Here is a 243793-nt window from a genome sequence, read left to right on the forward strand (position 1 = left end):
CTGTCCTTAGGAAACCGCTAAATTCAGAAGTATATGAACTCATTTTGCCGGCCGCGGTGGCCGAGCGATTCTAGGTGCTTCAGTTCGGAACCGCGCGACTGCTACGGTCACAGGTTCGAATCCTGCCTCGGGCAGGGATGTGTGTGATGTCCTTAGGTTAGTTAGGGTTAAGTAGTTCTAAGTTCTAGGGGACTGATGACCTCAGATGTTAAGTCCCATAGTGCTCAGAGCCATTTTTAAACTCATTTTACAGCAATGTTTTTTTCCGTATGCAAGAAGAACAGTTCGAAGACGATGGCTGTTTGTATTAGCAAGACAGTACTGACATAAAGCACCTTTGTGAGGCAATGGTCTGGGCACAGCAGCATTCACGAAGTGGAACAGGCCTGTCCCGCGACCTGACCTAACCCAGTGGATCACCTGTGGGGTGATTTAGAACGTCAGCATAGCCACAGATCCCAGCGTCCACTATCACTGTCTTGACTGTTTTCGGCTGTCGAGGAAGAAAGCGCTGCCATTCATCCACAGAAATTCCGATACATCATTGAATGTGTCCCCCGCAGAGTTCAAGCATTCATAAAGCCGAAAAGCGAGCACAACTCGTATTAACGTCCACCAATTGGTATCTGGGTTCATTTGATCAGATAGTGTACGTACTCAGATCTAACAATCGTTGCTCGGGTACGATGCGCATCTCAGGCGCTTCCGATAATTCTAAGTTCAAACTTTTATGAGTCTGTTGAATACATTGGTTGTCACTACTCCTTACAATCGCACGACGCGACCCAACAAGCCGAGACGGCTAGCTAAATTGGTTTAAATTAAAAACAAATGCAGATTTGAGTAGCAGCATCGTTACCGACGATGTAATCGTCTTTTACGCTAACAGGTTTGTGGGTACAGAGGCCGGTTAATCACTGATAATATTTTTTTACATAGCAGAATTAATAAATTTTCTCTATCAGTACTTCGATTGTTGCTTGATATTACGAGAAGCGTGAAATATTGTTCTTTCCTGTGTCAATCTCGCTAGTCACGTCTTCTTCGGTTCTGCAGAATTCAAGTGAAATAGATTGTTATATTACTCGCTGATCATTGAATATATTGATAAAACGCTATGTAACATTGCTGGTGATTACTGGAAAGGGAACAAGCGGTGTCCATTTGCCTAATGGAACGACTCGTTGGTGTCTGACGCCCTCATCAGAAACGTTTGTTGGCAGGAGCCGCAAATTGCGGAGTTGCAGTGAAATACAGGCGAACAGCAGCGCATTTCCTGCACTGCGTTTTGTGCCTATAGCTCCTGAACACTTGCATGTGTAGTTTACGTGGTTAGAAATATTGGGAATAGTTAGCTCAGACAGACTGCTCCTGAAGTGAAAGGGAAATGGCGAGATAAACGCATTAGGAACTGTGAGAAAAATAAATGATTTCACAAACTCAGTGCCCTACAACTCGAGCGTATTAATTCCGCCAGCAAATTTCTATGTATTCTTTTAAATGAATCTTGAGTGGTGCTTGTTAGAGTACTATCTAAAATTCATTTAAATTAAAGTGTGTGGACAGCATAATACAATGAAACTTAGTCTGATTCATAAAGAATATATTTTAAAGAAACTCGTTAATAAAAGGTTTAAACTGTAACAAAAAAGATCGTTTCAACAGTACTTATTTCTAAGAAGAAGAAAAAAACGAGGACCAGGTTACTCGTAGATTCCTTATTACAACTAATCTGTCACCAATACGGCGATACCATCAGTACGCAGTTGGTTGTATATCTGAGTAAAGATTATCTTCTCATTAGTAAAACTTCTAATAGTGACTTAAATTATTCTCAGATTTTCAGTAATTGTCTTGGTAGCAGTCAGATAGTTTCGATTTTGGATCAGTGGGCTTAAATTCGCAAATTATACGAAGCAACAGGAAAAGTTTACTAGCAGCATCACTGGAAAATAATAATGAAAAACTGAAACTTATGGGAAAAATTGGTAACATCGATCGCTCACATGAAGTTTTTCGTAATGTATGTACTATTTAAGGTTGTTCTAGAAACTTTTAAGAGGGAAAGCTGTGCGACGCTGTCGAGTCTAATCAAGAAACAGCTGTGTATTTCCAAACACATACAAATCTTTTGGCCGTAGCATGTTAAGGTGGCAGAACCTAAAACCGACGCTGTCTCTGCACTAACACAGAGAAATATTGAACTTCTTAGGCCCTGACAAAGATAATTTTTAAGACTGAGAGATGTAACGAAGTGCAGTACTAGGTCTTGAAAAACATATCTGAATCGTACAGCTTTGTTGTTACATGTAAATTACTAGAAAGAATTAATGTAATACCTAAGGCATTGTCATTTGAGAATATTGACGTTGTGGCTGCATATGAACTCTTATGAACGGAGTCACATCCGTGAAAGATAAGCTATCGAGTGTCGATTTTCTAACAAACAAATAAAAATAGTGCTGATGCACTTCCACGGAAATTGTGAGTACAAGATACTGACAAAGTCAGCAACTAGACCTACGAATACACTTTTACAACTAACTAACTGGTGCACATTTCGTCAGAGTTTACAGTTATTCAAGGAGCATGAATCACTCTGAAAAGTGAAGTCGAAGGAAGAGTTACCACCTATTTTTAAAAAAAATTTGAATATAAAATCGTTGATAATTTTTTATTTTGCAGTGTTCAGCATTTTGAGACGTGGGCTGCAGAAGTAGATATTCATAGGAAGTAAATTGTAGCAGTTACAATATACTGCTTGAATTGTTCGTTAAACAACTTTTTAACTAATAAGTACAATGAGATATAAAATGAAACGAAATTTTAATTTAAACTTTTAGGACGCACCTGTACAATAGTTCTCCTTAGCCCTTTATTTCCAAACGTCAGTGATTTTAGACATCCTTTTACGTAGGACTCGAACAGCCTGTGACAGATATAGAGCCTTCTTTTATTATCTCTGGTCAACGAGTGCTACGTACTTGCTTTATTTCAGTGACTACAGATGGCAGCACCAATAGGCTATTTATTATTATAGTTTCCAAATGGAGAAAGCTCAAGGGATTGATGCCAGGTAAATGTGTGATTTTAATCTTTGTAACCCTCAGATGTTCTCAGTATGAACTTAGAATAAATACTACAAATATTTTGTACAACGCCTAAAGAGTATGTAGGAAGCTTTATTTTCTAACTGCTTTGCTATTTTAGATAGAAAATCATGACATAAAGCTGAAGTCATTTATACTAGACTACAGTCTAAACGGAATATAATTCAGGCCCCATGTTTGAAAGCTACAAATGAATGCTAGGTAATAAACGGTAAGTCCCTTTCCATTTCATATGATCTGACTATCCATCACAGAATTTGCAACAAGAGCACTTCCACTGTTAATATTTTATGACATATCCAGATTGAAAAGCAACTATGTAAATACTCGGAATTAAAGCACAAGATCAATAAATGAAAAACGAAGTTGTATTTACAAAATACATGTTTGAAAGGTATACACAACCCTCTTAGCATTAATGAAAAGTGTAACGCTTTCTGTATCGTAGACGTAAGCGACTACTTTGAAAATTGTTGTCCTAAAAAACCGATAAGTGTAAACAGATGAAATGCTCCTACACAACGGGCTGCAAATAGAATCAGAATACACTGCAAAAATGTATCAAGTGACATGGATCATTAGAGGATTAAATCACATTACCAACTGAACTGCAGAATTCTAACCACAATGTTAATAAAACCAACGTATTATTCAAGAAAGAAAAACACTGTAGTTTAACGTCCCGTCTACAATTACGTCATTAGAGACAGAGCACAGGCTCCAACTGAGGAACGATAGTATAGGAAGACGGTTGTGCCCATTTCAAAGGAACCAAACCGGTATTAGCTTTAAACCATTTCCGACAATCACGAAAAACTGGAATCTGACAGGCCAGATGATGATTATATCCACCATCGTCCCGAATTCGAGTCCACTAGGTTACCACTCTTATATTTAGGATCTTACAAGAAGAAATAAATTTCTCCCGTAACAATATAAGAAGTATTTGAAGCACAGTAAAAATTAGACCAGCACAAGAATTTAAGAAAACTAGGAAAATTATTAAAAGTCATGAAATAAACTGATCAGCCGTACTCTCAAAATTTTAGATATTTCCTTAGTCTATAGATTGCAGTTACCGAGATCAGCATTACAAAAGTGATATGTTTCAACTTCCGTTTTCTTCTTACGCGCTTTAGTCGGCATATGGAGATCTACTGCGAATGTTGCTAAACGTGGCATTTCATGTTCCTTTCCAGAATTTCTCAAGATAGTGGCGTTCGAAATACTGGTTCAAATATTGATGTGTGGCGGGTCGAAGACAGCAAGGACTTCTTTTTGATAGTGATGAAGCGGTGCAAGAAGAGAAGAGGTTGGGGCTCCGTCGACTAAGTCGAACATTCTACAGTAGTGGTTCCAAACCTGGGGGTAATTACTCCATGAGGGGCAAAATGAAATTTTCTAAAGGGTCAAAAGAAAAGAGTTTGATTGTGTTTCAGTCATAAACTAAATTATTTTTAAAATTTCTTTACTACTGTCACAATTTTGTGACATTGTCACAATAATTATTTTTTTCTCAGCTACTAGCATCATGGAGATCAAAAAAAAAAAAAATGGTTCAAATGGCTCTGAGCACTATGGGACTTAACATCTGAGGTCATCAGTTCCGTAGAACTTACAACTACGTAAACCTAACTAACCTAAGGACATCAAACACATCCATGCCCGAGGCAGGATTCGAAACTGCGACCGCAGCGGTCGCGCGGTTCCAGACTTAAGCGCCTAGAACCGCTCGGTCACACCGGCCGGCATTATGGAGATGACAGATTTCTCACTTAGTCCACCCACTACACACACACTTCATGCTTTGTAGTGTATACAGATCATGGTCAAGTGAGACATATATGTAACAAATGCTAAATATCTCATGAAAATGTCTTCTCCAAGTTGTAGATCATTTCTGCAAGAGGCCAGAAATTGCTTCATGGCTGACTGCGAAACAGATAAACTAATTGACAGCACGACAGCAATATGCAGGATACCCCAGGAGTAATGGCCAATATTCAGGGATATGACACGAACGATCACCTGAAGCAAAGAAGTCTAGTAAACACAGGCTGTAAAATACATACCTTAACAGCTAGTGGCACTTCCTCATCTTTGATACTGTGAAATACATTTCTTTTATTGCAGGCTATTTCCTTTCCATATTTTGAGAGGTGGTAGTGTGGACCAAAACAAGAAAAAAATTCAAGTAAACACGGGCTGTAAAGAGCATATCTTACGAACTATGAGCACTGGTTCATCTTTGCTAGGGTGAAACACCTCTCTCCTACTGACCAAATACTGATAGTGCTTAAGTTATACATTGTGTCCCATGTGTACTAAATAATTTTTTCATGTTTTGGTCCATACTGTATCCTCCCAAAACACGGGAAGCAAGGAGCTTGCATTAGAAGAGATTTGTTTCACAGTATCGAAGATGAAAAAAATAGTGCTCACAACTCTTAAGGTACGCACTTCATAGCCCACGTTTACTAGACTTTCATGCTTCGAATGGCCGTTTCTATCATATCTCTGAAAATTGGTCATTCCTCCTGGGACACCCTGTCTAAGCCCTACTATACCGCTGTACAGAGTATTATTATTATTATTATTAATTATATACATAAAGCGTTAAGAGCCTGAAGCCTCCAAATTTCTGCCAGTTCAAAATTAAGGAATTCAGCAATCAAATGACTAACAAACAGTAAGTATAGTGCATACATTTTAACTTGGTTCATTTCAAATGGAGGGCAGGAGAAGCAAGTGCCACAAGGGAAAGTAGTAACAAGTGACTACCCTAACTGTTACCAGTAGCTTTCTCATCTGAGAAGTAGGAGTAGTTAGTACTCGCAGTTCACTGGTAATTGCTTCAACATTCATTCTCTCTGTTTCTGTTTCTCTCTCTCTCTCTCTCTCTCTCTCTCTCTCACCCGGACGCGTGCACTCTCTCTCTCTCTCTCTCTCTCTCTCTCTCCCTCTATATAAACACAACACATGACACATGAAAAAGAAATATTTGCACAGTCCAGGACTTAATAACAATACTGTCGTTAAAATAAGTAATCGAAAGAATCTGGAACATAATGTGTGATGTGTACTTACAGAAAACAACTGAAATATAAAAATGGTTGTTAGACATAAGCGTTACCATCTGTCTCATTGATTCATTAGTTTGATCATAAATTCTCGCACATTCGTGTTTCAGAAGTTTTAAATACCTGGATATAAATGCTGAGAACGGCTTTATTCGGTTTAAATAGAACCTTAATATTTCGGCTCGAAGCACCTTGAGATGCAGATTTAATTTGGGAAACCTGTCGCGTTCTCCAATAATGAATTCTAACAGTTGCAACGGTCTTGTTTATCAAAATCATAGTTTATTCTGTGTGAAATATTTTTGTTTTTAAGCCAGGGAAAACACCCATTTTTCTGGTGTTAGTACTTCATGTTTTCTCTATAACAATAACTGGCAATGAAAAAGTTCGAAGCAAACGTATGACAACAATTGTGAACACGTCACGAAGTTGACAGCGTTCATTTCCAAATTGTAGTCACTGCTGTTTTTCTTACAGCTAAATACAAGTTTACTCATAGGAAGAAAATCAGAAGAAGGGACAGCATGCAGAATAATTACCCAAGAACCTATTCCTATGATAACTTTAAAACCGCCAGGACCATCCCTCATTTTCCAGTAGGTCTTCCTGGAATGATTCTGATTGACTAATATTTCATCAAGGTAATACGCTGTTGAACTACCTCTTTCTCTTGTATCGTGAATCTTTATGTGAGATGTTGTTCGTGCTGCATCTGTTTCGTTTCTTTGAACTGAAAACGTTCTTCTAACATATCCGGAACCAATGTTTTTTAAAATTCCTTACACTGACGAAGTGCTTACCTTTGGAGCCAGTTTTCTCGTGCGTAACTGTAACAAGTTTTTGTGACGTTGGGCATTCACCATTCACATGGAACACTTGAAAACACCGTGGTTAAAACCATCCATTTGTGTTATGGGTTTCTTGCGATTTCGATGCTTTCCAGGCGACACGAAAGCACCTTTTTCTACAGTTCCTACAGCTCTGACTCTGTTCCTTGCAATTCTCTTTACAGTTCTCTTGGCGACATCACATGCTTCCGCAGTCCGTTCTTGTGTCTTCAGATGTCAACATCAGGACATCTGCTTTCAAATTCGTTTGAAAAAGTCATAAATGTGGTAAATAATCCCCCTCGTCTGCTTGTGAAGCACTTCGCGTTTATTGCCGTCACCTGACCTTTCTTTAATCGCACTGAAACATTCACACAAACACATTGAAAGCTATACTGCTACAAAAAAAAAAAGGAAACAAAAAAGAAAAAAACTGACAGATAAATGAATAACTTTGTTGTCGCGAAGTATGGCAACAGTGCAGAATGCAGGAGCGAACTTCTCGCCGTCCAGCTAACTCGCTGTTAGCCGCTCCGAAACAGAATGAATATTAGTGGCTGCCAGCGCCTAATGGAGGAGATGTCCAGAACAGCTGGAACTTGGGCCTTAGGAAGCTACGTGACGCGTACTTCAGCAGCGAAGGAGTTCTACCACTGTGCAAAGTGATTCTTATATCGACGTCAACCCGTGCTCTCTACCGGCTTATTACGGTGGGCACGCTTTGGTACTTTCCTGGTTGTTAACTTCCGTTCTTCGTGATCTTGGTGCAAGGAAGTTTGCTATGTGATCAATTCTTTTACCTCTTCAGTGGCTTTAATCAACAGTGCTGCATATTCTGCTCCTCGTGTTACTGACTGGTTTAAATTTGATTTCCCGGAGCTGGACAAGCATGTTTTGGACTGTTAAATTCGAATGCCGTGCAGCTCAGCCTGCCTTAGAGTCTACTTCTGGTTTCTGTAATTCATATATTGTTTAAGAGCTCCCCTTTTAAATTTTGTGGTTTATAAACAAATTCTGTAATGCACTTTTCTCTTTTGCGTCGTCTATATGGACAATTTAATGTAGGTAAGTTGTGAATAGGGTGAATAAATTTTGCTCCTTTCTGTGTTTGTTGACAGAAGCTGTCATCCTCTGCTTTGTCATCTTTGGCTTGGTAACTTTAGGTTCTGTGTGCTCCACGTACTCTTAATACGAGGAAGCGGGTGGGTGCATCCAGTTTCTTGTTTACTACGTTGCCGTGCAAATTCTTTGGGTTTAGCTCACCTTGTTAAAGAATTTGATCCTTATTCAATTCAAAGCATTTGTTATAATCGTTGCTTGAGCACTTGTGCATTTATTATTTAACTTTTATCTCTAGGGTTTTGATTTAAAGGACTTCAGGCCGAGGTCTCTGTTTCAGGTGCTAGTGCATCTATGTTCATTAGAATGGCTGAGGTTTGAAATCAGTCTTAAATATGTATTTTATGTGTGCCAAACTTGTTGAGTAATTTGAAGCGAATGTTCTAATTTTTGTTTGAGCGCATGTGCGTTCCCCCAATTTTGTCACAGTTGCTATTAATCTTTCTGCACATTTAATTTGCTTTCTGAAGTGATTGGTGATTGGTTAAGATGTCTATTGTGCTCGCCGTTTGAACACTTGTGCGTTGTGAAAGAGTTTTCTTGGGGTTGATTGCAATCAATCATAGTTCAATTTGGTTTTGAACGAAAGACTCTTGTGATCAATCATAGTGTGTAAAGTGTTAATTTGAACTGTTGTTATTTTATGCATTTCAAAGTTGTTTTACGTCGGTGTTTTAAAATGAGATGGTGTCTGAGATAACCGGTAGCACCCTTAGTGATGAGAGTGTGGGTGTGACATGCGGCACAATCGTAGCCAAGAATTTAAAATCCGAAGTTAATATTTGCGAAGCATTGTAACTATTCGCATTCTTGTGTGCCTACCGATTAACCTGTGGCGTCAGAGTTTAAATTTATACATCTGAACCTCAGCTGAAATTTCTTTATTGCGCTGTTAATTTTTGCGTTTCCATGGAACTAGGTGATTGTAATAAAGTTAATTTGAAATTTATTTGTGTCCAAATGGTGTTCAAGGTCTGTTTACCCAGTTTTCGATCTCAAAGGCAATCAAGTGGCAAGCCGCATTTCAAAGGGTTTAGAGAGGAAGGAAAAGAGAAGCGCAGTATAACGCCAAGTGATGAAGAGAGGAGAGAAATGACGGCGCGACTAACAGAGATGGAAAGAAAGAAGCGAAACTGGAGTGATGTGGAAGCATTTCATTTACTATTGTAGGGGCAAAAAACAAACATACATGATACTCAGGGTGTATCAAAAAGAATCGTCCGATTTGGCACGTCTATATTTCTGAAACTAATAAACACATACGACGAATTCTACTTTTTGATGAACAGAAAACTCAAAAAGTTTTTTTTTTTCATACCTTTTCATAGGTGTTCAATATGGACCCCTTGAGGTGCACAGAATCCTTGTGAAACTATTGCGGATGCATTCGATGTCTATGCCAGACACTCGAGGATGGCCCGGCGATTTCCCTTACACAAACAACCTGTTTCTCGGAATTGCTCACGTCATTGTCTAATGCTCTGTGCTGTAGAAAGGTCCACACCATACGTAGTACGAAAGTCACGCTGAACAGTTATTAATAGCGCGGACTGTGCAAAACGTAGAACACAAAACGCTTTCTGCTGTCCCGGCACCATTTTCGCTAGAACTGAAATGGGTGCACACTGCTGCTGCCTAGCGGGAACCATGTAAAACTCGAGAGTTTGCTCTTTCCAACAGTTCATTGTTCACACACATATCTCAAATAACATAAAAGTTATGATTTTTTTAAAAATCGAAAGATTCTTGTTGACACACCCTGTATTTTGAGGTAAAAACTATGAGGTTCACAAAAGAAAGAACTGCAACTTGTTCTTCATAGTAGTAGAGTATTTAATTTTTGCAAATTGTAAGGTAGCTTGTTCCAGAGACCGAAAGCAACGTTGGGAGGAGTTTCCTAATAATACTTTCGTTTTATACATGGTTATATCTATGGTATGTATGTAAGTATTGAACTGGGGACCTAGAAACGACAAAGAGGCTTCGTCCTCGCCGTAGCCCTCAGTGGTACACAACCACCTCACAACAGGCTAAAGCAGTCCACTCACCCGACCGCCACACCACACCGAACCCAGGGTTATTGTGCGGTGGAACCCCCCCCCCCCCCCCCCCCGCCGCCCCCGAATGTCTCATTTCAGACAAGTGAAACTCCAATGCTTGCGTGGTAGAGTGATTACGGTGGACACTTACGTGGAGACAGTGTTTGCGCAGCAATCGCCGACATAATGTAACTGAGGCGGAGTAAGGTGAACCAGACCGCATTCGCCGAGGTAGACAGAAAACTGACTTAAAAACCATCTACAGCCTGGCCGGCACACCGGACCTCCACACTAATGCGCCGGGCGGATTCGTGCCGGTCCCCGGCACGCCTTCTCGCTCGGGAAGCAGTGCATTAGACCGAACGGCTATCCGGGCGCGCTACAGCTAGGGTACTATATGATCTGTTCATTCCGGCATAGTTCCGTAGTGTCTAACGAAATTTCAAGCAATCTCCGTATGTGTATGTCACTATCAGTCAGCACATGCTGTTGAGGAAAGACATCTCTAGCATCTGCAGTAATGAGGGTGAGAGGGTGGCACGCGACACAATTGTAATCAGGAACTTACAGTCCGATTTTAACATTTGCAAAGCATTGTGAAAGCTTTCTAGCTGTTCAAATTTGTGTGTATTTTTGATATGAGATCAGGATAAAAACGTTGAACTGGCTGCCAGTAAGTGATTGTGTTGTACATGTGAATGACTAAGTACATAATGTGTTTGGTTCCATGATTTATGAGGAAAATTACAAATAAATCAGGACTTTGTGGCGTACAGCTGTACATAAAAATGACAGTATATAGAGTTATCATGCAATGATTTTCGCTTATTTGGTATGTTAGTTAGACTTGGAACGAAAACATTGTGCACACTGATGACCGTTTAGTGTGACTAGTTTTTATTACAGTGTTTCTTGTCAAAAGACATTACTCGACACTCCAGGACAGGGGTGTGTTGTGTGGTAAAAGTCATAAAATGTGAATTGACTTTCTTGTGTAATCAACAAACAGCGCTGTCGCAAACAACATAGGAAGATTCCATACCTTCCAATATATAATGTAAGATTGACATAAATATACCAGGTAATTCTGGGTCATTACTAGTATTATTTATTGTTGGGACTAATTTCAACCACAAAGTCATCTTCAGTTGAGCTTTACAAATGTAGTTATGTGATCAGAACTCTGTACACAACTGTAACATGTAACTGCTTGAATGAACTTTTACATTATAGATATTCACTGAACTGCTTATGTAAGCAGACATCAACCAATCCATCTGTCAGTTTCACTGCGACTTTGGCAATTTTAAGAACATATTTGACAGATTTGTTATGTCATGTTGTCTGTGACTCAAGCATATAACAGATATGATTATTTTCCATGTTCACAAAAGTTTTTTATGTGTTTGACCCAAAAGTTTCCTCTTCTGCAAACGTTTACTATAATGATATCAGTTGAAATTATTTTCTGAAACATGAGAAATTATTTGCACAATATTCCAGATAACGTTACCTTGTAGGTTTTGTGCATATACAAAGATCGGCTGAAGGTGATTTTCTACTCTTAACAGTAAAAATATTTACTTACATTTATACATATTTATACATATTTATTTATACATAATGGCATTCTTCAAATATTTTGAATTTGTAAAACCCTAGACATTATAGTTATTTCATATGTAACCAAAAGATATACTTTGATTATCATACAGTAATCAACATTCACAATAACATATTGTGACATAGTATAACAGTCAACATCACTTCTGTTAATACCACTAATTGTTGCTCTTCTTTCTTTTCACAAATAAGAAATATAAAAGTATAAAACCATAAATATGGTTATATTCATTAAAATAAAAGTAAGATCAGTTTCATTTCCCGACTTTGGGGCTGACATAAAGCTATGAAAAATCGCATATAAACACTGAGAAACGAATACAGTGAATACTGTTGCACAGTGTTAATGGCAGTCACTACAGGTGTGTGGTTCAGCTGCACAGCAACAGCTGGGTGTGGGTGTGGCGTCACAGCTACTGCTCCCTTTCAGTGACCTTAAGGGTGAGCGGTGTCACTGGCACATGCAGCACCGTCGTTCTCCAGCGCATCTCGCCATCAAATTCCAGTTTGAAGCGGCGCACAACCTGGAAACAGATGCGAGCAAAAAAATTGTAACATCGCCTGTGATCACCCACTCACCACCCCCTAAACCTTGCAATTCCTGATGACCTCATAACACCGAGTATTAAACTTTTAATTGGTGCACAGTTTTCGCGCCCAGCATCTACGTAGTCGAGTCATATTCATCTCTATATTCGAAAAAAAAATTATCGGAAAGTCAAGGGAAAAATTAGCAGAACGGTACGTCAAACGTTGATTACAAATTGGTAGAAAAAGGTCACTGTCAAGTTTGACTGTTTAGCGTACGTGTTTAAGAGTTCCAGCAGGAAGTGTAGAGGTAGCAGGGAAACAATTAGGGATACTTGAACAAACGGCAAAATAAACAGGTTACATTCTTCTTTGACAAACCAGGGGCGACGACAAACAAGACTACACCACCATAATTAACCACAAAGTACGAAAATATAAGGAGAACAGAAAAATTAGGTATTTTGGAGAAATCCAAATCAATAATAGGGGTGAGAATGTTATCAGAGTAAGATTATGAAGATGTACCCAGTACTTCATTAACAGTAAAGAATAATTCCCTATAATCACAATTCATCATTGTAAGACAGCAATTTGGCCAGAATGCAAACATCCCTCAGAGACTATAATTTTAGTATCAGTAAAACAAAATGAAGAAATCAAAAAAAGTGGCAGAACGATTGTGAGGAAGACGTTAGGAAATAGAACAACAGTATAAACATTTAAATCAAGAACTAAGACATACATATGAAAATATGTAGCAAAAAGTTATAGATTAAATTGTAAAATGTAGACTAATGTTGTATGGACACTATTAAAATATGATTTGTAGAAGACTGACAAGAAAAATCATACACTAGATTAAAAAATTAAAAGGGATACGCAACTGGCCTAGGAAACTGTGTGAATACCTTTGCAGACATTGGAATAATCAGCAAAAAATGGAAGACAGGACAAAACACTCATAAAATGAAGAATTAAGAATACTTCGAAGACAAAATATCCAAGTATACGGAAACGAAATTCAACATGAGCAGAGAAGAAAGAAAAATCTGAGCAGATGAAGGATTAAGGATAAAAATTAAAGCTAACTGAACTACTTTATTCGTGTTCTTTGACAACATTTTTTTTAAAGCCTAAGTCATTAATTAACATCACTGTTGCATGTCTTCTGATCCGTCAAAAACACTAACATAATAAATTAAAAGAACATACAACAGCTGTGTATGCACCATTTAAGATACAACATCATTTGTGAGCAAAGTTAAACTCACACAGTTGAAAGCGCAAACAAGCAGGCATAAAGAAGCGGACAAATACAGACAAATGTAGACAATAGCAGACAATGCATGTACAACTATAAGTGTCACACAATCCAGACAGGAGTCAATCAAATTAATACTTGTGTTAAGCAACAACAACCCTGATCAGTCATCACTTTCAATGAACCATCGTTTTACACAATTTTTAATTCTGAATGACTACGACCAAGCATCTAGAACACGTTTCTGATACAATAGAAAATTAAAATATGTTACGTGCACGTACGTCCAGAAATGCTTTATTCCCATAAAAGAGCCCATTTTCTACAACTCTTCATAGCACAGTAATAAAGGGGAACACATAAGAGTGAATGTACCAACATACCAAATGATACTATTTCTTATTTGAAATTTGCTTGGAGTTCATCCTCATTCCAGTGTAAAGGTCCCTAAATTTCTAAATAACATATTCCATGATAGATAGATAGAAAGGAGTGGACCTATTTCTGGTCTCCAACTTCTACTGTCATATATCCACTAGGCTTTTACTTGCTGGAGCGTTTCAAACTTGTCAGATATGCATCCCTAGCAGAAATCTGCAGAATGTTTTCGTGCCTGCATGGTGGATGGTTGCAAAACCACACACAGCACTCTGGTTGTACATCGTGCGTCAGGAATTCAGTGTAAAGATGAGCTGATAAACACATCAGTGCTAACGAATGGCAGTGCTGTCGCAGCAGCAGTACTGGTTATTGATCGAGTTTTAATGTCCCTGTTTATCAATAAAACGAATACCACACTAGACTAATGTGAAACCACTCTAACGAATGAGCATGTAAAATTCGGTTTTAAAAATAATTTTCTTTGTAACCGGAAATGAACCAAGGCTTTCTATTGACACTGGGCGTCACATGAAATATTTGATGAGCATTAATTGTTTAGGTCAACTCCAGCTACACAATGCAAAATCTAAACTGGAAATCTCTGCTGAAACACCAGAGAAAATGCGCCTGACACTCACAGGAGAGATACCCTGTATACTCTCCAGCCAATTTACACAGTTTTAATCACCGTCTTGATTCTCAAATTCTTGTGATACGTCATTTATTTCGTTACAGAATTAACCTAGGAATTCAAAATAAAAAACGTAGCCTCCCAGTTTCCTACGTATCGCCGATATGAAAATGTGACAGGAATTACATGTTAGCAGTCTCTCTGTGCAGGAGTAACTCTGGATGAAATTGATTATGTTACAACGTCTTTCTAATTGTAAATTATTGGTGGTTTCCAAGTTGGAGGTCATTGTTATAGGGGGTTTCCGGTTTGAAGGATTCCAGGAGCGAAGGAATAAACCTGGGAGATAGTTGGCGGTTAGGACCAACCAGGTAATGGCAACCTAAAGGGTCTGGAGAGTTACCTCAGAACTCGCTTGTAAGACTGACATAGCTTTTTGCAGGAACAGCTTGATCGAGTTTCTAAATAGGTCCCAGCAGTTGCACTCAGCCTAACTTTTATTGGTGTCCTGGAGCAGTCAACACGTAGCGTCCTCGAGATCATTGTCCACAACAGAACATTTCTTGGTGGATGCCATGTTGCCGAACGTTTGGCCCTAAGGACTTACAGCGTTATAGTTACGAGAACCTTTCAAAATCGAGTGTGACGCTTACTATTTGTGAGACATAAATGAAGTACATGAGTCACACTATCGAGACACAACCGCCAATCGACCTTGTATAACACGGTCTACAGGCTATATAACACGGCGTCACGCTCCCATTTCTGGTATTTCTCTCTCCCTCTCTCTCTCTCTCGTCTCGACCCTATAGCGACTTCCTTTTGTAGTTTTTCTTTTTCATTTATGCTTCATCCCATACTGAACATTAGTTCAAACTTTTCTGTCAATTCTAGGCTTAATATTCTTTTCTCTGCCTGTTTGTACACTTTAAATGCAGATTAAATTTCAGTTAATCAGACAAATTTGGGCTCCGCCCATTGTTATGACTGTGAAACCAGACAACTCTAAATATTCCTCGAACAGCTAAATTCTAAGGACGAAACTATCAATTCACAATGCAGTTTGAAGGGGGGGGGGGGTAACACCACAAATTATGTATACCTAACCACAGGTATCAGTGAGCACATCCATACTTTCAAAACTTATAGAAAGCCTATGACCACTGACATTCTTAACATCCAGTGACCCAGAAATATGATGTCTCTCATTCAATGATGCAACGTCTAATTTCCACCCTCAAGAGGGATGACAACTACCAAACTGAATTAAATACAATCAAACTAATAGCATCAAACAATATCTACACTCCTGCCTTTCTGGACTCCATCATGTACCAAAAAAAAAAAAAAAATGTCTGCCCTCTTCCTTATCTGTTCTGGGCAAACCACCTCAAGACCTTAATAAATGGTGCACGTTTCCATATTTAGAAAAACTCTCTTTGAATGTAGTCAGAAAGCTTAAATTCACGAATTATAAAACACCGTTTTGTTTGCACAGCACTATCGGACACTTTTTGTCCAATGACAAAAACTTAATTCAGCTTTGGAAAAGAGTAGTAAATACAAAATCTCTTCTAATTGTGGCAAACTCTATAAAGGCTACATTGACGGGACAGAAACTACCCACCAGAAGGAAAAAAAAAAGTTTGGAGACTTAGAAAAGGAGATTCTATTTTTGCAGACAATCTGCTTTAAGAAGGCCACAGTTACAAGGTGCAACATGATGTCTTACATAATATTCACAAAGGAAAGAAGATGACTACTTTGAAATAATGCAAATTACTAACTTGTCTGCAGTTAGCACTGAATGGTTAGATGCCATTCCCTTACTCGCCCTACTGCAGATACTGCTAATAACCCCATCGAAACCACTTTATAAATTACCCCTTTCACACACTTTCCCCATTATTTATTTCATGTACCGTAGTTTGACTTACCCTTTTAAAAATATTTTCTTTGTATAGTCACTGTTCTTTCGTTTATCTGTTAAGCTCACTTGTTATATTGCACCCATTTGTTGTACTGGACCTTTCAAGGACTGGTTTGACGCAGCTCTCCATGCTACCCTATCCTGTGCAAGTTTCTTCATCTCCCAGTACCTACTGCAACCTACATCCTTCTGAATCTGCTTAGTGTATTCATCTCTTGGTCTCTCTCTACGATTTTTACCCTCCACGCTGCCCTCCATGCTAAACTTGTGATCCCTTGATGCCTCAGAACATGTTCTACCAACCGGTTCCTCCTTCTCGTCAAGTTGTGTCACAAATTTCTCTTCTCCCCAATTCTATTCAGTACCTCCTCATTAGTTATGTGATTTACCCATCTAATCTTCAACATTCTTCTGTAGCACCAAATTTCGAAAGTTTCTATTCTCTTCTAGTCTAATCTATTTATCGTCCATGTTTCACTTCCATACAGGGCTACACTCCATACAAATACTTTCAGAAACGACTTCCTGACACTTTTTTTTTTTTTTTTTGTTCGTTCCATCTGCTCGGGGCGGACGTCGTAAGACATCCGTTTTTATGTTCGTTGTTGATCAATTAACTCAGTTTTTTTGTTACAGAGGGCAGCTAACCCTCTGACCGAACACGCTGAGCTACCGTGCCGGCAACACTTAAATCTATACTCGATGTTAACAAATTTCTCTGCTTCAGAAACGCTTTCCTTGCCATTGCCAGTCTACATTTGATATCCTCTCTACTTCGACCATCATCAGTTATTTTGCCCCCCAAATAGCAAAACTCTTTTACTACTTTAAGTGTCTCATTTCCTAATCTAATTCTCTACACATCACCCGATTTAATTCGACTACATTCCATTAATTATCCTCGTTCTGCTTTTGTTGATGTTCATCTTATATCCTCCTTTCAAGACACTGTCCATTCCATTCAACTGCCCTTCCAAGTCCTTTGCTGTCTCTGACAGAATTACAATGTCATCGGCGAACCTCAAAGTTTTTATTTCTTCTCCATGGATTTTAATACCTACTCCGAACTTTTCAATTGTTTCCTTTATTGCTTGCTCACTATACAGATTGAATAACATCGGGGATAGGCTACAACCCTGTCTCACTCCCTTCCCAACTACTGCTTCCCTTTCATGTCCCTCGACTCTTATAACTGCCATCTGCTTTCTGTACAAATTGTAAATAGCCTTTCGCTCTCTGTATTTTACCCCTGCCACCTTCAGAATTTGAAAGAGAGTATTCCAGTAAACATTGTCAAAAGCCTTCTCTAAGTCTACAAGTGCTAGAAACGTAGGTTTGCCTTTCCTTAATCTTTCTTCTGAGATAAGTCGTAAGGTCAGTATTGCCTCACGTGTTCCAACATTTCTACGGAATCCAAACTGATTTTCCCCGATGTCGGCTTCTACCAGTTTTTCCATTCGTCTGTAAAGAATTCGTGTTAGTATTTTGCAATTGTGACTTATTGAACTGATAGTTCGGTAATTTTCACATCTGTCAACACCTGCTTTCTTTGGGAACGGAATTATTATATTTTTCTTGAAGTTTGAGGGTAGTTCGCCTTTCTTATACATCTTCCTCACCAAATGGTAGAGTTTTGTCAGGACTGGCTCTCCCAAGGCCGTCAGTAGTTCTAATCAAATGTTGTCTACTCCTGGGGCCTTGTTTCGGCTCAGGTCTTTCAGTGCTCTGTCAAACTCTTCACGCAGTATCGTATCTCCCATTTCATCTTCATCTACATTCACTTCCATTTCTATAATATTGTCCTCAAGTACATCGCCCTTGTATAGACCCTCTATATACTCCTTCCATCTTTCTGCTTTCCCTTCTTTGGTTAGAACTGGGTTTCCATCTGAGCTCTTGATATTCATACAAGTGGTTTCTTTTCTCCAAAGGTCTCTTTAATTTTCCTGTAGGCAGTATCTACATTACCCCTAGTGAGATAAGCCTCTACGTCCTTACATTTGTCCTCTAGCCATCCCTGCTTAGCCATTTTGCACTTCCTGTCGATCTCATTTTTGAGACGTTTGTATTCCTTTTTGCCTGCTCCATTTACTGCATTTTTATATTTTCTCCTTTCATCAATTACATTCAATATATCTTCTATTACCCAAGGATTTCTACTAGCCCTCGTCTTTTTACCTACTTGATCCTCTGCTGCCTTCACTACTTCATCCCTCAGAGCTACCCATTCTTCTTGTCCTGTACTTCTTTCCCCCTCTGCTGTCAATTGTTCCCTTATGCTCTGCCTGAAACTCTGTACAACCTCTGGTTTAGTCAGTTTATCCAGGTCCAATCTCCTTAAATTCCCACCTTTTTGCAGTTTCTTCAGTTTTAATCTACAGGTCATAAACAATAGATTGTGGTCAGAGTCCACATCTTCCCCTGGAAATGTATTACAATTTAAAACCTGGTTCATAAATCTCTGTCTTACCATTATATAATCTATCTGATACCTTTTAGTATCTCCTGGATTCTTCCATGTATACAACCTTCTTTTATGATTCTTGAACCAAGTGTTAGCTATGATTAAGTTATGCTCTGTGCAAAATTCTACCAGACGGCTTCCTCTTTCATTTCTTACCCCCAATCCATCTTCACCTACTATGTTTCCTTCTCTCCCTTTCCCTACACTCGAATTCTAGTCACCCATGACTATTAAATTTTTATATCCCTTCACTATCTGAATAATTTCTTTTATCTCATCATACATTTCATCAATTTCTTCGTCATCTGCAGAGCTAGTCGGCATATAAAGTTGTACTACTGTAGTAGGCGTGGGCTTCGTGTCTATCTTGACCACAATAATGCGTTCACTATGCTGTTTGTAGTAGCTTACCCGCACGCCTATTTTTTTATTCATTATTAAACCTACTCCTGCATTACCCCTATTTGATTTTGTATTTATAACCCTGTATTCACCTGACCAAAAGTTTTGTTCCTCCTGGCACCGAACTTCACTAATTCCCACTATACCTAACTTTAACCTATCCGTTTCCCGTTTTAAATTTTCTGACTTACCTGCTCGGTTAAGGGATCTGACATTCCACGCTCCGATCCGTAGAACGCCAGTTTTCTTTCTCCTGATAACAACGTCCTCTTGAGTAGTCCCCGCCCGGATATCCGAATGGGGGACTATTTTACCTCCGGAATATTTTACCCAAGAGGACGCCATCATCATTTAACCATACAGTAAAGCTACATGCCCTCGGGAAAAATTACGGCCGTAGTTTCCCCTTGCTTTCAGCCGTTCGCAGTACCAGCACAGCAAGGCCGTTTTGGTTATTGTTACAAGGCCATATCAGTCAATCATCCGGACGGTTGCCCCTGCAACTGCTGAAAAGGCTGCTGCCCCTCTTCAGGAACCACGCGTTTGTCTGGCCTCTCAACAGATACCCCTCCGTTCTGGTTGCACCTACGGTACGGCCATCTGTATCGCTGAGGCACGCAAGCCTCCCCACCAACGGCAAGGTCCATGGTTCATGGGAGGCTTCTACTGCATATTTTTCACTTATTTTCTCTCTCAAACAAAAAGTTCATAGCCACACATATTTATCTTTTTACATGACGATTTTTAAGATCTCACAGTAGTTGTAGAATTTATGGCGTCACAACAAGGCAAAAGATCCGCAAGGAATTCCTGCACCAAAAAATCAGTACACATGATTTTCCAGTCTGAAACTGTTTGCTTGAACTTGACCCTCTTGGGTGAAGTTGAATGCTGCCATTCGATGTATTACTGCTGTGCTTCAGGCGTAATGTAAACCACCCCCCTTTTCTCACATGTGACAATTTGGCTTAAAAACTCGTCATCTTCCTAATCGTATCATTCTAAGAAAGTCAAAGAACTTGCTAAACATTTGCTCTTGTGGTCCTCAGTCAGCTTATTCGGTACCCAGCATGAGCATAACTTAAACGTTTTGTAACAATTGCACAAAGTACACTTCTTGACATTTAAGGAAAAACATAAAACGTCGTAATCGTAATCATAACCTCTCTCACATTTTCATCAACTTTCGGCAGTAAGTAATGACTGAAGGCCGCCTACTTTGTTCCTCATCATGCACATTCGTAAGGCCGTCTTTAAAAGATCTCACCTATTTACTTATCATTCCATTGCTCACAATGTTTCCTCCATAGAGTTCACTGAAGTGAAGGTGGATTTCAGCCTCTTTCACGCCTATAGCTATAGGAAAACGAATCACAGCGCGTATTTCACATTAAGTTGGATTCTCAATCGGAGGAAACACTTCAAATACTCACAGACATACGCAAACACACCGAATGGCTCTGTAATGGCGTCTGCGGCTTGACAGACGTGAGCGGTACATGCGCCATACGCCGACGGCGGCGCTGCAGCGACGAAAATTCAAAACGATACTTACTTTAAAAATGATAAATTAGTGTTCTTTCCCTCCTACGAAAGTGCATAATATAGAATCTTGACGCTGTTAACAAGACGAACCCGTGAAGCACAGAGAAACGCATGATAAAGAATAATTCGGATCGCGTAGAGAAGCCATACTAAGTACTATATATGACGTCTGTTCTTTCGGACATTTTGATCCAGCAGCCACTATGAGTAAAGACACAAATTCCTTTGTGTCTTACTTCATAACTGTACTAGACAGCCGGTTGGACCCCATGGAACATATCCAAGGAAAAAGAAAGAAGTTCAAAAATGGCTCTCGAGCACTATGGGACTCAACATCTTAGGTCATAAGTCCCCTAGAACTTAGAACTACTTAAACCTAACTAACCTAAGGACATCACACACACCCATGCCCGAGGCAGGATTCGAACCTGCGACCGTAGCAGTCCCGCGGTTCCGGACTGCAGCGCCAGAACCGCTAGACCACCGTGGCCGGCAAAAAAAGAAGGATACGCAAAGTTTACACTGCTAAAATCCAATCTTCAACAGTAAATCTTTGATTCAACAAACCAGACTTCGAAATTATGAAGAAATACACTTGCCTTCAATGTCACATGGTTAATCCTCGTTGTAAACAACACGTACAGCGAATTTAAACAACCAATACATACCAATCCAGAACTAACTTTTGTAATGGATACTTAGCGCACTCGATGGGCAGGAATTGCGGGCATATACGCCAGATTAGAGGTATCCTATACTGTAAATTAACAAATGGCATGTGAGAAACTATTCATAACATGCATCCGGCACATCTATTGAGGTGAACCGGTATCCACTGAGAAAAATTTGGAAGTTGTTCAGCAGGAACCGGTGATATCCAGTGGCTCGTTGCAAAGTAATTACACTTTATTTGATTTATAACCCCCCGTTTATCTGTGAATTTGTGAAAATATCTGCACACCAGTGCAAATTTCGACGAATTACGCCAGGCCACTAAATCAGCCGTGGCTGATCATTGTATAAAGACTGGCCGTACTATGGACTAAGAAAAAACAAAAATACTGTGTCAGTCCTCCTACTTCTGGGACTGCGTTACTAAAGAGGCCAACGAAATCCGACTACAGGACGATCTAATTAATAAAGACAGCGGCCTTCAACTTAGTCAGGCTTGGAACCCTGCACTCAACCTGGAGAGAAAGATGCGGTCCCAGAGATCGAGGACCGCCTCCGACGGCGGCAGCAGGGAGACTGCAGATCCCAGTTCAGACCCGGGTGCCGCTTCTTCCACCACCTCCGGTAGCCTCCGCGCCGGCCGCACCAAAGACACCATGAGAGGAACGGTGGAGGGGGTAACGGCTAGTATATATAGGGTGCCGAGAGGAACAGCACAGCATTCGTCAGAAACCACTTGACGATGGGAGCGTGTACGTCTGGCGAAATATTGTGGAGAAATTACGACGCTACCCGGTCGGATACCCGAGAACTGTTCAAACTCGTATATAGTTCTACCGAATGCAATGGAAGAGGGGTACAACAGCATTATGCTGAGCCGTTCCCACAGCAATGGCAAACAGATGAAAGTGTATGTACTTTCCGAAGGTTGTTGAATTTCTCTGTGTTTTATGTAGCACATTTTGTTGATTGCATATTACCGGCATTTACAGCGTTGCGAAGTCACGCTCATGGGTTCGCCCTGTATATCACTTAGTGCGAGGCCCTAGAAGCATAACTGAATGACCACAGCGGAATTTCAGGACTGATGGAGAGGTACCACTGGTTACACCACGAGCTAGAACTGTTGCAATGGTGTTGGAGGAATTGTTGGGACGAGTGAAAGGTGGCGTGAACAGAGAGGATGGTTCAAATGGCTCTAAGCACTGTGGGACTTAGCATCTGAGATCATTAGTCTCTTAGATTTAGAACTACTTAAACGTAACTGACCTAAGGACATCACACACTTCCATGCCCAAGGTAGCATTCGAGCCTGCGACCGTAGCAGCACCGCGGTTCCGGACTGAAGTGCCTAGAACCGCTCGGCCGCAGTGGCCGTCAACAGAGAGGAAAACAGTCTCGTCAGCGTACAAAGAAGGGAAGTTTTAGAAATGTCAGAGGACACAAAGCATTTGTCAATGGACATATCGTTAGACTACGTGTGTAGTTAGTTGGAAAATGTGGAAGTGGGTGTTGTTTATGGTTACATATAGGAAAGGTAACTTAAAAAGGATGCAGTTTGGTGGATGTACTTGAGTCCAAGCGCATATCAAAAGATCTCGGAGAAAAGGCCAGAATGCCCATAGGTGTTCTCGACACCTAGACATGGAAAGAGGGCAGGAGTTAGTAGCAGCGTGGGCCAAGTGAAGGAAAGGGACCTACTTGACCAGTCGAAGGTAGAAGCGATGCCAGGCTCTTCAAGGTCGAGCGCAAACTACTTACCCTGGCCAGTAAGGTGTAGATCTCGAGCTCGGCGAACCTGCGACCGATGCACATCCTCGGGCCAAAGCCGAACGGCATGAACGCGAATGGGTGCGCCGTCTGGGCAGAGTCGTCGTCCTTGAGCCACCGCTCGGGAATGAACTCGGAGGGCCTCGAGAAGTGCTCGTCCGAGTTGGTGAGCACCATGTTGGCCAGCATGATGTTGGCCTGTCCACAAAGACATCAAACTGTCCAGACTGTGTCCATGTGCGTTCAGTAAGTTTACAGACAAAAAATCTCTCAGCCACCTAAAACAGCACGCTGGTCGCTTTTGAGCGCTGTAGGCTGTGTGGAACTTGTACCAACAGTCGTGGGACTGCCCAAAGGTGACGTAATTCTTGGTAGTGAAGTGGTGTGCATGTTCCAGTCGGTTGTAGGGAGACATGACGAAGTAACAAAAAGGGGCTATCGTGTTTGGACATTCTATGACCAAACTGGGAACAAAGTTGACAGATTTGCTTGTGTATCAGTGTGGAGTGTCCAACGTGTCTCGTAGGAGAGATGTACCATTCGCAGCCGTCGAAGGCGGTGTAAGAACTGTGGGTGCACATATATAGTAACCGACAGGCTCCAGGAATAAAGAGTAACGCCTTGTCAATGGTAACGGGTTTCAAAGCCAACAGCAATTACAGTTTTCAGTGAATGCAGGTTCATTTAAAACAGTTTCTGAGCGATCATTGCGAAGTGGACTGTGTGCAAGGGACATCTGGAGTCTCGTATCTCGAAATGACGTTTTCTCACAGCGGCACGTACGTCTTCAAGGTGTCACACAACACAGACCAGACATTATCTGACTGGACACGTCTACATGGTCCAACGAATCACGGTTTTGCATCTTTTCATATAACGGAAGGCATCTAATGCACCGACAGCCCAATCCAGTGTTTACTTCACAATGTGTGGATGTTGTTGTCTAGGCCAGACATGGTTCTGTGACGTTTTGGCTGTTTCTTTCGTATCAACACTTGGGACAACTTACTCAGATTACTATGAACATGAACCAGGATGTTTATTTCAATTTTCTTGGCGATCAAATGTTGCCCCTACCTCTACATTTTCATGATGAATATGCTGTGGACACTCTCTTCTTGTAAGAAGGGAACAGCCGAGTACACATCGCTGCACCCATATATTCCTGTTTGATGAACATACAGGTACCACGTCATTACCTCTAATCTCGACTGGCCTACTAAATCATCTGATCTTAATCCCCTAGAAAATATCTGGGAGAGTGATTGTAACAACCAACATTCCTGCAGTCTCGTATTTCTACTGGATCAAATCAATATGTCACTTCCAACGGATGTATCATACGTCAAAAACTTTTGATTCTCTTCCTTGCCGAAGTGAGGCAGTTAGTTAGATCAGAGGTGGTGTTACTAGATACTATCGAAGTGTCTCCTGAAGACCGATTGATTTTTTTGCACGGTGTGATTTTGTACTGAAGCTATCTATTTGGACCATAGATTAGCTTGATCAAAACGACTATGCCAGCTTCCACCAGGAACCACGAATCAAATAGAATTGTGTGTGACTGGGTTGTGTGGTGGAACAAGTGGACTACAGTATCAGCACTGACGCTCGATCTCCTGCAGCTCGTCCTCATCAAGAGGCGTGGAACAAGCATACAACAGTACCGCCGCAGGACATGAACAAGAAAAATTATTAACTGTAACAATATACTTGCTAAATATTAAATGTACAAAAAACTTTATTCACGTTTCAGCACTGATGTTGTAATACGACCTGCACCTGGTCATAAAGAGATTAATTTTTATGTAAAAGACAGTCAAAGCGCAACAGTATACTTCAATGTTTTCAACATTTCACATTATTGTGATTTTGGTAGTATAACTGAAATATAATGTCACTGTGAAATTATTCTATATGAAATTTAAACATTTATTTTTAATTGTGATATTTCATGGTAAATACTGTTATGCCTAGAGCTGAATCCATTCCTTCCTACCTTGTGTTGATAGAAACCGCATTGTACTGGTGTTGCTCTCTTTGTTCATAAGTGAGAACAGTTGATCTTGAATTATAGGTATAAAGGGCTCATTACAACAGGGTGTTTTATTCTGGGTATTCAAATGTAAAGCAACTGCAGAAATGCACATTAATGTCAGGTGACATCACAAACGATTGCTGTATAAACATCGAAGTTGATAGTAAGGCCTAGCGCCTTTCAGTAGGAAAGCAAAGTACTTTCTGGATACACACTGCACAACTAGCACCCAAGAGGATCCACTTCCTAAGCCACGCCCACATTCACCTCCCGTTACCCTTCTCCCTGCCTTCCCATACCCTCTCCTGTATTCACAGCCCAGTATTATATCAACTACTGGAAAGAAACAACCAGTCTCTATGCATCCCAGCTTGGCACCATTTTTTTCTACTCCTTCTTAAGCTACATCCCACGGTCAGACAGAGAGCTTCTAAATCAATACACATATCTAGATCACATCTCAATATTTTACCATGCAATCAAATTTTTCAACTCCACCTTAAACCATGCTACTTGGTCAAACAGAGACCTTCGAAGCAGACACGCAACGAAACACATATTCACATCTCCCACTCACAGCCCAGTATTTCACCAACCATTAAAAAGGAATAGCCATTCAGAAAGCTCCCTATGTATGGATGACATCATTTTCATCCAGTGGCAATGTCAACTGCATTCTGTCCGCATCTGAAATTGTAGCAGGGTGGTCCATTGATAGCGACCGGGCCAAATATCTCTAGAAATAAGCATCAAACGAAAAAATTACAAAGAATGAAACTCGTCAAGCTTGAAGGGGGAAACCAGATGGCGCTATGGTTGGCCCGCTAGATGGCGCTGCCATAGATCAAACGGATATAAACTGCGTTTTTTTTAAATAGGAACCCCCATTTTTATTACCTATTCATGTAGTACGTAAAGAAACATGAATGTTTTAGTTGGACCACTTTTTCCGCTTTGTGATAGATGGTGCTGTAATAGTCACAAACGTATAAGTACATGGTATCACGTAACATTCCACCAGTGCGGACGGTATTTGCTTCGTCATACATTACCCGTGCTAAAATGGACCGTTTACCAATTGCGGAAAAGGTCAATATTTTGTTGATGTGTGGCTATTGTGATCAAAATGCCCAACGGGCGTGTGCTATGTATGCTGCTCGGTATCTTGGACGGCATCATCCAAGTGTCCGGACCGTTCGCCGGATAATTACGTTATTTAAGGAAACAGAAAGTGTTCGACCTGCAACAATTGATGATGCCCAAGTAGGTGTTTTAGCTGCTATCGCGGCTAATCTGCACATCAGTAGCAGACAAATTGCGAGAGAATCGGGAATCTCAAAAACGTCGGTGTTGAGAATGCTACATCAACATCGATTGCACCCGTACCATATTTCTATGCACCAGGAATTGCATGGCGTCGACTTTGAACGTCGTGCAGAGTTCTGCCACTGGGCACAAAAGAAATTACGGGGCGATAATAGATTTTTTGCACGTATTTAGCGACGAAGCGTCATTTACCAACAGCGGAAACGTAAACCGGCATAGTATGCATTATTGAGCAACAGAAAATCCACGATGGCTGCGACATGTGGAACATCAGCGACGTTGGCGAGTTAATGTATGGTGCGGCATTATGGGAGAAAGGATAATTTGCCCCCATTTTATCGATGACAATCTAAATGGTGCAATATATGCTGATTTCCTATGTAATGTTCTACCGATGTTACTACAAGATGTTTCACTGCATGACAGAATGGCAATGTACTTCCAACGTGATGGATGTCCGGCACATAGCTGGCGTGCGGTTGAAGCGGTGTTAATTAGCATATTTCATGACAAGTGGATTGGTCGTCGAAGCACCATACCATCGCCCGCACGTTCACCGTATCTGACGTCTCCGGATATCTTTCTGTGGGGAAAGTTGAAGGATATTTGCTATCGTGATCCACCGACAACGCCTGACAACATGCGTCAGCGCATTGTCAATGCATGTGCGAACATTACGGAAGGCGAACTACTCGCTGTTGAGAGGAATGTCGTTACACGTATGGCCAAATGCATTGAGGTTGACGGACATCATTTTGAGCATTTATTGCATTAATGTGGTATTTACAGGTAATCACGCTGTAACAGCATGCGTTCTCAGAAATGATAAGTTCATAAAGGTACATGTATCACACTGGAACAACCGAAATAAAATGGTTAAACAAACCTAGGTCCTGCATTTTAATTTAAAAGACCTACCTGTTACCAACTGTTTGTCTAAAATTGTGAGCCATGTGTTTGTGACTATTACAGCACCATCTATCACAAAGTGAAAAAAGTGGTCCAACTAAAACATTCATATTTCTTTACGTACTACACGAATATGAAATAAAACATGATGGATCCTATTTTTAAAAAACGCATTTGATATCCGTTTGACCTATGACAGCGTCCTCTAGCGGGCCAACCATAGCGTCATCTGGTTTCCCCCTTGTAGCTAGACAAGTTTCGTTATTTGTAGTTTTTTCGTTTGACGCTTATTTCGTGACATATTTGGCCCGGTCACAATCAGTGGACCACCCTGTATATATAACTCATCTTGTTGTCTGTTCTTCCCACTTGTCAAGGAGCAATTTTCAGTCCCACAGTTGCTGCAATGTACAATGAACCTGAAATTAAAGGTTCCCACATCTAAATTATATATATACTCTGTCAAGTAGTACCACCTTGCCTGCTTAGTATGTTATTTTAGCGACATGTACTTTGATAAGGGAAATGGATAGGTTAAAGTTGGACATAGTGGGAATTAGTGAAGGTCGGTGGCAGGAGGAACAAGACTTTTCGTCAGGTGAACAAAGAGTTATAAATAAAAAATCAAATAGAGGAAATCCTGGAGTAGGTTCAATAACAAGTAGTACCACCTTGCCTGCTTAGTATGTTATTTTAGCGACATGTATTTTGATAAGGAAAATGGATCGGTTAAAGTTAGATATAGTGGGAATTAGTGAAGGTCGGTGGCAGGAGGAACAAGACTTTTGGTCAGGTGAACACAGAGTTATAAACACAAAATCAAATAGAGGATATCCTGGAGTAGGTTCAACAATGAATAAAAAAATAGGAGTGCGGGTAAGCTACTACAAACAGCATAGTGAACGCATTATTGTGGCCAAGATAGACACGAAACCCACGCCTACTACAGTAGTACAAGTTTATATGCCAACTAGCTCTACAGATGATGAAAAAATTGATGATATGTATGATGAGACAAAAGAAATTGTTCAGGTAATGAAGGGAGACGAAAATTTAATAGTCATTGATGACTGGAATTCGATAGTAGGAAAAGGAGAGAAGGAAACATAGTAGGTGAATATGGATTGGAAGGAAGAAATGAAAGAGAAAGCCACCTGGTAGATTTTCCACAGAGGCATAACTTAATCATAGCTAACACTTGGTTCAAGAATCATAAAAGAAGGTTGTATACATGGAAGAATCCAGGAGATACTAAAAGGTATCAGATAGATTATATAATGGTAAGACAGAGATTTATGAACCAAGTTTTAAATTGTAATACATTTCCAGGGGAAGATGTGGACTCTGACCACAATCTATTGGTTATGAACTGTAGATTAAAACTGAAGAAACTGCAAAAAGGTGGGAATTTAAGGAGATTGGACCTGGATAAACTGACTAAACCAGAGGTTGTACAGAGTTTCAGGCAGAGCATAAGGGAACAATTGACAGCAGTGGGGGAAAGAAGTACAGGAGAAGAAGAATGGGTAGCTCTGAGGGATGAAGTAGTGAAGGCAGCAGAGGATCAAGTAGGTAAAAAGACCAGGGCTAGTAGAAATCCTTGGGTAATAGAAGATATATTGAATGTAATTGATGAAAGGAGAAAATATAAAAATGCAGTAAATGGAGCAGGCAAAAAGGAATACAAACGTCTCAAAAATGAGATCGACAGGAAGTGCAAAATGGCTAAGCAGGGATGGCTAGAGGACAAATGTAAGGACGTAAGGCTTATCTCACTAGGGGTAAGGTAGATACTGCCTACAGGAAAATTAAAGAGACCTTTGGAGAAAAGAAAACCACTTGTATGAATATCAAGAGCTCAGATGGAAACCCAGTTCTAACCAAGGAAGGGAAAGCAGAAAGATGGAAGGAGTATATAGAGGGTCTACACAAGGGCGATGTACTTGAGGACAATATTATAGAAATGGAAGTGAATGTAGATGAAGATGAAATGGGAGATACGATACTGCGTGAAGAGTTTGACAGAGCACTGAAAGACCTGAGCCGAAACAAGGCCCCAGGAGTAGACAACATTTGATTAGAACTACTGACGGCCTTGGGAGAGCCAGTCCTGACAAAACTCTACCATTTGGTGAGGAAGATGTATGAGAAAGGCGAACTACCCTCAAACTTCAAGAAAAATATAATAATTCCGTTCCCAAAGAAAGCAGGTGTTGACAGATGTGAAAATTACCGAACTATCAGTTCAATAAGTCACAATTGCAAAATACTAACACGAATTCTTTACAGACGAATGGAAAAACTGGTAGAAGCCGACATCGGGGAAAATCAGTTTGGATTCCGTAGAAATGTTGGAACACGTGAGGCAATACTGACCTTACGACTTATCTCAGAAGAAAATTAAGGAAAGGCAAACCTACGTTTCTAGCATTTGTAGACTTAGAGAAAGCTTTTGACAATGTTTACTGGAATACTCTCTTTCAAATTCTGAAGGTGGCAGTGGTAAAATACAGGGAGCTAAACGCTATTTACAATTTGTACAGAAACCAGATGGCAGTTGTAAGAGTCGAGGGACATGAAAGGGAAGCAGTAGTTGGGAAGGGAGTGAGACAGGGTTGTAACCTCTCCCCAATGTTATTCTGTCTGTGTATTGAGCAAGCAGTAAAGGAAACAAAAGAAACGTTCGGAGTAGGTATTAAAATCCATGGAGAAGAAATAAAAACTTTGAGGTTCGTCGATGACATTGTAATTCTGTCAGAGACAGCAAAGGACTTGGAAGAGCAGTTGAACGGAATGGATTGTCTCTTGAAAGGAAGATATAAGATGAACATCAACAAAAGTAAAACGAGGATAATGGAATGTAGTCGAATTAAATCGGGTGACGCTGAGGGAATTAGATTAGGAAATGAGACACTTAAAGTAGTAAAGGAGTTTTGCTATTTGGGGAGCAAAATAACTGATGATGGTCGAATTAGAGAAGATATAAAATTTAGACTGGCAATGACAAGAAAAGCGTTTCTGAAGAAGAGAAATTTGTTAACATCGAGTATAGATTTAGTGTCGTTTCTGAAAGTATTTGTATGGAGAGTAGCTCTGTATGGAAGTGAAACATGGACGAGAAATAGTTTGGACAAGAAGAAAATAGAAGCATTCGAAATGTGGTGCAACAGAAGGATGCTGGAGATTAGATGGGTAGATCACATAACTAATGAGGAGGTATTGAACAGAGTTGGGGAGAAGAGGAGTTTGTGGTGCAAATTGACAAGAAGAAGGGATCGGTTGGTAGGACATGTTCTGAGGCATCAAGGGATCACCAATTTAGTATTTGAAGGGAGAGCGTGGAGGGTAAAAATCGTGGAGGGAGACCAAGAGATGAATTCAATAAGCAGCTTCAGAAGGATGTAGGTTGTAGTAGGTACTGGGAGATGAAGAGCCTTCCACGGGATAGAGTAGCATGGAGAGCTGCATAAAACCAGTCTCAGGACTGAAGGCCGCAACCTCAACAATACAATTTAGATGTGGAAATATTTAATTTTGGGTCCAAAAATGGTTCAAATGGCTCTGAGCACTATGGGACTTAACATCTATGGTCATCAGTCCCCTAGAACTTAGAACTACTTAAACCTAACTAACCTAAGGACAGCACACAACACCCAGTCATCACGAGGCAGAGAAAATCCCTGACCCCGCCGGGAATCGAACCCGGGAACCCGGGCGTGGGAAGCGAGAACGCTACCGCACGACCACAAGATGCGGGCTATATTGGGTCCGTTGTACTTTGCACCAAGTGTGGTACAAAGACTGAACTTTGCTCCTTGCCAAGTGAAACAACAAATAACATGATGAGATACATACTGAAGGCTGTTTAGTCTGAATAGCTGGCAACTGCTGGACTGTGAGTGCCTGTTTTGTTTTAATGACTGGTAAAATAATGGGCTATGATTGAGAGATCTAAGAGTGTGTGTGTGTGTGTGTGTGTCAGACAAGTCAAGACTTGACAAAGCTGTGCTTCTGTTGACAAAGCATGTTACTGCTCTCCTGACCTGTTACAGTCACTTTTCGACATCTACTAGCAGACATTATTGTGGTACATAGTGGTTGGCTGTTTCGTTAGTGTAATTCAGGTAGTTTGGATAGTTTTGTATATGATTAAAATGGCAGCTCTGTGGCTGCAAACTGACGGGCTGCTTCATTTATTTAGTTTAGGTCGTGAAGTTATTTTTGCGCATGCCCATTATGATGGCTCTGGGGCTACATATCGAATGAGTGTTTCATTTTAATGATCAGTAAAATACTTTGTGTGATTGTTTTGTTTTAATGGGTAGTAGATTATTGGTTCTGGGTAGATAGGACTGGGAAAGGGGAAAGGCATGGGGAAAGGCAGGGGGAAAGGCAGGGGGAGGTGTGTGGCTTAGGAAGGGGCGTATATTAGGAAGAGAATGTGACGTAGGAAAGGCACATTGCTCCTCTTAGTCGCTAGTCACATGGCTTTGATCTCAAATTCCCATTGCATTCCTCGTCCTTTGGTATTGTGTTAGTCCATGATATTCACTTATAACTACTTGGATTGTCTAGCAACCATTTGTAATTCACCTAATCTGAAACCACACAAAGAGTAGCATTACTGATATTGGGTACAGAGGCACATGTTTCAGTCCTTGTGTTTGGTCATGGCACAATTTAATAACACTTACTCAGTTCCAAAAGAAACACACACATATACACACAGTCAGTTCATCTCGAAAAGAGATGTAGAGTTTGGCGAAGTGTGCCAGGATCACATTACATTTTCACCACGTGGTAGCAGCTACATTAGATGGTTAGGCACATATCAACAGGAATGTGATTCTAGGAAATACCCTACCCTTCATAAATAAGTCTGCTGGTACCAGTTCCAGATGTCGCCAGTTTGAATCCTAGTACTGACATATCTTCTGTGTTTACAGTCTAACAAGACAATAATATACCCACTCATTCAACATTTGATGTTCTGTATTTGCGTGATGAGCACCAAGAATAAACTACACCTATTCCCTACTCTCCAGTAAAGTTTACTTGGAATACTCAGAACCTGGATTCATCGATCATTGGAGCGTAAATACTTTTTTTTAGATGTCAAGGTGGCTGGACTTCACATTATGCAGGTACTAAACCCCAAATTTCTCAAGCATATGGTAACTTTTATTGCAGTTTTCAAGAGATAGTTCTAGTATGAAAGCAACAGTTGGTTGTAGAGTTGTCTACTCACCCCTCGAGGTATACGGTAGTTGCTGAGCACCAGGTTGTCCACTGTGACCTGTCGGCTGCCCCCTATTGCCACGGGATGCAGTCTGCCAACATAACATGAACACCTCAATGTAGAAATGCCAATAAATGCGATTCCTTGAAACATGCTGTTAGCAGTGGGATCGATCCGTAACAATTAAAATATAATATTATGGAATTCAATTTTAGGAGATATTAAAGGACTAATGGTAAAAGTTTAACACTTAGCAAAGAAGACTGTGTACATGAAAGAATCTGGAGACATCAGAAAATTTCATGTAAATTATACAATGGCAAGACAAAGATTTCAAAACCAGGTTTTAAACTTCAAAATTTTTCCAGGGACGGAAGTGAACTCTAACAATAATTTATTGGTTATGAGTTGCAGAAAAACTGAAAAGATTGGAGAAAGGAAGGATATTAAGGAGACCGGACATGGATAAAATCAGACAATCAGGAGTGATAGAGAGATTCATAGGGAGCATTAAACAGAATGGGTCCTACGATCTATATTTAAATATAGCCCGAATATAGGTAAACATACGTTCATAGTATTTGGAGATTCAGAGAAATATGATGACAAAATTAACTAGAACAGACTCACTGGAATTTTAAAGGTAATAGGGATAATATGTAGACAGCGGGAAGTTATAAGCAAATGTTACAGAAATCAGACAGATGTTATAGGAGTCGAAGGACATGAGTGGGAAGCAGTGGTTGACAAGGGTTTGAGACAGAGTTGTAGTTTATCTCCGGCTTTTTTCATTCTGTACCATGAGAAAGCGCTAAAGGCATCAAGGAGCAACTTGGATAAGGGATTAAAGTCTAGGGAGAAGAAATGGAAGCTTGGAGGTTAACCAGCGTCATTGTAATCCTGTTATTGAGGATAAAGGACTTTGATAATCATTCGAATGAAATGGATAGAGCCCTGGAAACAGGTTATAACAAAACATCAACGGAAGTAAAAGGAGGGTGATGGAATGTGGTCGAATTAAATCAGTGATACTGAGGGAATTAAGCTATAACATGAGACACTAAGAGTATTGAATTGATTATACTATTTGGATATCAAAACAACTGCTAATGGCAGAATTAAAAAGGATATTATTTGAAGACTGCTAATAAAAAGAAAAACATTTCTGAAAGAGGGGAAATTTGCTAACATCGAATATAAAATTAAATGTTAGGAAGTTTATTTCTGAAGGTGTTTTTCTGGAATGTAGCCTGGTATGGAAGTGAAACGTGGACGATAAGTTGTTCAGACAAGAAGAAAATAGAGGCTTTGCAAATGTCGCGCTACAGAAGAATCTTGAAGATTAGGCGGGTAGGTCGAATAAGTAATGAGGAGGTACTAGGGTTGCATACTATCAAAATTACGGTTCCGCAGTTTTGGTACAGTAAATGAATGACATAGTAAATGGTAGGATTAGCGACAGTATTGGTAATCTTGGAAGGGAAACAAACGTAAATGAATGTGTAAAAGAGAAACAGGAAGTCGACGACTTCTCTTTATTTGTTTGATAATTAGAACCGCGTATCGTTCTATCTAAAACCATCGTGTGTTTTTGTATCCTTACAGAATGTAAATTGCATTTTATAAGTAAAAAAAATAAGTTGATAATGTAACTCCTAAGCTTTTATACAACAAAAACTTACTTCTGATTCAAGTACAGTTTTCGTGAATAACCATAAAATAATCTATATAATTATTGTTGTTATGTTGTACTCAATAGAATGTTCTTCTTTTTGATCAACGGCAAAGGTTTCCTGTTGTTGGTGATAAACGCGGAAGTTGTTCATGAGTAACAGAAACATGTTTTGTATGAGCCTGACGCAATGTGGAAGTCGTGATTGGTACACATATTTTTTGGGTCACATGAACTTTCTCTCCACAGTTACGTCTTGACAACCCGCCTGTTATTACACATCCAGTGCGAGCGCCTGCGATGGTAAATGAGGGAACGGTGCTGATTAATTTTTAATAATCCCATAGACGATCAGGTAAGGGCGGTTTTTGACCAATTTATCGGTATCGCGGGTCCTCTTACCTCTCTAGATACTCGTGTCACGGGAGCGTACCACGGGATAGTTCTATGCTGCTTTTACGATATTTCATAATTGATGTCCGCTACGTAGCGAAAAATTGCTGAATATGAACGCTGGGCCATCCCATGCTCTTTTTTGATCAGAACATGACTTGATTTTTTTGCACCTGATGATGCAGCTACAAGTATAATGTTGCGAAATCGGTCGTGCTTCTAAATAAAGTACTTATATCTGAACCGGTTTTATGTTCAAAACGCATGTAGGATCTTTGCTGCCCAAGTCTATAGGGAAACTACCGTAGCCTTCGCTTAGCTACGACAGTCTACGGTAGTTTTACAACTTTAGAGGGTATTAAATGTCACTGGAGTAAAAAAAAATAAAAGGCACAACCTGACCAAAACAAGGACATACACGGAGGAATCAAGAAACGTCAGTTTAGTAATGTAGGGAAGTGTGGGAAGTAAGAATTGGAGAGGGAGGCTGATGGATTAATACAATAAATAGGGTGAAAGATATGTATGTTCCAGTAATTATACAGAGATGAAGAGGCTTGCACAGAATGCACTGGTGTGGCGATGTGTATCAAAACAGTCTTACGAATGAAGACCACAACAACAGCAGCGATGGAACAGAACTATGCACTTTTTTCTACTATTGTATCGAGGGTGTAAGTAAGACTTTCAGTTTTTTTATTTATCGTGGTTTTATCAGAGCTCTTGCAGCGTGATTACGACTGCACAATTATAGGATTTTTTATCGTGGAAACCATTAAAACTAAATAATAGACGGTATTTATTCCTTGTCACCTGGTTCTCGATTAATAAGTCATTCATTAGTCTAGGCATTCGAGGAATATTCGAATGCTGATTTAATATCCTAATGTTGATGGAGCTTGTGCATTAACGATGTGGTTGCCTTTAGTAGTGTGACGTCCCTTCTCTCCTTCTTCACTCGCCGGAAGGAGACTCGACTCGTAACGATGTTCGTCCCCGTCAGTATGACGTGGAACAGCACCCGTAACTCTCGTAAGAACACAACTCCTCGCGTGGTTTAGAAATATTGTGTTATCTGTCCGCAGCCGTCTTCTCAGCTTCTGCGAACCGGTAAACTGAAATCGGTTATTTTTATTTTTGTGCCCGGTTAGTTCCGTGATGAAATAAAATCTTGATTCTTGATTTCATCATGACGGTCAATTTTCACATCACACATAGCGAGGATGAAATTTTGCTGACTGCTGTTCCGTTGCTATACCGTTGCTACGTCAAGTTATTAACAACGATTCGACGTGACTCCAGAGATAACTTATATTGGAATAAATGTTTTTTTAGTACCCCGTAATACTAGTTTAAAGTAATCACTTTTCACTGTCCATTATTCATGTACTCACTTAGTCACTTCAAATATTTAAAGAGTCAATCGTATTTTCCGTTTAATGAATTAGGTGACACGTAAGATTTAGCTTTTGACTCAGATTTTATTGTTCTTTCTGTAATTAATTGTTTGTCCCTACAACACACGCACACAGATGTATCATTCAAGATTAACTTCTGTTCAGTTCGCTTTTGTTCTACAATATATAGAACAAAAGCAAGCTGGTGCTTTTCATTTATTATTATAATGTTGTCCTACCAAGAACCGACGGAAGATTCTGTTAATCTGTTCGGTTCAGTAATCGTGACGCTGACGACAACTTTTGATTAATCGGCGTCCTTGTCTTTCTTCGTGTCGTCGTTTTATTGTGTCCTACTCAAGACTACGAATTGTTTTTCTGTCGTTGATCTATTGCTCTCAAGGTTTGTAACTGTTCATCAGTACGAAGGCTAAATCCGAAAAACCAATATCACTCAATTGAAGTCTAACACTCGTCTTACTATACCGTCGCGTTGAGAACGGTAAAGACTAACTTTCATCAGTCGAATGACTGAGCAATTCTTCAGTCCCTACCTCAAGAATTATCAAACTTCCAAAACTGAAACAATCTAATAGTGTTTGCGTCCAGACAACTATCGCAAAAGTACTCTAGACCGACTCAAGAGCAACTAACTAACTGAACATTTCCATATCCGAGTAGTCGCATTGAATTTCCTTTTCGATGCGGCTACACCTCTCTTCCATGGTAAATGTTATCTTTGACTGAATTACTTTCTTGGATTTAATCTTCGTTCATATGATTTTGAATTTATTCTATAGATGTTTGATAAAGAATTTATGACAATCCTTTCCTTTTATCTCTCCTTTTTGTATGCTATTCTCAGTATTTGAATGATATAGGTGTTAATCATAATATTACCAGTGTAGATTTTATCATCAATAGTTGCCGTTACTGTCAAGATGACTCACTTCCCTACTTTAAGTTTCCACAAAGTTTGTTGATTAGGGTTTTCTGTCCTTCGGGCGTTACAGTAGCAAGACTCATCACAACCTGCAGAAAGCATATCCGCAGACATGTTGCGAGCACTGTTACACCCGCTACAGACTGGACGCCACACACACACACACTCACACACACACACATTGCAAACCTGCGTGCTCACCTCATGGCCTCCTTGACGCAGGCTTTGAGGTACTTGCAGGCCTCCAACTTGTCGGCAGTGAGCGGTTGAGAGGGTGAGTCCGGGAGCTGCGCCCTCAGCTCCTGGTAGAGTTTCTCCTGCACCCTCTGGTTTTTGCTCAGGAAGTACAACGCCGTGGCAGCGGAGTTGGCCGTCTGGAAACGTCGAGTCTTATGGTTAGCCAACGTAAAGTCAAAGATACAAATAGATACATGAAAACAGTAGTGTATCTCAACACTTTGGGTCACACTACGTAGATACGGCAAACTCATAAGTGAAGGTAGATATTTTTAGCACCTATCAGTTACGGGGTGTGGATATCGATAAAACTTGCAGTGGTAAAACAATATAGTAGTACAGAAATCAATAAGTTAACATAATTTACATTCATTCACTGATCTCCCGTGAGATAATATTCTGGAGTAATTCCTCTCTTATGCAAAAAAAGTATTCATTGCCAAAAAAAGGAATTAACATTTTTTGTAATGTTCACACACATATATCTTGTAGGAATCTCTTTAAACAACTGGGAATATTAACCACGATCTACAGTAGATTTACCCACTCATGAAATTTATTGTCAAGAATACAATGCAGTTTTGTAAGAGATAATCATCACCAGAGTAATAGAAGAGAAAGTGATCTGCGCTTGCCTCTAATGAATCTAACTTTCGCCTAGGTAGGAGTACAGAGAAATCTTAAATAGAAATAATTTGGCAGTTGTACATACAGTGTGTCCCAGAAGGCTAATCTCTCGCAATGTTCCCTGCTATTCAGTCACCGTGACTAATGTGACTAATTGTAACAATAACCAGTGGAGAAGGCGGAGATGGCTGCAGAGTAGACAGGCCTTGTCTCCTATGAATGCGACGCTCTGTTGCCTTGGTGAATGACGGTTTCGGTCACGAGTTTCGGTCTGCATTTTATTTTATTTTTTTCCTGTATACCGAAAAACTTTGAGATTTTGGAGGGTCCCAGGAGAAAAATAAACTGCGAATAGAAACTCTTGTCTGAAACCGTTCCCCACCATGGCAACACAGCATCACATCTATAGGAGACAAGACTTTTCTACGCAGCAGCTAGCTCCATCTTCTCCACTGGCAAGTTTGGCAATCAGTCGCGATCACTGAATAACAAACAACACTGCGAGACGTTCCTCTTGTGCTTTGTCAGCACACACAGCCACGTTTGCTGCCGAAGGGGTGGCCTGGTGGCAATCGCTGGCGACTATAGCTTAAACGCTCTGTAGCGTCATTGGATGACGTTTCCAGACATGGGTTCCTATCATCTATTCGTTCCTCAAGACATCCTCTACAGCCCCTCGAAGTTTGTTGGTATTGTTTTGTAGCACCCCATATATATACACTCTAGATGCCCCAGCAACGTTTTGTTCAACTGATACACTCCACGTCATAACGCTTATCATGAATATGATCTACAGAAAATTGAACGAAACTAATGGCCATGTTTGGTTCGGTGGTTGATTCGGGAGAGGGTACTAAACAGCGAGGTCATCGGTCCAATCGGGTTAAGGGAGGATGGGGAAGGAAGTCGGCCGTGGCCTTTCAAAAGAACAATCCCGATATTTGCCTAAAGCGATATAGGGAAATCATGGAAAACGTAAATCAGGATGGCCGGACGCGTGTTTGAACTCGTCGTCCTCCCGCATGCGAGTCCAGTATGCTAACCACTGCACCACGTCGCTCGGTCAATGGCCATGTTAGATCTCTTCAGCCTACGGATAAAACAGTAATATGTTCAAGACAGGAGATTTGGATGCGGTTAGGACTGGAGAGGATGTAATGTGAAAGAGGATATGTGATGAATATTGTGAAAGGTCAAGGTAGGGAGGAAGAGTATATAAGTAGGAGGAGGCTGTAATGTTGGAGCAGTGCAGGGAAATGTTGTGCTGGAACCTTAAGTTGTGGTGTAATTAAGTAGAAATGTTATATTTGACAGGGAGCTTAGGAATTAATTCATAGTCTGTCAAAGGAAGGTGGCTGAATCCACCTTGGGAAAGAACATGGAGTGCATGGAGAAGACAGCAATAGAGCCGTGACAGCAGCAGAGGGTTCTCAAGGAGAGCGTACAGTGGAGAGTCAAAATTAATTTATAGAGGGTGTGGAAGATGGCATCTGATAAGATGTGCGAACCTTAGCTGCTGTGGGTGGTGGATTGTGAATGGGTATGGAAAGTGAAGCAGAGTCAATGATGTTCAAATACTTGGAAGGTATAGGTTAGACTTGGGGCGGGGGGGGGGGGGATCCATGTATCACTTGGACAGAAGAGCACCTCGAGACGGCTGAGACTGTTGTCATGATTGTGGAATTAATTTCTCATGTCCATTTACTTAGGAGTTTTAGTCTACTTTGATCTTTCCTTTAGATGGTTAGCTGGTAGAGGTCCCAGATAAACTTTTGATGGAGTGTTAGTCCACGCTAATTCAGCGTTTTAGTTTGGTGAATTGGTGATTTGACTAACACGAGAGCTATAAGGGAAACACCATCCACTAGGCTATAAATAAAATAGTTGAATAATTAAAGCAAATTTACTACTAAGATCTGAAGTTAAAGCCTTGTATTACTTCTCTACAAAAGCAACATTCATTTTCTCAAATTTGCTAGATCTATGAGTTGACAAATCTCCTGTGTATAAAATTGCAGAGCTTTCTGGGCAGAGTTATTAATGTATCACATTGGAATTCAAAGTTGATTGTTTTTCCATGTTTCATAAAATCTAAACAACATTCCTTTGGTGTCTCAGCCACTGTAGTCATAAGTTTTACAGCTGACAGCATAAAGAATTTGTTTGTAGCTTCTGATGTTTTTCCAGTGGCGATGATGATTTAAGTCTTCCCAGGTTTTCAGCTAGGTCTCTCCTCCTGTTTCATCAGGCACTGCTGATGCACTGGCCAGTCGCCAAATGTGCTCATGCCTTTATGCCTGCTGTCCAGCTCCCTCACCTTTCCCCTGTGGTCCAGCTGGCGATGCTCTTATACTGCAGATGTCTGTAATGGTTACAGTTTGATGCATCGCAGTAACAAAAGGTTTGACTGGGCGTCTCTTGTTTGAGGATCAGAGAGAGAATAAAAAGTGAGCAATGTCTGAAAGATATTTGTATAAGCTTTAGACTTTTGTAGTAAATGAACTTGATTTTACAAATAGCTCATAAGCGTCAATAGCAGCCGTTGTTTGGTAACCACACCATTTCACGGTTGGGCGACAGTGAATTTGGGAGATACTAATTTACAACTATTGGTCACCTATAATCCGATCAAAATTAGACACGTAAACGCGACGATTCACTTCACTTGTCCTCAAGTGCTGTTACATGTAATGCGGGGTAGTGTTGGAAGTGGCTGCCGTCAATACGATCGGAACGTCAGATTCCCTGTCTACGTGTGGCATTATTGGTCAGCGACTGAACTGCGACAGGCCACGCGTTTCTTAGCCTTGAGTCTACACTCACGTCCTAACCTAATCACAAGCTCGTGATGTGCGATGTAACCGAGAAAACGGCGGTCAACAACCTGAGGCAGAACTATTAATCACGCTCATTTCGTTCACGGTGGTTATATGTGACCTCAGCGAGCAAACTCAAGACAGAAAAATCTCAGTTTCTACGCTAAAAGCGAACTGTCAATTCTCACTTTCATTGGTTACTTGGAAGTATCCTCACAGTGGCTACACGGGTTGATGCTATACCAGCCGATGAGCAGACTTGGTTCGCACTCAGTTGCACGCTATAGGAGACACAGGCACACTTCAAACAGAAAAGAATGATAGCAAGAAAAAACTAAGAGTAAATAAAAGAAGTCAATAACATTATGAAAATGGTACGACAAGGAATAAATATTAAACAGAAATCACATTTGAATCAACTAACTGAAGAAAATTAATAATTATTTTCATAAAGATTTAAAAATAAAAAAGTTTTATTTTCTGTCTAGATTCGAGCCCACGACCGTCTGCATGACACTAGTTTTACTTTCCCACTACCTTACAGCACCAGATATGAGTACAGCGTTTTATTTTTTTCTCTACTACTCGAGCAGCAACGACGATCGGCTGTCTTTGAAATGTTCGGTCTCATGTAAAGTCGTATGAAACTTATTTACAGTAGACCGATTTCTGTGATGTTAGTAATAGTTCAGCATGTGACATAACCGCGCCTTGAGCTAAACGATCCAGTAGTGTTCGGCTAGTGCAGTGTATGCAAATTGTGAGTGTGTGTGTTTGTGTGTGTGTGTGTGTGTGTGTGTGTGTTGCTATTGGTGTGGCTATCGTGTTTGATGAACTGCGAAATAAAAGGGCCCAGCCCAGGGTTCGAGAACCAAACACATCAAGAAAGAGTTCCAGACAAGAAATTAGAAGTTAGCTGACGTTTTAATGCGGCAGTTCGGCAACAGGGAACAGTTCGGTAGTGATGTTTAGCGCTCTGATTGGAGGAAGCCAGCTTCAGTGCGTGAACTGTCAATCAGCAAATAATTCTAATCATACTACAGCTTGTCGGTAAGCGATTTTTTCCTTGAGGCCACTTAAAGAGCAAAATGTACATAAATCGCCTACTAAAACAGGTATTAACAAATCGTTGTAACTCAGAAGGATGTTGTATATAATAGATTTCAGCTATCAGTCATCTTTTTTAAATTCTATTGGCAGATATAGATTTCAGCTAGAAACTAGCCATTCTCAATGCACTATCATTTTTGATCAATGCATGTAATGCCTGTTGGTCGGGCTTCATCCACAGTTCATTGAGTAGTATTTAATGAACTGTGGATGAAGCCCGACCAACAGGCAAAATGATGCATTGATCAAAAATGATAGTGCATTGAGAAAGGCTAGTTTCTAGCTGAAATCTGTATCTGCCAATAAAATTTAAAAAGAACGACTGATAGCTGAGATCTATTATTTACAAGTCAATATAACAGTCGCTGCGTGCAACAGCCTTCTGAATGGAAGGTAACCTGAGTCAGAAGGATGTGTTTCAAAGCATCATGGCTTTCGGGAATGCACTACGTTCGGAAAGCCATCAACATTCAGATGATTTTAAGAAATCAATATTTGTTGTTGCGACATTTAAAGGAATGTAATTTCCTTCTAGCTTTCAACAACAAAACTTTGTATTTTCTTTTTTGTGAGAGTTACCTTTTCCGTTTGCCTGAGACAACCTGATCTTACGACACTACATAAAAACGATGTTACTTTCCCTATAGTCTGCGTATATACTCCGCTAGCCACCAAGCGGTGTGTGGCGGAGGGTACAATTCGCGCCAAAGTCATATTCCCCCCCCCCCTCCTCCCTCTGTTCCACTCGCGGATCGCGCGAGGGAAAAACGACTGTCTGAACGCCTCAGTACGAGCTCTTACATCCCTTATCTTTGAATGGTGATCATTGCGCGATTTGAAAGTTGGTGGTAATAATATATGCTCTACATCCTCGGTGAAGATCGGATTTCGGAATTTAGTGAGCAGCCCCTTCTGTTTAGCGGGCCGTCTATCTGCAAGAGTGTCCCACTTCCAACTTCCTATGAGATTTGTAACGCTCTCGCGATGGCTAAATGTAGCAGTCACGAATCTTGCCGCTCTTCTTTTGACCTTCTCAATCTCTTGAATCAGAGCCAAATGGTAAGGGTCCCACAGAGACGAACAGCACTCCAAGACTGGACGAACTAACGCACTGTAAGCGATTTCCTTTATTGAAGGACTGCATCGCTTCAGGATTCTACCAATAAACCGCAATCTAGAGTTCGCCTTACCCATTACTTGTGTAATCTGATCATTCCATTTGAGATCATTTCGAGTACTCACACCCAGATAACTGACGGACGTTACCACATCCAAAGACTGGGGATTTATTTTGTACTCGTACTCGTTATTGGAGTACAAGGGATAGTGCTAAAATTTTAATTATCACTTAGCGAAAATCAAGCTGCTACACTGGTGGGGAAAAAAAACCGCAACAGCAAGATGGAGATGTGCAACACAAACGAAAGTTAGTGAGCGTGTTTCTACAACTGATGGTCTCTATTCAAATTTCGCAGCAGTCGTGTAAGAGTGGCGCTAAATATACGGTGTAACGGTCATGGGCGTTAGTTACCTTTGAGACTGGAAGTCAAGAATTCCTTTAGGGCGGCAAAGACGACATTATCAACACGTCACTGAGTTCGAACGAGGTCATATAACAGGGTTACGAGGAGCTGTATGTTCCTTCTGCGATACTCCAGAAAGACTTGGCAGGAATATAGCCACTGTACATGATTGTTGGTAGCGGCGGTCACAATGAGACCGGGCTCCGGACAACCACGTGGCACAGGCGAGAGGGAGGACCATCGCGTTAGGCGTGGGGCTCAGGCGCATCGTACTGCATCTGCAGCAGCAATTTGAGCAGCAGTTGGCACCACTGTTACAGATCGGTTACTTCAAGGACAGCTCCAAGGCAGACGCCCTGCAGCGTGCATTCCACTGACCCCAAAACCGCCGTTTGCGACTTCTGTGGTGTCAAGCGAGAGCTGACTGGAGGCCAGGATGGAGGTATGTTGTGTTTCCTGATGAAAGCTGCTTCTGTCTGGTGCCAGTGACGGCCTTTTTTTTGTTTTTTTGGTTTGTTCATATTATTTATGGATCATATGTTGAAAACAATAGACTGGCTGGGTGAGATTAAGATATGTGAACACAAAATAAGCAGTCTTGCATATGCGGATGACTTAGTTGTGATGGCAGATTCGATTGAAAGTTTGCAAAGTAATATTTCAGAGCTAGATCAGAAATGTAAGGACTATGGTATGAAGATTAGCATCTCCAAAACAAAAGTAATGTCAGTGGGAAAGAAATATAAACGGATTGAGTGCCAAATAGGAAGAACAAAGTTAGAACAGGTGGACGGTTTCAAGTACTTAGGATGCATATTCTCACAGGATGGCAACATAGTGAAAGAACTGGAAGCGAGGTGTAGCAAAGCTAATGCAGTGAGCGCTCAGCTACGATCTACTCTCTTCTGTAAGAAGGAAGTCAGTACCAAGACTAAGTTATCTGTGCACCGTTCAATCTTTCGACCAACTTTGTTGTATGGGAGCGAAAGCCTGGTGGATTCAGGGGGGCTATGCTCCAGACTGAACGCTGAAAGGCATAATCAGTCTTAAATGATGATGATGATGATGATTTGGTTAGGAGGAGGACAATTGAGGGCCTACAACAAACCTGACTGCGTGCTAGGCACACTGCACCTACACCTGGAATTAGGGTGTGGGGTGCTATTTCATATGACAGCAGGAGTAATCTGGTGGTCATCTCATCCAACCTAACTGCAAATTTGTACGTCGCACAGATGATTCGACCAGTTGTGCTGCAATTCACGAACAGCATTTCAGAAGATGTTTTTCAAGAGGCTGACGATTGCCCACGTGCTGCTGTTGTACACCAGCATGTTCTACAGAGTGTGGACATGTTGCTTTGGCCTGCTCGATCTCTATATCTGTCTCCAGTCGAGCACATGTGGGACTTCATCGAACGAAAACTCCAGCGCTTTCCACAAATAGCAGTAAGTGTACCTATGTTGACTGACCATGTGCAACAGGCATGGAACTCCATCTCAAAGACTGACATTCAACACATCTACAACACAAATCATGCACGTTTGCAAGCTAGCATTCAACATTCCTGAGGTTACAACGGTTATTAACATACCAGCATTGAACACTTAAACTACTGGCCATTAAAATTCCTACGCCAAGAAGAAATTCAGATATATTGTACTAGAATTGACATGCGATTACATTTTAACGCAGTTTGGGTGCATAGATCCTGAGAAATCAGTATCCAGAACAATCACCTCTGGCCATGATAACGGCCTTGATACGCTTGGGCATTGAGTCAAACAGAGCTTGGATGGCGCGTACAGGTACGCCCATGCAGCTTCAACACGATACCACAGTTCATCAAGAGTAGTGACTGGCGTATTGTGACGAGCCAGTTGCTCAGACACCATTGACCAGACGTTTTCAGTTGGTGAGAGATCTGGAGAATGTGCTGGCCAGGGCAGCAGTCGAACATTTTCTGTATCCAGAAAGGACCGTACAGGACCTGCAACATACGGTCGTGCATTATCCTGCTGAAATGTAGGGTTTCGCAAGTATCGAATGAAGGGTAGAGCCACGGGTCGTAAGAAATCTGAATTGTAACGTCCACTGTTCAAAGTGCCGTCAGTGCGAACAAGAGGTGACCGAGACGTGTAACCAATGGCACTCCATACCATCACGCCAGGTGATACTCCAGTATGGCGATGACGAATACACGCTTCCAATGTGCGTTCAGCGCGATGTCGCCAAGCAGGGATGCGACCATCATGATGCTGTAAACAGAACCTGGAATCATCCGAAAAAATGACGTTTTACCATTCGTGCACCCAGGTTCGTAGTTGAGTACACCATCACAGGCGCTCCTGTGTGTGATGCACCGTCAAGGGTAACCGCAGCCATGGTCTCCGAGCTGATAGTCCATGCTACTGTAAACGTCGTCGAACTGTTCGTGCAGATGGTTGTTGTCTTGCAAACGTCCCCATCTGTTGACTCAGGGATCGAGACGTGGATGCACGATCCGTTACAGCCATGCGGATAAGATGCCTGTCATCTCGACTGCTAGTGATATAAAGCCGTTGGGATCCAGCACGGCGTTCCGTATTACCCTCCTGAACCCGCCGACTCCATATTCTGCTAACAGTCATTGAATCTCGACCAACGCGAGCAGCAATGTCGCGATACGATAAACCGCACTAGCGATAGGCTACAATCCGACCTCTGTCCAAGTCGGAAAGGTGATGGTACGCATTTCTCCTCCTTACACGAGGCATCACAACAACGTTTCACCAGGAAACGCCAGTCAACTGCTGTTTGTGTATGAGAAATCGGTTGGAAACTTTCCTCATGTCAGTACGTTGTAGGTTTTGCCACCGGCGCCAACCTTGTGTGAATGCTCTGAAAAGCTAATAATTTGCATATGACAGCATCTTCTTCCTGTCGCTTACATTTCGCGTCTGTAGTACGTCATCTTCGTGGTGTATCAATTTTAATGGCCAGTACTGCACAATGGCTTAAGTCGCACTTACATTAACCTGCGATCTTGCAATGTTAATCACTTGAATATGACAGCTAGGCAAATGTATTACCGAAATTTCATTAATCTGCATTAATTATTTTAGTGTGCTGCGGTTTTTTATCCCGTCCGTGTATTACGAAACTTGTTGATGGTATTAGTTCTCTGCTACACACTGACCCTTCAGTGCAACACATTTTCCCCAACGATGCATGACTTGATAGTGAACTCGGTTATAGAAGTCTGCAGTTTGGCTGTTCAGCAAACGTAGCTCCTCAAAAACCGTCTTCGTCATGGTGAAGATGCAAGCCGTGCAACGCTTTCTTCATCATTAGGAACAGGAGTAACAGGCTATGTGCGATGTCAGAAAAATATAGGTGTGAGAAAAAATTTGATAGTCCAAAGAAACAACATGTTTGACTGCATCTTGCACACAGCGTGTGGGGGTGATGTGGAGTATATCACCCCCTTGGATGGGTGCCTAGGGAGCTTTACCTTGACAGCTCGCCGTAAGCTCGTCAGGAGATTTCGGTGATATGCACAGTTTGCCTCTTACGAGCACAATCCGGACGCATCACACCGCAGTAGTCTCAAAACAAAAGCATCACTGTTCCCGATGACGGTTGGATCCTTGCAATTTTCGGCAGTGGTGAATCCACATGTTTACATGCCCGCATTCCTCCATTATTTGGATTCAGGGTAACGTATCCAACACTCACCCATGGTGATTCAGTGCGAACGAAGTATTCTGGATTTACCTGAGATACGTGCAACATTTACGCTGTTGCCTCGATGCGGGAATATTTTTGAATACCTGTCAGCAGCAGTGTAGAAGCATCACGCGGCGAAGTTGTCGTGTTGAAAATGTCTCACAAGATGAAAACTCATCTATGTCTAAAACCCACTTTTCCCACTATCGCCTCGATTCTGGTGTATCTGTCTTCGTGCACTAAGGCCTACGATTCTCTTGCAGTTCTTGGCTCCACACTGACAGATAGTTCGCCGTTTCTTTCTCCATGTAGACTTGTTTGACCACACTGCAAACATCTACGCCACCTAACTACTGCGCCTTATAATGGGCCGGCCGGTGTGGCCGTGCGGTTCTAAGCGCTTCAGTCTGGAACCGCGTGACTGCTATGGTCGCAGGTTCGAATCCTGCCTCGGGCATGGATGTGTGTGATGTCCTTAGGTTAGTTAGGTTTAAGTAGTTCTAAGTTCTAGGGGACTGATGACCACAGATGTTAAGTCCCATAGTGCTCAGAGCCATTTGAGCCATTTTGAGCCTTATAATGGTACATTGTTGCCGTACCTTTCACGAACTCATCATTGTTCAAATGTGTGTGAAATCTTATGGGACTTAACTGCTGAGGTCATCAGTCCCTAAGCTTACATGCTACTTAACCTAAATTATCCTAAGGACAAACACACACACCCATGCCCGAGGGAGGACTCGAACCTCCGCCGGGACCAGCCGTACAGTCCATGGTTGCAGTGCCTTAGACCGCTCGGCTGAACTCTTCATTGATAGAAGTTTTGTTACCTTGCAAAACGTGGAAAGCAGGTTACCACATGGTACCCCGCGTTATCAACGGAACAGGCCATTTGGTTTCGCTCCTCTAGCCGTGTCCTACGGTACTGTGGCATGGGGAAGTGATAACTGAAAATCATTACTAACTCTGCGATTATTAAGTGATATAGTGACATCATCTGAGTAATGATAGCGCACAGCAAAACAAGAAAGGTAAAAACGAAAGGGGAATCCTCTCTTATGCAAGACATCGTTTTGTAGCTTTCATATTACCTAAATACACTGAGGCGCCAAAGAAACTGGTACACGCATGCGTATTCAAATACAAAGATGTGTGAACAGGCACAATACGGACTGCGGTCGGCAACGCCTCTGTAGGACATCAAGTATCTGGCGAAGTTGTTAGATCGCTTGATGATGCTACATTGGCAGGTTATCATGATTTAAGTGAGTTTGAACGTTGTGTTATAGTCGGCGCACGAGCGAGGCGACTCGGCATCTCTGAGGTAGCGATGAAGTGGAGATTTTCCTGTACGAGCATTTCACGAGTGTACCGTGAATATCAGGAATCCGGTAAAACATCAGATCTCCGGCATGCCTACTGCCGGAAAAAGATCCTGCAAGAACGGGACCAACGAAGACTGAAGAGAATCGTTCAACGTGACAGAAGCCCAACCCTTCCGCATATTGCTGCAGATTTCAATGCTGGGCAATCAACAAGTGTCAGTGTGCGAATCATTCAACAAAATATCATAGATTTGTGCTGTCGGAGCCGAAAGCCCACTCCTGTACCCTTGATGACTGCACGACACGAATCTTTACGCCTCGCATTGGCCCTTCAACACCGACATTGGACTGTTGATGGCTGGACACATGTTGCCTGGTCGCAAGAGTCTCGTTTCAAATTGTATTGAGCGGGTGGACGTGTGCGGATGTAGAGACAACCTCATGATTTCATGGATCTTGCATGTCAGCAGAGCACTGCTCAAGCTGATGGAGGCTCTGTAATAGTGTGAGGCGTGTGCATTTGGAGCGATATGGGACCCCTTATACGCCTACATACAACTCTGACAAGTGGTACGTACGTAAGCATCCTGTGTGATCACTTGCATCCATTCATGTCCATTGCTCATTCCGACGAAATTGGACGATTTCAGCAGGACAAAGCGACAATCCACACGTCCATAATTGCTACACAGTGGCTCCAGGAACACTCTTTTGGGTTTAAACAACCCCGAGACACGAACATTATTGAGCATATGTGGGATGCCTTGGAACGTGCTGTTCAGAAGAGATCACCTCCTCGTACTCTTACGGATTTATGGACAGGCATGCAGGCTTCATGGTGTCAATTCCCTCCAGCACTACTTCAGACATTAGTCGAGTTCATTCCAGTTCGTGTTGCGGCGTGCACGCGGGAGCCCTACACCGTATTAGGCAAGTGTACCAGTATCAAATGGTTCAAATGGCTCTGAGCACTATGGGACTTAACATCTTAGGTCATCAGTCCCCTAGAACTTAGAACTACTTAAACCTAACTAACCTAAGGACATCACACACATCCATGCCCGAGACAGGATTCGAACCTGCGACTGTAGCAGTCCCGCGGTTCCGGACTGCAGCGCCTAGAACCGCATGCCCACCGCTGCCGGCGTACCAGTATCTTTGGCTCTTCAGTGTATTAGCACCTATGTGCTATCTTCAGTGGGTTATTTATTTATTTTCTTTCCTGCATGATGCTATTGGTTATGCATATTGGGAGTTTCATATCTACTATAAATTTGACAGGGTGCCATGGTGTTTTTGACGTGTATGTTGTTATTATTATAATAATAATTATTATTATTGTTATTGTTATTATTTAAAAACTTTTGTAGCTGTAATTTCTTGCAGTCACACACGCGTTTGATAAAATTTATCACCAAAGCACAAGGAAATTTCAAACGCCCAGACGGGGGTGCACAGGTAGTGATGTCAGACTGTACCGTGTCGATGCCGGCTCCCATCATGTCCAGGGCCATCACGATGGCGATGCGCGGGTCGTCGTTGGAGAGCAGCAACCTCTCCAGCACGCTGAGTTCTCCAGCTGACACTTGTTCTGCTCCTCGCTTCTTCATTCGGTCCATCGCCTCGTTGATGTGTTTCATTGCCACGCTGCACATGAAGACACAGGCTCTAAATTGGTGCCCACACACACTGACAAAGCCCGTACTTCGATGCCCACAATACAGCACGGCTAACTATGAGATGGTGCATGATAATAATAATGAGCGTATGGCATTGGTGGCTGGGAGACCCCTCGAGGGGCGGTTCGGCCGCCGCTCCACAAGTTCATTAACGCCACTACGGCGACTTGCGAGTGAATGAGGATGACATGATGATGAAAGACACACAACGCCCAGTCATCTCGAGGCAGAAAAAATCCCTGACCCCTCCGGGAATCGAAGCGAGAACGCTACCGCAAGACCACGAGCCGCGGACAGATGGTGCAAAATACACAACAACACAGGATGTATTTGCCCAGCACGGAGAAAAACAGTTTGTAAGTCAACGCCCACCAAACGACGACACAAACTGTAAGATGACACCCATTACACAATGACAAAAGCTGTAAGTTGGCACCCAGGACACAATGACACAGGCTGTAGCTTAACTTTTACTACACAACAACACAGCCTGTAAGTTGATTCCCACTGCACAATAACACAGGCTTTAATCTGACACCTTCTTCGCAGCAACATTGTCGTTACACAACAACACAGGCTGTAAGTTGACATCCACTACACAATGAAACAGGCTCTAGGCCAACTACACAGGGACACAGACTGCAACCTCATAGCCACAAGACACCAACACACGTTGTATGTTAACACTCACTACAGAATGACAAATGGTGCAAGTTGACTCTCACCACATAATGACGCAGATAGTAAGCTGACACTAGACAATGTCAGGCTAAAAGTTAACAACCATCATTCAACAACACAGACTGCATGTTAGCACTCACTACACAACAACACAGGTTGTAAGCTTACATACACTGCACTGCGACACAGGTCTTAAGCTGACACCCACTATGCACTGACACAGATCAAAACTGGACACCTGCTACACAACATCATAGGTTGCAAGTCGACACTCACTACACAACAACACAAGCTGTAAGCTGACACTCACCATACTGTCATACGTTTTGCGTCGGCACTCATTACACCATGACACAGATGCTAGATGATGCCCACTACAAACTGACATAGACTGTAAGCCGACTTCGACTACAAAGTGACACAGGTCGTAAGTTGGCGTCTGCTAAATGACGACACAGGATGCAAGATGATGCCTACAGCCCACTGACACAAGCTGTAAGCTAATGCCTACCACACGACTTATGTCTTCAAGTAACGCATTCTACACATCAACACAAGCTATTAGTTCACACCCACTACACAACGAAACCATTTGTAAGTGGTGCCCATTATACAACAGAACAGAACACCACACAGGGACACAGGCAGTAGGTCAGTGTTCACTACACAATTCCACAGCTGTAAGTTGACGACCTGTATATAGTGACACAGCCTGTAAGTTGACATCCACTACAGAACAAGATAGAACACACATTGTAAGCCGACTCCCACTACACATTGACACTGTCTGTAAGCTGCACAGGACGTGGGCTGTAATCTGACACCCCTCTCACAGTGACACAGAGTGGAAATTGATAGCCATTGCACCACAACGCAGCCTGTCAGTTGATTCCTACCACAAAGTGACACAGGCTGTAAGCTGACGGCTTCTAGACAGCAAAAAAGGCTATAAACCGGCGTCCACTACACTACAACACTGGGTGTAAATTGGAGGCCCCTTCACAGCTCCAGATGTAAATTAACATCATTCACACAACGGCACTGTTTGTAGTTTGCACCCACTACACAACGACACAAACCATAAGCTGGTGCCCACTACACAGTAAAATGGAAATGCCGTGTGGCTAGGGCCTCCCGTCGGGTAGACCGTTCGCCTGGTGCAATTCTTACAAGTTGACGCCACTTCGTCGACTTGCGTGTCGACGAGGATGAAATGATATTGATGAGGACAACACAACACCCAGTCCCTGAGCGGAGAAAATCTCCGACCCAGCCAGTGACAGAGACTGTATGTTGATACCCATTACACAACAACAAAGCTGGCACCTACTACACAGTGACACAGGCTGTAAGCTGACACTCACTACAGAATAACACAGGCTCTAAGATGACACACACCATGCAGCGACAGTAGGTGTACGCTGAAGCCCACTACACAACGACACAGGCTGGAAGTTCATTCCCACTACAGAACGACACAGGCTGTAGGCTATCACTCACTGCACAGCGACACAGGCCATAACCTGATACCCAATACATACCAAGACAGGCTGTAAACCGATGGCTATTACACGACAACACTGGTTGAAAATTAGTGCCCACAACATAGCGACAGACACTGTAGGTTGACACTCACTACACAAAAACAGATGTTGTAAATTTATGACCATTACGCAACAACACTGTCTCTAAGCTGACTCCCCCTGCATAATTACACAAGATGAAAACTGTGGCCATCTACAAAGTGCCATAGGTCGTAGATTTGATGCAGCAAGGTTACATACACAATGTGTATATCCCATATCTCACCAACATTTCACAAAAATTGGCCAATATTGTTAAACAGCGTCAAATAACAATACCTTTACAACCAACAAGAAGCTGCATCAAAGACATCCCAATAACTTTAAAAACAATAATGACAAATTCAACAAATCTCATACTTACACAGTTGCTTTCAATGAGCCATATGCACAACAAATAGCTCAAAAGGCCTTGACTTACACACATAAAGCATTCAGATATGAGAAAAATCATCAATAGCCACACATATCAAAGATAAGGGTCACTGCTTGAAGAATGTAAATGAAGGCCACAAAGTGCTGTTCCCTTTAAATTAGGGTCACAAAATGGATATTTATGAATAACTTGAGATTTATATCCGTAGAAAGAAAGAGGGCCAAAGCATCCTGAATGAGCATTCTCAAATCAAATCAAGCAATTTTTTAAAAATAGCGACACCTTGTGTGATAGATTTGATAAATATAGAATTATCGTGAAGTCTCAGTTCATTCCTAAGAAATAATGGATATATTTACATAACACGTAGCTATAATACATTTCTGTAATACTGTGGGCCTATTGTTTTTTTTCTTTTTTTCAATTTAATCAAGAAGAAGGAGGACGACAGAGAACGTTTGGGTGTTGTTAGTGGGCAACTGCGTGGTTTATCTTATCTGGAGGTGCAACAGCGGTTCATTCGGAAATTTCACAAATCAGCATCCACAAGAGTGTACACAAAATGAATTCTGGTTTGCTCTCCAACAGTGGAAGTAATGCGTCGAAATGGAAGGAGACCATGTTAATGTGCATTGAAAATGTATGCATAGATAAAGAACTAACATATACGGGCATTATGAAAAAGTATCCATTATTTCTCAGAAATTTAAAGAGACATTATGACCACTCCATCACATATGTTTATCATGAATCTAACAATTTCTCCACACACATTACAAATCTTACGAAACAGGCCATAACTATAGAATTCTGTAAATATCAAACGATGCCTAACCATTCTGTAACACGTATATTTTGACGCCCATAATTTTAGTCATAAAACCTATAACGTAGACGATATATAAAGGGCCTTTTTCGTGTACCTGTAGTTTCACATTATTTACTTAATTATATTTCATTTTCATTACGTTATTATTTGTGACAGTGGAAACTGTGCAACAGTCAGAAAAGTTCTACTTGGTCGTGCTGGAAAATAATGCCTCCGAATATTTTATGCGAAAATTCTTAATGATTTTTAAATAAAATAAACATTAACATTTTACATCTTTATTCTTCATGTGTACATACTTATGTTTCAACATAGTCACGCTGGCGATGAAAACATTTATCCCAAAAGAGATCAGTTGGTTGATACTGTCACTGTAGAATTGTGGCCATTGTTGATGAAGCCACAACCTCAATTCTGCTTGGATCGATTCATCGCTATCAAACTAAAGTCCTCTAAGGCATTCTTTAAGTTTTGGAAATAGCTGAAAATCGGATGGCGCCAAGTCTTGACTGTATGGGATGATCGATGACAAGGAGGCCAAGTCGTCGGATTATTGCAGGTTTCGCACCGCTCGTGCGTGGTCTGGCATTCTCATGCTGAAGAAGAGGGTGATCCAAATGTGGAAGGTTGAAAACTTAATTATAGCATGCTGTTTCTCACGAACCGACATAGTTCGTTACACACCGCCGTATTACACGCTACAATTCGGAGCCCTTTGAGGCAGAAGATTCAACTTGCGTCAGCAAAGTGGGAAAGGAACCGAGTAATATATAATACCTCAACCGATATTGAAACAGAATAAAAAATTCGGAGACACTTCTCCTCAGCACGCCCTCGTAATTATTGTCCATCGGGGCCTTTTTTTATGTACCGGTAAACAGCTTCACAATTTTCATTTTCATTATCCTATCACATAGAAATTCATAACAAATGATTGGTGCAAGAGTCAGAAGTAATTTCGTCAGGTCCTGATATTATTAAATACATATGAAAAATGCTTCGTGTCCCTGAACTACAGTAATTCAAGACATGTACATAGGCCTTCATTCCTTCATCACTCGCCTGCTTGAAATGATTCTCTTATGCAAACTGCCTAGTTTTAAAATTCTTCGGCGAAAAATGTAACTACTTTGCTTCTTCGACGAAAAATATACACTCCTGAAAATGGAAAAAAGAACACATTGACACCGGTGTGTCAGACCCACCATACTTGCTCCGGACACTGCGAGAGGGCTGTACAAGCAATGATCACACGCACGGCACAGCGGACACACCAGGAACCGCGGTGTTGGCCGTCGAATGGCGCTAGCTGCGCAGCATTTGTGCACCGCCGCCGTCAGTGTCAGCCAGTTTGCCGTGGCATACGGAGCTCCATCGCAGTCTTTAACACTGGTAGCATGCCGCGACAGCGTGGACGTGAACCGTATGTGCAGTTGACGGACTTTGAGCGAGGGCGTATAGTGAGCATGCGGGAGGCCGGGTGGACGTACCGCCGAATTGCTCAACACGTGGGGCGTGAGGTCTCCACAGTACATCGATGTTGTCGCCAGTGGTCGGCGGAAGGTGCACGTGCCCGTCGACCTGGGACCGGACCGCAGCGACGCACGGATGCACGCCAAGACCGTAGGATCCTACGCAGTGCCGTAGGGGACCGCACCGCCACTTCCCAGCAAATTAGGGACACTGTTGCTCCTGGGGTATCGGCGAGGACCATTCGCAACCGTCTCCATGAAGCTGGGCTATGGTCCCGCACACCGTTAGGCCGTCTTCCGCTCACGCCCCAACATCGTGCAGCCCGCCTCCAGAGGTGTCGCGACAGGCGTGAATGGAGGGACGAATGGAGACGTGTCGTCTTCAGCGATGAGAGTCGCTTCTGCCTTGGTGCCAATGATGGTCGTATGCGTGTTTGGCGCCGTGCAGGTGAGCGCCACAATCAGGACTGCATACGACCGAGGCACACAGGGCAACACCCGGCATCATGGTGTGGGGAGCGATCTCCTACACTGGCCGTACACCACTGGTGATCGTCGAGGGGACACTGAATAGTGCACGGTACATCCAAACCGTCATCGAACCAATCGTTCTACCATTCCTAGACCGGCAAGGGAACGTGCTGTTCCAACAGGACAATGCACATCCGCATGTATCCCGTGCCACCCAACGTGCTCTAGAAGGTGTAAGTCAACTACCCTGGCCAGCAAGATCTCCGGATCTGTCCCCCATTGAGCATGTTTGGGACTGGATGAAGCGTCGTCTCACGCGGTCTGCACGTCCAGCACGAACGCTGGTCCAAGTGAGGCGCCAGGTGGAAATTGCATGGCAAGCCGTTCCACAGGACTACATCCAGCATCTCTACGATCGTCTCCATGGGAGAATAGCAGCCTGCATTGCTGCGAAAGGTGGATATACACTGTACTAGTGCCGACATTGTGCATGCTCTGTTGCCTGTGTCTATGTGCCTGTGGTTCTGTCAGTGTGATCATGTGATGTATCTGACCCCAGGAATGTGTCAATAAAGTTTCCCCTTCCTGGGACAATGAATTCACGGTGTTCTTATTTCAATTTCCAGGAGTGTAACTTATTCGCTGTATAACGACACTGTGTGACTGACGTAAAATGGGAAAGCAATTGCGATTTTCTGCGGCAGAATGGGGCTCAAATACTGCTTCACTTGCACTGTAAGTACTCTTAATATCTTTAAAACACCTGCTGTATTACGGCTTTAAGTTCCGTGGTCAATTCTCTTAATTACCAATAGTGGAAACCACAACATAAGTTCTTGCTCGCCTCAGATACTGCTGCACAAAATCATCAACGCTTTCGACTAACAACGACCATATAGAAAACGCCTTCCACCTGATGATGATGATTGTCCATCTAAACGCTTAGCGGGCAAAATAAATCATCGTGACTGACGCAGAATCATATGTTTTCTTTTCTTTAAGCGTCAGTAGCAGCAGCAAAACCATAGTCCACAATGGTGTAGTGACAGTGATGACTAATGTCGATTATGACAAGATGATGATAATGAGATGTAAATTCTCTTTTTTTGAGAATGCAGTGGTCATATTCTAAGCCCAAACATCGTGAAGCTCCTGAAGGAAAAGAAGCTTCTCTCAAAGTAGCTGCACAGCTTGCGTTTTTGGTCGAGTTCTTGAAAACAAATGATGCACGTGAATTATCAGTATTTTGCGTATTTATTGACCGAATTTGTATATTTAAAATGTTTTCATAATCTACTCATTAAAAGGTATAAACTTACATTAAAAGTTTAACACAATAAGTCAATTATTACAGTCGAAAATTTGTCTTGAGTCAGTGCAACCGACAGAGCACTAATAGCCGGATTTTATTGGTCCAGTGTTTGAGAATGAGAGCACTTAGCGATTTTCAAAAAACTATACCCATAATTTCTGAACCTCTAGGAAACTCTTCCTCGCTGATTACCTACACAAAATGACGAAAAGGAAAAACTTTATCGCTTACTACATTTTCTCTGTTCATGTAGTAAAATTTCAGCATCACACATGACGTTTTAATTTATTACTTCTTTACTGCCAACTCTGTTCGCAACACACTTTGCAGACAGTATCTACATATACCACTTTATGTACCTCATAGCTTACCCCAGTTTTTCTAAGACACATACTTAAGGAGATACGACGCCATAAATATTGAGATGCGTGAAAAATTTGCTTTTGCTTAAAATAGAGATCCAATTACTCAAACAGTAGTTATCCAATGTTTGAGAATAAGAAAAGTTAGCGAATTCTAATAAATTTTAAGCATAATTTCAAGCCTTCACGATCCCATGGCGTTCTGAGTCAGGGCACTGACACATCTGAATTCCCCACAAATTTGGATATTGCATTATTCGACTATCTGACAAAATGTACACCAGCAATGAAGCTCCTTTCATATTGTTAACGCTGCCTCTCGTGAGAATACGGCATCAACGTGTCCTTCACAGTGATGCCTCAACAGCTGACTCTGTTCACTCCTCTTATATTCTTTACCCGGTTTGGTAGCAACAGTAAACATCAACAATGCTAACGCACTTTGGCGGTCGTTCTACTTATCGCAGAGAATTGCAACTCTACTCATTTACATATTCCCGGAAGGTGTGTACATATACGAAGTTATACTGACATACAACCATGTCCTCTGGGTACTTCACTTTCTTTACAGGCAATGTATGTAGATGTAGGTTGGTACACCTGATTACTGTCGGTAGGTAATGAGATGAGGGAAATATTAGGAAGGATTTTATGTGAGGAAGTTGGGATGTTAACGTTTGAAGAAACTGTAGGGTAGGTTGTTGGTGGTAGTAAATGATAGAATGCCAGGTGGCCAGGGGAAGATTTGGTATGAACTCTCATTTTAGGCGGTTTGTGACGGGCGAGGTAGGTTATTTTTAGAAGAAAGGGTGGATTTCAAGGATGAGTCCATGGTCCACGACGGTAAGGTGACTGAAAGTACATTAGGAAATGACACGGAGAGTATGGAGTTGAGGGGAAAAATTTTGTTGGTACAGGTGTAGCACGTGGCCAGGGTTGGGAAGACTGTTGGGTGTTGGAACTCAAGACTATGGCAGTTCTAAAAGAATCGAAGTTGCTCTAGGTGTTTGATGAGGTGTGGGAACTTTATGATTTGGTACAGGATACGAGTGTGATGATGATGATGTTTGGCTTGTGGGGCGCTCAACTGCGTGGTTATCAGCGCCCGTACAATTACCCAATCTTTGCTCAGTCCAATTTCGCCACTTTCCTGGATGATGATGAAATGATGAGGACAACACAAACACCCAGTCATCTCGAGGCAGGTGAAAATCCCTGACCCCGCCGGGAATCGAACCCGGGACCCCATGCTCGGGAAGCGAGAACGCTACCGCGAGACCACGAGCGGCGGACAGGATACGAGTGTGAGAATGGAGTGAGATACGTAAAATAAGACGAGGCGCATATCATTCCAGCATTGGAGAGAGGGACGAAACTTTGGAGTCCATACTACATTGGGACAGACAAGAAAGTCCTCAATTTCTCCCGACATACCTCGTGACGAAAGAGTTCACGGGTGAACTGCCGTGTGTCAGTGTCCAACGGGCACAATATTTCGGCAAGCGACCACGTTTCCATCATCAGGTGCGCTCATGAACTGACCGCCGAGGCGCCGGCACCGTGGTTTTATCTCCTCCCCTCCCCCTCCCTCCCACCTCCAGGTGACCCGAAAGCTGTCCGCACCCAGGCGCGGAGCGTTGAGCATCCGTTCCGTTCGCGGTCCGCGCCCAGGGGCGCGTGATGGCGGCGTCTTCTTAGTATCTCTGCCTGTTCTCGACGTTAGTTCGTGGTGCCTTTTCCTTTTAATCGGCTTTAAAGCCGGTTCCCAGGCCTTACTAAGGATGTAACCACTATCTCGATTGATCGGCTGTTCCCGTACTCGAATCTCGATGGATTATTTAATGACACAGTCCCATTATTTGGACGTCTGCGTCAGAACCTTGGTCTGGTCGTGATTCATCCTCTGTAATTCCGAGAGACAATATTCAGCAACCGCCGACTTGTTAGGCGGATGCAGTCTGGTGTGCCGTTGATGTTCTTGGCAACGATCTGCGATAGTATGCACCGTTTAACCTATGTAATTCATGCCACATTCGCAGGGGATCGAGTGGACTCCGTATTTCCCTACTCCTAGATCGTCTTTGACGTTACCAAATAGTGTTTGTGTCGTACTTTGTGGGTGAGAGACAGACTTCACTTGATGTTTTTGAAGAACATCTAACTTTAACGATAAAGCGCCACAGAACGGAATATATGGTATGCCCTCATCCTACTGAGGTTCTCTTCTGTTTTCCCCAGCTGTACAGTCGGAGTGGGACGTAGAGCTCTCCGAATTTGCTTCTCTGTGTAGCCATTTTTCCGGAAAACCGACCTCAGATGTTCAAGTTCTTTGTTAAGGCTCTCATTGTCAGATAGGGTATGAGCTCTGTGAACCAATGTTTTGAGGAAGCCGTTCCTCTGCGCTGTATGGTGGCAGCATGTAAGTAAAGATCGGTGTGCGTCTTCTTACGGTACACGCTGTGGCTCAATATGCCGTCTGCTCTTCTTTTAACCAGGATATCCACAAAGGGGAGCACTACGGACTTTCATGGTAAACTTGATGTTCTGGTGTATGAAACTGTGATGTATGAGGAAACATTCAGCTTGTCTCTATCATGTGGCCATGTGACAAAGGCTCGTCAACAAAGCGGAAGAAACAGGTAGGTTTCCACTGCGCTGAATCCAGGGCTTCCACCTCAAAATTATGCATGAACAGGTTGGCGACGACTGGTGAAAGTGAACTCCCCAAGGCTGCTACTTCCTTCTGCTCGTACTATCCACCGTCGAAGATAAAGTATGTCGACGTCAGGACGGACATACTTCTCATGCTGCAAAGAGACTCATTTCATGACCCAAGGTATGTAACGTAGCTGTACTATCCTTGTGTGGCCGAGTGAACAATTTGTTTCTCCTTTCAAGCGCTAATCATCTGGGTCCATTTAGACCTCGCCAGGCGTTGAGTATATCCCTCGTTGTAGTTCTCTTCAATCCAAGGACTGGTTTGATGCAGGTCTCCATGTTACTCTACCCTGCACAAGCCTCGTGATCTTCGAATAATTACTCCAATCTACATCCTTTTGAACTTGCTTTGGTCTCTCTCTCTACAATTTTTACTTTCCACACTTCCCTCCAGAATTAAACCGATCCCTTGATGTCTCAGAATGTGTCCTATCAACTGACCGCTTCTTTTAATCAAGTTGTGCCACAAATTACTTTTCTGCCCTCCTCGTTGGTTACATGATCTACACTCCTAATCTGTAGCACCACATTTCAGAAGCTTCTATTCTCTGCCTGACTAAACTGTTTATCGACCACATTTCACTTCCACTTACGGCTACACTCCAGAAAATATCATTGAGACTGGGTTTTCTGCCAGTAGTCCAGGTCTTACAAACACGATATTTCGACGTGATAACTCGAAGTCTTCATCAGGTGGTCCCTGAGGCTAACGCAGGGAAAACATGGTGGAGACGTCGACTTACAGTGTCGAAATATCGTGTTGTGAAGATGCGGACCGTCGGTAGAACACGCAACGTCAACGAGATGGCAACGAATCGCAGGGGTAGTCTAAGAGACTATACTTTCAGCAAAGATTTGCTAACACTTAAACGTATATAAACAAAATAGATACGTGTTTCAAAGTTTTACTGACCTTCAGAGTAGTCACCAGCATTGTGTGTAACCCGTTGCCAGCGATGTGGGAGTTGTAGGATAATCTTAGCAGTGCCAGATGTGTTGACAGTTCGAGCAGCGCGGTCTATTGCCCGACGAATTTTTAGCAGATCTGAAGCGAATGCCGTTAAGTGCTTCCTTCAGTTTAGAAATCGAGTTGAAATTACGAGGGCTTACGCCAGGGGAGTGTAGATGGTGGTATAGCACTTAGCAGCCCCATCATTCAAACAAATCAGTGCCGGCCGCGGTGGTCTAGCGGTTCTAGGCGCACAGTCCGGAACAGCGCGACTGCTACGGTCGCAGGTTCGAATCCTGCCTCGGGCATGGATGTGTGTGATGTCCTTAGGTTAGTTAGGTTTAAGTAGTTCTAAGTTCTAGGGGACTGATGACCACAGATGTTAAGTCCCATAGTGCTCAGAGCCATTTGAACCAAACAAATCAGTAACAGCTTGCACTGTACGTGCTTGAACATTGTCCTGCAGAATGATGGTCAGGTCCTGCAGAAAGTGTCATCACTTCTGTCTCTAAGCTGGCCGTAGGTTGTGTTAAAAAAGAAAACAGAATAGAGACAGAAGTGATGACACTTTCTTCAGGACCTGACGATCATTTTGCAGGACAATGCTCAACCACGTACAGTGCAAGCTGTTACTGATTTGTTTGACTGATGGGGCTGCTAAGTGCTGTACCACCTACTGCACTCCCCTGACTTAAGCCCTCATAAGTTCAGTCGATTTCTAAACTGAAGGAAACACTTCACGGCATTGGCTTCAAAACTGCTAAAAAAATTCGTCGGGCAATAGACCGCGCCGCTCGAACTGTCAACACATCTGGCACTGCTAAGAGTGTCCTACGACTTCCACATCGCTGGCAACGGGTTATACACAATGCTGGTGACTACTCTGAAGGTCAGTAAAACTTTGAAACACGTATCTATTTTTTACGAGCTGTAAATAAATTTTTGCCACTATTAAAGTTCCAACCCTCGTACTTTTCTTGCCATTGCAAGCCTCTATTTTATATCCTCTCTGCTTCAGCCATCATCAGTTATTTTTCTGCCCAAATAACAAAACTCATCTACCACTTTCAATGTTCTGTTCCTAATCTGCTTCCCGCAGCATCGCATGATTTAATTCGACCTCATTCCATCACCACTGTTTTGCTTTTGCTATTGTATGTGCACCTGCTCTCTTTTTAATTTTATAATATTGCATTCTTCTTGCTATCTGAGGGAATTTCGCCTGCCTCTTATATCTTACACACCAGGTGGAATACTTTTGTTACAGCTGGTTTCCCAAGGATATGAGTAGTTCTGAGGGACTGTCGTCTGCTCCAGGTACCTTGTTTCGACTTAGCTCTTCCAATGCTCTATTAAATTCTTCTCTCAGTACCATATCTCCTATTTCATATTCATCTATGTCCTCTTTCCTTCCTATAATATTAACTTCATTTCATTTTAATAGTCCCGCTATATACTCCTTCCACCTTTCAGTTTCCCCTTCTTTGTTTACCACGAGTTTTACATCTGAGCTCTTGCCATTCATATAGCTGCTCTTCTTTTCTTCATACGCCTCTTTAATTTTCGACCGACCGGTATCTATCTTTCCTTCAGTGGTACATGCTTATACATCCTTCCATTTGTCATCCAGGCATTTCTGTTTCGCCATTCTGCACGTCTTATCAGTTTCATGTTCTACACGTTTGTATTCCCTTTCTTCTGCTTCATGTGCTGCATTTTTATATTTTCTCCTCTCATCAGTTAAATTCAGTATCTCCTGTGATATACAAGCATTTATACTTTCCGTCATGAACAAATATATTCCATATTCGCTAGATAGTCGTAGGATACCTACAACGTGAGCAGCTATATCACAGAAAGAAAAACAATAATTTCGACAGGCCATAGTAGAGCCTTAGTCGAATTACGACGCTTGGGGACAGATGTGTTTCCTTCTTATACAACGTGTCGAACGATATTTTCACAAGTAAACAACAATCAAATGCGATTCCTGAATGAGAAACCTGCTGCGTAATCTTTCCCTATAAACAGAACGTACATGACGTTATTGCTGCGGTTGCGCGGAAATGATAATCATTTGTATTTCCAAGAATGTAGTGCACTTCACACCAATTTGACGTATGTTCCACGCCGTGTTCAAGGAGTTTGCAATTTTGCCAGCACTGTAATTTCAACGTGATGACGGATTATGATAACACACGACCTAGTAGTTAAAACAGAGCGTAAAAGGTAACACAAATACACATAATACGTCGAAAGCAGTGCGTAATCCCACAGTAATCCTATATTCGTATCTCCCAGATCCATTTAGTTGTAATTTCGCTGAGTGGTTGATGTAGCCATTAATCAAAACATCAGTAACTCATACTCATTGCGAAGAATGTAAAGCATACACATAGCATTAAAAAGAGCTTGTAAAGACGCCGTAAATGAGTAGGCCACAGAATTTTACACTTTAATTTTCAACATGATTTTATTATAGCTTCCTGGCATATTATACAGCCCGCTGGACCAGTAATCGAACTCAGGACGCTGCCTTTCACTGACAGTGTTCTCACCGACCGAGCTATCCTGAGATGACCCACGACCCATCCTCAGAGCTTCATTACGTTCATTGTCCCAAGAACGGCATTACAAAGTATGCATGTTTTAGTAATCAAACTGCTGAAATAGGTCGTTGTGAAAGATCACTTCCTTTATCAGTCTTCCGACTGGTTTGGTGCGGCCCACATTGGCTTACTCTCCTGTGCCATCCTCTTTATCTCAGAGTAGCACTTACAGCCAATGTCCACATTTCTTAGATGGATGTATTCCAGTCTCTGTCTTCCCCTACAATTTTTACGCTCATCATCTTCCTGTAGCACCATGGAAGTTATTGCCAGATGTCTTAACACATGTCCTGTAATCCTATTTCTTCCTCATGTTAGTGTTTTCCTCATATTTCTTTCCTCGCCGATTCCGTGAGGAACCTCCTCATTTCTATGGCACCACATCTCAAACACTTCGCCTCTATTCTTTCCCGGCCCCATTTCTTCTTCAATGTATAGATTAAAGGGTAAAGGCGAAAGACTACATCTCTGCCTTACATCATTTTTAATTATTTACTTATATGTAAAGTTCATCTTTTATCTAAAACAAATGCTTGTTTAATTGATAGACCTAACTAATCTTCAATGATTACTCTGATTTTGTATATACAGATAGAATATGAAAATAATACGACGATTTCCTTATACTACATAAAAATCTTTATACACACATCAAAAAAATTTTGCATCAGCTTTGTTTACAGAGTTCCGGAACCTGTGCAGAAAATTGGAATAGACATCAACATAAACATCATGTACGCCCTTTTTATTGCTCATGAAAACCACACATTGCATGTCGTATCACCATACAGTGAGACCTTCAGAGGTGGTGGCATAATACCCACAAGTTCATCAAGGCACCGTTGGTCCATATTGTCACACTCCTCAACGGCGATTCAGCGTAGATCCCTCAGAGTGGTTCAAATGGCTCTGAACACTATGGGACTCAACATCTTAGGTCATAAGTCCCCTAGAACTTAGAACTACTTAAACCTAACTAACCTAAGGACATCACACACACCCATGCCCAAGGCAGGATTCGAACCTGCGACCGTAGCAGTCCCGCGGTTCCGGACTGCAGCGCCAGAACCACTAGACCACCGCGGCCGGCGATCCCTCAGAGTGCTTGGGGGGGTCACGTCCATAAACAGCCTTTTTCAATCTGTCCCAGGCATGTTCGATACGGTTCATGTCTACAGAACATGCTGGCCACTCTAGTCGAGCGATGTCGTTATCCTGAAGGAATTCATTCACAAGATGTGCACGATGGGGGTGCGAATTGTCGCCTACGAAGACGAATGCATAGCCAATACGCTGCCGATATGATTGCACTATTGGTCGGAGGATGGCATTCATGTATCGTACAGCCTTTACTGCGACTTCCATGACCACCAGAGGTGTACGTCGGTCACACATAATGCCACCCCAAAACAGCAGGGAACCTCCACAATGCTGCACTCGCTGGACAGTGTGTCTATGGCGTTCAGCCTGACTGGGTTGCCTCCAAACACGTCTCCGACAATTGTCTGGTTGAAGGCATATGCGACACTCATCGGTAAAGAGAACGTGATGCCAATCCTGAGCGGTCCATTTGGCATATCTCTGGGCCCATCTGTACCGCGCTAAATGGTGTTGTGATTGCAAAGATGGACCTCACCATGGACGTCGCGAGTGAAGTTGTGCTTCATGCAGACTATAGTGCACAGTTTGAGTCGTAAGACGACGTCCTGTGGCTGCACAAAAAGCATTATTGAACATGGTGACGTTGTTTTCAGGGTTCCTCTGAGCCATAATCCGTAGATAGTGGTCATCCACCGCAGTAGTAGCCCTTGGGCGGCCTGAGCGAGGTATGTCATCGACAGTTCCTGTCTCTCTGTGTCTCCTGCATGTCTGAACAACATCACTTTAGTTCACTCCGAGACGCCTGGACACTTCTATTGTTGAGATCCCTTCCTGGCAACAGATGCACCACCGAACTGCATTTTTGTCCACTAGACTGCTCTATCCCACCCCCACCTCAACCCCTCCCTCCCCCTTCACAGCGTCTAGTGTCACTTTGTGCCCATACCAGCAGCATTTGCTGTGAGTGAAAATAGCTGAAGCTGCTACTGTCCCTGGCTCTAGAAGGATGTAAGAATGGACAGGTATTGACAGAGGAATGTGTATCGCACCAGTGGGCTACGATTACCCTGAAGCAGGATTCACGGCTGGGTAGGGAAGACAGCAATCATAACCTGTAATTACGGCATTTACGGCAGTCTTTTTGTTTCGCATGTCGAACTTGAATGCCAGCACAAAGCACACAGGAAGGTGTGTTCACTTACTGGTAGAAGTAGTCCTGCGACTTGACTAGGCGCCTCCAGGCGGGCGTGCTGATGTACTTCCAGGGCGAGGGCCTCACGTCCAGTTTGAGCATGCAGTCGAACAGGGTATGCATCGCCTCGATCATTTGCTGGGGTTCTGAGTCTGGGGGGAGGTTTCCATCCAGACAGCCAAGGCGTGTGTCCAGAGCCACCACAGAAATTGCTGCAAGGAGACGGCTATGGTTATGTAAGGCACGCAACACAAGGTTTATCAGGTATCAGTAACAAGAAATAAAAACAACAAATACCCAGTTGTGAACACGAGCAGATATAACATCAACCATTTTGTAATTCTATATGATGCTTGCCTATCGCAAAGCAGCCATCAATCATTCTGTAGGACAGACATAAATTTGTGATACACGTGTGGATCTGCATTCCTACGGCTACACATGCCATGACGATTTTTAATAGCACTTTTATGTAGTTTTTAGTCTATATTTCACTGCATTCCAATATTACCGTTTCGCCGTAATTATGGGAACACATACAGTCGTTTGACAAAATCTTGTATTGATATCTTAAACCATTTGTAACATACGAGAGATGTTATGACTATCTCATTTTGATCTTATCACCGGCGCATGTTATCGTACTGAGTGAGCTACATAAAATTCATTTTCCGACACTCGAGGTAGATAGAGACCTACCTCCCCAGTCTAAAGATAAGTTCAATATGATAGCTAAATTTCTTATACATTAAATAATAGTGACTCCCATTTATCATTGTAAACTTTTGTATTTCGTGCAATTTGTTACTTAAATGTAAAATATCACAATAACTACGATCATTATGAAGTGATGGGGACTACACCATGAAAATGACATATAAAGCTGTAGGTAACGGAAAATTCAATTTTTTTACCGAATAGTTTCTGTGAAATCAGTTGAGAAAGATTACAGGCATCGCGCCTCGATTTCATCACTGCAATGCGTCATCAAAAAATGGCTCTGAGCACTATGGGACTTCTGAGGTCATCAGTCCCCTAGAACTTAGAACTACTTAAGCCTAACTAACCTAAGGACATCACACACATCCACGCCCGAGGCAGGATTGAAACCTGCGACCGTAGCGGTCGCGCGGTCCAGACTGTAGTGCCTAGAACCGCTCGGCCAAAAAGGTCGGCTGCAACGCATCATCCACTGGTAGCACAGGTATTGGCAAAGAATGTCTGGTACATTCTGGGGCACAGGCAGCTGCATGTCTACTCAGGTCCTCACCACCACCCGGCTACCATTGTACGCTGCCCGATTAGACAAGATGGGGTACTCTTCACGCAGTTTCAGCCACTTGCACTGGCCTATGCTACGTAGGTAACCCGCTTTCTTTCGGTGTGCACCCTATCCAATCATCTGATTTCGACAAAAAATAAATGAAAGTAACAACACTAACAAGACAAGAAACGAATAGAATACAACCCTTAAAATGCGACTGGAGGCATACAGTTCAACAAGTACCTACTGATATGAATATCAAACATGAACAAAAGTCTCAGATAACCTGAGAGGGTCCCATATCTATGTGGGCACCAGTTGTCACCAACAGAGGCTGCTGTTCACCAGCTAACATACGAGTGTCCACTACCGCAGTATGAGGGGCGTTCTATAAGTGATGCAAAAAATGCGGAATTCGTTACGGGACATCGTGGAATATTCCCGTTCCGATTCGTAATGGCGCTTTATGTAGCCTACAAAAAGGCGTCTGCAACGGAGGTGCGTTCCGAGCAGAGAGTTTCTTTTGAGTTTCTTTTGACGGAAAACGAGAGCATCGCAGATATTCATAGGCGGTTGTTTACGGAGACCTGGAACTGAACAAAAGCACGGTGAGTCGTTGGGCGATGCGTCTCTCGTCATCGCAAATAAGATCGCGCAAACCTGGCCAGCCACACACAGCTTTGACTCGTGCAATGTTGGAACGTGCGGACACTCTCATTCGAGGTGATCGACGGATCACCACCAAACACATCGCTGCCCAGCTAGACGTCTCTGTTGGTAGTGCTGACACACTCGTCCACCACTTGGCTTACTTAAACGTGTGTGGCTTCTTAGTTCTTCGCCGCCGCCTAAGAGAAGACTAAAAGAGCGCACTGAAGGAACGTCTGTGCGGAATGCTTACGCGTTACGTGGCTGATAGCGGCAATTTTTTGTCGAATATCGTCGCAGGAGATGAAACATGGGTTCATCACTTCGAACCGGAAACAAAACGGCCATCCATGGAGTGGGGCCACACCACCTCTCCTCCGAGGAAAAGGTTAAAAGCCGCACCTTCAGCCGGTAAAGGCACGGCGACAACCTTCTGGGATTCTGAAGAGGTTACTCTGTTTGACGCCACCCATAGAGGTGCAGTTATCAAATCTAAAGTGTATTGTGCTACTCTCCAGAAATTGAGGAAACGACTCCAGCTTGATCGTCGGCACAAAAATGTAAACTAACTTCTTCTTCTCCAAGCCAATGCAAGGCCTCACACAAGGCTGCACACCCGAGAAGAGCTCACGAAACTTTATTTGCCTGTTCTTCCCCATCTACCCTACAGCCCGGACCTCGTACCTTCACATTTCCATCTATTTGTCCGAAAGAAGGATGCACTCCGCGGGGAACAGTACGAAGATGATGGGGAGGTTACTGATGTAGCAAGACGCTGGCTCCGTCGTCGACCGGTAGGGCGTACCGTGCAGGCATAGAAACCCGCCCAGCAAGGTGGAGTAAAGCTGTCGCGCTGAATGCAGATTATAACGAAAAACAGCATTTTCTATGCACAAGAGTAGGGAGTAATATGGTGTAATGGAATCCTTAATAAAACCAGCTACTTTCAGAAATAAATGTGTTGCATAACTTATTCATCACTCCTCTTAACTTTTAATAAGCGGTTAAGGTCATTCACTGTCAATGTTTTCAGAATGATTTCAACATAGGGAGAAGCATATGATTATAAAAATACAACATACAATATGAGGCGCAGATCGTAAGGTAGAACACTAGTCGTAGATGTTGCAAGAATGAGCAAATGGATTACAAAAACACAAATAGGTCAAAAACGAAACTGGAAAAAGAAAAATTGATGAAATGAGAACGGAGATGAAGATAACTTCACGTGATCTCACAACAGAATGAGTGAAAGATTTGCATCTCTTTGACTCGAACCCATGAAGTGTGTATAACGTGATATGCTTGTGCAAGTAAAACTCCCTACACTTAACATGAAAGTATTGGAGAAAGATGTGTAAACACGACGTGAGGGAGAGATTGGTGGGAGACACACACTTAATGTCGAATTGCTGAGGTGTGGGGAACGGACACTTATACAATACTTGGAAATCAACTAAGATTTGGAAAATTGTCGCGCCTTGGACTTCAAATGGTTCAAATGGCTCTGAGCACTATGGGACTCAACTGCTGTGGTCATAAGTCCCCTAGAACTTAGAACTACTTAAACCTAACTAACCTAAGGACATCACACACATCCATGCCCGAGGCAGGATTCGAACTGCGACCGTAGCTGCCTCTCGGTTCCGGACTGCAGCGCTAGAACCGCACGGCCACCGCGGCCGGCGCGCCTTGGACTTCAACGTGCATTTATCATGCAGGTCGGTTAGAGTATGTGTAAAGTGGAGAAATGCCGCTGTTTGCCCCTATAGTGACTCGGAACGGAGTAGAATGGCCAGTTAGTACACGTTCAACACCGGAAAAGTCACGAATATCATTAAGGCAAGATCATTTGCATGACTCAGCCAAGAAGTCTCTTACCTACAAATCTATCTATATGGGAATAGAGTGAGAACCACTGAATCCTTACAAACTTCATAATTTATTATTTTTTAATAAATATTATCGGCAAATATCCAATGAAAGGCCAGTCGGACTAGCTGCTTCATACAACTGGGGGCATGCTATCTGCATCCTCAGGGATCGTTCTGAATGTCACCGCGCTCATATCCATACACAAGCAGTTATTGTTGTTGCGGTCATCAGTCCCGAGACTGGCTTGATGCAGCTTTCAAAGCTACTCAACCCTTTGCAAGCCTCTTTTACTTTCCGTAACTGTTGCTGACTAAATCCATTTTAACTCACCGTATTTATCGCTTGGTCTCCCTCTACAATTTTTCCACCTCTCCCCCTTCCCCCCCCCCACCCCCCACTTAAAGTTGTGAAATGAATTTCTTTTCTTTATGTGGTGTCTGTTCTTTCTTCTCTCTCTCATGACTGCGGTGGCTGTGTAAATGTCTTTAAGTCACCAATGGTTCGGAAGCGTCTGGATAGTAGAGAATGATAAGTTTTAATGCTGAAAAGGGGTTAGTTCTAGGCCGTTCGACTGTACAATGGATGCTCTCGAGTGCGGCGGCTGGGCAGTTGTTTCTTTCGGACATGTCCCAAAGAACAGACACCACATGTATAATTAAGACGAGAATAGCTAATGATCACTCATGGAAATCAGCGAAATGCCGCACGTAATGGATAATGACCAAGGGGCACTACTTCGGTAGTTTGTACACAAGTCGAGAATTTGGGCCTGACGAGAGGCGTGCTAGGGTAGTCCATGCAGGTGCAGTGACCATTGCGTCCAGCTGGCGTAGTGGTCAGCACATCGGCCTAGTAAGCAGGAAACACGGTTTCGAATTCCAATCCAGCACAAATTTTCAACTTTCCTCATTGATTTAAATCAGTGCCCACTGGCAGCTAATATCATTAATTCCTCTTTGTCTTAATTTATTTCTTCCCTATTTCAATTTAGTACCTTCTCATTTGTTATTCGTTCCACCCATCTAATCTTGAGCGTTCTTCTGTAGTACCGACATTTCAAAATTCTCTGTTCTCTTCTGTTACGAAGCACTCGCCATCCATATTTCACTTCCGTACAAGGCTACACTACAGAAAAATACCACTCAGTAAAGATTTCCGATAATTTAAATTTATATTGCATCTTAACAAATTCCTCTTTTGTAAAAATACCTTTCGTGCTATAGCCAGACTTCATTTTATATCCTCTCTTCTTCTGCCAACGTAAGTTATTTTGCTGTCTAAATAGCAAAACACGTCTACTACTTTGGCGGCACATTTCGTAATCCCATTCCTTCAGAATCACCTGATTCAATTCGATCACATTTCATCACGCTTTTTTACATTTTGTAGTGAGCACATTGTGCTCATGTGGAAGCGATCTAGATGCTTGTAAAACAATAACTGGTAGCCAAGATCGGGGGAATTAAAAAGAATCATGGAATAAAAAAGAATTCCTGTGATCTTGGCTACCAGTTTATTGTTTTACACGCTTTTTTACTTTTGGTGAAGTCCATCTTACAATCTCTTCCCGAGACACCATCCAATCCATTCAACTGCTCTTCCATATCCTTCACTGCTTCTGACTCGTTACGTCATGGGCAAACCTCAAAATTTTTATTTCTTCTCCCTGAAATTTTATTCCCTCTTCAAATTTGTATTTGGTGTCTTTTACCGCTTGTTCATTGTACAGACTGAATAACATCAGGGATAGGCTTCAGAATGTCACATCCCCTTCTCATGTTTGCAACAGGGAAGCACTAACCGGAACACTACCTTTAAGAACACGCCTTCTAATTGTGTCGAAGGTTGGCACCATAATTAAATAGCATCGCTGAAGCGGTGATGTTGAGTGGGTCATTTGACTGAAGCCATAATAGGTGCTGAGAGAAGAGGAAAGTTAGTTTCTTCTGGGTAGTCTCATGATATGATTGATTCTCTCTCGACTGAGTAATTGTTTAGGAATCGTCTATGTTTCGGAAGTGTCTGGATGGCACAGAATGAAAATTCATGCTACTGAAAAGGACCTACTGCTGGGCAGTTGGACGGTACAGTGTACGCGCCCGATTGCGGCAACTGCGCAGTTGTTTACTTGAGTAACCTATGTTTCAGAAGCGACTGTACGGTGCCGAGTGTCAGTTCTTCAGGGCGGTAGCAGCGTGATAGCCACACGTAGCGGGCTGAATGCTAAACACGTTTGCCGTTAAGCGCGCGGCCTTGGGCGTTTCTGTCGAACATACATCGAAGTGCCAAAACGTTATCACCATCTGTTTATAGCTTGTCTGTCCGTCACTGGGATGAAATACGTCACTGGATCTGCGTATCAGAGATCCGACAGTTGGTTGATAGGTTTGTGGAGGTACGTGGCATTAGATGTGTACACTCAGGTCATGTAATTCGCGCAAATAACGGACCGCTGATTTGAGTAAGCGGTGATGGCGCCCGATAGCGAAGCAAATGGGTTCCATAAGCTAGAATGAGATTTTCACTCTGCAGCGGAGTGTGCGCTGATCTGAAACTTTCTGGCAGATTAAAACTGTGTGCCGGACCGAGACTCGAACTCGGGACCTTTGCCTTTTCTCCGCTGCAGAGTGAAAATCTGAAAATCTGGAAACATCCCCCAGGCTGTGGCTAAGCCATGTCTCCGCAATATCCTTTCTTTCAGGAGTGCTAGTTCTGCAGGGATCGCAGGAAGGCTTCTGTAAAGTTTGGAAGGTAGGAGGCGAGGTACTGGCAGAAGTAAAGATGTGAGCACGGAGCGTGAGTCGTGCTTGGGTAGCTCAGTTGGTAGAGCACATGCCCGCGAAAGGCAAAGGTCCCGAGTTCGAGTCTCGGTCCGGCACACAGTTTTAATCTGCCAGAAAGTTTCGGGTTCCGTGGGATTTACACCAGGCGAGTTTGGTCGCCGAAACATCAACATTGGGTTCACTATAATGCTTCTCAAACCACTGTAGCATGGTTCTGGCTCCGAGACAAGGACAATTATACTGCTGAAAGATGACATCGCCATTGGGGAAGACATCAAGTATGAACGGATGCATGTGTCTTCGATTACTACCACAGGTCCCATGCAAGCGTAGAATAATGTCTCCCGTAGCATCATACTGCTCCCACCAACTTGCGTCCGTGTTGCGCAGCACGTTTCAAGCCGCCGTTCACCTCGATGATGACGTTTGAGGTGACGACTATCGATCTAGTTTAGCAAAAATTTGATTCACCCGAGGAGCCAACACGTTTCCACTGATCGGCGGTCGAATTCCGATGTCCAGTGCCCACTGCAATCGTAATTGACGATGTCATTGTGTCAACACGTGGATACGTAGGGGTGGTCTGCTGCGGAGCTCCAACGTTCAACAATGTACGATGAACAGCGTGCTCCAAATGACTCCTGCGTGCACCAGCATTGTGTCCTTTCGGCATTGGGGCCACGGCTTACCATCTGTCCTACAGTACAGAGCATGCAAGCCTCCGAACCCCACACTCTGTGAAGAGTCGTGGACGCCCAACCATTTAGCGCCTAATGGTACTTTCGCTGTCCTTCTACCTCTTTCCGTAGATGTTCACGACAGTAACATGTAAACATTCGACAAGCTTCGCTGTTTTCGAGATACTCGATCACAGGTTCTGCGTAATAATACCTGCCCTTTCTCAAAGGCGTTTAATTTAATGGATTTCCCCATTTGCAGCCCACATCTTCGGTAGGTGAACCCCAATCCGTGCTATGTTCCGCTTGCAGGCTTTTGTTACCGCGTCACATGCCCGCAACGCCACCAGGCGGTATCCAACATCGCGGTGGGCAGTGGTCATAATGTTTTGGCTTATCAGAATACGTGGTGTGTCCAGTGTCGTGTGGTGGACGCGGCCGGTTCCTTACAGACTCAGGTTATAAGTGGACCCACCGTGACTCCTTATATTCATGGTACGTTCTGTAAGTTAAGCACTGGTAGCATTTAATGGGTGTGTGTAGAACAGTTGGATGTGGATTCTCCCTACAAAGATGCCGCCTTGTTAGACTAGAGGCACAATCATTTTTAATGTGATTGCTTCATGACCATAGGCACGGGTCATAGACACGGGTTCCCAGGTAGATGCCCTGTTTCTTGACTTCCGCAAGGCATTCGACACAGCTCCCCACAGTCGTTTAATGAACAAAGTAAGAGCATATGGACTATCAGACCAATTGTGTGATTGGATTGAAGAGTTCCTAGATAACAGAACGCAGCATGTCATTCTCAACGGAGAGAAGTCTTCCGAAGTAAGAGTGATTTCAAGTGTGCCGCAGAGGAGTGTCGTAGGACCGTTGCAATTCACAATATACCTAAATGACGTTGTGGATCACATCGGAAGTCCACTGAGGCTTTTTTCGGATGATGCTGTGGTATATCGAGAGATTGTAACAATGGAAAATTGTACTGGAATGCAGGAGGATCTGCAACGAATTGACGCAAGGTGCAGGGAATGGCAATTGAATCTCAATGTAGACAAGTGTAATGTGCTGCGAATACATAGAAAAAAAGATCCCTTATCATTTAGCTACAATATAGCAGGTCAGCAACTGGAAGCAGTTTATTCCATAAAGTATCTGGGAGTACGCATTAGGAGTGATTTAAAATGGAATGATCATATAAAGTTGATCGTCGGTAAAGCAGATGCCACACTGAGATTCATTGGAAGAATCCTAAGGAAATGCAATCCGAGAACAAAGGAAGTAGTTTACAGTACGCTTGTTCGCCCACTGCTTGAATACTGCCCAGCAGTGTGGGATCCGTACCAGATAGGGTTGATAGAAGAGATAGAGAAGATCCAACGGAGAGCAGCGCGCTTCGTTACAGGATCATTTAGTAATCATGAAAGCGTTACGGGGATGATAGTTAAACTCCAGTGAAAGACTCTGCAGGAGAGACGCTCAGTAGCTAGGTACGGGCTTTTATTGAAGTTTCGAGAACATACCTTCACCGAGGAGTTAGTATATTGCTCCCTCCTACGTATATCTCGCGAAGAGACCATGAGAATAAAATCAGAGAGATTAGAGCCCACACAGAGGCATACCGACAATCCTTCTTTCCACGAACAACACGAGACTGGAATAGAAGGGAGAACCGATAGAGCTACTCAAGGTACCCTCCGCCACACACCGGCAGGTGGCTTGCGAAGTATGGATGTAGATGTAGATGTAGATGACTTTTCTGGCTTTGCTCTGGCAATAATGAGCAACAACTAGGATATGATATTTGTAGAATTTGCTATGAGACTGTTTTGAAGCAGTGTATAAACCAATCATTTCAATTGTTCCTAAAGTACTTGTGTTTCATGGAACATTCTGCACTTAAATAGAAAAATAATCTTGTTCGAGCATTTTTGTGGCATGTCCACGGACCTAGTTCCTTGTTGGTGTAGATAACCATAAGTAATAATGCCAACGTGTTCAGCTCCCAGGTCCCTAAGCGAATCTGGAGTAATTTCAGGAGGACGCAGCTATTATAGACTAGATGCTAATGTGGTTATAAGGCTTCAGTTTAAAAGGCCTTTGTCAGTATAAATATCTTGATTATAAATTTATATGGGTGCCTTACCTCGTTTTTTTAAAAAAAAAAAATTAAGACGTCCTTTTAAAATTTAATTCTGATGAATTCGTGATAATAAGATGCATTGTTAATGCAATACGGTAAATTCTACAACGGTTGCTGCATTCCAACAAGACAATAATTTTTTTGTTTTCTTTTTTTTTAAATAAATTGTTCGAAGCATGATCGTGCATCTATCCTTGTCCCTAATCAGCTCTCGCCAGTAGGGTCTGGCCTCAGTATCGCTACGTAACTTACTTTCGCTTTCTTACAGACCCAAATGGTTACACTTAGGAACGAGGGTACATAATTGTCACTCACATTCTAGCGCCCACTTGTTCAGTTCATTCGTGAAGTCTCCGGGCATCTTCATATTCTCGTCTCTGATGGTCAGCATTCTGAAAGAATGAAGAAGACAGATAATGAACATCTAGACCAATACAGCACTGTTGCTCTGTTTCTAGGACTCGTGTCACTGCCCTCACCTGTCGGTGAAGTCGAGAGTGACCTGGTCGATGGAGGGAACGTACAGCTTGCTGGAACGCGGCTGCATCATGGGCTGGTTGACTCTCCTCCTGAACTCGTACCACTGCTCCCCCTGACTGCAACAACAACAACAAACCGAATTGCTCGAGACCACACGTTTAACACAACAATAACGTTTTACTTCAGGAAGCGAATCATGGACTGTTGAGCAACAGGGAAAGAGAAGAATCGAAGCGTTTAAGGGACAGTGCAACAAAAGGACGTTCAAGAAATGAGGAGGTTCTCTGTAGAATCGTCGAGTACGACTAATTCGCCCACTGGACGACCTCTGGCAAGCCATGTACCTCTACAGTGGTGGAAATCATTATAAAGGAAGGTTCCACCAAAGTAATAGTACAACGTCTGAAGCATATGTACATCGAATTAACTACGAAAGTAGTAGATACCTGCAAAACATAAACAGTCATGACGGAATTACATTGTTTCCTTCACAACACGAGTAACGAAATAAGGCGCTTGCATTTCCTGGATGGAAATTCGTATAAAGGCACTCACTGTCCTCTTGTGTTATTGCGTTACTAGTACTTTGTCCAACCGCCGTTGTTCCTAATTGCCTCACAAATTCTCTTCGGCATTGTAAGGGTCTGCAATTTTTCCAGTGAAATTGTTGCCCACTGTTCCCGTATTACTCTTTTCAGCTCACATACGGCCTCAGGTTGCCTTCCATTACGACAAACACGCCTTGAGAGTATTCCACAAATGTTTTCCACGAGATCCAAATCCGATATGCCTACAGCCCAGAGAAAGACATCTTTATCCTTATCTTCAAACCAGTTTTTGGTTGTAGTAGAACCATAATTAGATGCATTACCTTGTTGAAATATTACTCTTTCGTCCCTGAAGTCCTCATACATTCTAATAAGTTCTGTTTCTAGTACCTCAGTGTACACGTCACAGTTCAGTCTAGTGTTCAGTCGAAGAACGCGGCCTAAACCATTACACTTCAACCACCAAAATTTCTCCTCATTCTTATCTGCTGCTCTATTCTCAGATCACGTCAAAAATATTGAAATCCAATCTGCCCATCTAAATTAACCTTCTTCTCATCATTGAAGATCACTTTGTCCCATTCTGGAGTCTACGACATATGTTTTCCACGAAATTCCAGTCTAGCCTGTTTATGTTTCAGTGTTAACGCGAGCTTCTGCAGTCGTTTCTTCAGTGTAAGGTGTTTCTCATGTGACAAAATTTGCCGTATACGTCCGGCAATTACTGGCAACTATTTGAATATAATAATGATTTGTGACCCTTGTTTTGCGCAAAAGTAACCTTTTCTATGCCTCAGACAGTTTTCTACTTTGCACTTATTTTCTGTTCTGTTTATATCGTGCGCCCAGTCTAACGAAATTATCCATCACTGTACATGAACAGTTCATCTCCTTGGCAATTTGACGATTAGAGTCCCATTTGTTTACATGTACCGATTTTTCGCTTTTTCATCGCATGATAACTGTTTCCATCGTTGCATTGTCGCAATCGTGGTTTATGCACAAAACGTTCACTGCCACTAATGGTGTCTGTTTCCTATCTGTAGTAAAGGCAGGTGAACATACACACGAAAACCGCACAGAGTCGACTGTCTTTATATGGTTCAAAATGGTTCAAATGGCTCTGAGCACTATGGGACTCAACTTCTGAGGTCATTAGTCCCCTAGAACTTAGAACTAGTTAAACCTAACTAACCTAAGGACATCACACACATCCATGCCCGAGGCAGGATTCGAACCTGCGACCGCAGCGGTCTCGAGGCTCCAGACTGCAGCGCCTAGAACCGCACGGCCACTGAGGCCGGCCTTTATATGGTGATCTACCCTCTACCACCTGAATCGCTGATGTCTTGTACTGTACTACTGACTTCAAGTGCGATACTATTTGACTCCACTTGTCGGTATACCGGATTTCTTACTATCGCATATACATTCTGCAAATATCCATGGCTTTATAGTGATTTCCGCTACTGTAAAAACGGTGTTACGTCAGTGAGTTGCTGGAGGAAATGCAGGATTACTGTGTTGCATGTCGACGCCTCCCTCAGCTTACTCTTGTGGATTTACCAGGTGGCGGCGGAAGATTGTAGCGAGCGTTGCCTCCTCTAACGGTAAAACTAGCCAGAGGTGGTGTACACTTATGAGACAAAACATTATGACCACTGCCCATCACCAGATTGAGCGAGTGGACACGCGACTCATTAAGTAAAATAAACAGTGTGTTTCAAAAATACTTTTACAAACTTGGTGACAGGTTCCTTACACCAAAACAAGAAATAAGTTCATATAAACATATTAGTCGGAAAAATCCTTCGTTTTCGAGTTATAAATGAAAGCTGGCAAAACGTGTGATTGGAGCTCTTCAACACACTCTATAAAATCATAATGAATGCTCAAAATGTCCTCCTGTTACTTCTAAACACGCGTGCATTCGTTGAATCATGGACTGTCGTACCTTGCAAATATTCCACGACTGTTTTGAATGATTGCGGAGGCCCTCACGACACGTCAATGAAGAGTTTCTGCATCTGACTTGTCTGCTGCGTAGACTAATTGTTTAAGGTGCCCCCCCCCCCCGCCCCCAGAGATAATAATCCACAGAGCTGAGGTCGGGGGAAAGTGCAGGCAATGGAATTAGTCCTCCTCTATCTACTTACCTGTCATGGTAAACACCAACCAGAGGATCTAGAGCACAGACTGAAATGTATTGGAGCTCCATCTTACATAAATCATAAGTTTCTTCTTATTTTCAGGAGCACGTTTCGTAATAGGTCTTTGAAAGTGTTCCGAATTAAGTCTCTGTAGCCAGCACATGTAAGACGTGCTGGGAGAATGTATCGACCTACCAGGCAGTCACCTACAACTCCAGCCCGCACATCTATCTTAAAGTGATGCTAAAGTCTAGCCTGTACTGCAGTATGAGGACTGCGGTCGGCCCATATGTGTTGGTTGCGGAAATTTGTTGTTCCATCTCTCCAAATGTTGCCTCGTATCAAAAAAAAAACTGGAGAAACAAACAACGGATTGGCAGCTGTGCAACAAACAATCAGCAAAAATTCTCCAGGAGTGGGTGATTGGCACGTATAAGACCCTGAACGCGTTGAAGATAACATGCGAGAGCGAATATTTTTCTTAATTTTATGGCCTATTTTGAGCTTTATGTCCTGCAGTATATATTAATGACATAAACTAAATCATTTGAAAATGGAATAAAAGGCCGATACCTGGGTCGTAATTAAAAAAAAACAATACAGTCAAATAGCGGTGTATTCATTTAAAAATTTAAAAACGAATACATGAGTTGCTCGTGAAGTAACCTCCATGCTGAACTTGGAGATGTACCACATGCCACAACTGACTTGCTGTGATAGTTGGCACTTCTTTGGCGGTACGTAGAATGAGCTTTTCCCAGTCGGGCGCACGATCACCACTTGGTTTTTCTTGGCCAATAGTCTTTGGTGCAACACATCCTGTCGCGGCAACGTGACGATACACAGCACCAAAAATTGAATGACTGCGCTGTCTTCGGCCGAAAAACACCATCTGATACACCCACGCAGCCTCCTGCCCATTACCATTGGCGCACATAAAAATCATGTGTACCTGCTCACGAAATGAATATCCTGCCATGTTTGAACGAAGCACTTTCAGTTAACTCACTACCTCTAGTATACAGGGTGGTCCTTTGATAGTGACCGGGCGAAATATCTCACGAAATAAGCATCAAACGAAAAAACTACAAAGAACGAAATTCATCTAGCTTGAAGGGGGAAACCAGATGGCGCTATGGTTGACCCGCTAGATGGCGCTGCCATAGGTCAAACGAATATCAACTGCGTTTTTTTTTTAAATTGCAACCCCCATTTTTATTACATATTCATTTTATTACACATTTCTTTACGTACTACACGAATATGTACTAAAAATAGGGGTTCCTATTTTGAAAAACGCAGTCGATATCCGTTTGACTTATGGCAGCGCCATCTCGCGGGCCAACCATAGCGCAATCTGGTTTCCCCCTTCAAGCTAGACGAGTTTCGTTCTTTGTAGTTTTTTCGTTTGACGCTTATTTCGTGAGATATTTGGCCCGGTCACTATCAATGGACCACCCTGTATACACGTAAAGAATGACCACGTTGAAGAAAGACGAATGACGAATGCAAACAAGTTAACACAACGCCACCCACGATACAATGAGTCAAACGGGGTCATTGGTAAGTGAAATGGTTTGGTAGTACCCAGAAAGCCGTTGAACGTCAGCTTTAATCAGTTACTCGAAAACGAACAATTTTCGAACACTGACGGAAAAAAATTGTAACACCAAGAAGGAGCCTATTTCAGCATATGAAAGGTGATATCAATTCTGTTTCGCAGCAGTTGCATAGGAGGGGTGCTAGTATCGGCACTATGAAGATGCAAATCAGGTATGCTTTAAGGCGTTGTAGCGGTTGTGGACGTTAGTTATCTTTGAGATTGACCGTGGTAGGCTGATGTCAGTCAAGAAAGCCTTTAAGGCGACAAAGACGCCATTATCAGTATCTCATTGAGTTTGAATGAGATCGTGCAATGGGGCTGCGAAAAGCTGGATGTTCCATCTACACTCCTGGAAATTGAAATAAGAACACCATGAATTCATTGTCCCAGGAAGGGGAAACTTTATTGACACATTCCTGGGGTCAGATACATCACATGATCACACTGACAGAACCACAGGCAGCCAGTAGTGTACGTGTAAGATTCCCAAGAGTTATCAGCATACTACTCAAACGTTTTGCAGCAGGTAATGATCCCCTAAACGACAATAATAACGAGACTGCCGATTCCGGAAGACTAAGCTCAATATACACTCCTGGAAATTGAAATAAGAACACCGTGAATTCATTGTCCCAGGAAGGGGAAACTTTATTGACACATTCCTGGGGTCAGATACATCACATGATCACACTGACAGAACCACAGGCACATAGACACAGGCAACAGAGCATGCACAATGTCGGCGCTAGTACAGTGTATATCCACCTTTCGCAGCAATGCAGGCTGCTATTCTCCCATGGAGACGATCGTAGAGATGCTGGATGTAGTCCTGTGGAACGGCTTGCCATGCCATTTCCACCTGGCGCCTCAGTTGGACCAGCGTTCGTGCTGGACGTGCAGACCGCGTGAGACGACGCTTCATCCAGTCCCAAACATGCTCAATGGGGGACAGATCCGGAGATCTTGCTGGCCAGGGTAGTTGACTTACACCTTCTAGAGCACGTTGGGTGGCACGGGATACACGCGGACGTGCATTGTCCTGTTGGAACAGCAAGTTCCCTTGCCGGTCTAGGAATGGTAGAACGATGGGTTCGATGACGGTTTGGGTGTACCGTGCACTATTCAGTGTCCCCTCGACGATCACCAGTGGTGTACGGTCAGTGTAGGAGATCGCTCCCCACACCATGATGCCGGGTGTTGGCCCTGTGTGCCTCGGTCGTATGCAGTCCTGATTGTGGCGCTCACCTGCACGGCGCCAAACACGCATACGACCATCATTGGCACCAAGGCAGAAGCGACTCTCATCGCTGAAGACGACACGTCTCCATTCGTCCCTCCATTCACGCCTGTCGCGACACCACTGGAGGCGGGCTGCACGATGTTGGGGCGTGAGCGGAAGACGGCCTAACGGTGTGCGGGAGCGTAGCCCAGCTTCATGGAGGCGGTTGCGAATGGTCCTCGCCGATACCCCAGGAGCAACAGTGTCCCTAATTTGCTGGGAAGTGGCGGTGCGGTCCCCTACGGCACTGCGTAGGATCCTACGGTCTTGGCGTGCATCCGTGCGTCGCTGCGGTCCGGTCCCAGGTCGACGGGCACGTGCACCTTCCGCCGACCACTGGCGACAACATCGATGTACTGTGGAGACCTCACGCCCCACGTGTTGAGCCAACCGGCGGTACGTCCACCCGGCCTCCCGCATGCCCACTATACGCCCTCGCTCAAAGTCCGTCAACTGCACATACGGTTCACGTCCACGCTGTCGCGGCATGCTACCAGTGTTAAAGACTGCGATGGAGCTCCGTATGCCACGGCAAACTGGCTGACACTGACGGCGGCGGTGCACAAATGCTGCGCAGCTAGCGCCATTCGACGGCCAACACCGCGGTTCCTGGTGTGTCCGCTGTGCCGTGCGTGTGATCATTGCTTGTACAGCCCTCTCGCAGTGTCCGGAGCAAGTATGGTGGGTCTGACACACCGGTGTCAATGTGTTCTTTTTTCCATTTCCAGGAGTGTAGTTATGAATCCAAAAAACGACAAGCTGGATGTTCCATCTACAATATTGCAGAAAGACTTGGCAGGAATGCCGCCACTGTGCACGACTGCTGACAGCGATGGGCACGAGAATGTACGGTCGTAAGAAGACCGGGCTCCCGACGGCCACGTGGCACTACAGAGAAAGAAGACCATCGTGTTCGGCGTATACCTCTGGCGCATCGTACTGCATCTGCAGCAGCAATTTGAGCAGCAGTTGGCACCACAGTGACACAATGAACTGCTACAAATCCGTTACTTAAGGATAGCTCCGAGCCAGACGCTCTGTAGCATGCATTCCACAGACTCCAAACCACCGCCAGTTTCGACTTCAATGGTGTCAAGTGAGAGCTCATTGGAGGGCAGGATGGAAGTCTGTTGTGTTTTCTGATGAGAACTGGTGCTGCCTCGATGTCACCGGTGGCCGTGTGTTGGTAAGGAGGAGGTCAGTTGAGGACCTGCAACTAACTTGTCTGCGTGCTAGATGCACTGGACCTACATGTGGAGTTATGGTTTGGGCTGAAATTCCGCATAACAGCAGGAGCACTCTCGCCGTTATCCCACGTAATCTGGCTGCAAATCTGTACATCAGTTTGGTCATTCGACCTGTTGTGCAGTCACTCATGAAGAGCATTCCAGCGAATGTTTGCCAACAGGACAACGCTCGTCCATATACCGCTGTTGTAATCCAACATGCTCCACAGAGTGTCGCTTTAAAGCCATTCTTGACTAACATCTACTCACCACGTCCAATTCCAAAGATAACTAACGCTCACGACCGTTACTGCTTGTATTAAAAGCGAATCTGCTCTACATCTTCATAATGGCCTTACTACCTTCACTTTCACGCGACTAGAGCAAAATTTCAATAGACATCACCTTACGGATGTAGAAACATTGCCAACAACTTTCGTTTATGTCAGACAACGCCTTCTTGATGCTGCGATTCTTTTCCGCCAGTTTATTTATGTACACTACTGGCCATAAAAATTGCTACACCACGAAGATGACGTGCTACAGACGCGAAATTTAAACGACAGAAAAAAGATGCTGTGATATGCAATTGATTAGCTTTTCAGAGCATTCACACAAGGTTGCCGCCGGTGGCGACTCCTACAACGTGCTCACACGAGGAAAGTTTCCAACCGATTTCTCATACACAAACCGCAGTTGACCGGCGTTGCCTGGTGAAACGTTGTTCTGATGCCTCGTGAAACGAGGAGAAATGCGTACCATCACGTTTCCGACTTTGATAATAGTCGGGATTGTAGCCTATAGCGATTGCGGGTTATCGTATCACAACAGTGCTGCTCGCGTTGGTCGAGATCCAATGACTGTTAGCAGAATATGGAATCGGTGGGTTCAGGACTATTATGTAGGCGACTATTGGAGTTGCTTCTGCCCATCTTGTGCACCTATCTATGGCCGTGAACAAATATCTGTAACCCTCTGACTGTGGGAGAGGTCCAACCAGGTCTACGTGAATGTGTGTGGCTGAGAAGGCATGAATGGGGGCGTTCGTAATTGCAACCGTTGAGTTGGTGAAGCGTTGAAACCAACGGGTACTTCCGTTGCTGTTACTTGCTGTGGTTGTGCTGCCATGGTTGTTGAACCAACGTCATTCCTTTGGTCCGGTATATGCTTTAAGTTCATATCTTTCGAAATATGCAACTGTAAAGTTTCTATCTCATTCTGAAGCCTATGAATTTCTTCCGTTATCGAACCGTATCGTTTGCCGTCGTCGGTCATTGCTTCTGCAGTTAATGTTCGACGTAGCTAACGAAAGATTTAAAGTTCCTTAATCGGAGGTCACCGTGCTGGATCCCAACGGCCTCGTATCACTAGCAGTCGAGATGACAAGCATCTTATCCGCATGGCTGTAACGGATCGTGCAGCCACGTCTCGATCCCTGAGTCAACAAATGGGGACGTTTGCAAGACAACAACCATCTGCACGAACAGTTGGACGACATTTGCAGCAGCATGGACTATCAGCTCGGTGACAATGGCTGCGGTTACCTTTGACGCTGCATCACAGACAGGAGCGCCTGCGATGGTGTACTCAACGACGAAATCGGTCCACCAATGGCAAAACGTCATTTTCTCGGATGAAGCTAGGTTCTGTTTGCAGCATCATGATGGTCGCATTCGCGTTTGGCGACATCGCGGTGAACGGAAAAAAATGGCTCTGAGCACTATGGGACTTAACATCTGAGGTCATCAGTCCCCTAGAACTTACAACTACTTAAACCTAACTAACCTAAGGACGGTACACACATCCATGCCCGAGGCAGGATTCGAACCTGCGACCGTAGCGGTCGCGCAGTTCCAGACTGTAGCGCCTAGAACCGCTCGGCCACTCCGGCCAGCGCTTATTAACATCTGTGTAGGGCTGCACATACATGCTCACGTGAAATGCGTATTCGTTTGTGATACGACATGGAACAAACAACCGTCGGTGTTTACAATTTTCTAACAAAGACATCTCGTAAGCTATTTGCACTGGACTCCTGCAACAAACACGTGGTACTGTCAACTGGCATTGTTCCATTGAAATATTTATACCTTTTCTAAAATAAATACACATTTGAAACTCATAACATTCTATGTATGGGCTGAATAAACGAGCAACCGCGCGACTGCTACGGTCGCAGGTTCGAATCCTGCCTCGGGCATGGATGTTTGTGATGTCCTTAGGTTAGTTAGGTTTAAGTAGTTCTAAGTTCTAGGGGACTGATGACCACAGATGTTAAGTCCCATAGTGCTCAGAGCCATTTGAACCATTTGAATAAACGAGCCCCTGTCTACCAGTCCAATCTGTAAAATCCGCATATCGGTGACGCCTTCCATTATCGAAATATTTGCGGTGCAAGTTTTAGATGATACACCCTGTATATATGGTGTCCCATAAGGAATGGTAAATACTCAGGGACACAAGAAAAATCATTCAAACCAACTTTAAGATCTATGAATACTAGTTTAGGTGCCCGCATCTCGTGGTCGTGCGGTAGCGTTCTCGCTTCCCACGCCCGGGTTCCCGGGTTCGATTCCCGGCGGGGTCAGGGATTTTCTCTGCCTCGTGATGGCTGGGTGTTGTGTGATGTCCTTAGGTTAGTTAGGTTTAAGTAGTTCTAAGTTCTAGGGGACTGATGACCATAGATGTTAAGTCCCATAGTGCTCAGAGCCATTTGAACCATTTGAACTAGTTTAGGTAAGCACTAGTTCAATAGAAGAGATGTTTCACAATAACGCAACTAAACAAGTACCGTACTCTTAGCTCTTACAATATGCACTTTAGAGCTCATGTTTACTAGCGATGTCTTTTCTTTGGTCCATGCTAACACCTCTCAAAATATGGGAGGCAAAGAGATGCTAGCAAAAGGGATTTATTTCACATTATTGACGATCAAGAAGTGCTAACAGCTCTTAAGGTATGCATTTTGCAGCCCGTGTTTACTGCAGTTTTTTTGCTTTGTTCCTATTATATCCCTAAATAATGACCACTCCTCCTGGGGTACCCTGTATGTATACACTGATAAGCCAAAACATTATAACCACTGCCCACCACTGTGCGGCTGGTCCCGGCGGAGGTTCGTGTCCTCCCCCGGGCATGGGTGTGTGTAATTTAGGTTAAGTGGTGTGTAAGCTTAGGGACTGATGACCTTAGCAGTTAAGTCCCATATGATTTCACACGCATTTGAACATTTTTGAACACTGCCCACCACGACTTTGAATGCTGCCAGGTGACGTTGTGGGAACGCACGCAGTAACAAAAGTATGTAAGCAGAGGACACACCTAGCGAAGACATGGGCTGCAAATTTGTAAATCCATTGGGATAAGCAACTCTGAAAGAGCACAGATTATTATTACGCAGGACCTGTGAACGAGTATCTCGAAAACGGCGAAGCTGGTCGAATGTTCACGTGCTACCGTCGTGAGCATCTATGAAAAGAGGTAGAAGGCCGGCCGCGGGGGCCGAGCGGTTCTAGACGCTTCAGTCCGGAACCGCCCGACTGCTACGGTCGCAGGTTCGAATCCTGCCTCGGGCATGGATGTGTGTGATGTCCTTAGGTTAGTTAGGTTTAAGTAGTTCTAAGTTCTAGGGGACTGATGACCTCAGATGTTAAGTACCCATAGTGCTCAGAGCCATTTGAACCAAAAGAGGTAGAAGGACAGTGAAATTATGAGTATGAGCTAAATGGTTCGACGTCCATGACTCTTGACAGAGTGTGGGATTCGGAGTTTTTGTACTCTGTAAAGTGATAGATGGTGATCTGTGGCACATCTGCCAAAAGAAAACGATACTGGTGCAAGCACAAGTGTTTCGGAGCATAACTTTCATCGGACATTGTTGAACATGGAGATCCGCAGCAGACCACTCCTACATGTTCATATGTTGACCCGACACCGTCGTCAGTTACGATTGCAGTGGGCACGGGACCATCGAGATTCGACCGTCAGTGAAAAATTGTCAGCTCTTCGGGTCAATCACATTTTTGCTACACTAGGTCGATCGTCGTCTTCACAAACGACGTCATCGAGGTGAACGGCGGCTCGAAACGTGCGGCGCACTACGAACGCAGGCCCGTGGGAGCAGTACTGTGTTTTGGAAGACATTATCCCGCGCCTGCATGGACCTACGGCAGGAATAGAAGACACGCTGGCAGCCGCGAACCACCGGCTTTCCTTCATGCTTCATGTCTTCACCGACGGCGATGCCGTCTTTCAGCAGTATAATTATCCGTGTCTCGGAGCCAGAACCATGCAACAGAGGTTTGAGCAGCGTTATAATGAACTCAAGATCATGTCTCGCCGAACAAATTCGCCTGACATAAGTCCTACGGAACCCATCTGGGTCGCCATTGGGCGCCATCACCTCGTACGTAAATCAGCAGCCCGTTGTTTACACGAATTACTTGACCCGGCCAAGACATCTAATGCCACATATCTCCACAAACCTGTCAACAAACTGTCGGATCACTGATACGCAGAATCAGTGATGTATTTCGTTCCAAAGACGGACAAGCAAGATATTAAGCATATGATCATAATGTTTTGGCTCCTCAGTGTATGCAATATTGGGAAATATATACACGAATGATCATTCAGCGCAAAAAAGTCTAGTAAACATGGGCTCTAAAGCGCATACCTTAAGAGCTATGAGCACTTCTTGGTTTTCAGTTCCGTGAAACCGATACCGACAAGTTTCAAGACATTGCAGAGGGTGTAGTGAAGAACGAATTAAGGATAGGAACAGTTGTCCGAAAATGTCATCCAACGACGCAACGGAGCGTCGATGTTACAGGCACCGGTGCCTGCCATTGAGCCACCCCTTCGGCAGCAAATGTCACTTTGTATTCTGACGGACTACATGCGAAAAATCTCATAACGTTGTTTGTTGTTTAGTGACTGCGACTGATTGCGACAATAGGCAGAGGAGAATGTAGAGCTAGCTGTTACGTAGATAGCCCTTGTCTCCTACGCGTGCGATGCTCTGATGCTTTCGTGCGTGAAGATTTCAAATGGTTCAAATGGCTCTGAGCACTATGGGACTTTAACATCTGAGGTCATCAGTCCCCTAGAACTCAGAACTACTTAAACCTAACTAACCTAAGGACATCACACACATCCTTCCCCGCGGCAGGATGTGAAGCTGCGACCGTAGCAGCAGCTCGGTTCCGGACTGCAGCGCCACCGCCGCCGGCTGAAGATTTCAGACACAGGTTTACATACACAGTTTATGTTTCTCTTGGTACCTCTAAAATCTCTAGCGCTTTTCAGTATACAGAAGAAAAATTAACTGTTTATAGAGAAACCTGTGCCGAAATAGTCATCTACCGAGGCAGCAGAGCATCGCATTCATAGGAGACAAATCCCGTCCACGCAGCAGCTCGCTCCATCTTCTCCAGTGGTTATTATGGGCATCAGTCGCGATCACTAAATAACAAACAACATTGCGAGACGGTCCGACCACGGTCTGTCAGCGTACAAAAAGACATGTTTGGTGCTGATGAGGAGGCCTAGTGGCTGGCTCCAGCACTCATAACGACTCTCTGTAGCATCGTTGGATGACGTGGGTTCCTACCTTAATTTGTGTCGCTCAACACCCTCTAAAAACCCTCTAATATGGTGAACAAAAAATGCCGCAAGCAGACGGCAAGCGATTCCTCATCACTATTCAAGACAAAAGTGTATCTAGTAAAACCTAGTCCCGCCAATAGGTTCAATAGAAATATAATTTTAAAAACGGGGCTCTGGTAGCGCTGTAACAGCGTGCAATGGGGCCAAGAACAGGTAGTATGAACTCTGCGCCGTGCCGGAGCTATTACATTTTTTTCAGTTACAGCATCAAATTGTACCCACTTATTCCTCCACAGTGTGGTAGCTTGTATATTTCTTTCTGGTAATGTTACCTTTGTATGTATTGTACTGTATGTTAACTGGGGACCTAGAAACGACGGAGAGGCTTCTTCCCCGCCGCAGCCGCAGTGGTCCGCAACCCCACAACGACTACCGCAGTCCACTTCACCCCTCCGCCGCCCCACACCGAACCCAGGGTTATTGTGCGGTTCCGTCCCCGGTGGACCCCCCCAGGTGAACGTCTCACACCAGACGAGTGTAACCCCACGTTTGCGTGGTAGAGTAATGGCGGTGTACGCGTAAGTGGAGAACTTGTTTGCGCAGCAATCGCCGACATAGTATAACTGAGGCGGAATAAGGGGAACCAGCCCGTAAGTTATGTGCATCTATGGGTGGAGTATTATAAACTTGAAACTTCCTGGCAGATTAAAACTGTGTGCCCGACCGAGACTCGAACTCGGGACCTTTGCCTTTCGCGGGCCAGTGCTCTGCCATCTGAGCTACCGAAGCACGACTCACGCCCGGTACTCACAGCTTTACTTCTGCCAGTACCTTTCTTTCAGGAGTGCTAGTTCTGCAAGGTTCGCAGGAGCGCTTCTGTAAAGTTTGGAAGGTAGGAGTCGAGGTACTGGCAGAAGTAAAGCTGTGAGTACCGGCCGTGAGTCGTGCTTCGGTAGCTCAGTTGGTAGAGCACTTGCCCGCGAAAGGCAAAGGTCCCGAGTGCGAGTCTCGGTCGGGCACAGAGTTTTAATCTGCCAGGAAGTTTCATATCAGCGCACACTCCGCTGTAGAGTGAAAATCTCATTCTATTATAAACTTGTTTATTTCAGTGTACCATAAATAAAAATCTGGTGGATTAAGGTGCGGGGAACGTGGAGGCCAGAATATGGGGCCTCCACGTCACATCTATTTCCTTGAAAATGCTTCATTTGAATAGTTACGCACATTCATTCCAAAGTGTGGCAGTGTACCATCATTCTGAAACCATAGTTGTCGCTGAACACCAAGTGGAACGTTTTCTAATGCACCAGGAAAAGTATTGCATAGAAATGTACGCTTCAGGGGCGCATTTAACTTGTCACCATCAGGTAAGGAACCAAACGCTCTCCTCCGCCGTTTCCAGGCCACAAGTTTATGCCAAACCGTGCCTGAAAGCCTTGTTCACCGGTGACATGTGAGCTGTATTCGGACCAATAATGACTGATGTGGAGGTTGAAAATTCCTTCACGGACTGAAGCGAGATTCGTCAGTCTATATCATGTTTTTATAAAATGTTCGTGATCTTCCGCTTAGTGCAAAATCCATCCACAAAATTGTACTCGTCGAATGTGGTCTTCTGGCCGCTGCTGTTCAGTTAACGTGGGTGAACGGCTTCAAGAATCCCGTCCTGTATTTTTGAAGTACCTGTAGTCCTTGAATGACCTGTGTCCATTACTTGAGGACGAAAATTACCGGTTTACCGGAGGCGTTGCTCGAGGCGACGAAAAATATTCTTATTGGAATGGCGCCTTTGACGGTCTTATGCAGCATAAGCACGGGCAGCAGCAGCAGCAGACTGGTTGCTGGATGCACTCAGCACCGAAAGCCTATCGACATACTCATAGTTCGTGTACTCCATCAGGAAGCCGCTCTGCATCAACTTGGCAGGACCAGTTATGGTCATGCACCGTGCGGTTAGCAGATACGAGGTGCATTCAAGTTCTAAGGCCTCCGATTTTTTTTTCTCTGGACTGGAAAGAGATAGAAACATGCGCATTGTTTTAAAATGAGGCCGCGTTCATTGTCAATATGTCCCAGGAATGGCAGCACCGTACGGCAGATGGAATTTTACCGCCAGCGGCGAGACTTAGAACTGTTTTAAATATTTAAAATGGCGACGTTTTCCTTACTTGAACAGCGTGCAATCATTCGTTTTCTGAATTTGTGTGGTGTGAAACCAATTGAAATTCATCGACAGTTGAAGGAGACATGTGGTGATGGAGTTATGGATGTGTCGAAAGTGCGTTCGTGGGTGCGACAGTTTAATGAAGGCAGAACATCGTGTGACAACAAACCGAAACAACCTCGGGCTCGCACAAGCCGGTCTAACGACATGATCGAGAAAGTGGAGAGAATTGTTTTGGGGGATCGCCGAATGACTGTTGAACAGATCGCCTCCAGAGTTAGCATTTCTGTGGGTTGTGTGCACACAATCCTGCATGACGACCTGAAAATGCGAAAAGTGTCATCCAGGTGGGTGCCACGAATGCTGACTGACGACCACACGGCTGCCCGTGTGGCATGTTGCCGAGCAACGTTGACGCGCAACGACAGCATGAATGGGACTTTCTTTTCGTCGGTTGTGACAATGGATGAGACGTGGATGCCATTTTTAAATCCAGAAACAAAGCGACAGTCAGCTCAATGGAAGCACACAGATTCACCGCCACCAAAAAAATTTCGGGTAACCGCCAGTGCTGAAAAAATGATGGTGTCCATGTTCTGGGACAGCGAGGGCGTAATCCTTACCCATTGCGTTCCAAAGGGCACTACGGTGACAGGTGCATCCTACGAAAATTTTTTGAAGAACAAATTCCTTCCTGCACTGCAACAAAAACGTCCGGGAAGGGCTGCGCGTGTGCTTTTTCACCAACACAACGCACCCGCGCATCGAGCTAACGTTACGCAACAGTTTCTTCGTGATAACAACTTTGAAGTGATTCCTCATGCTCCCTACTCACCTGACCTGGCTCCCAGTGACTTTTGGCTTTTTCCAACAATGAAAGACACTCTCCGTGGCCGCACATTCACCAGCCGTGCTGCTATTGCCTCAGCGATTTTCCAGTGGTCAAAACAGACTCCTAAAGAAGCCTTCGCCGCTGCCATGGAATCATGGCGTCAGCGTTGTGAAAAATGTGTACGTCTGCAGGGCGATTATGTCGAGAAGTAACGCCAGTTTCATCGATTTCGGGCGAGTAGTTAATTAGAAAAAAAATCGGAGGCCTTAGAACTTGAATGCACCTCGTACATGCACGCAGTTTAATGGATCCCACTGTCATGCGACAGGCTGTTGTCTTGTGGCAAAATGATGTGCTGCTTATAAACAACGAGCACTAGTGAATTGATGTCCAAAAAAATGAAAATGAACTTGAAGAGGATTCGAAGGATAGCTCCATTATGGAACATCGTTGCTAGCTCCTCATTTTCATACGTGCGTTTTCAACATGCTCCCTCTCTGAGTTTCCTAGATAAACTTTTGTCTTGAACCTGGATAAGGAACCGCGTGGCATTTTTTCTTCATCCTATATATGTTCAGAAACAGTCCTGAAAAGCTCGTAAGAATGTTGTGGGTTAGGTTGTGGTAAGAAATAACTTTTCAGAAAAAAATTTAATACGTTGCGCCGTTTCCGAGTTAATTGGCATTGAAATTAGACAAACAGGACGTTGTGCATGCAAATTCAAGTGTCAGTCGTACTCATAGTGCAGATAATAGCCCAAGAGACTGTTCAGCCTTTGCCTCAGGCTCGATCCTTACTACCGTGCCATATACAATTTTTGTATCGGTCTCTTGTTCGGTTTTAGCAAACCAAATGAAGAATTCGTTTGGCGACACTGTCTCTGGCGGGCTGCTTCAATTTGCACGTGCAACAACCTGTGTGGCTAACTTCAATGATTAACTTAGAAACGGCGTAACGTACCGAATTTTTTTCTTAACAATTATTTCAAGCGACAAACTCCAGGGACGGCTTCATGACAGGAAATGGAGGAAAAAAGGCCCTATGAACATGTGTCCGGAAACGCATCGCTGCCACGGTACAAGACGCTGACGAATGAAAGTTCATCTGACCACGTGTGGTGCGTTCCCTATGTGTTGCAGGCTGTGTGATTGACGCAGCGTTCTGTAACCGGCAGAATGGTCCGGTATTTACATGGCTATACCAAAACAAGTACGGCTATACAAAAACAAGTACCCTCATAGACACCAACCGCATCACATATTTCAAGAGTTTTTTGGGCGTATGTGTGATGATGGGTCTTTTAGACAGACGAAAGTGCAGGAAGACGGCGGATTATGGGTACACCAGATCTGGAGGACCGGGTTCTACAGGATATTGTGACGAAACCTAGTACAAGCTCCAGGCAAGTGGCCCGCCAACATGATGAAACCCTTTGCTGTTCCTTATCTATATAAACGATTTGGGAGACAATCTGAACAGCCGTCTTAGGTTGTTTCCAGATGACGCTGTCGTTTATCGACTAATAAAATCTTCAGAAGATCAAAACAAACTGCAAAGCGATTTAGAAACGATATCTGAATGGTGCGAAAAGTGGCAGTTGACCCTAAATAACGAAAATTTGAGGTTATCCACATGAGTGCTAAAAGGAACTCGTTACACTTCGGTTACACGATAAATCAGTCAAATCTAAAACCCGTAAATTCAACTAAATACCTAGGTATTGCAATTACAACTTAAATTGGAAGGAACACATAGAAAATGTTGTGGGGAAGGCCAACCAAAGACTGCCTTTTATTGTCAGGACACTTAGAAGATGTAACAGACCTACTAAGGAGACTGCCTACTCTACGGTTTCCGTCCTCTTTTAGAATACTGCTGCGCGGTGTGGGATCCTTGCCAGATACGACTGACGAAGTGCATCGAAAAAGTATTATCGCGAAATATGGGAGAGAGTGTCACAGAAATGATACAGGATTTGGGCTGGACATCATTAAATGAAAGGATTTATCGAAGCGACGGAATCTTCTCACCAACTTTCCTCCGAATTCGAAAATATTTTGTTAACACTGACCTACATAGGTAGGAACGATCACCACTATAAAATAAGGGAAATCAGAGCTAGTACGGAAAGATGTAGTGAAACGTCCCCTTAAAAAAATTATACATGACTGTGCTTAAACTGACACACAATATTTTTAGCGCAACGCAATCTGACTATCAAAAATCCCTACAAAAGAATGGCCCTGACTAATATTAAACTATACCTTTCACAAATCACTTACCTCATAAAAATCCTCATTACTCGAACTACTGCAATACAGCGAGCGTCACTACTGCCAGCTAAATAAAAGATTCAAACTACGGAAGGCACTAACTACTGATAGGCATAGTTAGTAAATGAAAGATTTTAATAGAGAACATACAATGTATTTACCTTAATAGTCATCAAAAGACATCATATATATAGTAGTTCATAACATCCAGTCTTACAAATTTCAAAACTCCGCCATCTCTCTCCCCACATCCACCACTGCTGGCGGCTCACCTCTAACTGCGCAACGCTACGCGCTGTTCACAGCCAGCTGCCTAACACTACAATGGCGAGTATTACAACAATGCAAAGCAGCAACAGATTGCACACAGCACAGCCAGTGATTTTCATACAGAGGTGGCGTTACCAATAAAAAAACCTAAACAGCCTACTTACATAGCCCCCATGCTCCCCACAAAAAATTTTACAAATTGTTTTGGACAGTGGCCAATAATGATTTGATAAAATTTTTTTATAATTACAATAACAAAGATATCAATTGCACACACTTATTGATACAATGTTGGTCAAAAGCTAAAATTTTCTCACAGTCCATAAAGACAGTCCTGATCATTCATCATAGTAACACTGCAGTGTTTTTCTCAAAGTCTGAGCAGTAAAAGAAAATGCACACAGAAGTAGTGGATTTCCATGCAATCTTGAAGAAGTAGTGTTATCCTTCCAACGGAAAGATAGTGCTGACTCTTGACTTGCAGACAGGGATAACACAAAAGGAAAGGACAGGGTTTGTTTTCAGTGTAACATTTGGTACTGCAGTCCAACCCAGTGATTTTCATACAGAGGTGGCGTTACCAATAAAAAAACCTAAACAGCCTACTTACAGTAGGTGTTCATTATTTCAGCGCGCTATACGAGATTGGAATAATAGAGAATTGTGAAGTTGGTTCGATGAACCCTCTTCCAGGCACTTATATGTGATTTGCAGAAACTCCATGTAGATGTACATGAAGTACGACTATGTCTATCCTACACGGCACCTGCTACATTTCCTATCACCTGCAACGAGTGCAAAGATTATCAGCAGCGTATTTCCCTCTACGCAAGGGATTTTCTTGTTAGCTTTTGCACCAGACCATCATAATTATGGTATTTCTGTCATCAGTCCATTTTAGCAACGGAGCAAGCTTTGCCAGAACTGGCATCATTAATCAGCATAATTGTCATCGGTGGGCTACAGAGAATCCTCGGGAAGTGATTGAGGTTTATCATCAGCATGGGTTAGGCAGTAATGTGTGTGCACGAATTCTTGGCGACCACATACTCGGACCGGTTATTATTCTACAACAACTCGATAGAGGAACGTAGCTGGACCTCCTGCGGAGTACTCTCCCTGGGCTGCTCAAGAACATGGCTTTGGCAATATAGCGGGTTATGTGGCTTCTGCATGATGAAGCATCACCCTGCGGAGTACACTCCCTGGGCTGCTCCAGAACATGGCTATGGCAATATAGCAGGTTATGTGTCTTCTGCATGATGGAGCGTCACCCTGCGGAGTACTCTCCCTGGCCTGGTCGAGAACATGGCTTTGGCAATAAGTCAGGTTATGTGGTTTCTGCATGATGGAGCATCACCCTGCGGAGTACTCTCCCTGGGCTGCTCGAGAACATGGCTTTGGCAATATGGCAGGTTATGTGCTTTCTGCATGATGGAACATCACCCTGCGGAGTACTCTCCCTGGGCTGCTCGAGAACATGGCTTTGGCAACATAGCAGGTTAAGTGTCTTCTGCTTGATGGAGCATCACCCTGCGGAGTACTCTCCCTGGGCTCTTCGAGAATATGGCTTTGGCAATATGGCAGGTTATGTGGCTTCTGCACAATGGAGCATCACCCTGCGGAGTCTGAGCGGCTCGAGAACATGGCTTTGGCAATATAGCAGGTTATGTGGTTCTGCATGATGGAGCATCACCCAGCGGAGTACTCTCCCTGGGCTGCTCGAGAACATGGCTTTGGCAATATGGCAGGTTATGAGGTTTCTCCATGATGGAGCATCACCCTGCGGAGTACTCTCCCAGGGCTGCTCAAGAACATGGCTTTGGCAATATGGCAGGTTATGTGGTTTCTCCATGATGGAGCATCACCCTGCGGAGTACTCTCCCTGGGCTGCTCGAGAAGATGGCATTGGCAATATAGCAGGTTATCTGGCTTCTGCATGATGGAGCATCACCCTGCGGAGTACTCTCCCTGGGCTGTTCGAGAATATGGCTTTCGCAATATAGGAGGTTATGTGTCTTCTGCATGATAGAGCATCACCCTGTGGAGTACTCTCCCTGGGCTCTTCGGGAATATGGCTTTGGCAATATGACAGGTTATGTGTCTTCTGCATGATGGAGCATCTCCGTGCGGAGTACTCTCCCTGGGCTGCTCGAGAAGATGGCTTTGGCAATATAGCAGGTTATGTGTCTTCTGCATGATTGAGCATCATCCTGCGGAGTACTCTCCCTGGGCTCTTCGAGAATATAGCTTTGGCAATATGGCAGGTTTGTGGTTCTGCATGATGGAGCATCACCCTGCAGAGAAATCTCTCTGGGCTGCTAAAGAACGTGGCTTTGGAAATACAGTAAGTTATGTGTCTTCTGCATGATGGAGCATCACCCTGCAGAGTACTCTCCCTGGGCTGCTCGAGAACAGAGCTTTGGCAATATGGCAGGTAATGTGGTTTCTGCATGATGGGGCATCACCCTGCGGGGTACTCTCCCTGGACTGCACGAGAACATGGCTTTGGCAATATAGCAGGTTATGTGGCTTCTGCATGATGGAGCATCACGCTGCAGAGTAATCTCCCTGGGCTGCTCGAGAACATGGTTTTGGCAATATGGCAAGTTATGTGGTTTCTGCATGATGGAGCATCACCTTGCGGAGTACTCTCCCTGGGCTGCTCGAGAACATGGCTTGCCAATATGGCAGGTTATGTGGTTTCTGCATAATGGAGCATCACCCTGCAGAGTACTATCCCTAGGCTGCTCAAGAACATGGATTTGGCAATATAGCAGGTTATGTGTCTCCTGCATGATGGAGCATCACCCTGCGGAGTACTCTCCCTGGGCTGCTCGAGCACATGGCTTTGGCAACATAGCAGGTTATGTGTCTTTGGCATGATGGAGCATCACCCTGTTTAGTACTCTACCTGGGCTGCTCTAGAACATGGCTTTGGCAATATAGCAGGTTATGTGGCTTCTGCATGATGGAGCATCACGCTGAGGAGTCTGGGCTTCTCGAGAACATAGCTTTGGCAATATGGCGGGTTATTTGGCTTCTGCATGATGGAGCATCACCCTGCGGACCGCTCTCCCTAGGCTGCTCAAGAACATGGCTTTGGCAATATAGCAGGATATGAGTCTTCTGCATGATGGAGCATCACCCTGCAGAGTACTCTCCATGGGCTCTTCGAGAATAAGGCTTTGGCAATATGGCAGGTTATGTGGCGTCTGCATGATGGAGCATCACCCTGCGGTGTACTCTCCCTGGGCTGCTCGAGTACATGGTTTCGGCAATATTGCAGGTTATGTGGTTTCTGCATCACGGAGCATCACACTGTGCCCACATACTCGGACCGGTTGTTGTTCTGCAACAACTCTTTAGAGCAACGTACCTGGACCTCCTGCGGAGTACTCTCCCTGGGCTCTTCGAGAATAAGGCTTTGGCAATATGGCAGGTTATGTGGCTTCTGCATGATGGAGCATCACCCTGCGGAGTACTCTCCCTGGGCTGCTCGAGAACATGGCTTTGGCACTTAAAGCAGGTTATGTGGCTTCTGCATGATGGAGCATCACCCTGAGGAGACTGGGCTGCTCGAGAACATGGCATTGGCAATATGGTGGGTTATGTGGCTTCTGCACGATTCAGCATTACCCTGTGAAGTACTCTCCCTAGGCTGCTCAAGAACATGGCTTTGGCAATATAGCAGGTTATGAGTCTTCTGCATGATGGAGCATCACCCTGCAGAGTACTCTCCCTGGGCTGCTCGACAACATGAGTTTGGCAGTATGGCAGGTTATGTGGTTTCTGCATGACGGAGCATCTCCCTGTGCCCACATACTCGGACCGGTTGTTGTTCTACAATAACTCTATTGAGCAACGTACCTGGACCTCCTGTGGAGTACTCTCCCTGGGCTCTTCGAGAATAAGGCTTTGGCAAAATAGCAGGTTATGTGTCTTCTGCATGATGGAGCATCACCCTGCGGAGTACTCTCCCTGGGCTGCTCGAGAACATGGCTTTGGCAATATAGCAGGTTATGTGGTTTCTGCATGACGGAGCATCACCCTGTGACCACATACTCGGACCGGTTATTGTTCTACAACAACTCTATAGAGTAATGTACCTGGACGTCCTGCAGAGTACTCTCCTTGGGCTATTCAAGAATAAGGCTTTGGCAATATGGCAGGTTATGTGGCTTCTGCATGATGGAGCATCACCCTGCAGAGTACTCTCCCTGGGCTGCTCGTGTACATGGTTTTGGCAATATGGCAGGTTTTGTGGCTTCTGCATGACGGAGCATCACCCTGCGGAGTACTCTCCCTGGGCTGCTCGAGAGCATGGCTTTGGCAATATAGCAGGTTATGTGGTTTCTGCATGACGGAGCATCACCCTGTGACCACATACTCGGACCGGTTATTGTTCTACAACAACTCTATAGAGTAATGTACCTGGACCTCCTGCAGAGTACTCTCCTTGGGCTATTCAAGAATAAGGCTTTGGCAATATGGCAGGTTATGTGGCTTCTGCATGATGGAGCATCACCCTGCAGAGTACTCTCCCTGGGCTGCTCGTGTACATGGTTTTGGCAATATTGCAGGTTATGTGGTTTCTGCATGACGGAGCATCTCCCTGTGCCCACATACTCGGACCGGTTGTTGTTCTACAATAACTCTATTGAGCAACGTACCTGGACCTCCTGTGGAGTACTCTCCCTGGGCTCTTCGAGAATAAGGCTTTGGCAAAATAGCAGGTTATGTGTCTTCTGCATGATGGAGCATCACCCTGCGGAGTACTCTCTCTGGGCTGCTCGAGAACATGGCTTTGGCAATATAGCAGGTTATGTGGTTTCTGCATGACGGAGCATCACCCTGTGACCACATACTCGGACCGGTTATTGTTCTACAACAACTCTATAGAGTAATGTACCTGGACGTCCTGCAGAGTACTCTCCTTGGGCTATTCAAGAAAAGGCTTTGGCAATATGGCAGGTTATGTGGCTTCTGCATGATGGAGCATCACCCTGCAGAGTACTCTCCCTGGGCTGCTCGTGTACATGGTTTTGGCAATATGGCAGGTTTTGTGGCTTCTGCATGACGGAGCATCACCCTGCGGAGTACTCTCCCTGGGCTGCTCGAGAGCATGGCTTTGGCAATATAGCAGGTTATGTGGCTTCTGCATAATGGAGCATCACCCTGCGGAGTCTGGGCTGCTCAAGAACATGGCTTTGTCAATATAGCAGGTTATGTGGCTTCTGCATGATGGAGCATCACCCTGAGGAGTCTGGGCTGCTCAAGAAAATGGCTTGGGCAATATAGCAGGTTATGTGGCTTCTGCATGATGGAGCATCACCCTGAGGAGTCTGGGCTGCTCGAGAACATGGCTTTGGCAATATGGCGGGTTATGTGGCTTCTGCATGATGGAGTATCACCCTGCGGAGTACTCTCCCAAGGGTGCTCAAGAACATGGCTTTGGCAATATAGCAGGTTATGAGTCTTCTGCGTGATGGAGCATCACCCTGCGGAGTACTCTCCCTGGGCTGCTCGAGAACATGGCTTTGGCAATATAGCAGGTTATGTGGTTTCTGCATGACGGAGCATCACCCTGTGACCACATAGTCGGACCGGTTATTGTTCTACAACAACTCTATAGAGCAACGTACCTGGACCTCCTGCGGAGTACTCTCCCTGGGCTCTTCAAGAATAAGGCTTTGGCAATATGGCAGGTTATGTGGCTTCTGCATGATCGAGCATCACCCAGCGGAGTACTCTCCCTGGGCTGCTCAAGAACATGGCTTTTGCAATATTGCAGGTTATGTGGTTTCTGCATGACGGAGCATCACCCTGTGACCACATACTCGGACCGGTTATTGTTCTACAACAACTGTATAAAGCAACGTACCTGGACCTCCTGCGGAGTACTCTCCCAGGGCTCTTCGAGAATAAGGCTTTGGCAAAATTTCAGGTTATGTGGCTTCTGCATGATGGAGCATCACCCTGCGGAGTACTCTCCCTGGCTGCTCGAGTACATGGTTTCGGCAATATTGCAGGTTATGTGGTTTCTGCATGACGGAGTATCACCCTGTGCCCACATACTCGGACTGGTTGTTGTTCTACAACAACTCTATAGAGCAAAGTACCTGGACCTCCTGCGGAGTACTCTCCCTGGGCTCTTCGAGAATAAGGCTTTGGCAATATAGCAGGTTAAGTGTCTTCTGCATGATGAAGTATCACCCTGCGGAGTACTCTCCCTGGGCTGCTCGAGAACATGGCTTTGGCAATATGGCAGGTTATGTGATTCTGCATGACGGAGCATCACCCTGTGACCACATACTCGGACCGGTTATTATTCTACAACAACTCTATAGAGCAACGTACCTGGACCTCCTGCGGAGTTCTCTCTCTGGTCACTTCGAGAACATGGCTTTGGCAATATAGCAGGTGATGTGGCTTCTGCATGATGAAGCATCACCCTGCAGAGTCTGGGCTGCTCGAGAACATGGGTTTGGCAATATTGCAGGTTATGTGGTTACTGCATGACGGAGCATCACTCTGCGGAGTACTCTCCCTGGGCTACTTGAGAACATGGCTTTGGCAATATAGCAGGTTATGTGGTTTCTGCATGACGGAGCATTACCCTGCGGAGTCTGGGCTGCTCGAGAACATAGCTTTGGCAAAATAGCAGGTTATGTGGCTTCTGCATGATGGAGCATCACCCTGCGGAGTCTGGGCTGCTCGAGAACATTGCTTTGGCAATATACCAGGTTATGTGGCTTCTGCATGATGGAGCATCACCCTGAGGAGTCTCGGCTCTGGAGAACATGGCTTTGGCAATATAGCAGGTTATGTGGCTTTTGCATAATGGAGCATCACCCTGAGGAGTACTCTCCTTGGGCTGCTCGAGAACATGGCTTTGGCAATATGTCAGGTTATGTGGTTTCTGCATGACGGAGCATCACCCTGCGACAACATACCCGGACCGGTTATTATTCTACAACAACTCGATAGCGGAACGTACCTAGACCTCCTGCAGAGTACTCTCTCTTGGCTGCTCGAGAACATGGCTTTGGCAATATAGCAGGTTATGTGGCTTCTGCATGATGGAGCATCACCCTGCGGAGTACTCTCCCTGGGCTGCTCGAGAACATGGTTTTGGGATTATGTCAGGTTATGTGGTTTCTGCACGATGGAGCATCACCCTGCGACCAGATACTCGGACCGGTTATTATTCTACAACAACTCGATAGTGGAACGTACCTGGACCTCCTGCGGAGTACTCTCCCTTGGCTGCTCGAGAACATGGCTTTGGCAATATAGCAGGTTATGTGGCTTCTGCATGATGGAGCATCTCCCTGCGGAGTAGTCTCCCTGGGCTGCTCCCTAACGTGGCTTTGGCAATATAGGAGGTTATGTGGCTTCTACATGATGGAGCCTCACCCTGCGGAGTACTTTCCATGGGCTGCTCGAGAACATGGCTTTGGCAATATGGCAGGTTATGTGGTTTCTGCATGACGGAGCATCACCCTGCGACCACATACTCAGACCGGTTATTATTCTACAACAACTCTATAGAGGAACCTACCTGGACCTCCTGCTGAGTACTCTCCCTGGGCTCTTCGAGAATATGGCTTTGGCAATATGGCAGGTTATGTGGCTTCTGCATGACGAAGCATCACCCTACTTCCGCATTGCAGTTCACCCACGCTTAAACAAAATCTTCCCCGTACATTAGATATGACACGAAGTCCCTGTATTACCGTGTAGCATTGCCTGCTATATCACCGGACAGAAACCCCTTTGATTTTTATCTCTGGGGGTATCTGAACAAGTTCCTGGTTTGCAGACCCTTCAACTGCGTGTTCACGACGCCTGTGATGCTATTCGGACAGAGGCCGGAACGTGCGAAAGGGCGCAGCAACCCATGATGATGTGTCGTGCGAAAGCGTGCACTGCATCTCATGGAGGCCACTTTGAACCTTTGTTGTGACGTGGATTATATGCAACTCTGTACTGTGTTCCAGAACGATATGCTGTCGTTACACGCACACTGTCCATTTCCGGACACATCTACATCTATATCTTCATACATATTCCGCAACCCACCATATAGTGCGTGGCGGAGTGTGCCGCGTACCTCAACTAGCATCTTCTCTCCTTGTTCAACTCCCAAACAGAACGAGGGAAAAATGACTGCCTATATGCCTCTGTACGAGCTCTAATCTCTCTTATCTTATCTTTGTGGTCTTTCCGCGAAATGTAAGTTGGCGGCAGCAAAACTGTACTGCAGTCAGCCTCAAATGCTGGTTCTCTAAATTTCCTCAGTAGCGATTCACGAAAAGAACGCCTCCTTTCCTCCAGAGACTCCCACCCGAGTTCCTGAAGCATTTCCGTAACACTCGCGTGATGATCAAACCTACCAGTAACAAATCTAGCAGCCCGCCTCTGAATTTCTTCTATGTCCTCCCTCAATCCGACCTGATAGGGATCCCAAACGCTCGAGCAGTACTCAAGAATATTTCGTATTAGTGTTTTATAAGCGGTCTCCTTTACAGATGAATCACATCTCCCCAAAATTCTACAAATGAACCGAAGACGACTATCTGCCTTCCCCACAACTGCCATTACATGCTTCTCCCTCTTCATATCGCTCTGCAATGTTACGCCCAAATATTTAATCGACGTGACTGCGACAAGCGCTACACTACTAATGGAGTATTCAAACATTACAGGATTCTTTTTCCTATTCATCTGCATTAATTTACATTTATCTATATTTAGAGTTAGCTGTCATTCTTTACACCAATCACAAATCCTGTCCAAGTCATCTTGTATCCTCCTACAGTCACTCAACGACGACACCTTCCCGTACACCACAGCATCATCAGCAAACAGCCACACATTGCTATCCACCCTATCCAAAAGACCATTTATGTAGGTAGAAAACAACAGCGGACCTACCACACTTCCCTGGGGCACTCCAGATGATACCCTCACCTTCGATAAACACTCACCATCGAGGACAACGTACGGCGTTCTATACTTAAGAAGTCTTCGAGCCACTAACATATTTGCGAACCAATCCCATATGCTCGTACCTTAGTTAGGAGTCTGCAGTGGGGCACCGAGTCAAACGCTTTCCGGAAGTCAAGAAATATGGCATCAGTCTGATACCCTTCATCAGTGGTTCGCAAGATATCATGTGAAAAAAGGGCGAGTTGCGTTTCGCAGGAGCGGTGCTTTCTAAAGCCGTGCTGATGCATGGACAGCAGTTTCTCTGTCTCAAGGAAATTCATTATATTCGAACTGAGAACATGTTCGAGAATCCTGCAACAAACTGATGTTAAGGATATTGGTCTGTAATTTTGAGGATCCGTCCTTCTACCCTTCTTATATACAGGCGTCACTTTTTCCTCCATTTCCAGTCAGAAATCCGTCCCTGAAGTTTGTCGGTTTTTCCTGTGACTTGTCGCAGTTAAACAGAAGCCCGCTCCCTGTTCGTTTGCCCCTCCCTGATGTGATGTCAGGTGGCAGAGCTGAAGCAGACGTGTGAAGCGCACAGTGTGGTGGACTCACGTGGTGGCCACGCCCTGGATGTCGCCAAACCAGTCCTTCCTGGCGACGTCCCGGTAGTATTTGATGGACTGAATCGTGTCACGCACCGGCCTCGGGCCCTCATTGCGGTACACCTGCAACAGGAAACCTGTAGGCTGTTCACCGTCTCCCAATAAACTACAATGGTGTGTCAAAATTTTGTACATGGCTGCACGTTCAGAGACCGTGAATAGTTACAATTTAATGAAAACAGCCCTCGGTCACTATTTTTAACGAATTAACCGGGTTTCAACACTGCTAGGAGTGTCTTCTTCAGAATGTTATAGACCATTCTTTGATTTAAATTCTGAGGAAGACACTCCCAGCAGTGTTGAAAGCCGGTTAATTGGTTAAAAATAGTGACCGAGGGCTGTTTTCTTTCAGTTGTAACAATGGTGTGTGCATCAATCGCTTGCCTTATCAAATCAACAAGCTTCAAACTGGTTTTGGAAAGTGTGTATCTTGGCAAAACACAATTTTTTTTTTCTATTACCCAGACATGTTTAGCTGAGGTTTCAGCATCGCAGTTGGCTTTGATTTTCTTCCCTGTTACCACAGGCTGAGGTTGTTGTGGGTTTTTATGTTTTGGATTACAGTTGTTTTCCCTTCATAGTTTGTCATGTAGTCCCAATGTCATGTGATAATGCGGGGCAATACATGTTGCTAATGCTGTCAGAATTTTCTGTTCCGCACTTCGTAATGCTCACTTCACGCATATTAGGTTAGGTTCGGCTCTGTGCAGCTAGCGTATCGCAGTTGACAGCATTGGCAGCAAGCATGTATTGCGCCGCATGCTCGCATGACAAACTGCTATATTAAAACTACTGTGAAGCAGGAAAAGCACGGAATGTGATAACAAGAAAGGAAGTAAAAGTGATGACGCTGAAACTTCAGTGTAACATGTTTGGGCAACAGGAAGAAACAAAAAATTGTGTTTTGCTCGAGGGAGATCCTTCTAAGCACATAATTATTTGTAAGTAAGCACAGACAGAAGAGCTTCAACGTCAAGATGATTAAAAGATTCAGTTTAGTCCTTCATTCTTCAGTGAATAGCTCAAGATAAGCTCACTGTACAAATAATATTTTGTCTGTACTTTCCTGCACATAGTTTATAACAAAATGTGTTCGAACATAGCTAACACACACCATTTGAACGCCCGCTGTAGCTTCAGGCGAAGTTGCTACACGGTTGCCTTGAACTGATTCTAACGGACTGCCCTACTTCCATTTGCTTAGTACTTACAAAGTTTGAAGCTAAGTGCCCGGAGCTCAGTTTGCTAAAGTAGTGTGACGTAATTCTCAGAGAAGAGCTAGAAGAACATCATCGCATCAAATTATTAAAATTCCAAACGCCTTATGTAAAGACCACGTTGAGTTAATTGGAATAGACATAGGCAGCTGACTGCATAGCGTTGAAGACTTGTAATTGTGAAGTCTCTGGATCGAATCTCATCAGTAGTGATGTTTTATTTTTACTTTTATTTCAACTACATCTTTATTTACAAATCTAACATTAATTGAAAAACGCTGAAACCTCATTTTTATGAAATGAAATCTTTTAATTTTTAATTATTAATAATAGTAAACTGATAGTATTCGTATAAGGTAAAATTTAGTACAAACATGAGAAATTTCAAATAGAAAATAAAAAATAATATGTTTCTATAGATATAGAACTTTTGATGTATTAGGTTGTTGCACAAGTTCGTAGCATTTATGTTTTGCATGCTGGTATTTCGGCTGTTGTGGGTTTATTTATCGAGTTTAGTTTTTTATTTGTAATTCATTGTTGCTATTGGAGTTTACACATTGTCATTTTGTCATTTAGAGAGAGTGAGTGGAGCTGTGGATGTTAGAAAATGGATTTTCAAAAGGAGAAATCGAAACATGTTTGACATATTGTTCTGTTTGAGTTCAATAGCGGGAGATAAGCTCACTGAACAGAGCACGGCAAGAAAATTGTTTTCTCGTTTTAAGGAGGATTGTTTCGACACTAGTGACTCTCCACGTGCCGGCCGGAGTGGCCGTGCGGTTCTGGGCGCTACAGTCTGGAACCGAGCGACCGCTACGGTCGCAGGTTCGAATCCTGCCTCGGGCGTGGTTGTGTGTGATGTCCTTAGGTTAGTTAGGTTTAATTAGTTGTAAGTTCTAGGCGACGGATGACCTCAGAAGTTAAGCCGCATAGTGCTCAGAGCCATTTGAACCATTTGACTCTCCACGTTCAGGAAGACTTCCGAGGTTTGATGAAAATCGTTTAAACGCATTAATCCTTAATGTTCCACGTCAGTGTACTTGCGAAATGCCGAATGTGATGAACTGTGACAATCGTGTGACAATTTCATGCAATGAGAAAGGTTCAAAACTCGGGTATATGGGTACCGCATGCTCTAAGCCAAAATCACAAAGATCAACCGGTGGCCATAAATCTCTGCCCTCATCACGAATTGGCTCATGAACAACACCGACCACACGTGTCCTATACCATTGCTGGTGACGAGAAACGGAGTCTTAACGCTTACATAAGGAAAAAAAAAAGGATTCGTTCAACCTCAGCAAAGCAGCAACTTCCCGTACAAAGACCTGCGTACATCCACAAAAGATAACGTTACGCTTCTCGTGCAACAACGACGGTGGATGTTCTTCGAATTGCTTCCTCGAGCGTAACAACAACAACAAAATGGTTCAATTGCCTCTGAGCACTATGGGACGTAACATCTATGACCATCAGTCCCCTAGAACTTAGAACTACTTAAACCTAACTAACCTAAGGACGTCACACAACACCCAGTCATCACGAGGCAGAGAAAATCCCTGACCCCGCCGGGAATCGAACCCGGGAACCCGTGCGCGGTAAGCGAGAACGCTACCGCATGACCACGAGCTGCGGATATCAAGAACAACAAACAGGAAGACTGTGTGAAGTGATGCTACCCCATGATAACGCCCGACCGCATTCAGCTAGACTGACGGAAAACACTATACAGGAGGTGGGTTGGGAAGTCATTCCGCACGCACCTTGTTCACCTAATGTTGCACCCTCAGATTTTCACCTTTGAAGCTACCTGCCGACCAACCTTCAAGGAGCTTCTTTTCCGTATGAAAATGCGCTCCGAACATGCCTTCACGAACTCTTCGCCTCAAAACCACGTGATTTCTACAGTCGTGGAATCGAAAAGTTACCCCAGCGTTGGGAGACTGTTGTAAATGTGAAGGAGAATATATTATTGATGACTGAAATCACTGTTATGTGTATCTGTTGTGTTTATTAAATTTATAGAGAAACGCTACAAACTCCACCAACACAATGAATAAATTTTAATTTGACAATAAAGCATTTCGCATGTCTATTAATGTTTAATTTATTTTCATACAGCTATTTTCATACAGCTACTTAACATTTACATTTATGAATAGAAGCGGAATTTAAATTAAAGTAAAAATCATACATAACTACTGGCAGGATTCGAACCAACTACACTGCCTGATAAAAAAAAGTGCGGCATAGTCGGTTGTCAAAGTAATTTCGGACACGTACACACCACTGGTGTGTATCCAAATGAGTAGAACAACAATCCTCTGTGAGAGGTAGAACTGTCAATGGCCACCAGAATCCATTAATGTTGTCCGTGTTTTGTGTTATTACCAAGCCTGGTAGGATATATAAGAGGCCTAAACAGCGTTATATGTAGCTTGATATCTGTGAAGGGCAGGAAGATTCCGCTTGCTCATGTAAGATAGCATTATCAGCACCTGACAGAATCATAACACAGCTGCATTACACAAGAAAAATACTTTCCTGGGGTTATCCTTATAGGATATTTCAACAAAATGGGGGGGGGGCATGTATAATGCAACATTGTTATTGCCCATGAACGTAGTGTATTGTTGAGCTCTGACAAGCTTATTTAGTAAATTTTTCTGAATTTTTAATTGCACTGATAAATACAGTGTTAAATTATTGTTCTTGAATTAAGGAGATGAAACAAATCAGTTATGTAATGCCTGAATCATTCAGAACTTGATATTATAGTATTGTAAAACGTAGCAAAGCAAGCATAATAAAGAAGGAGGGAAGGAATCAGGCTTCAAGAAAGCCCAACTTTTGCCCTTGTCGTTCCCGTTTGGGGAACGGCTTCTCTACAAGAGAAAATTCAATGTACGTACACCTGGTAGGACAGTCTTGAGACAGGGATATCACGTGGCCTTCTCGCGTTCCGTTTTGGGAACAATTTTACAAGGAAAAAACTTAACCACAGGCAGACTGAACAGGGCAAAAGTAGCTGGCTAGCAGATACTGTGAAAGGACGTGTTTAGTGGTGCGTTTCGTAGGCTGTTACTATGTATTCTAACATCTGTACAAAATATTGGAAGAAGATGTTTAATTATTTACAGTGGTTGCAAGAAATACCAGGCTTAATTATGGGTTTGCTGCGGTTGCACAACTTGACTTCAGGTATACTGAGTGTGGGCTGCTTTAAATGTGCTCTGAGCACCGTGGGACTTAACATCTGAGGTCATCAGTCCCCTAGAACTTAGGACTACTTAAACCTAACTAACCTAAGGATGTCACACACATCCATGCCCGAGGCAGGATTCGAACCTGCGACCGTAGCGGTCGCGCAGTTACAGACTGAAGCGCCTAGAACCGCTCGGCCACTAAGCCCGGCGCAAGTGTGGGCTGCCTTTGTGACGCCATTGTCATCTTGTTTTAACCAGAAACGCGAAGAATTTGCAGAAGTGCCATCGGCACCACATAATGAACTCTACTGTTTATAATAATTCAAACTACAACTACACAGTCGTCATGAATGTGCAGAGAGCCAGACTTAAATTCAATTCGTTCGATGAACAAAAATATTCTAGTTAAATATATTGTCATTTACGTCTACATGTAAGTGATTACTCTGCTATCCACAATGAAGTGCCTGGCAGAGGGTTCAGTGAACCACCTTCAACCTGTCTCTCTACCGTTCCACACTCAAACGGTGCGCGGGAAAAACGAGCACTTAGTTTTTTCTGTGCGAACCCTTATTTCTCTTATTTTATCGTGATGATCATTTCTCCCTATGTAGGTGGGTGCCAACAGAACGTTTTCGCAATCGGTGGAGAAAACTAGTGATTGAAATTTCATCAGAAGATTCCGTCACTACGAAAAACGCCATTGTTTTAATGATAGCCACTCCAATTCACGTATCATCTCTGTGGCACTATCTCTCTTATTTCGCGATAATACAAAACGATCTGTCCTTCTTCGTACTTTTTCGATGACATCTGTCAGTCTCAACTGAAGCGGATCCGACACCGCACAGCAATACTCCAGAATAGCCGGCCGGTGTGGCCGTACGTTTCTAGGCGCTTCAGTCTGGAACCGCGTGACCGCTACGGTCGCAGGTTCGAATCCTGCCTCGGGCATGGATGTGTGTGATGTCCTTAGGTTAGTTAGGTTTAAGTAGTTCTAAGTTCTAGGGGACTGATGACTTCAGAAGTTAAGTCCCATAGTGCTCAGAGCCATTTGAACTCCAGAATACGGCGGACAAGCGTGGTCTCTTTAGTAGACCTGTTGTACCTTCTACGTATTCTGCCAATGAATCGCAGTCTTTGGTTTGCTCTACTCACAACATTATGTATGTGATTGTTCCAGTTTACTTTATTTGTAATTGTAACTCCTAAGTATTTAGTTGAATTTACAGCCTTCAGGTTTGTGTGACTTATCGTGTAATCGAAATTTAGCGGATTTCTTTTAGTACTCATGTGAATAACTTCACACTTTTCTTTATTCAGGGTCAATTGGCACTTTTCGCACCATATAGATATCTTATCTAAAACATTTTGCAACTCGTTTTGGTCATCTGATGAATTTTCAAGACGGTAAATGACAGCATCATCTGCAAACAATCTATGACGGCTATTCAGATTGTCTATGTCGTTAATATAGGTCAGGAACAATAGAGGGCATATAACACTTCCTTGGGGAACGCCGGATATTACTTTTGTTTTACTCGATGACTTTTTGTCTATTACTATGAACCTTTATGACAGGAAATTCATATACTTCATAGGCACGCCGTTTGGTTAGGAGACACTCGTGAGGATTGCTGTGTCGAAAGCCTTCTGGAAATCTAAAAATATGGAACCAATTTGACATCCCCTGTCGATAGCACTCATTGCTTCATGAGTGTAAAGAGCTAGTTGTGTTTCACAAGAACGATATTTTCTGAATCCGTGCTGACTGTGTGTCAATAAATCGTTTTCTTCTAGGTAATTCATAATGTTCGAACACAGTATATGTTCCAAAACCCTACTGCAAAACGGCATTAGTGATACGGACCTGCAATTCAGCCGATTTCTCCCATTTACCTTTTTGGGTGTTGGTGTGACTTGAGCAATTTTCCAGGCTTTAGGTACGGATCTTTCTGCGAACGAGTGGTTGTATATAATTACTAAATATGGAGCTATTGTATCAGCATACTCTGAAAGGAACCTGACTGGTATACAGTCTGGACCGGAGGCCTTGCCTTTATTAAGTGATTTAAGCTGCTTTGCTACACCGAGGATATCTACTTCTATGTTTCTCATGTTGGCAGTTGTTCTTGAATGGAATTCAGGAATATTTACTTCATCGTCTTTGCTGCAGGAGTTTAGTAAAACCGTGTTTAATAACTCTGCTTTAGTGGCACTGTCATCAGTGACTTCACCGTCGCTATCACGCAGTGAAGGTATTGATTGCGTCTTGCCACTGGTGTGCTTTATGTATGACCAGAATCTCTTTGGGTTTTCTGCCAGATTCTGAGACAGAGTTTCGTTGTGGAAATTATTATAAGCATCTCGCATTGAAGTACGCGCTGTCTTTCGGACTACTACAAAACTTTCCCAGTCTCGGAGATTTTGCGTTATTTTAAATTTGGCAGCTTTTTTCGTTGCTTCTGCTACAGCAATCTGACCTGTTTTGTGTACCATGGGGGATCAGTACCATCACTTACTATTTTATGAGGTACATATCTCTCAATTGCGGTCGATAATATCTCTTTGAAATCATTCCACATCTTTTTTACGCCTACATTAACAGAACGGAAGGAGTGTAGACTGTCTCTTAAAAAGGCGTTAAGAGCATTTTTATCAGATTTTTTAAATAGATGTACTTTGTGTTTCTTTTTGATGGTTGTGGGTGTTACGGTATTCAGCCTAGCAGCAACTGCCTTGTGGCCGCTCATCCCTGTATCCGTCACGATACTTCCTATTTGTCCAGGATTATTTGTTGCTAAGAGCTCAATAATGCTTTCGCAACCATTTACATTTCGAGTGGGGTCATGAACTAATTGTTTAAAATAGTTTTCTGAGAAACATTCAGTACAATTTCGGACGACGTTTTATGCCCACCTCCAGCTTTAAATGTATACAGGGTGGTTCATTGACCGGGCCAATTATCTCACGAAATAAGCGTCAAACGAAAAAACTACAAAGAACGAAACTTGTCTAGCTTGAAGGTGGAAACCAGATGGCGCTATGTTTGGCCCACTAGACTAGAAGATTACTGCAAATTAATATGCACTCGAACTTATGGCCTTTACATAGAACACCTACAGGTTCTGTGTAGTCTGTCTAATAACACTTTATTTTATTCACTGAAAAGCTTCTTCGAATATGTGAGAAATTCAGACAGGATCATTTTTGCGTAATATTTCAAGTAATTTATCCTCTCCCGTCTGTTCTCAACATAATCCGCAAAAGTGGCTTGTTGTAATTCATTTGCGTCCGTTATGCACCAAATTTTTATTCTCTATGTCTACTCATATGTACCTCCCCATGAACCATGGACCTTGCAGTTGGTGGGGAGGCTTGCGTGCCTCAGCGACACAGATAGCCGTACCGTAGGTACAACCACAACGGAGGGGTATCTGTTGAGAGGCCAGACAAACCTGTGGTTCCTGAAGAGGGGCAGCAGCCTTTTCAGTAGTTGCAAGGACAACAGTCTGGATGATTGACTGATCTGGCCTTGTAACAATAACCAAAACGGCCTTGCTGTGCTGGTACTGCGAACGGCTGAAAGCAAGGGGAAACTACGGCCGTAATTTTTCCCGAGGGCATGCAGCTTTACTGTATGATTAAATGATGATGGCGTCCTCTTGGGTAAAATATTCCGGAGGTAAAATAGTCCCCCATTCGGATCTCCGGGCGGGGACTACTCAAGAGGATGTCGTTACCAGGAGAAAGAAAACTGGCGTTCTACGGATCGGAGCGTGGAATGTCAGATCCCTTAATCGGGCAGGTAGGTTAGAAAATTTAAAAAGGGAAATGGATAGGTTAAAGTTAGATATAGTGGGAATTAGTGAAGTTCGGTGACAGGAGGAACAAGACTCCTGGTCAGGTGACTACAGGGTTATAAACACGAAGTCAAATAGGGGTAATGCAGGAGGAGGTTTAATAATGAATAGGAAAATAGGAATGCGGGTAAGCTACTACAAACAGCATAGTGAACGCATTATTGTGGCCAAGATAGCTACGAAGCCCACACCTACTACAGTAGTACAAGTTTATATGCCAACTAGCTCTGCAGATGACGAAGAAATTGAAGAAATGTATGATGAAATAAAAGAAATTATTCAGATAGTGAAGGGAGACGAAAATTTAATAGTCATGGGTGACTGGAATTCGAGTGTAGGAAAAGGGAGAGAAGGAAACGTAGTAGGTGAATATGGATTGGGGCTAAGAAATGAAAGAGGAAGCCGCCTGGTAGAAATTTGCACAGAGCACAACTTAATCATAGCTAACACTTGGTTTAAGAATCATGATAGAAGGTTGTATACATGGAAGAAGCCTGGAGATACTAAAAGGTATCAGATAGATTATATAATGGTAAGACAGAGATTTAGGAACCAGGTTTTAAATTGTAATACATTTCCAGGAGCAGATGTGGACTCTGACCACAATCTATTGGTTATGACCTGTAGATTAAAACTGAAGAAACTGCAAAAAGGTGGGAATTTAAGGAGATGGGACCTGGATAAACTGAAAGAACCAGAGGTTGTACAGAGTTTCAGGGAGAGCATAAGGGAACAATTGACAGGAATGGGGGAAAGAAATACAGTAGAAGAAGAATGGGTAGCTTTGAGGGATGAAGTAGTGAAGGCAGCAGAGGATCAAGTAGGTAAAAAGACGAGGGCTAGTAGAAATCCTTGGGTAACAGAAGAAATATTGAATTTAATTGATGAAAGGAGAAAATATAAAAATGGAGTAAATGAAGCAGGCAAAAAAGAATATAAACGTCTCAAAAATGAGATCGACAGGAAGTGCAAAATGGTTAAGCAGGGATGGCTAGAGGACAAATGTAAGGATGTAGAGGCTTATCTCACTAGGGGTAAGATAGATACTGCCTACAGGAAAATTAAAGAGACCTTTGGAGATAAGAGAACCACTTGTATGAATATCAAGAGCTCAGATGGAAACCCAGTTCTAAGCAAAGAAGGGAAAGCAGAAAGGTGGAAGGAGTATATAGAGGGTCTATACAAGGGCGATGCACTTGAGGACAATATTATGGAAATGGAAGAGGATGTAGATGAAGATGAAATGGGAGATACGATACTGCGTGAAGAGTTTGACAGAGCACTGAAAGACCTGAGTCGAAACAAGTCCCCCGGAGTAGACAACATTGCATTGGAACTGCTGATGGCCTTGGGAGAGCCAGTCCTGACAAAACTCTACCATCTGGTGAGCAAGATGTATGAAACAGGCGAAACACCCTCAGACTTCAAGAAGAATATAATAATTCCAATCCCAAAGAAAGCAGGTGTTGACAGATGTGAAAATTACCGGACAATCAGCTTAATAAGCCACAGCTGCAATGTACTAACACGAATTCTTTACAGACGAATGGAAAAACTAGTAGAAGCCGACCTCGGGGAAGATCAGTTTGGATTCCGTAGAAATACTGGAACACGTGAGGCAATACTGACCTTACGACTAATCTTAGAAGAAAGATTAAGGAAAGGCAAACCTACGTTTCTAGCATTTGTAGACTTAGAGAAAGCTTTTGACAATGTTGACTGGAATACTCTATTTCAAATTCTAAAGGTGGCAGGGGTAAAATACAGGGAGCGAAAGGCTATATACATTTTGTACAGAAACCAGATGGCAGTTATAAGAGTCGAGGGACATGAAAGGGAAGCAGTGGTTGGGAAGGGAGTAAGACAGGGTTGTAGCCTCTCCCCGATGTTATTCAATCTGTATATTGAGCAAGCAGTAAAGGAAACAAAAGAAAAATTTTGAGTAGGTATTAAAATCCATGGAGAAGAAATAAAAACTTTGAGGTTCGCCGATGACATTGTAATTCTGTCAGAGACAGCAAAGGACTTGGAAGAGCAGTTGAACGGAATGGATGGTGTCTTGAAGGGAGGATATAAGATGAACATCAACAAAAGCAAAACGAGGATAATGGAATGTAGTCGAATTAAGTCGGGTGATGCTGAGGGAATTAGATTAGAAAATGAGACACTTAAAGTAGTAAAGGAGTTTTGCTATTTGGGGAGCAAAATAACTGATGATGGTCGAAGTAGAGAGGATATTAAATGTAGACTGGCAATGGCAAGGAAAGCGTTTCTGAAGAAGAGAAATTTGTTAACATCGAGTATAGATTTAAGTGTCAGGAAGTCATTTCTGAAAGTATTTGTATGGAGTGTAGCCATGTATGGAAGTGAAACGTGGACGGTAAATAGTTTGGACAAGAAGAGAATAGAAGCTTTTGAAATGTGGTGCTACAGAAGAATGCTGAAGATTAGATGGGTAGATCACGTAACTAATGAGGAAGTATTTAATAGGATTGGGGAGAAGAGAAGTTTGTGGCACAACTTGACCAGAAGAAGGGATCGGTTGGTAGGACATGTTCTGAGGCATCAAGGGATCACCAATTTAGTATTGGAGGGCAGCGTGGAGGGTAAAAATCGTAGGGGGAGACCAAGAGATGAATACACTAAGCAGATTCAGAAGGATGTAGGTTGCAGTAGGTACTGGGAGATGAAGAAGCTTGCACAGGATAGAGTAGCATGGAGAGCTGCATCAAACCAGTCTCAGGACTGAAGAGCACAACAACAACACAACTCATATGTACCTCCTGGTATATATCTGCTGCACGTCTGTTGTATGCACTTTCTCTACATCTCTGATACAAGGGTCATTGCATAAGTCATGGTAACTATGGTATATCGTGCGAACATGTGGGATCACCGTAATCGTAGTAAATAAATTCGAAAGCTCGCGGCAAACAGTATCGAAATCAACCGACGGACTGCAACCGCATGCAAGGACGGCTCTATACCAGCTCCTGAAACCTTAAGTGTCAGCTGGGTCATTTTAGGATGCGTACGTGAAAATTCCCTTCCTCGCTGGCAGAAATGCACTCACTGTCATGTAGGCTGTGCTCATTCTAGGGTATGGCAGTCACGTTACTGTCACTCTGAGCCGGAGTGTCACCTGTTAGGGACGGCCCCACTGTCACAGCCAAATACTACCGCAACTTCTTGCTGTGCCATCGGCGAAAACGATCGCCACTGCTGGATAATTCCGTCATACTCCATAATAATGCTACAACACTTGCAGGATTCATCAACAGCTGTGTACAACGGTGGGGTTGGGAAATCCTCCCCCATCTACCCTAGCCACCAGACCTTAGTACCATTGTGTGGGAGGTACTTTGTAAACGGAGCAGATATCCTCACAGCGTTTCCTCGAGAAGTGGCACACACCGATGGCAATGCCAATGGCATTCAACGTCTTCCCCCATCATTGGCAACACTGTTTGAATCCACTAGCTGACTATTTTGAAGGACAGTAGTTTATTTCGACCATATTATGAAAAGGGAAGTTGATACTGACCACATAGCGGAGATGCTGAGTCAAAAATGGTTCAAATGGCTCTGAGCACTATGGGACTTAACTTCTAAGGTCATCAGTCCCCTAGAACTTAGAACTACGTAAACCTAACCAACCTAAGGACATCACACACATCCATGCCCGAGGCAGGATTCGAACCTGCGACCGTAGCGGTCGCGCGGTTCCAAACTGTAGTGCCTAGAACCGCTCGGCCACCCTGGCCGGCGATGCTGAGTCGCAGATAGGCACAATAAAAAGACTGTCACAATATAAACATTCGGTCAACAAGGCCTTTGGCGAAAATAGACGATCGACACAATATACACATTCGGTCGACAAGGCCTTTGTCGAAAATAGACGATCGACACACACACACACACACACACATACACACACACACACACACACACACACACACACGAAAAATGTTGAATGTTCAAATGTGTGTGAATTCCTAAGGGACTAAACTGCTTAGGTCATCGGTCCCTAGACTTACACACAACTTAAACTAAAGCTTATGCTAAGAACAACACCCACACACACACACACCCATGCCTGAGGGAGGACTCTAACCTCAGGCGGGAAGGGCCGTGCAGTCCGTGACGTGACGCCTCAAACCGCACGGCCACTCCGCGCGGCACACACGCACACACACACACACACACACACAGACACAGACACACACACACACACACACACACACACACACACACACACACACACAAACTCGACTTACACATCCATGACTGCAGTCATGTGTGTGTAAGTTGCGTGTGTGTGTGTGTGTGTGTGTGTGTGTGTGTGTGTGTGTTCGTGTGCGTGTGTGTGTGTGTGTGTGTGTGTGTGTGTGTGTGTGTCCGTCGTATATTTTCGACAAAGGCCTTGGTGGCCGAAAGTTTATATTGTGACAGTCCTTTTCTTGTGCCTATCTGCGACTCAGCATCTCCGCTATATGGTGAGTAGTAACTTTCCTTTTCATAATATTGTTACATTCCATCCTGAATTTTTCAGTAGTTGATTTTGATTCAGTTTTGTTCCATTTATATTCGCACATCATAAATTTACACAGAGTTGCTACGCGTGTGTTTCCTTTCAGTTTTTGCCATGACCTCTTGTATTGGAACTCTATTTTGTGATGGCATACACAGTGCCTTACCGGTTCACTACACATCGTGGAGTAACCATGTTGTCTCATTATCGCAAGATATACCATACTTGCCAAAGGTTATAGAATGACTTTCGTATGTACCTTCTCTCTGTACGTACCTTCTCCACGTCGTTGGCGCTGAAGCAGAAGACCATCGGCGGCTTCCCCGGGAGGCCCACCAGCTTGGCGATGTCTCCGTACTGTTGGCGCATCTGGAACATCATCTCGGCCATGTCGGTCGTCTTGTAGTCTCCTGCAAGTAAACGAGCAAAATCAGAAAGCTATTTTTTTTAGTATACTTTAAAATTCAGACTGGGTAATCAGATTCGACGGTAAGCAACATATTTGTAGAGAGTCTTGTGAAACGTAAAATCATTTTCATTTTGTGGACGATTAAAAAGATCAAAACAAAATTGTTGAAAATAATAGTACACAGTGTGGCATATAACCTTGTTCTGGGATTATTACTGTGAACCACTGTACAGTATTAAACGAGACACTGAAGCCATTGCGAGAACTTTTACTGGATGACGTTCGAAAACTCTTGGCCTAACATATAAAGTGATATAATGCTTTCTCTGTTGGCGTCGAAGTAATTCTAAAGATGTGATTCGAATGCGGTGACCGTTGCGACACAGCCCGCGCAGCATTAACTGTGCGCCTGTCCAACTGAACGCTTATAATGTTACCGAATGCAGTCTTTTCAAATAGCGCGTCTGCAGTCGTGCGCCTCTTTTTAATGTCTCTGCTGTCGCGCGACTCGCGCCACTGCAAAGGGCGGTATTCAGTCACACTACAAGAGTTCAACTGGGTAGGTGCACGGTTGCTGCCGCGTGGATTGTGACGTCATTAGCCGCCGCAACGGAGTCGATATTAAGACATGTGCTAAAATTGAGAGGCAACGAAGTCAGAAACCGTTGTTGCAGTGTAAACACAGAATGTAGTTTTCTTCCTGCATCTAAGAATCCGTTTGCAGAAGCCATTTTTGCAAGTTATTTGATGTGGAAAACCGCAAAGCATGTCGAACTTTGTAAGTTCCTCCTGCTTGCAAAAGTAGCTTCGGTAAGTTAGTGAAAACAATAGCTGCGAGTTCTTACCGCACATGCCAATTGCTGGAAGCTTTTGTCAAACTCGCGGAATTTAATCCCGGTAAGACAAAGTCAGTGTGGAGAAGAAGAATGGCACGAAGACAGATGAACCAAAACAAATGTACAGTGGGAACCCATAAGTATGCACACTACTGGCCATTAAAATTGCTACGCCAAGAAGAAATGCAGATGATAAATACACTCCTGGAAAAGGAAAAAAGAACACATTGACACCGGTGTGTCAGACCCACCATACTTGCTCCGGACACTGCGAGAGGGCTGTACAAGCAATGATCACACGCACGGCACAGCGGACACACCAGGAACCGCGGTGTTGGCCGTCGAATGGCGCTAACTGCGCAGCATTTGTGCATCGCCGCCGTCAGTGTCAGCCAGTTTGCCGTGGCATACGGAGCTCCATCGCAGTCTTTAACACTGGTAGCATGCCGCGACAGCGTGGACGTGAACCGTATGTGCAGTTGACGGACTTTGAGCGAGGGCGTATAGTGGGCATGCGGGAGGCCGGGTGGACGTACCGCCGAATTGCTCAACACGTGGGGCGTGAGGTCTCCACAGTACATCGATATTGTCTCCAGTGGTCGGCGGAAGGTGCACGTGCCCGTCGACCTGGGACCGGACCGCAGCGACGCACGGATGCACGCCAAGACCGTAGGATCCTACGCAGTGCCGTAGGGGACCGCACCGCCACTTCCCAGCAAATTAGGGACACTGTTGCTCCTGGGGTATCGGCGAGGACCATTCGCAACCGTCTCCATGAAGCTGGGCTACGGTCCCGCACACCGTTAGGCCGTCTTCCGCTCACGCCCCAACATCGTGCAGCCCGCCTCCAGTGGTGTCGCGACAGGCGTGAATGGAGGGACGAATGGAGACGTGTCGTCTTCAGCGATGAGAGTCGCTTCTGCCTTGGTGCCAATGATGGTCGTATGCGTGTTTGGCGCCGTGCAGGTGAGCGCCACAATCAGGACTGCATACGACCGAGGCACACAGGGCCAACATCCGGCATCATGGTGTGGGGAGCGATCTTCTACACTGGCCGTACACCACTGGTGATCGTCGAGGGGACACTGAATAGTGCACGGTACATCCAAACCGTCATCGAACCCATCGTTCTACCATTCCTAGACCGGCAAGGGAACTTGCTGTTCCAACAGGACAATGCACGTCCGCATGTATCCCGTGCCACCCAACGTGCTCTAGAAGGTGTAAGTCAACTACCCTGGCCAGCAAGATCTCCGGATCTGTCCCCCATTGAGCACGTTTGGGACTGGATGAAGCGTCGTCTCACGCGGTCTGCACGTCCAGCACGAACGCTGGTCCAACTGAGGCGCCAGGTGGAAATGGCATGGCAAGCCGTTCCACAGGACTACATCCAGCATCTCTACGATCGTCTCCATAGGAGAATAGCAGCCTGCATTGCTGCGAAAGGTGGATATACACTGTACTAGTGCCGACATTGTGCACGCTCTGTTGCCTGTGTCTATGTGCCTGTGGTTCTGTCAGTGTGATCATGTGACGTATCTGACCCCAGGAATGTGTCAATAAAGTTTCCCCTTCCTGGGACAATGAATTCACGGTGTTCTTATTTCAATTTCCAGGAGTGTAGGTTTCATTGGACAAATATATTATACTAGAACTGAAATGTGATTACATTTTCACGCAATTTGGGTGCATAGATTCTGAGAAATCAGCACCCAGAACATCCACCTCTGGCCGTAATAACGACCTTGATACGCCTGAGCATTGAGTCAAACAGAGCTCGGATGGTGTCTACAGGTACAGCTGCCCATGCTGCTTCAACACGTTACCACAATTCATCAAGAGTAGTGAATAGCGTATTGTGACGAGCCAGTTGCTCGGCCACCACTGACCAGACGTTTTCAGTTGGTGAGAGATCTGGAGAATGTGCTTGCCAGGTCAGCAGTCGAACATTTTCTGTATCCAGAAAGGCCCGTACAGGACCTGCAACATGCGGTCGTGCATTATCCTGATGAAATGTAGGGTTTCGCAGGGATCGAATGAAGGGTTGAGCCACGGGCCGTAAGACATCTAAAATGTAACGTCCACTATTCAAAGTGCCGTCAATGCGAACAAGAGGTGACCGAGACGTGTAACCAATGGCACCCCGTACCATCACGCCGGGTGATGCGCCAGTATGGCGATGACGAATACACGCTTCCAATGTGCGTTCACAGCGATGTCGCCAAACACGGATGCGACCATCATGATGCTGTAAGCCGAACCTGGATTCATCCCAAAAAATGACGTTTCGCCGTTTTTTTCCGATCTCACGAGAGCGAGCGAGGTGGCGCAGTGGTTAGCACACTGGACTAGCATTCGGGGGGGACGACGGTTCAATTCCGCGTCCGGCCATCCTGATTTAGGTTCTCCGTGATCTCCCTAAATCGCTTCAGGCAAATGCCAGGATGGTTCCTTTGAAAGGGCACGGCCGACTTCCTTCCCCATCCTTCCATAATCCGATGAGACCGATGACCTCGCTGTCTGGTCTCCTCCCCCACAACAACCAACAACCGACCTCACGACGCGTCTCTGGTGGAAACACTTATGCAAGTACCTGCAGCAAGTTGCTGAAATTAACTTGCCCAAGTGACTTGCAGAAGTAAACTTGCACAAGTTTCTGTTCTAATGTAAGCACCTCAGCAAGTCCTTTGCAGGACTTACTAGCGGAAGTTACTTAATAATAGACACGCGTCGTAATGATGGTGCAGCCTGTCATTAAAAAAAAGTCGTGTGAATAGGGCCTCCCGTCGGGTAGACCGTTCGCCGGGTGTAAGTCTTTCGATATGACGCCACTTCGGCGACCTGCGCGTCGATGGGGATGAAATGTTGATGATTAGGACAACACAACACCCAGTCCCTGAGAGGAGAAAATCTCCCACCCAGCCGGGAATCGAACGCAGGCTCTTAGGATTGACACTCTGTCACGCTGACCACTTTTTTTTTTTTTTTTTTTTTTTTTGTGAGGTGATTGCGAACGTCACATTACATCCGTTCAAGTTCGTTGTTGATCCTTTCACTCAGTTTTTTATTACAGAGGCCACCCAGCTCTCTGACCGAACACGCTGAGCTACCGTGCCTAAAATCTCATTTTGGTCGCTTTTGTTCGTAGCGTGTTTTTTTTTAATCTTATTTTGGTCGCTTTTGTTCGTTGCGTGTTTTTTTTCTCTTAATCTCATTTTGGTCGCTATTGTTCGTTGCATCTCCTCTGGGTAGACGTCGTAAGACATTCATTTAAGTTCGTTGTTGATCGATTAACTCAGTTTCTTTATTACAGAAGGCAACTAACCCTCTGACCGAACACGTTGAACTACCGTGCCGGCAACGACCACTCAGCTACAGGGGGCGGACTGCAGCCTGTGATGAGACCACCGGTTGGCTTTATTTTTCACCACAGCTTTAACAGGATCAGCATAAGAAAGTAACTGTCGTTTAGTTGTTTGCAGGGCTGCTACCATAGCAAAAGACATTCAAAGAACGCTCTTGGTCGCGCCTATGTTCCGTTGATCGTTGTCAAATCTCTCCTGCTACGAGTACTATATTCAGCTGCAGACGACGCTTGCGGCCAGTAACCTAAACATTTGTGATCGGTTTCGTTGTGTGATTTGTTTCTTTGAGCTGCGAGTTCATTTTGCGCTGCAGAATATCTGAAGCTTGCAGTGTGGTTGCTAAACGAAAAGTTCAGCGATCTCCTCATTTCTTGTGTGGTCAGACACGTGAGTCTGTGTGCTCGGAGGGGGAATATTTCAAGAAGGAGAGAGACAATGGTGCCACTTTATATTGGCTCTAATGAAGGTAGACGAAACAACTGCAGACGCTTGTTTGTAAGGAAAAATAATGTGTATGCCTGGAAGGGACTGGATCGTCTAAGCTACGGACATCCGATAAAAAGAGGAGGACAGAACAACAAGTAACGAACTGTGACTCATGACTTCAAGTTGCTGTTCGACGCACACGAATGGATATTACGAGAGAAAAGAACATCCACCTATAAAAAGAAACGTGCGTTACCCTTCGCTAGGGACCACGACTTCTTTGTTAATGGAGTCACAGCTGACAGTTTTCGGTACAAAGAAATTAAAAGAAACTGAAAATTATGATTGAGAGCGGATATATCGTAGCGTGACGTTGTCGAGTTTGTTGAAGTGCCGTTTGAAGAAGTCCCGTGGCTCGGAGAATTCTGGATAAACGGCAGTCAACGAGTAACAAACGGCAATCAAGCCGTCAGAAAAGACTGGACAAATATTGTTGCATATGGAAGTTCTATTGTTCCCGTTGAAAAGGACACAAGCATTTTTATCGCCTAGCATTCTGGAACTTGGTATGGTTTCGTACCCAACTGTCTCCTCGTTTACAAATCGAGAACAACAGGCGACGGCCACGAGGAGATGAACTACGACAGTTTTCTGAAATGGTTCAAGGAGCAAATATTGGGGAACTTAAATTCGGCTTCTGTCACTGTAATGGATAATGCCCCACACCATTCAGTTATTAAAGACAAACCTTCGACAGCAGCAACGAAAAAGTCGACATTGCTGAATGCTTAAAACGTCACAACGTGGAAGTTCAGGAGCATTCATGTAAGGTGGAGCTCATGGGACTAGTAAAAAAAAAAACAGGCCACAGTTTCAAAATACGTTGTTGACGAGGTGGCTATAGCATACGGTTCTTAGGTATCCACCATACCACTTCCACTTCAACGTCATAGAAATGATTTGGCCTCAGACCAAACATTAAGTGGCAACATATAACAAAAGTTTCACTGTGGCAAAAATTCAGAAACTGTTAGAGGAAGCAGCGGTGCAAATAACGCCAGAGTAGTGGAGTGATGTTCCCAGAATGAAATTTTCACTCTGCAGCAGGGTGTACGCTGATATGAAACTGATTGACAGGTTAAAACTATGTGCCAGGCCGAGCCTCGAACTCGGAACTGTTGCCTTTCACGAGCAAATGCTCTACCGACTGAGATAACCAAGCACAGCATGCAACCCGTCCTCACAGTCTAGCTTCCGCCAGTTTCTCGTCTCCTACCTTCTATTCTGAGTATTGTAAAAGATAGTGCACTTCCTGCTGCTTTTGTTGAGACGTACAAATAATAGAGGAACATGGTATCATATTATACATAGGAGCGTGTTCGTTAAGCGACAGGGATATTACGATCCTGAAATGAAATATCCTTCTGCTCTCAGTTTTAAATAAAATTTCGATATCTTATCTACATTTCATTCAGTGCAATGTATGAGCTAATATCAACAATACCGAAAGTTTACGCAATGCGTTTGTGCCTCAGCAGTTTAAAATTTCGTGCAGAGTTTCCTTTAATTTGATGCGGAACAATAACGATGGCTTATAACAAAAAACAAATTCAGTTCTTTATCGACTGTAAGACGTCAAAAATTAATTTTTGCACCTAATAGTTTCCGAAAATCGGGGTGTCGGTCGCGGTCTCTGAGCACAGGCACCAGCATTCGGCAGTACAGCCGTAACGAACACGGAAAGCAAAGGACACGCCTATAGCCGGCCGGAGTGGCCGTGCGGTTCTAGGCGCTACAGTCTGGAGCCGAGCGACCGCTACGGTCGCAGGTTCGAATCCTGCCTCGGGCATGGATGTGTGTGATGTCCTTGGGTTAGTTAGGTTTAATTAGTTCTAAGTTCTAGGCGACTGATGACCTCAGAAGTTAAGTCGCATAGTGCTCAGAGCCATTTGAACACGCCTATAGCAACGAAAGGGTTGAAGGTAGTTTCCCCCGCAAATGCCGGGCTGGTCCCCGACTTCCATCTCAGAAAATGCGTTATGCAAACAGTTAAAATGGGATCAGACACAGAGCGAAGTTTACTCAATTCGCAGACAGGTGGCACAGACAACATTCTTCCCTTAAGACACTGATGACTACAGCGACAGGAAGGTAAGTACAATAAATTTGCCAAACCTTGAGTACAATGAAGCCTGTCCTAGACAAGGTAAATGCGAACGAGCAAAATAAGAAGCTAGTCTTGCCAGATCTAATTTTCAGAAAAATCGGGACTTAGGAGTGGTGGTTTAAAAAATCGGTGGGACAAGGAGCTAAAAGTTGGAAGGTAAAAAAATACAATACGTAACTTGAAAATCTACATCTACATCTACATGGATACTTTGTAAATCACATCTAAGTGCTTGGCAGAGAGTTCATCGAACCACCTTCACAATTCTCTATTATTCCAATCTCGTATAGCGCGCGGAAAGAATGAACACCTATATCTTCCCGTACGAGCTCTGATTTCCATTATTTTATTGTGGTGATCGTTCCTCCCTATGTAGGTCGGTGTCAAATGGTTCAAATGGCTCTGAGCACTATGAGACTTAACTTCTGAGGTCATCAGTCCCCTAGAACTTAGAACTACTTAAACCTAACTAACCTAAGGACATCACACACATCCATGCCCGAGGCAGGATTCGAACCTGCGACCGTAGCGGTCGCGCGGTTCCAGACTGAAGCACCTTTAACCGCTTGGCCACACCGGCCGGCAGGTCGGTGTCAAAAAAATATTTTCGAATTCGGGGGAGAAAGTTGGTGATTGGAATTTCGTGAGAAGATTCCGTCGCAACGAAAAACGCCTTTCTTTTAATGATGTCCAGGCCTAATCCTGTATCATTTCTATGACACTCTCTCCCATATTTCGCGATAATACAAAATGTGCTGCCTTTCTTTGAACTTTTTCGATGTACTCCGTCAGTCCTATCTGGTAAGGAACCCACACCGCGCAGCAGTAGTCTAAAAAGAGGACGGACGAGTGTAGTGTAAGCAGTCTCCTTAGTAGATCTGTTACATTTTGTGCGCCCCCGGTAGCTGAATGGTCAGCGTGACGGATTGTCAATCCTCTGTGACCGAGTTCGATTCCCGGCTGGGTCGGGGAATTTTCTCCGCCTAGGGACCGGGTGTTGTGCTGTCCTCATCATCATCCTACCATCCTCATTGGCTGCAGGTCGCCGAAGTGGCGTCAAATTGAAAGACCGGCACCCGGCGAACGGTCTGCCCGATGGGGGGGGGGGGGGCCTACCCATACGATTAAATAAATAAATAAAAACGTTACAGTTTCTAAGTGTCCTGTCAATAAAACGCAGTCTTTGGTTAGCCTTCCCCACAACATTTTCTATGTGTTCCTTGCAAATTAAGTTGTTCGTATTTGTAATACCTAGGTATTTAGTTGAATTTACGGCTTTTAGATTAGACTGATTTATCGTGAAACCGAAGTTTAACGAGTTCCTTTTAGCACTCATGTGGATGACTTTACACTTTTCGTTATTTAGGGTCAATTGCCACTTTTTGCACCATTCAGATATCTTTTCTAAATCGTTTTGAAAATCATTATATAACTATTTTCTTTGTACATTAGTAAAACTAACTACTGTTCTATTCAGCAATAATACCATCTTCAACCTGGTAATAAGAAATTACCGACATGCTTCAGTACACAAGCCAAAAACCTCATTAACACGACAACACGTCTGAATTTCTGACAGCATCCGAAAAGTCTATTACATTCTAAGACAAAAAAAGAACAACTCACCACAAAGAAATTATCCAAATAGAACGAAAATCGGTACATGTGATGTACATATACAGCCAAACAAATAATCATACTTTCAGAAAACCGATATTATTTATTCAAGAGAAAGATCGGCATGAACTGAACAAGTCAAAAACACAGTTGTCCACCTCCAGGCCTGGCTGTGTCCCTTATGGAAGCAGTTATTCATCTTGGAACTGATGCTTTGAATAGTTGGATGTCTTCCTGAGGAACATCGTCCCATTGTCTATTCCATTTGCGCATTAGATCGTCAAAATTCGGAGATGGTGAGCAGTCCTGCCCATAACGCTCCAAACGTTGTCAAACTACGGAGAGATCCTGCTACCTAGCTGGCCAAAGTATGGTTTGGCAAGCGCTAACACAAACGTTATCTTGCTGAAATGTAAGCCCAGGATCGCTTGCCATGAACGGCAACAAAACGGAGAATACGATATCGTCGACGTACAGCTATGCTGTAAGGGTGCCGCGGATGGCAACCTAACGGGTTCTGCTATGAAAAGAAATGGCGCCCCAAACCCTCACTCCTTGTTGTCGGCCCGTATGGGGGCGGCAGTCAGGTTGGTACCCACCGCTGACCAGGGCGTCTCCAGACACTGTCACTATTCATCAGAGCGCAGTTCGAAACGGGACTCATCACTGGAGACAGTTCTGCTCCAGTCAATGAGATTCCAGGCCGAAGGTGTGTCTGGAAACCCGTCAGACAGGGGTGTGATACCAACCCGACTGTCGCCCCGCCCCCATAAGACCCGCCAACAAGGAGTGATGGTTTGGGGCGCCATTCCTTTTCATAGCAGAATCCCTTTGGTTGCCATCCACGGCACCTTTACAGTATAGCGGTACGTCGACGATACTATGCGCCACGTTTTCTTGCTCTTTCTAGCAAACCATCCTGATTTTACATATCAGAAAAATAATGCCCACCTGCACATGGTGAGAGTTTCTAAAGCTTATCTTCGTGCTTGGCGAGCGCTAACTTGGCCAGCAACGTCGCCTGATCTCTCCCTGATTGAGAACGTTTGGGGAATTATGGGCAGAGCCCTCCATCCGGCACGGAATTTCGACTACCTAATGCGACAAATGGACAGAATTTGGCACGATATCCCTCAGGAGGACATCCAACAACTCGATCAACCAACGCCAATCCGAATAACTGCTTGCATAAGGGCCAGAGGAGGACCAATGCGTTTGTGAAGCTCTCTCTCGTGAATATACGTCCAGTTTTCCTGAAATTGTAATCATCTGTTTATTCGTACATGTACATCACATGTTGCGGTTTTTTATGTTTTTTTAGGGTGTATTGTGGCCGAGCGGTTCTAGGCGCTTCAGTCTGGAACCGCGTGACCGCTACGGTCGCAGGTTCGAATCCTGCCTCGGGCATAGATGTGTGTGATATCCTTAGGTTAGTTAGGTTTACGTAGTTCTAAGTTCTAGGAGACTGATGACCTCAGATGTTAAGCCCGATAATGCTCAGAGCGATTTGAACCATTTTAGGGTGTATTAAACAAACAACTGAGAACAACTCAGGTCACTGGCTTATGAAAAGCTCATGCGCGGTATAATAATAAACATGTAATTTCATCATTCATGTTGTTACAAACCCATACTAACTCTCACGTCCCCAGCTGCCAACGAACCTCAAAATATTACATTATTTCATTACAACAACTTGTAGTTACTCGTATATAACAGAAGAAAAGGAAGTTTTCATATTAACTGTATGCCAAAACATTCTCCGCTTCGTGTGCTGTCATGTTACGATATTTCAAACTGTATGTGTGGTATAAGGGATGTTCTGAATATTTCATATTCACTCTATCGTTTGCGCACAAGAGTTGAAGTGAATGCACTACATACAATCCGTTTTCTCTGTATTAGAGATACATATATATCTCGTCTCAAGTTTAAGAAACAATTCAATATGTTAGCTACATTTTGTACCTAGCCGTGTAAGACCTACTATGCCCCAAATGCAAACTCTTAGCAGCCTGTATTTTTCCCTACAAACTATTAGAATTTCATATAACACCCTACCTAACCTCAAAAATTGCAGTAACTATGACCAGTAATGAAATGATAGACACTTCGCTGATAAGTTGACGAATAAGGCTGTGAGATGCGGGAGAATCGAATATTTTTTGCTGAATAGTTTCTTTAAAATAGTTTGAGAAACATTGTTGAACAACCAGCGTGTGCACGCGTCCTTTCTAACAGTGAAGGGAGTAGGCCACTGGCAGCGCCGATGCAGGCACAGAATGTTTCATTCACAACGAATGAAGCGTACATCTCAGTGGGTGACAGAAAAGCAAAGCAACCGCCCCTTAGAAGAGTTGGGTCGACTCGTCCGGCAATAAGGACAGGAATTAGTTTCTGCACAAGGGCCAAGTCATTTTGCACAAGCTCTAATGCAATATTCTTTGAATGACCAATAACGCATATTGTGGCCAGAAGCACAATGGATGATACCAAGGGGATGCTCTATTTACCACTCCCCACCTCACTCTCGCAGGCATCAGAATACATTACTGTATTCTCAGAATTTCAGCAGTCTCGTTGTGTCTGATTGACTCTAGTCACTACCCTGATTTTCTTCATCTTCATAGAAATCCTTTAAACTGTATACAAAGTCACTGTAAGATTTTTGGTTTGATATGTCTTTCACTTTTAATCCAACAGAGCCGCAGCTTTTATAAGCTTCCATAAATAGATGTCTTAAACATTTATCTTCTCGTTGGTAAAACGATGTCCCACTGATCATTATAAACTCCTATGTTTATGTTTTATTTATTTTCTGCCCCATTACTAGTTTCAATCTGATGGGGCCTATCTAGGGATGGTTACGATATTACAGAGACTTATTGTGAGAGCAGTAATCTGGCCTGTTTTCATATACTGGTCTGTTTTCATGTTGACTGTTCAAGTACTACTGAAAATTCATTGTTTTGGTGACTTGCACAGTTCCTGTGAAAGGTCTTCATAAATAATATGATCATTGTTCAGTAAACTTTGTCTTTTACTAGCATTTATAGTAAATAGCCTTTTTCTTGTGGGCTTTGCCCACATAAGCATCAACACATGTATTGCACACATCTCCTCTTCTCTCTTCCACCTCACCCTCCCACATCTGTCTGTGCATCTTCTCCTCCCTTCTTTGTCTCTTCATCCGCTCCTCCCCATCTCTCTGTCCATCACCTGTGCCGCCTCTGTCTGATCATATTTTCCTCACCCTCTCTGTCCATCTCCTCCTTCTCCTCTCTCTGTCCATCTCCTTTTCCTCTCGCCGCGGCCATCTCCTCCCCCTGTCTTTCCATGTATTCCTCCATCCTCTCCTTCCATCTCCATCTCCTCATCCTTCATCTTTCTGTCCATCTTCTTCTCCCTTAGTCTCTGACCATCTCTTTCTCCTCCTCTCTTCCTATCCATTTCCTCCCTCCCTGTCAACACCCTCTTGCCCCCTCTCTGTAAGTACCATTTCCTGCTCCACACTCTATCAATCCATCTCTTCCTCCCCCTCTTTCTGTCCCTGCCCCCCTTTACCCATCCCTCTCTTCACTACCTCCTTCCTCCTCTGCCCCTATCCATTCCCTCCAGCAACCTCTCCATTCATCTCTCCCTCTACTCGTATCCACATTCCACCAGCTATATCCATCCACATGTGTTGGCCCTAAAAAAGTAGACTGATACTACTCCAACATGCCACATGTGACATGCAGGGCAGCATACATGTCAAGGGCTTGAAAACCATTACTTCCTCTGATATGGAGGCTGCCCTGCAAAGCATACTTATATGGCAGGCTGATACTACACCAGCATAGCATGTCCATCTTGCATGGCAGCCTATAAGTTAGGATCTGGAAAACTGTAGCTTGCCCTTGACATGCTGCCCTGTAAACTGGTCGCCAAGATAGACAACAAGCTTGTCAAGTATGGCAGCCTGTGGGGCAGGGGATGAAAATAAAATTTTTGCTTTATCTCAGCTCCTTTGAGTCCTGGGTTATGAGCCCCACAGTTCTGATATTTGAGACGTCTGCTGTTTGCACGCCAAATTTGGGTGAACTCTATCCAGGGATTTAGGAAGAGATGCTGGACATGTTGCCTTATTTGTGTACTAGCCTTTTCCCTGTGGCTTTGTCTGTAACACAGATGTTGCATATATAATGCACACATCTCTTGGTCTATCTCTTCCTCCCCCCTATCTAGCTATCTATTGTCCATCTCCCTCTCCCACCTCTCAGCCACTCTCCTCTTCCCTCCACTCTTCCAGTCATCTCTTTCTCCCCTTCCTCTGTCCATACTGTAGTCCCCACTCTCTGTCCATCTCCTCCACCCCTCTCCCTCTCTCTCTGCCCATCTTCTACTCTTCCTTTATCTTTATATCTTCTCTTGCTCCACTCTTCCAACCCATCCCCTAATGGTCACCTCTCTCGTTTTCCATCCACTCCGGTCCCCTCTCTCTGTCCAAACCCTCATCCATTTATCTTAACCCTCCCAGGCAGGCCCATCCTCATGTGTAGCCCCTGCAAAAGAAGTTGATGAAACAGGCTGGTTCTAGTCCCACAATATGTCTCTCATGCAGCACAGCCTACATGCTGAGATCTTGGAAACACTTTTTGTCCCATGCTGTATAGGCAACGATGCAAAGCAGGTCAACAAACCATGAAAATACTACTCCAACACTGACTTGCCTGTTGCACTGGGCAACATACATATCAGACGTTGGAAAAAGATTTATAACCCCTGACATGTAGGCTTCCCTGCAGGGCATATCATAAGGCAGTTAAACATTATTCCCACACACCACACTTGTCGTGCAGGTCAACTGATAAAGATGGAGCTCAAAAACCCACATCTGTATAACCATACATATTAGAACTTTATACACCCTCCTATGTTGGTCCTCTTGGGCCAAGGAGTTTGTGTGCCATATTTGGTCCACTGCAGTACAGGACATGCAAGGAGTTCCCAGACATACAAACAAAATTGGGCATATATATTTTTCTATCTCTTTATGGGTTCCAAGTCTCTCACCTGACATTGATCACTCCCCTCATCCCTAACTTCGATGTTATTTGGAGAACTCCTCTGGAGCATAGAAAACTCGTTTTAAAAATGTCTTGAAGCATTTGAGTTTAGCTGGTCTAGGACTTGTTTATGCATATGTTGTACAATCTGCAAAAGCATCAGCTATCTGGCCACCTCTGATGCTACTCATCTGCATCGATCTCTGCTCACAACTTTTTGATAGTTCATACCTAGTTACATCTTCCCCTGATACATGAATGAATGGTGCATGATGATGAGTGTCTGTAAATCTCTGTACAAGCTCTAATTTCCCTGAGTTTCCAACTGTGGCCATTTAACGGAATGTTAAATGCGGGAAAGAAATATGTAGCCAGACTTTTCTTGGGATATAAGCTCTCATACTTTCAATACATGGCGTCCAAGGAGGAATTGTCATTATTCAGGGATACAGTAGAAATGATCATTCACAGTAAAAAGCAAGGGCACTAAAGAGCATGCCTTAAGAGGTATAGGTTCATCTTCGCTACTATGAAACACACCTCTTCTTTTGAAAAAGTTCTCATAGTTCTTAAGGTATGCGTTTTATCGCCCAAGTTTATTGGACTTTTTTGCTTCTGGTGGTCGTTCCTGACATATCACTAAATACTGACAATTTCACATGGAAGATCTTACGCTATTGTGTCTGTCACTGGAGCTTCATGAGCACCTACATAGTGCTCTAAAAATCACTAGTGAACTAGGTCTTTCCGATTTTCTGTATAAATCCTCCTTCTAGGGGTCGCAGGCTAACAATCAGTGCCCAAGAAACGCTTTAACAGGTGTTTTGTAAGCCACCTCTTTAGTTGATCAATTACATTTCTATAGTATTCTTCTAAGGTTTCTCAGACAGTTCTGGTGCCGAGTAAACCGCTGATAACGTCATCATAATGATCTTGACTGTTGACCCTGATGAAAACTTCCTTAATTTGACTCTTATGTAATTTGACTCTTATGTAACTGCGCCCTCATCCTTGAGCCCCTCCATCTTTCCCCCTTCTGTTCAGTTATTTGATGGGCATTGTGCTTTTTCGGTAAATAGGTAGAGTGCTTGAGGGCTCCGCTGTCCACGCTGTCGTTGTGCGAGCAGTGCCAGCGTCTGTCGACCACCAGCATTACCGGCAGTAGCAGCAAGAAGTCTAGATCCCCACTGTTGAAAAAAAGACATTTTGAGCAGCAATAGGCAGCCAGTAAGTACTTTCAAATATAAATATTTGTTAACTATTGATATTGGCAAGCGGGTATTTTCCCAATATATTTGGGATGTTTTTGCTATTATAATTGTTTATATTCGCTTTTCAGTACCCAATTGCAATCAGATATTGATTCGTTGCTTTTGTGATTGTTTGTAATTGTTTTTCAGCACCGAATCGCAGTGCTGATATATCTCTTCCAGCAGCACAGCGTAAGAGCAAGTTACGTTGCCTGCTAAACAGCTTATGTTGAGAAGGCTACGGCTCCACTGGCGAGCAAACTCTTGCACCACCCCACAACAGTGTATGCATGTAGTTGACGGAATTAATTAACATTTCACTATGTTCGTCCATGTGTCGTGATGCAATTAACGTGGTGTGTATATCAGCAGTTCCAAGATGCAGTGATGTGTGGGACGGGTAGTTGAAAAAATAATTGCTAGTGTGTAGTGAACTAACCGATTAATAACACAATGTGAGTGCAGCAGTAGCAGCATTATTATTATCTGGTGTTCTCCACCGCAATTGTGTCAGCAGGTTGCAGACTGTCTGTATGGCTGCCTGTTCAACAATAGTTGTCAGGCAAACCAACACCTTCCATGAAAACCATGACATGATAGAAAATCCGGCAGTATGTCACATAGCTCCAAATAAATCCTGACATTAAATTAACCAAAGTAATCCGATCAACAAATGAGCAAATGGAATACTACAGACTAACACAAGAATGCCTAAATGCATGTCATACCTTCCCATCGTGAAACAGACACAGTTCCGAGGGTATAAATGAGAACAGAAGCCAAGAGCAGAGCCATGTAGGCTAGAAGGCCCGCCGACCACCAAGAATAGCCCCCAGCCCATGTTAAAAGATAGAGCCCTCCGGAAGAACAGTATAGATCTTACGATAACACTTAAAGAGCAAGTCTTAGCGTGAGACTATACGCGTCTGTGTTACGTAGCAAACATTAAAAACATTGCCCCACCACGAAAAGTATAACGTTTCTCATTGGATAGATAGAATTTTTGTAGGCGGAGCTTAAGGTTAACACTGAGACCCTGATTGGTCAGTTGAAAACAGACAGATACCTTTTTCTTAAACCATCTTCAGTAAACTGTAGTAAAGAGAAGTTAGAGAGTTGCTACCGAGACGGCGAGGTGTGTGGAGCTGCGCCGCCCGCCGACCCTGACGCTGCCTAACCACCGACAAGGTAATGAACGCACGCGATGCCGCATAAGAGCGCACAAGGCTTCACACAGAACTGTAGAAGTCTCATCTGTTATGTCCCCTTTTTACGTAATGCTAGTGTCGATCGTCAATTAAACTTCGTGGTATTCACGTTTGCTTCTGGAAGTTAAAATCTGAAATGCAATGATTTTTCTGTTATATAATTATTGAGAAGCCACATCAGCCACTGTAATTTACGATAATTGAGGGTCACTGTAGACCATTTTGATAGATTTCTCTTTTTTGAAACTCAATTTAAACCTAGATTATAGATGTGATATGGCATAGGTCATCCTTCGATCCATTATAGAACTTGGAAACCCATTCAGGGAATATTCTTTCACATTTTTGTTGAACGCAGTTGGTTTCTATCATCCTGTATTAAAATATTTCCTTTTTTAATAGTGCCATTTATAAACAGTGTTTTGTGAGTAGAATAAAAATTCCAATGGTAAACTTAACTGCTTTTTCGACGTTATTTTACCAGCTAACTAAAGCTAGGAAAGCCTTGAACCCCTTCCACTAAATTTAGTTAGTATTAAGATTCTTTTACAGGGAGTGCAGTGGAGCTGACGCTGAAATCATTAAGTATTTGATTATATCACCGCTAGTCTCACTGAACTCTTCTGAACTCTACATGTCATGTGTGGTCTGGAGTCTCCTTAGCAGCAACAGGGCCCGGGTTCAAACTAGTCAAAAAAATGGTTCAAATGGCTCTGAGCACTATGGGACTTAACATCTGAGGTCATCAGTCCCCTAGAACTTAGAACTATTTAAACCTAACTGACCTAAGGACATCACACACATCCATGCCAGAGGCAGGATTCGAACCTGTGACCGTAGCAGTCGCGCGGTTCCGGACTGCAGCGCCTAAACCGCGCTGCCACCGCGGTCGGCTCAAACTAGTCAATTCCCTAAAAAACACGCTCAGAGCGTCGTTGCGCGAAAGTGGTAGGGAGACACGACTTAGAACAAACAGACACCACGCAGAATGTTAGATAGTGCAGCAGCAGCCACGAATTAATGAGTGCTATTGTCTGGAGAGGTACGGGCATTGCTATAAGATCGCCTGACACATAATCCTCCATTCCAAGATGGAATGTTTCACCAGTACTGCAATAGACAAGCAGTACAGCATCACAAAACAATATAATCAAAGCACCAAACACGCACTAGCTGCGTTCTCCGTGGATTATTGGTGTGTAACGCCATGATAGTGAGTCACAAAAACATCTACAAAGACCGCCTCTGCTGTACCCAATGTCACATAGTAGCATGACTGTGTATTCTGCTGCAGTCTTCGGCGCACAACTGTCTCTCCCCGATATAGAACGGGGTCGAAAATGCACTTTATTTACTTAAAAAGTACGTGTGTTGCAGTCCCCGCGTCCACACGTGACCGGCTAGCGATCTAGCTGGACAAAGGTTGGTATCACACAGATACAGTCCGTGCACTAATAAGCAATGAACGGCAGCCGCACTAAAACACTGATAATATATTATTACAAGTAATCCCTGTTTCTCAAGGATGCTTCCACGAAATGGAACGGTAATAATAAATTAACGCCGCTAACATTGTCTTCCCACACAGTGAATTACTTGAATAATGAAGCCGTCTCCCGAGATGTATCACAGCATATGCATCAGTCGTTCTGAGTTGGAAATCCATTTTGCTTATCGCAGTAAACGTGTTCCTTTTTGACCAGCAGTTCGATCTATGATTTATAATCACCAACCACAGAAACTTCTTGTTGACCGTCCCGCGATCCTGTGGTGAATAAAGGACACCTCTTTCATTAATCCTCAAGAGCCTCAGCCTGACGGTGAAACGTAACAGTCTAATTGAAATTAATTTAAACACGTAAACTTTAGCTATGAACAGTAATTTCTGACAGAGAGGTGTATGGAAATATGTACTTGTGAAAAAGTTAGGAAGAAAATAATTACCGAATCTTAATTACACTAATGTGCAGAAGTCTGTTAATTGGTAGGAACATTTTATATGATATGAATCCTCTGTAATTAGTAAATATAACAAGTGTATCGTTAACATTTGATACCTAAGCGTTTATACACGCTACAACTTATATAAAGACTAGAATTCACTCATGTGTTTAACATACAAGAAACTAGGTAATCATTGAAATGTGTAATTTGTTTTAGGATGAGAGTTTTAATTGTTAATTAATGAAATAATAATTTTAAACAATGCTGAGGATTGTTCGGTATTGTTAAGAAAGTATAAGTAGTTACAGCCATGTTGGCTGTAATGCAGTAAATGAAGTAGGCAAAAAGGATACAAACGACTCAAAAATGAGATCGACAGGAAGTGCAAATTGGCTAAGCGGGGATGGCTAGAGGACAAATGTAAGGAGGTAGAGGCTTATCTCACTAGGGTTAAGATAGATACTGCCTACAGGAAAATTAAAGAGACCTTTGGAGATAAGAGAACCATTTGTATGAACATCAAGAACTCAGACGGAAACCCAGTTCTAAGCAAAGAAGGGAAAGCAGAAAGGTGGAAGGAGCATATAGAGGGTCTATACAAGGTCGATGTACTTGAGGACAATATTATGGAAATGGAAGAGGATGTAGATGAAGATGAAATGGGAGATACGATACTGCGTGAAGAGTTTGACAGAGCACTGAAAGACCTGAGTCGAAACAAGGCCCCCGGAGTAGACAACATTCCATTGGAACTACTGACTGCCTTGGGAGAGCCAGTCCTGACAAAATTCTACCATCTGGTGAGAAAGATGTACGAAATAGGCGAAATACCCTCAGACTTCAAGAAGAATATAATAATTCCAATCCCAAAGAAAGCAGGTGTTGACAGATGTGAAAAAACCGAACAATCAGTTTAATAAGCCACGGATGCAAAAGACTAACACGAATTATTTACAAACGAATGGAAAAACTAGTAGAAGCCGACCTCGGGGAAGATCAGTTTGGATTCCGTAGGAATACTGGAACACGTGAGGCAATACTGACCTTACGACTTATCTTAGAAGGAAGATTAAGGAAAGGCAAACCTACGTTTCTAGCATTTGTAGATTTGGAGAAAGCTTTTGACAATGTTGACTGGATACTCTGTTTCAAATTCTAAAGATGGCAGGGGTAAAATATAGGGAGCGAAAGGCTATTTACAATTTGTACAGAAACCAGATGGCAGTTATAAGAGTCGAGGGACATGAAAGGGAAGCAGTGGTTGGGAAGGGGGTAAGGCAAGGTTGTAGCCTCTCCCCGATGTTATTCAATCTGTATATTGAGCAAGCAGTAAAGGAAACAAAAGCAAAATTCGGAGTAGGTATTAAAATCCATGGAGAAGAAATAAAAACTTTGAGGTTCGCCGATGACATTGTAATTCTGTCAGAGACAGCAAAGGACTTGGAAGAGCAGTTGAACGGAATGGACAATGTCTTGAAGGGAGGATATAAGATGAACATAAGCAAAACGAGGATAATGGAATGTAGTCGAATTAAGTCGGGTGATGCTGAGGGAATTAGATTAGGAAATGAGACACTTAAAGTAGTAAAGGAGTTTTGCTATTTGGGGAGCAAAATAACTGATGATGGTCGAAGTAGAGAGGATATAAAATGTAGACTGGCAATAGCAAAGAAAGCGTTTCTGAAGAAGAGAAATTTGTTAACATCGAGTATAGATTTAAGTATCAGGAAGTCATTTCTGAAAGTATTTGTATGGAGTGTAGCCATGTATGGAAGTGAAACATGGACGATAAATAGTTTAGACAAGAAGAGAATACAAGCTTTCGAAATGTGGTGCTACGGAAGAATGCTGAAGATTAGATGGGTAGATCACGTAACTAATGAGGAGGTATTGAATAGAATAGGGGAGAAGAGGAGTTTGTGACACAACTTGACAAGAAGAAGGGATCGGTTGGTAGGACATGTTCTGAGGCATCAAGGGATCACCAATTTAGTATTGGAGGGCAGCGTGGAGGGTAAAAGTCATAGGGCGAGACCAAGAGATGAATACACTAAGCAGATTCAGAAGGATGTAGGTTGCAGTAGGTACTGGGAGATGAAGAAGCTTGCACAGGATAGAGTAGCATGGAGAGCTGCATCAAACCAGTCTCAGGACTGAAGACCACAACAACAACATGTTGGCAAAGAAGGTCTGTTTGGTTTTGGTTTTTGAGCAGTGAGCATGTAGCTGCTCCTTTTGTGTTGTAAGTATTGTTTGCCTTTGTAATAATACTTTTATTTTGTTTTGAAAACATAATAAAACTTAATACAAGATTAAACTAAATCAACTCTCCAGTAGTTGTGTTACAGTGACTGCCAATGTACTCAGGCCGACGACTGCAGCAGATCATGAGTAACTATGAACAACCCCATTATTACGAGTAGTTACGAAAAGTTATAACGGGTAAATAGTCTTATGAGGTTTTATAAGTTACATCTATCCTGCACAACAAAGTACATTCGTACAAGTGAATCTGAATCCAAAATATGCATCATAGAAATCACACTACACCAGTAATAAAACAACTAGAGGTAAGTGGACATAGCACACGTCAGCAAGTCATTCCTATATCCCCACGTATAGCAGTAGCAGTGTAGCAAGCGAGTGGCTGTCTACCATTCTACATTCCAATAGAACTTTACACCTGGAAACAGAACGGACGCTGTGTTTGACCCTGTCCAAGACTGTGTAATGTATTAGATACCGACAAGCAGTGTTTCCTCCGTATGGAACAGCTGCTGAGTGTTGGTAACTCGTGAGAGTGCTGCCATATTGGTTCTTTAGAATATAAAGGGGGGCTCGAAGAGACAATCGATCAGTCTCCGGATTCATCCAAAGTGCTGAACATCCCTCAGCTGTTAGGGAGGAGGACAAGACCGACGGATGAACGCTTTGGTTCTTACTGGAGAAACTGGACAATCTTGTTACTAACATTGGCAACGTAAATTATATTGAAAATGGTATTCTCCTTAACAAGAAGAGTTCAAACGTGCTTACACCCACTCCAGAACCGTTTTGCGATAGCATAATGCGTGTTAAAATCTGTGATCAAGTTGACTGTGAGGAGCAATTAGAAAAGGTATGGTCAGTAAAGTTAAAGAAGGATATATGTCAGTCATTTAACTATTTAAGTGTCAATATAAAGCTACCGTTTCACTACCGTTGAACTACAACGTGACAGCAAGAGGAAGATTGTAAAAAATAGTCAATGAAGCACTGGATATCATTTTGGAGAAATACAGAAATCCTCTGACTATACCATATAAAATAGAATTAGCTGACATTAAAATGGATGTCCTAAGAGAAGATCAGGTATCAAACTACGGGGAAGAAGACTGCCAAGGAAATCAATATGATTGTGGACAACGAATAGACTGGTGGAATCGACGGTTTAACATGGCTGAGTTCCGGTTTGTTCAAAAAGTAATCTGGAATTTCTTCCACAAAAGTTTCTACACTTACGTGTTACTTAATGTACACGGCCTCCTTCGAAGAACTCTCCTACAGAATCGATACATTATTCCAAACGCCGTTTTCACTTCCGAAAGCAATCTTGGTACCCCTCATACTGGATCACGAGAAGCGCCGTCTGCGAATTTTCTTTTATCTCGTCTGTTGTTGCAAATCTTCGTCCTTTCAAGGGGTTTTCAACACTGGAAATACAAAACAAGTCCTCAGGGGCTAGCTCTGTACAGCACGGAGGGGAAGGCAGCACAGTGATTTCGTTCTTTGTGCAACAGTCAAGCACCAACAGGGATGTATGTGCGAGTGCGTTATCGTGATCCAAGAGCCATGAATTATCTCCCCATATTTCAGACCGTTTCGTTCTCACACGATCCAACTGAAATGTGACATCCTTCTGCAATCTCTCGGACAGTCAGTCTTCGATTGGCACTCACAATTTCGTTGACGTTCATGAAATGAGCGTCGTCGGTTGACTTTGCGGGGTGTCCTGAACGAGGGTCATCTTTAAATTCTGTCCGGTCACTTTTAAACAGTGTGAACCATACGTAACCCCGAGTACGGCTTAAACACTCAACAAAGTAGGCTTCCTGAATCATTTGGTATCTCTCTGTAAAGATTTTACCTTGAGTTTCACGTAAAATTTAGTGCAGACACTTTGCTCCTCTACCTCTGCCGTCCAGAAATTCGCAAACCGTGCGACACAACGCTCTGCTCAATACAGCAATGAACTATAACTAACAGTCATACAACAATAAAACTTCCGGCTGCTACACATTAAACACAGGCGTTAGCAGGGATGTCAACCGCATTTCGCTCCAGCACACCATTGGCGCGAAGTTACGAACGTTCCGGAATTGTTTGAACAGACCACGTACAACAAATTTGTATGTCAAGTCACAAGACCAGGAGTAAACGAAGTTATTAGTAACCACCTCATAGCTTTTATAACACTTTCAGACACGTAACTAAAACAAGCTTTTAGATCTTCCTTGGCTAAAGAATGTGAAATTACTAGGCTGGAGACTAGAATATATGGCTACAGAATGGAACATGTGTTTGACCCTCTGCGAGACCATTTACGTGAGTTAAACACAAACAAACAGTACTTAAAATGCACTCCTCTCTACTCTGTGCCAATTGCTTCCATGTGGTGTCAGTTAACGAATACATAACAGCTGATGTATGGTGGTTAACAACGTTCCCCAGTCTACTTGGGGTAGTAAGGATACACGAAAATTGACTGGCATTCAAATTAGTACAACCTACAAGCTATAAGAGAGATCTATTGTAACCACTGCGACAACGACTCCAAATTGACAGTAAGATCCCCGCTAAAAGGTTGAGAGAGAGACAACAATGTAGAATATCACCTAATACTGCTGCTCGTAGTTCGTCTATGGCTGTAGCTCTGCGAATCTGTTACTCAGTGCACGCAGATGACTCGACAACTTTCATCTGGCTTTTGGCCAAGGCCGTTGCAGTTCTTCACACCAGTGTGGCGAGTCATACTGCAACCTGTTTCCGTGCAGGTCGCATAATTCACCTTGAAATATTCTACGCTGTGCTGAAAATTATCTGGACAGTAATATAAGTCACTCACGCTATGCAGAATTTCCATGTAGACCATTATGCTAACAAGTCTTGCGAACAAATTACTTTTAAAATCTGTTATTCCATCGGTTTTAAACTCTGCTAGGTATGCAACATCTTGATTCCTGCATTTTTATTTCATCCCGTATTCCAACGTATGGCTATCTGCGATTGATATTTTACAGTAAAAGCTAGCATCTGTCTATATTTAAAGCAATATGTACACCTCACTTTTGCATATTTTGCAGCAGCTTCTTTTTTCCCTCCATCTGTAGTTTTTGTATTCTTTCTATATGGCAGCTGTCTACGCCATAAATTCCAGTTTATTCGTTTATTACCTTTGATGTCCTCCTTTCCAAGGTTTCTTTTCTTTTTTTGATAAACATAACACATTAACCAAGCAGAGGGCCTTACTACCTCAGTAGACAAACTGAAGAACACTGTCAAACACCACATAGTAGCTGTTCCGTAAGTTATCCGTTACCTGATATTACATGGAAGTGACTGACAAAGAGTACATTTAAAAAGACTACACATGATTGTTCGTATTCGCAATTGCGAATACATTTCATGTACTTCATGACGGCTGCAGTTGGCGCAGTGCTTCCATACAGAACTTTAAGTTTGCATCTTTTGCAATCAAACTACTATTAATGATTGTTATTCCGTTAATTTTAAACTCTGCAAATGGTTGTTATGTTCCAAGGTGTAAGCCATTTAGTCCACCGCATTTCGATATGATGTAACCAAGAAACTTCCTGGCATTTTAAAACTGTGAGCCGGACCGACAATCGAAGTTGAGACTTTTCCCTTTCACAGGCAAGTGCAAGAGCAAGAACACTTGTCTGCGAAAGGTAGAAGTCCCGAGTTCGGATCTCGGTGCGGTACACAGGTTTCATCTGCCAGGATGTTTCATATCAGCGCACACTCCTCTGTAGAGTGAAAATTTACTCCTGGATGATGTAACTGCCCTTTGTAAGCAGTTCTAGTTGGGGATGGAGTTACATAAAGATTTTTCATGTGTCCTTTAACGTAGTACGTGTGCTACAGTCCTGTCATCTTCTGCCAGGACTCCACACTAATATCTTGTATTCGCTAGTCATAGCCAGGTTTCTCTAAACACTGTATTGAAAGCCAAAAACCTTGCTCCCACATCTGCAATAGCTTCCTCTTCTTCCAACTGCAGTGTATAGTCGTCCTTTAAGGCAGTTTTTCTTGACATGTATTCCAGTTTTCGGTTTTGGCTTCGATCTCATTTAATTTTAGTTTTCCTTTTCGTGCGCATAACACATTCAATGTACTTAAAGGCTTATTGCTTTATTGGGGGACTGGTTTAAGCCTGTTTGATCATTGGTTCTTTTTCTTAGGACTTTTGGAATAACATTGTTTGTGGGAACCAGGCACAATTTGGCAATGTCTATATATGATGTATTGTGGAGAACAATGTCCTGAATTGAGGGAAATATGTTCCCCCTTGCTTTAGTACAGCACTTCTGTTTAATACTTACATCATCTTTTTGGAGTGGCTGTTAAAAACATCCACGTACTCTAAGGTTAGATAAGTAAAACTGAATGCGGACAGAACATACTCCGTTCATAAATTTTTCTTGTTCTTGACTGACTGGCAGACTTATTTGTATGGCAGTCAATTTTTCTGTATTCTTATTACCGCAGCAGACATACTGCAGAATACTACCAGTACCTGTTCAGTGAGTTATTCGTTAACTGACAGAAAGATGGCTCTGAGCACTAGGGGACTTAACATCTGAGGTCATCAGTCCCCTAGAACTTAGAACTACTTAAACCTAACTAACCTAAGGACATCACACACATCCATGCCCGAGGCAGGATTCGAACCTGCGACCGTAGCGGTCGCGCGGTTCCAGACTGTAGCGCCTAGATCCGCTCGGCCACCCCCGGCCGGCCGTTAACTGACATCATATAGAAGAAATTGGCACAGAGTAGCGTGGAGCACATTGTAAGTACTGTCTGTCTGCGTTTTATTCACTTCAACAGTCTTACACAGAAATTTAGCAGTCACAAAACTGAAGAAAACTGGGATAACTTTCATAAAACCCAAAAAAAGACCTCAAAAATAATTAGAAAAGAGAAACAGACATATGACAACAACAGCCTCTGCTCAATCCAGCAAAATTTCATAAAAATAATAAAAGAAACTTCTATAAGACTTTCAGAGAAACCTTGCAGGGGTACCAAGCGTCTAGCTTATACTTCAAAAAACCGGATGGCTCTTTGGGAACTAACACGAAAAATAACTGCAAAATCTTAGCCCAATATTTCAGTTCCCTCCTCAACTGCGAACCACCCCAAGAAAAACTTCTCCAGTATTCACACACCCAGACTCACTTGCCCTCATTTCGAAGAAATTATGGAGATAGTCAAACAGTTGGAAAATAACAAAGCACCAGGAGAAGAAGGGGTCATTGCTGAATTCTGGAAACTAAACGATCCTTTACTTATGCAGAAACTACATCATACAATATCAGACATATGGGTGACGGAGCAAATACCAGAGGACTGGAAATGCGCTCTAATTCACCCGCTTCACAAAAAGGCAACAAAACAGACATCAACAATTACACAGGAATTTCCCTGCTCCCAGTCACTTACAAAATCCCTTCCAAAGCATTTTAAAACAGGATAATATCCCAAGCAGATTCACTAACTGGTGAATACCAGCCCGGATTTAGAAAAGGACGATCATGTACGGAGCAGATCTGGTGTTTAAAGACGATATTACAAATGGGGAAATGCAGAAACACAGTAATTACATACATCGACTTCAGGAAAGCATACGATTCAGTGGACCGCGAAATCCTGTTTAAAATCATGGAAGAATTGGCTATCGACCGAACGACACAAAAGATCACAGAACAGAGCTTACAGGAACACATCCAAAGTGAGATTCATGGGCGAAATATCAGAATCCTTCGAAATCAAAATCTATATTATTCTAGAAAAGGTCATCAGGGAGTGCGAATCTCATGTAAAGGGCATCCAAATTGGTATCAAAAAAGAAAACCGAATGAAAGTCAAGTGCCATGCTTTCGCTGACGATATTGCAGTTATCACTAATAACAGAACAGAAGCGATTCACGCAGTGGAAAAACTACATGAAGTTTCACAAAAGCCGGACTACAGATATTTTATGAAAAGACCAAATATATGAAAAGACAGCCAGAAAATAAATCCCCTTTAATCAAATGTTCAAATGTGTGTGAAATCTTATGGGACTTAACTGTTAAGGTCATCAGTCCCTAAGCTTACACACTACTTAAACTAAATTATCCTAAGGACAAACACACACACCCATGCCCGAGGGAGGACTCGAACCTCCGCCGGGACCAGCGGCACAGACCATGACTGCAGCGCCTAGACCGCTCGGCTAATCCCGCGCGGCCCCCTTTAATCACAAAACATGGAAAAATTGCACAAGTCTGCCATTTTAAATACCTCGGAGAAACTATACAGTCCTCAGGATTAAACCGAATCGCCAATGAACAAAGAGTCACCAAGCTCCAGAGGCGCTGCAGTCATGGACTGTGCGGCTAGTCCTGGCGGAGGTTCGAGTCCTCCCTCGGGCATGGGTGTGTGTGTTTGTCCTTAGGATAATTTACGTTAAGTAGTGTGTAAGCTTAGGGACTGATGACCTTATCAGATAAGTCCCATAAGATTTCACACACATTTGAACATTTGAACCAAGCTCCAGAAGGCCTACAAGCTAACATGGACCCATTGCAACAAGAAGTGCGTTTCGAAAGACGCAAAATTAAGGCACTACAGAACAGTGATTCTTCCAGAAGCAATCTATGCAGCTGAAACAATGGTGATTGATGGTCATTCAAAATTAGGGAAATAGAAAAGCAGGAAAGAAAAATTCGCAGGAAGATTTACAGGGCAATCAACAAAAACGGCATTTGGATGAAGAGACCACGAAACCGGCTCTATATAAAGAACAACACAGTAACAGACGAAATCATAAAACGCCGAGCCTACTTTTATACACATATCTACAGAATGGAAGACTCTAGAACACCAAGGAAATTTTTCAACATTGTAACACAGAGTAAATGCGGCACAGAATGGCTGAAAGAAGTCCTGAGGGATCTGCAACAGATCAACATAAGAAAATCTCGAAGACCGCACTGAGTGCCGGAATAAAATCGCAAGTGTGAAGTTTGAGGAAAGAACATCGCGCCAGCCTGGTAAAAAATGGACAGAAGAATGGAAGAAGGAGCATTCTGAGAGGATGAAGAGTTTTTGCGAAGCAAGAAAGAAAAACGTCCGGAGATGAAATAATGAATTCAAGTTCAATCGCTCTCCTGAAGGGGAACAATCATTATAGTAATAATTTAATATACAGTTGTAGCTTCACCACGTTAAACAGCCAATCACAACTGTACTATCGTTGTCCATAATCACACTGTTGTTTCCCCGACAGTCTCCTTCCATGTACAAGCCATGGTTCGATATTAGGTAGTCACACATCTGCATTTTATTAAAAATCCCAACAAACTTTACGTTAGGTGCAAATACAAAAGGTAATAGTAGTCGACACTAATCTGCTCCAATATTGCATACAGCTGTTCCATTACAACGTCCATTTTAACTTCGGCTAATTCCGCCTTATGCGGTATAGCCATAGGAGTTCTATATTTCTCCGAAATTATTTCCAGTGGCTCCTTGCCGATTTTTTCCAGCATTCCTCTGGCCGAATCTTTGTTATTTCTATGTAATGGAAACGGTAGCTTTGCATTGATACAGTGTCTCGCAGTAACGAAATTGGAGAATTTACTACGTAAATAATAGTTAAATGACCCGCACTTCTCCTCTTTTAACGTTATGAACCATTGCTATTCCAATCACTCCTAACAGTCCACGTGATCACAGATGTAAACAAGCATAATCTTATCGCAAAACGGTTATTTAATGGGTGTTAGCACATTTAAATTCCTCTTCCCAACGAGCGTATGATTTTTGGTGTAATTTATGTTGTTAATGTTGGTAACTACGAGGATAATTCCAAAAGTAAAGTCTCCTATCGGAGCTGAATCGCTGGAACCAAAATTAATGCTGACAGGTACTGTGAGACTCTGAAAAAACTCAAACGGGCAATTCAGAACCGGAGAAGAAGAATGTTGAGCAAGGGCGTACACATTCTCCATGACAACGCTCGCCCACACATCCCTTGGCAAACCGTTGCTCTCCTGCAACAGTTTCAGTGGAACATAATCACCCACTACCCTATAGTCCTGACTTGGCGCTCAGTGACTATCACCTGTTCCCTAGGTTAAAAGAACATTTGGCCACAAAGCGATTTAGCTCCGACGAGGTGAAAGAAGAGGTGAAAGAAGAGGTTCATAACTTCCTGAACAGCATGGCGGCGAGCTAGTATGAGATGGGCATACAGTGTGTAAACTTTTAGATGGCAGACCTCTCCCTAGTCCTGAATCGGTAGAAGTCGGTAAAGGTCGGGAGGCTTCGGTAGGCACGCAGTTTCGACTGCTGCCAACAATACGTAGCTGACTGTGTTGTACAAGGTAGCCATTGTCGTCTGCTTCGTTATTGTTTTGCGCTGTACTGTTCTGCGTGTTTTTATCGTCCAGTTGTGCTAAACATTATCAAAATGAGTGAAGAGGCAGTTGCTGGCCCATCTCGGGAGTCGCCAACAACCGCTACCGGAAGGGCTACGGTTAGAAGGAAACCAGTATTACGTAGCGATGCTCGCAAAATTATATTGCGTGTGATTGAATACTGCAAAAGGGAAAGGGAGCAGAAAAATTTGCTTCCATTACTCTTTTCGGGCGTTCGGAGAACAACTCACCAAAGTTTCATTGCAATCGGATGAATGGTTTGTGAGCGCATAGTGGATAAATATACATACATTCATTCATGACGATTTCAGTTTCGTTTACGAACAACATTTAAAGCGAGTTTTACTTCCAAGCCTTTCGACTGCTTTCGTGTAAGCATGACGCGCAATTTGTAGTGGCAACTGGTTGGCGTGCCTTGTCCCCTCCCCAATGGCTCCTCTACACTCGCCAGCCAATGCTTGCTTCCTCCTCTCCCCGCACTCCCCACACAACTCTGCCGTCTTACAGTTAACACACTGTACAAAAACTGCCACAGCGTCTACAAAAATGCATCGACAGTGTAAGTAGGCTGTTTAGGTTTTTATATTGGTAACGCCACGTAGCGCTCTGTATGAAAATCACTGGCTGTGCTGTGTGCAGTCTGTGGCTGGTTGGCATTGTTGTAATACTCGCCATTGTAGCGTTGGGCAGGTGGCTGTTAACAGCGCGTAGCGTTGCGCAGTTGGAAGTTAGCCGCCAGCAGTGGTGGATGTGGGGAGAGAACTGGCGGAGTTTTGAGAGCGGATGATCTGGACGTGTGCCCATCAGAGACACAGTAAATTTGTAAGACTGGATGTCATGAACTGCTATATATATTATGACTTTTGAACACTATTAAGGTAAATACATTGTTTGTTCTCTGTCAAAATCTTTCATTTGCTAACTATGCCTATCAGTAGTTAGTGCCTTCAGTAGTTTGAATCTTTTATTTAGCTGGCAGTAGTGGCGCTCGCTGTATTGCAGTAGTTCGAGTAACGAAGATTTTTGTGAGGTTAGTGATTTGTGAAAGGTATAGGTTAATGTTAGTCAGGGCCATTCTTTTGTAGGTATTTTTCAAAGTCAGATTGCGTTGCGCTAAAAATATTGTGTGTCATTTTAGTGATGATCAGAATAAGTAAAGAGAGAAATGTCTGAGTACGTTCAGTTCTGCTCAGCTGTTTGAAAATCAAATAATGTAAGAGGTTTATCAGCACAGTAATTCATTAATTTTTCTAAGGGGACGTTTCAACAGAAACGGTGATTATGTCGGAAAATAGCTAAATGTTCAAGCTGTAGACTGATGTAAACCATTGTAGAAATAAACAGGTCTATGTACTTATGAAAAAATAGGAGACCTTACTTTTGGGATTACCCTCGTTTATTGTCCAGGTTCTGCATAGTGTTCGTCCATTGGTCTTCTCTTTCTCCCTAAATATCTGACGGATGTTTAGCACTTTGGACGAATCCATGAAGACATTTACCACTTTTATACTCTAAAGAATGGTTGGTGCACTCTGCAACAAAATGTCCATTCTGTTCCCAGGTAGAAAGTTTATTGTGATATTTGTGATATAAGCTGGTAGACAAGTATGCGCTTGCTACACTGCTACTTCTATATGTGGGGATGTAGGGAGAATAATAACTCGGTGACATGTGCATGTTCGTTTACTTTGAGTTGTTTTGTTACTAGCCTAGTGTGATTTGTATGATACATATTTGGATCCAGATTCACTTGCACGAATGCACTTCGTTCTGCAGGAAAGAAGTGGCTTACAAAACACCTGCTAGACAGACTTTTTTTTGCGAGTATTCATCGTCAGTCTAAGGGTCCTAGTGGATTAATGACACAGGTGTCCCTCGTTCGTGATAGGGTCGCGGGTCGATCAACAAGAAACTTCTCTTATATGAATGCGTGCTATCTGTTCTTTCGGACATGTCCGAAAAACAGACACCGCGCGGTATCCGTAATGGTGACACATGTTACGTAATTTGGAGAGGGAGGGGGAAGAAAGGTAAGGAGAAGGGAGGAACAAATGATATCAACTGCATCTGGACTTTGTGCGGAATCAGCAGTGAAGAGTGAAAATATGTGCCGGACTGGGTCTCGAAGCCGGAATCTGCTTCTTAGGCTGGTCCCTTAACCACTGCACCACCCAAAGCCAGTACTTACAGAAAATGCACAGACTATCTCTGCATGCTTCCTGGCCAACTCATATTCTCCCCTAACACCACCTATCCTTACTCCCCGTCCATAGCGTCCATGCTCTTTCTAATACCGCTGGAGGTGAAACGTAAACATGCGTTGTGGATTAATTGCCCATAGAGGCAAATCAATTATATGATTGTATGGTGTCGGGCATGTCTGAAAGAACAGACGTCAGTTGTGATCTGCAGTTGTGATAGATATAATGCAAAGGAGGATGCGGGAGAAAGGAAAGAAAAGGGAAGAAATTAATTATATCGACTGATTGGGACTTCGTGCGGAATCAACGAAGATGAGTGAAAATGTGTGCCACCCCGGGACTCGAACCTGGGATCTCCTGCTTACTAGAACATGTCCAAAAGAATAGACACCATGCATTCATATAGCTGATTCGCCTCGATGAGCAATGAATCCACAGCCTTCCCTGCAGATGCACATTTACCTTCGACCTCGAGCGGGAATCTAAAATTAGCTAGTGAAGAGGATGGGGGTGGGGACTGCAGATAGGTGGCGATAGATGGGAATGTGGGTCGGCCAGGGAGCATGCAGAGATAGTCCGCGCATTTGCGATAAAAACTGTGTCCAGGTGACACAGAGCTTAACGCAACTGCGTAGTAAGCAGGAGATCCTGGGATCGAGTCCCGGTCCGGCACACATTTTCACTCGTCGCTGCTGATTCTGCACAGAGTCACGATGCAACTGATATCATTAGTTCTTTTCGTTTCCTTGCCTTTTCATTCTCTCCCTTCCCCCTTCAATTTACATAATTAGAAGCTTCTGTGTTTTGTGATTATAAGTCACCGACTGAATTGCTGGTCAGAGACAGATGTGCTTAGTAAGATCTGCATATTGCTTTTCCAAATCAGGGCGATTGTTGCATATCCTGTGATCCCTCTCAGGAGATTTCTGCGACTCTCAAGTATTTTACTGTGCGGAAAGACTATGCTAGCGGCGGTAAACGTTATTGTTGTTGTTGTGGTCTTCAGTTCAGAGACTGGTTTGATGCAGCTCTCCTTGCTACTCTATCCCGTGCAAGCTTCTTCATCTCCCAGTACCTACTGCAACCTACATCCTTCTGAATCTGTTTAGTGTATTCATCTCTTGGTCTCCATCTACGATTTTTATCCTCCACGCTGCCCTCCAATGCTAGATTGGTGATCCCTTGATGCGTCAGAATATGCCCTACCAACCGATCCCTTCTTCTAGTCAAGTTGTGCCACAAATTTCTCTTCTCCCTAATTCTATTCGATACCTCCTCATTGGTTATGTGATCTACCCATCAAATCTTCAGCATTCTTCTGTAGCACCACATTCCGAAAGCTTCTATTCTCTTCTTCTCTAAACTATTTATCGTCCACATTTCACTTCCATACGTGGCTACACTCCATAAAAATACTTTCAGAAACGACTTCCTGACACTTAAATCTATACTCGATGTTAACAAATTTCTCTTCTTCAGAAACGCTTTCATTGCCATTGCCAGTCTACATTTTATATCTTCTCTACTTCGACCATCTTCAGTTATTTTGTTCCCCAAATAGCAAAACTCATGTACTACTTTAAGCATCTCATTTCCTAATCTAATTCCCGCAGCATCACCCGATTTCATTCGACTAAATTCCATTATCCTCGTTTTGCTTTTGTTGATGTTGATCTTATATCCTCCTTTCAAGTCACTGTCCATTCCGTTCAGCTGCTCTTCCAGGTCCTTTGCTGTCTCTGACAGAATTACAATGTCATCAGCAAACCTCAAAGTTTTTATTTCTTCTCCATGGATTTTAATACCTACTCCGAACTTTTATTTTGTTTCCTTTACTGCTTGCTCAAAATACAGATTCAATAACATCGGGGATAGGCTAAAACCGTGTCTCACTCCCTTCCTAACCATTGCTTCCCTTTCGTGCCCCTCGACTCTTATAACTGCCATCTGGTTTCTGTACAAATTGTAAATAGCCTCTCGCGCCCTGTATTTTACCTCTGCCACCTTCAGAATTTGAGAGTGTTCCAGCCAACATTGTCAAAAGCTTTCTCTAAGTCTACAAATGCTAGAAACGTAGGTTTGCCTTTCCTTCATCTATTTTCTAAGGTAAGTCGTAGGGTCAGTATTGCCTCACGTATTCCAGTATTTCTATGGAATGCAAACTGATCTTCCCCGAGGTCGGCTTCTACCAGTTTTTCCATTCGTGTTAGTATTTTACAGCCGTGGCCTGTTAAACTGATACTCCGCTAATTTTCACATCTGTCAACACCTGCTTTCCTTGGGATTGGAATTATTATATTCTTCTTGACGTCTGAGGGCATTTCGCCTGTCTCATACATCTTGCTCACTAGATGGTAGAGTTTTGTTAGGCCTGGCTCTCCCAGGGCTGTCAGTAGTTCTAATGGAATGATGTCTGTTATTACTGTTGCATTTTGTGGGAAGATCCTCGAGAAATAGGAACTTTTTGTAATAAGAAATTAGTAGCGTTTAATGCATCTGTTGCTCTGTGCTTCTTCGCGCCACCTGCCCGTTTACCATTCCACTGCTGGGGCGAGAAGGGCGAGGGGCATCAGCTGTAGAGTGCATCTGTGTCGTTAGGCTTTCTTCAGCTAGTTTGGCGATCGGTAACGTGTGGACAACAGGGACTGTGACACAAGTATTTTTTAAATATAAATAAAGGGCCTTTACTGCCCTGAACTATGATAAAGAGAGACACTGGTGCGCTCCGAGTATAGTGGGGCACAAAGACGTGCTACAATATGGCACTGGATAGAACAGAGGCGGTCTTCGTACATGCTTTTGTGACTCGCTAACATGACGTTACACATTAATAATCCAGGGAGATAGCATCAGGTGTGTATTTGGTTCATTGCTTATATTGTTTTGTGGCATGGTGCTTCTTATTCAGCGGTGTATTTTGTTACAGTAATGCGCTGCAGTACTAGGTAAACGTTCTTTCTTAGAATGGAGCAGTAGGTGTATTGCGACCTTACAGCAATCCCCGTATCTCTCCAGAACGAAAGCACTCGTTAATTCGTGGCTGCTGCTGCAGTATTATTGTACAGGCAACAATAAAGACGGTCTGCAACCTGAAACAATTGCGGTGGAGAACACCAGCTAATAACAATACGTTTGCTGCTGCACTCACATAGCTCTATCAGTCCTTTATCTCACTACACGCAATTATTTTTATCCGACTACGCAGCCCATACACCACTGCAATTGCCGGCCGGAATGGCCGTGCGGTTCTAGGCGCTACAGTGTGGAGCCGAGCGACCGCTATGGTCGCAGGTTCGAATCCTGCCTCGGGCATGGATGTGTGTGATGTCCTTAGGTTAGTAAGGTTTAATTAGTTCTAAGTTCTAGGCGACTGATGACCTTAGAAGTTAAGTCGCATAGTGCTCAGAGCCATTTAAACCATTTGAACCACCACTGAAATTGACACTGCTGATATAGTGGGAATACGCAAGGTAATGTGAACACCTATACTTACCTAGGAATGATTTATGGGGTTGGACCCCCATTTGCCTGTAATATAGCTGCGATTCTTCTTGGAATACTGACACATAATCATTGTATAGTCTCCAATGGAATGTTATGCCGCTCTTCGATCAGAACCTCTTCTAACTTCTGTAGCGACGAAGGAGGTGGAAATCTGCTCCGGAGTCTGCGCTCCAATAGCGCCCACGAGGATTCGATAATGTTCAAGACCGGGGACTGTGCGGGTCAGGGAAGACGCCGCAGTTCAGTTGTATGCTCCTCATACCACGATTGAACTATCCTGGTTGTGTGAATGGCTGTATTATCATCCTGAAATATGGCATGATAGTTGGGTAACAACATTCGAATCAACGGGCGTGCCTGATCAGCTAAAATGTTCGCATAATCGTTGGCTGTAACACGGTCTTTGTGAGAAATGATGGGACCAGCAGAGCACCTTGATATGGCGGCCCACACCATCGCACTTGCACCTCCATGCTTAACCGCTGGAATCAAGTAATCTGGATTCTAGGCTTCTTTTGGCGTTTCCAGGCGTATACGCGGCCCGATGTTCGAAATAACGAAAACATTGATTCGTCGGACCATATGTAGTGTTTCCACTGATCAGTCGTCCAGGATTTATCCTCCTGACACCACGTTTTACACTTCTTTGCGTCGGTTGTCGTCACTAATGGTTTCGGTACAGCAGCTTGTTCCTGAATATTCGCTTTATGGAGTTGTCGACGGACAGTGTCGATAGATACTGGGTGTCGAAGATGACTATTGAGCTCTGCAGTCACTTGAGTCGCTGTAGTTTTGTATTCTTTGACACAGTTCGTGTTAACGTACGACGATCTCTGTCATTTAGTTTTGATTTACGCCCATTATTACGTTTAGGCGATGATGTCTTTCCATGTTCTGTATAGGCTGTCATGACCGTTGAAACAGTTGCTCTTGAAACATTCAATAAGTTGGTTGTTTAGGTTACTGATGCTCCAGCTAATCGGGCCCCCACAGTCCGCTCTCTTTAGTACTCTGTTAGGTTTTTTTCATTGCACGTCGACCTCTGAACGCAGAATACGAAGTGTGCCCTACTCGCAAACAATCTGCACTAATACCGAGTCCATGCTGAACACGCACTGTACAGCGCGACACGTGCCTTACCTGCGTTGTTGACCGTCAAACAGAACCATCTCATTACTACAACTGTTCAGATTATGTTGCCTATCCCCTGTAGATATTCATACTACGTTAATTGGATCACGACAGGTAGACTGACATACTTAAACATTAAATAATATTTTCAATTACCTGCCCACACCATTCCGTGCTGGCGCAAAAGTAAACTTGCTGGTTGAGCAGTAGCCTTCTTGACGTATACTACACTATGTGCTCAAAAGTATCCGGACACCCCCAGAAACATACGTTTTCCATATTAGGTGCATTTTGCTGCCACATACCGCCAAGTACTCCACATTAACGACCTGAGTAGTCACTAGACATCGTGAGAGAGTAGAATGGAGCGCTCCGCGGAACTCACGAAGTTCGAACGTGGTCAGGTGATTGGGTGTCATTGTGTCACACGTCTGTACGCGAGATTTCCACTCTCCTGAACATCCCTAGGTCCGTACAACACAAAGGCGTGCAGGCCGACCTCGTCTGTTGAGTGACAGAGACCGCCGACAGTTGAAAAGGGTCTTATTGTGTAATAGGCACAAATCTATCCAGACACCCCCCCCCCCCCCCAACTGGAATTTCGAACTGCATCAGGATCCACTGCAAGTACTATGACAGTTAGGCGGGAGGTGAGAAAACTTGGATTTCATGGTCAAGCAGCTCCTCATAAGCCACACATCACGTCGGTAAATACCAAATAACGCCTCGCTTGGTGTAAGGAGCGTAAACATTGGACGATTGAGCAGTGGAAAAACATTGTGAGGAGTAACGAATCACGTTACACAATGTGGCGATGGAATGGTGTGGGTATGGCGAATGCCCGCTGAACGTCATCTGCCAGCGTGTGTAGAGCCAACAGTAAAATTCGGAGGCGCTGGTGTTATGGTGTGGTTGTGTTTTTCATGGACGCGGTTTGCACCCCTTGTTGTTTTTCGTGGCACTATCACAGTACATTACATTGATGTTGTAAGCACCTTCTTGCCTCCCACTGTTGAAGAGCAATTTGGGGATGGCGGCTGCATCTTTCAACACAATCGAGCACCATAATGCACGGCCTGTGGCGGTGTGGGTACACGACAATAACATCCCTGTAATGGATTGGCCTGCACAGAGTCTTGACTTGAATCCTATAGAACACCTGTGGGATGTTTTGGAACGCCGACTTCGTGCCAGGCCTCACCGACCGATATCCATACCTTTCCGCAGTGCAGCACTCCGTGAAGAATGGGCTGACATTCCCCAAGAAACCTTCCAGCACCTGATTGAACGTATGCCTACGAGAGTGGAAGCTGCCATCAAGACTAAGGGTGGGCCAACACCATACTGAATTCCAGCGGCATTACCGATGGAGGGCGCCATGAAGTTGTAAGTCATTTTCAGACAGGTGTCGGATACTTTTGATCACTTGGTGTAGTTAGCAGGCACTGCAGCCTACTCTAACGCTGTGCTACTGAAAAAACTTTATCAGCACTGCGATTGGATGCTGTAAATCAATTATAACCATTTACAATAGAAACAATTACAAAGTTTGATTGCGACTGGATGCTGAAAAACAATTATAAACAAATATGACATCAAAACTATCGCAAATGTATTTGACAAATGCTTAGTGGCTCCTTGCCAATATCACTATTTGACAAGTACTAATATTTGCAAATATTTACTGTCTGCGCCGGCCGTTGAGGCCGTGCGGTTAAAGGCGCTTCAGCCTGGAACCGCGTGACCGCTACGGTCGCAGGTTCGAATCCTGCCTCGGGCATGGATGTGTGTGATGTCCTTAGGTTTGTTAGGTTTAATTAGTTCTGAGTTCTAGGCAACTGATGACCTCAGAAGTTGAGTCGCATAGTGCTCGGAGCCATTTGAACCATTTACTGTCTGCCTAGTGCTACCGAGAACGTCTTTTTTGCAACATTGGGGATTTACACTGATGGCTGCCACAACTGCTGCTTCTGGCAGTCCTGGTGGACGACAGTATGGATAGGGGAACCCTCGAGCAATCTGCCCTTTCGCCAGAAAAGCACAACGGCCAAGAGGGATTTAATCAGGGTAGGGGGGCAGAAGCAGAGAGGGTCGAGACAGGAAGAACAATTGCGTAAGAACTCAATTACACGGGAGCCATTTAACGAAACTGTTATCAGAGTCAACGGTCAAGATTATTATGATGACTTTATCAGTGAGTTTCTCTCCACCAAAGCTGTTATCAGAGTTAACGATCAAGGTTATTATGATATCGTTATCAGTGAGTCACTCTGCACCAGAAGAGTCCCAGTGTACCTATTATCATCTCCTTTAGATGCAACTAGATTTATTTGGCCCTCATACTGAAACGTCCCGTTAGAGTAGTTGCAGTCTTTCATTGTTGTACAGTAAAACAGTTGTGGCATGCATATAGATTTGCACCAAGTATTTCGCACCTGCGCTTGCAATTAACTAGATATTATTTTCAGTGCTATGTTAATGTGTTCTCTTATTTTTGCTCTTCAAATTGTGCTTTTCTGTGTTAACGTGTGAAATATTGTGACAATAATGGCGTGTGAAAAACGTAACACTAGGCTCCAAAGTAAACTGAGAAATAATAGTGACGACGAGCGTAGCTTATCAGACATTCGAAGTAGTAATTTGGTAATTGTGCATAGGGAAATGGAGCGGGCGGCAAATAATGGTATAGACAATGAAACAAGTAGTGAACAGGGAAGCATTATCGATCGATCGGTCGGCAACAGCTCGCCTCAGGAATCCGAAATGACAGAACACCATATTGCAAATACTGTAGACTCAGGTTTTGGGTCCTCACCGTTTTCTCAAATGAGTCAAGACACCTTTTCTGCTTGTCAAAATGTGAATGTTGCCGGTGAAAATGCACTGCCAAAAAGCATAGAGAAACAGATTCCAGACACTAATACATTATTATTGCAATTAATGCAACAAATGGAACAAAATCAGAGACAAACACAGCAAGAGCTTCAAAAGTTAGACACAATGGAACAAAATCTACAGATGTTAGACACCACGCTTGAACAAACACGTGAAGATTTAACTACTGAGTTACATAACCTTGAATCGAAATGTCTAAAAGTCTGTAATACGTAAAAACACAAATTTGTGAGCATTTTCAACCTATTTTTTCGCGGCATGAAAATGCATTACAGAATCACGAAGCAGCCATAAAAGAACTGCAAACTATTGTTCATGAAAATCATGAGACCTTGCAAGCTAAAATTGACTCAGTTGCATCTACCGATTCGGTTACGCAACTTGCAAAAACTCAGAAAAACTTAAAGGACACAGTAGATACTCTGAAAATTGATTCAGAAAGACACATGGAGGAAATTAGTTCATTATCATAGAAAGTAGTTGAACTTTCGGATCAGCTAAATAATTTATCTACGAAGGTAGATGATAATCTGAATGACACAAAACCGGTAGTCTTTAATGATACAGAAGAGTGCGAACAAATTAGGAAATTCAAACAAAATCAGAATCAAATTAATACGCAACAACAAAGAGAAATCCGGGAAGTACAAGATCAGCTGACACAGGTATTACAAGAATTACATATTTCAGAGGACACTCGCGCTCCAATACAGGAAGAGGGACATAGAAATACGGAACAGCCACAAAATAATAACATGGGGTACTTCGAAAATTATGAAAGAAATTGGCAAGGTACACCGAATTTTGAGATGGAACCGCCGAAACCAAGTAACAATGACCGATATCCGACTCGCCGACATGATGATTTTAGCTATAAGCTGTTTATTACTACAAGTAAATTCAAAGCATTTAAGAATTCCGGCAACGACATTCATCCACAAGCGTGGCTTCATCAATTCTCTCATTGTTTTCCTCCCAACTGGTCGTTAGAGCACAGATTAGAATTTATGTGTGGCTATTAAGAGAATGAACCAGCTGTAAGAATGCGATCGGTCATTCACGATTGCCATAGTGAAGGAGAATTTTATCATGCCTTCCTCTCAGCATATTCGTCTCAAGCTACACAAGACCGAGTAAAACATAGCATCATAATGATGAAACATTTCGAACAATCTGAATTTTCCAGAGCCGGCCCGCGGTTGTCTAGCGGTTCTGACGCTGCAGTCCGGAACCGCGGGACTGCTACGGTCGCAGGTTCGAATCCTGCCTCGGGCATGGGTGTGTGTGATGTCCTTAGGTTAGTTAGGTTTAAGTAGTTCTACGTTCTAGGGGACTTATGACCTAAGATGTTGAGTCCCATAGTGCTCAGAGCCATTTTTTTTTTAATTTTCCAGTCTTGTGAAATATTTTGAAGACATGTTGCACAAGAATCAGTACCTGTCAAACCCATACTGCCCCTCAGAACTCATCCGCATTTGCTTAATCAAATTGCCTGAACATTTACGACATATTATTTTGGCAGGACGTTGCAAAGACGACATTGAAGTTTTTCAGGGACTCTTACAAGAATTGGAAATCGACACTGACAATCGCGGGACGCGAAAACAGGAACACAACAATTACAGGTCACATCCGTCACAATTCCGCGATGAAAGAAATAATAACTGGACACGACAAGGCTATTCTTACAACGTAAATCGTGACAAAAACAGACACCACCCGTATGACAAATGGTGGCAGAACAATAATTACAGAGAAAGATGGCTTTTCCATAGTAATGAATGTGACAGAGACAACCATAGAAACAGACAATATGGGAACCAAAATAACTATTATCAAGGAAGACAGAATAACTTCAGACGCAACGATCCACCGCGCAGTTACGATTCCGGGAGAAATTCTCCACCACATGACCGACAAACAAGAAACTATGTAAACTACTGACAAAACGACAGACCTGAATTCCATCAGAACTGGCGAGCTTCAAACAGGACTGGGCCCTCTCGGCAAGGTGAATTTGTAGAAGTTAATAACGACATGCGCCAACAAAGAGGCAGACAATGACTCGCACCGCAGGCAGCCACGTGCGCCGGCTGGCTCAGAGAAAAACAACATAGATGCTAACCTTGAGAAAAAATTTTAGCATTCCTCACCGACGTATACAACACGATAATTGCTTTGAAGTTTAAACTCTGTCCACTAGGAAGAGTAAAGGATTGCTCCACATTTCACATGTAAAACCATTTATTGAGAGATAATCTGCCTTTTAACTCAGTCTTTCCTATAAAAATTTTCACTTCACGTTACTAGTACTCTTTGTCACACTTAGAAACAGTTAACATGCAACAATGTTTTGAAGTTGACTATCCAGTCTAGAACCTAGAGAACATATTTAGACAGTATTTACGAGTGCATTGTTATACTGAACAGATGACACAGTGTTGTTATTTGTACATTCTTGCTTGTTAGTTGCACGATTACGTAACGACTATAAGGCTCACATACTTAGAACATGTACCAGTACTGCTGATGAGATTTTAATGCAACATTTTGGTTTACTTGAAAATACATTCTGGATTTAAAGTACTTTCTGAGAGATACCAGATGACACAGTGGTTAGTTGATTTGACAGCTACACGACTATATCACGACACTACTAATGAGTTACACAATTTATACTATTGCTTTTGCGCTGTATCTGTTTTATATCTGCACAGTTTTTCTGAATTCTTCTGGAAAGGAATACATGTTTTAGTAGTAACTTTTGTGGTATAGCTACAATGAGACAGCCTTTTCTGTAGCACAACAATACGTTACAGTACAGTACTTACTTCATCACGGCAATACACGTAACAACTACGATATCTATACGCATAGCAATTCACTTTGTTTATTACGAGGTAAGTACATTGACTTCTACAGAACTCTGCTTACGGACGACAATAATTACGACACTTGGCACATTTTTTACCCTTAAGTAATGACAGAGATAGTCTTACAACAAGATGCACAGTTTAGCACTGCAGTACACGTATTTGAGTGAATAATTTTGTATTTAAAACATTTATTTTGAAAGATTTTTGAATTACAAAGATACAAAGGCTTTTCATGAGCCGGCCGCGGTGGTCTCGCGGTTCTAGGCGCTCAGTCCGGAACCGCGTGACTGCTACGGTCGCAGGTTCGAATCCTGCCTCGGGCATGGATGTGTGTGATGTCCTTAGGTTAGTTAGGTTTACGTAGTTCTAAGTTGTAGGGGACTGATGACCTCAGAAGTTAAGTCCCATAGTGCTCAGAGCCATTTGAACCATTTTTAGCTTTCCGTGATACATTTCATTCCATTGCTGTAATCTGTAACACCTGAGGTTATAATTACATTAATCCTCAGGGAGGTACACGCTTACTTTGTGTACCATGTGTTTGGCAAGCACAAGGAGCCCTAGCTAACATGGTATTTGCTTATACAACTTTACACATCGGTACGATATTTCTGTAACACAGAATTACACAGCTATCTGATCATTTAACTGAGAGAGACAAACTTTTTTTTACTACATCAGTGACAGATGTTTACGCAATTACACAGTTGCATAACTTCACACTTATGAAATTGTATTTGTATGTACTTTGTGAACTGTTCATATATTTATCAGAACCATTGTGGTACTATGAGAGCTTTGAATGACGTATTTGGTATGGAATCATGATTTTTAAAGTACGTTTGAGGTAGATGACACTATTGAAATGAGCAGAGAATTTTCTTTAGGTTTTGATATTATTGGAGGAAGCTACGACGATTTTAAGATTTGACTGAGGTGTTATGATGTTATTATTACGACGACCATGTGTATTTTGCTGTTGAGGTATGTTTATGATCAATAAGCTGATGCTATATGAGGAATTTGATTATGCTACATATTTATTGTAATGAAATATTGAAGAAGTGTCGACGAATATGTGTATGTGTAATAAGGTAAGGAATAATGAGTAGTTATTAGGGACACTGATTTGTAAAAAAGGATGTTGGAAACCAAGAATCGTACTTTAAGAGTTATGAAATGTGTGTAAATGAGTGAATGTATCACAATGCCGGTGAAAATTTTTTGGACACTGTCATATTTATAGGATTTTGTTTCTACAGCTTTGCAACGCAAATTCTCGACCTGTGAAAATTTATTTGTATCAAACTGTCACTGTAGCGGAAACTGATGTCGTAAATATTTCAGTAAGAAAGGTAAGTGACCTTGACATAATGCGTTTTGGGCGCCCAGCTGAGAGATAGTCGTCTGACAAAAGAAAGCCATTAGGTGGAGAAAAAAACGTGGCCATTATCCTCGCTATTGACATTCCTTTGTCGAAAGCATCGCAAATACGACACACTCAAACTTGAAAACATATGATTACACTGTGGAGCTCTTAATTTATGATATTTACTAAAATGCCTAATGAAATGATGAGAAACATTTTACATATATTGTCCTTCCAGTTGAGAGTTTTTTTTTGGCCTTTGGAGACGCCATTTGCCTAGTGAATGACGTTTCATATGTTGCTTTATATATATATATATATATATATATATATATATATATATGCTCATTTCGTTTAATATCTAGTTTCTAGCTGCAGCAGCATTGGTTAAAATAAAATTTAATATATGTAGTAATATATATATATTTTGCCTACAGATCCAGTAAATAATAATTTTATAATCTACTTCCAAAGAACGAGGGAGCACAAAAAGACATTTCCCTTCACAGCAATTGCATAGATAATTTTTGTCAATGACTTGGTAACTTTTTTGGTACAGTAAGTCAAGGTGATGCATCACTCTAGTGTTAAGATGTGACATAGGTATTAGACAAGGCCATCTTTAGTGTAATATTATTTCTGCTTGAACTTTGTCATATTTAGGTATAAGTTACTGCATTTGCTGCTGCTGTTTGCCAGGCATAGTGTTACTGAATTTGACTTTGTATTATTCTGTTAAGCCAGATATACATATATATATATATATATATATATATATATATATATATATATCTGAGCTCAGTAGATTTAAGTTAGCTTAAGAGGGGGTAGACTATACAAGAAACTAACTATGGAGAACAGGGAAAGAATGCATTGATAAGTTAATTGAAAAAGACCTGGGCCAAAATGAGTATGGTACACTGAGAAATAATTATTTTGAAAGAAATATGAATAAAATACAGAAAGCAGGTATAGATAAGACTTTTTGGGAATAATGATGAATGAAGGGAGATCTCCAAGAAGTAAAGAAAGTTTTGTTTGCAAAACACTGCAGTAAAACAAACCCTGTCCTTTCCCTTTGTATTATTCCGCTATGTGTTTGTGTACCCTTGTGTATTTGTGTTCTTCCTGTCTTTATGTGTTTATCTGATAAGAATTACCTTGTAGAATTTTTCTAATACTCAGCTACATTCACTATGATGAGGACTACTGTTATCCTCAAATACAATTTGCATTTATAATATGTTATTTACTTTGTAGAGATGTTTAGACACTATTTATTCTGTTTTGTTTTAATGCTCATGTGTGAAATTAATGTTTCGAATCTATTCTCCTTATTTTATTTATTTATGTCATAATTCCTGTAACACTGATGTATATGTCTATTTCTATTCTTTTGCAAAGCCTGTATTACTACAAATGTTATCTGTACTATTATGTTCTTTAATGATGTATTTTGTACCTTTGTAATTGTATTCTTATGTTGTAAATTTATAATTGTATAGACACCAGTTCTTCAAATTAAGTTACATTTCACTGCACACATTTCTGTTGGTCATAGTAATGCACAATATGTGAGAAGTTGGGACTGTTAGTGTTTGCACGTGTGTTTATAATTCAGCAAGGGACTGGATAACAGCATTGCTGGTTCTAAGAACATTTCAAAAAAATTTTTTGTGAGTGCACAAGTGGTGGTTCATGGACTTGCTGTATTGTCCACAAGACTCTTCGATGGTGATTGTGCACTTGCACAGTCGCAACGGATGGCTGCTAGCCATCACTACAAGGACTACAGTGGGTCTACACCTTTTATGACTCACCAATACCATAATTTCTACAAGGACTGCAGTGGGTCTGCACCTCTGGTGACCCACCAATTCGGTAATCTCTACCAGGACTACAGTGGGTCTGTTCTGCGATGACCTACCTACCAATATTCTTCAAAACTTCGACTGACTCTGCTGTGGGTTTGCTCTGTTGTGGACCATTACCTGTCTGCATGTCAAGAGTCAGCATTATCTTTCTGTTGGAAGGACAACAGTACTTCTTCAAGGCTGCATGGAAAACCACTACTTCCGTGTGCATTTTCTTTTACTGCTCAGCCTTTGAGGAAAAATACTGCTATTTTACTGTGATGAACGATCAGGACTGTCCTTATGGACTGTGAGAAAATTTTAGCTTTGGACCAACATTGTATCAATAAGTGCGTGCATTTGATTTCTTTGTTATTGTAATTGTGAAAAAATTTGAACAAATATGTATTGGCCAGTGCCCAAAACAATTTGTAAAATTTTTTGTGGGGAGCATGGGGGCTATGTAAGTAGGCTGTTTAGGTTTTCTTATTGGTAACGTCACGTAGTGCTCTGTATGAAAATCACTGGCTGTGCTGTTTGCAGTCTGTGGCTAGTTTGCATTGTTGTCTGCCATTCTAGTGTTGGGCAGCTGGACGTGAACAGTGTGTAGCGTTGCGCAGTTGGAGGTGAGCCGCCAGCAGTGGTGGATGTGGGGAAGCGAGATGTCGGATTTTTGAGGGCGGGTGATCTGGACGTCTGTCTATCAGAAACAGTACATTTGTAAGAATGGATGTCATGAACTGCTATATATATTATGACTTTTGAACACTTTTAAGGTAAATACATTGTTTGTTCTCTATCAAAATCTTTCATTTGCTAACTATGCCTATCAGTAGTTAGTGCCTTCAGTAGTTTGAATCTTTTATTTAGCTAGCAGTATTGACGCTCGCTGTATTGCCGCAACGCAATCTGACTTTCAGTAATCCCTGCAAGAGAATGGCCCTGACTAAATTAACCTATACGTTTCACAAATCACTTACCTCACAAAAATCTTCGTTACTCGAACTACTGCAATACAGCGAGCGCCAATACTGCTATCTAAATAAAAGATTCAGACTACTGAAGGCACTAACTACTGATAGGCATAGTTAGCAAATGAAAGATTTTGATAGAGAACAAACAATGTATTTACTTTAAAAGTGTTCAAAAGTCATAATATATATAGCAATTCATGACATCCATTCTTACAAATGTACTGTTTCTGATAGATACATCCGCTCTCAAAAATCCGACATCTCGCTTCCTCACGTCCAGCTGCCCAGCACTAGAATGGCTGACAACAATGCAAACTAGCCACAGACTGCACACAGCACAGCCAGTGATTTTCATACAGAGCACTACGTGGCGTTACCAATAAGAAAACCTAAACAGCCTACTTACAATACTCTTGATGTCTCGAGATAGATTCTCCCTGACCTTTCACGTCTGTTGCTGTTTGTAGTGATTGATCGTCAATGGGGATTAACAAATATAGAAGGCAAGGCAGAGTAAATGGCATTTGAGGACTTGGAGGAATTGACAGAATTTTAGTGAAGTGGAAATCCAGGTGACACTGGCATAAGCAACATCAGCGTAGATGAGCGTACTAGAGTAGAGGAATGTAATCCCCATGTTCAGCTAGTTTGTAACTTTAGGACATTTTGTATGGTTTTTTATACAGTAACTAAAATGGGTTCCCAAGTTAGCTTACAGTCGAGATAGTCTGACATATTTTAATGGATACAACGACTGTAAATTGTGAAGTAGATGTAATAGGGCAGAAGCTGCAGATGATGCTTCGGTATCACAGGGGTTCACCATGAGACATTGTTCATACAAGGAGGTAAATTGGTTGGGATAGAGTTGAAGGTACCGTTTAGAGTTCTGGAGAATGGAATACGGCATCATTAATGCACTAGTTGACGATAAGATTTAGACATATCAGCACAGTAGAAGAACTGAAGGATAATGTAAAGGACAGACCTTAAGAACACCAGCACTGGTGTGGAAGAGACCTGATTGGATGCAGCTTGTGGGTACATGAGCTGAACAGGCGGCAGAAATGATGTAATACAGCAACATAGTTTAGTGGAAGTGTACATGTCTGGAATTTGAAACCGAGATCGAAATGCGATAAATTCGTGGCCCATAATATTAGTTATAGATACATACACTATCTGATCAAAAGTATCCAGACAACACAAAGAACATACGTTTTTCATATTAGGAGCATTGTGCTGCCACCTAATGCCAGGTACTCCATATCAACGACCTCAGTAGTCATTAGACATCGTGAGAGAGCAGGATGTAGAGCTCCACGGAACTCACGGACTTCAAACGTAATCAGGTGATTGGGTGTCACCTGAGTCATACGTCTGTACGCGAGATTTCCACATTCCTAACCATCACTAGGCCCACTGTTTCCTATTTGATAGCGAAGTGGAAACGTGAAAGGACACGTACACCACAACAGCCTACAGGCTGACCTCGTCTGTTGACTGGCAGAGCCGACTGACAATTGAAGAGGGTCGTAATGTGTAATAGGCAGACATCTATTTAGACCATCTCACAGGAATTCCAGACTGCATCAGGATCCGCTGCAAGTACTATGACAGTTAGGCGGGAGGTGAGGAAACTTGTATATAATGCTCTAGCGTCTGCTCATAAGCCACACATCTTGCCGGTAACTGCCAAACGCCGCATTGCTTGTTGTAAGGAGCGTAAACATTGGAAGATTGAACGATGGAAAAGCGTTATGTAGAGTGACGAATCGCGGTACACAATGTGGCGATCCGATGGCACGGTGTTGGTATGGCGAATTCCCGGTGAACGTCATCTGCCAGCGTGTGTTGTACCAACAGTGAAATTCCGAGGTGGTGGTGTTATGGTGTGGTAGTGTTTTTCATGGAGGGGGCTTGCACCCTTTGTTGTTTTGCGTGGCACTATCACAGCACAGTCCTACACTGATGCTTTAAGCACCTTCTTGCTTCCCACTGTTGAAGAGTAATTTGGGGATGACGATTGCATCTTTCAACAAGATCGAGTACCTGTTTATAATGCACGGTCTATGGCGGAGTGTTCACACGACAATAAAGTCCCTGTAATGGGCTAGCCTGCGCAGAGTCCTAACCTGAATCCTATAGAATACCTTTGGGACGTTTTGGAACGCCGACTTAGTGCCAGGCCACACCGACTGACATCGATACTAGTCCTCAGTGCAGCACTCCATGAAGAATGGGCTGCCATTCCCCAAGAAACCTTCCAGCACCTCATTGAACGTATGCCTGCGAGAGTGGAAGCTGTCATCATGGCTAAGGATGGGCCAACACCATAGTGAATTCCAGCATTACCGATGGAGGGCGCCATGAACTTGTAAGTCATTTTGAGCCAGGGTTCCAGATGCTTTTGATCACATAGTGTACCTAATGACCGCAAAGTCGAAGGTAATAGACAACGTTATGCACACTACTGAGCCATGGGTTGCGGAACCCATGTAGGGTTAAAGAGATTATAGGTAAAGAATGGAGCAACTGACTGTCATGTAGAAGTGGAGATATTGTCCCCTCACGCAGTAGAGAGAGAACTCTTTCCTTACCTGATGGCAACAGGAATCTCCACGTGTTTCCTATGATAGGCAGTGGTTTGGGCCCTGGCATTTCCTCAAAGGGTTTCGCCCTCAGCCACTCCTGTGTCTGCTCCGCCGTAGTTCCCTTCTCCGCCACTGCCGCCGCCGCCGCTGTGGCGCGGCCTCTGCTCAGTGCTACCACCAGCTGTCGACCACATCGCGGACTTGCTGACAACATGGCCGCCGTTGATTCAGTCTGCAACAAGCGTCAGAATTAGCATATATTTGGTCGTTTTGTTGCCGCCGGCCAATGACTCCCAACCCAGAACTGGCAGCAGCTATAGGGTATGTGTCATGAAGTGCTGCTCGTATGATTACAGTGTCAGAAAACTGTTTCTGTTACATACAGGGCTCCTTTATTAAGTGAATCTCCTTAGGAGCTAACGAGTGACACCTATGCCTGCACTTTCTGGGAGAAACGACATTATTTCTATGGATTTATGTGATTAACACTTATAAAACAGTTGTTATTAATGGACTTGATACTGGGTTCTTGATGAAACATTGTAAACAGTTATCCAACAAAATGGACTTTTTGTCTTTGTATAATAAAATTTTTTTTCATTTGAACTAGGTTACAGGTTACAAGCTTTACAGATGTAAGCTCTGAGCAATTATTACGGCTTAGTTGAAGCTTGAATGGCTTACTGTAGTGGGCTCAGACCATGCTACAAAATCTTAATTACAAAATCTGAACTTCTTGTTTTCAAAGTTGCCAGTGGATGCAGATGGTGATGTGGTATGTTTGTAACATTGTCTTGTGTTTGGGACTTGCCAGTTGTGCAATAGTTCGAAACTGTGATGTGAACTGAAAAATTTGGTCATTGACCTATGAAAACTAATGAGAAAGATGATGAAAACTGAGTGAAAGAACAAGTGCTGGAAACGACAGGTAGTTTCCATTTTAACAAATGATTATTAAGAAACTCATGACACAACACTTAATTGTCCATGCCGTTAATAATGCCAGGAATTCACAGATCATATTTGCCAGTTTGATTTCAAAAATCAGTAGCAAGATAGAAACAGATGTCTCAGATATTTATGATTTCTCAGTGTCCCAGATACAAATGCTTAATACAAAATACTCGAAGTTCACCCATTTTTCAAATTGTTTACACTTTATTGCCAAAACCAACCACATTCATACTACACCAAATCATACAAACTAGGCAAAACAATTGTTTACTATTTTATTAATTATTATATGTGACATAATTACTAGGTCAGCATGCTTTTAGTGATTCTGATCAGAATCGATATAACAACAAGTGATGAATATTTAGTGTAAAATTTGAAACTATTTGTTATTCTTGTGACTTTATGGACAGATGTTATCCTGATGTCACTTTCAGTTAAGGCTACTTCTACATTAATTACTTTGTTTTGTAAGCATTTAAGAGGTGCTATTAATGCTACACACTACACTTAACAGTTTATACTAACACCCATTATTAAACTTGTAATCGATCAGTGAATCACTTTGTGTCTGCTAGCGAGATTTCTAGTGCAAAGCACGTTTTGAATGGATGCCCGTGTCATCTGTGATAGTGTAACTTAACCATTTCTTATTTGAGTGCATTCGCATATGTCAGAACCAAATATGTTACAGTTAGAGTAGTTCTGAACCTGACTGACACCTGCTTCTGCCAGCTACCTCACTTGTATTCTGTAGTAAGATATTATTTAAACAGCTTCCAGAGATATCTTGAATATAGCCACATGCCCAAACAGTTATTCCGTGTTTTGTAAAATTAAAGTGTAAATATAGCTGCATAAATATTAAATTAATATTTCCTTTTCGTTAATTATTCTGGTAAGAAGGAAGAGAAATTGTATAATTTGCCAGGGCAAAGCATTCAAGGAACATTTTACTGTGTTGGCACCAATAATAACTGCATAAGAACATTGGAGAATTTGGTGCGAGAGCTCTCTAGACCCACTACAGTGAAATGGTATGAAGAATGGTTGTATCAGTTAACGTGAGCGATCAAGAAGTGGCAAAATGGGAAGCTGAGGTTACTGTTTTGATCCGAAACAAACAGGAATGATTTGTGCTGATGAATCCTAACAACTAAAACAACTGATGTAACAGGAAAGCATTTATTAATACGTGTTGGAACGCATTAGTTGCCAAAAGAGCTTGTTTCTTATTACGGTGTTTCTAGCATTTTTGATCTTTCTCTAGTGTTCGTCAAAACCAAAACTAGTAAGTATTTATACTGTGAATCAGACTTCGGTAATAGATTAGATTAGATTAGATTCGTATACTAACTGAAACAATTTCCAGCTCATCTACATACATTTGACTTTTCTAACTTAGGCATAATTAAAGGAAGGAACGTAAAAGCTGTGATAAAAAGGCGAAAGGAAAAGAGAGAGAGTGGACTGTGACCACTGCATGTGCAGGTACAAATACAATGTCACTTACTTTTCACTGTGTTAAGTGTGTAGAAGGAACAGCATAAACAAACGCGAGGAGATTTACGATCAGGAGTGTCTCCGTAGTTAAGACATAACAATTAATATTGCCAGATAGTTATACAGCGCAGAATCTATTCTTACATAGAATGCAGAGGGGCTATTCCGTTCGCGGGGCTAATACGCCTGAAACAGCAGTGTGCTAGTTCCTCACAGAATCAAGCTCCTTTTGCCTTCAATGTGTGCCATTATCTCCATGTCCCCGTATGTGGTTGTAGTAAAGGTGTTTTCCGTTACATTATTGACAGGACAGAAGATCAAAATCTAGAGGTAACCAAATTGTGATGAATTATTGCCGTAGTTAAAGAATACAACCTAACAAATTAAGGTGTACTATACACAATTACGTTAAATTTTAAAATCCTGTTGTTACTTGTATAAGAACACAGGTTATACAGCTTGTATATCAACAAAAAGTGCTGGCTTTGCTACGTCTTTCTAAATGTCTGCACATGGGCCATTTCGCCCCATACACATGGTGCTATTTCCACTCAGTCAAATTATTAATTTAATTGACGTTTTACTGCAAAATTCTAAGAGAACACATTTTCTTGGTCTCTTTTGTGATGGTGCATGGATACAAAAAGAAAAAGTCGAGTGCTTCATGATATAGGGAAGACATGAAACGAGCAATAACAAGCGTTAAAGGCAGTTTCTCTGGATAAAGTATCAGCAATGTGCTACATGGTTTCACGAAATGTATGTCGGTGCACAAGGACGAAAAATGTTTACTTGTAGTAACTGCTGGTGATTTTGACGCTGAAATACACTCGGTGAATAGCCTCTTGACTGGTTGGAATAGGTCCACCATTTTTGTGTATTATGATTTCTGCCGTCTTCAGATGTTTGTTTAATACTTTATTCGTGTAAAGGAATTTTGACCTTTTATATATTGTATGCATTCACAATTAACATACCATAACTGTATCACAAAGTCAGATTTTTTAAAAAGTTCCATGTCTTGTTACATGGGGCTTTCAGATGAAACGAGTGGAATAGCCCTGCTTTACCCCAAGCCTGTATATAAGTGTCTTGTCTAAGGTACTCATTTATTTCAAGTTTCGAGACAGTGCTGCTGATTGACAGACACACTACACCCAATCACTTTACAGTTTGCCACACAGCTGTTCCTCAGCGTTGATCGTATATTATGCGCAGTTCAGCAATCAAATGACCCAAATGTAAGTATGGAGGTGTTCTTGGGCTAAATTCTTATTTATTTTACTTTTTAAGACATTCATGTGTATAGGCCATTAGTTGTACATGTTAACTATAACGTTAGATCCAGTGACTGTTTTAAAAAGTTGCTAAATAGCTGAGATGTGAATTACTTTTGACCCAAACAAATTTACTACAGAGAAACTTACACATTCCTTCGCTTTTATTGCCATAAAATGCGAACCTTGTTTTGAGTTACTTTGTTGTTTACTATCGCATACAAATTCCATGCGCGTGCAGTTAGGTAATTCTCCCAAACCCTCTTCACCTTAATTTCAATATCCATTAGGTTAAACACTGTTTTTACTACTATTAGCGCATTTTTTGATGAAATAGCTACATTTCAGTTAACGAATGATAAACTCCAAAACTTTTTCATCCATTCTGAGTAAGTTCTACGTAGACAGTTAAAGTTTAAAGCGTAATATTCAAGTTACCAATTAGTGACAACTACTCGTTTTTTTCTGGGACAAATTAACTTTGACAACAACTAGTTTCACATATGTTATTTGAACGGATCGGGTATTAGAAATTAAATTCAGTAGTCATTAACTTTCATGTGTCTGAGTAATAGTTCCACCAGTCTGAGTCCGATACCTTAATTTTACACAGTTCCTGATTTATATCGCAATTATTCTAAAAATGACAGCATTAGAGACTGGTTGTAATTTGTCCCTACATTCTGTTATTGGATGGGGTCTTCCGTTCGAAGACTGGTTTGATACAGCTCTCCATACTAGCCTATCTTCTGCAAACCTCTTCATTTCCGAATAACTATTGCAATCTACCCACTCCTGAGCCATTCTGCTTACTGTTTTCATCTTTTGGTCTCCCTCTATGATCCCCCTCCCCATTACACACACACACACACACACACACACACTTCCCTCCAATACTAAACTGGTTATCCCTTGTCGTCTCAGAATAGTTCCTACCAACCGACTGATTCGTATAGTCAGTTTGCGCCATAAATTTCTGTTCTCCTCAATTCTATTCAAAACCTCCTCATTAGTTATGTGATCTACCCATCTAATCTTCAGCATTCTTCTGTAGCACCACATTTCGAAAGCTTCTATTCTCTTCTTGTCTAAACTGTTTATCGTCCATGTTTCACTTCCATACATGGCTGCAACCCATACATATACTTTCAGGAAAAGACTCCTGACACTTAAATCTATATTCAATGTTAACTAATTTCTCTTCTTCACAAACGTTTTTCTCGCTATTACCATGCTACATTTTATATCCTCTCTACTTCGCCATCGTCAGTTAATTTGCTGGCCAAATAACACAACTTCTCTACTACTCTGAATGTCTCGTTTCCTAATCCAATTCTCTCAGCAACCCTAATTCCTGAACTTGAAAGTTTTTCTTGGTTTCCTGTATTGATTGCTCAGTGTACAAATTGAACAACATTAGGGTTAGGCTACAACCCCATCTCACTCCCTTTTCTGCCACTGCTTCCCTCTTATGCCCCTCGACCCTAATAACTGCTGTATGGCTTCTGCACAAGTTGTAAATAGCCTTTCACTCCCTGTATTTTACCCCTGCTGTCTTCAGAATGGCGTAGAGAGTATTCCAGTCAACATTGTCAAAAACTTTCTCTTTATATACAGATGCTATAAACGTAGACTTGCCTTTTTTTAACCTATCTTGTAAGATAAGTCGTAATGTCGGTATTGCCTCGCGTGTTCCTACATTTCTCCGGAATCGAAACTGATCTTCCCGAAGGTCAGCTCCTACCAGTTTGTTCCGTTGTTCCCTACATACACCATAAAAATCTTGTGCTCTCCCCATTATCGTACACCAGTTGAGATAACCTTGTCTTCCCCAGGACTGTACTCCGTAATTGTTCTTTCCCTCACTGTTATGCTCTATTTACAAATAACTTTTACCTCACTAGCACAGTACTTCACTTGTAAACATGTAGTGCCTTACCCAAAGTTGTACAACACTTGCAAGCAGGTCGTGACCTCTGTGTTATTCATCTTGTGCTTCCCCAGTAGTGCACTCTACTGGTAGGCATGTCGTGACTTCCCTGTTGTTATCAGTTGTGCGTCTTTAGAACTGCTAGACTCAGCCTTCCCGATAATGAAGTCCAACTCGATGCAACCCAACCACCAAGGGTTAGTACGTCTAAATATCTCAGATCAATGACGGCAGACGATAGAGCTATAGACGCAAAATGTTACGCATCAGCATTAAGGATGAGGTCCGTAATGAATATGTAATTGCTGGACTTCTACATCTACATCTACATCTTCATGATTACTCTGCAACTCACATTTAAGTGCTTGTCAGAGGGTTCATCGAACCACAATCATACTATCTCTCTACTATTCCACTCCCGAACAGCGCGCGGGAAAAACGAACACATAAACCTTTCTGTTCGAGCTCTGATTTCTCTTATTTTATTTTGATGATCATTTCTACCTATGTAGGCTGGACTCAACAAAATATTTTCACATTCGGAAGAGAAAGTTGGTGTCTGAAATTTCGTAAATAGATCTCGCCGCGAGGAAAAACGTCTTTACTTTAATGACTTCCATCCCAACTCGCGTATCATATCTGCCACACTCTCTCCCCTATTACGTGATAATACAAAACGAGCTGCCCTTTTTTGCACCCTTTCGATATCCTTCGTCAGTCCCACCTGGTAAGGATCCCACACCGCGCAGCAATATTCTAACAGAGGACGAGCGAGTGTAGTGTAAGCTGTCTCTTTAGTGGACTTGTTGCATCTTCTAAGTGTCCTGCCAATGAAATGCAACCTTTGGCTCGCCTTCCCCACAATATTATCTATGTGGTCTTTCCAACTGAAGTTGTTTGTAATTTTAACACCCAGGTACTTAGTTGAATTGACAGCCTTGAGAATTGTACTATTTATCGAGTAATCGAATTCCAACGGATTTCTTTTGGAACTCATGTGGATCACCACACACTTTGCGTTATTTAGCGTCAACTGCCACCTGCCACACCATACAGCAATCTTTTCTAAATCGCTTTGCAACTGATACTGGTCTTCGGATGACCTTACTAGACGGTAAATTACAGCATCATCTGCGAACAACCTAAGAGAACTGCTCAGATTGTCACCCAGGTCATTTATATAGATCCGGAACAGCAGAGGTCCCAGGACGCTTCCCTGGGGAACATCTGATATCACTTCAGTTTTACTACGAACTGCGACCTTCCTGACAGGAAATCACGAATCCAGTCGCACAACTGAGACGATACCCCATAGGCCTGCACCCTGATTAGAATCAACTTGAGATCCCCTGTCGATAGCGGCCATTACTTCGTGCGAACAAAGAGCTAGCTGGGTTGCACAAGAACGATGTTTTCTGAAACCATGCTGATTACGTATCAATAGATCGTTCCCTTCGAGGTGATTCATAATGTTTGAATACAGTACATTCTCCAAAACCCTACTGCAAACCGACGTCAATGATATAGGCCTGTAGTTCGATGGATTACTCCTACTACCCTTCTTAAACACAGGTGCGACCTGCGCAATTTTCCAATCTGTAGGTACAGATCTATCGGTGAGCGAGCGGTTGTATATGATTGCTAAGTAGGGAGCTATTGTATCAGCGTAATCTGAAAGGAACCTTCGACTGTGAACCCCAGCTGGTGCCAGTGGTAGATATCATACTCGCTCTTAATTTAAATATAAAGACAGACAAATCAGTCGACAACCAGTCATTGCAATAAAAATGTCCTCTCTAGACAGTGCTGTGTTCGTAAAATTCTAAATCTCGCCCACTACTCTTTATAGGCGACGCAATGCCGCCTTTCTTTAAACTGGAACGGTCATGCAGAAAACGTTGCAGGAAGGCTAACAAAATACCGCGTTTTAATTGGCATAACAACTAGAAGATGCAACAGATCTACTAAAGAGACTGCCTGTACTACGCCTGTCAGTGCTCTTCTAGTGCATTGCTGTGCAGTGTCGCATTCTTACCAGGTGGGACTGCGGAAGTTGCTGCCTTTGTATTGTCGCGGACATGATAAGCGAGATGGGGTGGCAACCATTAAAACAAAATCGTTTCTCATTGCTCCAAAATCTTTTCAAGAAGTTCCCATCAATAACTTTATCTTCGGATGTCCGAATACACGGACTAAAAGCCGGCCAGAGTGGCCGAGCGGTTCTAGGCGCTACAGTCTGGAACCGCGCGATCGCTACAGTCACAGGTTCGAAACCTGCCTCGCGCATGGGTGTGCGTGATGTCCTTAGGTTAGTTAGGTTTAAGTAGTTCTAAGTTCTAGGGGACTGATGACCTCAGAAGTTAAGTCCCATAGTGCTGAGAGCCATTTGAACAATTTTGAACTGGCGAAAAAATATCGCAGTTGCAAGAAGGAGTTGTGCGACATAAACGAAAGTTGGTAGGCGTGTTTCTACATCTGAAAGTTCATGTCTATTCACATTTCGCACTAGGCACATAAAACTGGAGCTAGTAGTAGTAACGGTCGTGGGCGTTAGTTACCTTTGAGATTTTTAGTCAACAATGCCTCTAAGGCGACAAAGACGCCACTATCAACATCTCGCTGAGTTTGAACGGAGTCGTGTAATATGAGGTGCTTTCAAGTTCTAAGGCCTCCGATTTTTTTTCTAATTAACTACTCACCCGAAATCGATGAAACTGGCGTTACTTCTCGACGTAATCGCCCTGCAGATGTACACATTTTTCACAACGCTGACGCCATGATTCCATGGCAGCGGCGAAGGCTTCTTTAGGAGTCTGTTTTGACCACTGGAAAATCGCTGAGGCAATAGCAGCACGGCTGGTGAATGTGCGGCCACGGAGAGTGTCTTTCATTGTTGGAAAAAGCCAAAAGTCACTAGGAGCCAGGTCAGGTGAATAGGGAGCATGAGGAATCACATCAAAGTTGTTATCACGAAGAAACTGTTGCGTAACGTTAGCTCGATATGCGGGTGCGTTGTCTTGGTGAAACAGCACACGCGTAGCCCTTTCCGGGCGTTTGTGTTGCAGTGCAGGAAGGAATTTGTTCTTCAAAACATTTTCATAGGATGTTACCGTAGTGCCCTTTGGAACGCAGCGGGTAAGGATTACGCCCTCGCTGTCCCAGAACATTGACACCATCATTTTTTCAGCACTTTTGTTTGTGGATTGAAAAATGGCATCCACGTCTCATCCATTGTCACAACCGACGAAAAGAAAGTCCCATTCGTGCTGTTGTTGTGCGTCACCATTGCTTGGCAACATGCCACACGGGCAGACGTGTGGTCGTCCGTCAGCATTCGTGGCACCCACCTGGACGACACTTTTCGCATTTTCAGGTCGTCATGCAGGATTGTGTGCACAGAACCCACATAAATGCCAACTCTGGAGGCGATCTGTTCAACAGTCATTCGGCGATCCCCCAAAACAATTTTCTCCACTTTCTCGATCATGTCATCAGACTGGCTTGTGCGGGCCCGAGGTTGTTTCAGTTTGTTGTCACACGATGTTCTGCCTTCATTAAACTGTCACACCGACGAACGCACTTTCAACACATCCATAACTCCATCACCACATGTCTCCTTCAACTGTCGATGAATTTCAATTGGTTTCACACCACGCAAATTCAGAAAACGAATGATTGCACGCTGTTCAAGTAAGGAAAACGTCGCCATTTTAAGTATTTAAAACAGTTCTCATTCTCGCCGCTGGTGTTAAAATTCCATCTGCCGTATGGTGCTGCCATCTCTGGGACGTATTGACAATGAACGCGGCCTCATTTTAAAATAATGCGCATGTTTCTATCTCTTTCCAGTCCGGAGGAAAAAAATCGGAGGCCTTAGAACTTGAATGCACCTCGTAGGGCTACGAGAAGCTGGATGTTCCATCTACGATATTGCAGGAAGACTTGGTAGGAATGTAGCCACTGTACATGATTGATGGTGACGGTGGTCACGAGAATGTGTGATCGCAAGAAGACCGCGCTCCGGAAAGTCACGTGGCACTATCGAGAGGGAAGTCTGCCTTGATAGCTGATTGGTCAGCGTGATGGATTGCCGTTCGGGTTCGATTCCCGGCTGGGTCGGAGAGTTTCTCCGCTCAGAGACTGGGTGTTGTGTTGTCTTCATCATCATTTCATCCCCATCCGGAGCGCAGGTCGCCCAATGTGGCGTCGAACGTAATAAGACCTGCACCGAGGCGGCCGGATATGCCCCGCAAAGGGCCTCACGGCCAATGACGCCAAACGCTCGTTTCCATTTTCCGTCGAGAGGGAAGACCATCGTGTTCGGCGTGGGGTTCTGGCGCATCGTACTGCATCTGATGCAGCAATCCGAGCGGTAATTGTCAGTGCAGTGATACAAAGAACTGTAACAAATCGTTTGCTTCAAGGACAGCTACGAACCTGACGCCCTGTAGCACGCGTTTCACTGACCACAAACCGCCGCCATTTGCGACATCAGTGGTGTCAAGCGAGAGCTCATTAGGGGGCACGGTGGAGGTCTGTTGTGTTTTCTGATGGAAGCTCGTTCTGCCTCGGTGCCAGTGACAGGCGTGTGTTGGTTAGAAGGAGGCTAGTTGAGGGCCTGCAAACAACCTGTCTGCCTGCTAGACACACTGGGCCTACACCTGGAGCTACAGTCTGGGCTGTGATGGTCTCGGGAAAAGACAAGAAGGGCTTCAATAATAAAGGGTGCAGGCTGAACACAGCAAAAACGTAGATACCATTGGTATAACAGTTGTAAATTGTAGTAGCTGTGTTGGGAAAGTACCAGAGCTCCAAGCGCTAATAGAAAGCACTGATGCTCAAATCGTTATAGGCACTGAAAGCTGGCTAAAGCCCGATATAAGCAACGCCGAAATTTTTGCGAAGAACCAAACGGCGTTCCGAAAGGATAGCCTAAACACGGTTGGCGGTGGCGTGTTTGTTGCTGTCAGAAGTAGTTCAACTTGTCGCGAAATTGAAGTAGATACTTCCTGTGAGTTAGTATGGGCAGAGATCATTGTTGGCAATCGGAATAAAATAATAATTGGATCCTTTTAACGACCTCCCAATTCAGACGATACGGTTTCTGAAAGGTTCAAAGAAAACTTGAGTCAGATTTCGAACACGTACCCGAATCATACGATAATAGTTTGTGGTGACTTTAATTTACCCTCGATATGTTGGCAAAATACATGTTTAATTCCGGAGGTACGCATAAAATATCATCCGAAAGTGTGCTAAATGCATTCTCTGAAAATTATTTCGAGCAGTTAGTTCATGAGCCCACGCGAATAGTAAACGGTTGTGAAATCAAACTTGACCTCTTAGCGCCGGCCGAGGTGGTCGAGCGGTTCTAGGCGCTTCAGTCTGGAACCGCGCGACCGTTACGGTCGCAGGTTCGAATCCTGCCTCGGTCATGGATGTATGTGATGTCCTTAGGTTACTTAGGTTTAAGTAGTTCTAAGTTCTATGGACTGATGACCTCAGAAGTTAAGTCCCATAGTGCTACGAGCCATTTGAACCATTTGACCTCATACCAACAAATAATGCTGAGTTAATAACGAGCATCAAAACCGATTCAGGGATTAGTGAACACAGGGTTGCCGTAGCGAGATTGAATACTGTAATCCCCAAATCCTCGAAAAATAAGCGAAAACTATACCTATTCAAAAAACCAGATAAAAATTCACTTGATGTCTTTCTGACAGACAATCTCCACTCATTCCAAATTAATAATATAAGTGTAGACCACATGAGGCTTAAATTCAAAGAAATAGTATCAGCAGAAACTGAGAGATTTATACCAAATAAATTAACAAACGACTGAGCTGATCCTCCTTGGTACACAAAACGGATTAGAACACTGTTGCAGAAACAACGAAATAAACATGCCAAATTTAAACAGACGCAAAATCCCGAAGATTGGCGATCTTTTACAGAAGCTGGAAATTTAGCGCAGACTTCAATGCGAGGTGCCTATAACAGTTTCCACAACGAAACTTTGTCTCGAAACCTGGCAGAAAATCCAAAAAGATCCTTGTCTTATATGAAGTACGTTAGCGGCAAGAAACAATCAATGCCTTCTCTACACGATAGCAATGGAGATAGTATCGAAGACAGTGCTGCCAAAGCAAAGTTACTAAACACAGCCTTCCGAAATGCATTCACAAACGAAGACGAAGTAAATATTGCAGAATTCGAATCGACAACGGCTGCCAACATGAGTAACGTATAAGTAAATGTCCTCGAAGTAGAGAAACAACAAGCATTCTCGTCCAGACTGTATACCAATTAGGTTCCTTTCGGAGTTAGCTCCATACATAACAATCATATACAACCGTTCGCTCGACGAAAGATCCGCACCCAAAGACTGGAAAGTTGCACAGGTCACACCAATATTCAAGAAAGGTAGTAGGAGTAATCCACTAAATTGCAGACCCATATCGTTAATGTCGATATGCAGCAGGATTTTAGAACATATATTTTGTTCGAACTTTATGAATTACCTCGAAGAAAACGGTCTACTGACACACAGTCAACATGGGTTTAGAAAACATCGTTCCTGTGAAACACAAGTATCTATCTAGTCACATGAAGTGTTGAGTGCTATTGACAAGGGATTTCAGATCAATTCCGTATTTCAGGATTTCCAGAAGGCTTTTAACACTGTACCACACAAGCGGCTCGTAGTGAAATTGCGTGCTTACGGAATATCGTCTCAGTTATGTGACTGGATTTGTGACTTCCTGTCAGAGAGGTCACAGTTCTTAGTAACTGTCGGAAAGTCGTCGAATAAAACAGAAGTGATTTCTGGCGTTCCCCAAGGTAGTGTTATAGGCCCTTTGCTGTTCCTTATCTATATAAACGATTTGGGAGACAATCTGAGCAGCCGTCCTCGGTTGTTTTCAGATGACGCTGTCGTTTATCTACAAATAAAGTCATCAGAAGATCAAAACAAACTGCAAAATGATTTAGAAAAGATATCTGAATGGTGGAAAAATTGACAGTTGACCCTAAATAACGAAAAGTGTGAGGTCATCCGCATGAGTGCTAAAATGAATTCGTTAAACTTCGGTTACATGATAAATCAGTCTAACAAAAAAGCCGTAAATTCAGCTAAATACCTAGGTATTACAGTAACGAACAACTCAAATTGGAAGGAACACACATAAAATTTTGTGGTTGGACACAAAACCTACTAAGGAGATTGCCTCCACTACGCTTGTCCGTCCTCTTCTAGCATACTGCTGCGCGGTGTGGGATCCTTACCAGATAGAACTGACGGAGTACTTCGAAAAAGTTCAATGAAAGGCAGCACGTTTTGTATTGTCGCGAAATATGGGAGAGAGTGTCACAGAAATGATACAGGATTTCGGCTGGACATCATTAGAAGAAAGGTGTTTTTCGTTGCGACGGAATCTTCCCATGAAATTCCAATCACCAACTTTCTCCTCCAAATGCGAAAATATTTTGTTGACACCGACCTACATAGGGAGGAACGATCGCCAAGATAAAATAAGGGAAATCAGAGCTCGTACGGAAAGATACAGGTGTTCGTTCTTTCCGCGCGCTATACTAGATTGGAATAATAGAGTATTGTGAAGGTGGTTCGCTGAACCCTCTGCCAGGCACTTAAATGTGATTAACAGAGTATCCATGTAGATATATATGTAGATGTAGATGATGTCGTATGACAGCAGGAACACTCTCTTGGTTACCCCACGCACTCTGACTGCAGACTTGTACATCAGTCTGGTGATTCGACTTGTTGTAGTGCCAGTCATATTACAGGGGGTGTTTTCCAACAGAATAACGCTCACCCACATACTGCTGTTGAAGCACAACATGCTCCACATTGTGTCGGCATGTTGCCTTGGCCTGCTCGATCCCGTATCTGTCTCCACTTGAGCACATATGGGACATCATCGGACGACAACTTCACCGTCATCTACTACCAGCATTGACTGAACAAGTGCGACAGGCATGGAACTCCATTCCACAAACTGACATATAGTACTTGCATAACACAATGTATGCACGTTTGCATGCTTGCATTCAATATTCTGAACGTTGCACCTGTTATTAATGTACCTGCATTTCACATTTGCAATGACTTATTTCGGATTTGCAATTTTAATCACTTAAATAAGTTAGTTGCACAAATGTATTCCCGAAATTTCATTACTCTGTATTAAGTATTTTTTGGTGCTTCGATTTATTTCCCGTCAGAGTATTTGCTTAACTCCCACATACACGATAAGGAATGAGCATCGTGGCAAGATAAGCGAAATTCGGGCTAAGAAGGAAAGATTTGGGTTTCCGTTTGTCCCATGTGTTACAAGACGTTGAAACGCCAGAGATATATTTAAATGTGGAGCCTCTGACTCTACGCCAAAAACCAAGTGTTGAATTAAATGTAGATGCACGTATGTGTGTTCTCTTTCGTGACGCATGCAGTCGTTCATTGATTAAAAGATTGTGTCCCAGATAGTACGCAACAGTTTTTGGCGTCCTTTGATAGTACCTCTTAGAGCTAAAGAGAGTGAGAGCAGCAGCCGACCCAACATCTACTGTTGTCAAGACATTAAAATGAAAAACAACGAAGTGGTATCTTGAAACGCTATCTGATAATCATAAGTGAGCAGTGAAACAGCTGGCTCTGCTCGTCCATCAAATCCAAAGCGCTGTGGACAACGGCGATCAGGACGATGCAGTGCTGTTTTATCTTGCAGGTGGCTCTCGATATAGTTACGCACTGCAGCCTAGTGAAAAAAATTCACCATATCATGCATCGAAACGGATTTGCGTTTGCATTCATTCCTCACAAACGACTACTACTGTAATTACATTACGTGCCTTTTCTCAGTTGTGTAACTGGATTCGTGATTTCATGTTGGAAATATTACAGTTCGCAATAATTGACGGAAAGTCATAGATTAAAACAAGTTATTTTTGGCGTTCCCCAAGGAAGTGTTATAGGCCCTCTGTTTTTCCTGATCTGCATAAACGAATTGGCAGACAATCTGAGCAGTACTCTTAGATTGTTTGCAGATGATGCTACGATTTACTGTCATGTAAAGTCACCAGATCATCAAAACGAATTGCAAAATGATTTGGACACGATATCTGTATGGTGCAGAAAGTGGCAATTGATTCTGAATAGTGCAAAGTGTTAAGTCGTCCATATGAGCATTAAAAAGAATCCGCTAAATTTCAGTTACACGATAAATCACACAAGTCTAAAAGCTGTAAGCTTAGTTTGATACTTATGGATTACAGTTATGAGTAACTTAATTTAGAACAGCCACATAGATAATTTTGTGGGGAAAACAAACTAAAGACTGTGATTTATTGGCAGAATACTTAGAAAACATAACATATCTACTAAAGAGATTGTTAACACTTTGCTTGTGCGCCCACTTCTGGAGTATTGCTGTGCAGTGTGGGATCCGATCAGATAGCATTGACTGAGGACATCGAAAAAGTTGAAAGAAGAGCAGCTCGATATGTACTGTCGCAAAGTAGGGGAGAGAGTGCCACGGGTATGAGACACGAACTGGGGTGGCACTCACTAAAAGAAAGGTGTTTCTCGATGCGGCAGGACCTCATGAAATTTCAGTCACCAACTTTCTCCTCAGAGTGTGGAAGTGTATTGTTGGCGTTCACCTACTAGGGGAGGAATGATCACCATTATAAAAAAAGAGAAATCAGAACCCTCACAGAAAGATTTAAGTGTTCGTTTCTCCCGCGGGCTGTTCGAGAGTGGAACGTTAGAGAAGTAGCTTAAAGGTGGTTCAATGAATCTTCTGCCGGCATTTAATTGTGAACTACAGAGTAATCATGTAGATGTAGATATAGATACAACTCAACATGTTCATTGCTGGGCAGAATCGACGTAACATAAATGTAACTTCGGAAGTTCTACAGGAGTGTGATGTAAGACAGTAAGAAAATTTAGTGTGTGCTTTGTTTCATATTTTAATAAAATACATGCTGTCGATTTGTCTATACCACCTCAAATAACTTCCTGCCGAGAACCAAAATGAAAAACGTAACAAGTAAATTTTGTTTAGTTACCAGGGACACTTTAACCGGGATGATTGCCTTTCTTGCAACTTTGTTCGTCAAGAAAATATATAGCGTCCTATATTTTTATTAGGTGATACATTTGCTATGGTCAACCCTGTTCAGAAAGGTATCACAGAGTGCCAGTGACCTAACCATGATGATATTAAAAATTTAACACGAAATTAACTTTGACTCTCCTAGTATTAATGTACAACGTAGGTACCAGGAGTGACGTAACTAGTCCGCCCGCTGGAATTGACAGTAAACTGGATTACCGGATAAAAAGTAATGGGTGTCACTTAGAAACGGGGTACTGCTGTTACTACCTTCGTAACGAATAAAGTTACAAGAAAGCAGTCAAGCTCGTTAATGTCACTGTGGTAGCTAAACAACACTTATTTGAGTATCTTGTAATTTGCTTCTTGATAAAAAGTTATTTGGATTCCCCCAACTTTTACTCTTACCATATTTTTTCCGTTGGTTCTTTTATGGTACCTATTATCTAAAAGGAAGATAGGAGGCATGTGTACTTACTATAGCATATCGTGTGAAACAAACATTGTCACGAAAATACTGTCACATTTAATTTTCTTTGAATAACTTGCAATTATGATACTATCAGCTAATTCGAAATTTAGAGATTCCTACCGCTAACACATGTTTGCTATAATAGGCCGATGGTCGAATTCACAAACGCCGTCAGCGAGTTGAACGGCGACTCGAAACGTGCAGCGCGCCATGGACTCGGCTGGTGGCAACAGTACTAGGCTGTAGGAGACATTCTCCTGCGCTTGCACGTGCGCTGCACGTTTCGAGCCGCCCTTCAACTCGATGACGGTGTCTGTGGAGACGAGAAAATGTGATTCACCCAAAAAGCCGACACGTTTCCATTGGTCGACGGTCGAATCCTGATGGTCCCGTGCCCACTGCAGTCGTAACTGATGATGTCTTTGAGACATACTTACAGTTGAAAACCACCTGCATCCCTTCGCGTTTGATATCTTCTCCGACGGCGATATCATCTTTCAGCAGTACAGCTGCCGGTGTCTCGAAGCCAGAACCGTGCTACAGTGGTTTGAGGAGCATTATAGGGAACTCACGGTGATGTATCGGCGACCAAATTCGCCTGATGTTAATCCTATGGAACCCATCTGTCTCGATACTGAGCGCCATCATCGCGTACACAAATCAGCGGCCAGTCATTTACACGACTTACGTGACCTGTGCGTACACACCTAATGCCACATACATCCATAAACCTACCAACAAACTGTTGCACCCCTGATACACAGAATCAGAGTTGCATTTCATTCCAAAGACGGACAAACAAGCATGTGGTCATAACGTTTTGGCTCATCAGTGTAATTTGTATGGTCGCTAATACTCAAGGCATTCGCAACCGATTCAGTAAGCGCAAAGTTTCGTAAGTACGAGGTATCTAGATCTAATCGCGCTGCTGGTACTATTTTTTATTCCCAAGCAATTCTGACAACAGATTTATTATCATTACGCAAATCATCAATAGCTAATGAATCATTCATTATTTTTCAATCCGAAAAAGGATTTTTTGGAAGGAGACTGGAAATAAAACAAGGAATACATGAGAACTTTCAGTCAAATCTGTAAAGTAATATTATGTATATTATCGTCTCTACATTTCTGACAGTTACAATGTGTAACCTATGGAGCATTGCGCGTATCGGTATGCTACTGAACGTCGAAAGATAGGAAAAGTATTTGGGGAATATACAGCACATGAAATGAACGCCGAATCTTTCCATTTGCATAGTTTTTCAATGCGTCTATTGGAAAACAAGCTCGGTTTATATTGATAAACGGTCCTCGGTCATCACACAGTTTCGCGACGTACGAAGCATCATAAAGCATATCACCAAATATTACTGGAGACAGATGAAGGTGTGCGATTGATGGACTTTTTAAGCATTATTAGTTTAGAAGTACTCTCTCTATTCTGTTCGGTGATGTACGTGCAATTCTGTAGCCGTTTTATAAGGCTCTTCACCTTCCTGTAGAAATAACTTTGCAAGGTTGCACCAGTGGAATATATTTTGTAGCAATTACTTAAATGCAGCACTTTGGCAGGCCATCTTTATCTTGAAAATTATATTGGGAATAAAAAAATAATAGCACTACTGGGAGTAATCCACTAAATTACAGGCCCATATCGTTAACGTCGATATGCAGCAGGATTTTGAAACATATATTGTGTTTAAACATTATGAATTACCTCGAAGAAGACGGTCTATTGACACACAGCCAACATGGGTTTAGAAAACATCGTTCCAGTGAAATACAACTTCCGTATTTCTGGATTTCTGGAATGCTTTTGACACGGTACCACGCAAGCGGCTCGTAGTGAAATTGCGTGCTTATGGAATATCGTCTCAGTTATGTGACTGGATTTGTGTTTTCCTGCCAGAGAGGTCACAGTTCGTAGTAATTGATGGGAAGTCATCGAGTAAAACAGAAGTGATTTCTGGCGTTCCCCAAGGTAGTGTTATAGGCCCTTTTCTGTTCCTTATCTATATTAACCATTTTGGAGACAATCTGAGCGACCGTCTTCGGTTGTTTGCAGATGACGCTGTCGTTTATCGACTAATAGGGTCATCAGAAGACCAAAACAAACTGTAAAACGATTTAGAAGAAATATCGGAATGCTGCGAAAAGTGGCAGTTGACCCTAAATAACGAAAGGCGTGAGGTCATCCACATGAGTGCTAAAAGGAACTCGTTAAACTTCGGTTACATGATAAATCAGTCTAATCTAAAAGCCGTAAACTCAACTACATACCTAGCTATTAGAGTTACGAACAACTTAAATTGGAAGGAACACGTAGAAAATGTTGTGGGGAAGGGTAACAAAGACTGCGTTTTATTGGCAGGACACTTAGAAAATGTAACAGACCTGCTAAGTAGAGTGCCTCCAGTACACTTGTGCGTCCTCTTTTAGAGTACTGCTGCGCGACGTGGGATCCTTACCAGATAGGACTGACGGAGTACATCGAAAAAGTTCATAGAAAAGGAGCACGTTTTGTATTGTCGCGAAGTATGGGAGAGAGTGTCACAGAAATGATACAGGATTTGGGCTGGACATCATTAAAAGAAAGGCATTATTCGTTGCGACAGACAAAATGTAATTTGCAGAGTAGCGATGTAGATGTAGATGTAGATGTACTGGCAGCGAGATTCGATTCCAGAGTCCTCTCGCTAAAGAAACTACGCACTTACTCGCGTGGCTACGGCCTGTTTGAATTCTAGAGTCCATAAAAAATATCTAAGTACGCCTAACATTTTGAAATTCGATTTTCTCAAGAGCTGTGTAGAGTTGTGTTTTCTTATTTATATATTGTGAAGTCCTAATCGTGCCCTGAACACTCTGTCAATATCGTTAATCAGTTCGGTGAAGGAAAGTTCATACTGTCACCTTGTAAGTGGTGTGCTGTTTCACATTTGTTTGTGATACTCTTGGTGCCATTTTTCTGCACTGGTGAGCCAAAACATTAAGACCACTTGCTTAATAGCTTTTTTTTTTTGAACGAATTACGTCACTGATTCTGCGTATGAGAGGTGTGACAGTTGGTTGGTAGGTTTTTGGAGGTATGTGGCAGTAGATGACCACGTGCAGTCGTGTAATTCGTGGATGAAACCAAAATGTCCAGACACACTGTGACCAAAATGGTACTGAAACAGAGGATGACAGACTAAAGGCCGAAATACTAAATGTCTTTTTCCAAAGCTGTTTCACAGAGGAAGACTGTACTGTAGTTCCTTCTCTAGATTGTCGCACAGATGACAAAATGGTAGACATCGAAATAGATGACAGAGAGATAGAAAAACAATTAAAATCGCCGCTGGACCTGATGGGATACCGGTTCGATTTTACACAGAGTACGCGAAGGAACTTGCCTCCCTTCTTGGAACGGTATACCGTAGGTTTCTAGAAGAGCGTAGCGTTCCAAAAGATTGGAAAAGGGCATAGGTCATTTCCGTTTTCAAGAAGGGACGTCGAACAGATGTGCAGAACTATAGACCTATATCTCTAACGTCGATCAGTTGTAGAATTTTGAAACACGTATTATGTTCGAGTGTAATGACTTTTCTGGAGACTAGAAATCTACGCTATAGGAATCAGCATGGGTTTCGAAAGAGACGGTCGTGTGAAACCCAGCTCGCGCTATTCTTCCACGAGACTCGCGAGGGCAATAGACATGGGTTCCCAGGTAGATGCCGTGTTTCTTGACTTGGACAAGGCGTTTGATACAGTTCCCCACAGTCGTTTAATGAACAAAGTAAGAGCATATGGACTATCAGACCAATTGTGTGATTGGATTGAAGAGTTCCTAGATAACAGAACGCAGAATGCCATTCTCAATTGAGAGAAGTCTTCCGAAGTAAGAGTGATTTCATGTGTGCCGCAGGGGAGTGTCGAAGGACCGTTGCTATTCACAATATATATAAATGACCTTGTGGATAACATTGGAAGTTCACTGAGGCTGTTTGCGGATGATGCTGTGGTGTACCGAGAGGTTGTAACAATGGAAAACTGTACTGAACTGCAGGAGGACCTGCAAGGAATTGACGCATGGTGCAGGGGATGGCAATTTAATCTCAATGTAGGCAAGTGTAATGTGCTGCAAATACATAGAAAGACCCGTTATCATTTGGCTACAATATAGCGGGTGAGTAACTGGAAGCAGTTTATTCCATAAATTATCTGGGAGTATGCATTAGGAGTGATTTAAAATGGAATGATCGTATAAAGCTGATCGTCGGTAACGCAGATGCCAGACAGATTCATTGGAAGAATCCTAAGGAAATGGAGTCCGAAAACAAAGGAAGTAGTTTAAAGTACACTTGTTCGCTCACTGCTTGAATACTGCTCACCGGTGTGGGATCCGTACCAAATGGTTCAAATGGGTCTAAGCACTATGGGACTTAACTTCTGAGGACATCAGTCCTCTAGAACTTAGAACTACTAAAACCTAACTAACCTAAGGACATCATACACATCCATGCCCGAGGCAGGATCCGAACCTGCGACCGTAGCGGTTGCGCGGTTCCAGAATGTAGCGCCTAGAACCGCTCGGCCACTAAAGCCGGCGGATCAGTACCAAATGCGGTTGATAGAAGAGATAGAGAAAATCCAACGGAGAGCAGCGCGCTTCGTTACAGGATCATTTAGTAATCGCGAAAGCGTTACGGAGATGATAGATAAACACCAGTGGAAAACTCTGCAAGAGAGACGCTCAGTAGCTCGGCAAGGGCTTTTGTTGAAGTTTCGAGAACATACCTTCACCGAGGAGTCAAGCAGTATATTGCTCCCTCCTAGTATTTCTCGCTAAGAGACCGTGAGTGTAAAATCAGAGAGATTAGAGCCCACACAGAGGCATACCGACAATCTTTCTTTCCACGAACAATACGAGACTGGAATAGAAGGGAGAACCGATAGAGGTACTCAAGGTACCCTCCGCCACACACCGTCAGATGGCTTGCAGAGTATGGATGTAGATGTAGATGTAGATGTAGATGTAAATAACGATCCGCTAATTTGTGTACGCCTTGATGGCGCCGGATGATGATTCCGGTGGGATCCACAGGATTAACATCAGGCGAATTTGGTCGCCGAGACGTCAACGTGAGTTCCCTATAATAATCCTCAAACCATTGTAGCACTGTATCACAATTATACGGCAGTCGCGAAGACATCAAGCATAAAGGAATGGAGGTGGTTCGCAGTTGTCAGCGTGCAAGCGCAGGGGAATGTCTCCTATAGCATAATACTGAATATGTGGCGTGCTGCACGTTTCGAGCCACCGTTCAACTCGATGACGACGTTTGTGGAGACGACCAGCGGACTGGTGTAGATAAAATGTGGTTCACCGGAAGAGCCGACACATTTCCATTGATTGCCGGTCGAATACCGGTGGTCTCGCGCCCGCTACTGTCATGACCGCCGGCCGTGGTGGTCTAGCGGTTCTAGGCGCGCAGTCCGGAACCGCGCGACTGCTACGGTCGCAGGTTCGAATCCTGCCTCGGGCATGGATGTGTGTGATGTCCTTAGGTTAGTTAGGTTTAATTAGTTCTAAGTTCTAGGGGACTGATGACCACAGATGTTAAGTCCCATAGTGCTCAAAGCCATTTTGAACTGTCATGACGATGTCGTTGAGTCAACATCTGGACAGGTAGGGGTGGTCGGCTGCGGAACTCCATGTTCGAGAATGTACGATGAACTGTCCGCTCCGAAATACCTGTGCGTGCAACAGCACTGTGCTCTTTTGACAAAGATGCCACAGATCATCATCTATCCTACTGTACAGAGAGAAGCCTCCGAACCCCACGTTCTGAGAAGGAGTCGTGGAAGTCCAACCATTTCGCGCATGGTGGTACTTTTACTGTCCTTCTGTCTCTTTCCCTAGATGCTCATGATAGTAGCAAGTGAACCTTCGACAAGCTCCGCCGTTTCCTAGACAATCGTTCGCAGACTCTGTGAAATAATAATCTGCCCTTTGTCAAATTCGCTTCCTCGGTGGATTTCCCCATTTGCAGCCCGAATCTTCGCTAGGGTGATCCTTGGTCCGCGTCTGCTCCGTTTACATACTTTTGTTACCGTGTCACGTGCCCGCAACGCCACAAGGCGGCATCCAACGTCGCCGTGTGCAGTGGTCATAATATGTTGGCTTATCAGTATCTTTGTTATCTGTGGGAACGTAGTAACATATTTTGTTGTACAAGACACTTTTATGTATACTATTACAAATCTGCCAAATCATTTATAATGTGGCAAGTAGTTTCGACATTATTTATGTCATCATCTGGCAGAGTTTAGAATTTGAATGGTGTATCCCGCAAGTCCATTATTTTAAAATGTGCTTCATGACTATCTAATACTGGAGAGTGTGCGAGCTTGGAGTATGTTACTGAATGATCTATGCCAGAACGCAGTTTTATTTCCTAATTTTATTTATATAAATTTATTTATTATAAGACTTTCTCCCTTTTCTACGCCTATCAGTTTTAATTCTACCTTAGTTATATGGGATACAGGATACACACCACCCACTAACCAGAGTTATGTACCAGCTTCATCGGTCTACACGAATTCGTGGTTGCTCTCTGAATATCGTGAACACACCCTAAATGAGATTGCCAACGTAATTAAATAACTCCAGCAGCCGATGTCTTCTACTTCCCTAGAAAAAATTCGATGGAGCACAGAAGTTACGAAGAAATTGCGTTACTGATAAATCCGAAGAGTTTTTCGAGGTATAGATGCAACCACTGTTCGCTGCACACTTCTGTGTCAAATCTCCGATTACAGCGTACTAATATCGCTTTCCAATGAAACTTCTAGTCTTTGTATTTAAACTAAACTTCCTGGCAGATTAAAACTGTGTGCCGGACCAAGACTCGAACTAGGGACCTTTGACTTTGAGTGGGGGGGGGGGGGCAAGTGCTCTACCATCTGAGCTACCCAAGCACGACTCACGCCCCGTCCTCACAGCTTCAATTCTGCCAGTACCTCGTCTCTTGCCTTCCAAACTTCACAGAGCTTCTATGAAGTCTGGAAGGTATGAGACGAGGTACTTACCTAAGTATTGCTGTGAGGACGGGAAGTGAGTCGTGCTTGGGTGGCTCAGATGGTAGAGCACTTGCCTGTGAAAGGCAGAGGTCCCGAGTTCGAGTCTCGGCCCAGCACACAGTTTTAATGTGCCAGGGAGTTTCATATCAGCGCACGCTCCGCTGCAGAGTGAAAATATCATTCTACAGTTATACCAGCATAAAGAACCACACAACCAAAAGTCTTTTGATGATAAAGTATTGTAGAAACTTCCTCCAAGATATGCAGACACTTCATCTGATCAAAAAAACTAAACCACTGATAATGTACATCAGAAAATCCGCAGTGGAAAACAAACATCTCTGCAAGAAGCTAAAATTTGTATAGAAGTAGGGACACGATGATATCATATGTAATGAAACAGTCCATCACTCAAAGGGGTACACTTAAAAATATCAAACCACCGCTAATTAATCTAAAGGCTATATTACACAGAAGAGCAACACATCAATCAGAAGCTGAGTATCATGTATCGAAACACAGAAAAGGGGAATACTGTAGACGAAAATAGCCGTAGTTTCTACGAATTTCTGGTTGCATACTCTTAAAATTATACAAAAAGAATTGTAAGTGTCGTAATCTGCATGAGTTTTAGTCATGAACCATTCCACACCCATCCCCAGCGAATATACATAAGAAACAATTCTCACTCTGAATACAGCGGAGTAAAAATAGGACACATAAATCATGTTTTCTCGGCATGTAGGCTGTTTGAAAAGCAGAATATGTAATTCTCACGCCTGTTGTTCTAATATTATCAACCAGTACACAATTATATGGCAGACCTCCTCCATCCAAATAATATTAATTTTAGAAACAGTAATAAATTGACAGCCGTCAATTGAAAACAAAACTGTCAAACAAACAACTGTCATAAGCGCATCAAAAACGTAAATTGTACAGTGAAACGCATTTACAAGCCACAGTAACATAGCAAGACCCAGAATTCATCAACGAGCAGGAGAAAACGAAAGTAATCTCTGTTTAAATATGCAATATAATCTACAAATAACAAACCACACCAAATGGCTCTCCATTCCAAAGCCTCAAAAAAAATTTACCAGTGTCGACGAGTATACAGAAACAACAAAAAACACCTCTAGCAGGCTAATAAATATTAGCTACAGCTCAGGACAAGTCTAATACAGCAATGGTAAGTCCAAAAGGAGCATATGCTAAGATTTTACCTGAATATACATTTCAATTTGTAACTTAAACAATAACAGAATATGATGTAACATATTTCGTAGCCTACATAACATATGTAGGCATGTATTTCAAGAACAATAAACGGAAAAAAACCATTGAGCATGCCACAAGTGTGGTGAAACATGTTTAGATGTTAAAGTAAAACAATAATTGTGTTCTGTAAAGTTTCTAGCTTATTTTTTGTATCCAAGAAAAGTGATGTAAGTTCTATTTAGATTCGATGTGTCAATGTGTCATACTTCATATCTGTATACTGGATATTCTTCAAAACAGGTTTTCAGTAGTCGATATGTTACTCCACAGAGGTTCCGAGATCAAGCAGCGTGATCTTTGGTTGCCTGAAGCATCATCGCTGCTGTCGCTTCCTAAGAAAATCTAGAGAGTGAATTGGATAATGCTCATGCTACCGAGTGGTCTGGAAATAGCACCTAGATAAAAACACGGAGGATGTGGAGTTTTGGAAGGGAGATTTGGTTACGATAAATTTGAAATTGAAGACTTCCAGGTACTGTTGCCGCTGCACTGCTCGCTTGCACGTAATTTATGTGCTTGCAAACGATAAGCTTTAGTGGGATTTTTCTTTATTGGTTTGGATTAGTTAGTTTCATTGTTCAGACGTAAGTAAAATAAAGTGATCAGTTCACATGCTTTGCACTAAGAAGTATAGATTTACCACTCCTTTACAACTTCTAATAATTAATTTCAAGGCAGAGTCATATTTTTTTAATAAGAGGAAATTTTTGTAAAGAATGAGTTTTATTGTTCAATGTGCAGTTCTTTAGAAAAGGTTAGTCTCTTGTTAATCGGTCAGCAGACTTTAATGCTACCACCGTCTCCATACGAAAATTTATTTTCCGATTATGTGTGTCGCCGCATTGCACTGAGGGAACACATTTGCTTAAAAAGAAAGCATGATCTGATTAGAATAGGTGCACGTCCTTCCACTGCACTGCGCAAGGCTGTTCTTTAATTTAGATAGTTTGCTGCAGTGCCACATATTAATGTTCACTCCTTCGAACGGTACTGAGTTTCTATTGCGACAGGAAGCCATGAAAATTTGGGGTCAACAGAAACATCCGATCTCACGCGTCGGCTTTGACCCGTGACGTAAGGGTGTTGTGGTGTGTGACGTCATTTCAATCTTTATGGTCTATATGTTTTGTCGCTACTCGTTATGTCTAATGAATCAATATTGTTTTTTTCTTTTTTTTTATTTGTTTCTTTTTTTTATCTTTTGATTGACCTACACATTGATCTGTAGCGTAGCCCTGAATAAGAGGTTAGGTTGGGAGTTTTTTTTTGGCGGGGGGGCGCAGCCCCCCCCCTGCCTGGCCTTGAGTACCACTTGTTTATTATTATCTTTGTTTGCTATCAATGTTAGCAGATTGTTCTTGTGAAACCTTTGTGTGTGTTCTTTTTCTATGTGTTTTCGTCTTTGTGATACGTATGCAACGTTTCTATATCCGCCATATTGGAATTGTCGTTTCCGCTATATTTGTGACGTCATGGGTCAAAGCCGACGGGTTAGATCGGACGCTTCCGTATTTCCAAAATTTGTTAGGGCCAGTTACATTACAGTCAAGATAAGATCAGTTATAGTAAAGTGTTGTATTTAAAAATTAATGTCAAGATCAGATCAGCTAAAGTTCATGTCAGATCTTATTTCTTATGTAGACAGTTTCTTGCATTTGCATGTGTACCACGCAGTGTTTGGAAATTTGTCGTCATTTTGTGTTCATAAAATTATAGGGCATTTGCACAGAAACATTTTAGGTTATTTATTCCTTCAAAATTAGTTTTCTAGTCTACTGTAGCATTTTTATACTGTCATTCTTGTATGTTGAAATTGCAAGTCACGTAGTGTGATGTCACGCAGATTCACAGATTTTCACAGGACAGCCTTTTTATTATACAGTTTTACATGTTGGTAAAAGTTTATTCAACTACAGTTATTCTATGTCAATTTTGGCGATCATCTAGTCAGACAGTGTTTCCGTAATTATCTTGGTCGCATTGTTCAGGCTTACAACATACACACCGAGCTTAAGATATGAAATCAGTCCTGTCCAGGTTTAGTTTGCAACAAATGAACATTTTTATTCAGAAAAGTTATAGTATTTGCCAAGAGGTGCACCTACTTTAATTCATAACTATTTTTCTGGAAGCATAGGAATAGAGGTTAAAATTCCAATATGATAATAACAGTTACTGCAGCTGTCTTAATATTTATCTTAGAATCATGCTTGAGGTTGCAATGAGTTTGTCACAGTGCTGCGATTTTTCTGGTATACTTGGTTCTGCTGTATCATATTTGCAAGATCTGTAACATAGTTTCGTTGAAAACAGAACATTCATTTTTCGTTTCGTCATCTTAGCTGCCACTGATTCGTCTCCGTCCTTCAGCCAAGCATACACGCTCGGACTTCGGGAAAATCCCTGCGATCCCCTGCTCATTCACCAGCCTACCTTCGTTCCTTGTCCGGTCAGCTGACTGCCACAAGCTGTCAGAGCACTCACTACTGAGTGAGTAGCTTTTTCGGAATATCAAAAATATGTCAAAGCGTTTTTGGATAAGGAAGAGATAGAAGGAAAAACATTGTTTTGTATAAGGCAGAGTTAAAAATCACGAATTGATCTGTCTGGTGATAAAACTAGGGAAAAGTACATATGCTGGAAGTCGTGGTATAAGGTTTACATTGCGTCGTCAAAAGTATAGGTAATAGTGCTCTAAGAGCCACGCATCGTGCCAAAAATGCGCAGGACCCCGACGTAGCGCCATTGTAGCCTTACCATGGCACTGTTGAATGGATGGCGTCCACTATTCCTTCTAGCTTTAGCCGTTTTACACGTACGTGACAAATCGTTCCCCGTTTTCTTTTTCTGGTCGTCATCTAGACCTCAGTTTGCCCGTCAGATTTATTTCTATGACTGAATGTAATATGCTAGGAGTTACTTTTGTTCATTTCCTACGTTACTTTAGTATGCTTAACACCTGTTTCTACTAAGTTACTTGTTTAATACATGCATGTATTACGTGCCTGTGAACCATTTCCCTGCCCCTCTTTAGAAATGTTAAAATTCGAAAATCGCTTTAGAATTTTTAACATTTATAAAAATAGGAGGTAAAAAATCATGTTATATAACTCCAACGAAAGTAACTCTAAAGCCTGCAGAACTGGCTATTCATTTCACCCATGTACACATGTATGTCTAGACAGAGAGGATTGTATTCCTCCTATTAAATCTCGACTCTTGCCTAATATTGCCTGCATTTATCTTGACAACACAACGGAAGTCTTACGTCGCTCTTTTCGTCTAATTTTTCGTTAGAAAGTTTAATAAATGGTTATTACATGTTCGAGAAAAAGTCTTAATATGTAATAATCCTGCACAATATAATGATATTTACACCTATACGAAAGCCATATGACCGTTAAACAATACGCATAAGTTTTATAACCTGTAGTACTAATTTTCATTTTTAATTCCTTTTTCGAAAGAATATACAAGTATAAAACTTGTTTGAGGATTATGTTGTACTGCTAAACACTTAAGTACTACTGAAATATGCAAGCACTTTGTGATGTTTTTTTAAACTTGTAGTGTTTTCTTGGGAAGCTATGTAAAAAACATATTGAAGTTACTTCGTTGTAAGTCTATAAATGTTTTCCAACAATTCTTTTATATTCCACCTCAATTTCACAAACTGCAATTACAAATGCACAATAACTCCCGCAGATACACGTTTCTGGCGTGATTTTGAAAGAAAGAGAAAAAAACACGTCATCGAAGAGACGGTTACTACTATGTTTTTCTAGGCAGATAGTTAGTTGGCTCATTTTATGGATTCTGTAACGATTCTTGTTTTCTGTTATTCCTTTTCTATAGTCCGTCTGATGATGATCAATGGGTGGTCGAAATCGGTCACTGCATTTTGAAACTTTTTGTAACTGTTGTCGCAAGAAAATAAAAAGAGATGGCTGTACATCCTACAGCCTAAATGCCAATTATTTTTAAAAAATGTCCGGAGCGGACGTCGCGAGGTTTTAATGGTCACCTGTAGAGGGACAGGGGCTATCTGTGATGACACACTAAGCAGACAGCTCGAATAGACACGGCCAGGTGCGTGAAATGGTTTAATCGCATCGACACACCGTGAAACACGAGACATCTACATTTTATACTCCGCAAGCCACCCAACGGTGTGTGGCGGAGGGCACAGTAGCTTTGCCGATAAAACAGATGAAAATGACTAGCTATCAGTGAAAAGGCAAACATCACTGTTGTCTGATAACCCGCAGTCTTATCGTAAAACTTTAACCTCACTGCGACTTTTGTCCGACATTCCACATCGGAGCTGACGCAGTGAAGATGCCATTCTCATATCAGAAATGCGTATTCTCAGAAACAAAGGCGACTGTTTATCAAGAAGTAGGTACTTGTTTCGTTTCCTGTTGAGTCAGTTGAGAAAGTAAACAGGTTTCACAGAGTGGAAATACTCTTTTCTGTAGAACAAACAACCTCACTTGGTGTCTGTACACATTTCATCTGTCATTTATCCGCAAGCTTCGGTAGACGCTTTTCTGTCAAGTTACACAGGTTTCACTTTTTGGCAGATCTATACTTTAAGCGTATCTAACGGACACTCTCTACTTTTCTCTGTCCTGTGCCTTTACCTCAATTAGCTGTTAAATTCTTCGATTTTTTACGTATCCAGTATTCCAAACCTTCTTCTTTCTGTTCCACCCTTCCCCGCAATGTTGCTCTGTAATTCATCGTCGCAGGTAATTTCTTCGTAATAAAAACCACTGCCAAGAAGCTCTTCTTATTCTTATCAGATCCACTGGTTTACTTTCCTCTCCTATTTTTAGAAATATAAAGGCCTGAAAACGAAACAGATGGAAAAAAGTAAGTAAACTGTTTCTTATTTCAAAAGTTATCGTCATAACTGTTAACACATTTATCCTACTTTGAGACAAGATGGTCAGTGCCTCCATGGTAAAATGTTTGCGGTTGCCAATGGAACCATGATTCAACAGAGGCGTTTACCTCGTCGTCCCAAGCGGATCAAAGCCTACGGGCGTCTTTCTTCAGGTCAAAAAAATTTGGCCAATAAGTCCAGTTTCCTCGGGCCAGTCATCCTATTATGTCATCCTTACTTCTTCCATCACGTATTATTTTTCTTCCAAGGTAGCACAGTTCCTTCACTTTGTCGACTTCACCACGTCCCCAGTTTTGACGTTCTCGCTAGTTGCGTTTCTGCTACTCCTCATTACTTTCGTTTTTAGTCGATCTACTCTCAATCCAATGCGTGTGCTCATTAGACTGTTCATTTCATCTAAAAATGGTTCAAATGGCTCTGAGCACTATGGGACTTAACATCTATGGTCATCAGTCCCCTAGAACTTAGAACTACTTAAACCTAACTAACCTAAGGACAGCACACAACACCCAGTCATCACGAGGCAGAGAAAATTCCTGACCCCGCCGGGAATACAACCCGGGAACCCGGACGTGGGAAGCGAGAACGCTACCGCACGACCACGAGCTGCGGACTCATTTTATCTAACAGGTCTCGTAATTCTTCCTAGCTTTCAGTTATGATGTCAGTGTCGTTATCGAACCTCATCATTGATATCCTTTCACTAGGAATTTTAATCCTATTCCTGAATCTTTCTTTTATTTTCGTCTTTACTTCTTCGATGTGTAGATTATACAGTAGGGGCGGAAAACTACGTGCCTGTCTTCACTCATCCGAGCACATCAGTCGTGATCTTCCAGTCTTATTGCCAGTAAGATGGTTATGTCTGGAGTGGTCTTCAGTCCAGTGACTTGTCTGATGCAGCCCTCCACACTAATGTTTCCTGTGCTAGCCTCTTCACCTCCGAATAACAACTAAAATCTACATCCATTTGGACCTGCTTACTGCACTCATCCCTTGGTCTCTCTCTACAATTCTTACTCCCACACATCCCTCCGTCACCAAACTGAAGATTCCTTCATGTTTCAGGATGAGTCCTATCAACGGATCTCTTTTTTCAGTCAAACTGTGCTACAAATTTCTTTTTCTTTTTTCGCAAATCAATTCAGTACCTCCCCACAGTTACGTGAACTAGTACCCATCTAATCTTAAGCATTCTCCTGTAGCATCACGTTTCAAAAGCATTTGTCCTCGTCTCGTCTGAACTCAGTATAGTCCAAGTTTCACTTCTGCGCAATGTTACATTTTAGGCAAATACCCCCAGAAAAGACTTCCTAACATTAAATTTCGTATTACATGTGAAGAAAGTCCTCTTTTTCAGAAATACTTTTCATACCAAGTCAGTCTGCATATTATTCCATCTCCACTTGAGCCAGTATGGCATTTTGCTGCCCAAAAACCGAAAAACATAACAGAATTAGCCTTTGATCTCAGTTCTAAATACCAGGTTAAAATTACGAAAAAGTTTAAGAATTGTAATTTCCTCCTAACTAAACTGGAAGTGCGTGACTGCATCACCATGAACCCCGCTGTGCATCGCCTTTGGTGACAACCCAAGATCCAAAGACAAAATTTTCCCATCAGACCTGTTGTTCATTCTAGGAACAGCCCTCTATATAGATAGAATTGGTCAAATTCTATAATAAAAAAAATAGCTTACGTGATAAATTTCTGTCTCTTTTAAATATCCACTATACCTTTGTAAACCACTTTTTCAATAAGAACTTGTACGAACTCATGGCCAAATTAAAGATGTTCAAACTCGCTGAGTTGCTTACATCGGTACTGTCACATAATTAGTTTAGTTTTAGTAACAAAATACACAAACAGAGTGATGGGTTGGCAGTGGATAGCTGTCTAAACAAGATTTTAGGAGATATTTACATGAATCATTTAGAGCAAATATTTTTCAAAACAAACTGTTACATCAACAGCAAAATCATCTACTAGGAAAGTTATGTGGATGATACAATCATTCTTTCTGATGACACCAAGGAGGAAATTGATAAATTTGCAACAAAGCTGAACGGCACACACGAAAGAATTAAATTCATTATTGATCATGAGACCAATAACAGCATCAACTTCTTAGAATTAAAAATCTCCAGAAAAAACCATAAACGTTATTTTTAAATTTATAGCAAACAACCAGCCGCTGACGTATGCATCAGCAGCTCTTCTTGTCATCCAAAACAGCATAAGATAGCATATTTTAAGACCACATCGAATTGCCTGCATAAAACTCCACTTGAACCATTTGAACAACATAAAGAAAGAAATATAACTAAAAGCATAGGTCCAAGCAAAGGGTAAGCCATCACACAATAGACTAGCTGCCACAAAAAATAAAAATAAAATCAGACAACGAGGCTTCACCCCAAACACCTATGCAGTTAACATAAAAGACAGTAGAAGGTAGAAGAAAGTATATTACATTTCCTTTATCGGGGAGTGTATCCTGCAAAACAACCAATTGTTTATAAATACAAACATAAAGAAAAGTAACCTCATAATCTCCTCATGTATGTAAAAACAAATCATCACTTCATCATCTTGATGAAAAGACGTGAGTTATTCAATGCAGTCTTTCTACAAAATTTAATTTGACTACTTCCCAATTTGAACCATAAATGAACACTATTCCCGTTGAAAATAACAATATGGAGAAAGCAACCTAACATGAAACTCTACGCTAAAATACACTCCTGGAAATTGAAATAAGAACACCGTGAATTCATTGTCCCAGGAAGGGGAAACTTTATTGACACATTCCTGGGGTCAGATACATCACATGATCACACTGACAGAACCACAGGCACATAGACACAGGCAACAGAGCATGCACAATGTCGGCACTAGTACAGTGTATATCCACCTTTCGCAGCAACGCAGGCTGCTATTCTCCCATGGAGACGATCGTAGAGATGCTGGATGTAGTCCTGTGGAACGGCTTGCCATGCCATTTCCACCTGGCGCCTCAGTTGGACCAGCGTTCGTGCTGGACGTGCAGACCGCGTGAGACGACGCTTCATCCAGTCCCAAACATGCTCAATGGGGGACAGATCCGGAGATCTTGCTGGCCAGGGTAGTTGACTTACACCTTCTAGAGCACGTTGGGTGGCACGGGATACATGCGGACGTGCATTGTCCTGTTGGAACAGCAAATTCCCTTGCCGGTCTAGGAATGGTAGAACGATGGGTTCGATGACGGTTTGGATGTACCGTGCACTATTCAGTGTCCCCTCGACGATCACCAGTGGTGTACGGCCAGTGTAGGAGATCGCTCCCCACACCATGATGCCGGGTGTTGGCCTTGTGTGCCTCGGTCGTATGCAGTCCTGATTGTGGCGCTCACCTGCACGGCGCCAAACACGCATACGACCATCATTGGCACCAAGGCAGAAGCGACTCTCATCGCTGAAGACGACACGTCTCCATTCACGCCTGTCGCGACACCACTGGAGGCGGGCTGCACGATGTTGGGGCGTGAGCGGAAGACGGCCTAACGGTGTGCGGGACCGTAGCCCAGCTTCATGGAGACGGTTGCGAATGGTCGTCGCCGGTACCCCAGGAGCAACAGTGTCCCTAATTTGCTGGGAAGTGGCGGTGCGGTCCCCTACGGCACTGCGTAGGATCCTACGGTCTTGGCGTGCATCCGTGCGTCGCTGCGGTCCGGTCCCAGGTCGACGGGCACGTGCACCTTCCGCCGACCACTGGCGACAACATCGATGTACTGTGGAGGCCTCACGCCCCACGTGTTGAGCAATTCGGCGGTACGTCCACCCGGCCTCCCGCATGCCCACTATACGCCCTCGCTCAAAGTCCGTCAACTGCACATACGGTTCACGTCCACGCTGTCGCTGCATGCTACCAGTGTTAAAGACTGCGATGGAGCTCCGTATGCCACGGCAAACTGGCTGACACTGACGGCGGCGGTGCACAAATGCTGCGCAGCTAGCGCCATTCGACGGCCAACACCGCGGTTCCTGGTGTGTCCGCTGTGCCGTGCGTGTGATCATTGCTTGTACAGCCCTCTCGCAGTGTCCGGAGCAAGTATGGTGGGTCTGACACACCGGTATCAAGGTGTTCTTTTTTCCATTTCCAGGAGTGTATAACAGCCTGCTGGATTACATATTAATACGACAGTTAAAAATGGTTGAAATGGCTCTGAGCGCTATGGGACTTAACATCTGAGGTCATCAGTCCCCTAGAACTTAGACCTACTTAAACCTAACTAACCGAAGGACATCACACACATCCATGCCCGAGGCAGGATTCGAACCTGCGACCGTAGCGGTCGCGCGGTTCCGGACTGAAGCGCCTAGAACCGCTCGGCTACTCCGGCTGGCGACAGTTAAATTAATCTGAAATTTCAGCTAGCCACCATCTGTTAATATTATGTCCACTGTTGTAATATTTATTTATTTATTTACAGTTATTTCTCACCATTCATTTTTCCCTTTGTACGCCACAATCTTTACATAATATTGTTTGAGTAACGTTACCTAATAAACTTGTTTCTTCATTTGTGTACTTTATTTGTAATTAACGCTCATTGAATGTAAATTGCATATAATGAAACGTTGCATCATTGTACACTCGGCAGTATCTCCGAGAGAGAAATTTTTTGGGACTGTTACACTGATGATATAGCCATCTTTGTTCACATTTTCCCATGTCGCAAAAACTGTTTGGATGTATTCACATTAACAAAGTACTTCATATAACCTTCAGCATTTCGGGAACGCAAGCGTCGCGCCAACAGAACGACGCAAGAATTTCGATGTAAATAAACTATAACATCTCAACCTTAAAGAGTTGTTTACATGGTGTTCAATCGTTATAAAGTATAGTTATGTTTATACAGGTCGTTTCTAACATCGTTTCCTGCTGTAGGTCACCACCACCTGAAGGAACTTTCAGGACAGTGCGGAATAAAGAGCCGGAAACTAATGTAAACATCAACTAATGTGTATCTAGACGTAAACAGCTGTCTGAAGATGGCCGGCCTCGGTGGCCGAGCGGTTCTAGGTGCTTCAGTCCGGAACCGCTCGACTACTACGGTCGCAGGTTCGAATCCTGTCTCGGTCATGGATATGTGTGATGTCCTTAGGATAGTTAGGTTTAAGTAATTCTAAGTTCTAGGGGACTGATGACATGAGATGTCATGTGAGACGACGCTTCATCCAGTCCCAAACATGCTCAATGGGGGACAGATCCGGAGATCTTGCTGGCCAGGGTAGTTGACTTACACCTTCTAGAGCACGTTGGGTGGCACGGGATACATGCGGACGTGCATTGTCCTGTTGGAACAGCAAGTTCCCTTGCCGGTCTAGGAATGGTAGAACGATGGGTTCGATGACGGTTTGGATGTACCGTGCACTATTCAGTGTCCCCTCGACGATCACCAGTGGTGTACGGCCAGTGTAGGAGATCGCTCCCCACACCATGATGCCGGGTGTTGGCCCTGTGTGCCTCGGTCGTATGCAGTCCTGATTGTGGCGCTCACCTGCACGGCGCCAAACACGCATACGACCATCATTGGCACCAAGGCAGAAGCGACTCTCATCGCTGAAGACGACACGTCTCCATTCGTCCCTCCATTCACGCCTGTCGCGACACTACTGGAGGCGGGCTGCACGATGTTGGGGCGTGAGCGGAAGACGGCCTAACGGTGTGCGGGACCGTAGCCCAGCTTCATGGAGACGGTTGCGAATGGTCCTCGCCGATACCCCAGGAGCAACAGTGTCCCTAATTTGCTGGGAAGTGGCGGTGCGGTCCCCTACGGCACCGCGGTTCCTGGTGTGTCCGCTGTGCCGTGCGTGTGATCATTGCTTGTACAGCCCTCTCGCAGTGTCCGGAGCAAGTATGGTGAGTCTGACACACCGGTGTCAATGTGTTCTTTTTTCCATTTCCAGGAGTGTATAAACACGAATCTCTGATGCGCAATAAAGCATGTTACGAATGCTGATTTATCTGAAGAGAAGCAACAACTGTCTTAATGAGTTGCTATTCTTTCGTTGTAAATGAAGGATACTCTGAATTAAACGAATTCAGCAAGTGCTACTGCAAGGTAAGTCATATCTGTGAGGAAAAGTCTGGAAATTCAGGTCGTAAATGACATCACAAATATTTCATTTGGTATTTCTACAGTATAATTTAGCAATTACAAAGTAGATTGTTACTACTTTTTCGCAGATAACGCCCTGTTTCAGAGGGACAGTTTCTTATTGCTGAATATGTTGCAGTGCCTTACTGTTGTAAAGCATGAACAACTCTGGCTGGTAAAGGAATTTTGTTCTGTCTTACTCCCGCGTATAATTCCGTGCGGTATCCTGAATTCTTTGAGCAGACTATTAGTAAATGGTCCCGAAAGCCTTTTCATGCTGCTGTTCTTCAGTGTAAGGAACTTCCGTACTCCGATTTTGTACAACTGAGACCCATGTCCCTCATCATCATCATCATCATCGTCATCATTTAAGACTGATTATGCCTTTCAGTGTTCAGTCTGGAGCATAGCCACCCTTATAAAATTCCTCCATGATCCCCTATTCAGTGCTAACATTGGTGCCTCTTCTGATGTTAAACCTACTACTTCAAAATCATTCTTAACCGAATCCTGGTACCTTCTCCTTGGTCTGCCCTGACTCCTCCTACCCTCTACTGCTGAACCCATGAGTCTCTTGGGTAACCTTGCTTCTCCCATGCGTGTAACATGACCCCACCATCTAAGCCTGTTATCCCTGACTGCTACATCTATAGAGTTCATTCCCAGTTTTTCTTTGATTTCCTCATTGTGAACACCCTTCTGCCATTGTTCCCATCTACTAGTACCTGCAATCATCCTAGCTACTTTCATATCCGTAACCTCAACCTTGTTGATAAGGTACCCTGAACCCACCCAGCTTTCGCTCCCATACAACAAAGTTGGTCGAAAGATTGAACGGTGCACAGATAACTTAGTCTTGGTACTGACTTCCTTCTTGCAGAAGAGAGTAGATCGTAGCTGAGCGCTCACTGCATTAGCTTTGCTACACCTCGCTTCCAGTTCTTTCACTATGTTGCCATTCGGTGAGAATATGCATCCTAAGTACTTGAAACCGTCCACCTGTTCTAACTTTGTTCCTCCTATTTGGCACTCAATCCGTTTATATTTCTTTCCCACTGACATTACTTTCGTTTTGGAGATGCTAATCTTCACACCATAGTCCTTATATTTCTGATCTAGCTCTGACATATTACTTTGCAAACTTTCAATCGAATCTGCCATCACAACTAAGTCATTCGCATATGCAAGACTGCTTATTTTATGTTCACATATCTTAATCTCACCCAGCCAGTCAATTGTTTTCAACATATGATCCATAAATAATATGAACAACAGTGGAGACAGGTTGCAGCCTTGTCTTACCCCTGAAACTACTCTGAACTATGAACTCAATTTACCGTCAACTCTAACTGCTGCCTGACTATCCATGTAAAGACCTTTAATTGCTTGCAAAAGTTTGCCTCCTATTCCATAATCTCGTAGAACAGACAATAACTTCCTCCTAGGAACCCGGTCATATGCCTTTTCTAGATCTATAAAGCGTAGATACAATTCCCTATTCCACTCATAACACTTCTCCATTATTTGCCGTAAGCTAAAGATCTGATCCTGACAACCTCTAAGAGGCCTAAACCCACACTGATTTTCATCCAATTGGTTCTCAACTAATACTTGCACTTTCCTTTCAACAATACCTGAGAAGATTTTACCCACAACGCTGATTAAAGAGATACCTCTGTAGTTGTTACAATGTTTTCTGTTTCCATGTTTAAAGATTGGTGTGATTACTGCTTTTGTCCAGTCTGATGGAACCTGTCCCGACTCCCAGGCCAATTCAATTATTATGTGTAGCCATTTAAGACCTGACATTCCATTGTATTTGATGAGTTCCGACTTAATTTCACCCACCCCAGCTGCTTTATTGCACTGCAATCTATTGACCATTTTCTCCACTTCCTAAAATGTGATGCTATTTCCATCATCATTCCTATCCCATTCTACCTCGAAATCTGAAACATTACTGATCGTATTTTCACCTACATTGAGCAACTCTTCAAAATATTCCCTCCATCTGCCCAAGGCATCCACAGGATTCACCAGCAGTTTTCCTGACCTGTCCAAAATACTTGTCATTTCCTTCTTACCTCCCTTTCGAAGACTGCTAATTACACTCCAGAATGGTTTTCCAGCAGCTTGACCCATAGTCTCCAACCTGTTTCCAAAGTCTTCCCAAGATTTCTTCTTGGATGCTGCAATTATCTGTTTGGCTTTGTTTCTTTCTTCAACATAACTTTCTCTGTCTACCTGAGTTCTAGTATGTAGCCATTTTTGATACGCCTTCTTTTTCCTTTTACAGGCTGCCTTGACTGTGTCATTCCACCAAGCTGTTTGCTTCATCCTACTTTTACACACTACTGTTCCAAGACATTCTTTAGCCACTTCTAGTACTGCGTCTCTGTACCTTGTCCATTCCTTTTCCAATGACTGTAATTGACTACATTCAACTAACTGGTACCTTTCTGAGATCGCTGTTATGTACTTGTGCCTGATTTCCTTATCCTGAAGTTTCTCCACTCTTATCCTCCTAAATATGGACCTGACCTCCTGCACTTTCGGCCTCATAATCCCAATTTCACTGCAGATTAAATAATGATCAGTGTTATCAAAGAATCCCCTGAATACACGTGTGTCCCTCATAGCCTTCCTGAATTCCTGATCTGTTATTATATAGTCAATGACAGATCTGGTTCCCCTGCTTTCCTAAGTATACCGGTGAATGTTCTTATGTTGAAAAAAGGAGTTTGTGATTACTAAGTCAATACTGGCACAGAAATCCAAGAGTTGTTTCCCATTCCTGTTGGCCTCCATATCCTCTCCAAATTTACCCATAACCTTTTCATACCCTTCTGTTCGATTTCCAATCCTGGCGTTAAAATCACCCATGAGCAGAACACTGTCCTTGTCCTTTACTCTAACAACTACATCACTGAGTGCCTCATAAAAACTATCCATCTTATCTTGATCTGTCCCTTCACAATGCGAATATACTGACACAATCCTAATTTTCTTGCTAGACACTGTCAAATCTATCTACATCAGTCGTTCGTTTACATACCTTATTGCAACTACGCTGGGTTCCATTTCTTTCCTGATGTAAAGCCCTATACCCCATTGTGCTATTCCTGCTTTGACTCCTGACAGGTATACCTTGTGTTCTCCCACTTCCTCTTCTTTCTCACCCCTTACCGGCTTACCCGAATGTCACTAACAGCTAAAACGTCCAGCTCCATCTTACTTGCAGCCTCTGCCAGCTCTACCTTCTTACCAGAGTAGCCCCCATGTCCCTTCGCATTCCAAATTATGAACCATCATTCTCCTAAAGACAAGAAAATACGTGAACCAGTGACATGTTGGTTTGGATGACTGGATGGTAGCTCAATTTCTACACTCTTCTCTTTGTCACATGAGTCAGTGATTGAGCCAATCGTTTGTAAACGTAACAACTGTTATTGGGAATAATGACTATGTAAAGCAGTTGAATACATCCATGAGCCCCATATAAGTGCTTTACTTTGTTATTTCTTCTACAGTTCGATTGTGGTGTATGCCAGTGTGAGCCTTAATCCACACCTAGGTAATTGTTCTGCAGGTTGCCCTTGTTTTCTCGATTAGCTCTAGAGCGTTCAATAAATAACGGTTCTTTCACGGGCTCCATTTTTGATGTCACAGATACTACACGTTTTGCAACTGTGTGGTTCGCTGGCTCCGTGGTAATATGTCAACTACGGTTCCAAAACTTTCGGATACGATCCCAGATCAGTACCAGGATTTTCATCTGCCAGTTATCAATTCTTTCACCTTGGCAATGTTTGTTAATAATAAAGGCGGCGCCACACCATCTACTGTAAGACATTGCCTAGTAAAGAACTGTGGTGCTGAAACCAGTGTTCAAGCTGATGATAGCTTAAGCGTTTCAATTTTATTTTGTGTGCTTTTTCAATTTCGAAATTATTATTTTGTCGCCCTGAGTTACGCTACAAGTGATGACCTCCTTCATAGCTAAAATTTGTGCTGTGTAACTACTAGTTCCCATCCGTAGAGAGACATTTATTTATTATTAGCTGTGTACACGGCTTTGCTCAGATGTGCATTTATTTCAACTTTCTGTTAGTCCATCTCTTCCTTGCCCCTCTCTCTGTCCATGTACTACTCCTTTCCACTCTATCCATTTCCTCTTTCCCCTCCTCTCTCTCCCTCCCCCCCCTCTCTCTCCCTCTCTCTCTCTCTCTCTCTCTATGTCCATTTGTGTTCCTCCCCTCTTTGACCACCTGCTCCTTCCCCCTCTTTCTTCTACTCTGTCCCATTAAGTCCCTCTTCTCTTCCACATGTCTGGCCATCTCCTCCTCTTCCTTTTCCCAGTCCCTTTCCTTCTTCCGCCTCTGAGTCCATCCCCTCCCCCCCCCCAGTCTATCTTCTCCTCACCTTTCTGTGTCCACCTGCTCCTCCAACTCTTTCTCAGTTCATCTCGTCCTCTCTGTCTCTCTCTCTCTCTCTCTCTCTCTCTCTCTCTCTCTCTCTCTCTCTCTCTCCTCTCTCTCTTTCTCTATCTATCTATCTATCTATCTATCTCCTCCTCCCCTCTCACTCTGCCCATTTCCTCCCCATCCCACTCCTTGTCCAACTCTTTCCTTTCTCTGTGTCTCTCCTGCTCTCTCCGGTCATCTCCTCGTCTTCCCTTTCTCTCCATTACCGTTTCCCTGTCTCTCTGCCCATCACTTTCTTCCCCATAACTGCGTCTGTCTCCTCCTTCTTCCTCTCTGTCTGTCTGTCTCCTCCACCCTTCCCTTCTTCGCTCCACATTATCACTCCTACCCAGTAGGAGGTTGTTGGTTCTAATCCTCACAGTGTTCCTTTCATAGCAAGTAGTATGGGTACCAAGTTTGGTTGACATCCATCTAGAACTTTAGGAGGTGCTTTCTGCCCATGTTTTTGGCCGCATATGCACATGTCACGTATATTCAACATATTTCACACATATACATACACATATTTCGCCTGTATCTCTAGCGAATATCGTCTTACATTTTTGTTTTCACGGAATTCAATGTTTGTGACTTCGTATCTGCTGAACTATGTGTCGTACAACGACACAATTTTGCTGGTGCCTTCGTTGAATACTGTTTGCAAAGTGTGTCCCGAATACAGTTAATAGTAAAGCAGTAATAAATAAAAACATCATGCCTGATGCAGCAGTTTTACTGCATGAAAAACGAAATGTGATAAGCGATAAACTTTTTTCTTTTCTTTATTTTGTGTGGGTTGTCAGCGAGAAAAAACATTATAAAGGTTTGAAATTATGTTTAATGTTTGTTGCAAGTCTCTTCATCCTCTTATACTTAAATACTGAATGAATATAGCGTGAGAATTTGCACGTCAAGGGCTACAGTTCTTTAATACCCCCCTCCCACCTTTTTTTGATCCGTTGATCCGTAGGTGGTTCTTAACCCCAAAGCAATTCTTTCCAGATAGTAAGTGATACGTGTACTAAGTTTAGTGGGATTCGGTCCAGTGGTTTAGGAGGTGTGGGACACACACACACATCCATACATAAATCCCTTTTTTTATATATGTGTGGATTCAGCTGGGGGACAAAAAATTACGAAGCTCACGCTTGTTTCAGTTTTGGAGACGTGAGATGTGTATATAAATTTGTAAATACGAGGGCAGTTCAATAAGTAATGCAACACTTTTTTTTCTCGGCCAATTTTGGTTGAAAAAACCGGAAATTTCTTGTGGAATATTTTCAAACATTCCCGCTTCGTCTTGTATAGTTTCATTGACTTCCGACAGGTGGCAGCGCTGTACGGAGCTGTTAAAATGGCGTCTGTAACGGATGTGCGTTGCAAACAACGGGCAGTGATCGAGTTTCTTTTGGCGGAAAACCAGGGCATCTCAGATATTCATAGGCGCTTGCAGAATGTCTACGGTGATCTGGCAGTGGACAAAAGCACGGTGAGTCGTTGGGCAAAGAGTGTGTCATCATCGCCGCAAGGTCAAGCAAGACTGTCTGATCTCCCGCGTGCGGGCCGGCCGTGCACAGCTGTGACTCCTGCAATGGCGGAGCGTGCGAACACACTCGTTCGAGATGATCGACGGATCACCATCAAACAACTCAGTGCTCAACTTGACATCTCTGTTGGTAGTGCTGTCACAAATTGTTCACCAGTTGGGACATTCAAAGGTTTGTTCCCTCTGGGTCCCTCGTTGTCTAACCGAACACCATAAAGAGCAAAGGAGAACCATCTGTGCGGAATTGCTTGCTCGTCATGTGGCTGAGGGTGACAATTTCTTGTCAAAGATTGTTACAGGCGATGAAACATGAGTGCATCACTTCGAACCTGAAACAAAACAGCAATCAATGGAGTGGCGCCACACCCACTCCCCTACCAAGAAAAAGTTTAAAGCCATATCCTCAGCCGGTAAAGTCATGGTTACAGTCTTCTGGGACGCTGAAGGGGTTATTCTGTTCGATGTCCTTTCCCATGGTCAAACGATCAACTCTGAAGTGTATTGTGCTACTCTTCAGAAATTGAAGAAACGACTTCAGCGTGTTCGTAGGCACAAAAATCCGAACGAACTTCTCCTTCTTCATGACAACGCAAGCCCTCACACAAGTCTTCGCACCCGAGAGGAGCTCACAAAACTTCAGTGGACTGTTCTTCCTCATGCACCCTACAGCCCCGATCTCGCACCGTCGGATTTCCGTATGTTTGGCCCAATGAAGGACGCAATCCGTGGGAGGCACTACGCGGATGATGAAGAAGTTATTGATGCAGTACGACGTTGGCTCCGACATCGACCAGTGGAATGGTACCGTGTAGGCATACAGGCCCTCATTTCAAGGTGGTGTAAGGCCGTAGCATTGAATGGAGATTACGTTGAAAAATAGTGTTGTGTAGCTAAAACATTGGGGAATAACCTGGTGTATTTCAATGCTGAATAAAACAACCCCTGTTTCAGAAAAAAAATGTGTTGCATTACTTATTGAACTGCCCTCGTATTTCAGCCAGTTTGTCTCGAGAAACTGCATGACATTGGCATAGTAAGCAGGTTCAAATGAATGAAAGTTATAGCAGCTATGCAGAAAGGAAGAGGCTTGCACGGGATAGTCTGGCATGCACAGTTGCATCAAACCAATCTGTTGACAGCAGACCACAGCGAAAAAGCTAGAGCTGCAGCAGGAAGCAAGGAGTCGAGCTACGAGGTGTGAGTGCCTGCAGTTTTCCTCGAGCTTGACTATAGAGCACAGAAGTTTATACATATTCAAGATTGACAGAAGTTCGCTACAAATGGATTTTCGAAGAAAATGAAGGAACGCCCATCGACGATACCACATTTGCAGCGAAACACGTGCAGATAAGCAAGAGTGAGATAAAAAAGATTCCATTGGTACGAGAAAGTGGACCTCATACAAACTTTCTGCAAGCACACTAACAGCGCTTAAAATTCATCATGATTTCGCAGAGGATGCTTACTAACAAGAGAACATTCCCAAGTGTCAACAAACGATCTTGATGAAACTTGATGCGTGTGTAGAAGGGCAAAGTAGTGCAATATTTTATTTTTTTGTTTGTGTCCAATTTCAGTTTTAAGGAGTAAAACACACACTGCAGGCTAATTTGGCATTTTGGGTTTAGAGTGAATATCTTCGAAATGATACATATGAAATGTTTTTCATGCAAAAGTTGAAATGTACTTAATGTTCTTGAAGACTGTATAATCAACCTATGTAATACTTCGTTATTTTGCAAAATACCCCCAACCATTAATTAAACCTGAAAAATGAAAACTTTTTTTGCAACATAAATTTTGGACATTAAAGGCACATACTTCCATGTGTAGTAAAACTGCTTTTTGTAAAATAAGCTATGCAGAATGTGCTGTCGGAGTATTTTCAACATATCTCATTAACATCCATTACTATTCTAAATATTTATTTTATTACATTTGTTTTATGTTTTAAATTGGTATTTTACCTTTTATATTCATGGCATATTGTTTTTTTTTTTTGTTTTTACAGTTTCACATGTGTGTACTTTGTTAAGCGAAAATAATAAGTAACTCATTGTTATGATAGCAAATAATTAAAATAATAACAATCCATAAATAAATACTTAAAACGTTTTTTTACTCCAAGCGCATAAAATGAACGAAATTTCGTCACTTAATATACACGATGGAGAAGCCAATATAAAAGAAAACTCAATAGGATATCAAATTGTCACGTGTGAATCTCTAGATATTCTGATGTGATGTGTATCAGGCATATTTCAGTACATTAATAAGCCCTGGGGAAGAGAATTGATCGTGTACTAGTGACTGCAGCTTGACTGTATTGTTTGTAAAGTGGAAATTGACATCATAATTATTCAACAGAACTGGGCCCGAAAGTCTTCTCACAAGGTTTTCCAGCATCGAAGCTGTATAGATTCAACGGCTGTACCTTTGCCGCCGAGTCCTTTGGGATCAACAGATCTCAGTTACGATGCTCTAAATCGTTCTTTCACATTGACCACAGCGAGAATCTATCAATAATGCAGATATTTCTCGCTCACTATGAAAGAAAACATCTTTCAAACATCTATTGACCTGGTCAGACGTTTGTTTACCAGATTTCGATGCTGTCACAAGGACATTTGCGGCTTCAAAAAAAGATTCCCAAATTCTCGGTCCAAACTAATCATTAGTATCAGAATTTAAAAAAAAAAACTTTTTGAGCGTCGAATCCGAGGACAAGAAACATCTGGTATACCAAAGGATTCATTGGCAAAGGACAGCCGTGGAACGTACTACACAGGTTTCGATGTTGGAAGAAATTTGTGAAAAGATTTTCCCTTGTAAGAAAAGAGCATTTAAGACAATATTGCTTTCCATCTCTATATTTTGTGGCAACGTGCTACTACTGCTGAACAATGCCCCACATTGGGCGCCAAAAATGTGACAAATTGAAACTGCGCTGAGATACAAAGAATAATTAATTATCTTTGTGCTTAGCGTCGGGCTTGATTGCCATTAATTGAATCAAACGTCACCTCTTTGCTGCAATAATATGACAGTCCTGAATGCGGACAGTACTTCTGAATAATTAAAAGGTGAACAGCGACGGTAATACCGAACATTTTACAGGAAACCAGGGTAATAAATATAAAATCTGTACAGGATCTCACGTCACTTGACTGATATGACACGGCACAATGACTGGATTTGTACAGCGCTGTTGGCACTTTGATGAGCTGGCTTGGCGGTTTTATCTCATTTACGTCTTATATTGGCTGTCAGCGGTGGAGAATTGGTGCGATGAAGAGTGACAACCCGTTGCTTCTGGGCGAGCGGTCGGGCGTGACGAATGTTCAGCAGCTGTCGTAAGTTGATCAAGTTCCGCGTTTGCTAAAAGTATGTCTGTGTGAATACACTTCATCACCGCGTAGTCACAACACGCATTTAAACCTTAGTTACAGCGGACGTTTATTGTGATAGTACTAGCGTGGCGTGGCTTGGATAACCACATATTAAAATTTTTATCTGGTAATTAAAAAAAATGTTTTGGTCCAAATATTGATGAAAATATTATTAACCCGTAAGCACAGGCGTGTACTTTTATTACTTTACTACACGCATAGTGTATATTTTACCACAGTTCGAAAAAAATTCATGAAACTATTCAGGAAATTGGAATGTACGTGTCATACATCACAACATTAGGCCATTTTAAACATGTATTTCGTCACTTTTAAGATGTAAACACTCATTTTTCATAATAATAAAAATTAAATATCACAAAGACATTTATTCGGGGAGGTTTGTTTTTATATCTAAATCAGTGTCCTAACCGATACATTCTTTGCGAAATGAAAATTAATGTTCTTACATATTAACCTACAGCAATTCTAGCAAGTAGTTGTGGTTTTCTTGTCCTTTTCTGGGCACACACCTCACATTTCCCAAAAGAAAATCTTGCTTTCTTCTGTCTTGCCTCTTCCATTCCAGCGACGAACATAACAGCAGATTTGGCAAGTGAGAGCAAGTGTTTCTTGGTAGCGCAGATTTTTGCCACAGAGTGCCATCCTTTCCTTTAAAGCTTGCTTAGGATATTGTTGCCACATCCTCTGAGTCATCACTATCTACCTCTCGCTCAGTATCTGTATTACGATCACTCTCGGACATTTGGTCATTTTCGCTCACGGGCTCATATTCGTTTGCGCAATGTTGCACGTAAGAGATGCAATCTCTTCATCATATTCGAATCTGCGATCTATGCCGAAAGTTCAGTGGCTGCATTGTCACACACATAGAGTGTTTTTTACCCAGGCACTAGAAGACACGTCTCTACTCAAATAGATAATGCGTGAAACTGGGGAACTTAACCATTATTGCCAGGAGGGACATTCGGTTGAAAGGTACGTGGAAGGCACCAGTTATAGAATTTCTGCAACAATGCTAGCAACTTAGCTACAGTGGGGTGTGTTCTAAATTACATGCTAGCAACATAGCTACGGCGGAATGAATCCTAAATTACGCGTGCACTTATGGGTTAATGATCCTTCAAGAAGTAAGACCTACATCAGTTATATAAATTTTTTATTCTTCCATAACAGCATTATTGTCTTAAGGTTCTGAATAGTTTCGTTACTTCCAATCGTAATGTTCACAGTTCAGAAGTAAGAGAAACAATAAGTACACTTATATTGTCCTAATTTTAGTTGTAATTTATAGTTAGATTACATGTAATATCTGTAGCAGACGATGTTCAGTCCGTGCCTTCTTCACTTTTAAAATACTTTCTTCACTTTTACCTTCCACACCTTGGAATAATGCGTTTTAAGCACAACAATTTACTGCTTGTATAACACAGACACTTAGTTTTTCTATCTTTGGATCAAGGACATATCATGCACCTGCTTTGTGACGATGTGTTACATTCCCTTTTCAACCTCAACTAAAGATTTAGATGAAAGTTCGTTGCACCCGGAAAATTTCCAACGTAGCAAATTCTCTAAGATGTTAATTGTTGAAAACTACCTATTGAACAACTGAGATATAATTAATCTACTCCTAGACTACATATAACTCTAGTTATATTACAATTCAACTTGACAATAATTGTTAAAACAGAGAAACTTCATCACTGTGGTGCGGCTTGATAAACCACAGAGATGAAAAATGCGTTTTTCTTCCTCCACAAGACAAGCTAAACTGCTGTTAACTACGGTAACGCCATCTAACAGCTTCTAAATGTAGCACACCGAAGTGTTCAAGTACAAATTATGCGTCATCTCGTGATAACGTTGAGAAAAACATTGACTGGAGTGCATGAAACCCCAGCACAGCAACGAAGAGATAAACAATAGAATATAAATAAATATTAATGGTGCAATATTTTGTCGTGTTTCATGTCAAGAAATTTGTCTATACTAACATAGACGTTTTTTAAAAAGTAGCAATGGTCTGCTCTGATCCTCATTACAATAGACAGACTTATTCAAACGTTTAGCCAGGAGACCGAAAATAAACAATAGTGGTGCAATACTTACTCCTATTTTACATTAAAAATGTGTAGTACTGTAGATGAACGTGACGTGAGACCAAAACAATAGATGCCAAACGCAGGAATACCTGGATAATGGGCAGGCAGACAACATTACCAGATATAAGCGGAAGTCAGATAAAAATGCTACCACATCTAACCTCCCTCCTGCTGTATTTTGCTAATTCTTAATTGAAACTGTTTTCTTTGCGGCGATTGGACATGGGTAAGAGATGGCTAATAGCGAGGACATCTTCTTACGAAATCTGACCGTGTTGCGTAAAACGAAAATCTCTTTTCTTCACGATTATTGAAGTTCTTCAACTTCAAGCGAAAAAGGCTGCTTTGAAAGTGTAATAGTTGATACCATTTAATTTCTTTATCACGTTCGCAAGTAACACTCTTCCTAACAACGGCCCGACAAAACCATGCTCACATTAGCAGTTAAATTTAGTTCCATTTTCACATGTTTGTCACTGCTGTACTGCTTTTCCAAATTAAACTATTACGCTAAAACAGTTCACGGTTGACTTAATAGTAGTTCAAATACTAACATTGCCCACCAACAGCTGCTACAGGCAAAGAACGACGATCATGATGTATGCACCCAGTGCTCTCGTGTGTAATTACACGTACCCTCTGCGAATAAACCAATTGTTGCTCACCCTCTGCGAATAAACCAATTGTTGCTCTACCCTTCGAAGGCAAACTTTCAGACTCAGATCTGATCAACATCTGCCAACTGTTGATTCATTTTAGAATTCTATACCCCAGCCGGTGAAAACCGAACGCTTATAGGATCACTTTGTTGTACGTAGTCTGTCCGATTTTGGAAAAGCCCATTATCTCAGTAACAGGCAGCTGTATCAAATTGAAATTTCTCGTACTAAGATCTACGGTCTCTTTAGGCGTTGTGGAAAAACTGAAGCTTCTAAGTCAGTGCAGTTATAATATACTTCCATTTACGTCGCATATTTCGATACTCGCGAACTCACTCATCGAAAACCACGGGGTACTTCCGCCTGACTTAGAATACTGAAATATGCAAGAAGTAAGGAATCGCAGTATACGAAAAGGAAAACCTCCGAAAATTGTGAATTTGTCATATCAAACGAAAAAAAAGTCATCTGTTGTCTCTCTGCCCGTCCATCCGTTAAGGCCCCTTCTCAGGAACGGGGACAAGTATTAAGTTGAAATTTAAGTTAAGGTCTATAGTTCCTGACCTGTGGAATAAACACAAGCTTCTAAGTCAATATCATCAAAAGATAGGCCATTTATGTCACATAGTTTTGATACTCGAAAACTCACTCGTAGGGTACATCACGTAGACCTATAATCATGAAATTTGGCAAGAAGCAAGATTTCATAGTACAAGTAAAAGAAAAAATTTGATGATTGTAAATCAGTAGCTACATCATACGAAAACAATTTTTTTCACTTGTTCTCCAACTATCAACCTGTCCGTCATTTAAGACAACTTTTAATCATAACAGCATAGACATGTAGGTCTACGGTCCCTTGGCGGTGAAAAAAAATGAAACTTATAAGCTAAGTCAGTGCACTCAAAAGATACGGCAATTTATGTCACATTTTTTTATGCTCGCACACTCGTTCATTAAAAACTATAGGATATTTGGCAATAGCAAGGTTTAACGGTACAAGGAAATTAAATATCAGAATATCGTTAAATTGTAACTACAGCTCACGAAAAAAATATTTCTTTTTGTCGTTTGTTATTCAACTTCAGTACACTACTGGCAATTAAAATTGCTACACCAAGAAGAAATGCAGATGATAAACGGGTATTCATTGGACAAATATATTATACTAGAACTGACATGTGATTACATTTTCACGCAATTTGGGTGCATAGATCCTGAGAAATCAGCACCCTGAACAACCACCTCTGGCCGTAATAACGGCCTTGATACGCCTGGGCATTGAGTCAAACAGAGCTTGGATGGCGTGTACAGGTACAGCTGCCCATGCAGCTTCAACACGATACCACAGTTCAACAAGAGCAGTCACTGGCGTATTGTGACGAGCCAGTTGCTCGGCCACCATTGATCAGACGTTTTCAATTAGTGAGAGATCTGGAGAATGTGCTGGTCAGGGCAGTAGTCGAACATTTTCTGTATCCAGAAAGGCCCGTACAGGACCTGCAACATGCGGTCGTGCATTATCCTGCTGAAATATAGGGTTTCGCAGGGATCGAATGGAGGGTAGAGCCACGGGTCGTAACACATCTGAAATGTAACGTCCACTGTTCAAAGTGCCGTCAATGCGAACGAGAGGTGACCGAGACGTGTAACCAATGGCACCCCATACCATCACGCCGGGTGCTACGCCAGTATGGCGATGACGAATACACGCTTCCAATGTGCGTTCACCGCGATGTCGCCAAACACGGATGCGACCATCATGATGCTGTTTACAGAACCTGGATTCATCCGAAAAATTGACGTTTTGCCATTCGTGCACCCAGGTTCGTCGTTGAGTACCCTATCGCAAGCGCTCCTGTCTGTGATGCAGCGTCAAGGATAACCGCAGCCATGGTCTCCGAGCTGATAGTCCATGCTGCTGCAAACGTCGTCGAACTGTTCGTGCAGATGGGTGTTGTCTTCTAACGTCCCCATCTGTTGATTCAGGGATCGAGACATGACTGCACGATCCGTTACAGCCATGCGGATAAGATGCCTGTCATTTCGACTGCTAGTGATACGATGCCATTGGGATCCAGCATGGCGTTCCGTATTACCTTCCTGAACCCACCGATTCCATATTCTGCTAATAGTCATTCGATCTCGACCAACGCGAGCAGCAATGTCGCGATAGGATAAACTGCAATCGCGGTAGGCTACATCCGACCTTTATCAAAGTCGTAAACGTGATGGTACACATTTCGCCTCCTTACACGAGGCATCACAATAATGTTTCACCCTGCAACGCCGGTCAATTGCCGTTTGTGTATGAGAAATCGGTTGGAAACTTTCCTCATGTCAGCACTTTTTAGGTGTCGCCACCGGCGCCAACCTTGTGTGAATGCTCTAAAAAGCTGATCGTTTGCATATCACAGCATCTTCTTCCTGTCGATTAAATTTCGCGTCTTTAGCACGTCATCTTTGTGGTGTAGCAATTTTAATGGCCAGTAGTGTATTAGAAGTAAGACGTTCTTGAAAGTGTTGGGAGTTCCTGGAACTGATATCTTGCCAGTGTGGATGTCGAAGACAGGCAATCGTCGTCGAGATTCCCGATTTTCGGCATGAATGAACTGTCCATATACATAATTAAGTTTGTACGGTATCCTCAGCGCACGTGCCCTACTGATACCTAACCAATTTTATTTGTTGGTGCCTACGTGCGCCCCTCGCATAAAGGTGCGCGACCAGTGGCGCCGGGGCACAGTTGAAAGAAACAAAAGAGTACAGTACCTCTTGCCCAAGGCGCGCAAAGCTCCAAATGTTCCAAAAAACCAGCAGTGTGTAATTTTACATGAGGTTCGAGTGACTAAGTTGTACCACTATGGATAATAGTATCCCTTACACAACGACAATGTTTTAAGCTACTAAAATAAATGAAAAATAAATACGTGTTTTTTAGTAGCTGCGAGAGCTTTGTTAATTGTAAACCAGCTACGGGCTCTATAGTAACACTAAAGATGAAAACGACACTCTTGTGGAACTTAACACGCGAGTAAAGCAGTGACTGTGAGACGCATCTGAGCAGTAGACGTCAAGAGATTCGGTTGGGCTCAGCCCAGTCGTGAACCATATCCTGGGACCCTGTGTGGTATGTATCAGTTAGCGGCAAAATAATGAACGGATGACGCGTCTCAGATGTGATCCTTATGAGTTGTTAATGTCCAAGCATGTAACTTCAGTAATTGTAAAGTAACGACGGACACGGTGGGCACACTAATGGGGAACTGGTTAAATCCTTCAGAAAAGAAAGAAATATCACCAATTACGAACAGTAAGAATCTCTGCCTTAAATACGAAACAAAATCTTGAGAACACTGTCCATGTAGGCATTGTGTACAATAAAATTAAGAAAGTAGCGAGGCCTTCACTACATGGGACGTCTACGGTAACCTGTGTTCCCGTGCCATCGCTACAACGAATGCTGGAGAAATACGGACACGGAAATAGGCGGACAGCAGCGGTAGCAAGATACCTGCATACACCCCATTTTTCGGGTATTGGCCGTGTTCAACAATGGTGCCCATTTTAAAACGGGTCATTGTTTCTGCCGCAGCCCGTATAAATAATCGGGGATAAACCTATATACAGATTTAGTTTCTGATCAGCATCGAACTATTGCTACAGCTGCATATCCAGATTGTTTAATCAGCTGTGATAATTTCGTGACAACGACGTGCATTTTACTGACTACCAGTTACTGTGTAAATGTGATGTACTGTTCGAAGTGGAAGCAGTGCGGAATATTGCTGTGATTTAATTGGACAAGCGAAAACTGTGTTTTATCATTTAGAACGAAAACAATGCTCCAAATAATCATTTATTAGCCACATTCTAAATAGTGAAATATAATTATTATTTCATAGATTTACGCTACCTAAGAATTTTGTATTAAAACGCTATTCAAAACATTCAGCCTGAGAAACCTGGTTTTCGCTTTGTTTTGAATGCAAATGGAAGGCATGCACGGATGTGTGTAATGACATTCCATGCATATTCTGAAACCAAACAATCACTTTCAGCTTGTTTATAGACAAGAAAATATGAAATATTATTAACAATTTCCCTTTTTCATATTATTTTTGGTAGCAATCTCGTGTTAGTGATGATTCTCTCCACTTATCTAACATGGCAGATGAGAGAGCAGTTTCAGGACACTCTTCGTGATTAACAAGGGTAAGTATAAGTCAAGTCAAAGAGGCCAACAAACTACGCACGACCATACAAATAGTTATTATTATTGTCGTCCTTGAGGACAATGTTACAGAAATGGAAGAGAATGTAGATGAAGATGAAATAAGAGATATGATACTGAGTGTAGAGTTTAACAGAGCACTGAAAGACCTAAGTCGAAACAAGGCCCCGGGAGTAGACAGTATTCCATTAGAACTACTGACAGCCTTGGGAGAGCCAGCTATGATAAAACTCTACCACTAGTGTGCAAGATGTATGAGACAGGCGAAATACCCTCAGACTTCAAGAAGAATGTAATAATTCCAATCTCAAAGAAAGCAGGTGTTGAGAGAGGTGAAAATTACCGAACTATAAGTTTAATAAGCCACAGTTGCAAAATACTAACACGAATTCTTTACGGACGAATGGAAAAACTGGTAGAAGCCGACCTTGTGGAAGATCAGTTTGTATTCCATAGAAATGATGGAACACGTGAGGCAATACTGACCCTACGACTTATCTTAGAAAGGTGATTAAGAAAAGGCAAACCTACGTTTCAAGAATTTGTAGATTTAGAGAAAGCTTTTGACAATGTTGACTGGAATAATCTCTTTCAAATTCTGGAGGTGGCAGGGGTGAAATACAGGGAGCAAAAGACTATTTACAATTTGTACAGAAACCAGATGGCAGTTACAAGAGTCGAAGGGCATGAAAGGGAAGCAGTGGTTGGGAACGGTGTGAGACAGGGTTGTAGCCTCTCCCCGATGTTATTCAATCTGTATATTGAGCAAGCAATAAAGGAAACGAAAGAAAAATTCGGAGTAGGAATTAAAATACATGGAGAAGAAAGAAAAACTTTGAGGTTTGCCGATGACATTGTAATTCTGTCAGAGACAGCAAAGGACCTGGAAGAGCAGATGAACGGAATGGACAGTGTCTTGAAAGAAGGATATAAGATGAACATCAACAAAAGCAAAATGAGGTTAATGAAATGTAGTGATGCTGCGGGAATTAGATTAGGAAACGACAGGCATAAAGTAGTAAAGGAGTTTTGCTATTTGGAGAGCAAAATAACAAGATGGTCGAAGTAGAGAGGATATAAAATGTAGACTGGCAGTGGCAAGGAAAGCGATTCTGAAGAAGGGAAATTTGTTAACATCGAGTATAGATTTAAGTGTCAGGAAGTCGTTTCTGAACATATTTGTGTAGAGCGTAGCCATGTATGGAAGTGAAACGTGGACGATAAATAGTTTGGACAAGAAGAGAATAGAAGCTTTCGAAATGTGGTGCTACAGAAGAATGCTGAAGATTAGATGGGTAGATCACATAACTAATGAGGAGATATTGAATAAAATTGGGGAGAAGAGAAATTTGTGGCACAACTTGACTAGAAGAAGGAATCGGTTGGTAGGGCATATTCTGAGGCATCAAGGGATCACCAATTTAGTATTGGAGGGCAGCGTGGAGGGTAAAAATCGTAGAGAGAGACCAAGAGATGAATACACTAAGCAGATTCAGAAGGATGTAGGTTGCAGTAGGTACTGGGAGATGAAGAAGCTTGCACAGGATAGAGCAGCATGGAGAGCTGCATCAAACCAGTCTCTGGACTGAAGACCACAACAACAACAAGGTCGATGAATATGAAATGAAACCTTTAAAATGTGTAAGGACAAAACTTTAAGGATAAATTCAAGATAAATTGGAAGTAAACGTAATTTTCATAAATTCTATCACATTTACTTTTTAAACTCTTTACTCGATCTGAGAAATTGCCTCTATCAGTGAGGAATCACTGATATTCTTTTTACACAGGCCTCATAGCTTTTATGCTAGAAATGCAGTACACTTTTCTAACATAACTTAAAATTAATGCTGACAATGCTTATTCACTGTAATTAATACTTTCCGCGAAACAACTTGCGTGGAATCAGTGGCTGTAGAATATTAATTACTAAATGTGCAACCGTGCAACACTTGACCAACGCACACGGATGTATCCGTATTAATAGCGAACGAGCGATCTCCTAAGTCACTTCTGTGTGTAGCGTAAACAATACTACTTTAACTTCCTGCCGCGCTGCGTGTTGTTACGTAACCTTACGTGTCGCCCGCTAATCACTGGTGCCCGAAAGTCTCCGTGTCCGCATATCTCCTGAGACCGCTAGAATCACCTACAAATTGAGCTGAGATTTGTCCATTGTCGCAGGCGTTGACTTGGACAGACTGTTTCGAAATGGATTGCAAACTATTACAGCTCGCGTTAAAAATAAAAAAGCGTTCTATTTTAAATTATCATTATCTTATTTATGAATTATTTCGTTACTTCGTGGCACAACAATTCCGTATTTAAGTTAAAATAACATGTTATATTGTTTTCTTTCTACTGGCCAGTAGAACAAAAACTGTGTACTTGTTATTCAGTCTTAAATATAAACTTTACAGATGTTTTACCGAGCAAAATTTCACCTCACACTTCATAGGACTATGCCAGGCAGTAAAACGCCGCCACACATGGGTTAGGAAAGCCTAATCTGCGTTGTGTTTAGTTGCAGAAACTGAAAACATAACACTGACCACGTGAAGAAAATCAGCGCAATGGGTAGGTTAAACATTGTATCATGTATGAAAACTCTATTGGAGGAGCACAGAAGGGACACTGCTGCCCCCTCCCACCGCCACCGCCCTATACTCTAAAAGTACAGCGTATTTATTAGTTACAGCATTCTCACTCTGTGATATAATACATTTTTGTATCATCTACAAAATTTCGTTCTTGTGGCATGACACGTCCGGCAACCGAACAACCCATTTAAATGTCTGCGGACATGTTTGTCAAACAAAATGGTTCAAATGGCTCTGAGCACTATGGGACTTAACTTCTGAGGCCATCAGTCCCCAAGAACTTAGAACTCCTTAAACCTAAACAACCTAAGGACACCACACACGTCCATGCCCGAGGCAGGATTCGAACCTGCGATCGTAGCGATCGCGCGGTGCCAGACTGTAGCGCCTAGAACCGCTAGGCCACCCCGGCCGGCACATCTATGTATGCATGTAATCATAATTCAAACCGACAGCTACCTGATTGTGGTATATTCTGGGTGTCCAACTGTTTCGCTTAGTGCCGTACGTCGACAAGTGGCTTTTAAGCGAGCTTTATTAACAATGTAAAGCAAATAATCCGTCGGCAATATTTTGGCGCAAGTTCGTATAAACTCCCAAGAGACCCAGGCGCAAAACAGCACATAAATAAAAGCGTTGTGTCAATTTGTAATACGTAAATGTACTTTAATAAAATATGATTACGTCTAATGCATTCTTCAAACGTTTGAATACTAACGCATTTCGTATCAATGGCTTGTTATTTCGTGCCTTAAAAAACACTGCGCAAAAAATCCTAGACACCGTTACTGTCAGTTCAAAACTTCTAATGGTTTATTTTCCCACGGAAAAATAGACAATGCGGCACTAGATCCGCATGGCTAAATCGCCTTTGTTTCTCATGACACCACATTCGCCGACTTCGTCAGTTCACAACCACATTGTCCGTTCAAACTTAACGTCGACCTCTGGCTTCGTTACTGACCTGACTGTCATCGCAAAATATATTTCAGTACAATACGACCAAAAAGATGCCAACACTTAGGGAAATGAGACCGTAACTAGGAGTTTCAGCGCATTCGTTCGATCAAGCTATCACAAGGTATCACCACTGGTATTACCAATAACGAACGAAGACGCCAGTGTAGCGGTTACAGGCCACTGACGACGCCAGCAGTACTGTGCAGTTCATTTCTTGGTAAGCAGGATGTTTCCAAAGAGCAACGAGTTTTCACTTTTGAACAGTATTTTGTCAGTCACTGTATGCATGTGTTGCAGACGCATTTCGCGGAGAAATATTCAGATGCCGCAACGCCCAACAGTTCAGCAATAAAGAGATTAGTCCACTGTTTCGGAGAACGCAGATCACTTGCAGACCAGAAGAGATTCGAGATACTGGTCATTTTGAGGGGCGCTAAACTATGTGCGGTGAGGGATGGGAGAGTGTTTTCGCGGCAAAACATTTGACGAGACTGCCCAGCCTCGATTTCATATAGGAGTTCCCAGAAAGCAACGCAGAAGTTAAAATTTCGTGCGTATCATGTTCTTAGACTGACGGCTCCGAATGAAGAAAAGTGTCTAGCGTACTGTACGATGATTTCTGTTTTCTTCACTGATACATCTACATCGATACACTGAAAATCACATTTAAGTGCCTGGCAGAGGGTTCATCGAACCACGTTCACAATTCTCCGTTATTCCGATCTCGTATAGCGCGCGGAAAGAATGAACACCTACACTCCTGGAAATGGAAAAAAGAACACATTGACACCGGTGTGTCAGACCCACCATACTTGCTCCGGACACTGCGAGAGGGCTGTACAAGCAATGATCACACGCACGGCACAGCGGACACACCAGGAACCGCGGTGTTGGCCGTCGAATGGCGCTAACTGCGCAGCATTTGTGCACCGCCGCCGTCAGTGTCAGCCAGTTTGCCGTGGCATACGGAGCTCCATCGCAGTCTTTAACACTGGTAGCATGCCGCGACAGCGTGGACGTGAACCGTATGTGCAGTTGACGGACTTCGAGCGAGGGCGTATAGTGGGCATGCGGGAGGCCGGGTGGACGTACCGCCGAATTGCTCAACACGTGGGGCGTGAGGTCTCTACAGTACATCGATGTTGTCGCCAGTGGTCGGCGGAAGGTTCACGTGCCCGTCGACCTGGGACCGGACCGCAGCGACGCACGGATGCACGCCAAGACCGTAGGATCCTACGCAGTGCCGTAGGGGACCGCACTGCCACTTCCCAGCAAATTAGGGACACTGTTGCTCCTGGGGTATCGGCGAGGACCATTCGCAACCGTCTCCATGAAGCTGGGCTACGGTCCCGCACACCGTTAGGCCGTCTTCCGCTCACGCCCCAACATCGTGCAGCCCGCCTCCAGTGGTGTCGCGACAGGCGTGAATGGAGGGACGAATGGAGACGTGTCGTCTTCAGCGATGAGAGTCGCTTCTGCCTTGGTGCCAATGATGGTCGTATGCGTGTTTGGCGCCGTGCAGGTGAGCGCCACAATCAGGACTGCATACGACCGAGGCACACAGGGCCAACACTCGGCATCATGGTGTGGGGAGCGATCTCCTACACTGGCCGTTCACCACTGGTGATCGTCGAGGGGACACTGAATAGTGCACGGTACATCCAAACCGTCATCGAACCCATCGTTCTACCATTCCTAGACCGGCAAGGGAACTTGCTGTTCCAACAGGACAATGCACGTCCGCATGTATCCCGTGCCACCCAACGTGCTCTAGAAGGTGTAAGTCAACTACCCTGGCCAGCAAGATCTCCGGATCTGTCCCCCATTGAGGATGTTTGGGACTGGATGAAGCGTCGTCTCACGCGGTCTGCACGTCCAGCACGAACGCTGGTCCAACTGAGGCGCCAGGTGGAAATGGCATGGCAAGCCGTTCCACAGGACTACATCCAGCATCTCTACGATCGTCTCCATGGGAGAATAGCAGCCTGCATTGCTGCGAAAGGTGGATATACACTGTACTAGTGCCGACATTGTGCATGCTCTGTTGCCTGTGTCTGTGTGCCTGTGGTTCTGTCGGTGTGATCATGTGATGTATCTGACCCCAGGAATGTGTCAATAAAGTTTCCCCTTCCTGGGACAATGAATTCACGGTGTTCTTATTTCAATTTCCAGGAGTGTATATTTTTCCTTACGAGCTCTGATTTCCCTTATTTTATCTTGGTGATCGTTCCTCCCTATGTAGGTCGGTGTCAACAAAATATTTTCGCTCTCTGTGATAATCTCTCCCATATTTCGCGACAATACAAAACGTGCTGCTTTTCTATGAACTTTTTCGATGTACCCCGTCAGTCCTATCTGGTAAGGATCCCACACCGCGCAGCAGAATTCTAAAAGAGGACGGACAAGTGCAGTGTAGGCACTCCGCTTAGTAGGTCTGTTACATTTTCTAAGTGTCCTGCCAATAAAACGCAGTCTTCGGTTAGCCTTCCGTACAACATTTTCTATGTGTTCCTTCCAATTTAAGTTGTTCGTAATTAAATAATAAAATTATAAACAGCCGACCAGTTGCAATGGATAAAGAAATCTTTACCTAGGTTTCAACAAATTTAAATTTGTCTTCTTCAGAAGGTTGCAATTTTACATTAGTATGGACTGATGTATCATCGTCATTTTTACAAATATCTGCATAGATCCATTTGTCAAAATTAAAATATAGCCCTGAAAATAGGGTTTGTCATGTAAATGTAAATTAGTACATGGATGTTACAGAGCTCACAAGCGACTTGTTCGTAATTGTAATACCTAGGTATTTAGTTGAATTTACGGCTTTTAGACTAGACTGATTTATCGAGTAACCGAAGTTTAACGAGTTCTTTCTAGCACTCATGTGGATTACCTCACACTTTTCGTTATTTAGGGTCAACTGCCACTTTTCACACCATTCAGATATCTTTTCTAAATCGTTCTGCAGTATGTTTTGGTCTTCTGATGACTTTATTAGTCGATAAGCGACAGCGTCATCTGCAAACAACCGAAGACGGCTGCTCAGATTGTCTCCAAAATCGTTAATATAGATAAGGAACAGCAAAGGGCCTATAACACTACCTTGGGGAACGCCAGAAATCACTTCTGATTTTCTCGATGACTTTCCGTCAATTACCGCGAACTGGGACCTCTCTGACAGGAAATCACAAATCCACTCACATAACTGAGACGATATTCCATAAGCTCCCAATTTCACTACGAGCCGTTTGTGTGGTACAGTGTCAAAAGCCTTCTGGAAATCCAGAAATACGGAATCGATCTGAAATCCCTTGTCAGTAGCACTCAACACTTCATGTGAATAGAGAGCTAGTTGTGTTTGACAGGAACAATATTTTCTAAACCCATGTTGACTGTGTGTCAACAGGCCGTTTTCTTCAAGGTAATTCATAATGTTCGAACATAATATATATTCTAAAATCCTTCTGCTTATCGACGTTAACGACATGGGTCTGTAATTTAGTGGATTACTGCTACTACCTTTCTTGAATATTGGTGTTATCTGTGCAACTTTACAGTCTTTGGGTACGGATCTTTCGTCGAGAGAACGGTTGTATTTGCTTGTTAAGTATGGAGCTAATGCATCAGCATACTCCAAAAGGAACCTAACTGGTATACAGTCTGGACCAGAAGACTTGCTTTTATTAAGTGATTTAAGTTGTTTCATTACTCCGAGGATATTTACTTCTACGTTACTTATGTTGGCAGCTGTTGTCGATTCGAATTCTGGAATATTTACTTCGTCTTCTTTTGTGAAGGCATTTCGGAAGGCTGTGTTTAGTAACTCTCCTTTGGCAGCACTGTCTTCGATAGTGTCTCCATTACTATCGTGCAGAGAAGGCATTGATTGTTTCTTGCCGCTAACATACTTCACATACGACCAGAATCTCTTCGTATTTTCTGCCAGGTTTCGAAACAAAGTTTCGTTGTGGAAACTGTTACAGGCATCTCGCATTGAAGTCGGAGCTAAATTTCGAGCTTCTGTAAAAGATCGCCAATCTTGGGGATTTTGCGTTTGTTTAAATTTGGCATGTTTGTTTCGTTGCTTCTGCAATAGTGTTCTGACCCGTTTTGTGTACCAAGGAGGATCAGCTCCGTCGTTTATTAATTTATTTGGCATAAATCTGTCATTTGCTGCTGATACTATTTCTTTGAATTTAAGCCACATCTGGTCTACACTTACATTATTAATTTGGAATGAGTGGAGATTGTCTCTCAGGGAGCCGTCAAGTGAATTTTATCTTAGAGTATAAGTAAACAGTCAAAATACAAGATTTTGGTCAACCGAAAAACCACATGTCACTCAAGAAAGCACCTTGCACTGTCAGAAAACTGAAGTGTGGTGTGCAGCATGGGCGCTCGCAGAAATGTATCCAGTGGCAGTTGGGGATGGGGCAAGACTCGAGCGTGGCTCACACTGAGGCGATGCTATTTGCGAATCGATATGGGAATACATTGCAGAAGCAGCCCGCATCGGCGGAGATAGAAACATAATGCAAGCGACTTACCTAATTCACACTGGTACGACAGCGCTCTGACACCGATACGTATATTTATCGTATAGTCCGGCGCAACAGGGAGTGTTCCACGCAACTCGCATAGTACGAAACGCGGAGAGTGAAGTTTCAAGTCATTCGATTTGCCTAAAAAATGGTTTTATGTAGATGAAGCAATGCTACATCCGTATCTGTATTCAGATTATGGGTAAAGCTTTTACTTTTCTTATTTAAAAAATAAAAACAATATTTTGGGATTCGTGCGTACTTTCCGCTACTCAGTCTTCCTCATTCGAGTATGAGAAAAGTCACGTACCCGAGCCCTGGAAGGGTCGGCTGCAGAGAATCTTCTGAAAAGGTGGGAAATCGACCTAAGAAACCCCCACAAAGATGTAAAAGAAGAGCCGGCCGAAGTGGCCGTGCGGTTAGAGGCGCTGCAGTCTGGAACCGCAAGACTGCTACGGTCGCAGGTTCGAATCCTGCCTCGAGCATGCATGTTTGTGATGTCCTTAGGTTAGTTAGGTTTAACTAGTTCTAAGTTCTAGGGGACTAATGACCTCAGAAGTTGAGTCCCATAGTGCTCAGAGCCATTTGAACCATTTTTGTAAAAGAAGAACTGGCGCCTGGCGGAGACCTACCATACACAGTCTGGAGAACCCTAAACCGTATGAGGGCAGAAGTGCCAAAGTGCAAGACAAACCTGCAGCAATGGGGTTTCCTAAAAGAGAATGAGAACATTCTCTGTCTTTGTGGTTCTGTCCAGAATCCTCAACACCTTCTTATCTGTCCATATTTAGACCAGCCCTGCACAATGAATGACTTATAGGAGGCAAATGACAAGGCCATATTGGCTGCTGATTTTTGGAAGTCTGAAGTCTAGTTCCGGACACGGGAAGAAAGGAATGAGAAAAGTATTCGGTAAACAAAAATATTTTTCCGCATCTTGTGGCCACACATCACAGCTTTCCATTATTGCCCGTGGTTACTTTAAAGTAAAGCACCGTGCATACTCCACTTCGAGTCCCCGGCGGGGCACACATTTTCACCTGTCCCGGTTGATATACAGGGTGAGTCACCTAACGTTACCGCTGGATATATTTCGTAAACCACATCAAATACTGACGAACCGATTCCACAGACCGAATGTGAGGAGAGGGGCTAGTGTAATTGTTTAATACAAACCATACAAAAATGCACGGAAGTATGTTTTTTAACACAAACCTATGTTTTTTAAATGGAACCCCGTTAGTTTTGTTAGCACATCTGAACATATAAACAAATACGTAATCAGTGCCGTTTGTTGCATTGTAAAATGTTAATTACATCCGGAGACATTGTAACCTAAAGTTGACGCTTGAGTACCACTCCTCCGCTGTTCGATCGTGTGTATCAGAGAGCACTGCAACATACATCGCGTTTATACAAAATGATCTGCCAACGTTGCTCGAAAATGTCCCACTGGAAACGCGTCGACGTATGTGGTATCAGCATGATGGTGCACCTGCACATTCCGCAATTAACACTAGGCTGACCCATGACAGGATGTTCGACGGGCGTTTCATAGGACGTGGAGGACGCATAAATTGGCCAGCCCGTTCTCCTGATCTTACACCTCTGGACTTCTTTCTGTGGGGTACGTTAAAGGAGAATGTGTACCGTGATGTGCCTATAACCCCAGAGGATATGAAACAACGTATTGTGGTAGCCAGCGGCGACGTTACACCAGATGTACTGCGGCGTGTACGACATTCATTACGCCAGAGATTGCAATTGTGTGCAGCAAATGATGGCCACCACATTGAACATCTATTGGCCTGACATGTCGGGACACACTCTATTCCACTCCGTAATTGAAAACGGAAACCACGTGTGTACGTGTACCCCCCCACCCCTCATGGTAATGTACATGTGCATCAGTGAAGAAGACCAATAAAATGGTGTTAGCATGTCGACGAAATGTGCTGTACCAGTCTCTTCTGTACCTAAGGTCCATCACCGTTTCCTTTGGATCCCTACGTAATTCGGTGCTCTCCGATACACACGATCGAACAGCGGAGGAGTGGTACTCAAGCGTCAACTTTAGGTTAGAATATCTCCGGATGTAATTAACATTGTACAATGCAACAAACGGCACTGATTACGTATTTGTTTATATGTTCAGATGTGCTAACAAAACTAACGGGGTTCCATTTAAAAAACGTAGGTTTGTGTTAAAATACATACTTCCGTGCATTTTTGTATGGTTTGTATTAAACAATTACACTAACCCCTCTCCTCACGTTCGGTCTGTGGAATCGGTTCGTCAGTATTTGATGTGGTTTACGAAATATATCCAGCGGTAACGTTAGGTGACTCACCCTGTATATCAACGCTCGTCAGCAGCTGAAGGTATTAATATAATTCTAATTTCGTTCTAGACAGCTGCAGGTCATGAATGATGTCTGTTCTTCCGAACATGTCTGAAAGAACAGATACCGTATCCATATAAGTACGTATTTTGAAAAGTTTGCAACGAAAAACGTAGTCACGACCGGTACTCACAATTTTACTTCTACCAGTACCTCGTCTCCTACCTTCCAAACTTTACAGAAGCTCTCCTGCGAACCTTGCAGGACTAGCACTCCTGAAAGAAAGGATATTGCGGAGACATGGCTTAGCCACAGCCTGAGGGATGTTTCCAGAATGAGATTTTCACTCTGCAGCGGAGTGTGCGCTGATATGAAACTTCCTGGCAGATTAAAACTGTGTGCCCGACCGAGACTCGAACTCGGGACCTTTGCCTTTCGCGGGCAAGTGCTCTACCAACTGAGCTACCGAAGCACGACTCACGACCGGTACTCACAATTTTACTTCTACCAGTACCTCGTCTCCTACCTTCCAAACTTTACAGAAGCTCTCCTGCGAACCTTGCAGGACTAGCACTCCTGAAAGAAAGGATATTGCGGAGACATGGCTTAGCCACAGCCTGAGGGATGTTTCCAGAATGAGATTTTCACTCTGCAGCGGAGTGTGCGCTGATATGAAACTTCCTGGCAGATTAAAACTGTGTGCCCGACCGAGACTCGAACTCGGGACCTTTGCCTTTCGCGGGCAAGTGCTCTACCAACTGAGCTACCGAAGCACGACTCACGACCGGTACTCACAATTTTACTTCTACCAGTACCTCGTCTCCTACCTTCCAAACTTTACAGAAGCTCTCCTGCGAACCTTGCAGGACTAGCACTCCTGAAAGAAAGGATATTGCGGAGACATGGCTTAGCCACAGCCTGAGGGATGTTTCCAGAATGAGATTTTCACTCTGCAGCGGAGTGTGCGCTGATATGAAACTTCCTGGCAGATTAAAACTGTGTGCCCGACCGAGACTCGAACTCGGGACCTTTGCCTTTCGCGGGCAAGTGCTCTACCAACTGAGCTACCGAAGCACGACTCACGACCGGTACTCACAATATCAGCGCACACTCCGCTGCAGAGTGAAAATCTCATTCTGGAAACATCCCTCAGGCTGTGGCTAAGCCATGTCTCCGCAATATCCTTTCTTTCAGGAGTGCTAGTCCTGCAAGGTTCGCAGGAGAGCTTCTGTAAAGTTTGGAAGGTAGGAGACGAGGTACTGGTAGAAGTAAAATTGTGAGTACCGGTCGTGAGTCGTGCTTCGGTAGCTCAGTTGGTAGAGCACTTGCCCGCGAAAGGCAAAGGTCCCGAGTTCGAGTCTCGGTCGGGCACACAGTTTTAATCTGCCAGGAAGTTTCATATCAGCGCACACTCCGCTGCAGAGTGAAAATCTCATTCTGGAAACATCCCTCAGGCTGTGGCTAAGCCATGTCTCCGCAATATCCTTTCTTTCAGGAGTGCTAGTCCTGCAAGGTTCGCAGGAGAGCTTCTGTAAAGTTTGGAAGGTAGGAGACGAGGTACTGGTAGAAGTAAAATTGTGAGTACCGGTCGTGAGTCGTGCTTCGGTAGCTCAGTTGGTAGAGCACTTGCCCGCGAAAGGCAAAGGTCCCGAGTTCGAGTCTCGGTCGGGCACACAGTTTTAATCTGCCAGGAAGTTTCATATCAGCGCACACTCCGCTGCAGAGTGAAAATCTCATTCTGGAAACATCCCTCAGGCTGTGGCTAAGCCATGTCTCCGCAATATCCTTTCTTTCAGGAGTGCTAGTCCTGCAAGGTTCGCAGGAGAGCTTCTGTAAAGTTTGGAAGGTAGGAGACGAGGTACTGGTAGAAGTAAAATTGTGAGTACCGGTCGTGAGTCGTGCTTCGGTAGCTCAGTTGGTAGAGCACTTGCCCGCGAAAGGCAAAGGTCCCGAGTTCGAGTCTCGGTCGGGCACACAGTTTTAATCTGCCAGGAAGTTTCATATCAGCGCACACTCCGCTGCAGAGTGAAAATCTCATTCTGGAAACATCCCTCAGGCTGTGGCTAAGCCATGTCTCCGCAATATCCTTTCTTTCAGGAGTGCTAGTCCTGCAAGGTTCGCAGGAGAGCTTCTGTAAAGTTTGGAAGGTAGGAGACGAGGTACTGGTAGAAGTAAAATTGTGAGTACCGGTCGTGAGTCGTGCTTCGGTAGCTCAGTTGGTAGAGCACTTGCCCGCGAAAGGCAAAGGTCCCGAGTTCGAGTCTCGGTCGGGCACACAGTTTTAATCTGCCAGGAAGTTTCATATCAGCGCACACTCCGCTGCAGAGTGAAAATCTCATTCTGGAAACATCCCTCAGGCTGTGGCTAAGCCATGTCTCCGCAATATCCTTTCTTTCAGGAGTGCTAGTCCTGCAAGGTTCGCAGGAGAGCTTCTGTAAAGTTTGGAAGGTAGGAGACGAGGTACTGGTAGAAGTAAAATTGTGAGTACCGGTCGCGAGTCGTGCTTCGGTAGCTCAGTTGGTAGAGCACTTGCCCGCGAAAGGCAAAGGTCCCGAGTTCGAGTCTCGGTCGGGCACACAGTTTTAATCTGCCAGGAAGTTTCATATCAGCGCACACTCCGCTGCAGAGTGAAAATCTCATTCTGGAAACATCCCTCAGGCTGTGGCTAAGCCATGTCTCCGCAATATCCTTTCTTTCAGGAGTGCTAGTCCTGCAAGGTTCGCAGGAGAGCTTCTGTAAAGTTTGGAAGGTAGGAGACGAGGTACTGGTAGAAGTAAAATTGTGAGTACCGGTCGTGAGTCGTGCTTCGGTAGCTCAGTTGGTAGAGCACTTGCCCGCGAAAGGCAAAGGTCCCGAGTTCGAGTCTCGGTCGGGCACACAGTTTTAATCTGCCAGGAAGTTTCATATCAGCGCACACTCCGCTGCAGAGTGAAAATCTCATTCTGGAAACATCCCTCAGGCTGTGGCTAAGCCATGTCTCCGCAATATCCTTTCTTTCAGGAGTGCTAGTCCTGCAAGGTTCGCAGGAGAGCTTCTGTAAAGTTTGGAAGGTAGGAGACGAGGTACTGGTAGAAGTAAAATTGTGAGTACCGGTCGTGAGTCGTGCTTCGGTAGCTCAGTTGGTAGAGCACTTGCCCGCGAAAGGCAAAGGTCCCGAGTTCGAGTCTCGGTCGGGCACACAGTTTTAATCTGCCAGGAAGTTTCATATCAGCGCACACTCCGCTGCAGAGTGAAAATCTCATTCTGGAAACATCCCTCAGGCTGTGGCTAAGCCATGTCTCCGCAATATCCTTTCTTTCAGGAGTGCTAGTCCTGCAAGGTTCGCAGGAGAGCTTCTGTAAAGTTTGGAAGGTAGGAGACGAGGTACTGGTAGAAGTAAAATTGTGAGTACCGGTCGTGAGTCGTGCTTCGGTAGCTCAGTTGGTAGAGCACTTGCCCGCGAAAGGCAAAGGTCCCGAGTTCGAGTCTCGGTCGGGCACACAGTTTTAATCTGCCAGGAAGTTTCATATCAGCGCACACTCCGCTGCAGAGTGAAAATCTCATTCTGGAAACATCCCTCAGGCTGTGGCTAAGCCATGTCTCCGCAATATCCTTTCTTTCAGGAGTGCTAGTCCTGCAAGGTTCGCAGGAGAGCTTCTGTAAAGTTTGGAAGGTAGGAGACGAGGTACTGGTAGAAGTAAAATTGTGAGTACCGGTCGTGAGTCGTGCTTCGGTAGCTCAGTTGGTAGAGCACTTGCCCGCGAAAGGCAAAGGTCCCGAGTTCGAGTCTCGGTCGGGCACACAGTTTTAATCTGCCAGGAAGTTTCATATCAGCGCACACTCCGCTGCAGAGTGAAAATCTCATTCTGGAAACATCCCTCAGGCTGTGGCTAAGCCATGTCTCCGCAATATCCTTTCTTTCAGGAGTGCTAGTCCTGCAAGGTTCGCAGGAGAGCTTCTGTAAAGTTTGGAAGGTAGGAGACGAGGTACTGGTAGAAGTAAAATTGTGAGTACCGGTCGTGAGTCGTGCTTCGGTAGCTCAGTTGGTAGAGCACTTGCCCGCGAAAGGCAAAGGTCCCGAGTTCGAGTCTCGGTCGGGCACACAGTTTTAATCTGCCAGGAAGTTTCATATCAGCGCACACTCCGCTGCAGAGTGAAAATCTCATTCGGGAAAAACGTAGTCGCTGGCAGTTTGCGTTTGGTGCATTTAACGTCGTATGTTGTTGCGTAAGACCTGTAGCTAACGTATCTAAACAGTTCTTAACTCTGGAAGGAAAGCTGTGCCTCTTCCCTGTCTCGCGAGTTACTGCGTGATACATTTTGGCGTTTGGCCGTGACGAGCTACTACGACGCGTCACACTGAACGCTATGAACGCTCGCCGCGCTATGCTGAGCTGTCACGTGTTGCTGCCGATTACAAGCCGAAGCACTCATTCGCATGTGTGCTTTCCAGCTGGAAGGATGGCTTGACCTGTCATTTCTTTCTGTGCTGGGTATAGTACATATGTCGTTCACACAAGAGGACTGTTCGGAGATGGTATCTTCCGCCCAGGTTTTTGAGAAAAGTCCTTGTCCGTGGGATTATACCATGAAAACGTATTCGATGGCAAATAAAATGATTCTAGGATGCCCCGCTCACCTCCCACTCTTGCGGACGCCCATGGAACTTCGACTAACAGTGTGTCCTATTTTCTTTGAAACTACTGTGAACAGTGTTCACAAGACACCGTTGCACGGTTTATTTCGCTTCTTCAGGCAGATGAACGTTCCTGTCGGCTGCAGCAGGTCGGAGCCGCTTGCCATACATCTCATGAAATAGTTCATTTCTTAAGAGCATTTGCTGGTAATCGACTCATCTTTAAAAGGATAAGGTCCTCCATGTACTCACGATTTAGCATCTTCACATTTCTTCCTGTAGGGCTACCTTCGAGGAATGGTCTATAGAAACAGGTGACACGCACTGGCGGAATTAAAGATTAACATAACAGTGGAGATTAACAACCTCAATCTCGTACATGCTCCGCAGGATGGCCTCAAACATGGAAAAATTAAGTTCACACAGGCGATACTCAACAGTGCATCCATTAGGAACATACGTAATAACAATGTGTGTGTGTATAAAATACGTACTTATTTATAAAGATATATGTATACCTGAATACGTTTTGATATGCGCTACTTTTCGATCATCCTGCAGAGTCAAATAAACACCGTAGCTGCTCTGTTCTCTGCCTGCACACGTACAGCGTCACTCGCCACATCACTACGTCATGGGCCAAAGCCGACGCCCGGTATTGGTAGGTTCAACCCAGCGTCACTTGAATCGAGTAATAGCCGTTTAGCGTTACACACTCTGAGCTACCGTTCGCAAACGCCTCTCTGCTACTCACCTCGGTAAAAGCAAACAACAGAAACCTCACGCGGCGCTCGGTCGTTCGCTGATTACTGTGCTGCGTCGCTCGCGCGTATCTTTTATATAAACTCGTGACAGATGACGTCACGGGATGTCGTCACTGTTGTGCCGCTGCAGCCTCCGCCAAGGCCGCCGCAGCAGTAGTTCGCAACCTATGCGGACGCTCTTGATACTACGTAAACGGTTCACAAGATATAAACAATGTTTTCTGCTAATGAAGGCTTGCAGGGTGGCGACTAATTAACTGTAATAAATTAATTCTGTGTCGATTACGATTGTTTTCGACCAGGTTTAGATACATTTGTTTTGCTGTGATACTTCACGAGCATTGTCTGTAAAGAAATCAGCGAAAATATTTTGTCCATTGGTAAATGAACTTCTTCCTTTGGTCGATAGGATTTTATTGTCCGGATTACGCAGGTCTTTATACTTAATGTCTTCAAAATTAAAACCATCTCTGGAACGGCAGGCGTCGTGAAGGACAAAACACGATTAAATAATGCTATTGGTAATGTTCAGCTTAACGTCGATAGACCTGTGAAATATTCTCCATTTTTATTCGTTAGAATCCCAAATGTGCACTCCACATTTCTCAGAGCATTAGTTATACGGTAGTTAGATGTGCGTTTCTTGTAGGAGAAGGAAGCTCCGGTGTACGGTCTCACGGCAAAATTAGACAGATTAGATAAGTCTTTGCTTTTGATGGATTATTGCAGTTTCACTGTTAACTACTGTATACTCATTCGAAAATGATTAAAGAATTTACTTTCAGCTAGCCGTGAGCTAAAGAGTGGGTGGGTACAAAGCCTGTTTTTTAGTTTATTTATAAACGAAATACGCAAACACCTATGATTTCTTCTTCCTACGTCCATACTACACTACTGCTCATTAAAATTGCTACACCAAGAAGATGACGTGCTACAAACGCGAAATTTAACCGACAGGAAGAAGATGCTGTGATATGCAAATGATTAGCTTTTCAGAGCATTCACACAAGGTTGGTGCTGGTGGCGGCACCTACAACGTGCTGACATGACGAACGTTTCCAACCGATTTCTCATACAGTTGACCGTCGTTGCCTGGTGAAACGTTGTTGTGATGCCTCGTATAAGGAGGAGAACTGCGTACCATCACGTTTCCAGCTTTGATAAAGATCGGATTGTAGCCTATCGCGATTGCGGTTTATCATATGGCGACATTGCTGCTCGCGTTGGTCGAGATCCAATGAGTGTTAGCAGAATATGGAACCGGTGGATTCAGGAGGGTAATAACGGAACGCCATGCTGGATCCCAACTGCCTCGTATCATTAGCAGTCGAGATGACAGGCGTCTTATTCGCATGGCTGTAACGAATCGTGCAGCCACGTCTCGATCCCTGAGTCAACAGATGGGGACATTAGCAAGACAACAACCATCTGCACGAACAGTTCGAAGACGTTTGCAGCAGCATGGACTATCAGCTCGGAGACCATGGCTGCGGTTACCCTTGACGCTGCATCACAGACAGGAGCGCCTGCGATGGTGTACTCAACGACGAACCTAGGTGCACGAATGGTAAAACGTCATTTTTTCGGATGAATCCAGGTTCTGTTTACAGCATCGTGATGGTCGCATCCGTGTTTGGCTACATCGCGGTGAACGCACATTGGAAGCGTGTATTCGTCATCTCCATACTGGCGTATCACCCGGCGTGATTGGTTACACGGTTCGGTCACCTCTTGTTCGCATTGACGGCACTTTGAACAGTGGACGTTACATTTCAGGTGTGTTACGACCCGTGGCTCTACCCTTCATTCGATCCCTGCGAAACCCTACATTTCAGGAGGATAATGCACGAACGCATGTTGCAGGTCCTGTACGGACCTTTCTGGATAAAGGAAATGTTCGACGACTGCCCTGGCCAGCACATTCTCCAGATCTCTCACCAATTGAAAACGTCTGGTGAGTGGTGGCCGAGCAACTGGCTCCTCACAATACGCGTCACTACTCTTGATGAACTGTGGTATCGTGTTGAAGCTGCATGGGCAGCTGTACCTGTACACGCCATCCAAGCTCTGTTTGACTCAATGCCCAGGCGCATCAAGGCCGTTATTACGGCCAGAGGTGGTTGTTCCGGGTACTGATTTCTCAGGATCTATGCATCCAAATTGCGTGAAAATGTAATCACATGTCAGTTCTAGTATAATATATTTGTTCAATGAATACCCATTTATCATCTGCATTTCTTCTAGGTGTAGCAATTTTAATGGCCAGTAGTGTAGTAATGTTGCGGTATAATCGCCTCAATGCTGCCGTGTATGCACTGAAACGATTTCTAACGCCGCGATCTCGCTGCGAATTCGCAAGGTTGTTACTCACTCGTGTGCATCGAGCCTAGGATTAGTGTTTTTATCTTCGCTTACATCTACACCTATACAAGTTGCCTGGCGGATGGTTCCTTTGCTACCAACATCATTTCCTCCTTTCCTGTTGCACTGCAGAATGGTGCGTATGTGAAACTGCTACCGATAAGCCTGCGTATGAATAATTTCTCTAATTTCCTGGTCGTGACCGTCAGAAGAGACGAGTGTGGGTGGAGGTAATATACTGACGGAAACGGAAAATACACTGATGGCTAAAAAATCGCAGCACCAAGAAAGAGTTGTGCAACATAGGCGAAACCTGATAGGCGTGTTTGCAGTCAAATTTCCGTGCAGTCGCATGAGACTGGCCCTAGTAGGGCCACTGTGCGGACGCAAATCAGATTTGCTTTGAAAACGCGTTGTAACGATCATGAGCATTACTTACCTTTGAGATTGATGTTAGTCAAGAATACCTCTAAGGCGACAAAGACGCTATTGTCAACAATGAGGTCGTGTTATAGGGCTACGAGAAGCTGGATGTTCCTTCTGCAATATTACAGAAAAACTTGACAGGAATGTAGCCACTGCACAGATTGCTGACGGCGGTGGCCATAGGAGTGTATGGTCGCCAAGAAGACCCGCTTCCGCACGGCCACGTGGCACTACCTAGAGAGGAGACGATAGTGTTCGGCGTATGGCTCTGGCAGCCGTACGACGAACAGCTGGCATTTGGCACCCCAGTGACACAAAGGACTGTTACAAATCGGTTACTTAAATCATAGCTCCGAGTCAGACGCTCCGTAGTGTGCATTCCACCGGCCCCAGACCACCGTCATTTGCGACTTCAGAGGTGTCAAGCTTGTTGGAGGACAGGGTGGAGGTCTGTTGCACTTCCTGATGAATGGTTCTGCCTCAGTGCCAGTGGTTAGAAGGAGGACAGTTGAGGGCCTGTGACAAACCTGCCTGCGTGTTTGACTGGACCTACACCTGGAGACATGGTCTGGGGTGAGATTTCGTATGGCAGCAAAAGCACTCTCGTGGTTATTCCACATAACCTGACTGCAAGTTTGTGTGTCGATCTGGTAATCCGACCTGTCATGTTGACATTCACGAACAGCATTCCAGGGGGTGTTTCCTAACAAGATAACGCTCACTCACATACAGCTGTTGCAACGGAATATGCTCTACAGAGAGTCGTCAGTTGCATTGGCCTGCTCGATCACCAGATCTGTCTCCAACCTAGCACATATGTAACGTCATCGTACCACAACTTCAGCGTCATCTTTCAACAACACTAACCGTTCTTTTATTGACCAACCAAGCGCAACAGGCATGAATTCCATCCCACAAAGTGACATCCGCCACCTGTACAACACAAGACATGGACGTTTGCATGCTTGCTTTCAACATTCCGGCGGTGACACCCGTTATTAATATATCAGCATTTCACATTTTCAATGGCTTATCGCGAGCTTACATTAACCTGTTAAGTTGCAATGTTAATCACTTAAATATATTACCTATACAAATGTATTCCCGAAGTTTCGTGACTCTGTGTTAATTATTTTTGGGTGTAGCGACTTTTTTCCGTCAGTCTATTACGCCATGAACACACTGACCGAACACTACTAAATTGATACTCCAGTATTTCCGTGACTAAGGGATATATTCTCATTAAAAGTACGTCCGTGTGCGGCATTACTTTCATTATGTTCAAGGCAGATAAGATTCATTCCTATAGATGAAAAATTGTGTAGGTACACAATGGCTACTGGGCGTGTCTAACGCTGCTGGAGGTTTTCAGGTGGATATCCCAATACAGCATGGCCAGAGGACGCTTTAGTACAGATTATTACCTTCTCCCGGACTTTCTACAGGAAGGTCGGATCAATTACAATGGCCATAGAACAAGTGATGACAAGATGGACTTAGGAGAACTGTATGGCCGGAAGCGTAGGTCAGATCCTTCAAAAAGGATTCCTTTACGAGAAAATCGAAGGGTTGATGTGACTCCGACAATGGTAACTGCTGAAACCCGGGGAGAAGTTAAGACAGAGCATCACCCAGCGCGAACCGTGGGTGAATGTGGGTAGAGAACTCGAATTCTCAGGTGTCGTTTACCCTGACAGCATACCACTTACAACAGTAGAGATGATCTGAACAACCGATTGGCAATCGATTGTGTTTTCCGTTCTGTCGGTTTTTCCAGTCGAACGAAACAATTGACTGAAAGTAGTCCCTGCAGCCACGTCAGCTATATAAATGTTTTCCACCCACTCTCTCGGGCTGAGTGGTTTCACTCAATGTGAGACAAATGACTGACTCAGATCTCTCGCTGTCAAGTCAGTTTTATTAATGTTTTCATTTTGTCCCTAGATTTCAGTGATTGCCCTCAAATACCTTTCCGCCTTTTTGGTTATACATGAATCACGGCTAGGATTTCCAGCTTTTCTAGAAACAAATAATGCATCTCATTTCAAGCAGAAGTGAATAAAAACTATATTTCTAAAAATGAAATATTTTCAAAGTTTATTATTATTATAATGTGCGATTGGACCCATACGGATCACGCAAAGCTTTTCCGATTCAATTTTTTAATTCTCCAAACTTCTCTCATTCTTTCCCCATGAATTCTCTTTCTTTCCTCTGTCCATTTTGTCCCCTGTCTCTTGCAAACTTCATTCTCGGGTTGTACTTTCCAACTATTGATTTTTTGCCTGTATACATTTCTGTTTATAACTTCTGAAGAATTTATTTGTGCATTTGCTAGATCTGTTTTGGTTTCTTTTATCCAGGGTATGGTTTTCAATTTTTCAATGTATATTAAAATTTTGTGGGAGAGTCTGGGTGTTGGGAGTCTGTGGATATGACCGTAAAATTTTAGTCTTCTTTTCCGGATGTCTGCGGCGAGGTTAGATAATTTTTCTGTAGTTTTCCGAGACTGTAACCTGTATCCATCTTCAGTTCTTTTTGGGCCAAGAATCTTTCTAATAATTTTGCGTTCCTCTTTCAGGATGCCTTCCAGGTCGCCTTTTCTATGGAGTGTGAGTGTTTCGCTGGCATATAGTGCTTCGAGCTTGATTACTGTATTGTAGTGTCGTATTTTTGAGTGAATGGAGAGACACTTTTTATTGTAGATGTTGTGGGTTTTCCAGTATGCTCTTTTCAGTTTTTGCAGTCGAACTTTTTGTGCAGTTTTCTCTCCCCCTGTGGGTTCTAGGACCTCGCCTAAGTATTTAAAGAATGGAACTCTCTCAATTTGTCCATATTTTGTAGTCAGTTTTTGAGTTTCAAATTTTGAGCAGATGAATTTGGTTTTTTGGAAGGAAATTTGTAGCCCAACTTTTTCGGCGCATTCTTTGAGAATGTCTATCTGTTTAATTGCTGTGGTCTCGTTTTCTGCTAGAATGGCCACGTCATCTGCAAATGCCAAGCATGAAATTTTAATACCATCTTTCGATCTTCCTAGTTGTATAGGCTTCCAGTAATTTTGATTCTTCAGTTCTTTTTCCCATTCTCGGATGAAGAGGAGTGGAGACAAGCCGTCACCTTGTCTGACGCCGGTTTTGATCAGGAAGGGCTCTGATATTTCACCCAGGAATTTTATCTTAGAAGTTGTGTTTGTGAGCGTTTCTTTGATAAGGTTTAGGGTTTTCGGATCGAGTCCTAGCTCCTCAAGGATAATAAAGAGAGATTGCCTATCAATTGAATCATAAGCCTTTGCGAAATCAACAAAGGAACAAATGATCGGACTGTTTCTGACTGCTTTGTATTTTAGTGTTGTCTTCAAATTGAAAATTTGTTCTGCACAGGATCGGTGAGGGCGAAAACCAGCTTGGTATTCACCAATACTGTGTTCGAGTTGTTCTTGTGTTCGTTGAAGAAGACAAGCTGAGAGGATTTTATAAGTGACTTGGAGAAGGGAGATTCCTTGATAGTTGTTTATATCTGCCATGTCTCCCTTTTTATGCAGTGGATGAATTAGGGCGCATTTCCAATCTTCTGGTAGTTTTTCTGTCTGCCAAATGTCTGTGATGATTTGAGTGAGTTCTTTGAGGGAATTTGGTCCAAGATTTTTAAGTAGTTCTGCAGTGATATTATCTTCTCCGGATGCCTTGTTGTTTTTCAGTCTATGAATATGTCTTTGGATCTCCTCTAGTGTAGGTGGTGGGGATTCTGGATTTGTGTCGACAGCAGTTTCTTGAAGGAATCTTGAAGAAGGTTCAGGGCAATTGAGGAGTCCAGAAAAGTATCTCGCCAGCTCCTCACAGTTTTCCCGATTTGTGAGCGCTAGTTTTCCATCTGGTTTTCTGAAACATAGATTTCGTGAGCCGTATCCATTGATTCTCCCAGCAAAGGTCTTATAGAAGTCTCGTACATTATAGTTACGGAAATTTTCTTCAATAGGCTCACACTGTTCCTTGAGGTACTTCCTCTTGACTTGTCTGATTGTTTTTGCCACTTGTCTTCTGGTGTTGTGGAAGTGATCTAGTTTTTCTGGGGATTTTTTACTGTTATACTTCAGAAAGGCTTTCTTTCTTTCTTCCAGCGCTTTTTCACATACAGAGTCCCACCAGGGGTGTTTTGTGTTCTTTTTCAATGGGATCAGTTCTTTTGCCTTCTTTGTAATTTTTGTTCGAAATTTTTCCCAAGAGTCAGCTGGTTCCTTTTCCCACTCCTCCTTCAGATTGGTTTCTTTGATTGTTCGTGTGTCAAATTTCATCATGTGTGTTTTCTTCGGATAGAATTTTTTTGGGGTGAATTTCACTTTAATGCGTGTTAAGTAGTGGTCTGAGTCAATGTTCGCCCCTCTGCGGACTTGGACATCATGGATCTCTTTCTGTACGAAATAGGAGATGGCAATGTGGTCAATCTGATATTCGCCGATCTCTTGTATGGGGGACCTCCAGGTCTTTTGTTTTCTAGGTTTTTTTCTCAAAGATGTAGACATTATTTTTAGATTATTTTGTTGGCATAGTTCAATAAATCTCAGTCCGTTTCTGTTGGTGAATCTGTGTGCTGGATATTTTCCTACAGTTTTTTGGTGTTCTTTCTCTCTGCCAATTTGTGCATTGAAATCTCCCATTAAGATTTTGATATCATCCAGGGGAATTTTGGCCATGACATCTTCAAGTTTAGTCCAGAATTTTTCAGTTTGTAGTTGGCGTTTTTTTCTGTCTATGTTTGTGGGTGCATGAACATTTATCAATGTGTGTTTCTTGTTGGCGCACTGGATACGCATGGTCATGAGGCGATTATTTATGGAAGAGACCTCTGTAATTGAGCCTAATATATTTCTGTGCACCGCAAATGCCATGCCCAGGAGTGGCGTACCATTGGCAATTCGTTTGTCAGTCTTGCTCTTGAAGATGCGATAGTTTCCATAGTCTATTGTATTTTCATCCGTGAATCTAGTTTCTTGTAACGCTAAGATCTTAATTTTTTTTTGTCTAGCTCTGTTACTAAGTTGCGTAATTTTCCAGGTTGAATTAGGGTCTGAATGTTAAAGGTACCAATGTACATGGGAACCTTGGGACGAAGTTTGCTTGAGAACTCTGATCGTGATGGCCCGGGTTCCCCAGAATCCGAAAACCCAGTTGTCGTCTGTCGACGAATGGATTGGTTACCACCTGGGGTGGTAACCAAGTTTATATATTTACATTGGCGGAGAAAAAAATGATAACACCAAAAAATAATTGATATAGCGCAATGAAATTTTGGAAACATATTTAAGTGAATAGCACTGCAAGATCACAGGTTAGTGTAAGCGCGGCATAAGCCGTTACAAATGTGCGATGCTGGTATATCAATAACAGGAGTAATGGCCATAATGTTGAATGCAAACGTGTATGCATTGTGTTATTCAGGTGCCGGATATCAGTTTGTGGGATGGAATTCCATGCCTGTTGCGCTTGGTCGGCCAATACACCGTAGGTTAATGCTGTTTGTACTCGTAGATGACGCTGGAATTATAGTCCGATGTCCCACATTTGCTCGATTGGAGACAGATCGGATGATCGAGCTGGCCTAGGCGATATGTCGACACTCTGTAGAGCATGTTGCTTTCCAACAGCGGCTTGTGGGCGAGAGTTATCCTTTTAGAAAACACCCCCTGAAACGCTGGTCAAGAATGGCAGTACAGCAGGTCGAATCATCAGACTGACGTACAAATTTGCAGTCAGGACACGAGAGTGCTCGTGCTGTCATACCAAATCGCAGCCCGAACCATGACTCCAGGTGTTGGTCCAGTGTGTCTAGTTCGCTGACAGATTGGTTGGAGGTCCTCACCTGGCCTCTTTCTAATTAACACATCACTGGCACCGAGGCAGAACCAGATTTCATCAGAAAAAGCAACAGACCTCCACCCTGACCTCCAATGGGCTCTCGCTTGACATCATTGAAGCCGCAAATGGCGTTGGTTTGGGCCCGTGGACAGCACGCTACAGGGCGTTTGGCACGTTAATGCTCTTGAAGTAACCGATTTGTAACAGTTCTTCGTTTTTCACTGTGGTGCCAACTGCTGCTCAGATTACTCCTGCAGATGGAGTGCGATACGCTGAGCGCGGTGGTCGTCACTCTCGGTAGTGCCATCTGGCCGTCCGGAGCCATATCTTCTTGCGTCCGTACAGTCTCGTAACCACCGCTACCAGGAATCATGCACAGTGGCTGCATTCCTCCTAAGTGTTTCTGCAGTATTGCAGAAGGAACATCCAGCTTCTCGTAGGCCTATTACACGACCCCATTCAAACTCAGTGAGGTGTTGATAATGGCGCCTTTGTCATCTTTTACGCATTCTTGACAGACAGCAGCTCACCACGTCCAATCTGAAAGGTAACTAACGCTCATGACTGTTACAGTGTATGTTTAAAGCAAACCTGGTTTGCATCCTTATAACCCGAGCGAAATCTGAATAGACATCATCTTTCAGATGTAGAAACACTCCTACAAGCTTTCGTTATGTCGCGAACCTTCTTATTGGTGATGCGATTTCTTTTCCGTCATTGTATTTACATAAATACTTATTTTTTTAATACGTCTGGCATTAAATAAGGATTTTTGGTTTGTTCTGAAAGATCAATAACTGCTTCTACATTATAAATCTGTGTTTGAATAAATGAAAAATTACGTTTTTACATCACTGTCTCTTTCCTCCCGCTAATTTGTACACATCACCGATATATTCTCTTTCGGTAAACGTTGACGTGACGTGGAAGAAAGTATCTAAGATACAATTTGTTTATTTGTTTGGTGATTTAATCAGTTGCTTCTTAACCATAACTGTCACTTTTCGGAAGTTATTTTCGGGAAATTTTTGTCATCATTCGTTAACTTTCTTTGAATTTCTTTAATTATATGATTTCAGAAAGTTAATCAACCTTGGAGATACTGTAAATCGCTTTGAATTTATCCTGAGGATTATTTTTTATCCAGTCATGTAATTTCTTTCATTCCCACGCCACCGAGCGTTTCATCATTTGATCAAGACACATTAGAGCTCACCAATAAGTCAATGCTTATTCATGAACAAGGACGAAAAACTGGATTAAAAGCTACATATTGCCATTGAATAAAAAGCAAATATCGGAATGACAGTAAGAGTGTCAGCAGGCGATAACAGAGTGCAATCAACAATAATGTTTTAACAATGCCAAAGCGATCGAATGTTTCCCCTCAGAACTTACCAATGAGCCGGGGATCAGGCGACACCGGTTGTCGCTCCCGGCAGTCTTAAGAGTGGTGCGAACGTGGTTGCAGATTGTCTGCAGTGGTGGCCAGAGATATGGGTAATGTGAAACTGAGGTACCAGTTGCGAAATCGAATTGTACTTCGTAATGCATTCAAAGGCTGTAAAATGTAAAACGGTTATGTGCATGAGTACGATTTGCGCTTACGCAGGAGATAACGTAGTTTTCCACACAACATATTTATCTTCCATATAAATAAATGGCTGAACAAGTATTTAAGGGCTAGATCCAAATGAGTTTTAAGTAATGGACATCGTTAGACTTTTCAGTCAAAATAAATGCAAACACTTGATAAAATTTGGTGTGTTTCTTTTACCCCAAGGGAATTTTTATGGTCAAGTTTGTGTCCCAACGACACATCACCCGAAATAGGTGTTAACCGACAGCAACACGTTAATCAGTTTTACATGATGAAAAGAACTAGTCTTTCCCGATCATAACTAAACGAATATGTAAATGCTTATGCTGACTTTGGCGTATTCGCTGAGATGCCTTAACTACCCTAAGCGGCAGGGCTACCCTCCGGCGTGTACACGGCATGTTTATTAAAGTGCTTGACAGTTAAGATCTTGCAACATCCGTGCCACAGTTTCCCGCTAGTGAAACAAGCCTGTAGCCATCAGCACCACCTTTCCTTGTGTACTATAAGTGTGTATTATCTGCCGGAGCTGAGTTCTTAAGGAGATTGTCATTTACTGGGTGTTATAGAGATCAACACCGTTAACGAAGGTCCCAGCATACGGAATATTTTCTCCGTTACGTAGTGCCTCAAAGCCTCCATGAGTAATAAAACGCTAGCCGCGCGGTGTGACGGGCCTTGTCACGGTCCGCGCGGCTCCCGCCATCGGAGGTTCGAGTCCTCCCTCGGGCATGTGTGTGTGTGTGTGTGTGTGTGTGTGTGTGTGTGTGTGTGTGTGTGTGTCGTCCTTAGCGTAAGTTCCTTTAAGTTAGATTAAATAGTGTGTAAGCTTATGGACCGATGACCACAGCAATTTGGTCTCATAAGACCTTATCACAAATTTCCAAAATTTTCTAATAGAACCGAGCAGGTTGCCCTCGGTGAGTATTCATTAACAACAATGGTATCATCAGGAGTGCCTCAGGGAAGTGTGTTAAGACCACTTTTACTCTCTATGTAAACAAATGAAGTGACGGA

General features: G+C 43.1%; 1 protein-coding gene across 2 annotated transcripts; it reads right to left on the bottom strand.

Annotated features, from left to right (window-relative positions):
* Positions 1 to 12016: 12016 nt before the first annotated feature.
* On the bottom strand, positions 12017 to 232572 carry LOC126187821 (probable cytochrome P450 301a1, mitochondrial). Of its 2 annotated transcripts, none has more exons than XM_049929115.1 (12): positions 232528 to 232572; positions 164615 to 164840; positions 116509 to 116642; positions 103363 to 103475; positions 75855 to 75971; positions 75691 to 75767; positions 65993 to 66194; positions 50127 to 50295; positions 37504 to 37676; positions 32907 to 32988; positions 23377 to 23583; positions 12017 to 12322 (listed from the first exon to the last, which is right to left on the bottom strand). In XM_049929115.1, the coding sequence occupies exons 2-12, from the start codon at positions 164820 to 164822 to the stop codon at positions 12212 to 12214; spliced, it is 1593 nt and encodes a 530-aa protein (XP_049785072.1). In that variant the 5' UTR covers positions 164823 to 164840; positions 232528 to 232572; the 3' UTR covers positions 12017 to 12211. The 2 variants fall into 2 exon arrangements, with proteins under 2 accessions (XP_049785072.1, XP_049785070.1); XM_049929113.1 differs by lacking the exon at positions 232528 to 232572 and adding an exon at positions 232292 to 232518.
* Between the last annotated feature and the right edge of the window lie 11221 nt (positions 232573 to 243793).

Source organism: Schistocerca cancellata, chromosome 5, assembly GCF_023864275.1.
Source record: "Schistocerca cancellata isolate TAMUIC-IGC-003103 chromosome 5, iqSchCanc2.1, whole genome shotgun sequence".
NCBI lineage: Eukaryota > Metazoa > Arthropoda > Insecta > Orthoptera > Acrididae > Schistocerca > Schistocerca cancellata.

Coding starts and splice junctions, on each gene's coding strand:
- LOC126187821 (XM_049929115.1), bottom strand. CDS start 164,822: ATGTTGTCAGCAAGTCCGCGATGTGGTCGACAGCTGGTGGTAGCACTG. Junction 116,643..164,614: donor GAGATTCCTGTTGCCATCAG/GTAAGGAAAGAG, acceptor GTTTACTTGCAG/GAGACTACAAGACGACCGAC. Junction 75,768..75,854: donor ACTCTCGACTTCACCGACAG/GTGAGGGCAGTG, acceptor TCATTCTTTCAG/AATGCTGACCATCAGAGACG.